This window comes from Brienomyrus brachyistius, chromosome 24 (genome assembly GCF_023856365.1).
Source record: "Brienomyrus brachyistius isolate T26 chromosome 24, BBRACH_0.4, whole genome shotgun sequence".
Lineage (NCBI taxonomy): Eukaryota > Metazoa > Chordata > Actinopteri > Osteoglossiformes > Mormyridae > Brienomyrus > Brienomyrus brachyistius.
Window position 1 is genome coordinate 4043026 of NC_064556.1, and position 271004 is coordinate 4314029.

The 271004-nt window shown below is 45.0% G+C and overlaps 9 protein-coding genes, 3 long non-coding RNA genes and 1 other non-coding gene across 31 annotated transcripts; 6 read left to right on the forward strand and 7 right to left on the reverse strand.

Moving 5' to 3' along the window:
• Positions 1–2131: 2131 nt before the first annotated feature.
• Positions 2132–70954, reverse strand: rapgef6 (Rap guanine nucleotide exchange factor (GEF) 6). Of its 9 annotated transcripts, none has more exons than XM_048995064.1 (30): positions 70739–70954; positions 53719–53789; positions 53057–53113; positions 52344–52427; positions 47992–48061; positions 45794–45937; positions 28660–28791; positions 24404–24584; positions 23750–23886; positions 23116–23274; positions 21626–21778; positions 20759–20923; positions 20039–20146; positions 19746–19949; positions 19112–19220; positions 18668–18908; positions 15921–16078; positions 14516–14756; positions 13243–13629; positions 12051–12262; positions 10986–11109; positions 10638–10661; positions 9945–10165; positions 8925–9107; positions 8326–8469; positions 7835–7951; positions 6789–7023; positions 5873–6345; positions 5182–5400; positions 2132–4887 (listed from the first exon to the last, which is right to left on the reverse strand). In XM_048995064.1, exons 1-30 carry the CDS (start codon positions 70805–70807, stop codon positions 4865–4867), a joined length of 4845 nt encoding a protein of 1614 aa, XP_048851021.1. In that variant the 5' UTR covers positions 70808–70954; the 3' UTR covers positions 2132–4864. The 9 variants fall into 9 exon arrangements, with proteins under 9 accessions (XP_048851021.1, XP_048851020.1, XP_048851023.1 ...); XM_048995063.1 differs by having other exon boundaries at positions 19746–19952; XM_048995066.1 differs by lacking the exon at positions 10638–10661.
• Positions 70955–71418: 464 nt separating this feature from the next.
• On the forward strand, positions 71419–74732 carry LOC125720059 (uncharacterized). The gene is made up of 3 exons (XR_007385340.1): positions 71419–72047; positions 74546–74593; positions 74703–74732. It is a non-coding gene; the product is annotated as an uncharacterized LOC125720059 (long non-coding RNA).
• A 253-nt stretch (positions 74733–74985) lies between these two features.
• fnip1 (folliculin interacting protein 1) lies at positions 74986–99793 on the reverse strand. 5 transcript variants are annotated; one of them, XM_048995074.1, is made up of 19 exons: positions 99585–99793; positions 91413–91542; positions 89982–90116; positions 89665–89765; positions 89447–89521; positions 89168–89259; positions 88292–88375; positions 87446–87517; positions 86224–86359; positions 85513–85714; positions 85277–85362; positions 81625–81771; positions 81180–81349; positions 79494–80318; positions 78953–79142; positions 78637–78802; positions 78344–78541; positions 77985–78100; positions 74986–77288 (listed from the first exon to the last, which is right to left on the reverse strand). In XM_048995074.1, the coding sequence occupies exons 1-19, from the start codon at positions 99671–99673 to the stop codon at positions 77210–77212; spliced, it is 3093 nt and encodes a 1030-aa protein (XP_048851031.1). In that variant the 5' UTR covers positions 99674–99793; the 3' UTR covers positions 74986–77209. The 5 variants fall into 5 exon arrangements, with proteins under 5 accessions (XP_048851031.1, XP_048851027.1, XP_048851028.1 ...); XM_048995070.1 differs by having other exon boundaries at positions 78953–80318; XM_048995071.1 differs by lacking the exon at positions 99585–99793 and adding an exon at positions 98047–99578 and having other exon boundaries at positions 78953–80318.
• Positions 99794–99927: 134 nt separating this feature from the next.
• LOC125720060 (uncharacterized) lies at positions 99928–101643 on the forward strand. Its single transcript, XR_007385341.1, has 3 exons — positions 99928–100063; positions 100618–100720; positions 101514–101643. It is a non-coding gene; the product is annotated as an uncharacterized LOC125720060 (long non-coding RNA).
• Positions 100380–106435, reverse strand: LOC125720058 (uncharacterized). 2 transcript variants are annotated; one of them, XM_048995076.1, is made up of 13 exons: positions 106272–106435; positions 105890–105974; positions 104134–104203; positions 103999–104053; positions 103759–103911; positions 103301–103429; positions 102967–103006; positions 102711–102766; positions 102512–102600; positions 101438–101809; positions 101305–101358; positions 100934–101054; positions 100380–100531 (listed from the first exon to the last, which is right to left on the reverse strand). In XM_048995076.1, exons 1-13 carry the CDS (start codon positions 106387–106389, stop codon positions 100473–100475), a joined length of 1401 nt encoding a protein of 466 aa, XP_048851033.1. In that variant the 5' UTR covers positions 106390–106435; the 3' UTR covers positions 100380–100472. The 2 variants fall into 2 exon arrangements, with proteins under 2 accessions (XP_048851033.1, XP_048851034.1); XM_048995077.1 differs by lacking the exon at positions 106272–106435 and adding an exon at positions 106157–106214.
• Positions 106436–109250: 2815 nt separating this feature from the next.
• On the reverse strand, positions 109251–134104 carry acsl6 (acyl-CoA synthetase long chain family member 6). The gene is made up of 22 exons (XM_048995135.1): positions 133967–134104; positions 133672–133831; positions 127596–127816; positions 125560–125674; positions 124803–124867; positions 121395–121496; positions 121185–121284; positions 120587–120765; positions 118536–118568; positions 118132–118183; positions 116870–116943; positions 116401–116478; positions 114897–115031; positions 114595–114729; positions 114348–114443; positions 114190–114262; positions 112977–113065; positions 112769–112885; positions 111435–111578; positions 110570–110671; positions 110327–110398; positions 109251–109642 (listed from the first exon to the last, which is right to left on the reverse strand). The coding sequence occupies exons 2-22, from the start codon at positions 133715–133717 to the stop codon at positions 109502–109504; spliced, it is 2169 nt and encodes a 722-aa protein (XP_048851092.1). The 5' UTR covers positions 133718–133831; positions 133967–134104; the 3' UTR covers positions 109251–109501.
• A 7514-nt stretch (positions 134105–141618) lies between these two features.
• On the forward strand, positions 141619–146933 carry LOC125720230 (interferon regulatory factor 1-like). Its single transcript, XM_048995454.1, has 10 exons — positions 141619–141770; positions 142714–142805; positions 142923–143022; positions 143489–143659; positions 143848–143888; positions 144074–144188; positions 144408–144536; positions 144790–144821; positions 145495–145606; positions 146292–146933. Exons 2-10 carry the CDS (start codon positions 142719–142721, stop codon positions 146420–146422), a joined length of 918 nt encoding a protein of 305 aa, XP_048851411.1. The 5' UTR covers positions 141619–141770; positions 142714–142718; the 3' UTR covers positions 146423–146933.
• A 24236-nt stretch (positions 146934–171169) lies between these two features.
• LOC125720214 (solute carrier family 22 member 4-like) lies at positions 171170–180393 on the reverse strand. The gene is made up of 10 exons (XM_048995418.1): positions 179924–180393; positions 179431–179534; positions 178726–178880; positions 177792–177963; positions 176662–176788; positions 175095–175195; positions 174069–174283; positions 173758–173931; positions 172656–172791; positions 171170–171961 (listed from the first exon to the last, which is right to left on the reverse strand). Exons 1-10 carry the CDS (start codon positions 180341–180343, stop codon positions 171886–171888), a joined length of 1680 nt encoding a protein of 559 aa, XP_048851375.1. The 5' UTR covers positions 180344–180393; the 3' UTR covers positions 171170–171885.
• Positions 177423–177514, forward strand: trnar-ucu (transfer RNA arginine (anticodon UCU)). Its single transcript is given in 2 exon segments — positions 177423–177459; positions 177479–177514. It is a non-coding gene; the product is annotated as a tRNA-Arg (tRNA).
• A 9200-nt stretch (positions 180394–189593) lies between the features above and the next one.
• On the forward strand, positions 189594–198695 carry LOC125720215 (solute carrier family 22 member 4-like). Its single transcript, XM_048995419.1, has 10 exons — positions 189594–190305; positions 191930–192033; positions 192245–192399; positions 192486–192657; positions 192912–193038; positions 194969–195066; positions 195153–195367; positions 197079–197261; positions 198177–198312; positions 198483–198695. The coding sequence occupies exons 1-10, from the start codon at positions 189907–189909 to the stop codon at positions 198556–198558; spliced, it is 1665 nt and encodes a 554-aa protein (XP_048851376.1). The 5' UTR covers positions 189594–189906; the 3' UTR covers positions 198559–198695.
• Positions 193466–203757, reverse strand: LOC125720235 (uncharacterized). 4 transcript variants are annotated; one of them, XR_007385392.1, is made up of 7 exons: positions 203360–203757; positions 199370–199504; positions 199200–199262; positions 198802–198911; positions 198373–198520; positions 195220–195376; positions 193466–194078 (listed from the first exon to the last, which is right to left on the reverse strand). It is a non-coding gene; the product is annotated as an uncharacterized LOC125720235 (long non-coding RNA). The 4 variants fall into 4 exon arrangements; XR_007385391.1 differs by lacking the exon at positions 193466–194078 and adding an exon at positions 195009–195146 and having other exon boundaries at positions 198789–198911; XR_007385389.1 differs by lacking the exon at positions 193466–194078 and adding an exon at positions 195009–195146 and having other exon boundaries at positions 203360–203756.
• An 8626-nt stretch (positions 203758–212383) lies between these two features.
• On the reverse strand, positions 212384–241629 carry LOC125720227 (PDZ and LIM domain protein 4-like). The gene is given in 9 exon segments (XM_048995451.1): positions 212384–213632; positions 213634–213778; positions 214435–214537; positions 214540–214575; positions 216844–217001; positions 217384–217571; positions 226393–226477; positions 234173–234324; positions 241320–241629. Coding segments are annotated over 9 exon segments (1020 nt in total). The 5' UTR covers positions 241413–241629; the 3' UTR covers positions 212384–213572.
• An 11547-nt stretch (positions 241630–253176) lies between these two features.
• p4ha2 (procollagen-proline, 2-oxoglutarate 4-dioxygenase (proline 4-hydroxylase), alpha polypeptide 2) lies at positions 253177–269739 on the forward strand. Of its 3 annotated transcripts, XM_048995423.1 has the most exons (16): positions 253177–253290; positions 257878–257989; positions 260115–260211; positions 260700–260851; positions 261470–261607; positions 262603–262842; positions 263671–263870; positions 264789–264965; positions 265411–265481; positions 265588–265687; positions 265845–265898; positions 266837–266896; positions 266971–267036; positions 268675–268743; positions 268860–268956; positions 269349–269739. In XM_048995423.1, exons 2-16 carry the CDS (start codon positions 257896–257898, stop codon positions 269417–269419), a joined length of 1686 nt encoding a protein of 561 aa, XP_048851380.1. In that variant the 5' UTR covers positions 253177–253290; positions 257878–257895; the 3' UTR covers positions 269420–269739. The 3 variants fall into 3 exon arrangements, with proteins under 3 accessions (XP_048851380.1, XP_048851379.1, XP_048851378.1); XM_048995422.1 differs by lacking the exon at positions 266971–267036; XM_048995421.1 differs by lacking the exon at positions 266837–266896.
• Positions 269740–271004: the final 1265 nt, after the last annotated feature.

Consider the following 271004-nt stretch of genomic DNA (forward strand, 5'->3'; position numbering starts at 1 on the left):
CAACAAAAATATTTTAGAACACAGATCCCAAAGCTTTACTTTTAATTGAATTATATCTCAACTCGTGACACAGGATAAGTGAATCCAAGACTCGATGAATCGGCATCCTCTGCGACAGGTGTGGGCAGTGTCACACAGAAAGGGCCGCTGTGTGTGCAGGTTTTCGATGCAACTCCCTAATTAGATCACTAATTAGAGGACTGATTGGCTGAAGAGTCCTCACACCTGGGTTTGACCAGCTGACCTACAGGTTATTCCAAAAACCTGAATACGCACTGGCCCTTTGTGGATAAGATTGGCCACCCCCCCAACCCCCACGTACGGCAGGACCCTGTAGCTGTAGGTCACCACCCCCTGACCCCATGTGCTGTCTGAGATGGATGGATAATCTGTTTCCAGAAATAGCAAACAGACGCACATCTTCCTTACCCTAATAAATACAGTTGGTGATGGATTTTTTTAAAATCAGAAATTACTATAAATGCGTGATTATGAAACGCAATTACCTCAAAAAAAGCAAACTAATATGTTAGTATGAAATCTGTATACGGAAACAGCAGTTTTAAAATACTAAATGTCCCTCTTTATAATTCATTATCAAATAGCTGTTAGGCGATTTGAGAGTGAGTTCGAATCTCCAGCAAACAGAACTGACAAACGTGCAGTCCCTGGTAAAGAAGCCTATCCTCCCTGTAACGTGTCAGGGGATTGTACTGCACTAACCTGACTCCACAGCGACTCTGCAGACTCCTGGTCGATCCGTAACTTCTGTGGTGATAAACCCGGACTGGGAGGCTTTCAGAATTACGCCTCATGTCCGGTGTGGGCAAGGCAGACCCCCCCGTGATGGTAATAAAAAAATAATCAGATCCATGCCACACACAAGAGCAACCGGCTAAAAAAATACCCCAAGAGAAGATTAGATTTTCTTTTGAGTTGCTACAATCTTTTGCCAGTCAGTCAGTTCTGCTGAACCTGTAGTATTTTGTGTACTTTCGAATCTCATTAATGTTTAAGATATATTCCGCTTACAGTATGGGAAAGGTCTTCCAATTAATCGCCCAGAATGAATGCTAGTTTCGCCAGATGTAGACGACCGTTTTCCCTTAATCACCGTTACCGCTGTCAAACTCGCGAAGCTACAGGACACCAGACTGCAGATATTATTCACGCTTAGAGAATTTCTAAGTTACCCATTAAAAACGCATCAGCGTCTTCCGGCACTTTTAAAAATGTAAGCTAGGCCTATGTGTAATCGCGGCGATTCCTTTCAAGAGGACTAGAAACTCCCGAGGACAGGAAGCAAGGCTTTCAAAATTCTCTGTGAACTTTGTGTTTTTGGAATATGCCATTTAACATCGAGTGCTTTAAATCATGCAGGAATGATAGGGGGCCAAACGCCGTTCACTTACCACACTCTGTAAGTCACTCCTGGAAGACATGCAGCCGTTTCACGTAAGGATGCTGTCCAGCTACATAGATCACACATTTAATTCCTTACAACAGAATCACTGCCCCGGAGTTATTTCTAATATCGATTCCCCGGGTACGGGCTAATTCGTTAAATTATTTCAGGATCTTAGCTAGGGGACTACATAAAAAAACGTATACTTTATGTGGGTGTTTACTCAAGGAGGTCAGGTCAAGTACCTCTCTCAAAGGTACAATATTAGTTAACCCTTGAACGCTTCTGACCGTAAGCCCCGATTCTAAGGCATGACTCCATATTATGTCTGTTTTAACACAGCCATGGAAGTTCAGGCACAAACGGCACGCAGTTAAAAACCGAGCAAGAACAGGGCATGATATCATACGAGGCATTTTATTTAATAAAGCGAATTCCCACAGGGAAATGATTCGACGCACCTTCCACACTTTTATTAAATACACAATATATACAATTACATAAAATGCTAGTATGTTGCACATAGAACGAATTGGATTCCTTTATAAATGGTTTTTATTAATGTTGAGGCTGCCCTTACTATGCTCAGAGAAACAACGAAGTCCGAAATATTTGCACGATTTGAACTATTTAAATCGATATTTTGTTAAGCATCTTTTCCTTCTCATGGATGCACGTGGTATCCTGCGAAACACATATATACAAGAAAAATTCTGATTCCAAACGCACATTTAACATTTTATTGTCCAAAATCATATCAGCAGACTTAACAGTAGTTTAAAACATTCTCTTAAACAAAAATATAACAAATATTTACATCCACTGATAAAAATACAAAAAAAGGCATACAAGCGAGTTGTCTTTCTAAAAGACATAAGTTACGACAGCTATCAAAATTGCAGGACAAAAACGCGACATTGCGGATAATACTTCTGTGACAGACGTGTGCAGTACAATTGCTACTGGTAGGGTTTACAATTGTGCAGTTCTGCTTTACATAAAACTTCACATCTCACTTATTGCATTCCAGGTAATATAGGAGAGACCAGAGACTTGAGATTAGCGATTTAGCGAGAAGCGCGGGAGTTACCGAAAAATGCCTAAATAGTCGTTCAGTGTTTATCGGGAGCCACGTCAAGTGAAAACGGCCTTTGCGCCAAGTTGATGCGTATTGGGACGAGTCCGTACCGCCTCCGTGGGGGGGGGGGGGGGGGGTGTTGCAGCGATAAACTCATCCAAAAATGAACTCCAGTAAATTGCTCCATCGCTTTAACATGCACAGTGAAAAATAAATCACCCTCACTGAATACTGAAAGCCGTGGTCGAAAAATCGATAAATGGGGACAGGGTGAGCTGGGTCACCCATCACATCGCAACGCAGAGACCGTTCTCCCTTGAGCTCGACTAGAAAGCAGGAGACATGCCTGATCAATATGATCGGCTCACCCGATTACGAACCACAGCAGGGACATGCAGCCGCGAGCGTGAACACACTGCTAGTTGAGCACATATCGAATGAAGGGCGCGTTATCGTCAGCCGGCGGTCGTCCATCAGCGCGTGACAGTTTCGTGTACACTTCAAATATTTACAGATTTACACTTCTTTAAATAAGAAAATATAGAGATCGAGAATATGTCCACATATATATTTAAGATTGATTATCTTCTGAGCTTACGGCAGAAGTCGATACTGAATACTGCTTTGTTGTACTGGGGAATGTGCAAAGATTTACTTGGTCACGGTGACAGACCAGGGCAAAGTTTTTATAATGTGGAAACAATCAGGTTAGCGAGTAAAAACAGAGTTCTCAGGGGTCAGTCACAAGTAGGCATTGGAGGTGTTGGGAGTAGCAAATTCAAAGACCGCAGTATTATCGGAGGAGCCACAAACTCAGTCTCACTGCCAGCCAAATTTTACTCATGCCTGTAAATGGGTGCCCATCTAGTCATTTCACCCTCCACACCACTAGGGGGCAGTAGAAATGGACCAGTGGTGTATAACATCACCCAGATGAACCTAGAATGCGCCAGTCTGCACATACTTAATCACTTAGACGAAACACTAAAAGCCTGCCCTTACAGCAGGAAAGGGGAATCATAACCTTTCATTCTAACAAAAATATTAAAACTAGTCTTTATAGAAAGCTCTAGCTCCAACTATACACGTCCTGTAACATTAATTTATAACAAAACCAAAAATATATGTATATATTTGTATATGTATATATTACCATTAACATCTTCAAGTTCTGTATACCAAAAGATACAATATTAACAATGGGTCCAAACAGAAAAGTAGAAGACAATCCAGTTATATCCATAAATCTAATGCAGTTCCATCATTGTCCCTAGAGGGCGACAGATCGACAAAAATATACAAATAACAAATGCAATATTAATGGCATTGGGTCGCGTTTTTTTTAAAAAAAAAAGTCATTAAGATATCTTAGAAAATGTGTCCGAGGTGGACACTAAACATGGACTGGAGATGGAAGAAAAAACACAAAAAAACCTGGAGTTTTTTATATTTTCCTGTCTAATGTTTCTTCATCTATGTACATCAACAACATATAAAGCAGGCTTTGAAAATGATAGGCAATGTGGTAAGTGAGGTACACTGAAGAGCCGAAACGCAGACCCGGTGTCCAAGGGCTGCATCCATGCACGTTAATGCACATTTTCCGGTCGAGTCGTTAGCTGACAGCACAAAAAGCGGCGTCTGAACTCTGACACTGTAAACTGGGATATCTGCTGTAAACGTTTCTAGTCTTTAGGCGTTTGCTGCGCGACGAATCTTAAAGCTTGAGACGTGTACATCCGGCCGGTATCTCTAACATCCTGCCCAGCTGAGTCACAAGCAGGCTCTCGTGTTACCGCCGTCTGCGTGGTTAACAAGGGGCACTATCGCCAAAAGGCGCCCAGATGTACACGGGAGGTCCTGCACCCTTAATCCAAGATATTAACGTAAACTGCCATAATTTAGCTTAAAGACATGAATATAAAAAATTGGCCATTTGATAAATGTCACTGGTTATGCAATACCTCGGTTATATGGTTCGAAAGCACACATTAAAGCATACCCATGTGAAGACTTGGAATCACGACATAAATTAAACTGTGGAAAGACTCTCATTGTTCAAGAAGTTCCTCAGCAGAGAGGATGCGGAGGTCCGACGAGAGTCGGACTTGTGCGACCCGTCGTCGCGGTGCCAGAACGCAGCTCCAGTCGAATAGCGATGACACCCTGGGTCCCACTCGCTCTTACATCAGAGATGGCAGGTTGCAGTGGTAAAGACGGCGGACAGGTGCGATATTTCGCTCATGACGTCGTGGAGCTCTCGGTGCCACACGGTCCAGAGCAGCCAAGGGGGAGCCCGGTGTGAAACAGAGAGAGGGGTGTGCTGGCAGCATGGAGGGGCCGAGGGGCCGGGCACGTCGTGTGCATCCGGGTCTCGCTAGCTACACGGCCGATACCTGCTCCTCTGAAAGGCGAGTGGGGAGAGATGGGGATGGTGGGGGCGTCACTACAGATGATACTCCAGACGACCCTCGCCTGCTGGATTTCATAACTGCATCACTGGATTCCCTAACTGCATCACTGTTCTGAATGCAGTGCAACAAGCACAAGGTGGATGTAGATTTAGGACCCTGCCCCCCACCCCACGCAGCAGACAGGAAACGTGTCTGCAAAGGGGTAGCCAAACCCACACCCCTCCCACGCCCTCTCAGCACAGTCCTGCTGATTCACTGAGAGTCGTCTGCCCCAGGATACGTACCATCTTCCTCAGAAGCTGCAGTGGCCGGGCTGGTGCTCCCCTTGTGCTCGCGCGGCATGGTACCTCCCGGACTCTGGAGCAGCTTTGACCTCTGCAGGGCCACGCAATAGTCGGGGGGTTTTAGATGGGGGTTCCGGGTGGCTCCTTCGGGGAAGGAGATGCCCTGGTACCCTGGGGGGGTGGGGGGCGGACCCCTGCCGGGCGAGGTAATGCAGTACACTGGGGGGCAGGGCGAACATCAAAGCGAATATTAATAAAAAAAATACGCAGAAAAGCAGGTGCACGCAAAAATATCTGAGTCTGGCGCCACCTACTGGGCGACAGGATTATTTATACATAGACATTTATTTTCTTGCCAGACTCTTTCTGTCCGATGTAAACTACAAGTGAGGCAAACACCACATCATAAACAATTGTGCTGTAAAGGAAGTTATATAAATGCCGCTAGATTGAGCTTCCAGTGAACGCTCAGGTACAAACGGAAGCGGTAAGGTGTGCGTGTCAAAGGAGAGCAAGAGAGGAAAGGCGATAAGAGGCACTCTGGTATACCTGCACTTCTGCAAATACAAAGATCATATCGTGCAAGAGCTGTGCATTTTTCCCCAGACATAGCAAATCAACAGAGTGCAACACGTAAAGGGAACTTTAAGCACGTAAAGGTGGCCCCAGACCGCGAAGCCATGCGTCTCACCTATGAGCCCCTTCTCTGTGCTGGAGGTGACGGTTTTGTAGGTGGTGTCGGTGCCTAGGGGCCCGTCGGGACACACTCCCGGTATCAGGAGTTTATCCGGCACCCTGCGCTTCACTGTGCTGTAGTTCCCCTCGCACGACTCCGAGAGGGAGCTGCAAGAGGCCCAGCTTTCCCGGGACCGGCTGGCCTCCGTGGCGACCCCGGGCCCCCCCTCGCCGGCCTCCCGCGGCCCGCAGGCATCTGCCTCAGCGACGGGTCTGCCCAGGGCTTGGTTCCGCAGGCCGCCCACGTCCCAGGCCCGTTGGGGTTGGAGGTTCTGGAAGTTATCGTGGGAGCTGCTGGAGCAGGAGGTCCAGCTCCCCCGGCCGCTGTCCGCTGGGTCCACGCCCGCGGGCTCAGGGGTGAGCTCCTCACCGCCGGCGGAGAAGGGAAAGGTGCATGCGCGGGTCACGCAGGGCCGCGGTGCCGCCGAGCTGCGAACGAGCACACACAGGCAGCTGAGAACGACTGCACCCCGGCGCGAGAGCGACAAGATCAGCTGACGGGATTTAATTAAAATTACACAGCTTTTGGGGGGAGGGGGAGGTTTACAGTGGTGTCACAATAAACACACTGATTCAAGGAAAGGATTTTACAGACTGCCTCACTATTTATGTAATTAAAATCAACCGAACGAGTATTAGGGATATTTAAAATGAAAACACAAAAACACAATACAAATGCAATCTTTTAATGACAAGCCGTAGTAATAAACAGTTTAAAAAGTAAAAATGGTGTAAAAGACAGTATGAAGACCTGTGAGTATGGACATGTAAAGAGTGGAATTAAAAGGCCTCATCGGGCCAGTAAAAGAGATGTCACACACTGGGAGTTATGGGGAAACCCAAAGAGACACTCCACCCTGGGGCGGACGTACCTGGCGGGAAGCAGGACGCCTTCGGCCGCAGGCTGCGGGGCAGCGGGCTGCGTGGTGACAGCGGGGGGGGTGTCCGCCGCGGTGAGGGGGCGGGTGCCGGGACAGCGCTCCTCGGCCACAGTCGCCGCCATCGAGTCCACAGAGCCGTTGCTGATGAGGCTGGAGCGGGAGGAGATCTCACTGTGGCTGGAGTCGGAGGGCGTGTCCGACTTTCCCGCCGGCATCAGAGCGTACACTGCGGGACAAAAGGAACGGGCGCGTCTTAAAGGGAATGCCGGAGTGTTAAAGGGACGGGCTGGATCTTAAAGCAACACCCTCTGCAAACAACTCAATGTGTACTAAAGACTACAGAACATTCAATAAACCTGCAATACAAAAACTTTATTTTTTTACTGTTCATACACGAGTTTCACATACAGCAAGGACTGCACTTCTATTCCGTAAGTGAAGCAATGGTATGTTTCAGGGCTCTGATCTTTACAGAATCCCATCATGCAATAATGACAAACAAACTGAGAAAACATCCTGGTACATATCAGTAACTACAGATCAGTTAGAATGGGGTCTGCTGGTCTGTCTGTCTCAGAGTGTTTTTCTCCTCCAGTCCCTGGCTTGAGAGTATAGCCATTTAAAAGGGGAGGGGCTTCTGTGCGACACTTCCTGTTCTATGGCTACTTCCTCTCCTGTACTGGAGCTCCGCGCCTCTGCCTCCCTGCCTCCGGAGCTCCGCGCCTCTGCCTCCCTGCCTCCGGAGCTCCGCGCCTCTGCCTCCCTGCCTCCGGAGCTCCGCGCCTCTGCCTCCCTGCCTCCGGAGCTCCCTGCCTCTTGCCTGCCTCTGGACCTCCGTGCCTCCTGCCTGCCTCTGGACATGCTGCGCTTCCTGATTGCTCTGAAGGGGGAGCTCAGACTCCTCAGGACCCGACGCCTAGGGGTGTGCGTCCCTGATGAGTGGGCCGACACCGACTCTGCCCCGGGTCCCTCCTCCTCAGCTCTCCCACTGTGGTGGCCTGTGATCTGCTGGATGTGCCGCTGCAGCAGGGCCCCACCTATTCCATAGCTGCGCTGGCCGCCGACCCCCCGGGTGCTAGCCTCGCTGGTCAGGGACAAGGACGAGCCTGACAGGTTCACCGGGCTGGAGCTGTGCGACTTGGGGGCGCCACCTGCTGGGAGCACAGAGAAGGAGACGCACCGTGGCCATATTACACCACTGCTATACCACTGCTATGCCGGGTCTGTTTACAAGTGAGACGCTCCATTGACTAACTGGTAATTACGTACTACCTTACTACTACTAACAGGCACCCTTTTCTTTTAAATTCTGCAGCATAATCACCACAAATTAGCTGCTATGGTGTTGCTGTACATTATACGTTGTGTCGTAGTAATTTGGGAGACTCTTATCTAAATGGACCCACCGATGAAATAACTAAGCCAACCAAGGGATTTGAACCCACGACCATCTGATCACGGACACAGCATCTTAACCTACTGAGGCATATCTAAGAACGTGAGAGTACGGTGTCTCGTGAGGGCTGACCTTTGCGGGGGGACCTGTGAGGGGACACTGTCGGGGTGGAGTGCAGGGAGGAGGTGGTGGACACAGTGTCCTCGGTGGCACCAGGCTTCCTTGTGGGCCAGTCATCGGCTGAGCTGGTTGTCTTCTTCAGTACCTGTGGAGAACCTGGGGGCGAGGGGGGGGGGTGGACAACCATTGATTAACTAATCTGCCACCATTCAGCAAGGAGTGGTGGGGGTAGACAATAAATTCCTCAAGGGGCCCCCAAAACGGAAAAACTCCCCCATGAGGAAGATCTGCTCCATATGACTATTCTTAAAACTCTATCTCTGACTGCGGTTTTCTATCAATGTCTAGGAATGTCGTGTTTCAAACTGTCAGACTGTGAGTGTCTAAATGTTTCCTGCATTCGTATTTACATCCCATTCGTCACCATTTCTCGCAGCGTGACCGACAAGAACGTAATTCCAGCTCATCGCACGGCTGAAGATGACTATAGAGATACTTGGACTTCTGAGTCTACAGCTAGACGATGCTGATTTATTCAGGATCCCTAGACATGCGGCAGAGCACCCTGTGGTTTAGGGTTCGAGCTGAGGAGAGAGAGGCCGGCGGCTCACCATGGACGGCCAGGTCCTTAGCTATGCTTTTCTTCCGCAGGGGGTTCAGGCTGACGGGGGGTATCTGCAGCACCTGGCTCATCCTATTCTGGGGGTGGGGCTTCCCCGACGGCAGCGAGGAGCGCAGCAACACCGGAGACATGTCCAATTTGGTCGAGCGCCTCTCGCTCACATTCTTAGTCACTGTGGCAGTGAAAAAGGAAATAACAGATCTTGTACCCAAAGCTGTAGGATTTCTATGTTCCCAGTGAAGACAATCAACGAATCAAAAACACACACACACACACACACACACACACACACACACACACACACACACAGCCCTCAAAAGTCTTTATCAAGTACTCATGCATGTATTTCAAAAACAATGGCCACCAGGGGGCACTGTGAGTCGGCGAAAGCCCAAAATCATGTTCAGACCACAACAAACCCCATATTCATGACAGTTATTCCCCTCCCAGATTTAAGCACGGAAAGCCTGCTAGGGAACTGCTGATGAATTTTAGTGCAGCACTTGTGAGATTGCACAAGGACAAAGAACTACAGGTTAGGGCCATGCGGGCACGAGGCTCACAGAACTACAGGTTAGGGCCATGCGGGCACGAGGCTCACAGAACTACAGGTTAGGGCCATTTGGGGATGAGGGGTACAGAACTACAGGTCAGGGTCATGCGGGCACGAAGGGTGCAGAACTACAGGTTAGGGTCATTTGGGGATGAGGGGTACAGAACTACAGGTTAGGGTCATTTGGGGATGAGGGGTACAGAACTACAGGTTAGGGCCATGCGGGCACGACGGGCACAGAACTACAGGTTAGGGTCATGCGGGCACGAAGGGTAAAGAACTACAGGTTAGGGCCATGTGGGCACGAGGGCCACAGAACTACAGGTTAGGGCCATGCGGGCATGAGGGGCACAGAACTACAGGTTAGGGCCATTTGGGGATGAGGGGCACAGGATAGTGCTGCTACAGGGAGGAGCAAACCAATTGGTCAGAGAGTGGGGCAGCAGGAGTCCTTACGGTTGTTGCAGGCTGGCTCACACTGGAACGACATGATATGGAACTTCTCCTCGTCTGTCTCCACCTGCAAGTTGGACAGGTACTGCTTGACCTTGCGGGCCATCTGCGCCTCTTCATACAGCTTCTTGGCGTTTAGCAGTGAGCTGCGCCGCACACGTTTCTTGTGTGCGGCCCCCTGGACGTCTAGCATGTTGGAATTGGTGCTGCCCTGGCTTAGGGATCTAGGGAGAAGGGAGCCAGTGTTACACGACAGCTCAGCAGTGCGGCGGTGCTGGTCCACATGCCACTTTGCAGTTAGCACTCCGCCATTTCCTGGATGCTGCGATGGGAGCGGGCGTGCCATTAGCGCGGCAAGGCTCACATTTGGCTCACACATCCCATCACTTTCTCTTCACGACTGCCCCAGCTTAGCGTAGCACGTTCACACAACCATGCAAGAAGGATGCCTTTCACAGACGCACCATGCCGCAGGGATTAAAGACTAACACGATGACTCTGCGGATGCAAAGGATGTAAAATGACTGATCATAATGGGAGGAATAACGCAAATCCACGTAGCAGGCTGTGTCGCGGATCCGGGCGCTCCGGGAGAGCGGGTGTTAATGATAAGTGGGGAGAGCATGCTGTTTCACGTCGATGACTGGGGAGGGAGATGCACGGCGACACATGGAATTCTAAAGCTACCAGACTTACCCTAAACTTTTCCACCTCTTCTTCCTGCAAGCGAGAGCCGTGGACATTGAGGCGAGGTTTACAGGCCGACAGTTTTGGGAGGGGAGGGGGAGAGGGGCAGGGGAGTGTGTGTGTGTGTGTGTGTGTGTGTGTGTGTGTGTGTGTAGTGCTGCTAGAGGACTTCCTATGCTCATGAAATTTAACTTCCTATTAACACGTGATAAGGTTTCTCTGAAGCCAGTGCTTTGATAAGACGTCAGGCGAGAAGTCGCAGAACAGACATTGGGATGGGGCCCCCTGCATGTGGCTTTTTTTTCGTTGGGGGGGTGGCATTAGCGTTGCAAGGGAGGGCGGCGGATAGAGACGTACCTCTGCCGGAACATGAGGGCGGGGTCCATGTTGGCTGAGGTCATTCGCACCACGTTTCGCACCTCCTTGGCAATCATGCGCAGTTTCTCAAAGTTGACCAGGCCGTCCACGCTGGAGTCGTTGCCTGGAGAGCCGGGGGGGGAACGAAGGAAGACGTCGATATGGGATAGGGCGATAGGGATGATGTGTGCCGAGAGCTGAAAGGTTCTGGGGGGTTTGGTCGTCGGCACATGCCCACCCCCTCTGGCTGCTAACTACTCAAGGCCCTAGAGTGGCGTTGGACCCCGGCCCACTCACACAGATAGCTGAGGGTGCGTTCCTCAACAGCTCCATTCCTAATGAGAATGCCATCGATTTATTTTCTTATTATTATTCATTATTAACACGCTGCGAACCGGCCAAGCATCGCGAGATGGGTGATAGATCAGCCACCAGTAACACCGCCAGCAGAAATGTAGTCGACGATAATGGCAGCAGTTAGCAAATAAAATTAGCATTATTTATTCAAAACTTTCACGGATAGTAGCACAGCTAGCTGGCACTAATCAATTTTCCTGATTGTCCAGATAAATTTAAGCCCTCTAGGCCCAAGACACATGGAATTTTACCAATGTTTTGAACACTGAGTACGTAATTCACTATGGGTTTGACCAAGTTTCACAAGAAGTACAAAAGGAAGCACTTGACCTTTGCTCCACAGAAGTGGGAAATGAGTGGGAACAGGGTATTATGAACTGATACTGGCGTTGTCTTTATAGTTTAAATTATGCTGTATGGTCTGATACTGTCGTGATATTTTACCTGTCCAGTACAATGTATGATCCAGAAGATCAAACTGATACCGATACTGGTGTGGTCTTTAAATAATGTGTTAACCCTGCATGATCCGATACCGGCGTGGTCTTTAAATCGCGCATTAACCCTGCACGACTGGATACCAGCGTGGTCTTTAAATCGCACGTAAATCCTGCACGATCCGATACCAGCGTGGTTTTTATATCGTGCGTTAACCCTGGTGATCCAATACTGGCGTGGTCCTCACCACTGCTTCACCGAAGGACTCACCTTCATGCAGGAAGGTCAGGTCTTTCTTCACCACGGGGATGAGGGGGATGATGGGAGGCTGCACGCTCTGGCTGCTCAACACGTTCCGGTACTTGGCCATGTTCCTGGAAGGGTCGAAGACGTCCTGGAGGTCCCGGAACAGCTTCTCGTACTTTCCCGGCAGCTTTTCCCAAGATCCGCGCAGGCGGTACACCGGTGCCAGGTTGAGTCCACTGCAGCAGAGCCCACAGTTAACAGTCAGAGGCCAACACATGTTTACAAACACGACAAAAACAACTATGAGCGCAAGCCGGAACGCCTACGTGCAGGGCAGCGGCCTGGCACATCTCATAAACATACGCAACACTTACTGCCGAGTCTTTTGTCATGAACGATGTGTCAGTGCAGCTAAAAACACATCAATAGAGCATTTTCAGATAACCCTCTATTAACAGAAGGGCCCTACGAGGAGGAGTCATATCCACAAACCAGCCAGACTCACTCTTCCATCTTGTGAGCCACAACAGTCAGCCGGGAACAAAAGCCAGCTAAAGGATCTTGACTCACAACACACAACCTGCCTGTGACATAAGCAGCTGGGCGCCAGCTGTAAACGCTAATCGCCGCAGACTGACGTTAAGCGATTATCCTGGGGAGACGGCCGACCGCCAGCCCTCACAAAACAGGGAAACTGCAGTGTTCTCAGAGTTCACAAGCCATGAGACGGGAGGCTCGAATAAATTCAAGTTCCACTGCGAGTGCACACTCCTCCGACTCCTTTTCCCAACCCATATGACACAACATGCGTTGAGAATAGTGGAGCACAAACTAATTAAAAACACATTATTACTCTGTATTTATGCATATGACACAGAGCAGCGCAATGCAGGAGTGCATTACGAAACCTGGCCCTAATCAGAATTATTATTCTACAAAATTTGCATGGTGCCTTAGCAGATGGCTCCGTATCCTCACACCTTCAGGGATGGGGGGTACAATCTCACCCCCACTACGCGTGTGAAGTTTGCATGTTCTCTCCATGTCAGGCAGATTCACTCTAGCTACTGCAGTTTCCTCCAAGTCAAAACATGTAGTTAGGTATCTCTGACAGCATGCCTAACCAGGGTGTCCCTCGTCTCCTGCCTCGTCATAGCGACCTTGTGTCAGTGCTTCTGGAAGACGATTTGTTCTGTATAAATTGCAAGCGCAGTACCTGATGATGGCGAACATCGAGTTAAAGTTCTTGCACTCGCGGCAATGCAGGGCGATCTTTATGAAGTGTTTCAGCGTCTTCATCCTCTTCAGCGCGTTGGGCTCTCTCAGGATCTCCGTAGCCACCCAGAAGGTCTCCTGGTTGATGATGTCCTCGAACTGCTTGAGGTGGCTGCTGCTGGCGCCGGAGGGGTCCAGCTTGAAGAGGTCCTCCACGTACTCGGTGGACTCGACGTTGCGGAAGAGCTCAAAGTCGCGCATGGAGAGCTGGGCGGCCACCTCCATGGTGCTCAGCTGCAGCAAGCTGATCTGGCTCTCCCTCAGCAGCTCCTGCGCATCGTCGTCTGAACAGAGCGTCTCCGTGTCCATATTGTTCTTCAGGTAGTACCTGGTAGCAGCAGCAGTACTAAGAAATCCAGACAGACTGCAGAATGTTCTTAGACTTAGATCTTACGCTCAAGTTCTGCACAGTCGCAGCCCATCCCCCACCCTCCACAACCAAACAAACAAACTTTTACAGATCTGAAACCTAAATTGTCACCTAAACTTTCATGCTGAAACTGGACATTTTCAGGATCTACCATGACAGTTTATATCATTAAAAAAAAAAAGAGAGAGAGAAAAAAAAAAAATTGCACTGCGAATTTAGGCTAGCCGAAGTGCTGCTGAAATTCAACTGAACTCGGTAGAGCGGTGAAATTCAAATCGAGTCAATGATCATCATATATGTGGGGCAAAATTATCAGGATACAGGCAGTAAGACTTTGGAACATGAAGTGCATTTTGGGAAATCTCGTGACGCCAGGCAGCTTTCTGCTAGATGAACTTGCCGTGGGTCAAATGAAACTGGCGAATAATGTGACCGATTTGCAGCGGCTTGAGTGGCTATTTAGAGAGTCCTTAGGGCTGCTTGTCCTGCGCCACCATCCCCAGTAGTGCAGCTAGACATACAGACGTCTAAACGCTTGAATGTTACAGCTATCCTCTTCTTGTATTGTACTCTGCTACGCTTTGCAAACCATAACAGCTAGTGCAAACATCCTGATAAATCAAGGCCAGACTGTGTTTCCCAGATTAAATACCATCTTTCAGGCAGTGTGCCAAGAAAGGAACACAGCATCAGACAGTGACTGAGGCTAGGAGGCTGACTTCCCAAGGGAAAAAGGAATAGATGCAGCCAATGAGGAGGGAGTGGGCGTGGCCTAGCCATCACGCTCCCTTACACGGGGTCCTTGCTTTTTCTCAGGGGATGGGGTGGACTGGACAGGGCCTACCTGCCGTTGAGCTGTATCCGGTCAGCCAGTTTGGACAGCTGGTCGGGCAGCCTCCTCTGCTTAATGACGCCCTCCGGGCTGACGGACACCTCGCACAGGGAGAACACGTCGGAGGTCTGGAGCAGGCCGAGTTCGGCGATCGCGTGGGACACGACTTCCTTGGCTGTGGTGTCCTTGCTGATGATGATGTAACAACTCTGCTGGTCCGACTTGAACACACGGATCACCTGGTCTGGAGCGTCTTTGTTTAGGACAGTAAGATGAAAATTGATTAAAAAAAAGGTCGATTGTTGAATAGCATAAAAACATTAAATTGTAACACTTGCACAAAGAATCAAGCACGCGAGGTTAAGATATCATCATCTGTACAGCAACTCGTAGGACAGTGTGTCATCATGATGTAACCAGTGGTAACCTGAAGGACGCCCTAAACAGTTTTATCAGAGCGACTTCCTTATCACGTGTTAAGGCGATTTGATGGCTTCCAGTTCTGGGCGATGCAAACATACAAACGGGAAATCCTATAAAACACTGAAACAACTGCTGACCCTTTCATAAAAGAAGTTTACAGGAAGGAAATAAAGGAAAACTTTCTCTACAAATACTACGTTTGCGTCACTTTAATTAGTCCGAACAGCCTGCTTCGTTCGGTCGGAAAGTTCTCATAGCCAGGAAGCAAAACTGAAAACAGACCTCAAGAACCTGAACCATTATACAAATCACCCAGCACACAGGGATGTCATTCTGATTCTGAAATCGACTGCACAGAAAGAGTCATTATACAGACGAACGTCTAAAGAAAGCAGTGGTAAATTTATTCTGCAACCAAAATAAGAACTCGTTTAGGGAATAGAAACATGCTTTATTCCAGCCAAATTAGGGTTTAAAATCGTGTGTATACTGTACTTACAGTAAAATCCAACAGCTGCGTCAGCATCAAAAGGAGGAGAGACATGACTGAACACACAAATAATGGATATACACAGTCTGTCATCACACAGACTTAATCTCATCTAAAAACCCGAACGACTCCAACTGGCAATGATCAGCAATATTTTTTTTTCTTCGTCTTTTAATTTTTTTTTTCAGAACCACATGTCACGAAGAAATGTGCGAGCCGCGTAACCCAAACCCCACTTAACGGCTGGTTCACGAGTCACAAATGGATGAGGAAAGCGTTCGGTAATTAACGTTAAATGAACGCTGGGATAGGCTCCCTGTCCTGGAAAGAATACATTCCCCTTAAGGTCATTTTATATTTATGTAAACTTCTGTAAGTATTAGCAGCTGTGCTAGCATTCTTCTAAAGCATTGTTTACCTAAAAGGCTCATCTTGAAAGCACACAGCAGTGCCCGCTTTAGCAGCAGTGCATTGTGGGAGAATGGGATGCTGTTGACCTCTCACCTGTGGCGTTCGAGTAGTCGAGCACGCTGGAGACCGGCTGCAGCAGGTCCGGGCTGCTGGAGGACAGAGCTCCGGGGATGGGCATGATGGCCACGCTGTGCCGACACTGCTTGGTGCCCACGATGCTGTCGTCCTGGCACTGGATCACGCCGCCATCACTGGCACACAGAGGGCACGGTCACAAGAGGAGCACCGACCATTCCCAGTTCATCATCTCTCCAAACGAAACGGTGCTCTTTATAGCTTAATGATCTCCGTCTCAGAAATGTCACTCTAGATGCAGCTGCGTTACGTTAAAAACAAACAAAAAAACAAAACAGAAATGGGGAATTTGTGGCGCAAATTAGCCAAAAACCCACTCAGAATTCTGGGGCAGGTAATTCCAAACCCGCACCCACAACACACACCAACTAGCCTTCAAGCTGAGCTCTGCTTGCCTACCTGACAGCCTGAATGTTTACCGAACTTGTTCCTCATCCCAGTATATGACACAGTCACCCAGTTCAGCGACGCAACCCACATCCATAAAGAGAGCGGCGCGCGAGTAAAACTACAGACCAAAAACTGCGATAATTGAGTATGAACTGCTGCATAAAATATGACAGAAATCATTTACAGATAGAAACAAACAATCTGACAGGCTGACGACAGCCATGGCGAATGGTGCGAGAATGGGGGCAAACCTACAGTCGCACGTCAGTGTCATGCCATAAATCGGAGCCCAACAAATCCAGCCAAGAGTGCCAGGGTTCAATTTTCCCCTCAGCCCGCCTCTCTCAGCGATTCTGCCAAAGCCGCACGAGGACTCTTGCCCAGCAGATTTGAGCCGATGTTGTGATGTACGGCGCGCTCACTGTAGTACTGCTCACTTCAAAGCCCACGTGTGCGCCTTTCATCTCCCCCAATCCCATACACCCAACAGGCCTGAAGTCAAATGCCGGCCGAGTCCTCTATACCGCTCAAACTGTCAAACTGTCTGGCCGCTCCTGCATCAACAAACGTTTCCAAGAACGTAAATTTATTTCGTGGAACTTGTCAACACCAAAACTTAAAACGCGAATGATTCAGTCAATCTATGGCTGCAGGTCATGGTATTTTCGACACATATCACCCAGTAAACTAAGGAGTATTTTCTGTGATGTATTTAAAGAAGGTGACCAGTTTCAATCTGGCAGGACCGAATGATGTGTTAATGTAACACACAAAACACCCAAAGCATAAATGGATAACTGACTTCTTTATGTGTGATAGCTGCTGACAGACATTTTAAAAACCACAACTAAATATACAACACGTTAAAGAAGAAGTATGCCTATTTGCTAGCCAAGGCTCTAACGTGTCACACCTTGTGACAAAGAATTATTAAGGGAGAGTTACAGTAGGCAGTGCATTCCTGCGTTAGAGGACACCTAGTAAACTAAAGGATTAGAGGATCGTAACCATTGTTGTAGGTTTAACACATAACTCACCACGTCTCCACCCTACTTAATTGATTTTTAAGAAAACTACCCGTTGACGTGACATGCGTCTCAAAATTGAAATTGTTCTGTGCAGAGTAATGCATGTCCACACTCCTTAACAAGGCGAGACCCGTGAAATAATCAGTTTCAATACTCTCACTGCAAAGCCAACAAGTGTCCTCAGAAGATGCTCACTGACCTTAAACTACCCAGCCCAACACTTGTCTGTTCCCATTTCGATTTCAGCCTTTTAAGGAAATACGAAGTGGTTTCAAACCAAATTAGGGCAAATCGGGGAAGTGTCTTACCCAAAGAGTCCTCTGCTCGTGTGAGGCAGTTATGGAGAGAGACAACAGTGAAGAGCAAGGTGAGAGAGACAGTCAGAGACAGGTGGACGAGGTACACAACGTCACTAAACACGGCACGTGACAAATCAAACAAGTCACCACGTCTCACGGCATGACGTTCTTTTATTTTATTTTTTTATACACCTGCTTTTAGAAATTTACAGAGAACGGCAGTAAACATGGCGGGAAAGAACAATACATATACCAGCACAATAAAAAAATGAATAAATGCAGGGAAATGAGCAATGCAGCGCGAGATGCATGCGCTGCAGTGAATGCGTCACACATCTGGCAGATGGGCTGGTGCACTGCAGTGCCACTTCATGCATAAGCAATGCGATGAATGAGTGGTAGGCAAGTTGTCAGCAATTTGTTGGCTATATTTATAGTATCACAGAGGAAAGACGGGCGCTTTGATAAAACTGATCGGAAGGACCGGACAGCCTGAGCAGTGTTCATGGAGCAGAGATCATGATCGAGATGTCAGCCTGTGTTTACGTCGCGACTGCCACTGAACGAGGGTGTAAGCGTGGGCGCGCAAATGCCCAGAACGGCCTGCGTCGGCCCACTGCTTCCGTCAGCAGGCAGAAGCGGCATCGCTGGTAATGCGAATGAGCGACGAGTGGCAAAACTATAATCAAAAGCTTGTGAGATGTTGAGATGGAGGCTGAGAGACTTGGGACCCCTGCTGACCAACTGGCTGAAACTAGCGACCCCATCCGTGGCAGTGAAGCCAGCGAGGATGGAGGCTGCTTAAGCACCATCTGAGAGCGACAAAGCGTCCGCAGCCCGACTGTCATCTCCAGCGATCACTAGTATCTGGTCTGAGGCACAGATTAAAGCAGCCCTGAACGGAAGTGGAGCAGGGGGATGTGGATGCGGAGGACGACACAGCATGCCTGAACAGAACCTGCGCGCGAGGCAGGCGCATTCTGGGTACCTGAAGGGCTTGGGCGGCAGTATGCTGAAGCGCGTCTTGTCGAGAATCTTCCGGATCTTGTTGCGCCCCCCGGAGACAGTGTTGGCCTTCATCTTCTTGTGGCTCTTGTCGGTGGGGAACTCGAGGTCGCCGGGCAGGTCCGGGATAGAGAAGCGGTTGCTCTTCTTCTCCTGGATCTTGGGCACGTGGGGGCTGCCATTTCTCTTCTCGTGCTGGACCCTGCTCATCAGCTCTTTGAAGACTGGGGGGCGGGGAGGCATGTGACACCACAGACAGAGAAATGCATCATCTCTGAAGACACATTTGATTAATTACTTGTGTTACATTCTAAAATCGTAAGTGCATAGGCTACAAGTTTATATTTTTAAACCGGCAAACAGAAAGCTGTCTGACACGTGTGTCAGTGTTTCTGAGGGTGCAAGCCAGCCCCCCCCCCCCGCTTACCGAATATGTTCGTCTTGACAGTGAGAGAGAGGTGCGTGTTGTTCTTCAGAATGTCCATGGCTTTGGCGTAGGTGATGTTCTCAAAATTCTGCCCGTTTATCTCCATTATCTGAAAGATCGGAAGCTTGCCTTAGACGCCATGCCTAGTCCAGAGTTTACAGACAATTACATCACTGCGGAATCCATAAAGTGGAACCCTGACAGGGAGCCTGACACCTGCTGGCCGGAGGTCATTAAGGCACGTCACCGCATCAGGCCGAGTCGCCTCGTCTCTCTGCCTCATGCCCCCCCCATCAGCAAGCGCATTAACCAGCCACGCTCACGGCCAGGTACGCACGCAAATTAACACCTTAACTTCTGCAGGCTCTCGCCGGAGAGCAGCCATGAAAAGCACCTCCCTGCAATGTAGCGCCCGAGCCTCTAAAGATCACGGCCTGATTCAGCAGCAGCTACAGTAAGAATTGAAAGTCAATAAATCAACAATAGATTAATATGATGCTGCATTCCTGGCCGACTTGGTTGGCAAAAGGTTAGTGTTTAATGATGCCACACACACACACGACCTGCTGAGGCACATGCCCCCCCCAAATCACATGGCGGACGCCCCCATTCTTGGACCAACTTGGCCTCCTACCTGGTCCCCGCGCTTTAGCCCGGCCTCGGCGGCCTTGCTGCCCTTCTCCACCTCGTCCACGAAGACGCCAAAGCCGCGCTCGCTGCCGCCCTGCAGGCTGAAGTGCAGGGGCGACTCCCGGGAGGGCTTCAGCAGAGTCGCCAGCCGACACTTGGCCTTGGCCGCGCAGGCGATGTTCAGCAGCCTCAGGTGGCCCTTCATCTTCTGCTGGAGAAGGAAGAGGAGCCACCCGTCACCACGATTATCAGCGGTCTGATGCGGTGCGGGCGGGAGATGCGGAAGGTAATGCATACTGCCGTCTCCAGGAGCCTTTCGAAGTCCTCCAGGAACTGTGTCATCTCAGGGTTCCCTTCAAAGTCGTTGAAATGATTGTTGACCCACAGGAGCACGACCCGTGTGACCTGCAGGGGGGCGGCATCGAGCACGCTCAGCTTACCTTAGCCCGAGGCGCTCCAAGTTCATATCTTATCCAAGAGAGACTGTAGCTAAAAGCGTGCACTTCCAGACTTTACTCTCACCGGTTACTCCATCTCTAATTTATTATGACACGCCAGATAAATTCCAGCTATCAACATGCTAGTGGAGCAGTTCCAGGAATCTCAGCAGCTAATAAGTGTTTTGTTGCACATGACAAGGATGGAAGTGAACGAGTTCTGCGCGTTTACACCAGTACAAATGGACAGAAAAACAGCTACTAAATCTGAATGTCATGAACACAAAATGGTTATTCAGTATTTGCCAACCCATCTATGAATTCTCTGGGCGTTCTGTTCACTTGTATTCTTATTGAGCAGTGGTGGGCAGTTCAGGTCCAGAAAGTTAAAATCCAGACCAAGATTTTATTTCAACCAACCAGCCGAGTATAAAGAGTCACAGTCACAGAGGACTCAGCTGGTTGGTTGAAACAAAACCTGGATTTTTACCTTCTGGACCAGAACCATCCACCTCTATTGCTGAGCTTGTTTCTGCACAGAGAGAGAGCCAACGGCTGTCTTGGGGTGTGTGACAGGCACCTTGTCTCGGAGGCTGTCCACGTTGAACCACTCCAGCAGCTTCCTGCCGACCTCCATGGGGCTGGACAGGAAGGTGCGGTAGGTGAGCAGGAAGTCCTCGATGTACGTGGGGTCCACCACGGAGTGCTCCTCCACCAGGTGCATGATCAATCGCTCGGACGTGCCCTGAGAACGAGTGAGCGGCGCAAACACGCAAGTCTGATAAGTGCAAACCCTTCACCTCATGGGGCAAGCGAATCCATACTAAGCCGTATATCGGAGATTACTAATGGATTACAGGCGAAAGGCCACAGTAACGCTGACTGAAGAAAAAAAAAAAAACACTTTTTCTTTAAAGAGCCTTCCTCCAGAACGGTACCATGCTGTAATGTAAGTGACGCCGCGGTTCGCGATTCGGCCATTTTGATATGACAGCAGCACTGATCGAGCACATGCAGAAGATGTGACGGCTGCACGGTCAGAGGAATCCAGAAAGGTAAAGACCCTCCAGAGGATCTGAAACTAAAGCGTCCCTTTAGTCGAGAGAGCGCAGCTCCGAAAACAGAAGTGAACCCGTTTGGAAATACAAGCACATCTGACGCAGCGGCATCAAAACACATTTAGCAAGAACAGAACACCGCGACTAAAAATGAGCTCCCTCTCATATACAGGGACTTTGAAAAGAGATTCTATTATATCTTGCTTCTTTTACGGACGTTTTTTAGGTCCTCGTTCAGGGGCCCAATGGCGACATCACCAAGGCCTTTTGATCACAACCACAGCATTCTAACCTGTTGAGCTGCATGCCCCCCCCAGTTCCATAGATAAGACTGCTTCTTTAACCAGACGTGAGAGGCCTGTGCCCTCTCCCCCCCCCGACACCCTCACCTTGATGACGATGTGGCCTTTTCTGGTGCCGCTGCGGTCCAGTTCCCGATGCTCCTTCACCATGACGATCTCGCCCTCCTCCTCCACCTTGTGCGTGTTCTTCTCCACATGATTCAGGATTCGCCAATAGTCCTCCTGGGCGATGCACACGAACTGGCCCAAAATGACATGGGGACACTTGGTGAATTTGGAGTAGAGCAGCCGGTTGCTGCGCACCAAGGACGGGTACTCCCAGAAGAGCAGGGCTGAGTCATGGCTGCGAGGCATGGGAAGGGCCGAGACGGAGTCCGCACGCTGCTACCGGCACAGACTCCCCGCTGTCTCCTCTCACGCCTCGAGCGTATCGCCGGCTATCGACCGCGTGCCCAGCGCCTCAGCCATAAACGGGGGCCCTGAATCCGAGCAGAAGTCCTGTCAGGAATCGAGGTGTGATCCAAGCAGCCTCAGGCAGGCGAGCCTCCCCACCGGTCCATCCAGCGCCGCTGACGTTTTCAAGTAAAGCGCATTTAGTGTGACGCGCTCTATATAAAGGATCGGTTCCTGTTTCCTACAAAGGAGGCTCAACAATTAACCCTGATTCTACTTGAAAAACCTGGCTAACGCAGAAAAAGAACCAAAACGGTTACTTAACCGCGGCTATTTGTATTTGCTGTGTGACGACGTTTTTCCTCCTTCAAGCATACTTGCATACTTTTTCTACACTAATCAGGTCACTGACCTAGGATTACAGAAAAATGCTCATTACAGAGAAGCATTTTTATCATACTGTTTCAGCCCCACCGAGTCCCATTAACCAGGGCTAGATTTATTCAATTAGGAGACGACAAGATGTTGGAAACAATGGCTCAACCCCACCAACCAATCATAGCTGGGGGTGATCACAGGGCACGAGGCAGAGAAAACCCTGAATGGGAAAGCATCTCAGGGCACAAGACAGGAGACAACCGGAAGAGGATGCCAGTTTATCACAGGGCAGACAGCAGGGGACACCCCAAACAAGACACCCATTCATTACAGGGCACGAGGCAGGGGACACCCCAGATGGAATGCCAGTACAGCACAGGGCATGATGCAAGGGGTACCCCGGACTGGACGCCAGTCCATCACAGGACAGACAGCAGGGGACGCCCCAGACTGGACGTCAGTCCATCACAGGGCAGACAGCAGGGGGCGCCCCAGACTGGACGTCAGTCCATCACAGGGCAGACAGCAGGGGACGCCCCAGACTGGACGCCAGTCCATCACAGGGCAGACAGCAGGGGACGCCCCAGACTGGACGCCAGTCCATCACAGGACAGACAGCAGGGGACGCCCCAGACTGGACGCCAGTCCATCACAGGGCAGACAGCAGGGGACGCCCCAGACTGGACGCCAGTCCATCACAGGGCAGACAGCAGGGGACGCCCAAGACATCACAGGACACACACTCACAATAACATGTTACGTGCAATTTCTCTTAAAGCATTTATTTTCTTTTAAAGGGACTTTACCTGGCAGTCGTCACCTTTGCTCCGCACCTCGCCGTGCATGTACTGCTTGTCCAGCGAAGGCGAGATCCCGAAGCTGTTGCCCATGCACAGGGTCTCGGCCCTGCCGTCCGGGTGGCCGACCTCCACCGAGCCGTTGAGGATCACATACCACATGTCCAGCTGGCCACACAGGCGACAGCACTCAGCACCCGACAGCACTATCGACCGGCCAGTTAAAGGTAGCATTTTCCACACAACCTTGAAACATAGTGCATCATTTATCTGTAGCTTCCTAAAGGATAATCATGAAAGAAATGTTCGACTTGGGGACCTTGAAGGTGTCAATAATATAAACTGGTGGAAATGGCAGCAGCTAACGAGGTGAGAACATGGAGGCTGCCCTGAGGAAATGTGAGGGGGTGGCAGCGAAGACCCTGCCAATGGGGCCAACACGTCACCCCGGTGTGCTTTCCAGAAGCAACTGATGATCTGAACAGGGGCATCCATCTGGCTTTTTGCTCTCCTAGCCAGCCAATACTGATGCTAAAATTCTTGGACCCTACCCATAAGCAGAAATGACCTCCATCTAGGGTGGGGGGTGTAAGCTGAGCCACAGTGATGGAGACTGCGCTACTTCTCCCTCTCGAGGTCTTACCTCTTGCTGGTCGTGCAGGATGACTGTCCCGGCGCGTTCCACCACCTCAAAGACCATGACGGTGCAGAGTTCCCTCCTGACGGACATGGTCATGTTGGCGAAGGCCGGGAACTGGTGCATGAACTCCAGCAGCTGCTCTGCATGGCCGAAAACAGGGGAAGGGTGAGCAGATAACTATTAGCTCAATGTACGGTGCTACTTAAATAAAATCCTCGGGGACCCATAGGCAGTCCACATTTTTGCTCCATTCTAGCTCCTGGTAGAAGGGAGCAAAAATGTAAACCGTCTGGCAAGGAGCTTGGAGGGAGCAAAAACATGGACCGACTGGGTCCTTGAGAACTGGATTGCGAATCTCCTTTTAGCTGTATAATGCCCCCATACACCAGGCTTGTCTTGTAAGGCAGGGGATTCGGACCAGATTGGCGGGGTGCTGTGAGTTGTTTCCCCTACAGCAAGCCTGCGGCAGACAGATCCAGGCAGAGTAATTAAAGGGACGGGCAGAGAGACGCAGCTCTCCGTCTTAGAGTCAGCACGTTTCCCCACTGTCCTTTATGCCTTCAAAAGCCTGCAGACTGACAAACCGGCACCAGCAAAGCCTTCCATAAACACCACAAATTCGGCACCGCCCGTTTGCGGAGAAGCCGGCCTGCTCACCTATGTCGTCATCGTTCCTGTCTGTCGGTTCCTTTTCCAGACACTCCCTGACGAGGTCCCGGCCGAGCAGTCCATCTGTGGTCCTCTCGAGGTCCTCGTCTTCCTCCTCCTCTTCCTCGGAGTCCACCGGGGCCTCCGGGAGCCCCGACAGGTCCACATCACCGAGGTCGCTCTCTGTGGCCTGGCAATTCAGGAAGAAGGAATCCATTTCTCAATGACTAAGTACCTTTATTCACACCACTTTTTTAATTGTTCTGCCGTAGTTTAACTCCAGCCTATGGCTCATACCAACTCCCTTTCTCTTCTGGCCATTGCAATTAGATCGCTGCAGCTGGGTAATCAAAGAATTGTAATACGCGCCACTGCAAAGTCCGGCATAAAAGAGCACTGGCAAATTAAAATGTGCAGTGTCTAATTGCCCTGCCCATGCCATTCTTTAATCAAGGAGGGAGCCAACTTACTGTAGACTAATTAAGAGAGAGACAGGAATTCCAAAATGTAAAAAAACAAAACAATCTATTTTGGGCCAAAATTACTAAAACAAGTTAATTAGGATGCCGACTTGCATTACGTCCAATTTGCATAATTACTAAGCGACATCGATGTTGTATTAATTACACGCACAAGTGAATAGTTTCATAGTTTCGTCACACAGATGTGCTTGTTTTGTGTTTCAAGTCCAACCCCCCCCCGACACACACAAAATCCACAAAGAGAGAGTGTGTGTGTGTGTGTGAGAGAGAGTGAGATGACAGCAGCATGCAAACGGTGGAGCTGGGCTCTGCGCAGGAGCAAACCCGCGGGGGGGGGGGGGGGCAATCCCATCATATGCAAGTACTCTTCTGTGTATTTTTTTGTTAATTATTAGGCAGGATGTTGAATTTTTTTGTTGAATCATACGACAAAAATTGCTCTGGATGAAAGCGAATGCTCAGCGATCCGAGCTCTAAGTGCAAAAGTGGGTAAAGCACTGAGCTCACTGGCAGGTCCCGTTCTTCCCAGAACAATAAGAGGAAACAGCTGCCCTGTGAATCGCAGAGATTCGGGGAGGCAGATCGACACGGCTGTCAGGCGGGCAGCTCCTTTATCTGGCCCATTAAGGCACCCCCGGTGAAAGCGGTTAACATATAAAATTCACCTATCCACAGAGCGGCCTCTGGCTGAGCCCGGCGGAACCACGGCCTGCCCTAAATCACGGCGGTAATTGTACCCGACTGTGAAGGCCACGGCTTCAGTGTCCAGCCCATTATTATGCGAGCGTGTCCTGTAGCCAGGACCAGAAGTCCCCCACCCCCACCCTTTACCCACCACTGGGCCCAGCCTCCACTTACTCAATGTCAGAGATTTATTGCTTTTCAGGAAACTTGTACGTTTTTTTTCTTTTCTGCACACAAAACATCGCTGTCAGCATAATGGGCAGCATACAAAACCTGATGCGGGGGGGGGGGGGGGGGGGGGGGCATTGGGGTAAGAAGTGCTACGGCTATTCAACCTGCCGCAGGCGTTACATGAGACGAGCTGGCCTGACGCTCTGAAATCTGACAGTAACAGCTAAGGTATATCAGTACAGGCCAGCGGCTGCGCCACGTGCCAAGGAGCCCGAGGTTTATTGGCTGTTAAAATGCAGGATTATTCATAAGGCAGCCAATTGTATTTTTCGAAGCTGCTTCAGGTTTCACTTTGGAACATTACAGACCAGAGGACCCTGCGACATTTACCACAAGTGTAAAGACATTTCTGCAAGACAAGATCGGTCGGTGGAGAGAGGCCACTGTGACTGGTGTGGTTATGGTTGCTTTAAACCATAAATGCTGGAAAATTCCCTTCCGTAAGCCTTAAAGTACCCGCTGACCGGTTCTGTCCAGACACCGGTCGGGTCAATCCCAGATGAGACGCTTTCCCACCAGCAGGAAGCGTGATATCTTTGGGATCTGCCAAGGACGGTCGGTGTAATATGGCATCAGGCGGATTTAAAGATTCCCTGACCGCAAAACACATCGCGCCGCTATGAAATGCTAGAACCTTCTACGGTTGAAATGCGACACCCTGGCTGCTCTCTGTGTGTTCATTTCCGCTGGTATCACAGCCCTAAATCTGCACTGCTATGTATTGGGCTTGATTCCATCTCCAAGAGGCAGTTTTTCATGATACACCTGTAAACAAAAATGATACCTCATTCGAAGTATGAGGCATTCAGGAAACTCTACTTTTTCCCAGTACATGAGACAATGATATTGGGTGGATGTGTATCAACATCACTTATATAAGGCCGGGGGCGGGGCCTGAGGGCCTCAACAGAAAACTGATTGGTCCCAGGAGTACTGCCCCTTCCTGTCACTCGCTCATGCGAAACACATCATTGGCTAATTGCCCCTGTGTATGGCCACTCAGCTCCATTGGTTTCTGGCTTTGGTCCACCCTATATTTATATGCATGTATACCTCACACGCCCCCAGGCTTCTGCCAGTGACCTAAACAGTCGATTTTAAACACGACCTTTGTGCATAATTTAATTTAATACAACCCAAAAAATGCATTTTGCATAAACAGCAGGCAACAACAGTGGTGAGCAACACAACATCTGGATCAGGGCTGCGTGATGCCACATTGTGATATGACTGCGATTATGTGGCGCATGTACAATAATCGCAATTTATACAGATTAATAACTTTTGGGCATCAAAATATGCCTCGCTAAATCTCATAAAAAATACGCATCATTAAAAATATGCATCTCACAAACCTGCTAATTACTGCTTTGAACCTGCCTTCCAAATTGTGGGTGTAATTAAACGTCCGTAAAATACCGAAAAGCCGGCGTCCGGACAAATGTTTACGCCTGTCATCTAAAGCCCTGGTGATCATTATGCATGTTGCCATATAATGATGACGTGATATCATGCAGCCCTAATCTGGATGCAGTTGTATTAAGCTGCTGAAGGGGGGGGGGGGGGGCTTCCAGCACGTCACCATGAAGGGTGGTGCCAAGATTTCTGCTGCCATTGAATGACGCTCAATCAATAATAAGGAGGCAGGAGGATACGTTAACTTCACATGGGTACAAGGATACCAAGTTGTTCTCGCTAGGAAAGGTACCCCAGAGAGCGCCGGTGACAGAGGGCGGACAGAATAACGGAAACGATGAATGGATGATGAGCAGTGTCACGCTTCAGCCCTTCTTAGAAGGCCCTTTGAACCGCGTCATGGGATGCTGGACCATTCTTCAAGAAGAGAAGCCTCTGGGTTTTTTTTTTTTAATAGGATGAAAGTTGACTTGACACCCTGATCTTGTGAGGGTTCAGTGATGTTTATATCTAGTGAGAGGAAGGGACGTCGTGCAGGCGTTCACCTGCATTGTTTAGCAGTAATGCATGCGGCACGACCATCACAAAAATCGGGGAACAGCATTTGCTGTCCTATAAAACCGCAGCCATGCATTCGACTTAACCAGCCAGACAGCTGCGTACACATTGTCTACTACTTATCAATCACCTTCATCCGAAAAGAGGTAGATTATTGATAAAGACCCTGGAGAAATTTGAGGTTAGGTGCCTCACTCAAAGAGCCAACGGTGACATCACTTTGCCAAGCTTGGGATTTGAACCTGCGACCTTCCTGACCTGCTGAGCCGCACACTTCCTATACTAACCGACACGGCGGGCTGAAGCATCCTTTTTTAGCCGTAGTCCATTTTAACGTGGGGGAAAGGATGATTGATGATTCAGGCCATGTTACTTTTTCCCTACCACTCACGGGCCCAAGTCTTTCCCTTTGGCCTGTACGCCAGGTTATTTGTCCTTGTACGCTGTACAGGGTGCCGATTCAGTTCCACGGTACTGTACTTTTCTGGTGTCTTATCAGGTAGGCTGTCAGACAGCAGTCCCTGTCAGTGAGATACAACTCGCAACATCTTTGCTAATGCAGTTCGTCCATGTTTAGCAGATGCTGTCATGCTTTCGTCATGGGTGATTTGTATGTTATCTTTAAGTATTCCATCCATCCATCCATCCGCTTTTCCCATTCAGGATCATGGGGTACATGTTCATGTATAAAATACAGTTATATACACAGAAGGATAAGCAGTGAATATAGTAAGCGGTTCACATCCTTGAAAGTCGGTTTTACAGGAAACTGACAAGGTCACCAGAGGACATCGCCGCTGACGCGTCGCGAGACAGAATGACAGCTCCTTCCTCCTGTCAGGGGCCGGCCAAGGCGCCATCCGCAGCATTGATATCCCCAAGAGCGGCCCTTACCTGATAGATGTCTGATAGGCTGCTGCTCCCCGAGTCACTGGCGATGCTGCATCCCGATTGGCTGGCCGGGACGTGCATCACCTGCTGGTGCGGGTGATCCGTGAGGTGCATCTTGTTGAGGTCCCCAGGAAGCTACAGAGATGGGGGGGAGGGTAGCTTATTAATTCAGCACGTCACACTCACAATCTACTACCTCGGAAATGAATCCATAGAACTGGCAGAGAGTCCTGTGCCCTGAGAGAAGTACAGGGTCGCCTTGCCGATAGAAACGCGTCATACTTCTCCACTCTTTGGAAGTCTGTCTGCTTTACGGCTGACAAGTGACCTTTGAGAGTGAGCTGGGCCCTTTAAGAGGCCCCTGGCAATCAACCAGAAGCGAAACTGTCGCTTAAGTCTGATCTCTATTACCCCCTACCCCCGCCTCCTCCCCGGCACCGGTCCGTCACTGTTGGGTGAGCAACGAATCGGCACCATTACAGAGTCCGCCTGACAGTGACAGGCAGGTTGTTTTTCCAGAGTTAGAGCTGCCTCTGTGTACGACCACTTTAGTGTTTTATCCTGCAGATGCACTTAACACCTAATTAAAACTCACAGACACACAGACCTCCTTATCTGTGTGCCCAAAACCGTCAGTAATCTCACTACATGTAATGATGTAAATACCAGCCAGGGTAATTCTGCGCTATTATTTACACACTCCCAGTTGCCCAGAGGTTAAGTCCAGTACCAGATGCTGCTTCTCACTGCTACAGTGAGACTTCGTCCACGTTGATGTCAACTGGCGTGCCTAAAAATAGTATGTAAATAGAGTCTCAAGCTAGCTTCCTGCTAAAACCGCAGCGCCGGCCCCGGCTTCGAGAGCGCAGGTGCACGTCTGCCGTGCCAGGTCATTAAGGGACAGTGACGGTGGCAAGGAGTGGCGCACCGACAGCCAGCAGACTGATGTGTCCCGGCTTCTAATAACAGAGCGATTCGAGACGGCTGCGGAATACGGCACGTCACTGATCTGTGGGGAGGGAGGGGGCGATTCCTGCAGCAGCGCAGCCACTTGCACTGTTGCTCCTAGGCCGCATGGACCATGCGGGACCCCAACAGACCCCTGCTGGCAGACTTACAATGGCGACGTGCAATATTTATTATTCCAGTCTTCGCTCCCTTGCCCCAGTCTACAGGTACTACATCTGCACCCCCCACGCCTCCACCCAAACTACTGGGCAGACAGCCAGGTGTCTCAAAGCACCAAGACCAAGCAATTCCAGGTGAGACTCCCTGTATCGCCCTGAGGCAAATCTTGGTGGAGCTCTGTCAAGACATGTGAGCGCGTGTGTGTGCACACACATGGACGCACGCAAGCACACACACAAACGCATGTGCACGCAAGTCCTGCGTAAAGCACAGGTATATCTTTAAATGCTGCACCATAATGGATATTTATTTTGTTATGGCTTGCAGTTTTTCAGACGCTATTTGCGTCACACATTTCTAATATGAAGTTGAAAGGTGCTAATGCTAATGAATACAGTACAGATCAGGTAGGCTACACTTATTTTTCTAAATGTGCGCCGTCACGGATATTTATGTTGTTGACCTGATAGTAAATCAAAATAAATGTTCTTTCACGCAAATTTTAGTTTACAGGTGGGTTGCAGCAATATTGACAGAAGCCTGTTATTTTAGACAGCCATACTTTGTTCAGTAAACCACTGTCTGTTAACGAAAAAGAGGCAATTCATGATTTAATTTTTTTCTACTCCGACTGTACTGAAAAAGTACCGAGCCGAGACTTCAGAACTGAGGTATGTACCGAGCCGTGATTTGTGTGTACTGTTACGCCCCTAGTGGCCAGTACCGCTGAGCCAGAACCTGTAAAGTAATCGGGCTGACAGCGTTGCGTAAACTGAAGGTTACGTAGATTGACTGAAGACGGGGTTGCTGAATAGAAAGTTTGAATAACACAAAAAATTCCTCCCGGCAAGGTCACATTCAGACACACAAAGAGTCCAGCGATAGATTTTAATATGAGGACGTCCGCTTCTATTACACTACAATCGATCCGTCACTATGCAGAGCAGTGGACACGATGCCCCATCCTGCCTACTTAAGACATCCCAGAACATCAGTGCGGGGCTGTGCACGTGTTTCGACATGTGGGCACCAGCGATAATTCAACACTGGATGCCGTCTGGACTGTTCAGACAAATTCCAAGTGCATCTATCAGTGCAAAGTTTTCAATCCAAATGTGATTAAACATTATTGATTCCTTTATGATGGTTCAGTTCTCAGAAATAGATACATGGCCCTCGGATATCTATTGCACGTATCGACAGGTGTGCAGGAGGACAGATTAATCTAGGCTAATGTATTCCTGATACTTCGAGCCGCAACAGAAACATCACCGTAACTTTCACCTTCAATTATAAAACTATACGGTTAAAAATGTCGCGGCATTACGCGGGAAATGCTCCAGTCGGGGTGACTAAACTACCATGTGACACGGGAAATGGGAACAGAGAGGAAGTAGCAGTTGTATTCAGGAAACGGGGCCAACAGTAGATGAAAGGGAGCGGCGAGGAAGTTAAAAAGAAAAGCCGCCTCATTATGAATCTGAAGGGAATTTTGACGTTGGGCAATTTTTAAGAGCAATTTTACCAATTTCTGCAAAACTGTTTGATGGACGTTTTAGTGGAAAAAAAAAAAAAAAAAGGAAGCTGTACAGATTCCCACCACCACCACCCCTCCCCCAACAAGCCGCCCTATTTAGGACAAGGAGCAACTACTGGTCATATGATACACTAAACATGGCTGAAAGCAATTAAACGCGAACATGCATTTTTCCATCATGGCGACGCTCGGAATGACAGAATCTTCCCCCCTATTACCACGTGTAACAGTAACCCCCCCAGAAAAGAAGCAAAACAATCATTGGTTGCATGTGGGAAAAACATACTAGAAATAAAACAAAGCGAATGAAATGGATTTCATGGTCACATTTTGTATTTGATCCAAAAGAAAATTATCCATAAGCGATCTTCCGGGGGTCGGGGTGACTCTCGACGTACAGGACACCACCGGCACAAATCCTTCTTAAGTTATCACACACACACACACACACACACACACACACACACACACACACACTTCTGTGATGAAGGGCCCTTGCTAAAGCATCCGAGGGTGTCTTCCATCTAAATTATTCACTCTGCCGAATGTTCTTCGGTCCGGTAGCCACGGATAACGACGGGGCAAATCGACACTTATCTCCCGCCGCTCCATAATTACGGCACGCAGCACCAGCCGTTACGGGGGGGGGGCGGGACACCCATCCGGCCACCTGGACATACGGCACAGCCCCGGCATAAACAGCAGGTGGGTCACGTTCGCACAGAAGCAGCAGTTCACTATCGGCCACGTGCGAGGCGCACACAGATGGGTCTGACCCCTTTAAGACGACTAGGAGTGAAGACCTGCACCTGAGAACATTGACCCACATTTAGGGAGACAAAGACCTGCAAACTGCCCCCACCCAAGCCACCGTTATTGACAACATGTGACCAAATCATGAAGACTGCACACAGTATCAGTCAAAAGCCTGGACACGCCTGCTTTTCATGCACTGGTCTCTATTTTAGCTAAATTATTCACACTATAGTTAAAGACTTCAAGGCAATGAAATAATACATATCAAATATCGCAAAGACCAAGGGAAGTACTGAACATCTCAATTTTCTCAAAATTTCAACTCTTCAAAACAGCCCCCTTCTGCTCCGATGGCCGCACTGCAGACTCTCGGCATTCATCCACCCAGCTTACAGATGTATCCGCCCGGGATGCTTCTCCAACAGGCCTGGAGGAGTTTCCACAGGTTCTGGGCACAAGTTGGCTACCGTACTCTGACTCTTCAATCCAACTCATCCCAAACCAGCTCTACAGGGTTCAGGTGGGGGGGATTGTGGGGGGCAGGTCATCCGTCACAGCACTCCATCCCTTTCATTGTTCAGAAGATAATACATTGCGTACATAACCTGGAGGGGTGCTTGGGGTCGGCATCTTGTTGAAAACCAAATGATTTTCAGTAGGTGTGTCCAAACGTTTGATTCACACTATATAATGAGTGGTCAACAGCAGCACTATGGCAGGAAAACACAAAACTCAACCATGATCTGTTTTGCCTAAATGTGCATATAACCACAGCTAAATAATAAAGTAGGGCAATGAGCATAAAAATACAATCCCGTCTTCTCTATCCATATAGCTGGCAACAGTAATGTGTAATCAGTCTTTGAAACTGAAGACAAATGGCTAAACGCAGAATCACGCTGCCTTGGCCAGTTAAACTACCGAGGTTTCATCTGAAAAAAGGAAATGAAATCCACCTACCCTGAGAAAACTTGTGTCCAAGGGGCACGAGCATCATCCAGGGAGAAACGTTCCCGTAACCGGCAGGACTGAAAAGCCAGGCTACGTCTTGCAGTCTCTGTCTGTCTGCAGCACCACAAAACCCATTACCTCTGCACCATGACCCAGATGGTAGCGAAGATACCAGCAGCCTGAATCTACAGTGAAACCATGAGACCGCCGAGCGTGCAGGTTGATATCCTGTAAACAAACCGACAGCAGCTTCTCTACGGGAATTAACGGGCAACTCAAAACGAAGGTTCAGGACTATCGAGAAGCCTCATATCGCCTGCTTTGGTCGCATGGATGAAAGGCTTGTCCATTAAAAACGTTAAAGAAGGCGCGCACAGAAAATGTACGTTAATTCTACTGTAATTCACTCTGGTGTTAATTGTCACAGGGTGGTTTCCCTCTGTTAAGAATTACATTTTGCCTTTATCAAGACTGATTAGGTCCACAGAATAAAGGTCACTGCCTTCCACCAGCTTAAAACCACTGACAGGACATTTTCATATCCGGCACGCTGCATTGGATACACTGCAGCAGCTGCGTGCAAACACTGCCGTACACACAAGTGTACGGCACGGGTGTGCGATCACAACATAGAGGAGAAGCTTCAAAATGCATAAAGGCAAATATATGACCATTGACAAGACTGAGCATTAACATTATGGCTTCTGTTTTGACTAATTTCATAGCCCGCTAGCCTCATTGGAGAGGAAAATGAGTCTGCGGTTGCCTAGACCAATCGGAAAATCATTATCTTAAAAATAGAGAGGAAAGCAGGCCAGAGTGGACACTCTCTGTCTGACTGTGAGCTTAGACAGCACTGTGACTCGAACCCTGCTTCTGTCCGCTGCTTGAACTTGCCTGAGGCAGACCCCAGACTCGGCATGGCTGGAAACCACCGAACTTCCTGTTCACGGAACCCTGACGAGCAGTGCGAGGAAGGAGAGATGAGCTTCAGCGTCCAGCACCTGATTCGCGAGTCGAAAGTCCTACAGACAGCCAATAATAGCAAACTTGGGGCATCGACCAAAAGGGAAGAGCCCGCTGAGCCAAGCTAACTTGTGTCTCCAGAGGGTTCACGTTTAAAATCAAGGGTGCCCATCCGTTTCCGTGGCCGGCCACGCTGGTTACGGCCATTCTGGTCGCAGTAGCTTGTCTGAAAACATCCACATCTCCGGCAAAGGCATCAGATCGTCCCAAAGGCTTCATTCAAACAGCAAGCCTTCACACTGGAATATGCGCTATAAGAAATGCAAAAACGAAATAAAACGCCCCCCCCAGGGTAATTTTTAAATATAGTTTGCTAAATTGCAGAAGCAGAATGCGAGGTAAGCAATGCCTTCCATCTTCTTTGAAAGCAGCCTCCAGAATGACCCGAGGAGCAGACAGCTCTGGTCGACAGGAGGTCACCGGCTGGTTGGCCTGGTGGGGGAAGATGGTGGCACAGGAGGTAGTGCTTTCGTTCGGCAACTGGAGGGTTGCAGGTTCGAGCCCTGGTTCCTCCTGACCCCATCAAAGTGTCCTTGAGCAAGACACTGAACCCCAAATTTCTCCCGGTGAGCAGGTTGGCACCTTGCATGGCAGCCTCCGCCACCGGTGTGTGAATGAGTGTGTGGATGGGTGAATGTGAGGCGTGAAATGTAAAGCGCTTTGAGTACTCGTAGGAGTAGAAAGGCGCTATATAAATGCAGTCCATTTACCATTAGCGACACGACAGTGTGGCACCACAGGGCTCTCGCAGGTTAAAGCCGACACAGTCCGCATTTCTCCCGGGAGATCTCATCCTCTGCTCATACAAACACACGCTGCGACCTTTATGCTCAGGTCCTAGTATTTTTTTCTTTCTTTCTGTAGAAGTCTGAGACTGGAAAGTGAAAAAGATAAAAGTCTAATAAAGTGCTCAGTGCGATGACAACTCATCTATAAATGAGGGATCCCCGGTGTTGCGACGAATCGTGTTACGGTTCCGCTGAAGAATAGGAGGTGTAATCAAATGTGACGGCACTGCTGAAGCTCTGCAGATGAGAGCCCACGAGGCCAAGCATGAGGGGAGAGGCGGGAAGGGGAGGGAACCAGCGCTTTAAGACGGTCCTTGTCGGTCCTGCTGGGCCGCGGCATGAGGTCCAATTGGAGTCACTCCTACAGCAGTGTTTCTAATTTAGCAATAGCAAAGCAGTGAGCTGAGGATTTACCTAGCTAACGCGTAAAAGAAATGAATTGAACAAATCACTGTATTAGCGTTAGCATTCCAGGGGCGGTGTGCGGCTCAGTAGGATGCCATGTGAGTGATCAGAAGGTTGCTGGTTCGAGTCCCGGCCTCGGCAAAACAGTCACATGTCTGTGGGCCATTGAGCATAGCCACGCTGTAACCCCCCCCCCCCCCCTCAAACTATGGAGAACAGGATGGCATCAGTGAAGAGAAGCATTCCAGAGTACCTGTACTTCCGCAAACGGCAAATAAGGCATGTTTGCCTTTGTTTGAATCCCAGGGGAGGCAAAGCGAGGCCATTTACCCCTAAATGCCCCTGAGACTGCCGGAACTTGCTTTCTCAAGGTATGTCGCTTTGGATGAAAGCATCTGCAAACTAATAGGCCAAAATGCAGCACTTGGCATAATGCTCCATACGTTGATTTTAAAAGCCATTCTTCTTGAAATTATAAATCCTATTAGCCGGGTTAAGGTTCAAATCACCCTGAGCTTACAAATCCCTTACAAATTTGCATCCCTCCTTCCTGCCCGTAGACAGAAATGCGCACATTACTGCACTAGGTAACAGCTACAGCGCCCTCTCCAGGATCTGTTTGGGATTCCCTCCACAGAAGGAGCACCATCACCAAACACAGACCTGCTCCTAGCCCAAGTAAAACAGGATGCGGGAGGTGGTGAGGCCGGGACCTCCAGGGAAAGCGTGGGTGGGATGGGAGGGTCCTCCGGCTGGGGCTGGGGTTTCCACTAAGCACTCGCCACTTCTGCACGTAAGCGGTGATTGATTATACAGGGTCCTGCCAGTGCGCCCGCAGGGCAGTGATCAGAGAACCGCTCCAAAGAGGAACCGGCAAACATGTGTCAATCCCGGCACGGACACGAAAAATACATTCCTTTGTCAGTTTTATACTGGACAGAAAAATACAAAAAAGAAACAGAGTAGGGCACACCCCAGAGGAGACAAACGGCAGTGTGGGCCAGGAGAGGCTACCAAAGGCTTGTTGGGGATCCCAGCTTTGGAACGTCTCCATCTCTGCGCCCTTCAGAGATTCGGGGAAATGCCATTAGGATCGGGGAAGGGCACAGACGGCGTTGATAATAAAGCACAGCAAAAGTGAAAGCTCTGGCAGCATTCGAGTTTCCTAGCAGGCCTCAGATGGGAATTGCACACGTGGGGGGAGGGGTACCACCTGGCACCATGTCTGGCTGGGGGGCTGGATGCTCAGCAGGGGGGGCTAAACGCTCGTTTAAGTCCGACCTGAAAGGACACTGTATGCCGCTAGCTCACTCACACCCCTACCAGCCACTCACTGACGCCCACCCCTCCCAGAGACCTCACAGATGATTCCTGAATGCTTCCCCTTTTCACCTCCTCTCCTTTGGTTGGACACATGTACCCCCTTTTGGCACACCAGGCCGGTGAGCAGACGGTTCCTAGACACGCTGCCGTGTTCCTGGCAAACCCAGAGGCTTATTTCACCTGGAAGCCATGGAAGGAGCATCGCTGTCCATGCTAACCCACCGTCCCTGGTCACTGCGGCCTGAACTGTGCTTACAGACCCAAAATCACATCTACCTTCAGTACCTGCAAGTGGCCAACGGGGGGCAGTGTGTAGCTCAGTGGGTTAGGACACTGAGCCAGTGATCAGTAGGTCACCAGAGTGATTTTACCATTAAGCACGATCCTTAGACGCTCCAGGGACCAGCTAAGTCTGCTTTCTCAATACATGTCGCTTAGGATCAAAGTGCCTGTTAAACGAAATCTAACATAAAAAGACATATTGGAATCCATGTAGAGACCATTTAAGCCCAACCTCCTCGATTCAACTTCCTCACACTGTTATTTGTTAACTGAAACACGCAGCAAACCCACACTGAGCTCCATGTCTGCGATGCGGTTGAAACCATGGGAATATGGCAGATGTGGGGAGGACCAGAGTGTGGCTGGTAGGAGCCTGCCTGGCATCCAAGGCTGGCTTTCAAAATCAAAACGATGCAATAAACAAGGGAGGTGGGCGGAGCCAACCACAGCACCTCAGACTCGCCCTGCCCAGTGGAAACAACTGGTGATGTAACCTGAAGGAACAACCCAAACAGCTGGCCAGGGCACCAAACCAGCTTCCCACTGTTTCAATGTCCTCCGAAATCCCGGAACCGGGAGAACAATGGCCCTAAAGCCGCCAGGGTTATCTCATGAGATAGCGATATATACCAGATAGGCATTGATTTGCATGTTTCTAAAACATTCAGTCACACTCTATTCATCCTATTTTCCTGGTGCCGCAGCGGATTAAAACCAATACATAAATAAAAGTTTTAATTCACCACCTAGTGAACAGCCCAGTCGTATTTCTGTCCCGTAGTCACTTGGTGGCACTGCACCAAGCTGAGCTGGAATCACTGATGACAATAAGTAACAGATATCAGTGCGTCTACTTTCAACCAGCAGCCCCCAACCCCCAGCCCCAGTGTCTGAGCTGCTTCCTGTCAATAAATATAGGACCTGTGACACCACATAAAAAAAGTGACTGAGAGTGCATGCACGTCGGTTTGTGCACCAGCTCGGTGATTTACACTGAAAGCTGTGCAAAGCCCTGGTGGAAGCGGACGCACTTCATGGGAAGTGATAAACTGCACTGGATGCCGGCTACGGCTCAAACAACAAAACAAAAACAAGCAAACAAACACGGCAGGAAAAAAACGAAACGTGCGATGCATTATTTAGCTTCTGCTATTTGCAACTGTATTATCTGGCAGCGATGGCTAAAAGCTTGAGGAGGGAGGAGGAGGAGGAGGCATGGTATCATCACCCAGAGGCATAGGTGATGGGGATCGATAGCATGCATCCAGGCTGACTCTTCTCTACAAAGACACTGTACATCGTCCATATACATCACAAGTGCATTTTCCACATGCGGATCGGGGTGAAAGACGTCACGTGGCAAATCATTTTTATCTTTATGACAACGCTGTGCGACACAAATGGGGAGCAGTTAGAAATGGGGTCTGAATCTGGACTGTTACCCGCATACAAAGTCAGCAGGCAGAAGCCAGATGTTTCCTCTTCCAGCCTTTCAGCCAGTGAACGTTCTGACTGCAGCTCACGTCCGCTGGTTACAGTCGGCCTGGTGAGTGGCACATCCCAGCTGCGGGTAGAACTGGACTAACACATGACTAATGTGGTTTGCTCGGGGCGAACACTCCCCGAATCACCTCCTCAGCCATTACTCATTCAATGTCCTCCCCGCCCTGGATTGCCAACGCGACAATTAGTCAATACGGTGTCATCTGTCCCCTACTCACCCCATCGCCAAACCCGCCCCACCCTCGGGACTCCCCCTACCCCTTGCTGCTGGATCCAGTTCCACGAGTACCCAAAGGCCCATCATCAAAGTCAGAAGTCCTGCAACGCCATCGATTGCTGAGGCTGCAGGATTGGGCACGCTTCGGCCGTGAGAGATACCCGCACAGGAACGTGCGTTTCTGCATGTCAGGAAACTAAGTCGGTGCCAGTTCCTGGCGAACCAGTTTGGGTGATGGAGTGAGCCGAGGTTATCGTGCGGGATAATTTCCTGAGTAAACGGGGGGGGGGAAAGGAATGCTTACAGACCCCAGACCGGACGTTAACGACACTGACGGTTCACACCAACTCCTACGACTGACCACCAGAAAACAAACACACATGCAAGGCTGAGCTGCGTCACACAAAAGGAACGGTGTATGGCAGCATAAATATTGCTGCCTGAATTATTTATAAATCAATTTCATGGGATTCAGACCTCCGAGTCAAGACGGTTACCGAAGCCCACTTTGTGAAAATTCAAACACAGAAGGGAACATTACTATGGACTGCATGTCCCATTACCTCCCCCTGGGATTTTCGAAAAGGTTAAAGGCAAATCCTGCTACTACCGTAAAGAGGATCCAAACACTACACACCAATATTTACCAGCAGCCCCCACAGGCCACTCTGAAACATGACCATGACAGCAGGAGGCCTGCTCGCCACACACAAAGGCATTAACGGCTATATTCAGCACCTTACGCATCCCGAGGTGATTACAACTCATTCATATTGATTACAGTTCTGGCGATCACACAGGCCAGGCAAGTCACTCCCTAAATCAGCCCAGAATATCAGAGAGACGGAAACGAAACTCTACACACATCAAGTGTGGCGAACACACTCAGAAATCTGTCGAAGTTAAATCGACAGGGATTAACTGTTACTGCTGATAGTTTTCTATACCATAGCTCCCTGTAATAATGTTAAGATATTATAATAAACTCACATTGCTTTGGGCACAGATTTTAAGGGTTGGAGAATTTTTGTGAATCAAATCAAATCATAACTTTTAGATGGACTCGATAAAGATTTTTGGCCCTACATAATTTGGGGCCCCAAACCAGGCCAATGCAACATTGTACCAATTTTTTTTAGGGCCCTTATCACTCAGGGGCCCTTGGAATTATTCTAACTTTCCAATATTCAAGTCGCCCCTAGACTAAAGTCGAAAACAATAAAAAGAACATTTATAATCCATCCGCAAAGTTGATGACCCGGACTTCGACACACATCCCGCTAACCAGACTGACGTCATTGCCTCAAAGCTCATTACACTCGGACAGTTAATTAGGACACAATTAAGACAAACATCTTGGAAAGAAAAAAAATTAAAAATCTCAACAAAAAGACATAATTTCCCAGGGCAACTGGCTCATTTCACACACTGCGAGATGGACGCTTAGCGTGGGAGAGTTGAGCATCTCCAAAACAGCAGCCCCGAGCAAGACAGCAGCACTATCTGGCAGGAGGTGAGGTATTAAAGGGGGGGGGGGGGGGGGGGGCGGGATCTTTAGGGACGGGGGAGGGGTCACTGAAGATGCGAGTGATGTCTCTGGGGTTGTCTTCTGTTCCTGAGCCTCAGCTGTGATCCCATCAGAACTCGGGCACTTTAATTAGTGAAGGAGAAGGGTGGGGGGGGGGCAACAAGAGTGGCTGACAAGGTCAGGGTGAGGGAGCAGACTGCCTGTTGGGACGCTGGAGTGGTTTGGGGCTGCGGCGAGCTCAGCCAGGATGGTGACAGTACAGCCAATCAACGGCCAGTGCAGCCCGGGAGGAGATCCTGAAGCGGTGGGCCGGAGCATTTTCCCCGACGATACCCGGGGCTCGGTTCCGATCTCAAGACCCGACGAACAGTGACCCAGGACACATTTGCATATCAAATTCCATCTCAAACAGAAGCATCTATCTTGCAGGTTTATAAGACGGCAGCAAAATGAAATGCGGGAAAAACGAGCAGCCGCAAGAGATACCGTATCTTTCACATGGTGAAACGCACAGACGTGATTTGGACGCCAGATGTGAATGTGAACTGGAACAAGGGGATGGAGGTGGGAGGGAGGGTTACAGCATCACTTACTTTGGAGGACCATGGCTGGAGGCAGTTGGCATAGCAACGGACGAGGAAAGCCATTTCCCCAAGAGAAGGGGAAAGTTTTCGTTTTTTTCAGAGCGGAAAAGGGAAAGGCGCCCAAGGCCGGTTGGACTCGTCCAGGGTCACGGTAAGATGGATCAGCAGCAGAGCAGCTCTCTAGAAGTCCAAACTCGGATTGGGGGGGTGAAATAACACACACGTAGCCGGGTGAGCTGCCACTCTCACAGGTAAAGCGGAAGATGAAGGCGAGGAGGAGGAGCGGCAGAAGCGTCACAGAAGTCCGGAATCTCCGCTCCCCTGCAGCTGCTGCACCATGCGCCCTTTCGCTCGGGAGGGACTCGGTTCAGCTCCCCCGAACTTGCCGAAGTTCAGTGTAGCCGCATCCAGGAAAGCCCTCGGTGCAAAGGGAGCCGGTCCAGCAGCCTTCAGGTGTGCCTGAGCAGAGTCCCTCTCCAAACATCTCAGACAAGCAGTGAACTCTGGGGGAGATCCCTGGATCCACCACCGAGGGAGGGAAAGAAGGCACCCGGGGAAACCCCCCCCAACCCCCACCCACCCACGCCCCCAACCCCACGGCCTCAGCGCAGGCACCGGCTCTCGCCCTACGCCGGCACGCGGGGGCCCCTGTCCATCGTCCGGAGTAGACTACTTCGATCGTGTCGCCCGATGCTCACCGGAACCCCCCCCTTTTTGGCTGCGCTCTCGGCTGCTCCCCCCGCAGGATAGCCACCCGTGGACTAGGAGCTCCGCTGTGAGGAGGAACCTCTAATAAGGAGCCAGAGAGTGGGAGGAGAGAGAGAGAGAGAGAGAGAGAGAGAGAGAGAGAGAGAGGGGAGCAGAACGGATGACATCACCTACGCAGGAAGGGTGGGGGGGGGGGGGGGGGGGGGGTGTGTGCTGGCCGTCTGGCAGGAGCGGAGACGGTGCCGCTATTGATCCAGCTGCATGCATAGGAACAGCCGCATCTCCAAAACAACAGCGACGGCGGCAGCAATAATGCAGCTTGCGCACGCAGGCCTGGTCACCAGGCACGCGGCAGAGACAGGTCTGCGCATAGCGGCAGATAAATATGCTAATGTATGCCGCTTCTCACAGCAGAGACAGTGTGGCCCCCGGTGGGATCTGTAACGCCCAATTATTCCAACATAATGATCCTGAATCCAAGAGCGAGGCATCCCCACTCACAATGGGTCGAGCTCATCTGAAAGCACGTCCTGATGGCAATATTCATGTGCGATTCACGTTTCACATGACCAGCAGCCTGGCATTATTCCAAAACTCAATACAGCAGAATTAATATGCACTATTAAGAGAGGCTAAAGCTCACAGATTGCTAAAAAGACAAAGGCATAGCTTTCAAAACACACATCTGCGTGGCCCTGCACCCCTATTGGCCAGCACCGGCACAATAACGAGAACTGAATTCCATTTCCTTCTGTTAGCCCTGTGGTAAGGATGACATCATCCCTTTCACAAGCAGCCAATCAGAGGCCAGCACATGGAGCTCTCTGGAGAGTGTCACCCGTAAGAAAAAGTACAGAGAGTGATCGGCTGCAAACGCTGGAAGATACCCCCATCCCCCCTCTTGTGGTGGACCTGTCAGTGTAGGGATGCCCCTCTCAAACCTTGGGGAAAGAAGTCTGGCAAGGGTGGTAGGCTAGCAGATGCTGCTTACAGTGAAAATGTGCAGTTATCTGTAGAGATTGCACGTGCCCCCACCCCCCCAAGCACATGTGTACACACGCACGCTCTCATCTTTTATTTAACACACCCTGTCCTCAGCACTCGCCCAGCCAGCGCCATAGCGATTCTACCCGCACCCCCCCCCCCCCTCCCGAGTACGTGCATGTGTGCTCGCCTGACAGTCCGTCTGTCTGCAGCTGCATCTGGGTCAGCGTGCGGTTTGCACCTTATACATGTCCGACTTGGGCCCGCAGCATGGCCACCCACTGAATCCGCAGTGTGCTATTTGCCTCACATGTGCGTCGCTTTGAACAAAAATGCACCTGCTAAACAGGCAAGATGTAAACATTCTTACAGCACTGCAGTTTCCCCAGCTAACAGCATCAGGCATCTGTTAAAACGCCCTTTGGTGAATAACTGACCTGGCAGAGCTACTCTCATCCCAGTGAGGGTGGGAGGGGGGGTACCCTCAGTCAGGGCCAAATGACGAAATGATGTCACACAGTCACCACATCCATGTCCACGTCCAGCACTTGGCTCAGGTCCCTCATTAGCATGGTGACCTTTGACCCACAGATCCGCCCACAAACGCACTGCATCACTGTGTGTGGAAAAGCAGATTTCCCCCATCCGTTCTTCAGAACAATAACATGACCAAAAGCACAGGTCGGTGTGCTGAGGGCTGCAGGCCTATTGTGTCCACAGCTACTCTGGCGAAGGAATTCCTGTGATTTTAACAGGGGTCTCCACACCCAGTTCCGGAGGGGCCCTGAGCAGGAGGCAAGGCCAGGATCACCCTCCCCCCAGCACTCATGCGCCGTATTCACTTTTCCTTCCTTCTGCTGGGGGAGGCTATTTGCTAGTGAACCAGCTGCTCACAAGCAGCTCAAGCACTCCCTGGGGTACCGTGAAAAGGCACCCCAATTACAACATCGTACAGCTAAGTGTGCCGAAAATACAAGCCATCCCCTGGGTGCAGAGCGGGGGCTCGGGAGGCTGAAAGGTTACCATCTCAACTCGGGGACGCGATCCTCTAAATTTAGGAATGACAACGGCGGCTGGAACAGCGGAAAGGAGATCTGCCAAACCGTCAGCCTCAGAGCCGATCGCGAAAAGCGCTGAAGCTGTCCTGTAACACCTGCTTCCTGCTTTTCCAGGAGCAACCACGCGTAAACGGGGCCTACTTCACTTCCGTGTCTGCGACCGCTGGCTTCCGCCACACGCGAGACAGTACAACCCCTCGCCCTGGTTTTCGTGTCAGGTTTCATGCTCTGGCACTCTGGGGTGACGAGAATGCAGCGGCGACATCACGACCCGCGTGTCACATTTGTTCCAAGTGGATGGAAGGACGGTTCCTCGCCATGGTGGCACATGGGTGATGTCAACGCCAAGCGAGAGTAATGCAACAAAAATCGCCGACATTTGCCAAGTCGGACAGCTTTGCGCAAGACGGAAACGCCTCTGTCATCACTGGTGAAATCCCCGTCTTTCTGTATGCCGCTCACGGTGCCCCGATCTCAACCAGTGTGGACACCCAAGCGGCGAGAGAAGGACCCATGCAGACAGGAAGTTCGATACCACAGACTAACGCAACACGTCTTCTCCCACGTAACGGCGCAATTTTCCCACTGCAAGTGCAGCCCCGATGATCTTCAGCTCCCGGCAGATCTCTATCTAATAACCTTATTCTTTCCTGCGGCTTATAAACACTGCAGTAAACCCCCTAATATCTGCACTGCCTTGTTCTACGGCGATGGCTGCCTGGGTATCTATGATATATGGGACAGGGGTGGCGATTAAAAAAGGGCATTTCACTACCAGTCACACTGAAAGCAGAATAAAGTGACATACAAACCACGTTACCATGTGGCAATACAGCTGCGGTAAAGGTATGTAATCCACCAAATATTCTCATAACCGAAAATACGTAATCAGCCAAACATTTAACTAGGGCAGCCAGTCGATTGCTGCATCATTTACACTCCCGCTGCTTTTAATAACACTGGATATCACTGGAGCATCAAAGGAGAAGGTGCCATTGGTAAAAAGGTTGTCGAGCCCCCTCCCCACTGAGAAAGACGCCCTTTCTTTCATCACTGAGGGCTAGAGTGGCCACCAGCGAGCGAGCCACCAATTACGGTCTAGCGGACCAGATTAAGCCGAGACGAGCCTTGCGAACACAGTCCGGCATCCACTGGAGTCCATTAGCGCGTTACCACATCAGTGGGGGGTCGCCAAACCTGTCTTTAAAAATGGCAGCGTGATGATAATGTGGGGAGGGGGGGGCATCTAAACAGGCAGGTTCCTCAGTGGTAATTAGCGGCACTTACGTCAAATGTCAGGGTCAGTTCCAGAATGGCAGCGGAAACCAGATCCGTGACGTCAGCCCACAACAACATCAAACCAAAGGCTGAGGCAACTAACATTTACAGAGAGGACGGTCCCGAGATCTCTCAGCCTACGGGCTTAAAGCCCTTTACAGTGGAGGCCAAGGAGGACTGGAATCATCACAATTCATTAAGGGCATCAGGGTAATTATCAATAGCCAATGTTTTGGGACGTGGGTCCGAGAGAGACCGACACAATATGATTTTGGGCGGGCAGCAGGTAACCACCGACCACCACACTGAAGCGCTCTGCTGCCTATTCACTTCCACTTCTGCTGAAACACCCTAATCAGCATTTACCAAGGCTTTCCCCTAAAGATGGCCCCAACCGTTGTCATTCATTCCAGACTGGGCCGGTTGGAACGTGGGCACATGCAGGCTGACGCGACTTTGGGGGAGGGAATCGCCAAAGGAAGATTCACCAACTGCCACGTCGCACCGGGGTGATGAAATGTGGTGCGAACAGATTACGGAGAAACTGTAACTGAAACTCAAATCGATCCTATCGACTAGAGCTGGGCATTTGGGGGGAGGGGGCGGGGGGGTCCCCTCGGCACATGGTGAAATTTAAGAAACACCCCTAACGGATTTCCCGACAAGCACATTCAGTCATTCTGTACATGCCGATTTGCTTCAAAGAATTAATTTAACACGCAGTAGGCTTATTCTGTTTTTTTAATCTGCCAAAGCTCTACTGCCCTAACTACCTCGATCTTTGCATGCATATTTAACGCTACTTATTTTACCGCTATGAAACGCAAAGGGGGGTGTGGTAATGTCACACAGATTCTGTATGTCTTAATTTCACTCAAGTGCCTCTCAGGCTGCACCAGAACAAAGACTCACTTTTCAGACCTCAAGCACAGAAGGGCCCTCAGTGCACTGACACGTGCAACTCTTGAAAACACATGCCCCCCCCCGAACAGATGGCAACAGCACTAAACCAGGGGAACGATCCCACGATCCAGACAGCGGCGGCGGGTGGTGGCGGGGAGGTGCCCGAGAGGCTGCTCACCGCCTGAGTGCCCTGGGCGTCCTGTCCGTCTGTGATGAGCTCCCTCTCGCCGCGATGGTTGACCTTCCGAAAGCGGCGGCGGGACGAGCGCAGTGGCGCTTCTCGCTGCAGCTCGCCGTCCTCGCCCTCGCTGGTGTTCTCCACCTGGAACACATGGTCGCCAGGGTCCTGGTTAAACATCCAGTTCCTCCATAGGATGGAGAGCCGGTGTAGTTGAAGCAGGCTCATCGGGGAGGCAAAGAAAGGGGGCGGAGGCTGAGGGCGGGTCGCGGAGGGAGGCCAGGCGTGGGGCGCCGGCGATGGTAAGGCACGGGGCCCCCTGTCCTCAGTTCCCCCTTTCCTTCTCTCCTGCGGGCCCTCACTCGGGTGAAGAGAGCAGTTAGTGTCAGCCGCCTTCTTGTAAGCGCGGAGCAGGTCTTGCGAAGAGGCGGCTGACGCTTCCTGCACGAAGCCGTAAAGGAACAGATATCTTCTCTGAGATCTGGCTGCACGGTATCACAGATTAAAACCTCGCAGGCACATTCCGCCACCCCATCCTCTGGAGCCTCATCTCTCACGGCGCCCGCATGTCCTTCGAAACACCCCCCCACCCCCCGTCTTCGAAACTTTTAAAGCTCCTGCGTCGATGTTTAAAGAGACGCGCGCTTGCGTGTTAACCAGCCGCGCTGGCAAGTCCCCGGGTAACACTGAGGAAACAGGCAGCTGCTCAGCAGGCAAAGTGGCGTGCTGCGGCGGGGGGAACGGGCGGGGCCGGCGCTCACTGCAAACTTCTGGCCATTCCTGAGGCCCACTGCGTGTCACTGAACTGATTACATGTTTGTTTTGTACTACTTACAATGGGGCAGCGTCACAAGAGGTGGAGAGGGGAGGGGAGGGGAGGGGAGGGTAGATCAGGCCAGGAATTAGCCGGCAGCAGCCCGACGCCCCACTGGTCGTTGTATTTCGGAGTCACCCATGCCAGGCTAGTCCCAGCTTTTCCCAAGGGATGTCTGGGATTGTGGGAGACCATGGCGGCGAGAGCTTCCTACACATCTGCTGTCAATGTACTTTCATTGTCCGTTACGCAAATGCCCGGGCCCGTGTCATCCCTCGTGTATAGAGAAAAAAAACGAAGGCATCATGTGACAGAAACAGCATGCGTTAAAAGCATGGAGAACTACAATGTTATTTACTGGCTTAGTGAGATCAGGTCACTGCTAACCGGTGCCCAGCCTGTGTTGCAGGCTTAGCTTACAGAAGAGTGTTACAACCTGAAAAACTACAGTCACTAACTGCTTTTGGAGCCCAGGTCATTCCTAAAAGCAAATAACCAGGAGTAAAAATCTACCCTCATTTAAAGTCAGGACCCCCTGCAAAGTCCTAATTAAATCCACAAATTAATAGCCCATTCATAATCCTTTATATTACAAGGTGGGCCAAAAGAATGTATACGGTTACTTTACAGTACTGATTGGGTCATGTTTAGTCTTCCTCCGTCCCCGGTGATCCATTCCTGGCGCCTGTCCCCGACACTGAGACACACTTTAGCACACAAATCCCGGTCAGCATCAATGTGCAGAAATGCTTGCGAGATGAACTCCTTCAATTTATCCACTGTGCAGAGCTTCCTCTCAAAAGCCTTAACTACGCCCGCCCACCCAGGTCTGGTGAAGGTGGTTGCCAGTCAATGCTACCACATCGCCGAATCCAAGATGTTGTCAGGGTAGCTAAAGTGTGCCACAGGGTCAGGAACAGGCTCCAGGATGGATAAACGTTGACAGAGGACATTTCAAAAACCTACCAGACTAAACATGACCCAATCATCCATCCATCCCTTTTCCATTACCGCTTATCCTATTCCGGTTTGCGGGGGATAGGGAGCTTATACAAGGCAGGAAACCACCCAGGGTGAGGCACCAACCCATCTCGGGATAACCCAGTCCGAACTTGCAAAATGAAAACTGTATACCTACTTCCGGTCCACCCTGTATATTTACAGAACTGCAATCTGCAGTTAACCGGCCAAACTCTGTTTGCTCTGCGAATGAATGACAAGCACGAGATGTTGCACAACATCTCTGAAACTGCACTGGGGGTCAAAATTCAGACATGGGTCACTGACTGGGTTGCGCCATCTGGGGTGGGGGCCCGCCGGGAGGTGCCATCCTCGGTCCTGACCGGGACAGAGGGGGATGGGAGGCGGAGAAGGTGCCACTCACCACGATCATCTCCGATGGCTGGAGCGTGATGCATTCACAGCCTCGTCGGCCCCCCAGCTGTCTGCCGAAGCTGCGGAGAGAAAACGGGAGTCGTGTGTTAAAATGCGGCCGCATCACCCAGGGACGGGCGGCCGGACGCGATGACGTGGCCAACGGAAGGAGGCTCGGTGCGTCTGATATCAGGAAACACCTGAGACAGGATTAGAGCCACGCGCATTTCTGTGGAGCGCAGTGATTGCACTTAAACAAACAGTACTCAGGCAGAAAATGGGTCCCAATCGCATTAGTGACGTCTGCGTGACGTCTGTGCAGGACTAAATAGCCCTGCACTAGTACATGCTCTCCAGCAGCGCCTTGCCCCCACCCCGTCTGAGGAGTCCTGAAGTGGACGACATGCCGGGTTTTTGGCCAGCAACGCCACCAGTGACAGCTAACACAGCCATCAACACAGCCCCAGGGTACATGAGGTCGTTCCGCCTTTGGTCATTTTGCTCCATACATTCGCAAGAAAAAGAACAAAAAAAAAAAACCAAAATATTATAACCCGTCACCAATGCCTTCTGGGGTCACTGGGGATGTCCTTTATCAGCTTACCCCTTATCCCTCAATGGTAGAAACGTGTGCCAAGCTGTTAAAGTTTAGCATCTCGGCTATCTAGAGGCTTCAGATACGACTGAACCTTGCTCACATTTCTTCCCGTTTCCGGTCGAGCTGAAGCCCAGCATGAATATAAGCAGACGGTGACCTCCTGTTATCAGAGAGGCAGACAAACCCCACCACCAGAGGGGGGTCAGAAGCCGTCGTCTGATTGTGTCCATTCTTCACGTGTCACACTTTGATGGACAGAGATTTTTTTTTCATTTACATCTCAGACATGTTGCATGGCGGCATGCGGACGTCCGGAAGACATCCGGGTGCTGCCAACACCAGCCCTTCATGTCGCAGAGCAGTGCATGACAGTTATGGGGAAAATGGGAAAAATGCACCATCCACGCAAAAGTTTTAGTGGCAGAAGGGTCAGGTCGCATGCTGCATTGCAGCTCTCGGGCTCCACAGAAATGCACCATTAACAGCCATGCAGTCAGTATAATATCAAGCCCCCCCCCCCACCCCATGCAATAGAGGCCCAGGCTCTGGCAATGAGCTCAGACGCATCAACAGCACAGTCTTCATACTCCAGCAAATCAGAGCTCTGCAGCTGACCAACAGGGATCAAGGGGTCATCAAAGCACCAGGATTTACCTCCCTGCTCGCATCTCCACTTCAAAAGCACTGCCTCCCCATGACGGGCAACCGACATCGACAGGCCCTGCTTCTTTACGTCAACCACACAGGCAGGTTAGTGACAACAATGGTACAGCCACTCCGACAACAGCTAACGGGCTGGGACAGACACACATGTTAACGTTACGTTAATTACTGAAGTCAAAAACTCAGGATACACTACCGGTTCAAAAAAAGAGTTAAACTGTGACAAGTTCAGGACTCTTCGTAAGATGCTATTTTGTGACATCTTACGTGACTGCCTGTCTGACGAAAACTGGGCAGACTGTGAAAGTCTGACTACGATAAATCCAAAATATAAAAGTAAATATAAAGCACAACTTTAGGTCAAATGCCACATTTTTTGGGGGGTTACAACTTCAGCTACACTCCTGTTCCTCGATTTCTAAATTTGCCCCATTAGGTCGAATTTACCAGACATTTTACCAGAAACCATGACAACTATATTTAAAAAAATACACACACACACACACACACATTATAAAAACTGCACACACCACAAAAACAATATGTTTGTCATAGACTTTTTCGTCGAGAAGGGGGGGGTTCTGTTTTCAAACAATCTCCACGGTAACAGAACAGACTGCTGACAACGTTGACAGAAACCACAGATGTGGTGTCCCCGCTCTCTCGCTCTCCTCCACGGTCTTTGGAAAGGCGGGCCAACTCGGCGGGTCGCAGGAAAGCGCATCGGACTTTCATATTGGATCGCAAAAGCAGACGGTTCCTTACAGTTTCGCTTCACGTCGTGTACCCACTGTTCCTTTATCTACTGTTTTAGCCGTTAACCCTTTTGCGGCTAATGGGTTTAAAATCTGCAGTGACACATGGGGCACGTTTAAGTCCAGTTCGTCAACCGAAAGACGCCGCAAACAGAACTAGAAAACTACCCTTTCCTCTTCGGTACCAGGGGACATAGACTACACTAACAATATATGCGCATTGTAACTCAAGGGTTAAATTGCATTTTAATAAACAAACAAATTTAAAAGATGTGTTGGGAACCAACGGCCTGGCATGACTCATGACGTGTGGCACCCAAGCCTGACTCACACTGGTCCTTATTTTGCAGTCATTTGGCCCTTTCTAGTCAACAATGCAGTCAATGCCCCAAAGCAAACTCTAGCCCACAATATTAAAAAGTGCCAGACTAGCTCCGTAGGTCCAGAGTTGAGAAGTTTCTGCAGTTCTGTGTTTCTCTTAACGCTGAACATTAAAAAAGCACGACAAAAACGGAAGCACACCGCAGAAAGGCTGCGCAGCCACAGGAACCAAGAAGTGACGGCTGAAGACAGACCTGCAAAACCCAAGAGAGAAGCCTGAGCTCTGTAACCCAAGCATCTGCGACTGCACTCTGACCCCCACCTGAACGCGCTCTTTAATCACTGCACCCCAGGCTCCCAAGCAGAGCTAAGCTCAGTGGCACGTTAGTCGGGCAAGATTAAGGAGAGCGTGGAAAAGTTGAGGAGGGCCGGCGGTTGTTGTTACGCTCATTGGCTTTGATTCACCGGCTGCAGAAAAGAAAATATCCCCGCATCAAAAAATAAAAACAACCGAGAGCAGAACAAAGGACTTACTATTACAGCCAGAGCGACTGCCCAGTGCAATGGTGCAGACCCGATGGAAGCTCTGAGCACAGCAAACACTACATAAGGGGCCCGATGACGTCATATAAAGGGAAGACTGACAGCGAGGATTAAAACAGGCCTATTTAAAACCCGTGAGGGTTATCATAAGACGGAGGTCCGATTTTACTTTCTGGTGTCAGGGTCCATGACGACTTGGGCACCCAAAGAGGGAAAGCATGATCGCTCCCTAGTGTCTTCACACAGCATCCAGCAGCAACATCCCACTCTCCCGAAATGCTCCTTCCTGCTTAAAAAAAAGCCACAGAAAGTCCCAGAAACTGGCTCCCAATCCAAACAGGACAACGTACTAGAAGTGGCAAGAGAACAATCAGATCCTAACAAGGGGTCTGCTTCCTTCGAGTGCTCTTTGATTCAAGTGTTATTTCAGGCTTTTCCCAGAGGCAGCATGCAATAGCCAGTCGGAGCAGAGCCAGAACTGCCAAACACATCCATGCAATCCAGCTCCTGTTTACTGGCGTGGGCCCAGGAGTGACGAAGACTCCGCTAGATCCTCTCTTCGGCGGCGAGCGCTGTCCTCTGCTCCTCTCCCCAGCATGTGCCTCTTCGTTTGGAGGCAGGGGGGGGGGGGGTGGCCGTCCGGGAAGCTGGCGTCCTCACTTCCCGCCTGGGGGAGCTCAGAGCTGGCGCCACACCCCAGGAACACATGGCCGAGTCACCGTCCAGCCGGGGAGTTCCACATTCCAGCCAGCCCCTACTCACCCTGTGACCCCACAACACACACGCACACACAAACACACACCCAGTACCAGCAGGAGAGTGGAGCCCCCCCCCCCCCCCCCCCACACACACACACCTGGCTCTACTCCAGTTGCTTACTTAACGATTTAAAAGTGAAACGCACAGGGACAGCATGTGCTCAAAGGACCCTGTTGGAATCCTGCAGAGAGGGCTAGGGCATCGCCCGAGCTGTCGTCCTTAGCCAAAGGGGAACCAGATTCCTTCGACGGGCGTGTACGACGGCAGAGGTTATAAAAAAGGCGGCGGAAAAAGAAAGAAAAAAAAAAGCACGAAACTGGAGTGAGTACTCACTACTGTTTCCCTAGATGCTTTCGGGACATCTGTGTCCAATAAAGAAAACGCACCCTCGTCACGGAGCCTTGTAGTTATAGCGGTCACATGGGCCCCAAGAATTTTATACAGGCTTTAAACAAACCCCCCCCCCCCCATGTTGACACCCACCTACCTCTGAAAAAAGGTCTGGGAGACAATTTCCTCTGCAGTTTCACTGGTGATTGATCGGCTTTCTCAAAACAGCCCCCTATGGGGCGCACGCAAAACCCCAGAGCTACAATTCATCCGCTCACTGCTGCCATCACCGGTTTGCTGCCCGGTGAGAGATCAGAGGCGGCATAACAGCAGGTGACGGCGCACATGCAGACAAGCACCACGGAAAGTACGTGTGAATGAAGAGGAACGTACCAGCATCTGGCCAGAAACATATGCTCCTTCACAAACACTGAGCCGGTCAGAAGGATGTACCAACATGTTGAGAGGTTGTCGGGGCTGGGAATGGAAGGATGGATGTCAAGTTACTCTCAGAAAAAAAAAAACAGCTGGAACTGGATGCACATTTGAGAGCATTTGTGGCTTCTGAATGTTTTCGTAATAAAGATTTAAGCACCAGTGTAGAACATTTAAGCACCAGTGTAGATTCTGACACTGTAGGTACAGCTCTTACACAGTTTCATCTAAAATTACAAAATACCAATACAGGAGTCCTACGGTTTCATGCCTATCAAAAACTTGTTCAAACAGATTCAGCTCTGATGCTGCAGTTCTTATAAACACTAGGGGAAAGCATTCCAAAAATGTCTTCAGCAAATCAAGATACTTCAATCTGTTTTTAGAAGCTCCTATCTCGTTCAGCAAATCCTGGATGATAGTGGACCAGCATCAAATACATTGCTGAAGAGAATGGCGGTCAAACAAAATCAAATGGTGAACAGCAGCTACCCTTAAGCGTAAAAGTTTCCAGACGTGCTAAACTTAGCAGGTCATGAATACATTATCGGAGAGCAAAATGAGCACACGAATGCACACCTGGTACGCTTACACTGACTGACTGAAGCCTGTAACTCTAGTGGGCTCTCAAGCAAACCGAGACGTGACAGGATCTGGTGGCATTTACTCACCAGAACAGGATGTGGTTGGCTTCGTGTCTCTCGTACCGGACAGAGTTGCACATCGACCTGAAACGAGGGATGCGATTTAGAGGCACAGGCCCCGTATCGGTGTGGGGCCGGCGCAGAGGTACTTCAGCTTGCTGGTGGATCCAGATGTTGCGAGCGAGAGCCTTCAAAAGGAACTGCCCACGTGCGCAACGTACACAGGAGGTGCCTGCTTTCATTGGGCTCCGCCTATTGCTCTTTTTTTTTTTTTTTTTTAATTAGCCTGGAAACCCAGGAGATTCAGGCCATTCCAGGTTCAGCTTATTTACTGGGCCAATGCCAGAGCAGACACCCAGTTCTTCAACCAGCTTTTCAGAGAACTCAAGGCCCAACAGGCTTTCCCTAGAGGCATTCTGAAGGAACTCCTGCTTTTATCTCAAGAGTCCATGGCACGGAGGGCAACATGAAAGACTCCTAATCCTGGCGTGTTTGTAAACATCAGCCGCCACCACCGGCACCACCTCACCCACCCCCCCACCCCCATTCTGGATACACATGTCTGGTGAACAAATTTCCAGGGGTGCTGTTAAAAGGCATCGTGAATCATGAAAATACGCTCTAGGGAAATCGCAGTCTTGTGGCAGGGATTTAGGTGATTCACATAAAGCATCTTAAGTTATTCTTACCGTAGCTGGTGCTCCCTAAGATGCGATAAGACATCCATGTTGTAGAGATGGTAGTAAATGGTGCTCAAGTCCTAGACAAAGAGAGAAAAAAATAGAGGTGAGTATTCCTGTACAGGAGAAGCACTCCTAGTTTCATTACCGTGGTTTTGGTGGGCTTAAGTTTAACGTCAACAATGTCAACAAAATCAACAACAGCTATATCATGGCGAAAAGGAAAAACGAATAAATAATTTACAACAAGAATTTTAAATCAGGAAATAGAAAAATAAAAACAGAATTTACATCCATCCATCCATTTACTGAAACCGCTTAATCCCAACTGGGGTTGTGGGTGGGGGGGACCAGAGCCCATCCCGGGAACAATGGGGGCAGGCAGGAACCAACCAAGGGCAGCCGCCAATACAGCACAGGGTGCACACAACTACAGGGCCAATTCAACCTACCCAAAAGTGTGTGGAATTTACATAAGATTCTTTAAATTAATGTTTGATAAATAAAAATTCCTTTATGGGGTGGTACCTTATTAAAAACACCGACCAGATGACTTTGCTGGTAAAATCGGTGCCTTGTACAGTGCAGTGCAGAACAACAAAGTTGAAACAATGTGTTTCACTGAGAAGGCCAAATTACAAAACGGACGCGTCGGGTCTCTTCAGTTTCATTGTGTATTTAATATACAATGACAATGAAACTTCTATTCTCTATTCTGCACTCCTTGTGATTCTGGAAAGTTTCCCCTGAGAGAGAGACTGAAGCACTGGGTATTGGGTGCCTGTTAACCGCAGCTCTCACATACTATGACCAATGACTGGCTTGCTGCATCTAACTATACAGCAGAACCATTCGACCCATGGATCGGACCACAACACTAAGCAGACCTCTGACATGCGGAAATTATACCCCAGAGTCACCAAAGGGTCTTTTATTCAAATTGGCCAAGTAATTCCACACAGGCCTGAAAATCGACACCCACGCTAGACTACGTGTGAAAACTCCATCGTATTGTCATTAGCCGAGCTACACTTAATTAGCATACAAAACATAAATAATGCACTTTTATTATGCTGGTGCCACATCATGAAATACACATTTCCTATTTTGTTTATGGTGCAAATGGAAACACACTATCAAGGAATGAATTCCACATTCTAGACCAATTGAAAACTATGGAAGAATTCCACAATTACCAACAATTGCCTAAATGCTGTAGTGTGAATGCGCGCAGTGTGACTAAGGAGGGTTGGCAGGTACGTTAACAGGAGGAGCACACGATCACCTCATTTTAGCAAGCCAGATGACTAACCTGAGGGGTTTTTTTTAAGCTACTCCTTTATTTGCAGGTATAAGCATGCTGATTTCTGAAAAACGTTTCATACCATTTCTGTGGTCGGAATTTAAGTTATTCTGGGAATGCAAACCAACAGATAACCCATTAGTTTCTGCTAAACTGGTACTATACAATGACAGGCCATTAAATGTGACCATAAGTCAAAAAACAAACAAACCAACAAACAAACAAACTTGCTGGCAAACAAACTAGCAAACCAACACCATAACAAAACCTAATAACACTTTGAGCAGAGCATTTTCAGAGCACATCTGCACTCTTTCTATAAGCCACTGCAGAGATTTATCCATTACAGCACTTCACGATACACACTCACTGAGGGGCTTGTGCTGTGGCGTGCAGAAGGTCAGGGAGCACATGTGTTTTGGACCTACACTCCAGTTCCCAGCATGCACCAACAAGGCACAAACCTCCAATAGTGGATGACGGAAAATGATGCAAGAAAAGACTGGATGCTCCAATTTGCCATCCACCCAATTCAAAATATTACTACATTTTTTGTCATACTGCACATATTTTGGACCCAGGGACATATGTTGGTTTAGTTATAAATTAAGTTTTCCCATCTTCACTACCTTCAAAATTGTTAGAGTGTATCTGTGTATTTTATCATATTATTATCCTCCTATATGTGTACGTGCAACCCTTAACAACTAACCCATGGCCCAGAAAGGGTTGCAGACAAGATGTCCTCACAGGGGCCTACCAGATTGTGACGCAGGAATAAGAGACCTTGAGAAAGGAAACAGATTCTGTCAACATAGCAGGGGGCCCACCTTGAGAAATGTAATGCTCTGTATTAACCCTGTTTCACGGAGGCCTCACACAGCATTGACTAGTTTAAAGACAAGACCCATGTAACCCCTCCCCTACCCTATAAATAAAGAAGCCAAGGGACTGTCCTGTGTGACACTCAACAGAGGCGCAGATACTGTCTGTTGCACCTGAAGTGGGCACCCTTGCGCAAGTAAAACAGAAAGACGTGTGCTGTCTCGAATATTCCTGGGTCCTAGAAGTGGAAGTGTGTGAGTGGTAAGCTGCGGCGCTTCCTCACACAGGAGATTGTAGGAGTGAAAGCTACGGCGCTTTCTCCAACATAACTAGATTGTAGGAGTGAAAGCTACGGCGCTTTCTCCTAACAAAAATACACAAAAATGAATACCCAGGCTGCAGCACTCTGAAATGTCATTATGTTTTCAGGATATGAAAAGCGACCAGGTAGATCCAGAGATGGGGAGATTATGAACATGCTTACTTTTTTTTTTTCTCTCTTCTCATACGTTAGTCACAAAATATCCTGCCATCAAGCCAGCGCTGCCTAGACGCACCAGTTCTGAGATTTAGAAGGCATATTTACTTTAAAAAGGATCAATATATGGGTGCTGGCTCAAACCACTAGAGGGAAAGTCCCGGGAAGACAAACGCAACGTGTGCGCCCAGAATGAGCAACACTTCTGCACAGCGTACTGTATTATTACACTATGATCAATATATACATCCCCCGCTTTACAGAAGTAGAGCATTCCTATGTAACCATTCATAAGCTGAAATGCTGTAATGCAGAGGCAAGAACCGTTCCGTTTTCTGAATGTTCCCAGACCAATAAAGTAACCTATCAAATCATACCAAACGACACACAAAACGTACACTAACACCAATATATAGTAAATACAGGAATGAAATGATAAATACACAACCTATACAAAGTAGAAATAATGTACGTACCGTGTAGCTTCGCTTACTAAAATCAATAGTTATAATAGTCGCTTAACAGCAGGGACACGTTCTGAGGAATGTTTTGTTAGGCCATTTTGCCATTGCAAAAACACCGTAGAGTGTATTTCCACAAACCTAGATGATGCAGCCTATTACACACCCAGGCAATAAGGTGTAGTATCACTGTTGATAAACAAATGCCAAAAATTATTTTCGCTTTTCTCCTTTTTTCATAAAAGTGAAAATCCACCTTCGGATTCATTTAGTTTTGCGAAAGCAGATACTAATGAAGTTCTTCCGTAAAAGCAAAGTGGCATGAAGTGAACGTTCGGAAATGCAGGGAATACCTGTATTTAAAAGAAATGGGACCAGATCATTGTGCAGACCAGACATTTGGGCAACATTTAACTAATGTGATATCTGTGTTCTTTTTAAGTCAGTCAATCTGTAAAACCGACTAGCTACTTAGTGACTGTGGGAATCTGTTTAGTTGTAAACCAGATAATGGTTCTGTACGAGATTACATGAAAATTTAATGTCCGAAATTATGAGCAGTTTTCAGATTAAAATTTGAAACAAAGCATGCAGTGCACCACAACATACCTAACGACATGCAACACACAGAGCAACAACAGCAATACATATGTGACCCATCACCACGAAATGAGTCGTATGGGTGTATTTCTACCAGTGCGACTTAAGACTCATTTCCTGGTGATGGGTCACATATGTGCAAGGTGATAGGCAAACACATGATCGGCCTGAAGCAAACAGCTGAGGCTGAAGCAGAGACTGTTAAAGCACGAACAGTAAGCCCTCATTAACAGAAATTTGAACTCATTGACTGGCATTCTAATTTCCCAGTGACTGCTGTTACTGTAAAAACTAAACTCCTGTGAAAAGGTGTGCCAGTTTTCCTACATACTTTCTATGAAATTAAAGTGGAGAGTGTTGTGCATTTTAAAGCGGAGAAATTAATTAGTCTGATCGTTGACTGGGTAGCTCTGGACCATCCTCCGCATGCTTCAGAGATTGGACTGTACTGCATTAATGCCAAAGCATGACATTTTTGCCTCACTCTGTCCCAGAGGGCCTCAAAATCTGTCCCACACCTAGCCAGAGGCCACCACAGGCTGCCTTGTACCACAGACGTCGCAAATGGGCTGTCTTCCCCCACCTCCATCCCTCATAATGCTTCCATCTGCCCACTCCACCCACGAGATGGATTAGCAAAAAGTTACCGTAGATCCAGTTAGACAGAAAGGCAGCTATCCTCAAAACCACAGAGGCACGGAGATCACAGAGCTGTCGCTACTCTCCGTGTACCTTCCGTAACCCTAATCGGGTGCTGAGTTTGAGTCATTGACCTGATCTAAGCAGATTCTACATGCCTTTCATTTGGTGACTGACTGGAAAGTGGCTCCCGCTCAATGAATGCCTTTTCAATCCCATGTATGCCGATCAACTAAAGACAGTATAAAAGAAAAAAAAAAAAACATTAATTTTCAGTTGTTGCAGCAAGAAGAATGCATGAGAAGAACCTTTTTTTTTTAAATCTGAGGAATGGTACGTATAATGGAGGTATATATAGCTGGTCTTAAAATTTGTTTCCAAGTAATTTATTTAAAGGATTCTATTGACTTTTGGTCAGAGCCAATGTGATTAGGCAAGCTTTGCTCCCGCTGAAAAGATCACTGCTTTCCTTGGGGGGGTTGTTACGCAGCAGAGCCACGGGTGGGAGAAGGTTAGCTCCACACAACACCCTGATGCACTCTCTCGCTCATAAACACACACACGCCCTTAACTCGGCTAACAAAAGGACGTCTTTTCAAAAATATACATCACAATACAAAAAAAAAAAAAAAACTAAAAGCAAGCAACCAGGACAGAGAGAGCAAAATAGCCCAATCAGTGACTTGACAAACATGTAAACACATGCACAATTACTTGTGCAGGAACAAATACCACACACCGCTGGTTGACAACTTAAGCGTCAACGCTTTGAATTCATCTACATTTGTGCTATAAAAAGCCATCAGTCAAACTGCAGGACCAAATAATGTACAAGCAATGTCATGTGAAAAAGATGATATCTGCAAAAAAAAAAGAGGTAAGTGCTTGAAAAAAATAGCATTTCAGTTTCTTATTTCACCTGTGTTATGAACAGAACCAAACTAGTGGAACCACTGTGCACTGCAGGGTAATGTAGCTGCCAGGACAATGATGATGTCATAACAAAACCACAATGAACATGCACAGTATTACTGCCACCTCCTGACACATACACCACATTGCTCTCATTCTTCAGTCAATTCTTGCCTGTTAAGCTTTTCTGGCCCAAACATACCACCACATCAAATCAAAGAAAGTTACATGGCAACAGTGCACACTATGCACAGTACACAACCACAAAAACCTACAAATTTGGTTCAGAGTAGTTTACTTGACTTTGTCCCCTAACCTGTGAATGTTCTATGAATGCATTATGAAGGTGCACCGAATGTTCTATATACACATAATGAATGCATTGTGAAGGTGCAGTTAAAGTACAACAGTAAATATAAATTTAAAAAAAAAAAATTTTAAAAATCAATACTGTAAACCAGCACCAACAAATATCAGCTACCTCAAAGCAACAAAATAATTGAAGTCGTCCTTTTCACTTCTAGTTTCATGTGACTGCCAGAGAAGTAAAAAAGAATTTTCAGAAGTTTATGAATGAGGAAGGAATCTCCCACATGCGAGCCATTTTCACACAGAACCGTCTTGCTTAAATAAGTAAAATGGTAAAAGCAAAAAAACAGAAAGAGCTGGAAAAAGCACTCTTGGTTTTTATTTAAACATTTATTGTTATATGCATTCTTAGGGGAGCAAACCTAGCATGCAGTCATTTCATTTTTAAATTTCTTTTGGGTTATTTTTTTCCAGTTTGGTTTTCATTTTACGGTCAACGATGACAATTTTATTTTATTCATCTGCTTCATACGTTATTAAGCTTTCTGGGAGTGCATTTCCATAACATGAAAGCGTATTTTAAGGCGGCATATAGAAAGCACATGAAATGAAGTTCTTAAATGCAGATTCAAGTAAGTGAAGTAAAAACTCTTGTCATGTTGCTGACGGTTGACTGAACTGTTACTGGTCAGGTCTCCCTGACTTCCCAGGTACTGAGCTCCCATTTGTGCATTTATGTGCATCTATCATCTGAATGGATTGAATCGAGTGAAAGGTGACAGAACACAGTGCTGTGAACTAGAAGACAAAAAAAGACAAAGATAAGGCTTCTACTGGCACATGCACAAGTAAATATGGTCATTATGTTATGATAAACCAAAACTGGACAGACAAAGATATAAATTGGCATTCTTTCAATTAAAGATCTCTCCACCCAATATATATTTTTTTGTTTTATTATTTATTGTTATACAATTTAAGACAGGGGTGGGCAATCTGATCTAGAAAGGGCAATTGTGTATGTGGATTTTCACTGCAACTCTCTAATGAGATCGTTAATCAGAGGACTGACTGGCTGAAGATCCCAAACTCATGGATCTGAATAGCTGACTAAATGGTTATGCCAAGAACCTGCATATGCACTGGCCCTTTAAGGTATAACATGCCCAGGAAGTTCCAAAGAACCATGCAAATACATCCAGGCATCTGCAGACCTCTGTTGCTTTGCTGGAGGTCAGTGTTCATAACTCCACCCTCCAAGAGTTGTGGGGGGGGGGGGGGGGGGACACAGCCAAGAATACAAATGTGTGTCTCTAGGTTTCCCGATAACCATAGGTGCGTGACCCTCCAGAACACTGTTCTATGGGAAGTCAAGAGATGGAACTTTCAGGCAGGTAAGGGCAATGTTGTGATGGGTGACAACAAAACACCGCCTCCCACATTAAGAACTCCATGTTAAGAAAGGCACGCCTGGAACTATCCCCAATGAAACGCTGTGGCAAAGCCCAAGGTCAGTAGCTAATACCCAGAAATCCACAAATGGCACTGAATTAAAGCATCACTGCTTTAACATGCGAGCCAAAATTCCTCTACAGCAATATGGGAGAGCGACCAGTAACTACTGCAAGCACTTTGTCATTGCTGACAAAAGTTACACAACAACAACAACAACAACAATAATAATAAAATAACGGCAACAATAATAAAAACCATGGGTGATCAACATTCTCATAGACTAAATATTTTGCATCAACTGGTATTTGGTCATCCAGGTTCCTTTTTTCATCAAACAACAGATCTTCAAAAAAAAAGGGCCAAATATTTTCACTGTACACTACAAGCCACTAATTAAAATGAGGACTTCAGGAAAATAAGTGCAATTCTATAACTTAGTGTAAAACAAGGATTTCAAAGGAATTACAAAATGACTATCACATGACCTGTTAACACAGGGTGCATGTCATGTGAAGTGTTTCATAATCAGAGGTCAATTAAAAGCAGAAGTTCACGGGCTGCCGAATGACACGAGATCAAATTCAGACATATTACTGATATTATTCGTCTAGCTAAATAATAGGCCAAAGAGTTAAGCTTTTATTACCTGGGGTAACTCGCTGCCGCATTCCATAACACCAGAAAATTAGCAGCAGGCTTCAGTAATAAATGAAAACAATTGCGATGATAAAACTACATTAACCGCTATTAGGCACCAAGAGTTACGGATGTACCCGAGAGGAAATGATGGTAAAGTTTACCTCCCTGCAGTAGATTTAATGGATGCTAGGACTCACATACTCGCACCACCCATAAGCAGGGGGAATTTTACCATGTTGGGTGTTTAGCCTGCAGTGGAAAACAAGAGACACAGTGTATCTGAAGTTCATTCATTGTGGGGGGCTCACTATTCAGCATATGGCGAAAACAAACGCCCAGTGCTTTTGACTGGACTAGAAAGTCCACAAACACAGACTGCAGTCTCCAGTAGTTTCAGTGGGGCAAGGTAACTGCAAAAGTTAGCAGCGCGTCATCAGATGTAATGCATTCGCATCGCTCGTAACATTCATGTTTTGACATGTTTCCATCACCCCTGTTTCGGAACAGGCACTATCAGTAGCAAGACACGTGTACCAATAGGTACTCCAACCTTCTGCCAAAATTTACATTGTGCTGCTTTCGCATTAAGGCCAAACGCCCTTTCGCGCCATAATCCGTGCTTGAGCACTTCCACTTCCAGTACATTCACTTAAAGAAGCAGAAGACTAACTGCATAACAGAAGGAAAGCTGCATACATTTCATTTATTCTGCTGTGTGTGTGCTGGAGGGCAGTGACCTTCACAGCACTGTTTATTAAAAAATAAAGGAATAAATATTTGAGCAACATCAATGTTCAAAAAAATGTTAAATTATTTTAAGCACACGAGAAAGTAGGGCACATTTAGAGAGGGTTTTTTTGCAGAGATATAAATTCGGCTGCGGGGAAAAAGTACCAATCTAAAGCGTGTGACCAAGTTCAGGCACCGCTGGGCCCACAGAATACAAGCAGTGCTGTGTTTTAGACCAATGAACCTCTCTCCTCACTCCAGAGCAAGGTCTATCTGTTGAGCTGACACAGATCTCTGCAGGGGAGGCTTAATACTCATTAAGCCTATAAAGCAGTATTTCCCAATCTGGTCCTCAGGGACCCACAGACAGTCCACATTTTTGCTCCCTTCCAACTCTCTGCCAGGCAGTCCACATTTTTGCTCCCTTCCAACTCTCTGCCAGGCAGTCCACATTTTTGCTCCCTTCCAACTCTCTGCCAGGCAGTCCACATTTTTGCTCCCTTCCAACTCTCTGCCAGGCAGTCCACATTTTTGCTCCCTTCCAACTCTCTGCCAGGCAGTCCACATTTTTGCTCCCTTCCAACTCTCTGCCAGGCAGTCCACATTTTTGCTCCCTTCCAACTCTCTGCCAGGCAGTCCACATTTTTGCTCCCTTCTAACTCTATGCCAGGCAGTCCACATTTTTGCTACCTCTCATCTCCCTGCTGGGATTTGGGAGATAGCAAAAATGTGGACTGTCTGCAGATCCCCAAGGACCAGATTGGGAAAGACTTCGGTTCAGGACAAGAAGATGGTAGCAGGCACACATTGACAAACTGCACACCGCTCTTTACCCCTCCAATCTAGGCACACTTCAACGAGGGAATGTACAATAACTATATCATGCCAAATTTTGAGAAAATAGAAAAAATAAACTAAAGCTATTGCATGTTGCACTTTCACAAAATCATTTGCATCTTATATATTTAGCAGAAGCTTTTGTCCAAAGTGATGCACAAATGAGGTAGATGGCACATTACAAACATACATTCCGCCAAGGAGTCAATTAGGCATGAGAGTAGCTGGGCTGAGCTTTAAACACTTTTTTTGTGATTTTCCATCATCTGGAGTGATAAAACCCCAAAGTGTCCAAAAATAAAAACCAAACCGTTCCAGCTATTGTAAAGGAATGGCATGTCATTCATATTCACATAGCACACCCTACTAAATCAATCATTTTACAAAAATGAAAAAACTCCAGAGCTCTTCTAGCTATTCAGTATAACAAATATTTATAATAAAAGTTATTAGAATTGTTTATACAGCATTCAAAATTCTATAACCATCCAATTAGAATCAATACATTGAGTGTATTGCTATATAAAAATAAGCCGGTCTTCTGCTTATCCCTCTGCCTTTCACCATATATCTTCATACAGTTTAATTTTCATATGAAAGGCAGTTTCATGAACACATGCCTTTTTTTTAAAAGCGAGCCTAAATCACAGATTCTTTTATTCAATCCCTACCCTCCTCCAAAATGCAACCTTAAAGAATTTGTAGGGCTAAAATCGGTTTTATCATGGAATCTGGAGAGAAGCAAACACCAGCACCAGCACCATAATCACAAGCAGATAGGACCTTCAGAATGAATGTAAGATATACCCAATTATCTTCATTCATCAGAGAACAGTGCTCATGTGTCCATGGGTTGCATACAACATTATTAACTGCTTACTTGAAAAGTCCAAAGCAATTATCACAAAAATAGGATTCCACTTTTTGTAGGTATTTAAGCAACCCATGCCAGTTGTGCACTGAAACAAGAGGCCTGAACAAGCCAAACAACACACATCTCTGACTTGATCACACCATTCATATGTCCGATGTCCTAGCAGGATCAGAGGCCTCAGAGTGGGCACAACTCAAAAACCTTTGTGTGAGGCCTTGTGTGATAAGGCTCCTCTGTTGGTGGAGTTGCAAAAAGGACTGCCTAGAAAAAGACAGATATGTTGGTAAGGAGGTTTTCTGGAAGTTTGGTAAACAGGTCGGGCGAAGCGTTGCCAAATCTATGGAAAAAATAAGCACAAGTCACAAAAACAGGAATAAAATTAACTCCCCAGCGTAACTCAGAAGTCAATGCATAACAGTCTACAGTATTAAAAAACAAGCGTGACCACACAAGAGGCCGCCATCGTCCCACACCCCCCGAGAATGTTCTCTGCAGGCACTATGAATGGACATCGCTCGGAGGGGGGTGGGCCTCAAAGCTGTCTGGAATTCCTCACAAGCCTGGGGCCAACGCGCAGCATTCCTGCTGTGCACATCAGAGGTGTGGGCCTGTCCGCTGTCTGTTCAGGTCAAACGTCATTCTTTTGCGTTTGAATGGGACTCTGGAACTGCGATACGATGCTAGCAGAGGCGTGTGGAAGAACCCTCTTTGTGTCAAACGGCAATTCCCTCAACAACCATCTCCTGGATTTTTGCTGGTATCTGATTTAGCACCATTCGACCTTTGAGAAGTGGGTTAGCCAAGTATTGGGAAAAATAAAAATATATAACAACAACAACAATAATAATAATAATAATAATAATAATAATAACTGAAAAACAAGCTCTTTCTTCCCCAAAAATTACAATGGATGGAATGTGTAAGGAATGTCTGGTCATTCATCTGCCAAACTGTTGGCTTTGTGGCACAAGAATGAGAGGAAATGCAACAAGTAGCTGCAGTAAGTCACCCATTGTGTGCCATAGCGTGTGAGTCAGCTTTTCCCAAGTGGATCCACACAAGGTACTGAAACCATTGCAGACAACACAGCAGCTGTTCCCACAGCGAAACAAAAGCATCTTTTGGGGATAGTCTGTACCCTAGATATTTCGGGTGAATAAAAGAATGAGTAAAATGGGTTAAGACATGGTTTCCTGTCTCTTTTGTATCTTTAGGAGGAAGCTGGCCTGAAACAGGACGGCAGCCCCCGGCTAATTCTGCAGGGTAATTAGAACGATCTGAATAAACCATGATCCTCCGTTTCAGCAACGGAGCCAGCAGTCTATCTGCGTGCCTCAAGGCAAATTCATTTGTTCAGGAAACATCACTCCAAGCCAGGAGCGAGCAGTAAAAATTATATTAAGTGCAGACAGCATGATGGCTCAGTGGGTAGCATTGTTCTCTCACACTTGCCGGGTTCAGGGTCTGAATCCCGCCTTCACCGTGCATGCATGCAATTTGCGTGCTCTCTCTGCATCACATGTGTTTCCTCTTGTCTAAAAACATGTCATCAATCTAACTGGCAGTTCTAAAGTCCCCCTGTTATACAATCATGTCATGAGTGTGTATGTGCCCTGCGATGAACCTGCATCGTATCTCGTGTCTAGCCAAGCCTTGCGCCCTATGCTGCCCAGCATAGTCTACAGGCCTACGATAAATGCTTGGGAGATGGACGGATATTAAGTGAACAAACTTAGGACCATCTTGTTTCATGTGCTACCAGCACGAATACAATGCAAAAACTTCCTTGTAAATAGTCGCAGCAAGTTGACTCCATTTTCAAGAGTGGTTAATATAAAATGATATGGCGTGATCTGAATGCCAACCAATATGCCCTTTACTTTTGCACCATTTGCCAGCTAGCAATGAACAATAATTGCTAATGGAAACCAAGTCTGACCCTTAAACAACATTTTTGCATCTTTTTCATAGATGAAACTCAACGCCCACTCTATTAGGTAGACATGTTCGTAAACACATATTGTGCGACCCAAACTTCCAATGACTAACACATGATTATTAAAGTAATTTCTAAACGTGGTGTAATAATCAGTGGCAGGCAGCGTGGTTCCAGCATTTCAGACATCTTCAGATTTTCACACAGTGACTAGAGTTTACAGATAATCATGCAATAAACAAAAAGAATTCAGTCAGTTCTGTTGCCAAAAGTACCTTGTTAATGGAGGAAGTCAGATGAGAATGGCCAGTCTGGCGTAAGCTAACAGGAAGGTCACGAGTGCAAAAAATAACAGCACGGTACGACAGCGGCGTGTAGAAGTCCATTCAGAGATGTCTTGTGAACTGTGGTTAACAGCAGGTCCGGAGACAAAAAGGCATCCCTATCTAGCACTGCACAAAGGTACCAATCAGAGGCCACAGAACATATGCACTCCAGCTAATCTCTGGCATTAACGGCTCCACTTTACAATAAGGCTACCCATATAAAGAGTTTATGAATGGTTTATAATCTGGTTATTAATTAGGTTTATAATTTATAAATTATAAACCTAATTTATAAATATAACTTTATAAACGCTTTATAAATTATTAAGACAATTTTAAGCTACTACCAGTTACTACCATTTACAAGTGGCAAAAGGCAGCCTTATTGTAAAGTGGTACCGCATTAACTTTAAAACAATGTTATTTTGGGATTACTTGAGATCCCTGGAAGATTCTGAACAACAGACTTAGAAGTCCATCCACAAAGTGATCTGTTAACTTCCATTTGGTGCCTCAGTAGTTGTATTACGAAAGATACAAAAAGAAAATCAATGTGTGATAGATGTAACTCAGAAAACTGTGGGCACTGTAGCCATGTCTGCTCAACGTTGATAAGGGGCTGGTGCCTGAGGTTCAGAGAGGCAGTGCGACACTAAAGGGACCGTCACTGCAATTTCATGCCCATTATCCAGGCGAAACTACTGAACTAACTGGTTTTCCTTCATGGAGACTGTAGGAACTTTATTAGAGCTACACGAGAGCACATTCAAACAGCAGGTCAGCAGGCGGTCATGTTTACTTCAAGGGCTCTCTCTGCATTCCACGGATTCATTTTTTTATCTCTTCTTAAGAAGGCGTAGATGGGCCAAAGTGCCACTCAATGTTAACCCAAGTCAAGATGTAAGAGTTTGGAGAAAATGCTTGAATGTTTGTAGATGTCAGATAACACCGTTTGCCAAACTCCAACTACACGCTGTTTCTGACCTAAAGGTCAAGTCGACCATATCACACCTCAAACACTGCCACACGCCCAACCTTTGCCTGTGGCTTAATTCCTAAACTAATTCATCATGTTGCCATCAAACAAGAATCTAACAGTGGGAATTTGGAGACAATCTTAGACAATTGATCCTAGCTTGTTACACGTTCACTATTATCCCCATGTCGCAGGTGCAGAAAAAGAAATAATATTATAATATGAAGGCTAATTCATCCAGTTTAACATAAGAACATCCAGAGGAAGAATACTGCGTTTCCTAGCCTATCATTGCCGTACTTGTATGCATATTCTGAAAATAAAGTCACTGCCATGAGCAATAAACTGACTTACCAATAAATTGCAGCTGGACAAACAATGCAGGCAGTTTTTGGATTGTTACCTACTGATACTGCTTGCTCCATTTTGGAATGTTAACCACGAAGACAAGCAAGGCTCTGTTGCACTCTCACGTGGCGTCAGAAAGCATGTTCACTGAATGAGTAAAGCATACAATTTCAAACCACTAAATAATAAAGCAAGGGACAACTATTTTTAGTTTTCGGTGTTATTGTAGTTTCACAATCCTCAGCAAAGGGCTATACAGTGCTACCATTTTACACTGGTTTTTGCTAGAGATCTGGGACTAGAGATTTAACAGAACTGCGAATATCGCCAAGAATGCACATTATTCTTCAAAACAGGCAGTTTGCCAAATACAAAATTCTGATACTTCTGATAATGATACACTATACAGGCACTGACACTGCTCATAGAACACACCCCAGTCAAGACAGAGAATACTACAACAGCAAGAATAGCCAAAAGAAAAATCCCCAGAATAATGGAATACCATCACTTACACGACAGCACACTCCCACATCGTCTCAAAGCTAGATTAAATGTGCACTATGCAGTTGTGGCCAAAAAAATTCTAATTGTGTAGCATTCTAATGTATTTCCAGCTATTAGGAACAGATTTAAACAGCAATACAGCCAGATTTGGACGCATTTAGTGTCAGCCCTAAATAGGGACACATGCTATAGCTATCTTGGCAAGTCAGTGGAATCAATACTTTAATCGAAACAAGTCAACTGCTGAATCCATTCTAGCATTCCTCTAGTGTTCCATCACATTATTCTGAGCACAACTTATAATTCTGCCTCCTTAGGACAGGCTGAATGGTTCTTACAACAATATGTGACAATTCCCTTTTACCAGAAGTCTGCTGTCCAATAATTTAAAACATGTCACAAAGATCTCTGTTGTGCTTGAAGAGCAATGATTTTTTTTTTAAAAGGAGAAACCACATCAATACCAACATTAACGGCCCCATCCTTTTGGAAGTCAAAAGTAGAAGGAAACTGTCTGCATATTCTATGTTCACAATGCTTCACAATTTAAGAAACACTTTAACATAATTATAATTTCCACTGATTAGTCTTGCACACTAGACTGGCACAAGTACAATGCTGGCAAACTATGTTTGAAAAATAACCATGTTATACTACAACTACATACATGACTTGGAGCAAAGAAAATGTTGGGATCAGTGGAAAGACGTCAGAGAGATTGAGCTCAGTTTAATGCTACATTCACAAACTGGAGCTCTCTCAGGAAGGGTCAAATAAACAAACAATCAGGGATCTGATGACAAAATGCATTTCAAATGTCAGGAAGCTTACGGATGCATTTGTCTAGTACAGGACTACTAAACAATGAGGCTTTGGTCCCCAAAAGTGACTACAGAGTATATTAAAAATTGAGGGAGATCTCTGTACAGACACTGCAGGTGTGAAACAGTGTGTCTGTGAAAATTATACTGCACAGTCATTTTCGAAATTGCTTATCCAGTACATGAGTAGCTCTTAACTGGTCTAGCCTCGGGACCCTGGATGGAATGTCAGTAAAACTATAGTTACTATATACTTAACGAAAACAACAGTATAAACTATTAGGAAGTGTAACAATGAATGATCCCCAAATTTTACAGCTCAAGAAAGAAAAGTAAAAACTCACACGTATCCCATTTAGCAAGTTCTTTTGCCACAAACGAAAAGTAGAACAACTCTAGACTGACAACAAAAAACCACACACACACATTCCTGTCACGCAATATTACCTATTCAACCACTATGAAGGGAAAACTTCTGGTCACACCCATACCAAAAAAAAAATGTCAAATTAGATAAAACCTAAACACAGATATGCCAACAATGAATGATGAGGTAAAAAGGAAAAAAATCAGGCTTGTGAGTCAAACATACCATGGAAGGTCCGTGTATTGCGCTTAAATGCTTACACCACAACCCTTAAGTGTTTACATATAATACAAGAAGAGGAGTCGAACACCAGTGTTAAATGTGCTGTGATTCCTGGGATCGGTATTACTCAGCAGGATTTAATCTTTTTGCTCTAAACGATCACCCCAGAACACAAAGTTAAACATTATAACTGCTTCACTCACTTCCAGCACCGATTTAATACTTAATTGCACTATGTACAAAATTTCACATATAAAGACACAGACGTTCTTTTCAGCGTTTTACAGCGCGGTGACAGTGGAGGCCCTGCTGTCAGGATTCTGCGAATGATATAGGAGCTCGGGAAAGCATTAAGCAGCCACATACCAGCAACACTATAGCATATTTTACCTCCAAAACATCCTCTAACAGAATACCGCACTGGACTGGGGCATGTCAGTGCAATCCCATAGTCTGTAAAACGCCGTGCTGATATTCATTGAATGGTAAATGATCTGAACGGAGATATTCCATTAGTACTATAAGAAAACCATATATCCTCAGCACTAAACGTTACTTAAAATGAGTCCCTTAAGTAACAAGCCCCCATAACCCCTCCCTAAAAGAGGAAAAAAATATGCATCTATGACGAACGAGAAGTCGTCCTGAGTTGCTAAAGTGAAGCCATATGGCTGGTGGGAGAACACAACTTCACCGATACCAAACCACTCCAGATCCGCGGCCAACCTTACACTGTACGAGTGGCACGAGTTAAACCGTCTAAGCTGTCTCAACAACATTCTTTCAAAGAGGAAAGATAGTGATTTACTCCTGGGAAAAAACTGCAAAAGCACGTTAGCCCTCGGTCTTCAAGTAAAGCACGTGTTTTTTTTCATAAATCATTATTTAAATTCCTGCCTGTGTAATGCCACCAAGCCACTTTTAACCACGGGTCAAACGATCACGCCTTATCAAAGTCATCAGCCTCGCCGGCATTTCTTTATGGAAGGGGATTAAAGACAGAAAAAAAAACTGCGCACGTCATGACACTTCAGGTAAGGAAAGCGTCCGGGTGGATACAGAAGTAATGCCAATGATAATCCGTTTTCCATAAGGTAACTGTTACCTTCTGCTACTGTCCACCGTCTGCATCTGTCAAAGTTTCCGAGACCTGGCGCTGCCCCAGTATATCCACTAACACCTGGCAGGGCGTGGATCTACCTGTCGGGTTTCAGCGACTTTGCCCCGGAGCATCAGCTATAGTGATCCTAACAGAACCAACGACCTGCCGCCGACTTCAGTGACACTCAGCCGATCCGGGAGCCGGATACTCAGAAGTTTAACAGCGCACGTCTTTCCCTCCTCATCCAAAGCAGTAACAGCCTCCGCAAGCAAAGCCCCAGCCCCACATATTTTGATGCTCTCCCCTCCACGGCGTGTAACACTTACTTAAACCGAGCCAGAGTTAACCGGGAGCGTGTGTTACCTCGGCAGTCCGCAGTGGCGGCGGCTTCTTCAAAGCTCGTCTGAATGAGCCGTCGACTTGAGAAGTCATCGTCCTCCTCACGTACTCCACGGGCGGCGAGATTTCCCCGAAGTCGCTTCACTCCGTCAGCCAAAGCTCCGCTTGATAGTGCTGAGCTCCCATCCGGAGGACTTCCCTTGGCAAAGCATGGATTCAGGCAGGCAGACTCAGGCAGACTTCCACCTCCTCCGCCTCCCGAAACTTACTAGCTTTGCTGGCTACACAATTTCGGCGACGACACAGCTGGAATTAGCTATGGAAATTGAAACCAAGCGCACTGCAGGGAACGCCGGCTCGGCAGACCATCATTAGGCGAAAAGCGACTCATCCCGGAAAACTTTTTTTTTCCTCCTCAGGTTTTGTCTTTCCCTCCCTTTTCCCTTATTTAGTGACTCCGCGAGACGCGCCGTTCCAAGTCGGAGCGCAGAACCGACGCCAGCTGTGCGGCACGCGCGCAAAGCAGTCGCGCTCCGGTCCGCGTGGGGAGGGGGGCAGCGGCCCGTCCAATCAGACGCTGGAGCATCGCCGGACTCCCAACCCGCAGTACGCCGGGACGCGGCTCCTCCTGATTTAACGTCATCGCAGTTTGTGGATAATCATAACTTATTAATTTTTTTCACACGTTGTTTGGGTCACATGGCCGAAGAGCCGCGATTTGGCCCAAGTGCTAAATTTTTTTGCTGCTGTTCTGGTGTGATGCTTTTTCCCTCTGCAGAACTAACCCGTACATATTGTTCCACTTTGACAAAACACACCCTCCCCGATTCCGTCTAACTAAATGTACTTGCTTCAAAACAAACATGTAAATCATTTGTATATGCCTTAATATAGGAATAATTGAGTTATTGTGGAGCAGGGATACTATTTTTCCTTTCTGTCTGTATGGCGTATTGAAACCACACTTTGGGAAAACTAAACCTGCGGTGTTCAGACACAAGCTCAACAGGCAGCGTTTATAATCCAACCACGTTCTTCTGAAATCTCGCGAGAAGTTGACGCTACTGACGCGACCCGATTCCGCGTTTGCCAGCTATGTAAATATTAGTTGAATGACTTTTAATAGGGCGGAACGGTGGGCCGGGTGTGGTTACGAATCCCCCCCCCCCGCTCTGCGTACGTTTTCCCCATGTCGTATGGGTTTCCTCTCATAGTCCAAATAAATGTAGTGTTGCTGACTGGTGTCTAATTTGCACGTGGTGTATGAATGAATGTGCCCTGAGATTGACTGACATCCCCTCACGGTAACATTGGTAAAGACACGTTTTACGGTGTAAGTAACCACTTATTTCATCGCCTCACTGTCAGGTTGCGGAGGGTTAGGAGTAATAAGATAATTTTGGGCATTGTGTTGTGTCATATGTACTATAATGAAACGTGTAATAATCAGTGTTGGATAAGTTACTCACAAAAGTAACCCATTATAGGCAGAGGGAAAAGTTCAGGTCCAGAAAGTACCAATCCATACCAAGGTTTTGTTACAACCAACTACTTGAGTACTGTGTTGCTTCTTAACACTCAACTGGTTGGTTGTAAAAAAAAAAAAAAAACCGTTGGTCTGGATTTGTAATTTCTGGACCTGAACTTTCTCCTTTGTCTGTAAATGGATTACTTTGGTAACTTTCCCAACACTGGTAATAAAGCAAATTCTTTTATGTTACAAAAGATTTAATTTAAGGTTATCAAGCGTCATTGTTCTTGTGGTTTACTTGTGTTTGTTTTGTGTAAAGAAGAGAATTTCTGCTACAAACTTGTAAATAATCTTTTTAAAAAAAGGGTTTTGGCCAAAGATGGGTTCAGTTCCGTTTTAAGCCCAGTGGCCTCATCCTAGTGAGAAAGCACTGATAGACCATTAGTGAACAGACGGAAAGCTTTCTGACATTGCTATACCTTGCTGTCAAGTCCATTTAGGAGGGTCAGCTAGCCCTATATATCTGTGATGTTAACATAAAACATCACCGCTCCAAATTCAGGTTTGTTTCATGGTAAACATACATGCACACGTTACCCGCCACCGGCACTACGGGTAACTGTATATTACTTCATTGGTTAGGGTATGTCAAAGGGGACATACTATATATGCAATGGGGGGGAGCGGTTGCTATATTATCTGCAGGATAATGAGGAATGATGGGAAAGAAAATGTGAAGCATCACGTTTGAATAGCAGGTAGCCGTTAAGGACAGTCATGTAGTCTCGAGGCTGTTGCCTCAGGTCACAGGAAGGTCATGCTGTTGTACCTTGAGAGTGGCATATAATTAAGTTAAGAGCTTCTTATGCTTATTAAAATATCAGGTCAAGAACTTTGAAAGGCTTCCACATACTCCTGCGACATAGCCACCAATTTTGAATAGGAAACTTTAATGCTATTTGGAGGGATTTTAAGAACATTTTTACAAACAAAGGAAAACCCTATATATAGTACAATACAAATTACAGACTCCCGGAAATACACACTTAGCAGAAAAATGCTAGTTTAGCCCTCCCCAGATCCACTTTTAAATTGTCTTGGATGAGTATTAGCTCACACTTAAGAACAGCATCCTGGAAAGGCCAAAGGGGATGCATTTGGGTTTGCAAAAACACCAGGGTCTTTAAGTCAACCGAAAACACCATCATGAGTGAAAAGATTGCGGTTTTGTCATCTGTGAGCCTGTAAGGTCATGGGAGGGGGAGGTGACCACCATGATCCCTACGCCATCGCCGTTTCCAGGAGTGTGGGGCATGTCCGCCATGCATTCGAGCAGATGGTTTGCCAAAACAGCACAACACGTGTTGCATGTGGGAGTATCAGGAACTAAGTGAACTTGGTTCAAGGAGATTTATAGTGTCAGAATTGGACAGTTCATCTCTAACAGTTCCTGGTAATGACCTACACATCAGTGTTCCTGGACCTTTTAAGATATCTACAGACACCTCTCAGGGGGATACTTTGGCACAGCTCTTGTTAGTCAAGTCAAGATATATTATTGGATTATTCTTATGAAAGGCAAATGTGCAAATCACCTTGATACCATGAAGCAGCAACTAGCATTATTTACTGGAAATAAACTAATTACCATTGTACGTTACAACCCAATGCATTTATATAAATCCGTAGGCAGGCTGACTGAAAAGTGCGTCATTTTCCTGAGAATTTGTCTATTGGGCAACACACACACACACCAAAAGTACTTGTACGACTGGATGGTGTTCCAAGGCAGGAAATTCAGGCCGAATTTATTTATTTATTTATTTTTTTAAACTGAGAATGCCAGTTAGGAAAATTCCAGTACATGTTCCTGCTGGCAAAGAAAAGTTAGTCGGATCTGCGGAATTGTTCATTACGTAAAAAGACGTTAAAAGCAGACATTTTTCTGTATCCGAAAAAATAAAATGCTTGGTACAATGTGTGTGGAAGATATAGTGCAGGATTTACTTTCCAGTAGTCCATTCTTCAAAAGAACTCTTGCTGTATACAGGATTGAAACTACACTGAAACAGTTTGAAGCAAGTTCACCAAGAGTTTCCAGTTAACTCCTATTTCTAACATCCGACTCCACTTAGTTTGCTACGTCTAAAGTACGTTAGCAGTTGGTCTTGCTTTACATCCAGACTTTAAAAACTATCAGTAGTATCGATTCACTCTGTATAACGCAAAACGATACATGGAAGCATAAAAGGCATCAGCAATACAGTGACTGTATAAAGACAGACATTGAGCAATAAAGTGTTTTGTGTCAGCTATGCTGGGAAGAGTGCCAAGCTGAAACACAGTGTCGGCTATTTCAGGTGCAGAAACTACAAATCCAGACCAGGATTTTGTTTCTACCAACAAAGGTGAGTACTTTGTGACTGACTTTTTATGCTCATCCAGTTGGTAGAAACAAAATCCTGGTCTGGATTTATAGTTTCTGGACCGGAAATGCATTGTGATCTTCTCTATCAGTGACAGGATGAGGAAGCCACCTGACCAGCTCCTAAGGGAACTCTTCTGGGCACATCCCACTGGGCGGAGGTCTCAGGGCAGATAAGTATTGGGGAAATAATACCAAAACAGCTTGAATGTAACACCAGGGGACCCCCCAGAACAAGCTAGAGTCTGAGGCCTTGGAAAGGGAGCGTGCTCTGGCCGGCTTGACATACTGCCACCACTTCCCATCACTGGAAGCGGTATAAAGATGATGAAACGTTTGAGTAGGTAAACAAATCATTGTTTCAAGACACTGAAATATGCAACATTGGCTTCTTTATTGCACAACGTTCCCATAAAATTGGGAAAAAACAATGCAAATTTAAAGACTGTACTTTTTCTTCTGTACATATAGTTGACAAACCATTACTCAACATACTTAATAAATATAGAAGTGCACACACACACATACTCTCACATACATACACTCACACGCTTCAGAATAAGAGAAACCATCTTTACATTTTATAAAATGTATTGGGTGTAATTCCAGCCATAGCGAAGCATCATTACTAAAATCATCTGAGTAATCTCATTCTTTCATGCCTCATGTCAATTAAGACTCAAGACACATGACATTACTTTCAGACACAAAAATAAACAGCATACAATGTATTTTACAATGTATTTATGCAATGGTAGAAATATCTGTAAATATTAGTAAAAATAAAATCTCTCATTTTCGAATGGCCCTTTGATGTTTGTTTCTATGAATGAAAAACATGTTTGTGCTTTAAAATCTCTCTCCACTTCCCCCCAGAAGGTGCAACAAAGATAACTAATAAACATGTAATTGTTAGCTGGTATATTCAATAGCTTTCTGAAACATGCATCCTTTGGAACAGTAAACACGGTGTAAGTGAGAACGGTGGGATTTCACTTACTGGCATGAAATAACTTCACCTTTCAGACCCAGGGAAAGGACACTGTACTTTCGGGCTGCTACTCTGGACAGTGTTTTTCTAAAGACGATGGTATCGTTATTTGTTTCGTTTTTCCTTTTGTACGTAACAGGTTTTATGGTTCAGAGCTAAATGAGAAACATTTCCCTTTTAAGCAAGCTAAGACAACTAAACAAGTGGTGACAGACACCAGCTAAAAACATCTGAGGTAGGTCTGTGCCTGTGAGAACGAATGATGTAAAACTACCACCGGCACCATCAAAACTATCAATTTTTACTTCCTCTCTCTTGTTGGGGCATTTTCAGGTGCGTATGAGATTACCATTTTGCTCATTAACAATTGTCATCTGCATTAACTAACAGAAACAGATACTGACTGACTAGGATAACTAAGATTATTAAAACAATAACAATAGAGGGTATGAATAAGGACTTGTTTTATGCATTTGTAAGATCAGAATATGCTATTTTTAAGTAGCGTTTTTTTCTTCCTATGGCTGTACAGTCGGCCCTCGTGCATTTGCGCTTCGGAATTCACAGAACCGCAAAAATTTCATTCTACTCTTTTTATGAAATATTTTTACTGTGTGTATATTTTTGTTGTCTCTCATGGTTAGCACACACATAGTATTTTCACAACTTATTTCTGTACGTCATTACGTAATTTTTAATTGATTGAACACCTGTACCCTGTATGTACAGTACGTTTCCTTTACGTATTTTATTGAATTGTACCTTGGTTACGTACATGACTTCTGTCAGTAAGTGTACAGTCCCGTTCGTTTACTCATTTTTACCTTATTGTGAATGCAAAAGAAAACGGCAGCCAATGCCGTGTTCTATGGAACAGCAGGGGTAGCATTAGTATACTGTACTGTAAATGTGCTAGTGTGACAAATATCCATTAGGAGATACTGTACTCTAAAAAAAAACAAAAAACAAATGTTTGTTGTAAAAATAAAGGTAATGTATTGAGCTAACTTTTAAATGAAAGTGTTTTGGGAGCATGACTGAGGTCATATTTAGGGTTTAAACTATAGAAATAAGCACATATTACCATTTTTAGTGACTCTACCAAACATCCGCGAATCCTCCTCATTCGTGACGGGTTCTGGAACCTAACCTCGCGAACGTCCGAGGTCTGACTGTACTATCTGCATTTGTAGAAATAAAAAATAAAAGTAGTTTTTCCTGGATTGTCAAGAAAAAAAAAAAAAAAGCATTCCAGATGCAAAATACCAGTACAACATTCAAACAAAAAGGAGAACATCCTCCACACTAGGGGAAGCGTCTCTGTAAATCTTCAGTCTGTACGGGCACAGACAGCGTCTGCTGCCCTGTGGGCGCTGTAGCGCCTGGCACCGGGCCCCGCTTTCCTGGGACAGCCCTACCTCTAGGGCGCTGAGAGCTGCAGCAGGACCAGCCGAGACCACCCACCTACCCTTTGGCCGGGCCGCACCGCGCCATGCCGTGCCGTGCCACTCCGGGCTGGGCTGGGCACGCTCGCTTGGAACCAGCGCTGTATTCCTGATAGTCCTCTGGTTCTACACTGGTTTTCCATCGCGGGTGGCTCTGGGCCATCTAGAGCAGTATCTGGGCCACATACGGTGAGTGGGTGCTTGCGACTGCTGCCAATAGGGGGAGATCACTGGATTCGATGCTAGAAAACAGGGGGTGGAAAACATTACAAACCACATTATTATCACCAGTGCTCAGTTTTAAATCCTGGGTATTATGTCTATTGATGCTCAACACTAAGATTCCAAGATACCATTTATAGTCTGGTAAAGAATTAAATTTGAACAACTTTGGGTTTTTTTTTTTAGTTTTTTTCGCATGAAATTGCATGTGAAGTTTAATCAACAAGCTTTTTGCATCTCCCATGCGTATTTAGCAAAAAGATCCCAGTTCCTGTTGTGTGGTGTGAAAGTGACAAACAAAAGCCATCAGGAGTTGCCCACGTCCCAGCTCGAGACAGGCCAGGAACTTGTAAACTGGAACCAGGTTCCAGAACTTCCATGTGAAAGCACCCAAGAGTGTTATAGTTCCAGATTTTACAAAAACCTAGAGTGTTGTGTGGACAGCCTGCACCCCTAGTTAACATCACATCAGCACAACCACCTCTCCAGCAGGACTTTACTCATGACTGTATCACCTTTCTACAAGATAGCTAACTAAAGGCTTTTTGGTTAACTTCTGACAATCGACTGCAGTTTAAGATAAAATGGCCACTATAATAATATCACATTCATACTGGATTAGAAGAAAAATCATTTTTACCCAGTTTTTGCATAAACCATTAGCAGCTTGGTAAGAGATTCAGTTTGCAAACAGTCGGAAATGGCTTCCGGCTTACCCCAACACCATCCCCAACTCTTTGACATGAACTCGTGTCTGACCCTTCAGGTACTCTGCCAGCATTCTGCTTTTGAAGTAAAGCTCCTGTAGTCTGTCCTCGAGGTGCATGATGCACTGTGGAGAAAATGAGCAGATACACCTTGTACAAGCAGCAGCAAAAATGACACTTTCACTGGTCAATAAGCAACCCTGCTGCTATTCCACAATTAAACACCAGGGGGAGACACACACAAATTTTTCAGTCTCCTTTGGAATACAAGGCACAAACCGCTTAAAACCCATTCTGGGCTAGGGAAATCAAAGCAGCGCATTCATTATACAACTTATATCCTGCAAACCAGACACTTGCAAACGTACGAAGTTTGGGGACATGTTGAGTTTGTACAGATGGTGGGTCGAATGGAGCAGACTGGACACCAAGTTGGACACCAGTACTTCCTTGCCAAATTTGCCATCAGTGGCTCGTCTCTGGCTGCTGGCCACCTGCACGGTCCACTTGTCCGTGTCGGCTATGATGCAGACGGCCTCTGCGATGGGCTCATCTAACACTGGATGCTGCATTAGGAAAAAAAAAAAAAAAACAACCATCAATTCACAAACATAAGTCTTTCTACACAGCAGAAAGAAGGGGTGGCCGGTCTCCCAGCTACCTGTACAGCGTGAGCCAAGTCCGACATGAGGCACTGCTTCAGCTTCTCGTCATTCGGCGTTCCATGCAGAACAAAGTCGGGGACGTAGGTTTGACAATAACCTCCGAAGAGAGACCTCCCGAAGTTGGCAATTGTGGGTTTGGAGTAATTCTCTACCAGTTTGGATCTAATGAAAGAAAAGAGCATTTATGAAGTGTTAAATGTCAGACTCAAACCGCTCTTTCCACCTCTGGAAACTCGGAACAAAAAGTCGTAACTGAATCGTAAGGATATCGTAACTGAACGAATTAGCGATGGTGACGCAAACGGCACCCACCCCGGAAAGGGGACCTCCATTTCCTCCAGCCACTCCTCCTGCTCGTCGACGTAGTACGTCCCTTCATTGCGCTGCAGCTCCTGGGCCGTATCCTCGCTCTCGCTGTCACCCAGTGCGCTGTCCGAACTCTCATTCCGGGGTATTTCCCACTCATTCAGGGGGGCAACCTTCTTCAGGTCCCCCATGTCCCCTTGGGGGACAGTAACAGAGATCACAATGGCTTTGACCTGCTCTGCAGAACAAGTCTTACAAAAGTCTTTGTCTGCTACGCCCGCCGAGTTACAGCTACACCCGCCGTTCCCTGTGTCACTCTGTCCCACAATCCTATAATCTTTTTCTGCAGAGTCTCCTGATGGGCACAGAAGGTGGCTCTTTGTTTTGTCTGTGCTGCTTGATTCTTGTGTTCCGGACACATCGTCAATAGTCCGAGTTTCCACGGGGTTATCGTCACTAAAATACTCGTCAAACAGATCCATGCACTCTTCGTGGGAGGAGCTCCATTGGGAGATTTTGCTAGACACATGCAGGAGTGGATTCTTACCCTCGTTTTTCTTAGTTTGGTCCTCTGACGTTGGCTTTGACTCACACTTTGACTCGGCAGAGCTCTGCACCCTCTGCTGCTGTTGCTGCTGCTGCTTCAGGTGCCTCTTGTGCTTCTTGATTTGATCCTCGACTTTCTTCCCCCGGATTTCTGTGTCCGAATCGGGGGACATGGAATCTCCGATGAGGAAAGTCACTTTGGGGGCTGGCTGCTGGTCACCTGGCAGGAAGTGGTCGGTTGAGCTCTTATCGGGGGGTTTCTTCTCCAGCGGGATCCCAGACGAACAGAAGTAGCTGATGGGCAGCCTCTCGGTCTCCGGAGCCTCGCCAATGATGCCGGCCTCTGCTTCCACGACTGGTACTACGACTGGCTCCCTGGCCGACACAGAGCCCACGCACACCACCATCTCCACCTTAGTTTCTGGGCAGTGGCTCGTCTTCTCTTTGCAAGGGAGTGGGTGGATGGGGTCCTCTTGGTAAGCAGTGGAGGCCGGGGCCAGCCTACAACCCCCGTCGCCGGTGTCCCCAGGGCTCTCGGCTTCCTGCTCGGTGGAAGCAGGATAATCGCCGTGCGGTTTGTGCATAGTGACCAGCACGTAGTCGGACTCCTCCACCTCCCCGCGGCGCAGCGATGTGGTGATGAGGGAACCGGGCAGCACGATGGCCTCATCCTCTGCGCTCTCCAGCAGGTGCGTCTCCAGCAGCTCCGAGCAGCGGATGAAGTAGGTGAGGAAGTAGAGCAGCCTCTGTACCAGCTCCTGCCGCTTGCCGACCACCACGGTCCGGGAGAGACGCACGGGGGATCCGATCGCGCCGTACAGATCGCCTGCACAAACACACAGATCACACCCTTATAAAGGGACTTCCTCCATTTTATACACTGGGCCACCTGCCAGGCCTCAGATTTATACCACAACATACCCAGGCTGGATGAACAATCAACACACTGTTTTCCGTAAAAGGAAAATCAATAAAACAGTGCTGGTGGAACAGCATTAGCACTTTAAGAAGTGTCTCTACCAGAAGCAGGTTCTTATACAATCATCCCTTCCGTCAACAACTTGAGTTATCTGTTACAAATTAGAAACCCATTGCTTTTGCCTCCTTTCCGATTTCGCGGAAATGTGGACATTGCACTGTCGTTAAACAGATTCATCGCTCACACTGCTACGCCCTTATTCGGGTGGTGCTTTTCTACTAAATTTTGACTATACGAGTGAGGCACGCCGACTGAGACCGAGCATGGGAGACAATTACCCACAATCCCGCAGCGGGAGAGAGAGAGAAGAACCATCGGCTCAGTTACGTCGGTGGTTACGTGACGCTACGCAGACAAAGCGTACACGTAATACTCGTACTGCAAGATCTCGCTTGTTTATCAAGTTAAAATTTTAATAAATTTCTTGCTCGTCTTGCAAAACACTGGCAAACCAAGTTACTCGCAATAAAGGTTTGACTGTACAGTATTTTAAATATGCCCAACATTGATTTTAGCTGAATTTCACGTCAGTGAATTTCAAACAGAAGGGAAAGCTCAAAACACAGTAGTCACCCAGATTACAATGCAAGTTGTGGTCATCATGCTTGCTAAGCTGATGCTCAAAGCGGATGCCATTATAAATACACATCCACATTATGCAGCACCATCCAGAATGGTCTGAAAATTCTCAGGTGATATGGATCTTACCGAGTTGCGCCCACAGCGGGTTGTAGGGGTGTGTTTTTGCCAGCATGTCCACGCTCTGAGAGGAGTGCTTCTCCAGGAAGATCTTGATAGGTGGCTGGCCGTTGGGCATCACCGTAGGTACCCACGCCAAGTGGTTAGTGAGGACGGCCGTGAGCAGAGCTGGAAGAAACCTGCACGCAAGGAAGGTTCCAGATTACTGCTGACACGTCGCATATGGTCATCATGCTTACGTCCCTTCTTTATAAATAGCAAAGAGGTTAGGCATCAGTATGGCAATCCTTCGGTCAGATTCCTCACCCCTCAACATGGATACCCTAGACATTTATTCCTCCATGACATTTTGGGTGATGATCGTTTTCAGGATGTTATAAAGGAGTGAAGCTCTACATAATATATTGCATTACTTATACCGAGCATTTGAATGCTCGCCTCCTTTTCACTCAACTGGTTCTTGGAGGCTTGCTCCATGAGAATGGACAGCTCCCTCATGAACTGGCTGCAGAGCTGGTTCTTCTCCGACGCGCCGGACATCATGGTCAGCCACACTGGCTCGCCCACGCGAGGCATGGTGTAAAGGTTGCAGATGGTCGTCCTGCACGAGAACAGCATCGTCATTGTGCCGCGTCGAACAAGGAGGACACAGTCTCCCCGGTCTCCCCGGGATCATGAGGGGGACACCCTCCGTGACATTTCGACATCTGGAGATTCCATCCAGGTCTCACAATGGGCTAAAATCCAGCCCTTTGCACTTCTCAGCGGTGCAGCGGGGGACCCTCTGGACTGACACAATCCATATGCTGTGGGGAACGTCGGGCTACGTAGGTTTCAGACAAATACTAAATAAAAACGAGCCACAACTGTCTACCGACTTAGAGAACAAACTGGGGGGGAGCTACTACTGAGACCATCAAATAAAATTCTTAAAAATCAGAATCAAGGTATATTCAACAAGCACTATCATAGACAAGGAATTTTACTTTGTGTGAAAGGTGTAGACGTACGGACAGACAAACTGCATATATTAAAATTTTGCTTATCTATTTTAATTGTATTTATTTGTCTATAGTTGGACAAAAATATAGTAAATACAATTAAAATAGATAAGCAAAAATTTTATATATGCATACCTGCAGAGCAGACTAAATGATAGTAAATACTATAAAGATATAGTATGCAAAAAATATTTTTATACTAAAAATACATATGATGATTAGACTAGTGCTGTCCCAAACAATTCTTTAAACGATTAAATCTAGTGATTATTTTTTCGATTATTCAACTAATCTAACAACTAATTTTTTGATTAGTCTGATAATTGCTTATCAAATTTTTCAAGTTTTTCAATAGTCATTTAATACAATTCACCCCCTCCCCCACAGAAACAAATCTGTTTGTCTGAATTTCTCAGTAACATTTCAATTTATTAAAACATTTCTTAAACATTAGAGCATTATTAACAAAAAAGGCGAATCTTAGATTCAATAGGGGTTTCTATGTTAGACTGAAGTTAATAATCACTACAATAGTTTTTACTTTATTTCAGTACACCAGTTGCGGGCAGTGGTGGATTAATGGTTAGGGAAGCACACTATTAATAGAAAAATTGCAGGTTCGAATCCCCGAGGTACCCTGAGCATGGTGCCGCCCCCAAGCACTGCTCCCCACGCAGTGAATTAGCTGCTGCCTGCCATGTCACATTGACACTAAAATTCCATGGCAACGCATTTTTATAATTGACATCGTCGAATAATCGTCCCAGCCCTACATCAGACGGAACATGATAAAGATTCAGGCTTATTTCCTTAAAATCAGGGTGTGCTGGCTGTCTGAGGCAGGGAATACCATTTTATGCACAAGTCCTCTCACGCATACAAATGAGCGGGTTTACCGTTTGACTTGACAGTAGACAGTGACATTTAAGCAGACCTGGTACATGCCATACAAGGCTGTGCGACGCAATCCCTCATAAACAAAGAAATTACAAGGACACCAGCTGCCGATGATCTAATGCTCCGTCTTCATTTGAGCCAAACCATCAGACCGCTAAATGACACTGATGTCCGGCAGCAATCCTGCAGGACCTTGAGACTTGTGTACTCCGGTGACTCACGAGCAGGCAGTACCATGAAAAGGATCTCAGCCTTCCCGCTTACTCGGCCAGAAGGGAGGTCCAACATGAGCACAAGACTCACACCTGTCTGACTCATCTTGGCAAAAGTAAAAAAAAAAAGTATGACAGCAAGGATTTATGTACTTCAGCAGGTGTAAACAAAGACCTAGGATTAAAGCCACCTTTAATTCTGTTTAAACTAATACCATGCTTCTGTATGTCAAATTGTAATAAGCAAATCAAATAGCTAATGATAAAAAACAGAAATATCCTGTAAATATTCACGCTATTCTTCTGCGCGGTCTCCCAATTTCATTCACTCTCAACACAGGCGGAAACAACAGTTTTCCCCTTTTCAAAGCAAAAGCAGTTAATACCCCAGCTAGAGATCAATTCATGCAGGAAAATCAGCCACCGTTTGCGAGCAAACATCATCGCGTGGGCTCCGAGTGGCCGAGTGTGAAGTATGAAGACGCCCCCCTCACCTCATATAGAGCCCACTTGGCACTGGTTAAAGACAAGTGATATCCCAACATCTTAGTTATTCACTGCTGCAGCCTGACAGCTCACACTACAAGTAAACTAATGTGTTAATGTTCCTGTCCTATTATCCCCAATGCTTTCACTTCCACTTCTGATACAAGAAACCCAACCTTTTCACAATTTCCATGCTGGATGTTACATGCTACATGCTTGTTGAATTATTATGTAGTTGTGTCCATTTTTAAAGTTTAAAAAAGAAATTGTAGAGTGTTTATAGTTATCATACACTGAGAACAAATCTGGTGACCATTTTGCACTACACATTTTAGCCGGAGAACACATAGCCAAAAAATTCTAGTTAAGTACCTTAAGGTGTCAATGAGGCCTTCTCGGAATACAGTACACCAACACGACATGCTGCTGTGGAGTGTTCCCTTCCCCCTCACCTCCTTGCCTCAAACACCCCTAAAACTCTTCTCAGAAAGCATTTACGTGGCTACAGACATTCTCAATGCTTGGGTAATCTGGATTATGCCAAGAAAAAAATAAAATAAGAGCAGCAAGCTACATCTTCCCATGCAAGCAGATGGATAGCGCTGACTATACAGAGGGGTCACAACGCTGTCTATCGTCATGCCTGGTGATCTTTATGAAAATCTTCAGAATTAGTCTCAAAAGCCCTGTGTATTTGACTAAAACCTTCCTGATTATATTACTGAATGTCACTCAGTCTAGCACTCACCTCACACATGCGACAGTACAGTCATACGGGACTAGTCTCACACATTCTAGAATAGTCGAAGATCTCAGAAGCTCTACGAAATACAATCCAAACGAATATTCATCTTTAGTTTAAGGTGAGATATTATATATATTGGGGGAAAAAAAAAAGGTTTGCTCCATCTAATCACATTCCTGCTGATGGCACGAAAATATTATTTACTATTCTGGTAGCCCTGACACTGTTTAAACGAGATAGTGTTTCCTCGGAGGGGAATCGGGTTGCCGTGGCAGTCCGCCAACAGGCATATGACTGCAGCAACGTGAAGCTTTTTTTGTGAGCACGTGGACAGTGCTGCAGAGACACATACTGCTCCACATACTCTCTGGCAAGGGAGGGGGAGGGAAATAAGCATGTACCTCTCTCTCTGTGGATCTCACAAAGGCCAGGTAGGGTCACCCACTCAAGAAACCCTAATTTTTTTTTACAATACTCCAACCCTAACCTTGATCACAAATACATTCCTAATGCCAACTTGATCCAAAACCCTTACAGCAACCCTAACACTAGCCATGACGCCAACGCTAATCCTAAACTGAGCCGTAACCCAAATTCTAACCCAAGCCAAGGCAAAACCCTTAAGCCAATCATAACCACTTCCATACCAACCAGTAGTACCCCACGATGGACTGAGAAGGCCTGTGTCTTTTATGTTAAAACCAACACCTGAACTTCCAAACAGAAACAAATCCATGCCAGGGGACTGCGAACCGAAAGACGCACCTGAATTCATTGAGCCCATCCACTATGCGGTTGTAAGCCAGTGCTCTTTGGCTTGCATCAGTCGACCTTCGACTCATTTTCATGGCCTTGTAAGAGAAAAGCATGAAGTCAGGTATGCACGCACATACAAGAAGCAGTAAATGACAGACCTGTAATTTCTCTCCTTGATCACTAATCATTTCCACACAGGCTCACACTGCAGTAGAGCACTGCGGTGAACGCAGACGGCTGCACACCTGCTCAATCGCACTCTTCAGCTTGTTCATGTGACTCTCAAAGAGGGGGAAGTGAGAGAAGAAGAAACCCTGGAACTTGCTGCTCTGGTCCTCGTCTTCTGACAACTGAAAGATGATGCCGATGGCGATCTTCTTCTTTCTGGCTACCCCAAGGCCAGGACCACTGCTGTCATCAGACATGTTGAAGCTCTCCTCCGCTAACCTGTTAGACACACACAAAATTGTATTTATATGTTTGTGGGGACTCCATTCATTTCTATGGGCAAAACCCTACTCCCAAAAATGACAACCTTAACTCCTATCTAGCCCTAACCTTAACCACAATTAACCAAAAATACAAGACCTTTGGCATTATTAGTTTTTTGATTGCATGCACACATTTACATTTTCACACACACACACACACACACAAGGTGAGTTGGGTGTGCCCTCAGCTTAGCGTGACAAGTACAACTCTATATGCAAATCACATGCAAAAATGGAAATAAAGCATCTGACCTAATAGTGAATGTCCCTAGAATAAGTTTCAAAGAAAAGTGAAACCCGTAAAACTGACTGTAGGCCACATATTACACAAAAAAAAACCAGGTCACTTGTCTATATTTAGCTGCTTGACCCACTCTGGCATTCATTATTTCATTTAAAGAATGGTAAAGTGCCCTGCCAGCACACTGAAGCACCACATTGGGCTCGGGGAGAGAGGATGCGCACCATCGCGGGAAGACCCCGTTCTCCAGGCTGGTGGTCTGACTGCGGAGCCAGCGGCGTTGGTAACTGCTGGCACAGCTGCTGGTGAGCGAGGAGCCCGGCGAAGGGAAGGGGGTTATTAGCAGGCTGCTGAGGGAGGCTGTGGAGAAAGAGAGGCAGGCTCACCATGGGGGAGGAGACAGGGGGAGGTACAGAGATCGAGCGAGAGAGAGAGGGGAGGTATCATAAGAGGTGGCGTGAGGACAGGGAAGAAAGAGTGAGTGAAAGGAGAGAAAGAGGGAGGAGGGAAGGAGAAGTAGAGACAGGGAAGGCATGAAAAGTGGCTGTTACTCATTCAGAGGAGCTCCACATGCAGGAAGCATTACCTCAGCCTCTCTACTGCCGCACCACTGCACGCTCGTGATATGCAACGGTAGTCACTCCAATCACAAGCCACCGGTTTTTCCTGTTTAATTAAGGGACCATCTGTACTATCAGAAGATGGATGGGGGGGGGGGGGGGGGTGGGGGGGTGACCCGCCTGGCTGAACCAGACACATCCAAACCGAGCAGGTTACGGTAGCAGATTAACTGGTAAACGCAGATGAAAGGTGGCACGGTAACGCTCACATGAGCTTGGAGAGAATTGCCGAAAGGGACCGACAGAGACCGAATTAGACACTCATTTAGCGGCGTCTATATTTAAAGCACCTGCATGTGATGCATTAGACTGAAAATGAGATTCCCATCGTGTTTGTGGGACCGAGTCCGGTTTCCATTGCAAAACATTTTCCAGGCACAGAAGACAGTAAGAGAGAGAAGCCACTGGCCCACAGTACAGTGTGGCGGAGCGCCGGCCGGCCATTTAGGCAGCTGCAGTGGCGGCATGGAAACGAGCCGCCGGCCCCCATGTGACCCCAACGCTCATGATGAGCTACTCCGTCTCATTTTTACCGCCTTCTGACACAGGGGCAAACCTGATCCCCACACAAGCACTGGGAATCAAATCTAGCCTCACGTGAGAGTGAACCCGAGAGCGTTTGGGCCTGTGGATAATTCAAAGCCATAATTACTTAACCGGGTCAACTGTTAGCCTGGTTAGGTAACCCGTTCAAGCATTATGAGCGTTAGGTAGAGAATCTAGGGTAACCCGAGAGTCAAGGTTGCAGGAGGCTGAGATGAATGACTCCAAAGGCACCAACAGGGGGAGCTCCTTCAAGAGAGGGGGGCGCTGGCACTCATTTTACCTGATCTGGCGATCCCGCTGTCCCGCTCGTCGTACTGGCCCCTGCCGGGCATGTCCATCGGCGTGGTTGGCCCTTTAAAAAGAAGGAATGGGGAGTGAGAACAGGCTGCGGGGCAGTAGCTCTGGCCAGGAGGTCTGACAGGGTGCCCCCCTCCCATTGTGGCTCGCAGCGGGGTGCCAGTGCGCTGCTGCAGTGAGGCATGCAGACACAGGCTCTTTCTTACTCCGCGAAGCCCCCCTCAAGGCAGCCTACGCCTGAGCCCACGCGCCGCTACTGCAGTACGGCTGGGGGAAGGCCGCACAGCAATCGGTTACTTTTACTGCTCTCCTACACACACATGCCCAGAGGCTCTCCTAGACATTTCAGAAAATGTGCGAATCCAGCACCTAGAACTCAAGCTGCAGCCAAGGAGCATATTCCTCCTGCGATGCCGACATGAGTTACGAGCAAAATGGACACAAGCTTCGCAGTAATGTATCCATGCTGAGCCGCGCTGGACTTTCTGCGGTTACATAACTGAGGAGCCCCGTGATTTGCTGGCCCGGATACGGCCGAAGGAACTGAGTGAAGGCTATTTTTAAAGAAATCGCCACCCTTAGTGCATGGACCGTAACAAGGAAAAACATTCCGCTGCGATTTATTTTTTTGGGGGGGGGGGGGGGGTCTATAGGGAATTTCATGGTGGGGGGTTTGGGAGTGTGAATGGTGTGACAAAATCAGAAGGAGGTGAGGGGGAAGAGAACACCAAGATCATACTTTGGTTGTGGGGGTGGGGGGGTGACTGCACAGATGCCACATGCAAATACACACGACAGCATGCACCACGCACAATAGCACATGGCAAACCTGCAAAGAAAGAGGCACTCTTGATCAGACGAAGGGGGCCTTGTTCAGAGAAGGCCCGACGGGAGCTGCAGAGCTGAGAGAAACCTGCACACGGGCGGAAAACGATGAGAGAAAAGACAGAGAGAAAGAAACAAAAAAAAACACAGACACGAAGCAGGTTAGTGAAGCGAGACACTTCCAGACAACAGCTTCAAGACAGATGAGGCAGAAAGCAGAAGGCCTCCTGTCTGCTGACAGACATACTGAAGATCCCTCTAGTCCAGTGATCCTAAATACACTGCACTGAGGGACAGCCAGACTGAACGGAGATGTCAAAACGTGCGCAGCTGCAGGAACATGCCAGAAGCCACCTGCGCGGCAATTCTTAACGCATCCTCTGTAAACGTCATGGGTTTAGCTGAAGGTGAAATACGCCGTATTCAGACGTCATGATGGTTAGAACACACACACACGTGCACGCACGCGCTCACGGGCAATCACGCACTCCGCAGACATTCGTGTTTACATGTACGCAAAGAATACATTTCCATGTAGCCACAAATTCCACAAGTGTCAACTATAAACACAGAATGGAGACGGTACAAGGATCTGTACACGGTCAGATCTCCATAAGAAAAAATTAAGGCAAATGTCATCATAAACAATGGGAGGAAAAAGAAACTAGTTTTCACAATATTGTCAATAAAATTGCTGCACACACACCCAGCTTTCATGATGCCAAGTCATGATTCGCAGGTCAATAACCAAACATAACAGGTAACACCCCTGTCCCCAGAAGCAGCCAGATCCACATGTCACACTGAGCTGCACACAGCAGACTAAAGACTGACTTGTTGAGACAGTTTGCAACTGTGTTCCACGTGACCAATTCATTACCTATGTTCCCTAGAAAGCTGTTGACCACAGTGTTTTGATCCGGTTTAAGTGCGACGGAGTCTTGGTTGATGAACTCGAGGCTATCCTGTAATCTGCCAAAAAGAAAAGGAACAAAAAAAAAAGTGACTTGCTGCTGCGAGACAAGATGTCACCTTCACGTCTAAATCACTTAAATAAGCACGTGATAACACGAAATGTCATGGGTTTCATGACAGTTCTAAGCAGGCCCGGTACAGAGATAGAGATGCCCAAAAAGGCCGGTCAGAAAGGACTGCTCACGTGTTCAGGCTTCCGTAAACGCTGCTCCCTGTCCGAGCTGTAAACACTTTGCTCAGCATCAACTGAGCAGGAGACCTGAGGAAAGACACAATAAGCAAAGGAATGCTTCTGACAGCAGACTCCATGGACAGGGACGGGACAGCTGCAGACCCCCTGACGTGAGCGGGGGTCCTTAAGTCGCGGCGGGCCGGTCGCCATGCCGGGGCCTGCTCGCTCACCGTATCTGATGGATTTTCAGCGTAGAGCCCTTGTAACTCATCGCCACCGAGCCAAACATCATCTCCCCCAGCATGTTGGCATCAGAAGAGCAGCGGGATCCCTGAGCATGACGGGGAGAGAGGATGGTCAAGCTAGGTACATGTGTGTGTGTGTGTGTGTGTGTGTGTGTGTGTGTGTGTGTGTGTGTGTGTGAGGCACAAGACAAGCTCAAGGTCAGGGATTCTGGGAAATGAGCCGGATGCGTCACCGCGCCACTGAGTGCGTGGCCATGTGAACAAACACTTAGCAGAGGGAAGGGTGGGATGGCCCGGCTCACCTGGAAGCGAAGGCCCGGTTCCCGAGGCTCCGAGGCCGTGGAGCAGTTGCTGTCCAGGGAGCTGGAGCTGCCCCCATTGGGTCGGAGCCGGCAGCACCGCCCCGGCCCTCTGCCCTGCGCCTCGCCGCCTGGCTTCTGCACAGACAGACAGGATGCATTTTCACGGGTGTGCGGGGGCCCCCAGGCATACTTCTACCCACATTATGGGACGGGCACTTTGCACAAACACACTCGATGGAGTAACTGCGTGACATTTCCACACAGCACAGCGGAGGTTGAGAAATAGTTTATCGAAGGAGGAACTTGGAAACTTAATTAAACTAAAAATTACAAATATCATGAAATGCATTAAATTAAAATACCAAAGAACAACTATAAATACTAAGATTACACACATATGTACGCTATGAATACTGGAAACAAAACGTTATAATAATATTGAAAACTTATTTCAATGTATTAATCAAAACACTTGGCATGTTTAAAAAACAAACAAAACAAAAAAAAACAGAACAGAATGCACTGTTATGCTGAAAAAAATTCCTGCAGCTGAAATGGCACAAAGGAGCTGTGGAATGCGAGGTTGACTGCGTGCATTCTGTCTGCCTGCTAATGGCTCACCGTTTAAAAAAAAAAATAAGAAAGAAAAAAGAACAGCTTCAAGTCATGCCCTGACAGAGGACACAGAGGGCTGGGGCATGTGAACTCCTGTCATATGACTTCCTCAGGAACTCGTGAGTTGGAACTGCGCACATGCTCTACCCCTCTCTCTCTCTCTCTCTCTCTCACACACACACTCTCACTCCCCCTCACTCAGACACACGCACACACCCAGGACAAACATCATCCTCTGCCAAAAATCATCATGTGATGAAGCCACACAATCTACTGGCCTCCGAGGTTCAGCTTCAGTACCCTGTATCGCGTACAGTACACCGACTACTGAATTGTACTACACTGCTATAATCGCATAAACACTGTACTCCCAAAGGTCTTAAAAGTAGAAAATTAATTTTTAACTCCGTAAAATAAATTCACCTTATTAGGAAAGCAATACATAAATAAATAGATAAATAAATAAATAAATAGCACTTGGCTCGTAATGAATTTAAGAAAACAATGCATCATTGATACGGGAATAAAGATACATACAGACAGTATTCACCGATGGCCAACGGCAAAACTATGACAATGTAGTGATAAGCAGACAGAAGACGTGCAAAGGAGAACTTGTGTCATGTGAGCATGAAAGAATGCTTACACACGAAGAGTCAGCTGATTCTATTATTACTAGAGATAAGAGCTCCAGTTTAAACCGGTCAGGCCTTCTAATACAGCTCCAGGAGATTCTAAACATCACCTATGTTCTAGTAACAGTAGAGATTACAGGTGGCGGGGCGGACGCACAGACGTGCTTGGAGAGCCTCTTACCGTGACCAGGGTATCTTCTGTGCTCCTCTTTTTGGCATTGGAATCGAAGAGGACGTTTCTTCCCCGGCGCTCGCAGTCTTGATACACGATCAGTCTGATCTGGCTCGATTCCAGCTCAGGCAACGGCCAGCTGGAAAACACACGCACACACACAAGGAGAGGGTGCGGTCATGGTTACGGCCCTGGGCTGCTACGTGCATCCCTGCGCAGTTCTTGCCAGTGTGTGTGGTTTGCTCGTGTGCCAAAACTACACTCCCAAATATCTGTTTGTAGCACCCGAACGCCAGCAGAGTGGCGATAATTTGAGCGCGAATACGACAACCCCCACTCCCTACCCCACAATCCATGATGCACCCTGACAAACTAGAAAAGGTGACAAGTGCCCTGTAGGATGGGATTTTTCTGATGTCTGCAGACTGGAGCAAAAGGTCTATTTATAGAGGTTTACTGCAGTGGGGCCAAGTGCAGACGGCCTTTGGGCCTCGTTTCCAGGGGGGAGATTAGGACGGGAGATAGGAAGGGAGAACAGCTAAGTCCCCTTTCACTGCTGCTTCAGTTTTCGGTATCACCCGTGGTTATTTTAGGCAGTGACTATGTACTGCGACCACCGCCCCCCAGTTAACTGAGCGAGTGAAATTTTCTTCTCGTGAAACAAGACAAAAGATATCACAGGTATTCCCCAGTCCTTTTACTCATAAACAGAGATATCTAAACTGGATGATCAGAATACCTGCATTATTTGATGCTGAAACCATGAACCCATTTTTAAATACTTTAAGAAGCACCAGTTAACTTTATATAAACTGTGTTTTTTTTCCCATAACTTAGAGTGCATTTGTATAAAATTGAGTAAATGAAAACATGGTACGTGGAGTTTCTATGCTAATGTTAGGGCAATTACAACAATATTTTCGAAAGATGTCTCAGTAGAGGTTCTGAAATAACCTCACAAAAATAACTGACAGTTTCAAACAGATTCATCTTGGACATTTTAACACCACACTTCAAGCACTTCCATTCAAAATTAAATATCCAGAACAAACTCTGGGTTTGGTCAATAATGCTTAAGTATTACTCCACATTCTCCAAAAAAGAATGTGGGATTTGACTGGAATTTTGTGAAGTAATACCAAGGAACATTCAGAAACCATCACTTTTACGCAAGTCAAGAAGTGCTGTGATACTTTTAATTATAAAAGAAATCTTCCACGACACAGTAAGTACCGCCAATGACTTATATCAGTTAACTTGCACAGTGACTACATGAGGACTATTTCTTGTGAAAACATGTAGACAATTAATACTAGACAAATAAAACCATCTACTGAAACTGGTTAATCATTCACTAAAGAATGGAATAAACAAAAGTGGAGACATTTTTATAGCATGCCTTGATAAAAAGGCAGCCGTGTCCAAATAGGAGACCACAACACCATACCCTACTACATCTAATTTGGTGGACTGACAGTAAGTTGGGGAACAGAGGGACAAAAAAGGGGAAATAATCACAAATAGGCAGTACAGAGGTTTCCAAAGCAGCCAGTGGAACAGTACTGCATTCTTAGAATTTGGTTAACTATACACTGCCTGCCAGGCTTTCTGTGTTGAACCTAATTCACCCACTTTAAGTTTATGTAAACGCATGGCATCGGTTTCACCCAGCTCACAACGGCTCTTCACCACAACAATCAGAAAATGGTCTTACAGAAACTGCTCAGTTTTGCTTACCGAAGATCAACTGCATTTGTTCATTACAAAGCACAGTATTTATACAAATGTTACACATAAAAACATAAAATCGACGACCCCTAAAATCAAAGGCATCTTACACATTCTACCATTATCTGTTAACAGGCATACTTTCCAATGTAGGTTACCGAAAGCAGTACTCTCATACCGATACACCATGACGTAGGTTAAAATATTACTGGTACCTGGGCATCATTCTTCATCTCTTTCCAGGCTCTCCTCTGCCCTCTCCTCACCCTTGCACCAGGGCTGGCTAAGAATAGTGCCAGACCAAATTCACACAACAACACAAGACTGTCAGGTGACCTCCAGGCAGAATCGGACCCCTCACCGACGAAGGCATCTCTCCCCCCCAGCTGCCAGGCAGAAGCCCTATCCCCCCCTCAAAACCGATTACACTGACGGTGAGGGCACCGCAAAGGAAGCCTTTCACCAGGACTGACCTACCCCCAGAGCCAGCTCTGCCCCCACCCACAAGGACCGCTGCCCACCCCTTGCTGGCCAGAAGGCTGGTAGGGCACAATATGTACGGGCAATGACGTAGGTAAGCCTTTCTGAGGGTTTATTTTAGAACGCAGCAGCAGGTACTTGTATCCAGGTCGGCATCCTTGGATCGCAAAGTCGCCCTGCCACCTAATTCTTGCCTGAAAACTAAACCCTGCCAGTATTCCAGGCACCAGAATAGTCTAATCATGCTTTCTTGTGGGTGAAAGCTGACACCAGCCCACTCCTTACACCCTCCAACACCAGCCACCATGCTCCCCCCCTTCCAAAATGAGGCTGCAGAGAAACGCATAGAGCTGGAACCGAGAGTAGTGACGGCACAGAGAAGCTCATTTCTCGACAGGACAGCAGGTGCAGGCGAAACGTCACACTAGAGTGGCTGGACACTCGCGACAAGTTCATCTGCCTTTCCTTTACAGTTCTACCTTCCCACAAACATTACTAGTTGCATCCAAACGAAAACTCCAGCACATGACTTAAAGTTGCTATAGGTTAGCACTTTTAAGCTAAATGGATGCTAAAGAGCACACATCTGTCAAGACACCAAATTTGAGGGAAAAAAAAAACCCTCTTTCCTATATTTAGCTTGCTTCTATATTTTTCGGGACAGCACTAGACAGCTTTATCACCCCATGGCACTCATTTCTCCAAAGGCAGAAGACATGCACAACTGGAACAAATCTAACTTCCATTACTGCTTTTATTTGCTTAACAGTCTGTGAGAAGGACAACACTTGACCATCTCTCTAAGGTCAATGGCAAAGAGCACCATTTTATGTTTTCAGTTAGATAATACATCAAATATTTACACAGGCCAGCAGTGCAGACTATAACCTGACACCAGACAGAAGGGCACTCCAACCCCGAGACTGATTAACCCTTTCACTTCAATAGATCCATGCAAAACTGTCTAACAGGCTACTTTAATGTGACCTCCCTTTAAAAAAAAAATAATTAAATAGAACTACCCCCTAAATGGGCTTAAAGCCACAACCAGGATCACACTGCTTCCTGTCTGCGCCGTTTCCTTGGTTTCAGGCTGACACACACGCATTCCACACTCACATGCCTCATGACTGTAGGGATTACATCACAGCCAGAATCTCCAGATTCCAAACAACGGCCTGTCTCCCCAAAGCTGACAAAAATCAGAGACGCGTGTGAATCATGGTCATCAGTGAAAGGGGCAGTGATGCTCCAAAAGAGGATGTAAGTCAGAAAGGGAACTTCACTCGGAAAAAGCTCAGAAACAGGACCCTTCTTGCGAAGTCAGAAAATAATGGCGCCATCAAACAGTATCAGTCTCTTGTTACCCCTAAACAAAAAGCACGAGAGCAGTGGCTAATGACCCTAGCCGCGTGGCATGTCCTAACCTGCCCTGTAAAAGCCTCTTGGATCCACCAACAAATTTCAGTGTTTAATTCTCACGAGGCCTTGGATCATGTTGCCGTGCTAAACAGACAACTGCTATGGCTCTCGACCTGAATGCTGCTAGCACAGTTCCTGCATTGGAAAACACTTTGCTGGGCCTTCTGAACTCAAACAACTGCCACAGAGCCATAGCAACATCAACAATACAACATAAATTAACCATTTGCTATTATGTCAGGATAGGACAGTGTTATAAAGGAAAATAAATGTGATCAACTAACTCCACCTTAATATAAATGGGCGTAAAATTCCATGAAATTGCAATCATTACATTTTTTAAATCTAAATAAGCAAATATTGATTTTCCTGCTAAGAATCTCATCGCTACTCATTTTACCTGTATCAGTAACAAGGGCAAAGAGCAGCGTTTCTTAGCCACTTAGCTGCAGCACACCTGTGTACCTTGGGACAGATCCAGGTGAGCTTCAGTATGCTTTGTTACCTTTCCTTCTGGCACACACAGGTGAAGGAACAAATCTACAGAAATGGCAACAACTGTAACGATGTAGCTTGATAAGCTTCCTTGCACCATGTTAATGTCTACATTTTTGCTATAAAAAGTTACTAATCTCTATAAAATATCCCACATAACATGTAAAAAAGAAAACTAGTTCAAAAATGCTCAAACACAAAACACTTAAAAAAAAAAAAAAACAATATACAGCCAACAGAATATGAAGCAAAAATTACTAGACAGTCGAGGGCGTAAGGAACACATTGTCTAGTTTCCGTGTAAACCATAATCTGTCCTGAAATCGAGCCACATATGATGGGAGACCTTGCTCTGTGTCACGTGGAATACTGCAGGAGTTCATTTAAGGATATCTAATTTAGGCTTGTGTACAGGCATGGATGAATTCCAACACCACTGATACCACTAACTAAATTCCAGCCAGTGGAAATTACCAGTTCAAGAGACAAGACATGTGCTTCCTTGTAAAACTGTGTGTTGATATGATGCAAGCTTAAGCATTTCAATTCACACTGGTGATCTTAATACAAAATTCAAATAATTGTGTGGCTCTATGTAAAGGCAATAAACAATATTAGAATTGGTTCTATCAATTTATTTATAAAAATTGATATCTATCATTTGGCGCAAAAAGATTAATTAAAATAGGCACTGGTATTGAGAGGAGGAAAGTGTACAAATTTGCTCAAAACACTTCAAACTTACCATTTCCCTGTCCAGAAATGTAATATTTAAATATTTTTCACAAAAACATAAAGGATTCTTCTTCATTTCTTTCAAAAACTGAAATGAAATTATCCATTAAAACAATTTTTCAATGGTTCGAGCAAAAATTTTGGTCAGTTTCACTCAAATTTCTCACAGAAGCCTACCAAAAACAAAAAAAACACTAAACCAAAATGAAGCTTGAAAAATTACGTTTTTCAGGAAATTTATAGTGAAATGCCAGAGTCGAGGGCAAGTGAAATGAATGTGTGCTCCCTACTCATCAGGTCAGGGGGTACCCCAAATCCATATCTCAAAAACCAATAGACACAATGACTTAAAGGATACAGATAACTATTTGGCATAAAGCATCCCATCCTATTAAAATCTAAACTGTGCCAATTTAAAAAAAAATTTTACCTGCCAGTACCCAATTAAAATGACACCGCATGCAAGCTAGCAGAAAACAGGTAGGGAGGGCGAATGATTAAAGCAGTGTTCACATAAATATACCTTTACCATGACCCTGCACTTCTGAGAACTCTACAAGACACTTAAAATAGCTCAGAATGGAACACGACGACAGCCTCTCTTAGCAGACCACAGGCCAAAGCCACATTTCACCTGTGATCATCACCCATGAAGCACCGGAATAAGCATGCTAACAATGCCCAGAGAGCACATCAAACCCTTTTCTTTTCTACAAGATTTACTACTAATTTCTAGGTATGATCCTATACCATACACAGCAACAGTCACAGTGTGGGGGGAAATATTTCACGAGCTGCTTATGATGAAAAGAAGAAAATGAAAATTGCATTCCCTGTTGTAGATTACCCTTAGAATAAACGGTAGAACAAAGATGGCACAAAACCAAACGGCAGTATAACCGAGGTTCCTTCTGAAGGTATCAGCAGGCATTCCTGCAGTCTCAAGCTACAATCCAGCCACATAATCAGCAATTTATATGTCCATCCAAGTACAAGTTTCCCTTAACCATGTGTGAATAGAAAATGCTTTCGTGAGAAGAAAATCTCAAACAGGACATTTAAAAAGATATACATAGAAGAGAGAAATACTGACCTAAATAAAATTCTCTGATGACAAAAATTCTATATTCACATTCCAGTGTTTGAACAGGGAATAATGCATGCTTGTGTGCATCATAAAGTGCAGTGCTATTATGAAGTCACATCCATACAGATACATCCGCTTTCACATGATCCTTTTACAAAGCCTATTGCAACACACTCCAAACCCACAATGTACTGAAGGGGGAGAATTTTTTTATTTACTTTTTTTTTTTTTTTTTTTTTTTAAATCAACCCCCTCCAAAAGTATGAGAAAGTTAAACTTCCTTGCATCTCAACAGAACGTACTTGAGAAATGATTTACAGAAAAGTATAAGATTTATTAGAGCAGTTTTGGTCTTTACTGAAAAGGAAATGAGCATATTATAAAAACCACTTTCAGCTGCTAGAAAAGATCTTACTGGAAAAATTCCAATTGACAATTGAGAGACTGTCCCTTTTTACAAACCGCCCATTCATACTTTTCTTATATTAGTAATCCCACTACCCAGATGAAATATGAAATGAACATGAGAATTACTCAACTTTTCCAGACTAAACCTAAAACATCTACATGCCACCACTGGAAATATCCAGTCTATAAAATTTAGATGTAAATGATCACAATCGGTTTGAAAATCATTTAATCATTTTAAACAGCCAACAAGCCAAACACTAACAAAATACACAAAACTCATGATACCGCAGGTGAGCATTGTGGCCCCTCCAAGGATGCTCTTGGACCCTGGAACTTTGATGGGATCGAAGCATGCCCCACGCGGAATATCTCTGGCATCTGAGAAGCTTTGGGGCAACGCATCACTGACTGGCACACGCTCAAAAAAGGTCTGTACTAATAACTAAAGTCCCTACCCAATGGATGTGTCACAACCAACTCACTGTGGTAAAAGGAAGAACCTGTGGTAAAAAAAAAAAAAAAAGATATCACAATGTCCCTTTCATATTTCCTACGCAAATTGTGTGGATGGGCCAGTTTGAGTTCCGGACACGTGCTGGTCAATTTGCCGTTACCTAAAATTATGTACAAATGTCTTAATCAGCAAAGTAGTTGGGCCTACACAAATCAATAAAGATTGAGTAAAAATATGCGCACACACACACACACACACACACACACACACACACACACAACACCTCAACATTTTATAAACCAGAATACATAACGACTTGCTACTGTAATTTAAGGGGATGGTTGAGTGTGTACATTGCATAACAGAAACAGTGCATTGATTTGTATAACTGTCAAAAAGATCGCGATGCGCTACTCAAGTGTACATGCCGAAAACTTCCAAATGTGAAAATATGCACCTAATTGAAAATATAGATACGAAATAAAAGTCTACTCCAGCTTACAAATTAGGGATAAATATATAAGTACGGGTCGCTCACAAGATATACACAGCATTAATCCCCAACTCTGTAACCGACACCTTCCCCGAAATGTTATAGTCTGTTACAATGTCAACCTACCGGTAACAGGTTCCGCAAGTTGGAGTTACAGGTCCCTCACGCGATTCGCCTGCATTGTATGCCAAGTTTGGCTTTATAATTGTCTACATTTATCAATTACTGCGCAGCGCGCGTAGCACTGCAGTCAGCGCTTAATGTAGGCTCCATATTAGAGCAATAATCATGATTAATATTGATACAGGTCCGTGCGGACGTGAGATACTCGCATCGTTTTGCTTGGTCCGCTGCCAGGCGAGGCGCACTTCTGAACCTAAGAGGTGGCTGCGAAGCGACGGTACACGCTGTCCTGCGTCTTTTTGTGCAAGTACTGCACTTGGCGGGGTAAAACATCTCCGTTTCCACGCCTCGGCACAACAAAGCAAGCGGTTTTTTTTTTTGTTGGCTGCGCAGTCAAAATATCGGGGACCCCCATAAGTCGTGGGACTCGACGGCGGTTCGCCATTAGCCGGCTAGCTAACGAGGTGTATGAAACGTCGCCTGCCTACGCGGCCACGACACCCACCGCCAGCTCCCAACAGCCCACGCTGCTGATCCACCTGAATAAGAAGCCGCTACCGAGCAAACTTGGCACACTTTGGGTACGAGAGGCGGCAACGCTATTCCTGCATATACTGTAAGCGGCAATAAGAAGAAATACGTAATTAAAAAAAGAACGCGCACCGCGAGACCAACGGCCAGAATCTAAACAAAATTTAGACAATTGCCAAGTTCCTTCGCCACGCGCCGAGGGTCGTTAGCGTGGCCACATACCTGAACGAATGCTCCTCTCTCACGCACTTCGGCGCCGTCTGAAAAGCATTCTTTTTATTAAAAAGTTTATTAAACAGCGTCGGAGGCATTCTGCGCCAGGGGCTTCGACATTTACGAAACCAAAAAAATGTCTTCTTTCTTATCAATCCACAAGCACACCTAGTTCCTCGAAACTAACTCCATTTGTGTCAGAGTCATATGACAAGCATTAGTCACACAGCTGCATGGAAACAGGCGTCGGCTTTCTGATTGGACGGTCGCCCAGTCCGGCGCTCCTGCTCCGGATTATCTGATTGGCTAGTATTTTTGGCGAGGCCCCCACGTGTTCAGCGAAATTGGCGTGTTGATGTTTTGACGAGCGCCCTTACGTCCCGGGACGCACGTTTAAACCCGAATGGAGGGGCATTCAGGTGGTCTGATATTTAATAGAAATCCACTGTTGCACGAATTATTACGACAGGCGTCTTCCAGGTACACAGGTACGTAGGGACCGGGAAGGATGTGTACCCCCCCCCAATACTTAATTTGGCTTCATTCGTCCCCACAAAAGACAGACCTTTGTCCTGAGGCATAGTTAGAGATGAACGGATGGGTCTTGACTGGGAGGGAAGCGATTGCAAACATTATACAATACACGTATATTAGCAATTAGTAAGCAATAACATAACTCTTGAAACATACTAATAATTTAATGCCCCCCTAACAAACTAACAACACCCCACCTCCCCCCCCCCATATCAAACTCTCCCATGTTCTTGCAAGTACACATATGCAATTTCATGAAGTGAACCAGATTTGTTTAATACCATATTAAAGTCAAACAAAACATACATATTTATTAAGCAATACTATTTTAACACAACTCTTGAAACATACTAATAATCTATTTCACTGAAAACATTGTCCTTCATATCGTCTGATTTCCCCATAATCTTCATAGATGACACCTGCAAAACAGACTGCAAAAGTCACTTTGGTCTTCTGGGATCATAAATGGAACAATAATTGTCATTGCATATTTTTTGTGTTCAAGAACGGAACAACTTTTTCAGCAATGGTGCAGAAACAATGCCACCCAGCAGGAAAAAAATTGCAACTCATCTGCATGATCATAAAAAGGTTCCCCGTCAATTAAGGTATCTTATATTATATTTTTATATTGATGTTGGTCAGTATCAGTGGGAAGGAAAGTGCTCGGGCAATGCTGGTCAGCAACACTGCTCAAGAACTTGCCCTGAGCATTGTCACCCTAAGGATACGAGTGCACGATAAGATTTTCAGTAAGAAAACGACCTCTGAGGCGTGGCCTTAAGTGATCACAGTCAGAAGATCTGCAGTAATGCTCTTACTCTCATTGGTAAGGATCTTTTTAAATCTTGAGCTGTTGAAACCATCTTCTCCCTCATGGAGCAGCTGCATCCAGCAGACTTCATGCAGCTCCTCAGAATCATGCACTTCCGAGTTCTTGAACTGCAACATGAAATACATCCGAAATGAGAAATATCCAGGGGGGAATTTTTAATTTAGGCCACATACATATATTATATACACAGAGACACAGGCACAGACACCAGGACAGGCACACCTTGAATCGGGAACTACAATTTGACTAACCACAAACATATTCACATGGAAAATATCGCCCTCTAGTGGACAATCACGCATGCAACCGCTTCGTGCTGCAGTAAAAAGAGAACCACTTTCATAACTATTTTCTAACCTTCATATAAACTGGATGGATTTCACCACACGTGGGGGAGGTCCTCGAAATCAGCTGTATAAAAATAAACGCAATTGCCGTTAAATACAGTGATACTTCCAATGCACGGCCAATAAAGACTGTGAATATTTACCGGTCTTGAGGGAAAGACAATGCGGGGTCTCTCTCTCTTTTTTAACACAGCATTCTTTTCGTCTTCATCTGTGAAGTGGAAGACCCTGGCATTGCTCTGGACCGAGATGCCTGGGACAGCTACAGTGCCCTCTGCTGGACCTCTCGCATATTCATCTTTATCCAGATCTGCCTTACAAACGCCAGCCGGCCCCTCGTCCCCTCGTCCCCTGGCTGAAAGATCTGGCCCAGTGCGTGTGCCCGGAGGATCGTTCAGTGCCATCTGGGCCACGGTCAGCCCATGCGCTTCTGCGGCTCTCCTTTCTGGCTCCTTCCCGGCTGCAGACTGAAAGCTAACCTTCTTTCTGCACTTCATGGGCCTGGCCCTGCCTATCTGGAAGAGAAACAGCTTTGGATTAAGACAGAGTTTGCAAGACGTTCCTAAACATCACGGTTCAGACATGTACAAGTTAACAGGAGCCATGTAAATAAAATAAACGTTCCTATAAAGCAAAGTACTGTCTGCTTCCTTTACAGGCATGTGAACGACTTTAAAAATTGTTACCCACCACCAGGAAATGAGTCTTAAGTCGCACTGATAGAAATACACCCATACGACTCATTTCGTGGTGATGGGTCACAATTGTGCCGCTGACAATCTTCAACTGCTGCACATTAAACCAAATAACCCTGGGAGGTCTGCTGAATCTCTCTAGTGCCGAGTTATGAAAGCACTATTAATTTGTAGTATTTAGCTGGGATGCCACAGGAATCTGACCTGCCCTCAAGACAGGATTTTATTTTGTGGTTTCTGGGCTATTTAAGCGAAATGTAGGATCACAGGCTGCATCTGTTGCAAGGCAGTTAATGTCACTTCATTACGTGTGTGCCATTTTTTCATTTGCAAAAAAGAATGCAAGTAAATTTCACACATATTTGTATCATTTAAACTCACTAATATCCAGACTGAAATGGTCACATTCCGGTGTCTTACACAGTAGTTATAAAAAGATATTAATTCATAACTGCAAGATGACCCTCAAAAAATGGACACTCTATACTTCGTATGAAGCAGAATACTTCCGGCATAAGTTACCTTTTGCGGCTCTGTGACCGAAACACAATCTTCAGGATTTCTTCGAGGTTGGGGTTCCCTTCCAGACAGACTTATCCGTCTTATGCTACCTGAAAACACACACTGAAGTCTTACTTCCGGACCCTGTCTCTTACCATCTTGCTAAAGCATTACGGTGAAATGTACAGTGCAGAATCATATAAACAGAAATGACAAATACCCGAAACTGTGGTCCTATGCAATGTGAAAGAACAGGACGCATTCTGAATTTCGTGCCTAAAACAAAAATCTGGTTTAGCATTACCCAAACTTCGACACATAGGTCTGAATAGCACACGTCTTAGACATATGCTAAAAAATAGCACAATTTTCCAGTTATTCAACAGATCATGACAGACAGAATCTGTCATTTTTAAAATACATCCACCACCCACATCTCATGCAATAATCGCAACTGGGAAAAGAAATAAATACACCTCTTTTCCAAGTCCTTCTCATCAGGTCTCCTTGAATTCTCTGCAGGGAGATTACAAATAATTAGTCTACATTTTTATACAAAGCGAGGAGAAATCCGTGTCTATCTGCTTAATGTTCTTACAACTTTTCTCCCCCCTGCCGGCACAATTGAAATGATAATTAACACACATTATGTTAGTAGCAGAGACGCAAGTCTTACTTTCCCACTCATTGTTAAAGTGTAATTATCTAGAACAGAGCAGAATGTCCAAGTAATACGTAGCCAGTTGTAAAGACTAGTTTATTGGCCATTTAAAGTCTGTTGGCGATTAATGGCATTAAGGTTCACGTTACCCAGTATAGCGGAGAGGTTTGGCGGCTGCCTCATATCGATGTCCACAGCATGGCTCACATCAAGGAGCGTGGAGTTTTTCACCTGCAGCTCCACAAGCTCTTCCGCCATGGTGAAACAAAGAGTCTCCGCTTAAACCGAAAAACACAGGAGAAGCAATCGCATTAGCTGCGGACATTTACTGAATCTCAGAAGCCAGACTTTGCGGCGACACCTTATGAAAATCCTGCTAACTGAATCCGTAACGTTATTTTCAGTTCAGAAATTCCAGAGTTTAACAAGCTCTGCTATGTATATTAGGATAAACTCTGCTGGAAGCTGATATACTGGCATTACGATCTAAGAAACATCCTTGCATTGTCTGGCTTCAGAAGGAAAAACTTCCCTCAGGTGAAAGAATATGAAATGTGCACTTATTAAGTTTCCAATGGGGTCGGAGTTTTAATTAAAGGGCATGTACCATGTATGTCCGGATTCCGGAACACTTCAGGAGAGGAGTAACTACTGTCCAACTCATGAGATGAGGAGGAGGAAGAGGAGGAGGAGGAGACACACGAACCAGAATCCATACAATCAAGGAAAAAGGTAGAGACTCCAGATGGCAAATCCATGTCTGTGGTTTTGAGAAACAGGCTCTATTACAAATTAAATAAAATTACGTTACACTGTACTAAATGTAAATCTTTGATGTCATACAAACCTGACGAACTGTCACAATTTGTCGAACAGCTGACAGTATGGACGCTAACAGCATCCTAAAAAGAAAAAAATGCATATACACACAAAGTGCTTGTTAAAATCGGAGGTAATTACAGGTTTATGAAACCAGTCTCACCTGTAAGACAAATGCTGTTTGGCATGACTGAGGTGGTGGATCTTGCAATTCCTCTTCAGGAATGACATTTCTGCAAGGTAAAAAATGTTATTGTAACTTTCAGCAGGTATATTGTAAAGAAGCTTGGATCTTTTCAGCAAAAAAAAAAAACTATTTTTTTTCCAGCATTAAAGTGTAGACTTTCATTATGTAACAACTATTAAATACATTTGGGAAAATATTTAAACATAATTCAGATTTATATTAGTACATTTTATGTAGTTCAATCATGTAAAACTTAAAATGTAAAACAAAATGTGTTTCACAAATCATCAACATAATGATTTAAGGTGGAAAAAATGTTTAGTTCCAAGTCCTGTAACTGACAACTCTCAAATTACTAAAGCTGATTTTCATTCCAGGTTTTAGCTTTTAAATCACTGGAATTCAAGCAGACAACATTAGGTTTAGGGTACAAATGATCACATTTGGTCACTGGGTAAAAGTCAGAGAAGTGTCACAGGTTCGACCTTCTATCTTTTTCAACTACTTGTGAAGCAAGCAAACACTAGGAATGTACACTTTTTAATCACAACTTCACACTTAATTTTAATAAATCCCACAATTTAAGTCATTGTCATTGCATCATTATAACAATCATTGACTAAATGTTAATTCAGTTCGTCTGGATCCTGGGTGTAAGAGCACAGGTCACGTGGCAAGGTGCACATTAGCTAAGAAGGGGATGCGGGATCTTGGATAATTTCAGATCCGTGATAGGCCTAACGAGCACGACTGAAATGTCACGTGAGGTGACTGATAAACCTCTCCTGGCTTCTGATAGGCTGATGGGTGCAGGGGGCGGGGTGCAACTCACTTGCCAGATGGCAGACATGCCTAGACTGGCAAGCAGATCTGCCGTACTAGCTTCTCGTGATCCTGCAAATATATTCCAGTATTATGCTAATCAGAGCAGGCTTTATGCATATGAGATAGATCCAGAGAAATGATACTCCAAATAAATAAATACAACTGTTGTATGCTGAGTTTGTCTTATATAACGACTTTTTTTTTTACACACTTTCTATGTAAATTAAATAATCTTGAGGGAGGGAAAAAAATCACAAATCTACGTCAAAGACAACAGGACTGTATCTCGGAAGTTGCTGGTTTAGTCCCTTTCAGGTAGCCTGCGGCAGGGGCGTTTCTGGCTATTGAAAGGATCAGGGGCTAACTCAAGTTTACCAGAGACTTAACTTAATTGTTTTTAGTAGACTGACATCGGGCCTAATGGCGCATATACCCCACAACCAAGCACTTACCTTGGCCTAGCACAAGCAACAAAAAAAGTTACACCGTCTACCCTCTCGTGTCTACCAAGCGATTTCCTTGTAATTAATCTGAATCATGCTTTTCATTTCAAAGACCAATAACATCGGGACTAAAAAGAAAAGACAGGTATGCGTATGGTGTGCAGGTTTGTCAGCTGTCACGCAAGAACTCTTACAGCAAATCTATATTATTCCATTATAAAGCTAAAATTAGCTGTATAAAAAGAAAGGAGCTGGAGTCATTTTCAATCCCTACAGGAAAAAGGTAATAAATTAAGGTAATAAAACTGTTACACGCGTGCAAATGCGTGTGTGTGCAGACTTGTCTGGAACTGAAAACCTCACGCCAGCCAGCCGACCAAAGTTTTGAATTTTGAATGAATTTCCTCATCGTGTAGCTTCAGGTGACACTAAAGCAAAGTGACCGAGTTAATTTGGGGACTCACTCGCGGTGCCCGGGGTCCAGGGACTCGTCAATGGGGGAAAGGTTCATAGCTCTCTGGGGATAAGCGGCTCCGAAAACCTCCCGACCTGTGGGTGACACACATCCCCAACACGGCATCGCTCGATCCCTTTGACTAAAACCAACTCAATTAATATATATATATTATTATATATTATATTATTATTATTATTATTATTAACGTAAAAAACCTCCTCAAACACCGTAACGTTTTGAACGGAATGAAAAGCCGTTGCCAAACTAAACGTACTGTCCGGCAAACCGGCGACGCGAAGAAGGTGTTACGGCGGAAACCAAGAACTGAGAAATGCTTAATGGGCGTGAATGATAAACGTAAACAACATGTTAAAGTTCGGCTTCCTTACTGTTACGCTTTGACAGGGTTTTGGAGGCCGGTGTCGCTAAGCGCCCCGTTTGTAAGCGAGCGGCTCTTCCACTGACCAGCAGGTGTCGCTGCTTCGCCGCACGCACATACCGCTCCATCTCTACCGTGGCAAACGAAAGGCTCCACGAAACACCCCCTTTATATTAAAAGCCCACGTATAAAAAGACCCAGTTATGGGCCGCGAGGCGACGCATATGCAACGTACTGGCTGTGCCTGCGCACGTAGTTTACGTCTATCTGGAGGATTAAAGGTCATGTCCAGTAGGGGGCAGTGCGAGAAAACCATCTTGGCCGGCTCCTTCGTTTCCGGTCCTACTTGTTTTGTATGAGGTTGTGACTTAAAATGATGTACGCTTGCTGCCTGCGTAGCGATCGAATTGCTAGTTCTTAAACTGCCGCAGCATTGCCAAAGTAAAACTTTTCACTTAAGTTTTGATTAGGCTGGCGCATGGGGGGTCTGATGAAGTTGATGAAGTCTGGTAGGGAGCTAGGAGGGAGCAAAAACGTGGACTGCTAGCAGAGAGCTGGGAGGGATCCCCGAGGACCGGATTGGGAAACACTGATCTACCGTAATATAACTACTTAATAGGCTTACCATCATTCCCACTTGTTTTTTTTTTCGTCCCCTCGCCTGACTGCACAGTTTAACACTTAGAAAAATATGGCAACTCTTTGCCGTCTCCTCATTTTCATCATCATCCTCCCCAATTAGATTATTAATTAGAGGACTGATTGGCTGAAGAGTCCTCACACCTGGATTTGAACACCTGACCTACAGGTTACCCCTAAAACCAGCACACACACTGGCGCTTTGCGGATAAGATTGGACAACCCTGATGAGTTGGGTAATCTGGGTCCAGAGAGTAAAAGTCCAGACCAGGATTTTATTTCAAACAACCAGTTGAGTACTCCGTGACTGACTCTTTATGCTCGACTGGTTGGTTGAAACAAAATCTTGGTCTGGACTTTTACTCTCTGTACCTGAATTACCAAACTCTCGAAATGAACACAGGATAGCACAGAAAAGCTCACAGCGCAGAATAAAAAACTCCAAGAAATATGCAAGTGTAACAAGTACAATTTTATTCCCCCCATGCAAATTGATAAATTATATAAAAAAAAACAGTTTATGTACTTCGTATGACAGCATGTTGCACCCATCCATGTTTTCAGATATTATATAAAATATATTTTCTAATGTCTTCATGCTTGCACTTTCCAGGTTACATTCATCAATTTGGTATTTTTTTAAAATGTGGTTTTATTTCTAAACTGTACTTTTCCATCCTTAGCAGCTGTTTAAGGCCTAGTTTTAACATGCAAAAAAAATCAAAATAAATATATATATAAATAAATAGACAAACAAATGTTCCTATACTTCTCTTGTTTAACATTTAGTCACCAGAGCGTGGAACAAACATGCTTGCACCCTCATTTACAGTAAACAGATACTTCATTTGTTCTGGATGTTAAAACAAAATAATGAAAATTATCGGATGGACGCAGCTTTTGAATCAACAGGGTTGCTCCATTTGTTTCAGCTGTGTTTTAATTTCAATAATTTACATGACATCAAACGGGAGCCATACAGTCAGAAGAGTCTGTGACTTTAATCAAAATGGGGTTCCTTATAAGTTACACCTGCACAATTTCCATGACATTTTCATGAAACTAGTCTTGGTTGCTAGAAAAAAAGAAAAACGTTTAAGTGGAATGCCTACCATTCTCACTTTGAGAAGCAAAACATTGCAAATTGCTTCCAAATTAGAGAATATCCATATTACTTACAATCACCCTACTGATCGAAGTGCTGATCTCTATGTGTGTGAAATGAAACACTAAAACAATCTCATCAGTACTCAAACACATTTACACGTTACACATACACGTCTGGTCTGCAAACAAATATATATATATATATATAAACTGTGCACATCACTGTCAGCCAGCTGAAATACACTGAATGAGTGTAGATTCTGAAATGAGTGATATCGGAATAGAAATGGCCCTGTGTAGAACTGGTACTATTTACTACGTTTCAGGTTCCTAATAAACGATTTCCAGCTGTTCGTTGTGGTTACGTTATATATCCTGATATAGTAGTCAAATGATTTGTTTTTCAGGAAAATCAAAACATTAGAAATGGGCCCAGTGGTTCTGTGCATAAGACTCAGCATTACTTCCTAGTTTCGGAACAGAAAAACCTGCACTTCACCAAAATACCGAATCTGTACCATGGTGACCTGTGCTTTGGTGACAGAACTGTTCCCGGCACCCAGAAATAGGCAATAAATACTAATAGGGTTGAAAATTCCTTATAGCGGTGAATTGTGAGTGATTTTGTCTGTGCTTGACAAAAAAAAGAATGAAAACAGCACAAAGAATAGATTTAAAGTCACCTGATATTATTTCAGGCTTTGATTTAATGTGCCTTAATTTCCGTAGATGCGACATACAGTTTTGTGGTGCCGGCACTCTCTGTCACCAGACAATGGTTACAATTCCTCTCACTACACACAAAAATCCATTCAATCCAATGCCGATATATTAAATTCTGATATTATTCTGCATATATATGCATGAGTGCACATGAACAATAAATAGTAATACTTTGGGTCGGAATAAATGCAACAGTACAAAAGTCGACATTAACCCAAGTTTGCAATTTGATGCTGGATTCGCTTTTCACAGTTTTGTTGCAGCCCAGGAGAGCCGGCAGAACTGGACCACAAGAAAACGTCACAGACGCGCCTGAAAACTCAGGCATAGACAAACTCAGCTCTTTCAGCTGAAGGTCGAAGCACGCGCCGCTCCTAGTGTAATCTCTCCTGCTTTTAGTCTCTCTTATTGTATGCTCACAGGAAGGAATCTGCAAAGATGTATTTAGAATAGCTGTTTATGGATTTGCATTGGTGACGTTTTGGTCAGTGCCGAAAAGAAGGGGGGGGGGGGGGGGGGGGGCGGGTTCAGGGTCCAGTTATCAGGTCTAATCTGGCCTTAGCTTTGCTGTTCCTGACATGCACACCGAAAGCCATGCTAAGTGATGGACGGGAAAAAAAAAAAACACGGAATCGTATCGCTTCCTCCATCGTGGTCCTTTACCGATTTAATTTTGTTTATCTGAGTTCCGAAGAGAAATTAAGGGCAAACGGTTCGTGGTCAGCAACACCGCTAAAGGTCCGACAAACCAGGGTGTCGATTTAATGGGATTTACATGGATATGTTGCTGTACAGCTCCTCAATCTTGTCCTTGAAAAACTCTTTCAACTCTGGTCTCTTAGCCTTCAATGTGGGCGTCAGCAGGCCGTTGTCGATGGAAAACATCTCGCCGTGAAGGTATATGTCTTTGACCTGACGAAAGACAGACCATTCATTAGGCGTTGGGATAAACGTTGCAGAGAACAATTCATCTTTGCGGCCGATAATAGCTGCGATTCGAATGAAAAACACACTGAAGGGAGTGCGTCAAAGTAAGCAAGTTTTGCAAAACTAATATTAGACCATCGTACAAGTCAGAGGACGTGTTTGTGTGCTGCTGCAGATTTTGGGCCCCATGAAACCAATCCTGACCAATCCAGTTGGTCCAAATTTTTTCAAGGCTCCTGTCACTCAGGGGCCGTGGAATTAACCTAATCGTCTCCCCCTTCACGGCACCTCCAGGGCATGTGCCAATAGCTCCCTGCCATGACCCTGTCCAGCTGGAAGATGGATGGATTGGAGGATGGAGGCAGGGTCTATGAAGGGCTGCAGGGTGCGCTGGTCTATGAACGGCTGCAGGGTACGCTGGTCTATGAACGGCTGCAGGGTACGCTGGTCTATGGACGGCTGCAGGTTGCGCTGGATTCTGCTCTCGTTTTAGTGCGGCTATTTTTAGGCTAGAATCTGCTGCTTTACGCCATAACCGACTGCTAACCAAGGGGTCACCCAAAACCACAGCGGACACTCTCTCTCAGCACTGGAGGATTCCCCGCCCCGCCCTTGCACCATGATTAGTCATGAACTGTACAGTTCAAACGAACGTTTTTACATTTTTACCTGCTCAAATGAGTGGAGCCCACTGGCCTTCCCAAGCTGCACCATGTCGTCCATAATGGCCTTCTTCAGCTCCTTAAAAAAAATAAACCGAAAGCGCAGTGTTATGACAACAGACTATTTCTAAAAACAACAAATGCAAACAGTTTACTTTTCGTCTATAAGTACGCTAGATAAGCAGATGGACCCCATGTCGTTTATGTTCAACAAAAACAATGGAGGATGCTTCTGATAAGGCAGACATACCGCATTTTTGCACAAGTCTCCATAGCAACCATCAAAACCCTTCTGCTTTGCCCAGGCAGGAAACACGTCCGGGTCGGGAACCACGATGCCCACGAGGCAGGACTGCAGAGTGACAGAGAAGCCGTCAGGAAACAGCAGCATGTACAGCGCAATGGTCCAGCTGGCAGAATATAGTCAGGACCGGCACTGGCGGATGGTGCTGCCCTCAATAATGTGACCTTTGACCCCTCCATTATAAAATGTTACAATAGTACATATCCCATGGCCCCAGTAAACTGCTAGGTCCCACGAATCTGCCGGGGTATCCGTGACCCCACAGCGTCCCCCCCCCACCCCCTGCCTGTCTGGTCATTGAGTGGAACCTCTGCAGAGAGACATGCAGGTTAGTGTTCGCGAACTGCATTGCATATATAGCTAAACTGGAAAGGCATGCGCAACAGGCTATCGTGTGCTGGGCCACCATTTCACTGCGCCGCAACCAGTGTGCGAAGGCAACCGAATTCACAGCCTGCACAGCTGCCTTGTGCTACACACAAAGGCAGCATGAACTAAGGATAACTGCGATGAGCCTAACTCGACCCCTGTATACATTATTATTATTTAACAGATGCTTTTAGCCAAACCGATGCACATTTAAGACAACAGGGTCAGCCAGTTGTTGGAGCGATCCGGGGTTAACAGCCTTGTTCAGGGGCCCAATGGTGAAAGCACTCTGCTGACCCTGGGATTTGAACCAGCGACCTTCCGATCAAACATCCGGCCAAGTGTAAAGCACGATAAGAGTCAAGAGACGTAACGGTGTATCAGCTTGTTTCATAGTCACAAAGACGGGGTTTCTCCAGTTCAGCCCTCCAGTTTTCCTCACCTGCAGACTGTCTCCATGCACGTACAGCTGTGCGATTGGCTCGCTGCGAATGTAAATGTTCTCAATCTTCTCTGGGGAGATGTACTCGCCCTGGGCCAACTTGAAGATGTGCTTCTTCCTGTCAATGATCTTCAACGTGCCATTCTATGGGGAAGGGGGAAGTCACACAAAAACAGTAATGATCAGGATGATGACCTCCCCATGGGGAAGTTCTCTTTTCACCTACTCTTACCAAGCTTGGCAGTGAAGGGCAGCCATGTTCATGGAGCTGGGTGTTAACGGCCCTGCTCAGGGGCCAACAGACATGTGAATATTCTGCTAAGGCTGGGCTTGAACCGACGACCTTCATATAACAAGCACAGAGGCTTATCCTGCTGGGGCACATGTTACATTTAAGCCCTTTAGTAGAAAATATCTCTGTGGCACGCAGAGCTGAGTTTAGGGGGATGGGGACATCTGGGCTAAATTTATTGTTAGGGCCCAACCTACAGAATAAAAGGTAACGCATTACATTAACTGCACCTTCATAATGCCTTTATGACAGATTCACAGAACATTCAGTGCACCTTCATAATGCATTCATAGAACACTCACTGCACTTTCACACATTTACAGAACATTCAGTACACCTTCATAATGCATTCATAGAACATTCAGTGCACTTTCAGACATTTACAAAACATTCAGTGCCCCTTCATAATGCATTCATAGAACATTCAGTGCACTTTCACACATTTACATAACATTCAGTACACCTTCATAATGCATTCATAGAACATTCAGTGCACTTTCATAATGCATTCATAGAACATTCACTGCACTTTCATAAGGCATTCATAGAAAATTCAATGCACCCTCAAAATGCATTCATGATACATTCCTTCTGTAAACAGCATGTAAGTATACCTTAAAATCCTATCATACTTTGACAGCTGTAGTATACATTAATAGCAAACATAATCATATAATCATATAATGTTTGTTACTAATGTATTATAAAGCTGTGAAGGTATGTTAGGATGTTTAAGGAACAGTAACATGTTCCATATAAACGCATTTTATGAATGCATTATGAATGTGCAGTTAATGTAAAGTGTTACCGAATAAAACGCTGTTATAACAACAAAAAAAAGCTTCCTACAACTCAGGGCCCTGGGCTAGAGAACAGGTTAGCCTGAGTATAAGTCCAGCCTTGGTAGGACTTACCAAGGACTTACACTTGGTTGCTGTGGGTTTCAGTATTAGTGCAGGTACAAAACACGGTTGCGTTCAGGCTAACTGCCAATGTGTACAGCGCTACGTGTCAGCATGCGGCGTGAGGCAGTATGACGTACAGGCAGCCATTTCCCGATGTCTCCCGTGTGGAGCCACTGCCCCGAGTCCAAAGCCTCTGCCGTCTTCGCGGGGTCTTTGAGGTAGCCTTTGAACACATTTGGTCCTTTCACACACACCTGTCAGGGCAGAGGAACACTCCTGCGATGAAGACGCCGCTTTTAAAATTAACCCACCGGAAAAAATAAAAGAGTTCCGACACCCTCCTACCTCTCCCTCTCCCTTCGCTGCAAAGTAGTTCTTTTCCGGTACGTCCACCAGCTTGATCAAGCAGCAGGGCAGGGGAGCTCCAACGTGACCTGGTGGTGCAATGTCAAGCAGTCAAAAGTGTTTCATTCAAATACATGTGCTCCTGAGCACAGGCCATCCACTCCCCTTTTAAAGTGCAGCATGGTGGCCTAGAAGACAAACTTATATCCACAAGATGCAGACTCTGCCTCCTATCAAGGCAGTGCCTGTAAGAAACTGAACTGCTGCAGCAAGCTGTATAAATGTCAGTTTATGAAGATAATGCTGATTAATAAGACGCTCCTATTTCCTATTAACAATCTACATCTCTCCACAAGGGGGAGCACTGCGATTGAAAATGATCATCTTAGCTTGCTGCCGATAAATCAATGCTCAATAAAATACATTTAATAAGCTAGCCGTAAAACACGACGAATTGTTGATTATCGAATGCATACAGCTAAATCGCAAAATTTCCATTGTCTAATTATTGCGAACATGCCAAAGAAAAATAAACCTGCTAAAAATTAATAGTCTAGACAAATTTGCATTTCATTATTCTACAGCTATAATCATTGCTCCCAATCCAAATAACAAACGGTTAGCGGAATTTAAACCATGTCATATATTTTGCCGTTTACTGGCAATTCTTGCACACAAACTGTGCATACAATTGAGACACAATTGACAACTGACAACTGAGATATCGACGGTTCACATTCTCTAAATGCGTGAATCATACATATAGGTTTTCATCTGTAAAGAGCCGAAATGTTATACTTGAGCGAGCGTCCGCCACACTTCACTTGATTGTTCTCCTTCTCGTTCTGTTTTCCCACAGTGCATACAGGATGTGGTGCAACGAGACCACAGGGCCGCTAACCTCGAATGGCGGCAAAAGTTAAAGTGTGAACACTCAAAATGTCTAAGAAACGTACATGCATTTCCGTTTACAAACGAATATATTTATTTATTGGCATAGTGACCTGCTTTATCACGAAAACCCAGCTGGCAATCTGAGATTATCATCAAATGCTTTCGACGTTGACGGGTTAGCGCTTTTTTTTTGTAGTAGGGTGTTTCCGGCATGCTAGAAAACAGTCCCACGCTGGTGCAACTCGAAACTCCATTTCTGGAGAGCTGAGGGGCTAATGTTGGAGGTTGGAGACGGGTGGGGGGGGGGGGGAGTGGTCACCTGAGGTCCAGTCGCCGGGTGTGGTGAAGGTGCAGCCTGCTGTACACTCAGTCTGACCGTAGGCCTCGTACACCTGGGGAGGGACATGATCACGGATTGAAGTTGAGGGGTTTCCCGGCATGGGATGGCATAGGTGTGACATAGGCTCCCCGGCTCACCTGACAACCCAGTGCCGCTCTGAGGAAACCCAACACAATCGGGGAGGTGGGGGCAGCTCCCGTCACGATCATCCTCAGCCGTCCGCCCAAGCTGGCCTGTTCCGGAGACACAGGATAAGCGGTCACCTTATTGTTAACGCCCTTGGCCACACCCTTGGTGCGCGCCATTGGCCACGTCCCTTGGTGCGCGCCATTGGCCACGCCCTTTGTGCACGCCATTGGTCACAGCCTGGCAAGGCCGGCCCACCTGTATCTTGCTGAAGAAAATCTTGTCCCACGCGCTGTCGCTGCGGATGATCCCGCTCCGAACCTCCGCGCTTTTCCTCTGGGCTGCAAAGTTGAGCAACCAGCGCTTGACTGGATGTTTAGCCTGACTGAAGATCTGGGAGACATATGACCCAGAGCCCAAAAGTCATGGCATGTCGGAGCAGCGTGACTTGAATTTGATATAAAAACCACAAAGCGTCCAATGTTAGGGGGACGAAACTACTGGGTATTAGCAGTGCACAATAATTGCAGTTCAGGATGGACGGCCCGGCGCGAGCTCACCTTGTCATACATGCGGTTGAGCAGCCGGGGGACCACGGGAAATATGGTAGGCCTCAGGACCTTCATGTCTTCTGCGAGAAGCCGGATGTCTCCTTGGAAGAATCCGATCCGTCCCCCGTGACAGTAAACTACAGACTGCATGAGACACAGAGGCATCCGTGTTTGAGGTCACGCGTGTTTGCATGCGTGTGCACAGGTCACATCAGGGTCACGGCGGGAAAGGCGGCTCCGAGTCACAACACGAAGAAATGATTTTAAGCAGACTTCCTCTTTCACATCGAGCTGGACCTTCTCGCAGTGCTGCTATCGCAGTCACTACTGTAAGAGCATAAACGCGCTTCTGATTGTAAATACAGTGTAAATACAATGCAGATACAAAGACCTGGCAAATGCCGTTTTAAACATCTGTAACACAGAAACAGCCTGTACCTGAAATGCTCCTGTTATTTTAAACGATCTGGGAAATTGCTAACGACTACAGAAGAGGTTGCAATCAACTTTTAAAAATCCTTTTTGAAGACACAAGAAGCTGATCATCTCAGAATGTCTGACACATCTTATACTAGGTTTTTTTTTTTCCACTCTCGTTTAGGCTTGCTGGAGGGAAGCAGGTAGTATTTTCTCGCAGTGAGTAGCAGTAACTTCGTGGTGAACAGTGGGTGTCGAAAGGTCAAGATCGCAGTAGCTTCAATGCACTATAGACGACTCTTTGGTGCAAAGTATGTAACATCTGACATTTCGCTGTGAATGTGAGGGCGGCTACGCCTATAAAGAACACCGGATTTGTGACCAGACTCCAGTGATCTCTGTTCAAGGTGATCTAAAGGCTGCTGCTTGTTTTGTCTGCGGGCAGGAGTCAGTTCAAGCACCTCTCCGAACAGCATCTGATTAGATCACGTCATGACGTTTCCCATCGCCGCGCTGCGGCCCATTTGCGGAGAGAGTTTTGCCGACGAGTGACACAACTCTCTGCTGCATTGAGTCAACGGCTAAAACTGGAAAGCCCACAATTCCCCTCCGCGACACGCCGGATGCCCCCAGGTCAAGCTCGCTCACTTTCTGCAGCCGCAATTGCAGCATCTTGTCTGAAGTGCTGCGACCGATCAAAATTATCACGTTTCCCGTTGAGGGAAAACCAGATCACACTTCAAAAACCATGTAGGAATCTTCCCCCCCCCCCCACTGTTTCAGAAAGTACCCAAAATAACAGCCACCACATCGATAATAGATGATCTCAGTGCTACTTTATCAGGTGTAGCAGAACTGGTTCATGTTTGAGCGTGACTGATTCTCTAACTGAAACATGAATCAAACGCTGTCCAGATGTCTCCTGGAGTACTGATAAGCTTGATGATAAGCATTGTCATTGATAGATAGTGTTTTGTTTTTATATAAATAAAACCATTTTGCATAGCTTGCAGACTCACACACGCTATACGCATTCGTTGTAGGATGTGCCACCTCCGATCAGATCATGCTTTGACCTTCCACAGCAGATCCTCACCTGGATAAGGCGCTCAAACATATGAGCGAGGGGTAAGAAGGATATCAGGACATCATCCTGGTTGGGGAAAATAACTTTCTGCAGATGGGCGAAGCGGCGGGAGATGGGGAAGAGAGAAAAAAATGAAACGATAATCGTGAAAACAATTTTATCCAGCTTCGACTGAGTGAAAAGACTCAGCTCTCCCATGCAAAGGCAGAATCAACGCAGCAGAAAATCGTTAAGGCTAATGTGAGGAAGCTTCTAAATTTACCCCAGAGCCACATTCAGAAAACATGTACATGAGTAAAAATTTCACATGCTTTTAAATAAACCAAGATGCGATTTCGGCTATTTTGACTCCCTGTCAAAATACATGGGGGGTCATTTTAAAATCATGTGTTTCGTGCATTTTATTGTCAAAGTCTGGCGGCGACCGAGGGTGGGAGGACATAATTAAAAAAAGGGAGTGTGTTTGCGTTGCGCTCACGTCAGTGACTTTCAGGAAGCCAGAGAAATCTGCCACAACATTCCCGTGGCTCAGCATCACTCCCTTCGGGTTTCCTAGGAGACACAAATTCCATAAGCCATCTTGAGCAAAAATATCTGACAAAGCTGTTGCAAGCATTAGGCGGAAAATTTCTTCCTTTGAGTCACAGCGAACAACCCCTGCAGCAGGTGCGAGTTTTATATACAATAGAAGAATGCAGTATCAGGTTAAGTGTCACCATACATTACTTGCACTTAATAAGACAGACATATGCAAACACTACACTTAACGGGAGCAATATGCAAGACTGCCAACAGATGGCGCTCTTTTGTTTCCACAAACATTCGAAACGAAGAACGAAATCAAGAATCTTTAATAGCTTGAAACTTTTTCTCAGATTCCATGGCAATATACCCTTCAGTTTCTTTCAAATTGTAATACACATGACATGGAACTACACTCCTCGATACTTCCCTGTGCTTTTCAATGCTTAGCACAGATGCAATAGATGCAACTTTGGTCATCGACTACAGCCAGTGAGAAGTTCCTCAACTATGTCCAATATGCGACAAAACTGAGTCAGTAGAGAATTTCTTTTGTTCTGTGAAGTCTCCGAAAAGGAGAAGCGTTTCAACAGGCTGATAATCTGCTAATTAATGAGTGATACAGACCAAAATATCCTACGGTCTAACAAGATGATTTCATAACATCACTTAAAAAGACAGAAGTATAACTGGTCTGTCATTGCGTCTCCAGCGCTATGTAAGTCTTTAAGATCTGTTCTGTACCAGCTTGCTCTGATGAAGGCTGGTGTGGGGGGGGGGGTGGTACAGAGCCTATCCTGGAGCATGGGAATAACCTCGGATGAGGTACCAACCCCCGGCAGATCACACTCACCATTAACAATTTAGTAACTCCAAATCTCCATAGCATGTTTTTTGGACTGTGGCGGGTAGCCAGTGCATGCGGAGGAAGGAAACCCCACGACGTGCTGCATACATATGGAACCCTGATCCCAGGGGTGTAAGGTCTCGGTGCTAACCACCTAACCACCGTGCCTCCCCTATTTATGATCTCGTAGCCAGAATATGATCCTTAAACAAACACAGTAACAGAGCGTCTCGAATGACTTTCTCTCTGATGACTGTTTGCATTCGACTCAGTTAAAATCATAAAGACTTCGGTTGTCACCGTGGGGTCATTTATCACCCCTCTGCCTCTTCACACGCTACTGTCACATGCAGGAAGGAACCTTCACTGACCTGTGGTCCCGCTGGTAAAGCAAACAATGGACAAGTCTTCCGGCTGGGGAGGCTGTGGGAGGAATTGATAACACGGTAAAGGGCAAGACGACCACAGAGCGAGCAACGATCTTTAGAAACATACTCTGTTAGTGCCCATATAAATGATGCAAGGCCTTCAACTTAGCTGTGCGGTCTGACTGATCGGCGTGATAAGTAAATCGGCAGAGGTGGAAAGTCCAGGTCCGGAAAGTACAAATCCAGGCCAAGATTTTGATTCAACCAACTGGTTATGCTCAACTGGTTGGTCGGTTGGATTTGTACGTTCTGGACCTGACTTTTCGACCTCCGGTTATGACATGTGACTCCTTTGGGCCAAGCCGACCCTTTTTGAAATCTTACGGAGAAGCAGAGCCGGGTCTTACCAGAGGGTTCCGGTGGTGCTCCATGCCCAGGGCCTGGTGGGGGTCGGGGGGGGGGGGGGGATGCCAACCGGACATGTTAATGTTATCTTGACCACATAGATTCTAGGCTAGAGTATGGTAACACATTAAAAGCCAATGTACACAATTTAGCATACGGGCAGTCCCCCGACTTAAAGACAGACTTAGGGAAAGGATCTCGTTCGTAACCTGGGGACCTGCCTGTATTTTATTAAAACGAAGCTCAGATCGAAACAAGGCCTAAGATATTAACGGGATATAAAAAGTTTAAGGTAGTCACATACACACATACAAACATTCCCATAGACACAGAAAAACGCCTCAGGTATAATATTACTTGTACACACGCCCACAGTAATAAATCGAGTCTGCCAGTTAGGCAATAAATGAAATACGAGAAGAGGAAGAAAAAAAAAAGAAACATGTTAACTACAAGCGTTTAAGTGAATTTGTTTTGCTGCGTTGACAGAAATGCGGATGGAGAACCGTGAAAAAGACACACCTTCCAGTGGCCAAGTGTTACACTTGCAAAACAAACAATCTTTATATTTTCTGTGTGAAGCAGATGTGATATGCTTCATAGCTACTAACGGCAAAGGGCACATTTCCAGAGTGAGATCAAATAGCGCAGCCTTCCGAACAAGTGCAGCTTGTCAGCAGCACTCAGACTGCTTAAAACAAAAGTCTCAAGGAGATTCATCCAGTCGACTGGAGTTCTGGGGTTTCCATGACGACTATGGCGTAAAGCGGTAATACAATACGACACGGCAGCGATTCCCACACCTCTCCTCGTCTACTGGCAGCGATGTCATCCCTGGATCTGGGTGAGATTTTCGTGCTCCCCCCCCTGTTTTTCTGTCCGCTTCTTTAAATGAGGTGCACCTGCGTACCTTAATTGCCCAGTGAGACTGTCTGTGGCCTGCTGCAGCAAACCCAACTTTACGCTACCAGGCATAAACCATGTGCTCCTCGACTACGTAAACGTTTGATAGATGGGTGGATGGATGATCCGCAGAGCACGGACGGGCCAGACAGGTCCTGCGAGAAGTTCCGGAACCACTATGCTCCTGGCTTTGCGGTTAAGGCCCTTAATCATGTTCTGTTGTACTTATAAAGCGTTCCATGTTAGCGAGGATGGCAAAAGCCCAACATTAATACATAAACGCTTGCACCTGAATCACGACATCCCAATGAGTCACAGACCGCTGTTACTGTAATAAGGACAACAGCACCCCAGGCCTTCAACCAGCTGTACTTCATTCTGAATCCAACTTTAAGTATTTCCATACCATTACTTATGCCAAACAAGGCCTAATGACTACCGAACGAAGAACTTCATGCTCCTCGTAAGAGCGGTAAATAGCACGAAGTAACGATGGCGGCTGACAAGAAGGTAGCAGAGCTTTAATTAGGCAAGGACCTTCAACAGTGAACGATTTGCAAATAAAGCTCACGTATGTAATTATGTCGGGTAATTGAAATTGCCATTACAAGCTTTTTAAGTCATATTCCATAACCAAAAACCAGTGTTTCCCACCCTGGTCACCCACAGCTGGTCCAGGTTTTTGCTCCCTGCCAGGCAGTCCACATTTTTGCTCCCTCCCCAGCTCACTGCCAGGCATATTACTAGTGGCAGGAAGTTTCGCTGACCCAGAACTTCCTTTATACCATTGCTGTGCTTTCTTGATAAAGGGAATAGATGAAAGACAGCCAAAGACAGCCACTAGGTGGCATACTAATTAAGGGTATGTTCCCATAACCAAAACTAACCAGGTATATAAAAATAGGCAAGAATTTTTGCTTTGGAGGCAAGGTAATGTTATATTGGTAATAAGCATGCCGATTTCTCCCTCATTAAAGGAGGACCATAATATAAAGTTATTTCACCCAAGAGTGGTTTATATGGAGAAGCTGACTTCACACATGTTGTGTGGGAGCCACCGCCGTCGGAAATAACTTCATGATTGAGAACGTCCCTATTGGATCTTCATGCAGTCTGAGACTTATTCCACGTCACGCGGCACAGCACGTACCTCCACCTCCGTCAGGGCCTGGATCTGCACGCCACACTTCTCGCCGCGCTCCGCGAGGAGGGAGTCGAAGGGCTCCATGAGGAGGATCCTCTTCAGCCCCGGGGTGTCCCGCCGCTCCACGTTTCCCAGCAGAACTTGCGCCTTCTCCGGCTTGTCGCAGATGACTATGGAAATTTCCGCTGCAGGGCACCGGAGCGGGAAACGTCAGTAAGCGGGCACAGAAATTATCGTTCAGCTACAAACTGTGGCATAAGCCTCAATGACCAGGTATTACGTAGCAAAATTCAGTGCCCACGTTGATAGTAAAGAAACACAGGAAACCTGTCTAGAATCTATCTATCTATCTATCTATCTGTCCACCCTCCCATCCATCCATATGTCTATCCATCCATCGATTCTTCTGTCTGTCTGTCTATTTATCTGTTCATCCATCCATCCACCTATCCATCTGTCTGTCCGTTCATCCACTCACCCATACATCTGTCCATCCATCCATCACCCGCTCACCCATCCATCCATCCATTTTCCATATTGCTTATCCAGTACAGAGTCACCAGTGTTAATGTAACACAGTACATATCACCAAGGAAACGCTCACCAGTGTTGATGATAAAGCGAATAGCATCTGGTCCCAAGGTGTCATAAAGAGGCACAACGACCATGGAGTACGTGTAGCAGGCCAGCTCCGCAATTATCCACTGCAAACGTAAGCAGGTGAATGTCAGGGCCTGTGCCGGCAGCAAAGGGTGGGCGGTGCAAGTCACATCCGCGGTGGGTGGGCGGGGGGGGGGGAGGGGCGTGAGCTCACCTCCGGCCTGTTCTGCGCAAACACCCCAATGAACTGGTCCGGCTTCGGCTTGCAGCCCAGGTGCAGAAGCCCCGACCCAAGGTGTTCAGCCCGGAGGATGACCTGAGAGGGAAGGCAATCAAACTCAGTGTTAACGGCCTCATTATTACAGTATTATATATAATACGTGTGCCACATATTTTTATCTGTGCAATATATACGTTTCTGTCTTTTATCAGAAACTGAAGAGGATTGTCAAGGGCGCTTTTCTACTTTTAATCATATACAATACTATGCAAAAGTCTTAGGCAGTCAAAGAAAATATTTGTCTGGGTTGTAAGTGTATATATGCTCGGAAAAAAATTAACAAATAAACATTATAATATATGCAAATGAACAGTAACACAACAAAAACTAATAAGAATTTCTTATGTTCTTCACAAAAGTTACTGATGCCTTGTGGCTTGTGACAAACACCGCTTTGGTTGCCAAACCTCTCCACAGGGGCACCTCGGCCATTCCACGCACTTGGCACATTTCACTGACCAGCTGAATTAATTAGCTAATTTAATTAGTTAAACTAACTCAATGAGGTATTGATTAACCGAATAGCATGTGATAGTGGTCAAATCAAAATATACATGGGCGTACTGGGTGGTTGTTGCAGCTACTGGGGTGATTTTAGGTGCATTTTAGAGACGGTTAATCTAACGCGCTTTGACGAAACACAAGTCTCACTCCAACATTTTCTTTGATTACCTGAGACAGTAAAGCACAGTACAGTATTCTTGCCAATATATTGTTAGATCACTGGTTTACACTGCGCCTTTCTCTTTGTGTTCCACACTGCGACCTTCCACATGCACTGACTGGTTGTTTTTCATCCATCAGGTTTGCTAGATATAAGCAAAGACAGAGTTTTCTGGAAAAACACTGGGATGTGTGCTGGGCTTTAGATATTAAAACCACCATGTCATCGTGGAAGGCCCCAGAGAGGAACCCAGTGAGGTAAAGGCTAGAGTCCCCTAAGAGGTAGAGGCTAGAGTCCCCTAAGAGGTAGAGGCTAGAGTCCCCTAAGAGGTAGAGGCTAGAGTCCCCTAAGAGGTAGAAGCTAGAGTCCCCTAAGAGGTAGAGGCTAGAGTCCCCTAAGAGGTAGAAGCTAGAGTCCCCTAAGAGGTAGAAGCTAGAGTCCCCTAAGAGGTAGAGGCTAGAGTCCCCTAAGAGGTAGAAGCTAGAGTCCCCTAAGAGGTAGAGGCTAGAGTCCCCCATGAGCTAGAGGCTAGAATGCCCTGCAAGGTAGAGGCTAGAGTCTCCTGTGAGAGAGAGGCTAGAGTCCCCTAAGAGGTAGAGGCTAGAGTCTCCTGTGAGGTAGGGGCAAGGGTCTCCTGTGAGGTAGGGGCAGGAGTCCCCTGTGAGGTAGGGGCAGGAGTCCCCTGTGAGGTAGGGGCTAGGGTCTCCTGTGAGGGAGGGGCAGGAGTCCCCTGTGAGGTAGGGGCAGGAGTCCCCTAAGAGGTAGAAGCTAGAGTCCCCTAAGAGGTAGAAGCTAGAGTCCCCTAAGAGGTAGAGGCTAGAGTCCCCTAAGAGGTAGAAGCTAGAGTCCCCTAAGAGGTAGAGGCTAGAGTCCCCCATGAGCTAGAGGCTAGAATGTCCTGTGAGGTAGGGGCAAGGGTCTCCTGTGAGGGAGGGGCAGGAGTTCCCTGTGAGGTAGGAGCTAGAGTCCCCTGTGAGGTAGAGGCTAGAGTCTCCTGTGAGGTAGGGGCAAGGGTCTCCTGTGAGGGAGGGGCAAGAGTTCCCTGTGAGGTAGGGGCTAGGATCTCCTGTGAGGGAGGGGCAGGAGTCCCCTGTGAGGTAGGGGCAGGAGTCCCCTGTGAGGTAGGGGCTAGAGTCCCCTGTGAGGTAGGGGCAGGAGTCCCCTGTGAGGTAGGGGCAGGAATCCCCTGTGAGGTAGATGCTAGAGTCCCCTGTGAGGGAGGGGCAGGAGTTAGGGTGGTATTTTTCTGTGGTATTTTTCTGCTAATTTTAATTTCTTGTCCCCTTATTTTAATTTCTTTTTCTTCTTTTAAAATGTCTGTAAAGCACTTTGTAAATCCTGTGGTTAAGCCTGTGCTATATTAATAATGATTGATTGATTGGTTGATTGGTTGATTTGGAGATCGATTGATTGATTGATTCTACATCCATTGTCTTCCATCTCCATGTAAGAGTATGTTTCACATTATTTTCTTCACCATAGCTTCACCACATGGATAGAGTTCCTTTAATCCTGATTGGTTAAAATCCATCATGTGACCCTGTGATAATGGGAAGTTGATTGGGTTGTAAGGGAAAGGGGAGCCGTGTGGTTGCCTAAGTAAAAACGTGGGCTGTTTACAAAGTAATCTCCATCCTTGTCTCCTTTTATCAGAGGAATCCATCTTAATATTCAGGACTCACAGGTTGCATCCGTGTCCAGAACAGAGTCACTGAGATCCTGAAAGCAAAGATCTCATGGTAGGGACACTCTGCTGGAGATGCCAGGCCGTCAAAAGGCTCACACGCAAACCCAATCACCAAACAAGGACCAGTTACATGCAATTGTTCACTTAGACACATGTTTTGGGCAGCTGGGGGTTAATGAGTCTCACAGTGAAGTCACTCAGGTGATCCTGGGATTTGAACAAGCGATCTCCCAGTCACAGACACAGTGAGCCAACATACTGCACTGCACACAGACCAGTGACAGGATTTACACACCGAACCCTGGAGGCGTGTGATGCACTGGGTCGCCATGCCCACCCCTTATCTACAGTACTGTACAAAAGTCTTAGGCAATCAAAGAAAATGTTTAGGGCTTTTTATCTGGGTAGTAAGTGTATATTTGCACAGAAAAAAAAGCAATTTGACATTATAACACATACAAATCAATAGTAACTCGATAAAACGTTACAAATTTCGTCTGCTGTCCAAAAAGTTACTGATACCAGCTCCCAAACCTCTCGTCAGAGGCACCCCAGTCATTACACGTACTTGTTAAATTTACTCACCAGCACAATTAATTAATTAACTTGATTAGTTAAAATAATTCAATGAGGAATTCATTATCCAACCATGGGGGGTGTTGGGCTGCTGCTGTAAGTAACGAGCTGACTTTAAGAGAGGTTGTGAAATCATTAAGCCGACACACTTTGGCAGGTGTCATGTCAGCCTTACACCAACACGAACATCATTTAAACATCGTTTAGCCTGCCTGAGATTTTTTCACAGTAATACCATCGCAGCACGTGCAATTTTACAACAGTTTTACTAAGCCCATTACTGTTTTGCTCAAGAACAAACAATAATATCTTAAAAAACATTTTCTTATTTTTTTGTAACGGACGCATTACCCGGATATTTCCATGCCTCCACCCATCCGTCCTGCATGATTTAATCCACAACTTGCACACTCACCTCTTTGTAGGACAGCCATGTGTAGGGCTGATTCGGTTTCCGGGAGCCTAAGCAAGGGCCATCACCTGTGAACATCAAGGGGTTAATAATTCACCCCCACAAAATTACTACAGATTAGTTCCTGCTCAGAGATAGCTTGTGTTCTTTTGGGTGTATTATTCAAATGTTTATTGGTTTGAGTAATTTCTATTGTGCTGCATTGTCAACAAACTGATGCCGTTGATCATCTGAGAAGGTGCTCTATTTTAAGTTCATTTTTCCCTGAGTGACGTTACAGACTAGCAGAGGTGGACATTTCAGGTGCATAAAGTAAAAATCCAGACCAAGATTTTGCTGCAGCCAACCAGCTGAATATAAGGAATCACAGTCACAGAGTACTCAGCTGGTTGGTTGAAACAAAATCCTGGTCTGGATTTTTACTTTCTGGACTTGAACTTCCCACCTATGCACCTATTAGCCAGTAGCGTTTTTTTTTTTGTTGCTTTATTAATTCATTATTTTTTGATGTACTTTTAGTTTATTAACTTATTCATTAGTCATTTGTCAGCAGCATTATATTATATTTTAGGATGTTGCATAATCACCTGTGTGTGTCTGAACCAGCCCCACGGGCTGTAAAATCTTCAGAGAGGGACCTAACAGTAGGGTTGCCGGATGCCCCATGAAATTTCTTCCTAGCTACGGGTCAGGTCCTCATGACTTGAGTTCGGAGGGGCTCCGCGTGCGCTACCCAGGATTCCTCGTTCTGGGGACTCACCAGTGATACGCAGGCCTCTCTGGAAAACCTCGTACATGGTCCTGGCATCATCGTGGTAGTGGGTCAGTAGCTTGGGGCTGTCCCCCAGCATGGACCGGCGCGCCCCGTCCTCGTGCTAAGGGAAAGGACGGGATAAGAAGAACATGCTCCGTTTTCAGCAGAATGCAGGTGAGTCGAAACGAAGCCGACACGAGCTCCACCTAAGGCCCACAAAGCAGACAACCAAACTCATGTAACCTTCGCCCATCCGGAGGACCCTCACTGCTCAGATGAGGGTTCAAATATACAAAATCGAATAACCTGCACGCGCAATAACTCTTCAACAGCCGAAGCTGCCGGACAGTAAGAACTTTCAGCACCGTAGTGAACTCCCTGTGAATCTGAATGACCGGTCTGCGGCGCGCTTAAATGGCATCACCAGCGTGACTCCCTTAGATGACATCAGCGGCCACACAATAGTTGTTACCACGGTGACAGTTGCTGGGTGGTGTTAGCTATTCATCTGAGCGTAAGACGTTACCATATTACACCGCGGACTTCCTACAGTATCAAAGCAAGTCAGGCAGGCGCGGTTCTAGAACAAAAAATGAACAAAAAGAGCTTAGACCGTGGTCGGTGCGCTACTTCGCCTTGCAGAAGAAAGAACCCTATCTGCACCGACAATCAATAAATCCAGCTTCATTTTGCAAGAACGCCGTAAAAAAAAAAAACGCATTTTTTTGTCATCTCTATTAACTTTTGTACTGTAAATGAAAACAGGGAAGCTGCCTGGACTGTGTGTTAGCTACGCCCTACGTGCCAAATCATTTTAAGTGCTGAAATGATTCAATGCACTCTTTATTTTTATTTCCCTCTATGCAAACAGGCTGCGCTGGAGCCTGGTGGCCATGCAGGAGCTCGGGGTTTGCTGTTTTAAATGAAGGGCAGGTTGATGCAAATGTTAAAGGCCACTGAAGTTGGAAATCAGGTGCAGTGAAGTGAGGAAGCGAGTCTGTCCGACATGCTACGCTCCCGGGGATATCCCCTGGCACGGCGGACGGCTGGGACGGATCTAAAAGAGGGTTAGGGGCAGCCTCGGCCACCCCCGCTGTCACCCCATGGCGAAATAATAAATATAAAATATGGATTATTTTTTTTGTATAAGGACGACCACTGAAAAGACACGGTGCAGTGTGGCCACCCCCATAAATATTGGCAACAGCAAAAGTTGTCAGCCAAGGAGTGGGGGGGAGGGGTGGCGTAAAATCAATTATCCTTTCACATCCATTCTGCAGTGCGCTCACCATCCGAGACCAACTGAAATACACACACGTGTATGTTCAGAATAGTAATGGGCTACTCATTGGCTGCTACTCATAGGCTGCAACTTATTGGCTGCTACTCATTGGCTGTTACTCATTGGTCGCTACTCAATAGCTGTTACTCATTGGCCTGCATGTGACACGAACAAGATCCGTTACCTAAGTCTGCCTTTAAGTCGAATTTGTAGTTAAGTCGAAAAAAGAATAATGCAGTACATAATAATAATAATAATAATAATAATAATTATTATTATTATTATTATTATACAGCAAAAATAAAAGTAAATACTGGTACTGTACCATACCTCGAGCTGACGAACCGCTGAAGTCGTGCGATGTTTTCATGAGCGTCACAAAGTAGTGCGCGCGTTTGTTATTACGAACCACTGCATTTTAGCCGATTTTTAAATATAATAAGGTTTATGGGAGTTGGTTCATAAGTACGAGTTGTCCATAAGTCAGCCGTTCTTAACCTGGGGGCCACCTATAGTAGCACTGCACTAAAACAACCTCTGTGCTAAATTAGCGTGCGACCTGACGACGCAGAGTGATCGATGCGGTAGCATGATGGTGACAGCCCGATCGTCGCGATAGATTAGGAATGTCTGAAAGGTCGGCCGGTCGATGGGGACTGACGGATTGGTGACTGCTGCTTCTTGTGATGTCGTGAGTAGCGCATTGGCATCATTGTAGCCCGAGAAAGGGGGGATGGTGTCAGTGAAACAGGGGGCCCACCTGCACTTCCTCCGACTGCCGCTGGAGGTCACACGGAGGTGTGATGGCACGGGGGCGCGTGGCGAGCCAATAGCCCAGCACAGCGGCCAGGGTCCCGATGCCCACCAGGGCGGAGGTCGGGAGCGAGCGGAGGAACTGGCCGAATTCATCCAGGTCCGGGAGATGGAAGCTGCGCAGCAACTCCTGGGCCTGCATCTTCTCTATCAGAGTGGAACTCAGCTCTGTAGTCAGGAGAGAAAGAGATCAGAGGTCAAAGGTAGCACTCTCCCCCCCGAAGACGGAGACGCCATCACTGAAGTCGGTGACCAAACTCTAGCGGCCTTGGAGATGTTGGGTAAACAAGGGGCGTCGGTGAGGCTTCGAAGCCTCCGCAGAACGGCAAACCAGACAAACTCAATCGATCAATGAATGAGAAAAACCCACAGCTGCTTAAGCTAAACAACAAAGCAACAGGGAGGCTAACAATGCTAACGGCCATGCAATTCACGAGTCACAATCCATGGATCACTGTGTCCGCTTAGCTACTGTAGCCCTATAAAAGAGGCTCTTGCTGTACAGTGCACAGCGGTACGCTCACTGTGAGACCATCGGAACTGAAACCACACTCGCAGGCCACCTGGGTCCTTACCCTAGTCACACCGTTGTGATTTTGGGGGGGGGGTTCCATGTACAGGTGCTGTCGAGGCCCAAAATAAATCATCTACGGTAGGTCTGTACTGTATCCTCCATCCCGCTTCCAACAACAAAAACGCTGTGATGCTACACTGCAAGGCAGACTGAAACATCGGGGCCTGTTTCACGAAGTAGGATTTCTTGCTTAGCTGGATAACTTGTCAGATTTAAGGTAGTCTGAGCTAAACAGACCTTACTTTCATCCACTTACAAGAGGCCCAGGCTACCTTAAATCTGACAAATTATCCAACTAAGCAAGAAATCCTGCTTTTTGAAACTGGCCCCAGGGCAGACCCAGCATTAAGTTGGTATCCTGTTGTTAGCTTTATTAAGGCTCAGTTCCTAAAATATGCCCACAGAGCAGTGAGTACTGATGCTCTCCATGATTGTTTCCTCTGGGTGCTCAGTCCCCTCCCACATTCCTAAGACGTGCTTTTGAGATGACTTAATCATTCAGGGAGCTCTCTCCTGGTTAGTACATGCATGTACCTTCCAACCTGTGGGAAACACAGGGCCACCGTGGATATGCTCTGGACTAAGAGGTTAGTGAGAATAGACATTCCTTCTGCATTACGTAATGAAGCACCCGCATTCTCACAAGCATAAGGGAGAAAAAAAAAACACCTATATATTTAGGTAAAATCTGACAGCTTCTACTAACTAAAAAACCGAGGCGTGACGGTTTGCACGAGCACTGCGCCTTAATGTGACAGCAAACGCGATTAATCAAAATCCCGACTTAGTCACACGAGTGTAGAAGCCCAGTAAATAATGCATCCAAAAAAGTGCTGCGAAGCATGATTTTCACGGCAGCGGTAACAAAAAAATCCAAAGGGAGCCGTTCTCCAGACGCCTCCGGCAGCAGAATCGCACCGGCCGTCCGATAAACGTGGCTGCAAGCCTCTGTCAAGCCCATCGAACGGCTTGATGAGGGAACCTGCATGCCGGGTTCAGTCAAAATAGACCAGCAGGTACCGTGTGGCTTTCTGTAGTCTGGCAGTACACCTGCAACAGCGTCGGGCTCAGATTACATGAAAGGGCGGCAGAAAGCCACAGGTGAGAGTCGCCTTGCACAGAAAATGCATCCGATGAGCCTGTTAAAAGCACATGTATCAGAGACTGGCTACTAGCTATCAATTATTTAAATAACATTAATACACAGCAGGTAATTGTTATTTTCTATATAACATTATAATACGTTGCTTACAAACTATGTTGTTTTACAGACAATAAACCCACAGGATAATTCAATGACAACAGAAATATTTAGTTTATGAGACCAGGTATTTTAACATGAAATGGCAAAAAAAACTGAAGGGCTCGCGTTTACTTATAAAGGGTGAGCCAATAGTTTCCGTTCCTTTGAACACCAGATAAACATCTCACACTGCTACTCAGGAATAATAAATATAGAGATAATGCATATATACAATGAGCCCTACACCACAATCTGATTTATACCCTTCTGCTTAGTAATCAGAATACTGCATACTGCAGTATCATAGTCAAAATAATTTGTCTAGCCAAGATATTGTCATTGTTTATTGAGAATGTATGCATGTGTTTGCGGGTATACTAAATCTATTCTGTTAGCTGCTTTCCAGCTTAAATGTAGATCTGAGAGAATAATTTGTGAAGTCAAAGTGCGCCATATTTGTAAGTTAATCTTACAAGGCACAGGTAATGCATAATTTATTGTAATGATACAAGAACAGCTGACCGGTACGCATTGTAGGTATTGATTTTACCTGAGGCAGACCAGGAAGAGCCTTCTGAAGCTGCCTGAATGTCTCCCAGCTTCAGCGCTCAGCATGGACGTGAGACGCTTAAAGGCATATCTCGCCCTGAAGGCGCTCATGGTCGCATGCAAAAAGAGACCGATAAGGTCGGAGTAGTTCCCATTAATCGGCGCACGCAACCTGACTCGCGATGGGATCAAGCTATGACAAAAACCGCGAAGAAGCGGACGCTCGGACGGGGAAGTCGGGCGAGGATTTCGAGAAATGCGACTTGCAGTGGTCTCACCATCTGGGAGAATCCTGACCCACGCAGCGCGGAACTGGGGTTACGCCATTTCGGTCACTATCAGACAAGGGCCGTATTTAGGAGTGGGGCACTCTGCTTGAGTCATAATTCCCAGAAACCACAACTGCTGCCTACTGTAGTATGACTGACGCCGGCCAATAGGGACGGCCGTCACTGGTGAGGCTCACATGGGTCTGACTGACCAATTAGGCTACAGAGTGTTTAATCTGATTAAATCATCCTTAGAGGAGACACATGGCAGTGATGATCTCATGACCCCCCCTAGAGCCAAGAAGGTAGGATTACCCAGATTTCTTCAAGTGTTACTCAGGGCGATACAATTCCCATTAATAACATTCCCAAACTCTGGATAACACCTTGGATAGTCCTCTATACAGACACCATAAAACTTTGAAAGTAAGTTGAAACTGGTTGAAAGTGAGGCATTACGTACAAGCTATAAACACTGATGTGATACCCAGTAGGATTCAACATGCAAGCAATGCAGATGTAATCTGATTAGCAGCCTGAAAGTCACATAATCAAATCTTCACACAGTCTTGCCAACTATTTACTCTCTAGTAGACTATGCACAGGGAGTCCTGCTTGTTTTTAGGTAAGCACAGGACAGAAGTGAATGTGAGGGTAGTGCGATCTTCGACCTCGAGAGCCTGCTGGCGTTAAGGAAAAGGAAAGAGACTCTTGGCTTAGTGCCCACATCTCGTCCCATCTGCAAAGTGTCACTAGCAATTAGGATTCTCTGCTGTGGGATTACAGTCCGTCAGCACAGAAACCGATGCTCAGAAGTAACCTCAAGCCCTCCTACCTCTGCCAGTTAAAGCCCCAGCGTCTCACTTCCACTCTCTATCTCTGCCCAACTCACCCCCCTTAACCACAACTAGTGATTTCCTGCTCATATGCAGAATTATCTAAAAAGATGTTTTTTTATTATTATTATTTTTTCTACCAATGGCCCTGCACCAAGCGAACATCCACAGGGGCCAAACCGCGCATGATTAAAGAGAATAATCTTAGTTCACCAGACAAACTTCACATATTCCTCATCATAAAGTAGTTATGAGAAACCGTCTAGCAGGAACCCTTTGAAATACGGAATAATTTTAAGCAGAATGATATTAAAATACGAGAAATCAATTTATATTTGTCATATTATAGAAATAAGGAGGAATATATATTCTTGAACTTTATTAAATGATTTCTTTTTTCGCCCCATTAGCAAAGCTCTTTTTCTGAAATATCTGACGTTTCCAAGTTGTGTCTGCAGTAACAGCGATTCACATGTTCAAGGATTTCCTGCCATGAGGTGGCCACGCCCTAATCCTCCACCAACACCCCCCCACCCCCCACCCCCGCCACCACTGCCCTCTGCACCATCCCAAGAGCCACCCACAGCTGGGAGATTTGCAGTCGGGTGAGGGGAGCGAGGGGAGGAAACAGCAGTGACCTAGTTTGTTCTCAGCCGGCTTCCGTATCACGCCACCCTCAGCAGACGACTGGGCTCCCCCCTTACCCCCCCCCCCATCCCAGAATCCTTCCTCCACCTGAAGCACATGAGCCACCGAAGCTACATTTAGCTGAAGCTCTCAGATTACACACGCGCCAATAGCTAAGAGACGATAACGCAGAACAAGAAGCTATCAACGGACGGACACTGAACGAAAAAGTCACCCCCTTCTCACCCCACGCAGCGTCCGGCGTGAACAATAAAACAATTAACATCTTCTGTGTCTCTGCATTCCTGTACCCCGCATTTTTACATACACCTGGACACATTCAAACAACCAACGGCTCCTTTGCGAGATCCTCCATACTGCTTCCAACACTCAGCCAGCAGTTCATAGGATCAGCTCTGCCCCAAACCAGCATCAAAGTTACTCGTTTTTAATCTATCTTATTAAAAAAAAAAACCTCCCTCTGCCTCCACTGTACACCTTTCAAGTGATTTGACTATAAAATGTGATCATACTCCTGGCTGAAGGCTTTCTTCCGGGCGTCCAAAATAATGACAATTCTAACGCAAATTTTCATTTAAAAAAATTATAAAACTTAGAAAGCCTGCTTGAGGTATCTAACTACAGCACTCAAAATTTGCTGATTACTCTGTTACCATTGGTAGCGCAGGTGTCCAAACCTCTCAATTATTCAGATGCATAAAAGAATAGATTTTCTCTCCTGACCGGTTAAGTAATTGAAATACTGAATTATAGATGCCTTTGTGTGACTCGGATGTTTGGTACAATGGGGCGGAAAACATGAACGTAAGGCGAAATAAATGAATGAAGTCCGGTGCTGCATATCGCGTGGCACGGCCGGTAAAAGGCCGAAAAGAAAGCGGCTAGGTTTTCTCAGTAAATAAGACCGCCTGACATCAACCTGTTCGGGTTACACAAATACATATTTTTAGGCATAACGTTAAAGACTGGCTAGTTAATTAGGACATTATAAGTGAGAGACAGGGAGAGGGCTTCCTTACACCCGCGCACCGGTTCCAGTCTCGGCGTTTCAGAACCGGACGCCCCTGGACAGCTCCGCCAATCAGATGCGAGGGCTCGGCCGCGTGAGCCTGCGCGTCACGCCGCGTGCTGTGCCTCGCATACATCACCGCTTTCGGGATCCGGTCTCTCCAGGTAGAATGTATAATACCCGAAAATCGCATCTGATGCTCTGAAATGCTGCATTTTGCAAACGTCGCGTCCACGTTTACCATCAAACACGCTGCGTTTGATTGTCACACACGCTGGTGCTGTACTCGATATTTCACAGTACTTGTAGAACCGCAAAGGCTACATAAAAATGTCTACAAATGCCCATATAATCTCCCCTCTTAAGCCGGTTAAGGGAAATAACACGATGTACATTAAATAGATACGGGTAGCACGAATTGAATTTAGACTATATAATGCGAATAAAGTTTACACGAGATAAGTATGTTAAAAAATAAACGTACTAGATATATGTACAGTGTTTAGACGACCCAAGACATCCGTAACTGGATAAATTAGTAATAATTTTATGTTAACGTGTGATTTCATTTTAGCCACCACTGACACACGCTTCAATTATACTCAAATGCAAAAAAAAATAAAAAATCATACTCCAGCGTTATTCCAGATTAATACATACACAGTTATCCATTCATTAACGGATGTCTAAAACGGGAAATGTATATAGGTCCATAAATGCCAAAAATATCACCACGTCCCTCCCTGGGTCACAATCGGTAAAATCGGGATGACTTTTCGACCGGTACCCAGGCTTTGCAAACGTAACATGTCTCCCCCGTTTAAAGGTGACTGCGCATTACAATATATGCCGGGCAGAAGAACCAGGAAAAGGAGAGAATTGAAGATCAACTTACCTAAAACAATCCAGATAGACCCAGAAACGAGAACGAAGGCGAGCATGTCTCTTTCATTGAGTCGCTGTCGCAGCACACAACGCGTGTAGTAAGAGAGCTGGGAAACTGCAGCATCGACTGCAGCAACTCCGGGACGATGTGGGAGATGAACTGAGAAGCACTGAGTAATAGCGGAGATATAATACCCGGCCTAAGGTTACGGCGAGCCTTCCTCCTCCGTATTCCCTGTGTTGCCTGTGCCCGCTATCAAAACCTTTTTGGCGTTAAATAAATTCAGTGCTGATTATTTTCTCACCTGCCTTTATCTTTTGGCGATGAAATATAGCACCGTTTCCGGAAAAACGTCCTCACCAAAAGCTGATATAGTGAGTTTCACAGGGGAACTGGTCGTGTGGCCGTCATTGTTGCGGCATATAAGGCGCGGCGTGTAAAACGTATCTCATGTATGTCATGTAAAAAGCTTGCCAAAGGCTTGCATTCGTTAGAATTACGATTTTAACTTGCATATGGTCAGAAATATCGTCGTTTATGAAAATGAGGCAATGAGAATTGCCCTCGGACGATGCTGTAGATAAGTGTAATTATTATATTACTGAGTGCATTTTTATTTGTAAAGGGGGGTGATTTGTAGTAAAACATGCTGATGGATGCACAGATGATTTTGGAGTAAGCAAGAGATAACACGTTTTAAGGGGGCCATGCTGCTGATTCACGTCTCGCGACGGAGCGAGCGGCGCTACGCTTCTGGTCACGTGACGCGTGACGTCCCCTCCACCCCGTGTATGTCCCCCCACTCCCCCCGTGTATCTCCCCAGTCCCCTCCCAGTAACCTTGAGCATCCTCCTCCAGCAGCGGGCACAGTCATCTGCTTCCGCTGCGGAAGCCGCGGCGCGGAGCACGTTGCTCCAGCTTCCATCGAATCCAGATGATCATCATCGTCGCCATTAGAAAATTTACTCTTTTGCACAAATAGATAATTCACATTACAATGACATGCGCATTTCAACATTCCGTTTCGTTTGATTGGTCTTTTATAATTAAATATTAATTACATTTTATCTCCGATTCTTTTTTTTCTATCCGCCTGCTTTCCCCTAATATACATATGATCAGACAATACATTGTTAATTGTTAATACAATTTAAGCAATAACGACAAACAGCATAGTTGTATATAATATATTTACCACATCTGGTGATTAATTTGTGTTCATTCAGCTTATTTAGCGTGATTGTCGTTTTAAAAAGTGATTCCAAACGGGCATATTAAGAGCAGAATTTAACATTACGTACTTAATGTAGTGTTACACTTTAAAAGGACATATCTAAAGTGCCCTGGTGTTGTTCTGAAAACCTCGAGCAAAATACAAGTTTCTGAGCTCAAACTGTTCAGATATGCATACGTGTGTTGTCTTTATCTTGTCCTATCAGCGTACTGATTGTCTGACACGTATCCGAGGTTGATGTTTTTTAGGATTATGGTATTACTTGCCCTGCCAAGCGAACAGAGTAAGGATATCTGAGCATGTCCGCTAGTGTGACTGAAACTCTGCTGTGGAGTTTTGTGAATGTCTAGCCTGTAGAGAAATGGCAGCTTTAACATGATCCAGTGTGGCTTGGCTGTGAAGGCAGTTGGCCAAAGGCAGGTTTTCTTCTCATTATGGAGCCCATCCGATCATCAACTCAAATGGAAAATTTTTCAATGATTTTTTCAATGAATCATTCGTCATTCTTGCAGATGTGTCTGGACACGTAGCCTGTAACACCAACAAAGACAAGGAACAGCCAGGGCCTGTAAGAGTCTATAAAAATAATGACTATGAAAAAGTCTATTATCGTCGTAAACTGCTATTCCTTAAATACATTCATATTAACGGTATGTTCATGACTTTCATTCATTTTCATTCAACCATGTTTAATTTCAGTTAGAGAACATTAATCTACCTTTACACACATACGTCCAGACTATTCCCAGACAGGTTTTTTACTAAATAAAAACCAGTAAACCCGAATAAACTTTGTTTGCCAATTACAAGAGTATTTCATCGCTGTCCGATGAAAACGGCGTACGTCAACTTTTTGAAGAGTGTGACTTTTTCTACAGATGGAAAACATCTGATCTCCTTTGTCTTCTGATAGTGTTTGACATCCAATTGACCAATGAAAAGATGCAGTTTCTAAAAGTACTTTACGAGAAAATGTGTTTTTTGACGGTCTTGAAACAATGGATTTTTAGCAATATGTTTTTTTCATTTGAGAATGACGATATGGTGAATTTCTCTACACGTATGTGGTGCTTTCTTAATAGATAAATGTGGAGGGCGAAGCTCAATTGGTATTGGTTGAGCATAGAAAGTAGTACTTTACTCCATGACTTTATTCCATACAGATTGGGAGCTATATTGCAGCTCAGATAAGTTCCAGTTGGTTCCTTGTGTTAGAACCAAAATGGCCGCTTTGGTTGCTTGTTGTGCATTTTAGCCTCTTGTATCCTGGGGGTGCTGATAAGCTTTTCTGTGTTAACCTACCAACCCTGCGTCACTTGGATATGTTTACTGTCCCAATGACAGTAAATCTTACAAAAATCATGATACAGTAGACAGTTCAGACTTAACACACAGTGTAACACTAACAGAGAAATGCAATAATTTAGGCTGTCAGGTCAGTGGCGAAAAGGACAAAATTTGTAAAGGTAACAAAGATTGTGTAATTAATGGAGGATATAGGGGTACAGATGAGGTGTAATTATTCATGAGTAATAAGCCCAGGTAGGTAAAAACCAACCATTGGTCCAGGCTAGATTTAATAAGTCATCATGCTTTATTTAGATACCAAATAAAAATACAAAAATTACATATGGTTATCTTTTTGAGGTATGACTACTGGGGCGCCCCCCTGACCTGATGAGTGGGGTCTTTATATTCTGGACAGAGAAATGATGAGTTGAATTTGAAGCACTTTAGGCCAGGTTTTGCTTTCTCCTCCAGTCAAGATACTTACCTACGGGTACCGACCAGGAAGACGACTGCAAGAATTATTATGTGTGGCAAAAAAAAAAAATCCTTGGCACAACTTGCAGCATTATCAAGGAGTGAGTCTTTGGAAAATGTAGCGATTATATGCTTTACTGGGTGCCAGTATTGGTACCAAGGCAAATCCGATGGCCAGGCCCAAGATGTTCTTGGAGGTGGGTGGCAATACCATTACCAAGATGCCAATTGGGGGGGGGGGGGGAGGGGGGCAGTATAAAGACAAAGGACACCACAGAGAGCATCTACGCTTGCATAATTTGGCTTAATCTCTCTTTTATAGAATTGCAACATGTCTGGAGTTGTGTAGACTTTCAATGGTGGGAATATTCCAGCTAAAGTCTTTTCGTTTTGACATGTTGCTGGTTCACTGTAGCAGTGGGGAGATGCATTTGCCAGCCAATCGGCGATGGAGGACGCGAGGACGCATTATTATTGGCTCCTTGGAACTCTTCTCGGACCGATAAGGTGTTGCTTTTTGTCAGCTGACACAGGGAATGTCAGTGCTGCCTTCTTCCTGTCGCAGACCCCTAGAAATCTGAATGACCCAGAGCAGCAGCAATGATTTGTACAAGGAGAGGTGAAGGAATTGTACACAAAAATCAATTACCATTCCACGAAATTGAACTCCAAGGTATTTGTTAGCGCACTACGCGTACCGCGCTCTGGTACGTTTACCGATTCTTCGGCCGATGGCTCCAAAACTCCCAGCAGAGCAACCTAGACGGATAGTTTTCAACATGACACACATCAGTGACGTAGACAGGAAGAATGCGTTAGTGCCGAGATGGACTGAGCACAATGCTAACTGGGGCCGGACAGATGAGGTCAGAGTCAGTTTATTATCCCTTTATAGTGATCAGTGACAACATGTTCTGAAATTAGAACAGAGAGCTGACAGGGAGTCAAATGATCATTCAAAGTTTTTACTGTAATGCACCCTGCAGTTACTCACAGAATGAATGGGGGGGGGGGGGGACACAGAGTCAGGGTCACTGCTATGGTTGCTTTTGAAGAACTCAGATATCCATTAATTCGTCTTCTATGTCCCACTTGCCTTATGCAGAGTCATCTGGGTCAGGAGCCGATCCCAAAAGCTACAGGTGTGGTGGATGGGCGGGGTGGGGGGGGGGGGGGGGGGTTAGCCAGAGTGGGGCACTAGCACCATTCACACACCCAAATAACTCACCATAGCATGTTTGTGCGTCGTGGGGGCAAATGCAAAGGAGTTCCCAGAGGAAACCCCAAAACGACACAAGGAGAACATGGCAAACTCCACACACATTGGGCCATGTTGGAGGCTCGAACCCTGGACCCAGCAATGTGAGGAACAATGCTAAGCACTGCACTACTAAGCACTGCACTACTAAGCACTGCACCACCCTACACACAGAAAAGAAACAGAAAAACACAGAAATAATTCAGATCTTTTTTAAATTTTATCAGTTTCCGTTAACTTATTTGTAGGTAATTATTTTGATGCTCCAACTGTTGCCCCAGTGCCCCCCCCCTCCCTTGGTGCCCCCCAGTCTGTAGCCCATGGGATTATTTATTATCAGTGCAGTGTGAGACAGTGGTTCAGCGGGCAGGTTTCTATCGCGCACCACTCAGCTTGTGGGCTTGACGTCAGCACACGGGTATTTTCTGTGATTTCTTTGTGTTTATGTGGGTGTGTGCCCTCCCCTCCCCAGTCTGTGCTCCTGCCCACTGAAGGAGTGGCTTCCCATCCAAGATGTGTGCCATGCCTCCGGCATCCTGGGGTAGGACAACTCTGTCCATACATTACATGCGCTATCAGTCAAAAGTCTGGACACGCCTGCTGAAAAGCATTTTTATTTCAAAATGATACCATCCCTAAGCACATCTCCAGGTCATGTAAGCACGTTATTTTCTTGGGTACAAGGAAAGAGATGGAGTGCTGTGACAGATGACATGGCCCCCCATGATCTCCCCAACCTAAACCCTATAGATCTGGCTTGGGATGAGTTGGATCAAAGAGTAAGAGCAAAGTAGCCGACTTGTGCCCAGAACTTGTGGAAACTCCTTCAGGCCTGTTGGAGAAGCATCCCGGGCGGCTACATCTGGAAGCTGGGTGAATGAATGCCGAGAGTCTGCAGTGCGGCCATCGGAGCAGAAGGGGGCTGTTTTGAAGAGTGTAAAATTTGGTCATTGAAATATTTCATATGTGTTACTTCATTGCCTTGGGACCTATTGCTACGAGGTGAACAACAGCAAATATAGAGACACATACATTGAAAGCAAATGTGGCCAGACTTTTGACTGGTTCTGTATGTGGTTCTGGGCGGAGGATCAGGAATTAATAATTTGATACACTTGATATCAAAGATGCCAGTGATCTGCAAACTATCTTAAATGAATAAGCTAATTTTCTAATACAATGGATGTTAATTCCTTTTGCACCATTTCATCATAACAAGGAAGCGTTTTTATAGATTAAGGAGCATTTTACAGTTGCTTTGTGTTCAAACTGTTTAAGTGTGTTTAAGTCTTGACTTGTGGTGGTTTTTCCTTCCCCGCCAAATCAGGAGTCAGAAGCCGCTTGTGTAGATTCATATTCAATCTTTATTGCAACAACAAGGTTACAACCAAGGCAGTACACTTGCACGCGTATCTAACACAGTTTCACATCAATTGTTATACTTTTTTTTTATCGTTTAACAATATCTCGTCACTTAACCATCGCCATTCCCTCCACCATTCACCATCGTTGTTTTCTCCCTTGATCCACACCCCTAGGTGATAAGTGTGTCAGTCATCTCTTTTACCGTTCGGTCCATGGGCCGAACACAATTGTGGTGTGACCATCTCTACTCGATTTTTTTAAAAATAGTTTCTCTATCTGTAACATTCATATGCATCTCAGTTAACATTTCCAGCATGTGGAACAGGCGGAGTGAACGTCCCTGCGTGGTTTGAAGTTGTGTGTTTTGCCTCGTCTGGGTTTTACGCTGCTTGAAAACAAACTGGACCAAGGGGAAAATGCTCCAGTGTCCGAGACAATTAACTATAGTTGTGAAAACGCCCCAAAACTCAAATAACTTGGAGCCCTCCAGCTAGGAGATCTTCAGCTGAAGATAGCAGTGAAGCTCCTTTGTGGGGACGGGGATGGGGGGGGGGGTTTATTCTAAAGAAAAGAGAACCAAAGGTGACCAAATAAGAAGGAACCGTTCTTTATGAGTAGAACCTGTCACATTGGTCGCTGTACTGGAATTTCCCTTTCAGGAACGGGCCTGACAGACTCTGACGAGGTGAATGAAGTGATCCAGAGGAGCATGACCAGCTGCTGAACGGAACTGGGGCGGGGGGGGGGGGGGGGGGGGTCGATGTAACACTCTGGAAGCCTGTAATCCCCCCCCCACACAGATATTTAGCATCGCTGAACTTCAGGGTCGCTGTGGGGCAGAAACAGGACAGGGATTCAGACCCAGAGCGTCACACTCTATTCTTGTTGGGGGGGGGGGGTCTCCTGGGTAGGACCCATCAGGCACCTCCAGCATCACTTAAAGAGTAGATAAGTTGTGTGTTTAGAGAAGCCGTTCTGCAACCCCCCACCCTGCTATACTGAACTGCAATATATATATATATATATGATATTTCGCTTGGAAAAGTTCTAGCATGAATTTACATTAGTGTCTCTCTAAATGTTTGAAAAAGTGGCCGTTTAAAATCGTAGTGCATTTTTTTACGTTTGCTAAATGTGGGAAAACTGAGCGGGATTTCAGAGCATGCAACGTTCTACAAACGGCACCCAGACCACGCAACGTTCTACAAACGGCACCCAGACCACGCAACGTTCTACAAACGGCACCCAGAGCATGCAACGTAAATCAGAGGTAACTCCGGGGAATTCTTTCATTTGGCAATCGTTCAAGTAATAACCACTCACACACTCACACCCAAGGTTTGGAGGAAGAAACAGAGAGTATGACAGTACTCTCCAAGGACCGTATACATTTCTCCAGCACAGTACCGATTACATAATTGGAACCATTAAAAACGGATTTAACCCTATAACAATCTAAATGCACCTACCTTATTCAGAGGGGAAAAAAACACACTTATCACGCGCAAAGTATTCATAGGTAGGCAAGGAGCAGGCACTGACACCCACCACACGACAAACCACCTCAGGGACGAGAGCCTGAGTGCAGCCATGTGGCGGGTGAGACCTCAGCACCGCACCGGTCCAAATGGACCAGTGTCCGGAGTGCCAATCCTGCCACCAACCAAGTTTTTCCCTGTAAGTTGGAGGACAGACCAATTAAAAATAAGGGTGGGGGGGATTTCATTTGCCTCTTCGTCTCCCTTGTAAAATTTTCTCAAAAGACCTGGACTTCTCACGCATTAATATTCCTTAGACTGGTTTCTATGCGACTTGCGCCCCCGGGATGCGATGCACTGCGCCCCCTGGCGGTCAAATACAGATTCTACAGCATTTCCAGGAAATATAGGGGAGTCCTAGTAGATCAAAGCGATAAGGTTTAACGCGAAAGTTTGTACTTCACATACTAAAAATAGAACATTTGCAACAGTTGTCTAATCAGCAATAACAATAACAACAACAATAATAATAATATCGACAATGAGACTTATTCATAAATCATATTGCATGAATCGCAAATTTAGAAAAATATTTGCATAATCGATATTACAGGGGTATGAAATATTGTTGACTGGCTAGTTTCACAAGCACGCAGAAATATGCGGTATTTTCGCTCGTCTGCGTGCACAGGATTTGGCTTGTTGTTTTTTGTGTATGACTTCCTCCTCTGTAGCGCATAGCTAACAAAGACATGATTTCTCGGAAATCAGGCGTAGACTGCTGCCGTACAGTAGCGCGGCAGGACAGCGCGCAAGCGCGAGCGCCTGGCTGCTTTTTAGTCACTACCGGGGAATACCAGCGCTATTTAACGCGCCGCGCGGGTCGCACGGGGTGGAGTATCGCTGATTGTTGTTGGTCACTGTATCGTACTTCTGAAGAAATCTGGAATAACTTCAACCAACCTCCTTACTAATAACGGCATAGGAAACGTTTTAAAAGTTACACAACGTGAGTATTTTATTATCATTTTCATCACGGGGAGTAAGTTCCACAATTCTTTTTAGTAGCCTATATTTAGAGGTGTATATTTGGTATATTTTAGAATGTCTATATAGATGCACATAGATTAATGATTAATTCAACTATCTTGACTGAAGTGTTACTCTGTTTATACACACACCGCAATGTATGCGGCTTTTGTTAGTTATATTTATCATAACGCTTAACTGCACAGTTTCGCTGCATGCGTTTTTTTAACATCTTATTAGTTTCATTAAATGAAGCAATGCGAATGTTGTTCCCTGCTTTTTACAAATCACGTGAATATAGGCATATATAAGTAAAATCTGTAAAATTGACAATAAGTAATTTCTATATATTTCTGCTCATTTATAAAAGCGCATACTGTGTTTCTACACATTACAAAATGAAAATAGGCTACGTAACAGCAATACTAATCGCAAACACGGCGCATCGAATGTTATTGTCACTTCATAATAAACTGAATGCAGGTATGCTGATCTTTTCAGTGTTCCATAGTACGGCTGTAATTTAATATATATAGCATCACTCGACAATGAACTTTTAAACTTTCATAAATTAACGTGCTTTGAATAAAAGAGCACGTAGCTGCATCTATTTGGTTATTAGGTTTGAGAAACAAACAAAAGAGAAGATTCGAATACGAGTTTTATGCGTAAAATTACATTACTGGCAGCCTGTGCGCGAGAACAGAACCGCTGTATTTTGGATTTTTGGAAAACTGTGTTTAGTGTTATATAATCAGCGCGGTCTTGCTCCGCTTTGTTGGTAATACGACACCGGTAGGTTCATTATAATTTCCGCTAACGGCGTGGCTATAAAACTGCTTCGCGTTGGTGCTTTGCGTTACTTTTATTGTGAAAGAAACGAAGAAACGAGTAAACATCATAGATTGCCCTTGTTCTTGCAGCAATCATGCCTGTGCAACGCATGAGAATGAGACCTTGGTTGGAGAAGAAAATTGAACTCCAGGAAATTGACGGGCTGAGATGGGTCGACAAGGTACGAGAGCGACGGCAGGATAGGCTCTCTCTGCGCATGCACGGCTAAGTTTACAAAACATTTAAGCATACCAGGGGGGCAGCACATGTATCATGCTCATTTGCTTCTTGTTTTAAGGAGAAGAAAATATTCTGCATTCCATGGAAGCACGCAGCTCGTCATGGCTGGGAAATGGATAAAGATGCCTCGCTCTTTATGCAGTGGGCCATTCATACAGGTGAGCAAGACACCTGCAATATAATATATCCTACAGATGGTCCGTGATTACGATATTTCGGACTTTACGATGAGTAAATGTTTTTCACTTTCAGCACATTATGCAATAAATTACATTCAATAATTCAGCAGTTGATCATAAATAATCTTTGTGTTAATAATTTTGCCCAACTGCAGGCTAATGTAAGTGTTTTAAGCATGTTTAAGCTAGGCTAGGCTAGGCTAAGATTAAAATGCGTTTTCGCCTTACGATACGTTCGCTTTATTATAGGTTTGTCAGAACATAATCCCATCATAACCTGGGGAGACACTGTACTTAAACGTCTTGCATCATTTGTACTGCCCACATATGCTAAATTCAAGTTCGTCATCTGTCTAATAAATTCTGGGGATTCCTCTGCCCCCGATATTACCCTTTGATCCTGACAAGCTTGACAGGTGTGCTGAAGTCAGTGCTATTTTCCCAGGGAAATACAAGCCCGGTGTCACCCAACCCGACCCAAAAACGTGGAAGGCCAATTTCCGCTGTGCCATGAACTCCCTCCCGGACATTGAAGAAGTCAAAGCAAAAAGCATTCACAAGGGCTCAGAGGCCGTCAGAGTCTACAAAATGCTGCAATCTGTCAGCAAGAAAAAAGGTATGCGACTATACATACCTGAATAGACACTGCAGAAACATTCAAACAGACTGTACAGTGTTTAATAGAACTCTTTCAAAGTCACCTTTGGGCACGGAGCCATTGTTAGTAACCATTAGTCGACAATTAAGCTATCACCTCAGCTGGATAATTTGTTGCTGTTAAAGGCATTTCTTGTCTTTCGACAGAGAAGAAATCAAGGACGAAAGATAACAGAAGAAAGATGAAGGCAAGTTCTCCTTAAAATAATAACTTTTTCAGTTACCAGCGATCCTTGAGGTGTCCTCCATCCATACCTACTACGTTGTCCATTTGCAGGACGGGGAGGACTGTACCGTTATGGACTGTTCGAGATGTGACAAAAAAATCCTTCTGTTTTACACATGGACTACAAACCTCTCGCTTGTTCTTTAGGTCGCCGAGTCACACATCAAGATGGATGATGTGGACCACAAACAGCCAGAAACAGAGACGACTGTTCAGGAGGAACCCATGCAAGAGACAACAGTGGACAGTTCAGAGAATCAAGGTAGGCCATTTGCTGACTGGGTTTCTCAGAACTTCAGTTTCGGGTTTTTCAGAACCACATGCGCCTTGGTAATGGCGGAACTGCCAGAAAACTACAAAAACCAAACTGTAGACTCTTTAGGTCAATATGAACAGCATCAATGTAGACCTCGGTACAAGAAGTCAATAATGGTGCATTGATGTTACATTGCAAGACGACCTTTATCTGTTTCACTTGTAGTGAGTTCATCTCATCATTATGGCAACGAGGATAATTTCTCCAACTGGCCTCCCACGGTGACGACAACCGTATCAGAAGTTGACAGCACCAATGTGTTCCATTTCCAGGTGTCCCCTTTACCGTCCTCAGGTAGCGTACCCATGGGGCCGGTGACGATCATTAAATTACGGGTAACTTCTTAATTAATGTGGATGGTAATTTTTGGGATTACCTATATCAGTTGAAGGTGTCCTCCGAGTGAATATCACCTGTATTGTCTTTGACGTACTTTAACTGGCCTGTCTCATCTGCATAGCTGTAAGGAATCTGGCGTTATATACAGAATAAATGTCATAATTGTTAAATATTATTTTGATTTTTTACCGGATCATTCCCGTTTCAGGCTTCGATGATGACGAGGCAGTTCTCATTGATGTAAGTTTGGCTTCGGTACATCCTATCATGTCCATGCACTGATTATACCCTCCGAGCATTACAGACGCTCCTCTACTTACGAACTTTCAACTTACGAACTTTTAGACACACGAACGAAGAGGACTGTAAGTCTGAATTGTGTTCGTTGGGCTCCCGTTTCCTGTCCGCAACATGAATTTTTTTTTCCTGCTCGCCAGTTCCGCCCAGTATGACTTCTGGCGGCCGTAGCGTGCGCACTCCCAGCATCCTAGCTCTTTGTACTTGCGTATGCCCTTAAAATGATGTTGAATGACCACTTACGAACATTTCAAGTTACGAACTTTTAGACACACGAACGAAGAGGACTGTATGTCCAAATTGTGTTCGTTGGGCTCCCGTTTCCTGTCCGCAACATCAATTCTTTTTTTCTGCGCGCCAATTCCCCCTAGTACAACTTCTGACCGCTACTCCCGCCGCGCAGCAGCGTAGCGTGCGAACACCCAGCATCCTAGCTCTTTGTACTTGCGTATGCCCTTAAAATGATGTTGAATGACGACTTACGAACATTTCAAGTTACGAACGGCTGTCCGGAACGTGCCTCAGTCGTAAGCAGAGGAGCGTCTGTATATGCAGAAGTGTAAAGATTCTATGAACTATACATCGGAATCGACGAACTCTTGTCACTTCTTCGCAGCTGGCTTATGAGCAGGAACAGTGGCAGCAAAGCAGCATAGATGGCAAAGGATTCTTGAGCAATGAGATGGGGGCAGCAGATTCCAGTCACAGTCAGGACAGCTTGTATTCTGGTAAGTACAACCTCACCCAATGGGGCAACAGTGTTGTGGATGCCTTCAGCCAATCAGGTGCAGCTATAGGGGAGCTAGCAGCTCTCATCTGATTGGCTAAAGAATTAGATTCCCTCCACTCACACAGGGAAATAGAAGCCTATTGATGGAAACAGTTTCTCTGAAGATTTTATTTTATATCGCTAAAGGTAGTTGCCTATTTATGACAAACAAGTTACTGTAATAGTTACAAAATCAACAAAACATACCAAGGGACCGTAAAGGATAAATCAAGTCAGTTATAACTGATATTAATCCAACGGCAGGCACATGGAAACCTCTCAATAGATCTATAATAAAACTGTAATATAACTATTACCCATTGATACCAATGTTGTTAGCAATGATTCGTATGGTTTTTTTTCGATTTGCTGAATAAGCTAGAGACAATAACATTTTAGAGTAAACAAGAATGATACAATGTATCTGTCATTGTTATAGCCGTTTGCTAGTGATCTTCGGAAATCTCAGACTAGGGTTCATGTTTGGTTGCTTTGTCATCCTTTCTCCTGTGTCGCTCATTCACCATGACATCCATTGTTCGTTCAATCGACGTTTCTTCTATCAATTGACCATAATATCTTCTCTGTAAATCAAACAAGTAATTTATGTGTGTTTTTATATTGTCGCTTTGTTTCCTTTGCAGGGGCAGAAAACGAGCTGTATTACCCTGAACTGCATTCCGAAAATTCTGGTGCTATCAGCGCTATTAGCGACTACGAGACCCCCAGCGCCATGAATTTTTACCCAAGTCAGCCAATTTGCTGCCCTCATTGAATGCCATGGGATTGTGATTCATCAGCTATGAAGAGATTTATATACTGAGACATTTTACCTGTAAGGTAACAGGCATATGCAAAGGATAATTTGAACTATTTTCAAGGATATCATTTTTTTTTTTTTTTTTTTTTTTTTTTTTTTTTTACGAAGAGTGCTGATATTATTTTTAAACTGTGCTATTTCTTGTATGTGGAAGACTATTGCACTTTATATATAAAACAATTAAACTACCACTCAACTAAACGCATAATAAATGTGCTAATTAGGCCCAAATGTGTAGGGAAAAAAAAAAACATAATTAAATAAGACGTTTCATATTGCTACTACTGTAACCGCTATGGCTGTATCAATCATGTGTTTAGTTGCTGTTTAGCACCTTCTCCTGCAAGGTCTCTGTGATTTTTATGGACAATCGGAAAAAGAAGGAAAAGCAAAAACGAAAAAGAAAAAAAAATGACGATGAGGCAAAAAAAACAATTATTATTATTATTTTTATGTGGACAGATATGCACATATGTTTTTGTAAATGTTCTTCAGGAAAGGGCAGGAATGGCCGTGTTGCTGTTCAGAGAAAACAGAGATTGTCTTCTTTAAAGGAAATTAAGAATATTCCGTTTGGAATATATGCGGCATTTACAAGACGGGGGGGGGGGGGGGGGGGTGGTGGTGGTGGTTGATTCTCTTACGTCTTTATCTAGTTTTGGTGTTTTGGTCATGTATATAATTGTATATTTGTAAAAAGGACTATTTTTCTACAAAATAAACCAAATTGTGTTGTACTTTGTTAAGATTCTTTTGTAACTATCATTGGCAGTATTTAGCTTGTGATGTACTGATGCTGTGGGATTATTTTTTATCCTGCTGTAATGGAACATAATGTAAATTATTAATTCAATCTAATATAATGAGTCTGCTCATTTTACATTATCGCTGCGTCTTTGATGACCAAGAGTCAATTTGAGTCGAGCTAGATCCTCAAGTCAAGGAACGATGCAAATGTGACAGAGGTTTGCGTTTGGGGACGTCCTGTAATTTCTTGAATGCTTCCCTGTTATTATTTAATGTATACGTTTTAATGGACAGCTGCTTCTACGGGGTCGTTTATCCAGGCATAGCTGCGGTTATTGTAGTTCAGGCAGCAGATTAAAGGCGGTATGTAAAAGTTTTACAGCTGAAAGACTTTATGAGTGTGACCTATAGCGTTTACATGACAAGCAAAACGCGTTTCGAACACAGTTCACTCGAACGCAGAAAGTGCCGATGGACAAACGTTTACTCCCGGTCAAACACGTGCAAATTATGACCAAGAAGACACGGGTCCCTTCTGTTTCTCAGGTGTCTACAAGACACGGTCGTCACCATTATGCACTTGACCTTCTGTGCCGAAACGGGCTTGTAAGCAGTGGCTCATTCAAATGTACCCATATTAAAACAGAGGGAAGTAATGGAAGTTCGCTCTCATGTTCATGACTTTCAATATGAGAGAACTTGAGTTATTAGTCATTTCAAAACCTGTCACCGTGAGTATAAGAAAATGTTATTGAATACGTCAGACTAATGCTCCTTAATTAGTCTTAAATAATCCTTGTTGGAGTGGCACAAAGATCGTTGATAGTCCATTGTAATTAACAGCAAACTCGCACTTTAATATTTACTGGCAAATTGCTGGAGTGCGCGCTGGGCTTAGCCTTCCCCGGACCGCCTCGGCTCCCCAGTGCCACGCGACTTTTCCCTGGGAATCTCCCAGTGCCCAGCATAGCCCTAAATATTTGGCAACTGGAGATAAGCGGTTGAAAGTTTGAGGTACGGCAGTGCCAGATGGGGATTCTTTTCATGCACCGTTTACAGTAGAAGATAAGACCAGCGTTGTGTTTTTCTTCATTTCAGTGAAACTGGTATTTCTTGTTTTTCATATTTGCATTTAGTTAAGGACCAGATACCCGCTTCATAAAACAGGAATCATTTGTCATATTCCTCTCTAGATGTCTGTACAACATGTAAATCGACTGAATGAGTTTTAGGCTGATACAGATTGCCATGCTCGCCTTTACTGTATACGGGCTTTGCGCATTGTCTCAGGCGTTATTAACATATTATAAGTATCCAAAGGTAGTGATTGTGACGAGTAAAAATGACCCTTTGTTTAAATGTGCATACATCCAAGGTATGGTCCTATTCTGCAAAGATCCAAAGATTTAGGACATGCATTATTGCAGAAAAAATGTTTATCCTGTAAAAAGGCATTTTATGCAAATTTTAAAAATGCAAGGTTCAGGGTTAAATACCGGGCACATCGTTTTAAAAAATACGGGAAATGCATGCCGTACAGGGCTAGAGTGAAAACACCACAGACTACAAAGTGCCAGTCTGATTCTAAAGGCAATAATCAGGTATACATTCCAACGTGCAACCATCATTCCTGCGCAGACGATTTTAATGTATTTTATCAAGTGTGCCATCTGGAAATGACTTAAAGTGTGTCACCCGACCGGTACTGCAGCATCGATCATCTGTCTGAGAGCCTGTTGACAGCTGTAAAATACAAATGGACAGTGCAACCTGCAAATTTAAACAACCACCGAGATGCACCGAGACCCGATCGCTAAAACCATTTGGCGAGGTGTGCTGGGACGCATTTGAACATGCACACATCGTTTGTATTGTAAAGGCTTATGCGTCCTGATGTGCCCCCCGACAAAGACAACAATAACTGTGTGAAGTGCCAATACCGGTCTTAAGTGATGTGGCGCCCTAGGCGAGCATCACCGCCGACGCCCCCTGTCTAAGACGAACTTAAATTTGCTGCCAAGTCGGCGCCCTCCTCAGAGGTTGCCGCCCTAGGCCTCTGCTGAAATATCCAGATGAAACTGTTAGCTTCATTTTTTTTTGAAAGAGTTTATTACGAAATATTAAATTATTAAAATGCAAAAGGGCGAGATCATCTAAATATGTTCAGTTAATATGAGCCAATTGTAATTTGCGCACGTCTACAGTATATTGCTTGTCTACATGAATACGGACGACCTTTGTCAGCTGTCCCAGGTTGGCTGTGTGGTAGAGGTGAAAGTCACAGTTCTCATCTTCCCTGTGCATGAAGAGGGCATCTTAGGTGCACGGAACTAGCAATAATCATAACAATTTTAATTGTTAAACAGGATATACCCCAGCCTCATACTGTACGGAATCAGCCGCTGTGAAAAAAAAATAGTGGATGGAATATTTAATTCTATTATTATTTTACGTGGTCCATATGAACCTCTGGAGATTTATTAACGTTGCAGCGCCGCAGTTAGATAATGCAGGGCGACGGGATGTTTTTCATAGCGTCTGCCCGTCTCACGGACCGTCCTATATATTAGTGTGCCAGTGTCACACTCACTGTATTTCTGGTCCGGGCGCATTTTTCGGTTTTTGTTACACTGCTGTTTTGCGCTTGTGGTGCAATCGCATTTAATACGTCCAACACCGACAAATGTTAAGGTCACACGCCTTCTTTCTGAATCCCCTACTTGAAGTGCCTGATCGACGTGTTCTTTTCTATTTAATTTGTTTTCCCCTGCTAGGTTTCCCATGTTTAATCAACGTACGGTTGACGATACGCTGTCAGAAATATAGGTGTATGCCACCAATTTGTACCGTTGCTTGTCACGGGGACTGTACCCTCAAGGGTCTGCCAATTGCATCCAGGCTGTGCAAAAATGTATCTTTTAGTCTAATTTAAGGCATAGAAATGTACTCTGTGGAACATCACAAAGGTACAAACAGCATTAATGTACCATCAATGGTATACAGAAATGGTATAGAAATGTTCCTCAGAGTCCATTTCTCTTTACTTTTATTTGTAGCTACGTCTATTATTGTAGCTGTTCTTGGGCTTATCTGTAGGGGGGGCATTTGCCTGGAATTCGTAGCATCATATTTGTAAGACATTATGACCAACAACAACCATTATTAAAAATGCATTAAAAGATATCAGGTTTAAAACTGATTGGCTGTTTTGACGCTGAATGACTGAGAAACAATTGGCTATTACGCCACATATTCCAAGCACATCAGAGTGTTTGTCTTGAGGCACATAGCCTGATAATTGTGCTCCACACCTAAATCGTTGTGCCAAATGCCCTTCCATAAATATCCCGTTGATCATACAGAACAACACAACTAGAGCCAAGAACAGGTGCTTTAGACTTTGAGAGTGAATCATATTTCTACCTGATAGGATTTTCAGCTGGGCTATGAATCGCATTAATATTCTCCCATAAATCCTGGCGAATGCAAACTCTCTGCAGGGCTGCATGCACAAATCAAGGATTATGTGATTAAAATCACAAAGATTATAATGATTAAATGTGACATATACTTCTGCATATTTAGTTTGACATTCATTTTAATTAAGTATATTTCATCTTCCATGGAACTGAGTGAGTTTAAAGTTTCCAAGACATTGATAAGAAAGTTATTATGAAGTGTTTTAGATTCCCAAGTAACACTTTATTTTGAAGTCTGTTCCTAAACTATTAATAAACTGTATACACTATATAATATTATATACTATAATGTATAATATATTATAAATTATATATACTATATATTATACGTAATATATATCAATTGATATATTAATTGATAGATCAGTTATTTCACAGACCAATTTAGAAATGTATTACAATCATTTGTTGCTCCTGGTATTTAGCAAACAGGGTGTAAAATCATTTTGCAGCGTGACCAGCCAAATTAGCAAAACAGCTCATTTCACCCCCCCCCCCCCCTAAAATGGGTGTTGTTGCATTTTTTCCCGGCATATTTTAAGGATGACAGCACGAATGGGTCACATGAGTCAGCCGCAGTGAGACTGTCGTACCAGAGTAAAACTCATCCAGCTCCTTATCCAGAGGTGGGTAGTTCAGGTCCAGAAAGTAAAAATCCACACCAAGATTTTGTTTCAACCAGCCAGCTGACGGCCTTCTGACTTTTGACTCTTCATACTTCCTACTCCACCTGGGTGGTCGAAGTACAGGCCTGCAGTGGGCCATGAGGTTACCCAAGGCAGCACAGGGCATACACACACACACACACACACACACACACACACACACACACACACACACACACACACACACACACACACACACACACATAGGGTATACCTATCCTTATGGGGCCCGCTCATTCACTTCTATGGGAAAAATGCTAACGCTAACTATGACGACCTTAACCCCCACCCTGCTCTAACCATAACCATAAGTAACCAAGCAAAATACAAGAGTTTTCGCATTTTTAGTTTTTTCATAGCAGTCACTGATTTTTATAGGAAACCGGTCCCCATAAGAGAAAAACCGGATATTTATCACGTTATGGGGACATTGTGTCCCCATAAGGATAGGTATAAGGATAGGTACACACACACACACACACATTATCAATATCTTTGTGGGGACCATCTATTCATTTCTGTGGGAATAACCCTAATCCCAATAATGAAAACCTTAACCCCTACACAGCCCTAATCTTAAGCATAAGCAACCAAATTTTTAGTTTCTTTATTGCAGTCACAGATTTTTAATAAAAATGTGAAGAAATGGTCTCCACGATGTGATAATTACAGGTTTTTAATCACATTTGGTCCCCACCGTGTAATATATACACACACACACGCACACACGCACACACACTAGGGACAGTTCAGAGGCTCCAGTCCACTTAAGCACACAATCCACATGAAAATCCAAAAGAAACTATGGGTCAGGACGCAAAGGCTCATGGGAAATGCGGCATGTCGTCATCAACAAGTGCATCAGTTCCGAGATCAGAATCGGAACTCCAGTCAAAACAAGGCTGAAGCCATATAGTCAGAGAAACGTCTTTTATCTTTGCCTAGGATGCTATCTAATTTTTCATACCGTCATACCTTCCACACATTACACTGCGGTACACGGTATTTTAATGCTATTTGATCGCGACGGACCAACCCCGTCCTGTGCTTGGCCAAGTTCCCAAAATACCAAAAATACCTTAATACTACCGAAGCTCCCTAAGACTCTGATCCGCAGTGTTCCATGTGAAACTCCTGGTTCTAAATTGTTATGAATAATCACTGGACAGGTTCCGTAATCGTTACCTGAAGACTGAATGACTCCTCAAGCGGTCCACTTAATTCTAATGATGACTCACGCAGTACACGTCAGCTTTATGATGTTTTTTTTTTTGTAACATTTTTTATTAACATTTGCAATACGGAATCCCCTTCTGTCCTGTATTATTACTGTATGCCAAACATAATCATGAAACATAAAGGCCAGTCTGAGCTTCACTGCATTCCGCAAATGTACAAATTACTGTAAGAGCATAAGCGCAGGTTACGTCTCTGGCCGCTTTTGAAAACCAGTAACCCAAGTCCTTGATTAATTAGCCGCATTAGCAATTACCTTTCATTTAATGTAAGCAGTGTATTTGTCACTGGGTTATTTAAAGAGAACTGAGGGAGTATTGCACATGAAAAATATCTATAGGTCTAATACTGTCCAGCGACAACACTAATACTTCTTTGATCTTCTTAAGAATGTGTCAAGGGCAATAATCCAATAATGCACTTAACAGCATTCGCTAATATATTAGCATATTGTAGCATTTGGGCATTCCAGGTAGAGTAAGTACAAATCCAGATCAGGATTTTGTTTCTAACTAGGTAAAGGATCACAGTCACAGAGTACTCAACTGGTTGATAAAAACAAAATCCTGGTTCGGATTTGTACTTGCTGGACCTGAAATGCCCAACATTAGTGTACAATGTGCAATCCAGTTACAGAGGCAGGTTGTATTTCTGAGGCAAACAGCTGTTAATTAAAGCATGATCATGATGAAGTGAATGTAAAATGAAATGTAAAATCTTTTCCTGGAATGGAACGTTTACAGCATTTGTCTGCTGTAAACATGGAGCATTGTGACTGGTAATTCCCTAAAATTACTATTAAAACTTTGCGAAATTAGCTAGGAATTTCCCTATGAGCCAGTACAGTGGAATTTCTGATTAATATTTTGTAGTTCTGTTCAAGCCATTAAACCCAAGTGACGCATATGTGATCCATCCATCCATCCATCCATCCATCAGGGGTACGCACTGATTCCAGTCTTATTCAATGCAAAATTACCATTTTCACTTCTCTTCCTCCATGACATAATATAGTCATATATACAGTACAGAATGAGCAGTATTTATGGTGGTTGTTTTACAGAATTACTGTACAACATAATTACTGCACAATGTTTTAAATTTCTTGGTTGGACGTACAACGTTTCTTACTAGATGTCATGGATGCATCATGAACAATGTACCTTAAGCATTCAAAGGACTCCCCAGCACTGCAAACACTAGAAGCCGGGGTTAGCGGTAGGATCAGAGGACGGCAGTAGGGGTGTTTAAAGCCCCCCCCCCCCCCCCCCGCAAATTAATGTACACTAATAGAATAATATGGGGTCCATTAGACCCCACAAGCAAAGACTCCGCCTCTCATTTTCATGAATGTCTAGTGACTCTCCTGATGCCAAACATTTGCTAAAGATTGACAAACTTGATGGGGGGGGGGGCTGTAACAGCAGCTGTGGGTATCAGAGCCGTGCAGGGACTTTTCGAAGGGTGGTGTCGCAGTTAGCATTAGGGATTGGGTTGGGGACCCCCCTCCGGATGTTTTGCGTGATCGTTGATGATCGAAACTGGGCACTTGATAAAATGTGCTGACTAAGAGCTCTCGGGACTCAGAGGGGAAGCACTTTAAAGGCACACTGCTGGCAGAAGAAGATGGTTAGAAGACCCTGGGTGGAGCTGCACAGTGTAGTCATTGAGGAAGATGCAGACCTACAGGTTTCACCTTCAGCACGTTTTTATCGTGCTACATTTTTATAGTCATTTCTGCTGCAGTTCGATATTCAAAGTTCACGCTGCACACACTGATTGCCTCGTCCGTAGATGTGTTTTTTTTTAAATAACCGCACGCTCTGTTGTGGCGTCGAGACTGCTGACTGGTGCCAGAAGGCATTATATCATCGTCAGTTAAAAAGCAGAGCACCGGGCCAAAGGGCTCTTTAGTTCATCATCTGATTAGTCATAAACTGGGAGAATAGTCTCTAAAAGCAGCAATGGCGTGCAGTAAAGCCCAGGCATGGGGTCAAAGTTCATAGCCTACGTGCTTCTATGCCAGGGTTCCTCAAATCACGGTCCTCAAGGTCTGAGCCCTGCTGATTTTCCAGTCTTTTTCAAGCCTCTGTGGCCAATCAGAATCATCCATCCATCCATCCATCAATTTTCTAAACCGCTTACCCTACTGGGTCGCGAGGGGTCCGGAGCCTATTCTAGAAGCAATGGGCACGAGGCAGGGAACAACCCAGGATGGGGGGCCAGCCCATTGCAGGGCACACTCACACACCATTCACTCACACATGCACACCTATGGGTAATTTAGCAACTCCAATTAGCCTCAGCATGTTTTTGGACTGTGGGGGGAAACCGGAGTACCCGGAGGAAACCCCACGAGGACATGGGGAGAACATGCAAACTCCACACACATGTGACCCAGGCGGAGACTCGAACCCGGGTCCCAGAGGTATGAGGCAACAGTGCTAACCACTGCACCACCATGCCACCACCCCAATCAGAATCAGTAGATATTAAAATAACTGCCTAGGAGAATGAAATACACAGCCTGGATTTGGAATCTAGGGCCAAATTTGAAAAGCCCTGATCTACATAAAAGTGAGACCATGGAGCACTTACATGGGGGGAGAACAAACAGGTTAAATGTTTGGTTCAAAAGTGCAAAAGCAATTCCTTGGGGCAGCATATAGCTCAGCAGGCTAAGTCTCTGTGATCAGAAGGGCGCTGGTTCAAGCCCCTGCCTTGGCAGAACTGTCTCATCCGTGGGCCCCCGAGCAACGCCCTTAACCTGCAGCTCCATGGACACCATCACAGGTGGCTGCCCTTCACTGTCAAGCTCGGTCTCGTTATATATGTGTGTTATGGAGAGTATGATGGAGTAAGTGAAAGGATAGTTTCCCCATGAGGAGTGATAAAGAGATCAAGTTAAAACTTTTCTAGCCTCTGTCCCATTCCTTACAAACTATGCCAGCTTGTCGTGCCTCTTAAATAAAGAACGGCAACTCATAGACAGTCGGGTTCAGCTGTCCTGCTTACATTCTACCAGAAACCTCTTTGTCTAAAACCACCTTTACCTTAGAGAATAACCTGATAAAACGCCTCCAATTCTCAGCACGGGTTCCACTAAGCACCAATCCAAGAGCTCGAAAGTTCAGGTCCAGAAAGTACAAATCCAGAGCAAGGTTTTCTTTCAACCAACCAGTTGAGTATAAAGAGTCACAGTCACAGAGGACTCAACTGGCTGGTTGAAACAAAATCTTGGTCTGGATTTATACTTTATGGACCTGAACTTTCCACCTCTGATCCCTAATATTGGTACTTTAACGATGATCAATGCGATATAGACCGCAGTTTATGGTTGCATTTCCTAACGCAGAACACAAACGCATTTATGCAAAGACAAACACGTCAGTTCCACTTTGGTGACACTATTGACATGTGACTGTACCATGAAGAGGCGCAGATGAATAGGCGCAGATCAAAGGCATGTGCAGCTTAAGGCCCTATCTTCCCATCGACGAACCACATAGCTTGAAGCAGAAGCTGTTAGAGATTAAGAAGAATAGAGGTGACCTAAAACAGGCCTGGTGGCGAGCGTAGAACTCGCTACAGTGATTAGGCCAATGATTCTTTAAATAATCTGCATTAACCCTTGCTTCAACCTGTAAAGATTCAAACGGTCTGCCTCTTAATTCAGGCATATTTAAATATAACAATACAGAAGTGAGTCGGGAGTATATTGATTGCTAAAATGTCGTAATGCTTTCATATATCAGGAGTGAAAACAGAGACTCCAATACATTTTCATCTCTTCATTCCTTCGTCTCTTGCTCAGAAATGTTGTTTCTTTTTGGACGTTCTCAAGAATGTAAACACCGATCACACAAATGTGTACGCCGAGCGACCCCTTGCAAAGAGTGTTGGTGCGGCCTAGAAATTGCAGCCCCGCATGTACTAATCAAAGTACTAAACGATCGCCCTGGCAACCACACGAGCCAGTTCAGAAGGAGTTCCAGGCAGCGTTTGAAATGTCCACTTGTTTGTTTGTTCGTTCGTTCATTCGTTTGTCCGTTCGCTCGCTCACTTGCAATAGAACAGTATACTGAACATTCCTCAGGAGATAAGAGCAGACAGCGTTTGATACATTTCAGACATTAGGTGGATGTTACAATGTTACATAATTATGCACCGGATATTCATAATTGTTACCTCTGTCAAATAAACACCAGAACATGGACACTGACATTGTTATCTTTTGATAAGTAAACATTGCAATTCACATGTGTCTTCACAACAATGAAATAAAAATAAAACGAAACTTAACGACACAAATCTGTGCACCTGTAAGTTTATTTACAACCCACTTCATTGTACTGTATCCACCTACAAAAACTGTGATATTTTATTCTAATGGTTAATATACTGTATTAATTGTGAATTAGCGTTACCCATGTAAAGCAGTAAAATACATTAAAATAACTGTTTGAAAAGCGGCTGTAGCCTTGGTATAGTTATTATGGTTTACATGCAAGTATTTTATAGGCATGTTGCCTATAATGATATGTTTTACACATCAATGCATCCATGGACATCCCTCCCCCTCCCACCTCAAAGAACTTATCAACCCACAACGTGCAACACGTTCCCTCCGTTCTACGCACACAAACGTCCTCCACAAACCAAGAACCTTTCTAAAGACTATGGGCTTTCTATGCTGCTGCTCCACGCCTATGGAACGCCCTCCCTGACTTCCTGGGGGCACCACAACCCACTGACTGTTCTAAAAAGCATCTAAAGACATTTCTTTTTAACAAAACTTTTGGTTCCTCCACTTAGAGGTTGTAAAATCGTTTACTTTTAAACTGTTTATTTTGTCTCTTATTTTAACTTGTAGCCCTTTGAGATCTTGTGATGTAAAGGGCATTATAAATAAAATGCATTGTTGTTATCATTATTGTATTAATTAGCACACTAAAGTGACGTTCTTTAGAACAAGCTTTGGAGAAAAAAAAGTTCCTCTCAAATATGTTTTTGACACTCACAATACATGGTGGTCTAAGCGTCTGTGCACTGCGTGTTGCTGTATCTCACACACATTTGTAGTGCACTATATAGTGGATGCAATTTACCGTTGCGAATTCGAACAGCACTACAAAATGGCCGACTCAGTGGGCAAGTGGACAGTCCTAGTCCTTAAGGCAGCTTTTATTACTGTCTTCAAATATGATGTCTAGCTTGTTTTTACCAACAGAGCCCTTTGCCCAGTAGAGACTGTGCTTTTCTGAAGGCTTCACCAGCTAAACCGGCACCATACCCACGATTTACCAACTGGTACGCAGCGCACAACCTTTTCATTTGATCTATTTTCCACTGGTGATACCAAGACAAATGGAAGGTATGTTTGTAGAACTGACCGCCTTTAAGAAATGGGACCATCTGAACCATATCGTACCAGCTAGTATAGCAGTGGACCTTTTAACCTAACCTGTTTGGCTAATTGAGATACTGAAGACAAACAGAGTTGTGTTTGTAGAAGGACTGGGCTTTTTGGAAACTGCTAACAGCCGCTGCTGTAGGTATGCAGTGCAAGCGGTCTAGGGTGACCTAAAGGAGCAACATACAGGAGTCCCAAAGGTGAGTGACATCTTTTGTATGAGGATAGAGGAAGCTTTCAGGGGGAGGAACTCATCTTGTCACAGTTTAACCCGTAAACATGCCTGATGCTTTGCATACTTCACTGTAGCTGTGGCACTCAAGGGAGGTGCAGGAGATTCGAACTCGGAATATCTTTAGCAGAAAAACACCATAAATGGGAGGCCAAAAAGCTCAGGATTGTCACACATCTACTTGTCAAGCAAAATGCCTACATATTACAACTGGTAGGGCGCCATATTCGCAATGAGTTCTGAGTAAGCAATGGATTTGCGCAACCGTGAAACCAAATATCGGGGTTTGTGGTGACAAGATTAATCAAACTTAGCTAACAGCACAGCACATACACATTTAAATAAAGTAAGGCGTTGAAAATGGGCAATCTGCGGTTAGCGGGGGCGAAGGCAAACATTAGTGCTGCATTGTGGGTCTTGATTATAAAGCAGGCATGCCGTTTCTTATAGACAGTCTCTATTGGTACTGCAAAGGGTAAAACCGTTGGTTGGCTGGGTGAGCCCGAAACACATGGAAAAACATACAAACACTCCCCAAGCATCTATTTGGGAAACGGAGTATCCTGTTTGGAATGTCACATGTCAGCATTTTTAAACTACTGTTCAAAACAAATTGGTAGTGTTCCAATCCCGAAACCTCACCAACACATTTAAATTCACATTTACATACTCAGCAGCTGCTTTTGTCTGAAGCGCCATAGGAGTGAGACAAATAAGACCTTACACACTTATGTGCTGCGATGGGGCAGACTAGGGCTAAGAGCAGCTAGGCTGAGCTCCCAGCGAATATACAGGTAAGCAGTTATTCCAGAACAAAAGAATACAGGTCCAGTGTTCTAATTAAAGTTTTGAGACTAATATACACTTGGATACAAGCAAACTTACATGCACAACAAAGGCGTAAAGGGTAATATGCAGTGACGCACAAAACTACTGACTTACTCACATTACTGAATCGCGCACATGCTGACTTACACAATAACAGCCAATCAGATTCGCGAACACATTCGCATTCTCAATAACACGCACTGCTGCATACGATCTTTCCCCCCCCCAATCATTCACCCTGGTAGCAGTATGGACTGACCACCAAGAAAGGAATAAGTCACGGACACGACCAAAGCTAGGGTGGCCAGATAATCCATGTCAAGGGGGGAGACTTTGATCCAGGATTTGCAAACTACCATTTCAATCAAAAAGCACCTGCATTTCACTTTAGCGCTGAGTTCTTGCTGCGTGCTGATTGGTCAGTCTCCTATAATCATGCACGTGTCACTAATGTTAACGTGAAACAGCCGGAGGAGTCTTTCAATGAAGGAAACAAACCAGTCAAAGCACAAGAATAGCTGAACTATTTAGCCAATCACAGGAGCCTTTCGGTTTTAATGCAGTTTGTAAAATCTGAAGTTGCTCGAAGTGACCCCCCCCCTGACAAAAACCATCACTCCGCCATTTCCCTGCCCATGTCATATTAGCGGTTAGCTTAGCATGTGATTTCAGTTTGGGCCCTCATTTGTCGTCCGTGAATGTATCAAAACCTCTTTACCCAGCTAGTGCATCAGTGCAGATCAATCGTCAGGCTGTTATATGCCAACCAGTAAACGGTACCGACCGTTGTTTTGAATTCCATCTCATATAGCCTGCTCTGCTGCTACCAAGACAGTTTACATGCTCTTCTTACCACAGCAAAACATTGTCCATATATGTTCACAGTCTGACATCAAAATCTGTCTCTCAGATTTGAAAAAGACAATATACTTCACTGATTACTAAAAAATCCAAATTCAACGTGTTCACATAGTGTAAACCCTCGGTGGGCCGGATTTATATCTGTAATGAATATATGACAATTTTATTTATCCGTGTTTGGTTTATATTGCACACCTAGCAAAACTGGGGGCACGTAGCACATTTGCGAGCAAGTCACAATTGAACATCATTGCAACAAATGCTGGCAAGTGACCTCATGAGGGTCCAAAAGGTTGCTTTCTGACTGGAGAATGAAGCTAAAGACGATAATATAATATAATATAATAAAACATAATATACTATAATGTAATATGACCGATGAACTGACTCCTTAAAATGCTGCGAGAACCACAATGGTTTCGTTGCTTTAATATTGAACGCAGACGGTATTTCCAGCTAAGTTGCAGTAACCCGGTCCCACCACAGGTATGCGCTGCTGCCGGCAGAGACAGCTCGAGAGCTTCAGCCGCCGATCCCTCGGTTCTTGTAAATCATGTGACTGGGACGTCATACAGACTCATGGCACGAGCCCAAACGGGTGTGATAAACAAGGAAGGAGTTCTCGACGAGGTGGAATTTGTCCCATTGATACGGTGTCATAAGAACTGGTATTGTTTTGATTGTAGTCAAGGCTTTTATTTTAAGTACCTTAAATTAAAATGTTTTCCTCCAGATGTTTATTGGCTGATGATAGTTATATATATTTGCATGAAAGGCACCATGATTAAGTGAAGGCAGTAATAATTCCCCCCCTATTTATCAAGACGAAGACTGCTTATTGTCTTTAGTCTCACATGGTAACTAGAATGTCTGCGAAACTTATCTTATATCTGAGAAACTCTTTAAATAATTTTATCCCGATGACTCATGTTTGTGGAACGGGAGGCAGCCCCCATGACTGATGTCGCCATGTTGATGTCCCATTACGGTATAATGGGCTTTCGTTAAAACTCAGACATCGCAGCGCTGAATCACACATACAGACCCCAGCGACGAGTAATTAGCAGACGACGAAGCTAAACACTCTGGCTCGGGATCGACAAAATCATTGACTCGTTGTCTTGTTTGTGTCTTTTTTTTTAATTCATCCATCCGCCTTTTACACCACAGCTATTTAAATCACGGTCCTCAAGGTCTGAGCTCTGGTGATTTCCCAGCCTCCCTTTACCCGTGATCACGTGCGAAGCCTCTGTGGCCAATCAGAATCAGTAATTATTAAACCGACTACCCAGGAGAAACCAGAAAGAAGGCCTGGATTTGGAATCAAGGTCCAGAATTGAGGAGCCCTGTTCTACACCAATTACCCAGCATTCATCCAGTTATACCTACATAAATCATTACTTTATTTTTCCCAGTTGGTTGCCCACAGTAAACTCTCTCTTTATGGGGAACATGATGTTATTATGCTAATGTTTATGTTGGCTCCGTCCCTACATACATCAGTGTTCCCCAACCCAGTCCTCGGGGAACCCCGGCAGTCCACGTTTTTGCTTCCTCTCAGCTACCAGGGTACCTTTACCAGGTATTCGGTGTTCTTGATTGGCTGGGAGCTGGGAGGGAGCTAAACCGTGGACTGTCTGGGATTTCCCGAGGACTGGGTTGGGAAACTGCACTACATTACTCAACTGAATTGTGGACGCTGGACAGGAGTTTTTTTAAATTTCCCCATACTTTATATTCCAACTCGAAAAATAATAAAATGTAATTTTATTAAATAATGAAGAATTCAGTTATAACACAGTACAGGATATTAGTATCTGAACATGAGAATATACGGAGAATATCCCCTTCACCTTAAAGAAGTGCGAAAGTCGAGCAAACAATTTTTATTTGTTAAACAAAAAATGGCACAAGCTCAAATGAGCCCGACTTTGTTAAACCGTAAGATTAATTCAACACAAATAAGCCTACATTTTGAGTACTTTACATGAAACTGCAGGCAAGAATCAGCATCAGCTTTTTTTTTTAGCCATGCATGTACAGCCTGAGCATTTGTTTTTGTGTAACTGGTCAGATTAAAGTAAAATGAATTTACAAAAGACAAAAGTCACTTAAAGCAACATGGCTAATTAACACATTATAAAACATATAACAGCAAAATCAATCCATGTGGCAAATGACAATAGACCAAGGAAACCAGCACGTGCAATATCACAGTGTTACCAAGGCGTTAGTGATGCGGTAACGCAGAACCAAAGCGGTTCGTCACAATTGAGGGAAGTGTATGAAACTGACGGTTTTATACTGGCAGCAGGAAGTGTTTATAAATGCACAGGCTGTCACCAGAGGTCACGAAGAGTTACTGCTGCTCCCCACGAGCTCTCAGACAGCTTGCTTCCGCCACAAAATTATGTCGTGATATTATCTGCTTGATTGTTCGGTTCAGTCTGATTATTCTGAGTTTAGCAGTTATGCGCAAATCATAGAGTAAACACGGGTAGCTCGTGGTCCTCTCAGTATGATTTTCTCAAAGGAGCAAAAATTAGCCAATCCATTCACTGAAATCTCACAAAAAGATCATCAGGCAAACGAACTATAAAAAGTGCAAATAAATAAATATTTACAAATTACTTTTTGAACTTAATATATAAAACCATACATAAAACCTGCTAGTTTATACATACATACACACACACACACATATATATATATATATCTCCTGACTTCGGAGTTGGGAGGAATCGGGTAGACTAGGGATTAATTTAACAAACAACATGAAACACGAGGCACCGTAAAAGACTAACGTCAAAGCCCGACTGGGGAAAACATACCTGTTAGGAATGGCTGAGAGGCCAGAGGCTTCAGGAACCAGAGAAGGCCGTGTAGTTCCAAAAGGTGCAAAAATGTGTTATCCTCTCACACAAGAGGGCACCAATACAAAGTATTAACAAAAAAAATATATATCACCCAAAACAGGCTATATCCTGGCAGCTCCTGGATCCATAGCAACTTCCCCCTTTAGCACCTTCTGCAGGGTTTATATAGATTCCAACCCCTCCCATTGGGACAATTAATCTAACAATTATCTTCCTCAATAAAATACTTCCCACATACACAGTTCTAAAATATACCATCCAAAACCACAATTTTATTCAGATTTATTCATAATACCAACAAGGACTAAAATATCAATTTTATTGTAACGTATAAAAATTCCCCCCCCCCCCGCCCCCCACTTATTTTTACCCAACAAATTGTGAACACCCTCCCCCTCCCAAATCACACAATTGCAATGGTACAATCCATGCACAATCTTGGTCCGGATTCACAGTGGAAGGGAAATACCTAAACGACACAAGATATCCGCATCCTCACCATCACTATACTTAACTTTATAAAATGTTGGCCAATTAATATTAACATACAGTAACATGCGGTGACATAACAATATTATCAGGATCCAATCCGTGACAATACCTAACGCAGACTTAAATATGGTAAACATGGGGATTCCACACGAGGTAGCTAGGGGGCGTGGCACATGGGAGGATCTGAAGAGCGGGGCGAAAAAAAATATATAGTGCAATATATTTTCCAAACGTGCAATTAAAATGAGTCAATTCTAAAGCCCCCCATTTCCGACACCCCTGGATACATTTTCAGTGGAACATTTTTTCGCCACAATAACATGGTGACCACCACCCCCCCACTGGCGGAACACAGAAACGAGGGCGCCGAATTAAGGTTATTCGCCGCGGACGGGCGATGGTCCCCTTTGCTGGGGAGATCGAGAAGCGCATCTCATTGCATTGCGAACCGCCAGAAACCAAACGGAACAAAACATAGACACTTTACCTTGCAGGCAAATTTGACTCAGAATGTACAATTTTTCATTTTTCAGTTATGACAAGGCTATATAATTTCATATTCTATATCTTAAGGATATTTCACACAGACACATGGTACATCTGTAACGTTTAACCCTTAAAAGGTCAGAGACTTTGCTGGGTCGTTTTTGTACAGTATGTCTGATTTTGGCTTTACGTTGATTGAAAACGGAACATAAGGGTGGATCCCGTAAAATACTGGACTGGTGGAGAGTTGTGGCCTATTTTTACCGAAGATCGGTGGGCTTTAGCCCCGGTAAGGCCGTGCATTGATAGTAACAGTCAGAACCATGGTAATCCATAGCACCATTAATCCAAACTTCTGTGATTTACGTGCAGTCAAATCTCGAAGTCTTTGAACACTCATGCATGAAATCCATTCACAGCGCAGCGCAATACTTTGGACCGAATTAAGGTTATTCTTAAATAATCGGCCTTAAAATTTATGGTAGCGGTGTTTACGACACATAAGCCATTTTTATTTTGTATTTTCCCCATGTTGGTTACGCAGCGTAATAATCAATTTTGTTGTAAATCAATATTGTTGGTACGAACCAAGTTATTATATGGACTGTTAGTGTAGTGCAAGTTAAAACCCAGAGCTAGATAAGATTTTAACAACTGTGAGCTATTAGTTAAGTTCTCCCCAACCGAGCTTGATGGGCCGAATGCCCTCTTCTCATTTGTAAATTTCTTATGTTATTAATTTATATATTTAAATAAATAGCATATGAAAATGAAAGATAGTTATTGTTAAAATTACAATGCAAAGCAAACCATGTAGAATATATTTATCAAATAATCTATTTGGCCAATACTTGAGATGAATAATTCTGGAATGATGGATGCCTGACATCGTATGTGCAACTTAGGAACCCTGAGATCGTGAATGCAGTCAGCAATCTGCCAACTTGGCACAGAGCCAATACAGAGATGGATTTTGACTTTGAACTTGTTCACAGTTTATACCTTGCATTTAGCAAAAAGATCCACTCTTTCTGTTTCTATAATGTTAGCTTGTCTGGGGGAGGTGGGCAGCCAGTTAACCTTGAACCCCGAAAGCTTTTTTTTCCTTCCCTACTGGGGAGTTTTTTGGTTCCTCTCCTCCGTTGTCACTTTGGCGTGACTGTTGTGCAAGGCGCTATATAAGACTGAACTGAATTTAAAAACCGCTCCGAAAGTCGAGTTAGACTAAATTAAGTGACTTTTTACTGGCAAACAATTAGGCCTAAAGAACTGGCTTGGGCACTTCGCCGTAAGTTTCAGTTTCCTTGGAAGAAGAACTTCCTGAAAAAAATCCAGTAGATGTCATGGTGATAGCCGCAACAAGGAACGCCCCTGGTGTAACCTGAGGCGGCGCCATGGTACGACAAAACTCCGATATTCGTGTTTTAGCAGGTAATTACTGGCATCAAACATAGCTTCAAATGCCAGGATGATGCATAGATATGTGTTTATACAACAAGGTTCACACAGCACGTAAGGACCTCATACTCTAAACTGTTTGAAACTAATCTATTTACTAAATGGTCAACTGGTAATAAAATATACTTTATATTAATCCTAGTGGGAAATTATTTAATCGGTCTACACTTGGACAAGTTATACGTTGCGAGTTACCTTATGGCAAAACTTTTTAATTACGCACAATTTAAAGAAGACACTGAATACTTTACGACTTAAACAGGCCTATTGCGTATTTACAGCCCTTTTTGGGCGTTTAACAAGAAACGTCACGAAAAATTTCGAGCATTTACTAAAGCTGGCTTCTCATATAATCTGCAGCATTGATGGGACAGCATACAGTTTTGTTGAACATTTAACATAACAATAAAGATAGTCCAATAATTCTAATTTAATAAGATTTAATATTTACGCATAAATGCCGGCTGCATGAATTGCTGCATTGAGCCCGACTTGCTGTTTCGATCGCCATTGCTAATTAATGCACCGAACAAATGGCAAAACTCAAAACAGTAGCGTAATGCGAGGATAATATTACAAAGCCATTAAAATGAAAGCGTGTGCTATTCGATCACGATTTCATTACGCTTGGAGTCTCCTGCACTATAGTAGTGAATTACATTATTTGGCATAAAAAACAAAAGTCAGGATGATAAAGTGATGATAAGATGGACTCTTATTTCATTAGCTAATTATTTACAAGCTGATTGAGGGGTGCCTTTTATAGTTAATGACCTTTAACATAGTTCATAAAATGGTTGAAGTGGTCATCCATTTGGAGGAGTCACAACAAAGCGTTCTCAAGAATTTTGAATTTACTCTGCAATGTTTTGAAGGTACAGTGTGTTTTCAACACATGCAAATTGTGACAGCTGTTAATTTGGTACGAGGGTCACTTTTAAATGCTGGCTAAAATACAACACACAAAAAACGGGAAGGGGTGTAGGGGTCGAAGTACGTCAAATTTGACCAGGCGCAATATTGTCTTCTATTTTTTGATTTTTTCACCTGCAGTGACGGTTCCTGATTGACACCCTTGATTGTCAAATATGTTGCTCTCGTAACTTTTTTTTTTTTCTAAATTGAAAAGATAAAAATTCTGTAATTGGCATGAACTCTAAACCATACGGGCGCAGCTAAGGCACTTGCAGCAGAGTGTGAGAAATGAGTGCAAAGATATTTTTTTAAATGGGAACTGTGTCGCCATCAAATAATGCACCACTGGATACACCCTACCTTTCCGCTTCCAGACGAAAATAGATCTAGCAAAAGAGGAAGTGGTGTGAATGAGTTTCGCACTGTCATAGCGGCATCTAGTGGAAGAAATAAGGTATTGTTCTGGAGTATACTATTTTTATGTTGTATTCACCAGTCTCATAACAGCAAGTACAGCAGGTTTAGGGAACCTGATCCATGGAGAGCCGGTGCGGGTTTTCGGGATGACCTCTTAATCAGCCAATGATTGAATTATCTGATGCTCCTCTATTTGATAAACGTCGTTAAATACTTTGCTGATTTTTCTCCTCACACAGGTGTGTCGCACGTGAGTTCAAATCATATGTGTTGCACCGAGTCTTTGTCCTTATCGTAAAAGCACGGCTGCGGTGATTTCCATTATCTTGCATCCTGTGTTAATGGTTTCCTTAATAAATCCAGATGGGGCGGAAAATTCAAGTTTGGATGAGGACCAAAACTACTTTATCAGAGGTCTGGTTTGGGGTGAAAATAAACATCTAGGCATGATAATTAACAGGTGCTACGCCGAAATAGGCAGCCCTGCCGCAGAATACGTGTATGTCTTGGGAGCGCGCAGCACTGAAAGCAGCGAAAGGAAAGTTCCCTTTTGTAACGCGTGGAAACGATCGTTCCTTTTATGTAAACTCCATATTATGAGCGCGCTCCCGAGACAGGCATGCATTCTATGTCAGGGATGCGTTTCCCGGCATTTCTATTGAACATCGAATGCGTCCTGAATAAGTCCTTCAGCAAAACGTCAGACATACCAGCTAAGAGACTTTATCTCAAGCCTTATCTCAAGCCAACTATAAGTAAATGAATAGGTTTCAAGCTGTAGGGTTGAGCTAACATACTGCTATCCGCAAATGTACCTTTAATTTAAAAGTCAGTTTGATAAACAGAAACAATAATACAAGACATACATACTTTGCACTCATTTCTGTAAACACTGAGCCACGCAAAGAAAGACCAACTGTTCGAGTGAATAATGGATTGCGTCAGACTATACATTTGAAAGACAGAATTACAAGCCCGATTAAGTTTAACTGCTCACTAATAAACTATATTCTTTTCATATTCAAAAACAATCCAATAAAACACTATAGTAATGTGTAGTGAAAATAAATGACGGAGAAACAACTTTGGGATGGACAGTTTGTCACATCAGTAGTATAACTTCCACTTTCATATTATATTAATCACCTTTTCAGGGCAAAAAGCGACACCAAATACAAATACTTGGTTTATTTTGAGATCTAAACATCACTTGTGCTTACAGTTTCATACAAATCACATACACCCGTGTTTATACAGGGCATATATACATCAAATAAACTCATTTAAGTGTTACAAAAGAACAGAATTAATAATCTCACTCCACTCATGAAAAACACATTTATATTGACTAATATGTTTCCACCCACCTTATTGCGAACACAAAACGCAGATCACAAGCCTTCTTATACATCCATTAGGTAACTTTTGATATATAGACCAATATAAAAAAAACAGTATAGTAGATAAGACGGGAATCCACGACTATTTAATGCCGTGACGTTTAAGTTTCACTTTCAGTGAGGTTTTACTTACCATAAATGAATGCTCTGTGCCAGTAAGTTTCACATTGAATAACGTTGGCCAAACACGTCGGCCTAATAATTAAAGTAAACATAGTTTTTCTTTTGAAAAATAGAATAACAATGTTTCAAGCCATTCCTCACGTCGTGCGTTTTATTGTAATTATCAGACAAAAAAAAAAAAAACGGTTGCTCAACATTTATTTTTACCCGCGTTAGGATAACTTAGTAAGGAATACCGACCTTTCCAATAATTGTAACTGACAACAATCAGACGTTTTAATGTTTAATGTAATTAATGGCAAAACTATAAATATGGGATACTGATGGTATATTCATTTTTAATACAAAATCTTAAAAATGTAACCTAAAGATTTTTACTATACACTAGTAGATTTCTATGCCAGTTGACGTGTGACGACTGAACCCTTTGTGGGCTTGTTGACACAGCAGAGGTTTACAACAAATTCCAGCTCCTAGAGCTTCAACATGTCTAGAGAGATGTCATCTATACTATGGGGTCAGGGCTTGTCATTTGAGTATATGTCCAAAAACAGACTTGGGAAGGTAGGGTGATTGTAATTAAGTGTACCATCAACTTAAATTTGCGAAGTTTGCTATCCAGAAACTCTCCTCATTGTATTTTGGTCGGGGAGCCTCATTCAGCATCGTCAAAAATCGTATAACATTCCTTTCACAACAAAGTTGTCCCAAAGTGCTTTACAGGGATGTGTTGTGATACATAGAACATAAGCAGAGGGAGATACAGAATAGGAAGAAAGGAAGGAAAGAAAGTGAATAAAGAAAGACAGATGACAACGGATAATGAAGCAAGACAATGAGAGGCAACAACAACAGCAGTAATAACAATAACAACATTCATAACAACTGCAGCTGCGTCTGTGATAACACTGTGCTTACACCTCTACCTTTGTGTGTGTGTGTGTGTGTATGTGTGTGTGTGTGGCGTAAAGGTAGGTGTGGTTATGTACCAATATGTATGTATGTATTTATGCGTGTGTGCAAGTGTTACAATTTGTCCATGGATGTAGTTAATGTGGGGGGCAGCAGTGACACCCCCCCCCCACCTCGACCCCCTGGCCAAGGCCACCATGATCCAAGCCATGAGGGCCCCCAGCTGTCCTCGGCCCACGAGCCGGGCCCAGATCCAAGAAGGCCCTGAAGCGAGACGCCCGCACCCACCTCCAGCGGGAGACCCCCCCCCCACGACCCCGTAACGACACGGGCTCTCCACCTCTGGTAGATGGCAGAATCCTGTGCGCCCCACTCCCAGTGTGTTCGGGCTAGATGGGTGGTATGGATAACTGAGGTGTATTAAAATTTGGTGAGCGGGCAGGGCATGAGCACCCCCCCCCCCAGCTGGCAGATGGTAGATCCCTGCATGTCTCACCCACCCCCAAGGCCCTAATGTTGTAGGATGACTATTGTGCAATTAGGATTGAGGAGCAGCACATTGGCCAATGGTAGGACCTGTGGGCCAGGCCATGTGGCCTAACCCAGCCCTTCAGCCTCCATGGCCCTGCGCCGCCCCCCCAGACCCTAGTGTATTGTGGAGTGTGCAGGAGACGGGCACAACTGGGGCACGCGAGGCATGGACCCCTTCCGAGGGGCTGGGTCCCCAACCGACCTCTCATTGATTTCCATCCCTGCCCCCGCCCAGCAGCAGGCCGGTGGGATGAATACCCGCCACGCACGACGGGGCCCCAGACGGGCCCCCAGGACCGGGACACTCCACACACACCCAGGAAGCCAGTCCGGCCGGGAATTTTTCATTCTTAATATGAAATTCCACAGCATTAAATGTGGGTTAAGAGGATAAGAAATGACATAAACAGACAAAGACTGTAGGACGTCCAAGTCCAAAGACCTCCAAAGAAAGTCTGTAAGCCCTTCAAACATGACCTGTGGTGAAACCTTAACAGAATAATGATGTCTCTGCTCGTAATGACATGTTCTAACTGTTCGGTGGCTTTTACTGCAGTGCAGACCTGCCAAAGGGATGCTTACATACTTAATCCTCGTTTCCAGGAAACCTGGCCGAAAGGGAGAGGCAGGAAGGTCCACTCATGTCGAGAATCCGGCGAGCAGCCGAAGTCCGCTGCTTCATTCTGGGACCACTTTGCGTACCCAAAAGGTTCGGTACACACGCCTGATCTGGCTCAGGCCAGACATATATCAGCGCAGGCCTCAGTTCAAAAGCAGGGTTTGTTATTCAAAAATGAATAAACTGTATCAGACTAAAGCTGCAGGCAAAGAAAATGGTGTTTAAATGATCTTCATTTTGGTGCAAAGCTATAATTTCGTATCTATCCAAGTGAGACAGCTTAGCTGTTTCAAAACCCTCCCCTACAGACACTCCGGCGTTTCCAGCGACCGTCCAAAATACCCAAGTATTTGTGGACTCGACCACCAGCATAACATGTTTGGCTACTAAATACCTCATCAGATCACTTAACTAATTCAGGCAATTGAGCTGGTGGTGGAATTTAACGATGGTATTGAATGGCTGAGGAGAGGTTCGGGAAGGGAAGGGATGTCCATCTAGTCTGTGACTTTTTGGAGAAGAAATTTCTGCATTTGTATATATTTTTATGTTAAATTATATTTTTCACTGAGCAAATATGACCATACTTCCCAGATAAATAGCTTTACAACGTGGCGTATATTTTATTTATTGACAGGCAATATTTTATTTCAATAAGTTCAGAACAACAACGTCAGTCAGAAATACACTATATGGACAAAAGTATTGGGACACCTGGCCATTGCACCTACAGGAACTTTTATGACGTCCCATTATAAATCCATAGGCATCAATGTGGAGTTGCCCCCCCTCCCTTTTGCAGCTGTAATAGTTGCCACTCTTCTGGGAAGACTTTTCCACAAGATTTCGGAGTGTGTCTATGGGAATTTTTCCCCATCCATCTAGCTAAAGTAATCCTACATCGTAACCACTGATAGATCATGATCCATCACTGAATCTGAATGAACTTAATATTAAGTGGATGTCCCTTGTCTAGGTTACTATCGTGAAGAGCGTACAAGATGGCGAAAAATCAGCTTTTATCACTTTTATTTGTCGCACATCACATACACTCGGAAGGATATATCAAAAATCCAGCCTAAATGGTGGAGGAGAGCTCTGTCCAAAACACGAATCAGACAGCAGACTGTAATCAAACAAAGGACTATTTCCAAAACGTTTGGTCGCGACCCCTTTGAACTGAAAAAATGGCTGAGAAGGAAAATAACCCTAAATTCGACCACACACTACAAAGAGACACTCCTCCTCGCAGTAAGTCCTCTCCCCCAGTAACACTTCTTTCGTGTCCACCAGCGAGCCGCATTTGAAAACTCTAAAAAGTCTATCATTCTAATCAGAGCCAGCTGGGTTCATTAAATGAAAACCCTGATCGTGTATCTGGTGATCAATCACCACGAAGACACCAAATATCGCCCAGCCCTCTGCCGTTGCCGCGCTTCCCCCTCGTCAGCAGCATCACGGCAGGATGTTTAGATATAACCACAATCATTGCTGCCGGCGACAACACGCCGTCCTGATGTGATTTTTACGGAGGCGGAAGCAGTCGTTTGTACGTGTCGTTTGTAAGTAATGAAACAACTTGTTTGCAGTCATTTGTTTGGACAAATAAGGTTCCAAAAGACCAGAGGTGATATATTTACATTAGAAAAAAAATAAACCTTCCAAGGAAAATCCATATAGAGTTATCACCCGCATTACTGCACTCCGCTAATACCAGCTATTGTTGCATTAGAACTTCGCTTCTTTCAGGACAAGGTTCCGACCTTCCGCTGCTACAGATATTTGCAACTTCTGTTTTCCTAACCTGTGGGTATGCAAAAGCACATATTACAATCCACAATTACAGAAAACATTACAATGTATGAAACAATATAATTGTACTCAAGCCACTTTAAAGCTGAATCTATTTTGCACTGTCAGGGTTTGGCAAGATCCGTATTTGCCTTGCCAATGTGGGGGCTGTGGAGTGGGAGGGGGGGGAGTCTTGTATCATGCTTGTTTTTATTCCATTTTTATTATTGGCTTATTTTTTCACTCCAGGTTAGATTCCAGTAGAAATTTCTAGATGCATTCTGGTACTTTTCAATTTGTTTTAAAATAAGTTTGTTCAACGCCTTACGTTATAAATGCCGGATTTTGAAACGCTAAACCAGTCGATTGCCCTTGAAACCAGCAGTTGTACCACACAAGCATCGGAAATGTTTTTAGTTAGCTAAAGTAAGCCAACACATAAGTCCACGATAGATACTTTCTTGATCATTCATTGATAGAAAACCCGGAACTGAGTATGATCTAAGTTTAACTCGATGTGGCTTTGCAGTCTTAGGACCGTTAGATCATGTGAAGCCACTTCATACAGACGGAAATCTGCTCTTAACCGGTGTGTGACAAGGTCTGCCGGCTTCCAGGCTCCGTTTCCTCTAGGGAGGGAAGATGCTCTTTAATGAATAACAACGCTGCGGAGAAGAGCGTTCGATTCACACGGCTTGTCTGCTCACCCTCTGACACCCTGCATCTGGTCTATCGTCTCTGGGAGGGGCTTGCCAAAGGTCTCAGGAAGCAGGAGGCAGAGGAGGCCAGCCAGCAGAGTGACCCCCCCAATCAGGATGTAGGGCAGGGGCTTGTAATGGTTTCCTGTCAAGTTCAACACCATACCTCCCATTTATGTGGCACAAATTACAGTACGGCGCTCTCGCTAGAACTCTCTAGATTTTTATAATGATTTGTTGGAATACATCTACGTATCGCACAAATGCTTTCCGTTGTTATGCTCTAGGCTGAAGTTAATTGTATACATAAATTGCATTTCCTTTACTGGTGTCATATAGCTATTTCAAATACAGCTCTGGAAAAAATTAAGAGGTCATTCCATATTATTTCCTTAAATCTGCATTTTTAAACCCTGGTTTAATCCTGGTTCTGCTGGCAGACGGCTACGCTGCGAGGCAGGCTGCTTCCAGGCTCAAAGTTTCTAAGATAGCAACACATAAGAATAAGGTGAAGCAGGAGACGCTGGGAACGACCGGAAATCAGTCAGGTAGAGAGAGGAAGTGACTGTCTAATTCCAGAGAAGACCGTTAGCTTATCCGACAGAGCCACATAAATCAGAGGATGACCTCAAGTGACCTTCGAAAAGAATGGGAAATGTGAAATGGTGTGAAGTGCACTGCTAGGATAGTTCATAACAGGCTCCTAGAAGCAGGACTGCAGTTCCGTAAAGCAACATAAAGTAAGGAAGAAGCCCTTCGTTAATGAGAAACAGGGAGTTTGTAAAAAAAAAAAAAAATGCATATTTTACACAGACATTTACTCATAAATATAGCAACAAGTACTAAAAATTTTGCTGTGGTCTTTTAATTTTCTCCAGAGTTCTGTTTCAGATTCATGGTGCTAAAAATTCCAGCAGAGATCATAAAAAGCAACCTGAGACACTTTTCGTAACATATATTCAAAACTATTTTTTTTCCAGGTCCATTTCTCTTCTAGCTGTAAGTACCTTTTCATTTTAACAAGATTCTGCAGTGGCACCCAGAATCCTTTGCTGCACGTTTTTGCTTAGAAAGGCACGTCAAATGGAGGCTCATGTTAAAGTCGCCTTACCAAGGTGTATGAGGAAGGGAGACAGGATGCTTCCGAGACGGGCCGAGGTGGAGCAGATCGCCATCACCGTGTTCCTCACCGCGGTGGGCAGCAACTCGGCGGTGAACGTGTAAGCGACACAGACCGCTGCCGTGATGCAGAACTTCCCCAGCATCTCCAGCAAGATCCTCACTCCTGCGTTCTCAAGGTGGAGGGAGAGCAGAGGAGGTGGGGAATGAAGGGGGGGAAGGACACAGCTGTCATTCCAGGCTCACGAAAAGCACAGACCACCCAATCTAGACCTAACGGGATTCATCTCAGGCAAGCATTACCTGCGGGGCTGAAGCGAATCACAAGGACTACGGCGCCCCCTACGAGTAAGGTAGAAGACTGGCAGAAGTGCCTGGAGTAGTATTTCAGCATGATCGTAGCAACTATGTTAGCAGGAACCTCGACGATCCCTGACAGGAAGCAGTTGAGGTATGGACTCCCGTAGAGGTTGGCAGTGTTCAGGATGAGGGCGTAGTAACCCAGCATGATGACAGTCCTTCCGAAACAGTGAACACATTTTAGGGGACAACTGATGCGAATGAGGATGTATATACAATGTATGTAGTCATGGAAATAAGAAAGTGCACCATACATCGGTTATATGTTTTTATTGACGTATCAGAGTCTAAATGGCAATAGAAGTTGTTCTTGCCAACTTCTATGAACAAACATATCTAAATAAAAACAAAAAAATAGGCCATTTACTTAATGAATGTCGTCATTTTTTCCAAAAAGTAACTTTTGGCTGAATTGTTACACAAATAGATTGTACCCCCACCCCCAAATATTTTTTTGTGTCACCAATCAGGCTTGCACCGAGGTAATAAAATTATGAGGTTGAACCCCCACCCCCCCCTTCATTTTGCTTCAGTCCCTGGATAGCAAGCTCAGTGGACCCCCCCCCCCCCCCAAAAGTCAGCAAAATCACCCAGTCTACCAAGGGGGTCCTGTCGGTGGGGTCGCTAGATCTCCCACAATATTTATTTCCGAGTACGATTTCGGAAAGAGAGTGTACTTTCTTCTTCCCACGACTGTATACCACGAAAATATTATATTGATTAAAAATTGCATAAATTGCATTGCAGTTCCTGGGACGTAAATTTTACGTGCCCTGTGATAAAGGCATTCGCTGGAGTAGGGAAAGAGTGCTTTTATCGGTTTGGCTTTGCGTGCAGCTACATCGCAAAACTGGTATGACAACAATCAGCAAAAGAACCTGAGGAACTCCAGACCTGCTCTGGAATCTCTGATGACGGCACTGGATGACGGCCTGAAAGATCTGACCTTCTGCAGGTGAGGTCACTCACCACAACAAAGAGCAGAGGATTGTGATGGAGACAGCATCACTGCTCTTCGCGATATCCAGGATGCTGCGTTTCCTGCTTCTCGCAGAGACCATGTACTCCAGCTGTTAGGGCAGCAGCAGCACTTTCATGAGTGTAAGGTAACATACCCTGTATGGACCAAAGTACTGGGACACCTGGCCAATACACCGACAGGAACTTTTATGACGTCCCATCCTAAACCTATAGGCATCAATATGGAGTTGGTTCCCCCTTTGCAGCTATAACAGCTGCCACTCTTCTGGGAAGGCTTTCCGCAAGATTATGGAGTGTGTCTGTGGGGATTTCTGCCCATTCATCCAGAAGAGCATTTGTGAGGTCAGGCACTGATGTTGGACATGAAGGCCAGGCTCACAATCTCCCATTCTATTTCATCCCAAAGATGTTCGATGGGGTTGAGGTCAGGGCTCTGTGCAGGCCCGTACTTTGGTCCATATGATGTTAATACTGTAACGGTCACTGATGAACAACACTGAAGCAGCACGGATATTTTGTAGTTAAGGACTCAAAATGTCCAGACTGAAGGTGGGTGTTTTTGGTAGAAGCTTCTTGGCAGATGTTGAGCAATGTTTCTCAACCCAGGTCCATGGGACCCCCAGTTCACATTTTTGCTCCCACTCAACTCCAAACACACCCTTACCAGGTATTCGGTGTTCTTGATTGGCTGGGAGCTGGGAGGGAGCAAAAATGTGGTCTGTCATAGGGTCCCTGAGGACCGGTTTGAGAAACACTGATGTAGAGTAATGACTCCAGGAGAGGATAGACATGCCTGCAAAGCACATTAACCTTTGGAGTCAAGTAATGTGCTTTTTTAAGTAAGTGTCATGTTCCACTTTGTTTTAAGCAAACAAATAAGAACATTAGAATTACATAATCCTGAAAGAACATACTCTTGTACGGGCTGTACAGGGTGTACTTTGGAACATACTGCCATGAAGCCTATTACAGACACTCCTCTACTTACGAACTTTCAACTTTCAAACATACGAACGAAGAGGACTGTGTGTTCAAATTGGGTTCATTGGGCTCCCGTTTCCTGTCCGCAACATCAATTCTTTTTTTCTGCGCACCCATTCCACCCAGTACGACCTCTGGCCGCTAGTCCCGCCGCGCAGCAGCGTAGCGTGCGAACTCCCAGCATCCTAGTTCTTTGCACTTGCGTATGCTCTTAAAATGATGTTAAATGATGACTTACGGACATTTCAAGTTACGAACAGCAGTTCGGAACGTATCTCATTCGTAAGAAGAGGAGCGTCTGTATAGTAAAAATGCACGTTAAATACAATGGTTAATAAAGAATGTGATATTTGAGGTACAGTACCATATGTAGTTACTTCTATTATTACTATATTATTATTATTATTATTATTATGTACCGTATTATTATTGTTCCGACTAATCTACAAATTCAGCTTAAAGACAGACTTAGGGAGTAGATTTTATTTGTAACCTGGGCATCGCCTGCCCCAGTCATAAGGGAACACACTATGGGTACCAAGATCACGCCGTAACTTCATTCGCGGGCGCTCACCTCCGTCTGGGTGAAGATGACCGGCGGCGCAATAACCCCGTTCATCCTGGCAGCGTCTCGCAGGATCGCCTCGGCCTCTCGCACCCTTCCTTGGGAGAGTAGCCAGCGAGGAGACTCTGGAACGATCCTGAGTGACACACACCGACTCCATAATGCTGTGGTGAAGCATTAGTTACACGCCAGCAAGAAACTGGCTGGAAATGTAATACAGGCCATTTTTAATCAGTAGTTCCAAATGTTAATGAAAACACAGGCGTCATTCATTTTACATTTTAGTGCATTAACATAGGTTATTTCCAAGTCTGTCCAATACATCCGTAAATTTTCTGTAACTGCTTGTCCTATGCAGGGTTGCAGAAGGTCCGGATCCTATTCCAGAGGTTACAGGCACAAGGCAGGGAACAACTCAGGATGGGGTACCAACCCGTCACAGGGCACAGTCACGCACATTCAGAATCCTGGGAATTTGGTAACTCCAGTTCATCTTAACCTATTTGTGGACTGTGGGGGGGGGGACCCTACAACAACACAGATGGAACATGCAACTCCATACACCTGTCATGGTGGAGACACAAACCCTGGTCCCAGAGCTGTGAGGCAACAGTGCTAACCACTGCATCACTGTGCCAGTGTGCAACATGCCTACCTCCCCCCGCCCCGTTTCCAAGTCCAAGAGCTGAATTTCAGGTAATAAACAGAAAAAAAACCTATTTACACACAAAAATCAGTTTCCATGATTCCTCAGGAGAAAAACCCACAGTGGCTCTGTGGCGCAATGGATAGCGCGTTGGACTTCTAGTCAAATGCTTGAGGGGTGATTCAAAGGTTGTGGGTTCGAGTCCCACCAGAGTCACTTTTGGGGGTCGTGTGTGTGATTGAATTTGTCAGTTTGAGTCTGAGGATCAGCTAAGTGAAGTCACCACTGGGCCCCTGAGAAAGGCCCCTAACCCCCAACGACTCCAGGGACTGTCTGGACCTGCCCCCTCAACCGTACGTTGCTTTTGAAAAAAAAATTCTGCTAAATAAATGAACTGCAACTAGGCCTAGTGTTCTGAAACACTCTGTACAGCGATGCCCCGCAGTCTGCTGTGAGAAACACGGAGCCGGACGTCTCCGTGCAGCACACTTACCACCACAGAGGGATATAGAGAATTCCGGAAGCCGCCATGGGCACCAGCAGCAGTCTCCAGCTGCGGATGAAGTATCCAACCAGGGGCATCGCCATGTAGCCCAGGCTGGAGCTGAGGAAGACTCCCAGGGAGCAGAAGACCACTCGAGTCTGTGGACTCAGGATCTCAGAGCCTGTGCATCAAATTTACCAAAGTAAATCCCTGTAATAACACATTACGTAATAATAACACCTTATGTAATAACTCAACAAAATGTAACAGATATTCATTTCATTATATAATACCACCAGTATTTTGTAATAATCTGTCACATTTTGTAATAGACAATTTGGACACAATATGCATTTAATTCCCCTGCATTCTGTAATAAATTATTTTGTTATTACAAAATGTGGGAGTTACAGTTTTTAATGATAAAAATGTAATACTGCGAATTGTTTAATAAACAACCAAAATGGCTATCTGCATCGACGCATTATGTGGTGTTATTGCACAATGCGTCATTACAACCCTTCAGTCATTCATTCATTCTTTAACATGCCTCTGTATAGGATGTGCTGTAATGTCAAAGAGAACTCAATTGCCACCAGAAATTAAAACAGATAGTTCTTATGCCGAAGTGGATAGTTCAGGTCCAGAAGGTAAAAATCCAGACCAAGATTTTGTTCCAACCAACCTTTAGAGTACTCTGTGACTTCGAGTATCTATACTCATCTGCTGGGTTGAAACTAAATCGTGGACAATTTTTTACCTTCTGGACTTGAAGCATCCACCTGTTCTTACGCAAGTCCACTATTCAGAAGACACTTGCATATTAAACAAATTTTTCCTAGGTTTTTTTTTTACTCATGCCAAGTAATTCACAGAAGAAAATAAATTAGTAAACGCTGCAATAGCAATAGGAGTGTCGCACGACTGCAAGGGTGCTACAGACCCAACACGTAGGCGATCAAATAGTTGGAGAATCCACCAAGGCCAACGAAGAAGAAAATGGCACTGAAGGCCTCCCAGCTAGGCGAGAAGATCTGCATGGAGATGGTGACCATCTGCATGATCATTATCGCAAAGAGCAGTGGTCTCCGGCCATACCTGAGAAGGGGGACAGCATTGCGATTCCCGAGTCAATTATGCAACCAATTCTGATTGGCCAGTCTGGCAGCATAAAACTCTACATTATACCTGCTAGGTCTATTATCGGTGTTCCTCCCTCTACTAATTTTTTTGTGTAGAATGCCATCAAGACCTGCACTTCCCTCCATAACCCCCCACCTTCTGCCAAAATGTCTATATCTGGTCATAGAACACCTTCTCCATCTTCAAGAAATGTCTCAAGACCCATCTGTTCCATGAATTCCTCTACTAGCCTGATCCCTCTTTAAGTTCCCTGAATGCTCTTACGTTCCACTTGTCCTTGAACAGTCTTATTAGGTTCTTGCTTTGTTAGAAGATGTTGTGTAGTTCTTGCTGAGCTTTCACTGGAATTTCACTGGAACTGCACTTATGCCTCGTTGACTCTTTGACTGCATGTATGTTTGCATGTATGTTTGCATGTATGTGCCTCACTTATACATCGCTTTGGACAAAAGTGTCTTAAATATATCAAACATAAATGTACAGTATGAACCAAACACACAGGAACCTGTCAGACAGATGGCCGGAGACGAATGTCCCCACCATTACACCCAGGAAGTAGATTGAAGTCGTCATGGGTCTTTTATACTCATTGTCACACACCAGGTCCCACTGCAATCGAGACAAGTTTTAAGCTTATTGCCATGAATGAGATGATTGACAAAATGTAAAAGCATATCATCGCTGTCCGACGAAAATCATCTGTGACCCTTTTTTGATGACTTTTGGAGATACACTTTCTTCATCGGACAGCGACAATATATACACAAAAAAATAATGCACTACACGTATAAAAGACAGAGCTATTTGACTCTTCAGCCGCAAGTTTCCACAAGTACTAGAAACTGTCCTTGCAGGACCTCAGCAAACATCCATTTGTAGAACAATAACCTCAATGATCTCAACGGTCTTACAGCAATGGCAGGATGCTTAATGGGTTAATCTGGCACCTACTCATTCCTGACCTATTCAGACGGCGCAAACCATGCAGGGGTCCTTACTTCAGTGACGATGGTCGACTGGTAAGTCTCATTGCTGTATTTCCAGCCGTTCCTGCAGCTCTCCTGCTGCATCTCGCTAACGTTGACGTCCACATCTGGAACGTAGCCAAGTCGGGAGAAGTTCCTGACGGCCGCGAGGCTGTAGATCGCACAGGAGCTGCGTCGTCGCTCGCCATCCTGCATAACCATGGGAACGATCGCGTGTCGCCAAGCCTCGCTGATGTTGTAGCTTTCGGGAATCAGACACTCGTGATGTGGGCTGTCACCTACAAACACAATGTACATGCAGATGAACCCATTCGGCAAAATACTGACCACCAGGGACAATAAAATCAGACACTGGAAAGGTCCCCATGGTCCAATGAATGATGTTATTTCATCATAATCCCTCATTTTGCCATGCTTCAGAATGTCCTTCATTTCTCGATATTGCTTCTTTGCTGTAAGTGCTCTGAATCCAGAGAGCCTTCCAGGACAGCTTTTAATTAAATTATGAATGGCAAGGGTCAATCTTAATGAGGGTTTAACCATCTATCCCTTCATTACCAAGAAAAGGGAGGAGCGAAGGTTAATTATCATCGAACATCTCTGGTCACGACTTGGCGTTAAGATGTAACAAATCCAGGTAACCCATAAGACAGGGAACGATTACATAAGATATTTTATCACCAAAGAGGACAGGAGAGGATTAATGAAACACTGAACTTCGTCATGGTTGCACGGCAGGTCTGTTACCCGTAAAATAACATCTATAGGTGAATGCACAGAAAAATCACAGAGGTAAGTAGATCTTGCAGATCCAACACCCCAACTTGACAAAATGAACACACGGGTGTTCCATCTGCCCTGTCTGAGTCTACATGCTAAAACTTTATTTGGGTTCCTGTACCCTTAAGTCTAATTTATACATCTGCGCAGAATCTACGCTGTATTTAGCGCGTAAACTACGCCGCAGCGTACGATGTAGCCTGATGCCTGCAGTCACATTTTTGGGGAGTTACGTCGTAGCCTTCAGTGTGGAGTACGCAGCTATCTATCCATCCATCCATTTTCCAAACCCCTTATCCTGCTGGGTCGCGGCGGGTCCGGAGCCTATCCCAGAAGCAATGGGCACGAGGCAGGGAACAACCCAGGATGGGGGGCCAGCCCATCGCAGGGCACACTCACACACCATTCACTCACACATGCACACCTACGGGCAATTTAGCAAGTCCAATTAGCCTCAGCATGTTTTTGGACTGTGGGGGGAAACCGGAGTACCTGGAGGAAACCCCACGACGAAATGGGGAGAACATGCAAACTCCACACACATGTGACCCAGGCGGAGACTCGAACCCGGGTCCCAGAGGTGTGAGGTAACAGTGCTAATCACTGCACCACCATGCAGCCCCCCGCAGCTATCAAGAAGCATAAATCAGTCTTTGAAGTCAATTAACACATTGTTTGGGTAAATCCAGCACATCACTATGAAAACAGAACGAGTGGGTGGCTAAGGAAATGAAGATTTCAAATAAATGCAATAAAATGAGCTTTTAGCTTAATGTTATTTTTATATTTTTTGCAATAGGCCTAAGGAAGTACAATAGCATTGTTTTAGCTGCAGAAATCCATTTAATTAAATTACCATATAATTTTCCCTATAGTAATTATTTACAAGTTTATATTTATTTGTTCTGGTGAATAACAGTCAAATTTATTTATATTGCACATCTTCAAAGACAAAGGTCATTCATAATGGTTTACGAAAAATGAAATGAGAGAAAAATGCGTACAATTATATGGATATAAAATACAAAAATAAAATCAAAAGAACATAAAACATTAAAAAATATATATTTTTGACTTGGAAAAACACAACTGAAAAACAAAGTTTGTAAAAATAAAGTTGGAAAAAAATGTATATGATAGTTACATAACTAGCATACTGTCCAGGACGTATACCCCAGACCAGTGCCCTGCTCCAGGTCCCTCAACTCCAGACTCTGACCGAGGTAAGTAGTTACTCATGCAGCATAAACTGCTACTAAGGCAGAATGTTTTCGTTGAGTTTTTCTCTTTCGCTTCAAATGTTTCTTTCTTTACACAGATGGAAATGTATCCTCAATTGTCCTGTACAGGACAAACAAAAAGGAGGATATGCTAGGATGGCATGATTTCTCAACCCGTTAATGTGATTACAATAATACTTTATATTATTACTCGCGCCCATCAGTGTGTTGAAAATTAAACGTGTCATTCGTTCACTCGTTAAAGTTCGCGTGTTAATGTTTTGAATAGTTCTTGGCGCGTCTTCCTTTAAGCCCGGCCTAAAAATACTCCTCAGATGTCTTTTTGAAAGACATGAAGATTTCAAGATGAAAAACAGGTATATTTGCATTGTTCAAAAAATGATTCGATGGGGAAAGAGTTACGTGCTAGTACATTTGTGTGTCCAAATCAGAAGTAACAAATGCAGAAAATGTGGAAAATTACCATGCGAAGTCAGATATAACTTTTATTCTTCTGTTTTCTTTTAGGGGGGGATTTCGCAGTTTTATTTGTATGTTCCTTACACAGCTGCATGATAATGCTGGAGAAGGACTGATAGCCTATATAGATAGCCTACATTGTTTTTTTATGCGATGAAAACACAAAAGACACTGATAAAAACGATGAAAATTGCATCACTCACGCCTTTAATGGAAAAAATGTTTTATGCCTGCGATGGTGCCTGGAACGTACTTTTACTACTTTCATTTTCCTATAGAACCTGATTGAGAAAAGAATGTACAGCATTCGGCTTCCCACCACAAGGTGGCACTAGATAAATATGAATTTTTTAATCAAATAACAAATGCACACTACAGAAAATATCCCTTTAAAGTTTTGAAAATATATCTGTAGCTGAAATTCAGTGAAAGATCCAGTGTTATGATGAAAAATAGTACACCCATCTCCTATCAACCAGTAGATTTGTAACATGATTGAGGACACCCTGTGTCCTGTGACATCCCACTAGGACACTATGCCACCCCCATTAATTTCATATTGGTATAAGACCACATATTAAAGCCATCAGTCACTCCTGAATTAACACTGGACATTTTCATTGCCTATGACTCCCTGCTCATGAAACTCCACTTTCTGTGAAATACTGGGGTAACACTTTATCTAAGACCACGTTTCTATGTAATTTCCAGACATTCATAACGCATTATAATGCATTCATAAAGCATTATAAACATGGCTATATCGATAGGCATAACACATGATAACCATGTGTATGTATTACGACTGCTCTATGAAGCTCTCAACTATAATGCGTTATAGATTGTTAGGCGTGGCATAGCACCAGTACTAAAAGGTGACAATGCACTAGTGGCTCCAAAAGGGGCTATTTAAAGCAGAACATACTGCGAAGGGCATAAATTAAAAGAACCATGAGGGGGCAAAAAAACCCAACTGGGAAACCAGGAACCAGTAATAAAACTCAAACTAACCCAACAGAGTAACACAAGAAGCACACAAAATCTCAAACAGAGAGTAACATCTAACACACAACAACCAAACAGGGAACAAACTAAGGCAAGGACTTAAATACACAGGTAATGAGGACTAACAAAGGGCAGGTGTGAATCATGACAGGAACCAACCAATCAGTAGAGACAACAGGTAAAACAATTAGTGCCGGCACAGGAAACCGGGCAACAGATGGAACTAATAACAGACGATCACTGAACTAAGAAGTTTAACAGACTAGGAAACAATCTGACACCAGGAAGCTAAAGCAAAGAAGAATAATTACAAAATCACAAAGGTACAAAACACAAGGAGGACAAACCAGGGGAAGGAACTAAGACTTTGCAACAGACTAATACTAAACACTAAAAAATAAAAACTCAAATAACAAAATCAGGTGAGGCGAGTTTCAAGCCAGCCTCAAACCTATGGCCGGAGAACTCAGCGTGAGCCACCTGCTCAGTAGCTCAAGGAAAAGGCAAGTGCTGAAGGAAGTAACAGGGAGAAGAGGAAGGCCAACGACAGCTGCTGGCCAATTGGGGAGGAGAGACAAAGGGCAGGACTGCACTGACCCTGACAATAGATACCATTATAGAACAAAGCAACCTCCATACTTATATGGAATATTATTACTTCATAACACATAGAGAATGTAATCATTAGGACTCTTAAGAAGCTGTAAACCGTGTAGAGAGTGACCTTGTAACCTTTAGAGAACGCAGACCAGTTACTGCTGTGTACAATGTGACGTAAAACGAGTATGAATTAGCACCTTGTGTTGCCTTAGAAGATTCTGTATCTGTTAGCTATTTTGTTAGCCTTCGATGTATGAATATGTACTTTATTAGTGCTGCAGCTTGTCACTATGTCGAAGGACAAATATATTATTAACCGTCTAGCCAGACAATGTGCAACAAGCAGAAGCTGCCAAGGTTTGCTACAGAAGGAAGGGATTCGCCTGAGTTCACCAGCAGTTCACGGCTGGGTATTGAAAAAAAACGAGTAGAGGTGGTCATGCCACCATTATGTTCGGCTGAGGCACCAACCAGTAAAAGAAATGATTGACAAACTTATCATCTAGAGGTGTGGATGGCGATGGGTAAGTGACGATGGTTAAGATATTGTTACACAATAAGAAAATGTATAAAAATGGGCGTAAAACAGTACTGGACACACTTTAAGTGTCCGGTCTTGGTTGTAACTTCATTGTTGCAATAAAGACTGAATCTGACGATCTACACAAGCGGCTCCTGAATCCTGATTGGCGGGGAAGGAGAAAAAAACCACAAAACTTATACCGACTATTATAATACATTATAAAGTTACCTAGGGGGGTTACATGGTGGTGCAGTGGTTAGCACTGTTGCCTTACACCTCTGGGACCTGGGTTCGAGTCTCCGCCTGGGTCACATGTGTGTGGAGTTTGCATGTTCTCCCCATGTCGTCGTGGGGTTTCCTCCGGGTACTCCGGTTTCCCCCCACAGTCCAAAAACATGCTGAGGCTAATTGGAGTTGCTAAATTGCCTGTAGGAGTGTATGTGTGTGTGAATGGTGTGTGAGTGAATGGTGTGTGAGTGTGCCCTGCGATGGGCTGCCCCCCATCCTGGGTTGTTACCTGCCTCATGCCCATTGCTTCTGGGATAGGGTCCGGACCCCCCGCGACCCAGTAGGATAAGCGGTTTGGAAGATGGATGGATGGATAAAGTTATGTATATGAGAGCATCACAAAGCATTTATATTGCACAATAAACATGATTATAATGTGTTATGCCTTTTTATAAATATTTATAGGCATGTTTACATGCTTTATGAATACATTTTTATATTCAGTTTTGTTATGAATGGGTTTATAAATTATTAAAAACATGGCCTTAAGAAAAGTGTTACTGCATTCATTTGCAACTGCTAATGAGTCAGCGATTAACTTCAAACCAGACGCGGCCATCTAACAGGATCACGTTACTCTGAAGTACAGTGGGAGACACGGTTTAGCGTGGCGTGGCCGACACGTGACTCAGTTACGGCGCTCCAGCAAAGACCCGGGAAACCCTTCGAACATCTCATTCCTGCTTATTCTGATTTTACATGCCTAGTAATGTCAGCTACAGAGTTCGGCCGCTGTATTAGCATTATCTGAAGTTAGAAGTAGAAAAGATGGTGCGTAATACATATCAAATGCATCTATATCATGTTAGCGTTCTCCAGAATGAGAGAGCAAGTGAACTCTATGTTCACACAGACACGGCGATAAATGGTGTGCAGGCTAATAAAACTTCGTAAGACAGACGTTGAGTATGACGGCAGGGACGAACAGCAAGCTAAACAAAAAATATGAATGAAATCAAGCAGGAAACCCTACACTTCCACTGAGACGCGTCTTGGGCACTTCAGACTGGTCGTCAGGGTGCATCCACTGGCGGATTTGGGTGGGGGCAGCATGAACAGCCGTCCAAGGTGGCATCTTGCCGGGGGCGGCAAGGGGCGCGAGGAAAAAAAAATAAATAAAAAAAGAATGGTGACATTCTGCTGAATCGCAGTTCTATCAGGTGCCAGTTCAGAAAAAGAGGAAATAAGAGGAGGAGAAAAATGCAAAAGGGGGGCAGTTATTTCCTCTCTTTATGGGAATTAAATTATGCATGTAATAAAATACACCAGTATATCACTAGACTCAGGCAACAGTACTCGTCACTGCACCACCATACCACCCTTCGTCACACACTCCCCTCTGAAAATGGGAATTAAGTGTGGTGTTTCCATATCCATGTCAGGGAACACTTTCTGATACAAAGAACATCGACATAGTTTCCCCAAAATAATTTCCAAAGTGAAGAATTTCGTCTGAGAAGAGCTGGTTAATGACAAACTACTTATTTGGACTTATTGACTGAGGTGACAATCGGCCAGTTTTTTTGCTGAATTGATGCCTTTAAATGGATTCTTGCCAAACAGTCGCGACTGAATCAACAGCGAGGAGATAAGACTTAAAATTTTGGGGGAGGGGGGGGAAGTGAAGGAAAACCAGAATCGTGTAGCTCTGAAAGAGGAGGGGAATCCCTGGCTTTGACTCCCCAAAGTTACTGCAGAAGAAAACCTGGATCTCCCAGTGACATTCAAATGCACACACACTGTAACTGTAAGACTTGCTGGCAAAAATCACAGCGCATACTGCGGAGCTTTTGTATGCTGCTTCCTAGGAGTGACATACGCAGGCTCGCAGGTTAACTTCCAATTTGGCAGTTTCGCCGTATGGCCAGAAGGTGGCAGCAGTGATGTTTTACTGACTTTGAGAAAAGCTCCTGGCAGAGTGTTCCAGCAGCCTCGTATTCTGCACCGTGGTGTCTAAGGACCCCGCACGTGCAAAATCAGAAGTATAGCGGTGATGTGCATGTCATCAAATCGGAGTACATGTCAAACTTATTCAAAAGACTTGAAGTTCAGCCCGGAGTAATTGCCTTTATCGATGGGAAATTCCAGTCCAGGGATATCTTATTTTTTACTATGATGGGAAAACCTTGTCATAACATACGTAGAGGAGAATCCTCATTTCTGCAATTTCATACAGAGGTTCGTGACTCTGCATTTCTACGGACTATGCAAACGGGAATATATATTTAAGCAATACAGGATATATATAACTTGAAGCCATAATGCCTGTGGTCGATTAAAGGGCTTTAAAAGGCACAGTTGCTATTACGGAGGTGCTCTCTAAAGAATGCTTTGTCTCAAGTGCTTTCTATTCTGGCGATGTGATCAAGTTGCAAAGCATCCCATTTGTTAGCAGTCAGCTAGTTGCTGTGTGGTAGGAAAATTATAAATCAACCTCTCTGATAACTCTAGTTGAGCCACTTAGAATAAAACTCCCGAGCTCTCAGTTGGTGAGCGAAGTAAAAATCTCTTTTATTCGAGCAACCCAGCGAGGCGATCCGTCACAGGTACCCAGTACCCCAGCACCGAGAGCAACCAGTTGATAGACCATAAGTCCCAAATCCCCTATAAGGACTTCTACGTCCTGATTGGTCACAAAACGCCAACAAACCGAGCTCAAACGTATAACAAACACAATTCTCGTGCTCTGTTGCATAGTTCACCTTGGCAGCAAGGTAAAATTGCTCAATTTACCAGAACATATCTCAACTGCTACTTGAGATATGAATATAGATATTGATTATATGACATTGAATCACTGCAAATACATGGTTAACATACGATTAATATGATTATCGTAACAATTGCTTATACTTTTGTACTACCGCATAACATACTGCGTGTGGCCTACTGCGACTACTTTATAACTACGACTCTCTGTGCACCTGTAGGGGCAGCTTCGAATCCCTTCCAGTAGGTAGTCCCCCCCCCCCCCCCCACCCATCTCTGCTGTCCGTCTCTCCAACGTCTGATCTCTCTTCAGGTTCTGCGGAACTAACCGCAGGCAGCTCTCGCAAAGCGAGAGCACGCAGTATTCCAAACAATCTCTTCTTGCCTAAGACATACCAGACCCAATATACCTACCGATGTCCAATTCTCTTTACACAACTGCAGATGGCAGCAATCTACTGATGAACCAACGGGCACCAAACGGGCGTCACTTTAGAAGGATCATGGCAGGCAGGTTTGGTAAAGGTAGTAAGCATTGTGTAATCTCCAAAAACCTGACTTATTAAATACAAGCGGTAAGAATCTGCCCAGAAGCACTACTATAACAGACGATGGTGCGTGTATGTTATGGGTCTTTCACTGCAGATCAGTTGATCAAAGACCAATTAAGCAATAAGACACTGAATGTCGACTTATCAGCGGACGCCAGTAAACGGTACTTTTATGCTTCTGTTTACACTCCATCTGCGTCTCCAACTCTCGACTCTGGTCCCCCGTTAAGCGTCAGTTTACAGCACCAGCCGAACAGCTTTCGTGAAGCATTCCGGGCGATTTTCCCAGAGATAATAAACAAACACAAACACTGGTTTTTCAAAAAGGAAAAAAGAAAAACAAATTAGTTTTGGTCAAACACAACCCCGAAAGAAAGAAGAAGACTTATGTAAGAGGTAATACGTTTAAGGAGGCATAAATTGCATCAGATACAACTTGCAACACTGGGCCTGCTACATCTCTCGGGAGCCATGTCTTTGCACTTTCCTCCACTATTTTTCTGAATATTGCTGTTCAGTGGAGATGATGACCTCCCTTCCACTTTCCAATCCCAGACGTACTGCCCAACAAACAGTCATACCAAATGCTGTAATACCGAATGTGATTTTCTTTGTGGATGTAAGTCACATTATACAGTCGTACAATGACCTGACTTACTCCTTCGATTTCTCTGTAAGATTCCTCTCTCTCTCTCTGTGGTTGTCTCCTTCTTCCGCCAGTTTGTCACCATTCGTACTATTTTTCTTCCCACCAGAAGTCCGCCAGAGATTCGCACGTGACTGAACTTTAAATAGGTCTCAAATAGGTCTATTCAGCCACAGCCGTGAAGAATCACTGGAGTGAGCTGGGTGATGCAGGAACTGCCCCGGGCACATAATCTAATCTGTATTCACTCCTCTATTCGCTCGTGTGTGCATGGGGAATTTTTACACTACAGTAAATTGCATGTTTATTATAAACATATTAATGTTTACATTCCTTGGGGACACAAGAGCAGAGGTGGAAAGTTCAGGTCCATAAAGTATAAATACAAACCAAGGTTTTGTTTCAGCCAACCAGCTGTGTACTCTGTGGCTGTGACTCTTTAAACTCAACTGGTTGGTTGAAACTAAACCTTGGTCTGGATTTGTACGTTCTGGACCTGAAATTTCCACATCTGCACCGGAGTCTTGCAGCATCAGGACACTTACAGCTCTCTCTCTCTCTGTCTCTCTTTTCAACTATTTAAATAATTCATTAACTTTAAATAATGTGCTGTTTTTTTCATGTGCATATATTGCATTATAATCATAACATTTTTACCTAAGAAATTACACCAAGCTTGAAGTGGAACCTTTTAATGTTATAACTTTAAATACAATTTTAATACAATTTTATTAGCTGTATATTAATGGAAAAAACTGCTGATGGGAAGCAATATGCTTAACCAAGTGTATAATTTACTATTATTATTTTAGTTAATAATTACCAGAATGCGGTTTTAAAACAGTTTATGACTTTAACAGGGAAGTAATGTTTGAGGTCAAAGGTGAGCACGGCGTATTTCCTTTGGCAGAGAATTTAGAAATTGCCGTGCAGGGATCTCGTCCCCTGTGCGGATCCGGGGGCTCCGGCTTTCCGCGTTCGCAGGTCGGACTCTGCTCCACTCCAGTTACCGCATCTGTGAATTTGCCTTGATTCCTGACAGCTGTTGGTGGGACCCCCAGAGAGGGATAAAAAGGGACCTGCTTGTACTTTGGCCGCTTTCTGGGGGGGAGGTTAACTAGCACAAGGTGCACTATAAAAGCCAGCGATCGGAGCGCTGTTCACTTTACACCAATGACAGGTTTTTGTTTACGATGCCCAACAGAAACTATGAGGATGTCACATTATTTCTTGGGCAATGGGGACCGTTTCAGCGAGCCATATTCTTCCTGCTAAGCCTGAGCATTGTCCCGAATGGCTTCACCGGCATGTCCATCGTATTCCTGGGGGACACGCCGCCGCACCACTGCCGGATCCCCGAAGATGCGAACCTCAGCGCGGCGTGGCGGAACAGCGCGCTCCCTTTGGTGGAGGAAAGCGGCGCGCTGCGACAGAGCCGATGCAGCAGATACAAGCTGCATGTGATAAAAACCTTCTCGGATAAAGGTTACTTACCGGGGATCGACGTGAACGTTACCGAAATACAACAGGAAGGCTGTAAGGACGGGTGGGTGTACGATCGCGGGACCTACATTTCTACCATCGTGACCGAGGTAAGACGACTCGCACAGATTGAATAAAGTTGCATCCGTTACAAATGAAAACTGGAATTTAATAAATGGGGTTTTCCTCTTTATTTATACACTATAATGGGAAGTAATTTTGCAACGTTTCCGCATCAATCATGATTGTAAATTCAAGAGACCTCGCAATGCAATAGATTATTTGCGATTCCACGTATTACAGTAATCATTTATATGTGCTTTGTTTTTTCCCCATGAAAATGCACATGAAAGGGAATTAAATTTCCTGTGTTGTCGGTGACTGAGATGACAGACATCAGTCCAAAGTGTGGGTCTCCCTGTCCGGTTCTGGCCACCGTATCACGGAGAGGAGTTTAGAGGCGTCCATTTATAAAGCCCATGTGTGTCTGCACTGCTGGGGGAGGAGAAGTCAGGAAAAGACGGCGAGATCAGCGAACTGACGGGGGCAGCGGCGGGAAAGGGACCTTAATTACGGAGATGAAATACTCGCAAATGACAAAGTTAAACTAGTAACTGTCGTATTAATTGAACGTTACGAGATCATTATGTTGCTAGGCATCAAGCTTCCTCATAGAAACGCAAAGATCGGTAGTTAGACTCTGATTGTAGAGATTTAATGACAAGGTTTAAATGAGTGAATATACCCAATCCCTACGATAGGGCAAGTGGGTATAGATGATGGATGGATGTCCAACTATCCACTCACTTTTCATAAAGATGCGTCCACTACATGGTTGTGATGAACCTAGAGGTCAGGATGCGAGGCCTGGGGAACATTCTAGATGAGATGCCAGTCTATCACAGAGCACACAGTCTCACACTGAAACAGAGACGGTTCCTCTAAACTGCACGTTCTTGGAATGCTGTTGGAATATCCGCTGGAAGCCGCGCAGCACAGGGAAGTTCACACATGCAATCAAACCAATGACCTTGGTGTTGTGAGGCTATTTTCCACCGACCCACAGTATTGCAAATGCAGTATTGTGTAAAAGTATTAGGGTGTCAAAAGAAACGTTTAAAGTTATTTATTTGGGTGGTAAGTGCACATATGCTCAGAGTAAAAACCACAGTTTAGCAGTATAACTTAATGAAGATTAAGAGTATCGCAACAAAAAAAAATTACTGGTATCTCGTTAGATGGCGAGATGAACATCGCCTCAGTTTCCAAACCTCTCCTCAGGGGCACCTCAGCCATTTCACCACCAGCTCACCTACTTCATGAATTTAATTGTTTAAAAACGTCAGCGATATATTTATTAGCTATACGACGTGCGCTAGTGGCCAAGTCCGAAAGGACATGGGTGCACTGGATGGTCGCTGCAAGTACACGGGTGATTTTAGCTGAGGTTTAGAAACGGCTAAGCAGACACACTTTGACAGGCATAAAATCCATAATTTTACCTCAACATGAAGATCATTTAAGCATCATTTTGACTGTTTATGGCGTTTGCACAGTTACTGTATATTGTGCGTGGGTTTGCTTATGCCGTAATGACCCCATGTATAAAACGTCATCGTGTCCTTGTTCAACTGCCTTGTGCCTTTAATCGCCCCTCTGGGACAAATAAAGTTTTTTGAATTTGAAAATCCTTTTATACGGCCGTGTAGCCACGTTTTCCCTGTCTCCCTGCAGTGGGACCTTGTTTGCGATGACAATTGGAAGGTCCCGCTCACGTCTTCTCTGTTCTTCTGCGGCGTCCTACTTGGCTCCTTTGCCTCCGGACAGCTGTCCGACAGGTGAGGGATCACGAACGTCCCCGACACCACCCGTGTTTTGCTGTTGCGTTAGGGTTCATAAAAAAAATGAAATTTAAATTCCTATTGTGAAAGGTGAATTTGATTAAAATCACCGTAACTGTTTGGCCATCAGGGTCGCTGTTGCTTTCTGGCACTTAGTTTGTAAGGTAATAATTACAATGAAACTAATGCTTTGTTTTGTGTTCGTCAGGTTTGGGAGGAAACTGGTGCTGTTTGCAACAATGGGAGTTCAGACCTTGTTTACGTTGTTCCAGGTCTTCTCCACATCCTGGGTCATGTTCTGCACTCTCTTCTTTATAGTCGGAATGGGCCAGATATCCAACTACGTCGCAGCATTTGTTCTAGGTATATATGTCTGTGAAATCATTTAATTCGGCATTTAAACAGCACGTAATATATGTAAAATTGTCTCCCTTTTGCTGTGCTTGAAGGAACCGAAATTTTAAGCCAGTCGGTTCGGATTATCTACTCTACCATGGGGGTATGTATCTTCTTTGCCATCGGCTACATGGTTCTTCCACCGGTTGCCTTCTTCATAAGAGACTGGAGAACGCTGCTGTTGGTCCTAACTCTCCCCGGCTTCCTTTACGTCCCCCTCTGGTGGTAGGTGTGTGATATGGAACTTTCTGCCAATTCTCCCTTTTATTTACGACACATCAGATGTATTTTTTTTGGTCGGTCTGTGGTGGCCAGATCTTTCTCTCTGCTGAAGAGGAGTAAGATTTTTTTCCTTTTAGAACGTTGAAGTGATTGTTCGGCCTGACCCGTATCTTGGAAAGTCATTTTTATGCTTTGATGTTGACCAATCCGGCATCCCGGGCCAGATCATCCCTCACTCCTAGTTCATTATGGCGCAGGTTCATTCCGGAATCTCCCCGATGGCTGCTGTCCCAGGGCAGAGTGGAGGAAGCTGAAGCTGTACTGAGAGACGCGGCCAGAAAGAACGGAGTCACAGCCCCAGAGACCATTTTCCAGTCTGTCCAGGTGTTTTACCATCACTTTCCTCTTATTTCTCGTCATTAAATCCACTGGCAGCACATCATGATGGAACGTCCATGAACTATCGAAACAGTTTCTATAAAATTAAATTGCATGACGTAACATTAAATCGCTATACTCATGCAGGGGAATTTCCTTGAAAATCCTAAGAGTAGGAATTTTTGATTCCAAAGACCCACGATGTGATGGTTTCAGCGTAAGTAGCATGTTAAAGGCACGAATCTGCGTCCCAGGGAATTATTCCTAATAATGTCTGAATATACGACTGAGGTGTGGGCTTCGAGGTATAAGATGTTGAGTTTTTTCATATTTAGGATTCAAGATTCAAACGCTTTATTGTCATTGTGTAACACAACAAAATGACTTTTGCGACAAACCCAAGGTGCATTAATAAATACAAAATAAAGCTAAAAATAAGAATTAATAATCATGCAAATATACAAAAGTACTTGCAAAGATGCCATATATGATGTAAAGTCTTCAAATCCATTATTTCTAACCAAAACCAGAACTAACCAGAATTATTAATTTCACTATTGTACAGTAACATAAAGGACTCGCATATTACGCATTAAGCAACAGTTAAGAGTGTATTGCACGTCCAAACGAATTTATTGTAATTTTTAAGCATGTTGCTCTCTTTAGATTGCGAAAAGCTTTATCATAACAGGACTATGTGTGAATCAGTCTCTAAATTTGCGCTGTACACTTTAGCATGTCCTGTACTATAACGTATTTGTAGTTTCTGGCTCTTATAGGAAGCATATATTATTGGGAATTTGCAGAAGTCCACCGAGTCTATTTTTTTAATAAACCACGACCTTCAATGCCCAGTATTTCATGGGAGAAACTAAGAAATTTATCTGGTATTGATAGAATCTGAACTGACCTGCGTATGTCTAACAAAACGGAGTGTTATTTCAGATCCATTCCTCTGCATTCCAGTCAATATTACCACGCTTTATATCCCCCTTTTACCACAGCAATGTGATCTGCATTCTTTGATAGATGCGTCAATGGATTATCTGTAAAGACAGGGGCAAAATAAGGTGACAACGCTTCAGGTCTCCTACGTCTACGGCTGTGCTTCCCAGATGATGCTGTTAATTAATTCCAAATTATTCTTTAACTCGCATTATACTTTTGCGGCCAAATAATCAAATAATCAAGTCAACGCCGCTCTTAAATCTGAAGGATAACAGGAACTTTTTATGTCTTCCGACAGGGAAAAATACTTTAGCTCTCAATTATCAAGCACTGGAGACAAATAGTTAACTTAAGTCAGGGTTGTCCGATCTTATCCACAAAGCGCCGATGTGCGTGCAGGTTTTAGGGGTAACCTGTAGGTCAGGTGTTCAAGCGCAGGTGTGAGGACTCAGCCAATCAGTCCTCTAATTAGTAATCTAATTGGGGAGTTGCAGTGAAAACCCGTATTCACACCGGCCCTTTGCGGATAAGGTTGGACACCCCTGACTTAAAGCATAATAACATGCAGAGTTGGGTAATTCAGGTCCAGAGAGTGAAAGTCCAGACTGGGATTTCGTTTCAGCCAACCAGTTGAGTGCTCTGTGACTGTGACTCTTTATGCTCAACTGGTTGGTTGAAACAAATTCTTGGTCTAGACTTTTATTCTCTGGACCTGGATTACCCAACTTTGACACGTACAGTACCTCGTTTTTGAGAAGGTTTCTTTAACCAACACATCAACAGGAACCTCTCGTAAGTAGCGTCATCGAGGTTTTAGAGTTTGTCCCGCCTGTCTCGTCCATTGCCTTTTCTGGGGTCTCCGAGTTCTCTGCAGATGTCTGCTTGTTGACATTCCCTGTATTGTTTTTTTTTTTTTTTTTTTTGTCGAAAGCCGGCCCACTCCATTGCCCTTTAAACAAACACGGTTGTTGTCGCACGTGTGCCGCAGGCCGAGTCCAAGCCCGTGAACTCGCACTCCCACAACGTCTGCGATCTTGTGCGCACCGCCAACATTCGCTGCATCTCCGTCATGCTGGGCCTGGTCTGGTGAGCACCCGCGTCTTCACACCTTCCGGCCGGGGGCACGATCCCGCCGCCGCTTGCGTGACAAGCTGCCATCTCCCTGTCTGTAGGATCATACTCTCCATCGGATACTTTGCTTTGTCGCTGAACACCTCCAACTTGCATGGGAGCGCCTACCTCAACTGCTTCATCTCGGCAGCCATCGAAGTCCCCGCCTACGTCTCGGCCTGGCTGCTCTTCCGCTACGTGCCCAGGCGCCTTTGTCTCTTCTCCACGCTCTTCCTGGGGGGGGTCGTGCTGCTCTTAATTCAGTTCATACCCCAAGGTGAGGGCCCTGTCGGGAGAGAGGCGCAGATGAGCAGATCGTTCTCCACGCGCTTGTAAAACGGACGAACACCATATGAACAGAAACTCCAGCTGTATGCAGGCAGGAGCACCACTAAAGATTTTGGGCCCCATGAAAGCACATCATTTGGGGCCCCAAACCCAGAACAATCCAATAAAGTTGCACATTGTTAGGGTTCCTCTCACTCACTCGGGGCCCTTGGTATCTTCCTGACTTCCCACTTTTACGGGGCCAGTATCTGCATGTACCTTGTATGGCAGGGGTGTTACTAAAGATTTTGGGCCCCATGAAAGCACATCATATTGGCCCCCCCCCCACTTCAGACTAATCCAATTATTTTCCTATTTTTTTATGGCCCCTGTCACTCGTATTAACTGCCCCCCCCCCCCCCTTACGGTGCCCCCTGGTGTAATAATGTATATCTAAAGCACCCTCACGCCATTTTTACAAACAAAAAACTTCTACCTTAAAAAAACTTAAAAGAAGGATACCGTTATATTACAATGGCTAGAGGAACAACACTTCAGTTTCCAAACCTCTCCTCTGGGGCACCCCGGCGATTACATGTATTTATTAATCTTCATTACTATCTCTGTTAATTAATTAACTTGATTAGTTAAATAACACAATGAGTTATTAATTACCCAAACAAAGTCTGCTAGAGATCGAGTCAGAAAAGTACTGTACTGTATCCATGCATGCATACAGTATTTACTGTGCATACTATGTACAATATAATATACGTAGAGCAGTGTTTCCCAACCCAGTCCTCAGGGACCCCCAGACAGTCCATGTCTTTGCTCTCTCCCAGCTCCCTGTAAGGAGCAAAAACGTGGACTGTCTGGCAGGGAGCATGGAGGGAGCAAAAACATGGACTGTCTAGCATGGAGGGAGCAAAACGTGGACTGTCTGGCAGGGAGCAGGGAGGGAGCAAAAACGTGGACTGTCTGGCAGGGAGGGAGCAAAAACGTGGACTGCCTGGCAGGGAGCATGGAGGGAGCAAAAACGTGGACTGCCTGGCAGGGAGCAGGGAGGGAGCAAAATGTGGACTGTGGCAGGGAGCAGGGAGGGAGCAAAATGTGGACTGTCTGGCAGGGAGCAGGGAGGGAGCAAAATGTGGACTGTCTGGCAGGGAGCAGGGAGGGAGCAAAAACGTGGACTGCCTGGCAGGGAGCAGGGAGGGAGCAAAAACGTGGACTGCCTGGCAGGGAGCAGGGAGGGAGCAGAAACGTGGACTGTCTGGCAGGGAGGGAGCAGAAACGTGGACTGTCTGGCAGGGAGGGAGCAGAAACGTGGACTGTCTGGCAGGGAGCAGGGAGGGAGCAAAATGTGGACTGTCTGGCAGGGAGCAGGGAGGGAGCAGAAACGTGGACTGTCTGGCAGGGAGGGAGCAGAAACGTGGACTGTCTGGCAGGGAGGGAGCAGAAACGTGGACTGTCTGGCAGGGAGGGAGCAAAAACATGGACTGTCTGGCAGGGAGGGAGCAGAAACGTGGACTGTCTGGCAGGGAGGGAGCAGAAACGTGGACTGTCTGGCAGGGAGGGAGCAGAAACGTGGACTGTCTGGCAGGGAGGGAGTAAAAAACGTGGACTGTCTGCGGGTTCCTGAGGACCGGGTTGGAAAATGGCATAGAGGTGTGTTTTATCCAAACAGCGTCTTGAGGACAAAGCCTTCTCTGTTTCCTGGACAGGTCTGGTTTCCTTGTCCATCACCCTGGAGATGCTGGGGAAGTTTGGGGTGACGGCAGCCTTCTCTATCATTTACGCGTACACCGCAGAGCTCTACCCCACCGTGCTGCGTAACACTGCCGTCGGTTCCTGCTCCATGGCCTCCCGTCTGGGCAGCATCTCTGCTCCCTACTTCATTTACTTAGGTCAGTTTACTGCTCGCTGGCGCCCTCTTCAGGCACTTTCCTTTTTGGCCTCGTGCACGTCATACTTTTGAATGTTATACAGTAGATGTGATGTCTAACACCACTTCGGCTTCTTTCTGCCGTGCAAGGCAGGGGCTTTGTTTGGGGTTGGAGACCCTGGCGGATTCACGGGGCCCGGCCCTTCACAGGGGCCTTTCAGCATGTTATGTTAAACGTAAAATTGGACATGGAGGGTCCAGGAAACATTTTGGGTAGCAACCTGGGTCTGAAAGTGAATTGGTGTCTCTGAATTAGTAACATAGTTTCAAAGTTTGTATGTGTGTGTTATGTCTTTGTTACATTGTTATATGACCTTATTTGGTGCCCGCAGTGCGATAAAAACATTTTGACATTGCGGGGACCATTTTTTCAGTCCTCAGAATGGGGAAACTTAAATTGATATAAATCTCTGACCGCAGTCAAAAAAAACTAAAAATGCCTAAAGTCTTGTATTTTGTCTGGTTACTTACGGTTGAGGTTAGGGCTGGGTGGGGGTTAAGGTCGTTATTTTTGGGATCAGGGATTTGTCCATAGAAATGAATGGCGCGTCCCCACAAAGACATGAACAGGGGTACTGTGTGTGTGTGTGTGTGTGTGTGTGTGTCTTACGATGAACTGGCCAACCAGGAAGTACCTCTGCCCTGTACCATATGCTGAATGGTATCAGCTCCAGGTTCCCCCACAATCCCGAGCAGTTACATTATCCATTTATAAAATGGATAATATTAATAGGGGGGTTTCTCCTTAAAGAGACAGCTGCTGTTTATATACTTTGAGGCAGAGAGGAATATCTGAATGGTGACTGCATGGAGCCTTTGCGTTTGGAGCGTTTGTGCCGTGGAGGAGTGACATGGTTCCCTGTCTCCTGTCACACAGGACAGTTTAACCACTTCCTGCCCTACACGCTAATGGGCAGCCTGACGGCCCTCTCAGGACTGCTCAGCCTCCTGCTGCCTGAGACCTTCGGCCTGCCGCTACCGGAGACTGTCCATCACATGCAGACCATCCTGAGGTGAGGGGGTGTGGGGGCCCAGATCACGATTAATCAAAGATGAGATGGGCTGGCAGCGACCTTTTCGCTCGTGCTGTCGGTGGTGGCAAAGCGGAGCCGGTCACAGACACACCGAGCGTCTCGGTTTGCAGAGAAATGGCACCTCAGCCCGTCTCTCCTCGATGTTTCAGGTGGAAGAAGAAACGAAGATCCGATGAAGCCAACGAAACTGAGGAGGAGAAAGAGGAAGAGGAAGAGGGTACATAGGAGCAAGCGTGACCCGAAGTTTTGCTTTTATACCGTTGATGCGTGTTAATGCGCGGTTTCGTAGCTTATATAACTTATATAAAGTTTTTTTTAAATGAAAATAGTATTTTGTGGAAAATAAACACATCCTAAAACAATGTTTGTTTAATGATTGTAGGCCTGAAAATGTGGCAGATTTTAATAGAAAGTTGGTATGAGTTGGATCGAAGAGTCAGAGCAAGGTAGCTAACTTGTGCCCAGAACCTGTGGAAACTCCTCCAGGCCTGTTGGAGAAGCATCCCGGGCGGCTACATCTGTAAGCTGGGTGGATGAATGCTGAGAGTCTGCAGTGCGGCCATCGGAGCAGAAGGGGGCTGTTTTGAAGAGTCAAAATTTTGAGAAAAATGTTTCAGATGTTGAACACGTCTCTCACTCTTTGCAGTATTTGATATATATCACTTCATTTCCTTGAGGCTTTTTACTATCAGGTGAATAACAGACAAATGCATCAAAAGCTGGTGCGTCCAGGCTTTTGACTGATACTGTATAGTAAAAAAAATACAAATTTTCAGTAGATATATTATACTTGTTATATATTGAACATGTAATTCTGAATTTACATTTACAGCATTTGGCAGACGCCCTTAGCCAGAGCGACTTACATTAGTGCTTTGAGACTCTGCGATGAAAGGACCCAGGCTATGAATACCATCTATTTGAATACTCTGTTTAGAAAGTGCAAAATGTTTTGTTTTTTTTTCTCCAGTCCCTTGGTAGAAAAGACTATTTAAAAGTGAATTTCATAACAGCTGCAGGTCACCAGCCCCCTTACTGGTGAAGCAGCAGAGCCTTGTGGGTAAATATTTCGAGGATGGCCAGCTGTCGATGTAGACCGCGATTCTCAGCGTCGACAGGTGAAACATTGAAGCACGGCTGCTCGTAGGAGTTTTACTTCCGGAAAGATGTTCTGAGGGCAGAATGCAAGATGATTAGTTCAGAGAGATAGCCAATCAACTGGTAGAGGAGGTGGGACCAAGACATTTGATTGGTTCCCGCATCCTCTAGAAGCTTGGACCCACCTCCACTACAATTCATTTAAGGACCCACAGTAACCCACAGGGTTGTGAAGAGCTGGACATGACGGACTTCACTTTTCCTCCTGAACTGAAAGTCTATAAATTCGCCTCATGTTTCAGTTCATTTCGATTTTATGGCACAATAAAGTCATGCTGTTTCTATTATTGCATTTTTGGCCCAGTTGTCTAATTATAGAACAATAACGCAATTAAGGACTGCAAATATGAATACCACAAAGCCTGTGATTAAATTAAATATGCAGTGAAACTCTATCTGCCCAAATAAATGGCAGATTAAAATTTAGAATGCCAACGCTGGCATCGTCAACGCAAGAATAATGTGGTTTCATGTAACTCGTAATGTGTCTTATTTAGAAACTTGTTGTATGGGTAATAGCTGTTTGTATTGGAAAAATACAAGCCTTCAGAGCAAAATTTAATCAGGCAGTTTATAAAAGCCCTCAGCCTTTGGCGTTTTCGGGCTTTTCGTGTGTGATCCAAATTCATCGCTGGCTGAACGAAAAACGTGAAACCGACAGCCTGAGAATTTTAAGTTGTGTGAATTGGAAATGTAGATACACAACATGACCAGAAGGTGGCAGCCGGGCGCTGCCTCAGGGCAAACAATTTGCGCTGAAGGCAACGTTACCGGTGCGGAGCTGTTTCTGTTATTCTCATATAGTCAGATAAAACTGCTGGAGAATCACAGTCACGCGATTAAGCTGGTTGAAGTTTAACTGCTGCACATTAAAATACCTTCAATCACTTCATTGGGTCTAAGGATGAGATCAAACCAAATCTCTGCTTTCGATGTATCAACAAGCCAATTAAGAACTTGCTTTACATTATTTGTACTGGTGGATGTTGAGTACAGGCCAGTCACTGGTAAACAAGCTTAGTGTCCCAATCATTACACCAACTGGTTCGGTGGACTGATGCGGTGCTGAGGTGTCACCTGTCACATGGCTGCACTCAAGCTCTCATGCTCCTTACCTCTACCTTGGGGGGGGGGGTCTTTCTCTGTACCTTAAAGTACAGAATTATAAGGTACAGCCCCAGTGACAAGCAAGGGTACAAACTGGTATCTTTTCTGAGTATAACGAACCTACAGGTAAAGGTTCTCTCTCTTGTTGGTCAATATTTAGCCAAAAGTTTGACAGGTTTTCGTTTTCTCCACCGTTTTTGTCACATTCACCTGGAATCATTAGCCAGTGTCCGTTAAAACTAATAGACACAAATCACTAATGTTCTATGTCTGAGTTAAAATAGTAATAAAGCTTTTGAGTCAGTGTTCAGGGACCAACACAGGCAGAGTTTCTTCTGTGTGTGTGTGTGTGTGTGGGGGGGGGGAGGGGGTAAGGGGGGCATTTTTAAGCACCCCCACTCCATTCAAATGCTCAGGCACATTGTGCCAATTAATCACCCGAGGAATTCCTTTCTCAACAAGACCAGCAGAAAGACTTCTGTCGGAGAACTGGCTCTGTGCTTAAAACTGTTTTGTCCTTAATTAAACTCGTCGCATTTCATACTGGCTAACATTAATAATCCCACGCAAAACACATATAAGGAACTATGGACCGACTAACAAATGCCGCTACGCATGGTAAGCCTGTGGTTGCACGTTATGTTAGAAGACTACGAAAGATTTTTTAGCGCGCATGTAGAACAACTAAGAATGTCCACCAGGGGGTGATAGAACTCTCCTGTAAATCCATTCAGCCGCTCATCCATTTTCAATGCCCGCTTATTCAGTACAGAGTAGCGCAGGGTGAGAGTAGGGGACATTTGGTGGGATGGTAGTCCATTGTAAGACTGATTAAAATAACACACAATAGCCAGAAACGGCACTTTGGTGGACAGTGGGAATCGCTGGCTGGGAATGTCCTGTGACTCATAACAATTACTCTGGGGCCTCTGGGATGGAACAGCGGTGCAAGAACTCTGGCTAATTTATGATGTTTTAATCAGATGGAGACAGCGGTTCCCGCAGAAGTTCAAACTCATTAAATATCACAGACTGGTTGGACTCCAATAAGCGGACAAAGAGTCTCTGTAATTAATCCATTTTCCAATCGCAGCAGAAGAGACGGATCAGTAATCTGCGCGGGACTTTCACTACTAAAGCGACCGGACTCTCAAAAGCCTCATTTAATCTTTTGTGGTGAAATAGGTGAAATTGGGATCACGCTCGGAATACTTCTTGTGACATAACCCGCAGGCACAGACCACATAAAACGCGACCTAAAGTATTTTATGTGGGAGGCACCAAGCAAAGCACGGTCGCTGTTTTCAAATCAAGCGGTCGAGGCGTAATTGCGTGTCAAAGCTAAAAATGTTAGCTCTTTTAGCGAAATGGCCCACATGCTGTTTTCATTCTTTAAAACTATACCACCAGTACACAGAGACCGAGAAATGTCTGGGGAAAGGGAGAAAGTAATGCAATATGGGAAAATGACCCGGAATCAACTGCGGCATGCCATTCTGTTTAAACTACGGCTCTGTCTGACATATGATCATTGTAAAACTACAAAATATACTGTGCCTGTCAATATCCATAACATTTTATGGAAGCGTAAGTGACATTTTGAAAACATTGCCAGGGCGCAAAATTAGCGATTCCTCCTCTGGGTCTCTTCGAAAGACCCACTTCTTCCGGAATCTGTTTTTTTAGGATCAGAGGTATGCAGGGTTTTTTAATTACCCAGGGAACAGACATTGATCTTTTGGTGTTGTACAATCAATGGCCAGCAGAAACCTCTCGGCTGTGGGATGTCTGACAATGCTTGTTTTTCTTGAAAGTCACACTCAGTGCATTATCTTGACTTATGTTTTGCTTATCCACATTCCAGCCGGCAATTAAAACAGGACAACTTCCCTCTTTCTGTCCCCTGTAGCCTTTAGAAAAAGGGTACTAGTCAGTGGTCATTGTGTTTTGAGATTTCCTCAGACCACAGGGGTCGAAGCAGGGACCCCTATCGCTATCCACAACAAAGATGAACATGAAAATGCTTCACCTCTATCTAGAAACGCGCTCGAAAAACTGGGCTCCCATGGCAGGTCAGACCAAACCAAAAGTCAGTCACATATCACAATAGTTGCTGCTCATGTACGATGGAAGGATGTAAAAAATTATGAGACTCTATAATTTCAAATCCTATCTTATTCGTGGTTACCCTGGGCAACAGGCTGCTTCCAGGTTTAAAATTTCTATAGGACACAAGAATAAGGTGAAGCAGGAGATACTGGGATCGACCAGATAGAGGGCAGGTAGAGGGCAGAAGTGACGTTCTAATGCCAGAGATGACCGTCAACTTATTCGACAGTTTTTCACGAATCATAGGACGACATCAAGTGACCTTCAAAAAGAAGAGGAAACATTAAGTGCAGGTGTGAAGTGCACTGATAGGACAGTTCGTATCTGGCTCCTAGAAGCAGGACTGAAGACCCATAAAGTAAGGAAGAAGTCCTTTGTCAATGAAAGACAGACAAAAACCAGCCTGCAATTTGCAAAAAAACAAAAAATCATATTATTCACGGACACAATCCCATTAAATGAGCAAATTAGTGAAAACAAAAAATGTGCTGTGATCTCTTAATATTTTTCAAGGTTGTATACGTGTAGAGCAATGTGCCTGCGGGGGCAAAAGACCACTCACTCTTCCTGATCTGCAAAAAATCCTCCAAGTGTCCTTATATACACTATACTGTACAGGGCAGGACGTGCGGACCACTCCGACTGTCATTACCTTCGTTTAAAACACTCCGCGGTCAAAGTGCCACGTTCGGATTCTAGAAGCCCCCGCAGGCGATCCGTCAAACGGGGTTCCTGGAATCGGATTACACTGGGGGGCCCTGTTCTTCTCTGCGATTGTGGAAAATGCCCGGCGTCCGTGAAGCCTCCTAAATCAGGCCCCCCTTTGCATCAGGAATATGCTGGAAAGGCCAAACGAGTGTCCGAATTATTCAGCGTCAAAGCAGAAGTTAGAAACAGAAAAAAAAACCAGACTGGAGAAGCAGGGCCTGTTAGACAGCTGCACAGATCCTTGTGTCTCTGAACTTCCATGGAAACTAGGAAACTAGTTGCTAACAACTGGACTCACAGAGGCAGCTTTGTTATTATTTCCTGTGGTCCGACATAGTGACAGAATACATACTGCAATCTGAAACGCTCCCACTGTACTACTTCACGTCAGCAGTCGGAAAGAAGTTTTATAGGGACAAAGGGTCATTTCTGGATTAGAACTGACTACCGTATAGCAGTACCTTACAAAACTACTTACACGCCCGCGATTCCCAAAATAAACGTGACGTTTAGGAGCTGGATTCCGTTCATAATAGAGCAGGTAAAATGAGAACATGTGGTTAAGCATGAGTGGGAAAGTCAGGTTACAGCTAGTATAAAATGCATTATAAACTGTAGGATGTTGAACGAACGAAGTACAACAATGTGGGGATTACAAGTTTCAGCGTGCTGGACGCAGAATTTTATGTCGTTTCACGTCTTTTCCATAAATTGAATGGTTTATGGAATAAATAATTAGTTATTACGGTAATTCATGATACATTCATCACGTATTCGTCATATCCAGTAAAGTCAGTCGTATCCTCATAATTGAAATAATTTCTTCTATTTCTGGTGCCGCTTGAATTTCCCTCCGTGGATGATTCAGCTATAATCTGTTTTCTATGAATCGGCATGATGCTGATTCTGTGTATCCTGAACTGATGTGTTTAAGACCTCTCCTTGCGCAGTGTCCCACTCTCGTCTGCCGAAATCACAAGTAACAGACGGACGGTGCAGCTTTGGTTGCGCTCATGTAGTATGAACATGATTTATTTTTTAGCGAGGATTCGTGGAAAGAGCCATTCTCCTTCCGTTCTCTCGGTCCCAGAAGTCTGCTCTTAACTTACACCATATTTCCACTCTGAACGTGTCCATAATAGGATGTATCAAGTGTTCCCTACAACCAGCGGTCGCGGGATCCAGCATTCCCTGACTCAGCTGAACCCGAAGTCGGCTTAAACAGAGAAAACCCGGCATCTCAAAGTTCTGGCTGCCGCACTAATGACAGCTTCCTCAAGCCGGGGAGAAGTGCAGCCACTTCACTGCGATGGTGTAGGGAGAAAATCCCTTCAGTGGAGAATAGCTGAAGTAATCCTGTAGAGTGGAAGGAGAAGCTTGTAATTTATTGCATTGCCCTGAAAGCTAAGGGTTATACGCTTCGTTTCTCAAAGGGGTCAACCTGGGGTCCCTGGCTCCTAACATAAATATCCACCTGACCGCTCTTTGTAGTAATTTGTTTTGCTCTTTATCACGCCCTTGTACACATCTTAAACCTTAAATAAATTAACAGTCCACTGCCCCCGCCGTGTTAAGGCCAGACTTAGAATTAGGCAGATCGCCTCTAGTGTTTCACCATATGAGAGTTTTATGGGAAACAAAATTCAGCCGCTTGATTCATTTCGTCCTGGCGGCAGCCTGGAGCCGCTTTCTCTGCCACGTACGCCCACCACGACAACTGCGGCTTCATCTGTCCCTGTGAAGCACACAAGGCTTTAAACATCTTTATTGTTGCAGGGAGGGGAAGGAAGATCGTATGTGCAACAGATCGATGGATGAGAAAACACTCAAGCGCGTATGAAACACAGATCCGTGTGAGAGGTTTTCTTAAAAAAATTATAGGAGGCCAGTATGGAGAAGGGGGGTGTGCAGATGGTAAATTGACTTTAATAAGACTGCAGTGCACTAGCCACCTGCTTAACAGGTGGAAGATATTCCACATGTAAACCGCATTGCCCCTGCCTGCCAAGCGTGTGCACTGAGGGAAAAGGCACTTTTGGGAAACCCGTCAGGAGAAGTTACCAAGATCGACGTCAGGATAATTATTTCCCAAACTGTCATAATTCTAACGTGTAATCGTCCACAAATAACGAAGCGTAGTAGGGTGCTGGCACGCCATAAAACGAACCAATAAATACGTGTTTCTTAAAGGGGGTCTTCTGCTGCTTAAATGCTGAATGGCCGGAGCTTAGTGCCCATTCATCACAGGCTGAAAATGACTTCATGCTGTTAACCGTGTAATATATAATGCGGTTTTACACAAGGGGTCTTTAGGAAAACCCAGCACATCTGTGAATGCCTCCGCGATGATGTCATATTCGCCGAGTTATAATTAAACCAGCCATGTAATTTCGGGAGTAGTTCCTTGGATGAGAAGCACCAGTGCTTTTCAGTTTCTGAAAAATGTCCAGAGACGTTTCTGCATCCCCCAAACTATTTTTTTTTCAGTGGTCTGCCAACGTGAGTAAGCCTAGACGAAAAACGCGGGTCATGCCAAATAACAATGATAAATTATAAAAACACGCGTTTTTTAAAATGATCTGGAAAAAGCCAGCGAATCGATTTAAATACCTGCGGAAACGAAGGACAGTAATATCGCTCGTCTTATGAGAGGAGTCATGCTCAGTCCATACCGTTTGCCCCCGCATGGAAAAAGATATTACACATGACCGTAATTTTCATTTTATGACTTGTCAGACATCGATACTGTCGGGGTCTTTTGGATTTCTTCTTTTTTAATTTCCAAGTGCCAGTGATTTATGTGATGGGGTGCCGGCCAGGAGGGTGAGGAATTCCAGTGGAGGGAGATGAGGGAAAAAAAGAGATCAGCTAATCAATTCCCAAACTCTCCTACGTAGCGACAGGGAATTCCCAGCAGTCTGTGGCCTCACTGTGACCTGATCACTGACTGTACTTATTTGAAGTGTTTCCCCACACCATCGAGGCGATTTGCCCCCTACGCCGTGCTCATCGCGGCATTCCGAGGACAGCCCACCCTGCATTTGGCTGCCCCTGCCAGCCTATTGTTTCCAGACGAGTGGGTCCTCGGCCCTGGGCCTTGGCGATGACGTGGGACGGCCGAGCGGAACATTCCGGCTTCCTGCCCTAAGCCGCCGTCCCGAGTTCATCCAAAACATGAAGTCACCCTCTCAGACAAATGACTAAGTAGCGACAGAATCCTCCGTTCCAAAGCCTATTGTTGCTATCCACAAGTCAAATAAATACATGGCTAACATCTCAATACCTAATCCCAAGTTTTCTGCTCTTGTTTAGCCGTCACTGTTATCTGGTGCCTTTATTACCAAACTCATTTGTGAAACACAAATGCTACATGTTTACATGTTTTAATATTTTTTAAGGATGTAGCCTTTCCACTGTGTTGTAGCTGGGTACTCCAAAAAGTCATACTTTGGAAGCGGAGAGCTTTCCCTCGAGAGAGTCTGCAGCTCACGTCACGCTGATTTATCTGTGTCTCCCAGCCTAACCAACTGCGTTGTGCCTGACAGGTTCTCAAATGAAAAACATCTGTCTCGCTCACGAGGGTTTCTACACACGTAGCTCCAGTCCGAGAGTTAGAGATTTACCGTTTTGGAAGTGCACGTGTAAACAGCCGGCTCGGAGTTTCAAAACGAAGACCGGTCATTAACCCTCGAAAAAAAAAATTCCCCGCGAAGGTAAAGTCGCCCCTCCAAGAAGATCCCTGCACTGTTGCGTTAATGAGGACCAAGAGGTACTTTGTCCAGCCTGAGGCAGTAGCAAACGTCCGGTCGTTTTTGACCACGTTGCTTTTCTTGGCATACGCGCGTTGGCGGATTTCCATTCGACTTCTCATTTCCAGTAAAGTTGACGTTAAGGTCAGTTCGTGGCTTTTTTTGCACCCGCGCACATGCATGCTGATCAATAAGTCCATAAGGAAGAATTTTTAAAGCGTATATCCACTCAAGCACCCCCCACTGACTGATTTATCACGGGGAAGGTGATAGACCATCACAGTCCAGACTCAGGAGAGGGGAAGAGGCAAGACTGAAGACAAAACCCCAAAAACCCAACCGCAGATACTGTGCTCAGCTTTTCTTGTGACCTTTGTCATGCAGGACAGAAGAGCAGTGTTTCTCAAACCGGTCCTCAGGGACCCCCCCCCCAAACGGTCCACATTTTTGCTCTCAGGGAACTGGGAGGGAGCAGAAAAGTGGAACACCTTGGTTTGAAAAGCACTGGATTAGAGGACATTGATGTATTACAGGCAAGATGCCATTTTACGTCCTTGTATACATGTGCATACTTGAATGAGCTTGGTACTGAGCTGTGTTTGCCCACTATTACAGGATACCATTACCTCTCATCCTTGCTTACATGACAGAGGTCTGTGTGTGTAACCTACAAACATATTAGTTACTGAGAATCCCTATCCATTGGTGAAATAATTTCGGGATCTTTTTTGTACCGAGACATTTAAACTAAAAAGATCCAGTTCGGCCTTTGCACGCACAGGCAGTCAGAGGGTTAAAGATATCTGGACAGACACAGCGGCTCACCAGGGACAGGACCGGAGACCCCAGCTCACAATTTTCACCGTGGTTTCCCTGCAGCCTCCTGTACAAGTCCGTGAGGTAATGCACAGTATGTTTGTTTTATGCTCCTTAAAAATTATTTTGCAAACAATGCAATAATATTTTACGATATTTATTCCTAAGCCCCTAGCCTCTTGTTACAGCGCTTGACTCATTACATCTGTTATAATACTGGAAATCATGTGGTTGTGTGTGTGTGGAATTTATATCCGGAAGGTTGCTAGTTTGAATCCCATAGTGTTTCGCGAGTGGACCATGAACAAGTAAACCGATGCTTTTGGAGCTCGCTGAAAGATCGTAAACACAAAAAAACAATCAAAAACAATACTGCAAATGATTTTTATCACATAAAATCATATTATATAAATATTAGTAATACATTGTTACGCTGAGGCATCGCTAAGGAAACAGGGAAGATGCACATGGCGACTCCCGACAACAAGGGTTTATTAACAGAACACAACTGCAAAACCAGAAAGTAAAGGAACCACGAGGGATCAAAACAAGACAGATAATACATGAACTTACTAAAATTAAATCAGAAGGGTAACTAACACTAAAACTGGAAAAAACACGTGGGAACCGATCAATTAGTAAACAAGTAATGACACAAGTAGTAACAATTGCAAGGTGACAACTAAACGCCACAACACATAGCAAACAACCACAATGACCGACTAAATAACAGAACAGCGGCAGGCGCTTAAATACACACAGAAAACAAGGGCCAGGTGTGGACTATTAAGGACTAAGGGCAACCAGGAACAGGTGAGGGCAATCAACAGATACACAAAAGGTCCAAACACTAAGGGAAATGCCATTATTTAATCTTTGTTGGTTTTGTGTTCAGGGTACAAACCATGTAAATTATGCCATTCTGTCTAGAAAGTTACTACAGTTATTGCTCAGGCTACCAGGTCGAGGTCAGGAGGGCCCAAGCGTTACTCACAAATTGTCATATCGCTCGCTGAGATACTCCGGCCCCAAAGCCTCGCGAATGTGAAAGGGGTTACTGTATTTCATGCACGCACAAATGGTACATGACTGACTGAATGAAGTTTAATTAAATTATTGACTTACTAGAGGTGGCTTGTTCTTCAAATTGCTTCTGGCTTTAACCTAAAAATTAAACAGATGACGAAGCCTTTTAAAATTCTCCCTTGTCACTTATGTCCCCAGAAGCCTAAAAACACACACGGTCTTTAGTGCGTATTAGTAGACGTTTAATCACTCAAAGTCAGAAGATGTTGTGAGTAACAGGGTTGGTTAGCTGGCAGTGACAATGCATCATATTGTCGAGCTGGAATGTGATTGCCGGTGTTATGACAACGGGCCCAAGTGACAGTAATCAGGTAAGCGGGGGGGGGGGGAACATAGTGCTGTTGGAGTGATGACGACACTCCTAGTCGATACCAACCTATCCTCCCTTGCCTTGCCTCTCTCTGCCGCCATTTGACGATGTAGGACCTGGTGAAGGTCAGGGAGCGTGCAGGGGGTAAAACCACAAAGCCTGATCTCTTCATACCCGGCCGGCTTCATACCTGGAGGTCTGACGTCCCACCTTATCCCAACCATGGACCACTGAAAGTTTATCTCACGCTCTGTAGACACGCTTTTTTTTCGGAACATGTCTTTCTCAGGCCTATTCCAGGCCCATGACTATATTTTCTACTGCTGTATTTGCAGCAATAACAATAATCCCACAAGGCCGTCAGCACCAAAGTCTCCAGTCAGACGAGTCTAATCTCTGCTCTCCTCCTTCTCCTCTGCTAGATCCTCCTCTGGGTTTAACCGTGCACACCTGAGAGTAATTAGCGAAACAAGCCCAATGTTCAGGTGTGGCTGCAAGACTAAATCCATTGCTCAAAGGTTTGTTTACTGTTGAACTAACTGAAGAGACTTTATCTTTAAAATTTATCCACAAATTGTTTCATCCATAAAAAGATTTTGGAGTAGTCCGGATGTCTTTTCAATCCTAATAACTAAAGAAAATAAAATTGGCTTATTGATATCATAAATATGTAAATTAACGTTAAAGCTCATTATGGATCTTATGGTTCCATTAATGGATAATGCAAAATTGATTTGTTAAAAAGATCCGGATCAAATCTGGGGGATGGATTCCACGGTTGTTTGTTTTACCAGCAGTTTATGACCAGGCAAATTTTTCATAAGGTTTCTTAATTACAGTGTAATTAACGCCGCTTGTCACGTGTGGGAGTGGCCGATCAGGATAGCAAGTCGCTCAATTTGCAGAAGGAAGACATCAGAATGAAAACGCAAAAAAATAAATAACACATTGATAGGGTAGGGAAATGCATTTTTACCGTGTGAAGTTTTCTTTCTGCTTTTACTTAGGAAAACTAAAAGAAAATGATGTTCCTACAAGCCGCTGATGTGTCTGAAATATAAATTGTGTTGTTTTACGTACCCTTTTAAAAAAAAAAATATGATGTATGGTGGAGTGACAGGCTACATTTTTGTTCCGGTATTATTATTTTTTTTACATCTAGAAGGTTCTTATGTTCACAAGCATTGGTTTATTTGAACTGTGTGGCATCCTGGAAGTAAATTACTATTTTGCGAAATGTAATAATATACAAAGGTAGTAATGTCCACCTATGGTTTGGTATGTAGGTGTGTGGAAAGAGTAAATAAGCCGAACCGTCTGTTGTCTATCCATCTGTCTGTCACCACCTTTCCTCGGGTGTGGTGGGGGATTTGAGAACCCCCCCCCCCCCCCCCCCCGGAATTGTGATCGTGAGATGAAACTGAAAACTTTAGTAGGAAGACAAAGTACAGCTTAAATGGTACCATGTTTAATGGTAGTGATAATCTGGCCGAATACGTAAGAACAATTAATTGATTGGTTTTTATTTTAACTGTATCACGGGATTTACTTACATCTGTGCTCTTTAATTCTGTTCTACACAAGCTCTCTGCAGTCATATTCGATGTATTGTGTGCTTCACTAATGTCATTGTAGCGATTTTAGTCAGACATTGAAGAGCACGGATTGTTGTAATGGGAAGTGAAATGCTTAACTTCTGATCAGAATGTTGCTGAAGGAAAATGAGATGTTGAAATGCTGTGGACTCCTACAATGCAGATGAGGTCTCTTTCCAAAGCAATTTCAGTCAATAACTTAAGACGCAGTGTGACGGACTCAATAGCTGTTTAAAACGTCAAATGTTATTTAAGAGGCACCGAGAGAAAAAGTTGCTGGAAACTTTTTCACGGTGATATTTTTGCCACGGCTCCTGCTCTTGATTCCTGTTTCTTACGGCTGTAAGTTCGCCGCTGAGTACAGATAATTACACACTGCAGTGGACCGCAATCACCTTTTCCGCTTCATTGTCTGGACCGGTTCCCCGTGTCAGGAGGGAAAGACTGGGATTGCTCGGGAAAGTAACCACTGAGCCGAAACGCAGCTGCCGTTGGGGATTTCACACTCGATCCTTCTCGATCTGTCCTCGAGCAGCCAGATCCCCGCCGCATCGATCGCGGTCAGCCTGTCAGCCCGGAAAGCCGAACTCGTTAAATCTCCCCTTGACCGCCGGCTTCCGCCTCTTTGAAAAGTCTGCCACGCTACAACTCCTCAAATGGGGCTTGCCGGTTCTAAGCTCCTCTCTGGGGATTGCGGCACCACTGGGAAAATATAATAATAGATGTAAATTTAATGGAGTATTAAAATGTCCACGGACTGTTTCTGATTAGGAGGAACCCGAACGTGAGGAATCGGTCTAAGCCGCGCGGTGATTGACTGCTATTCCAAAGTCCGCCACAAACTACTTTGGTTACATTTCACTCCTTTTTAGGTCTGCGTCCACCCTTTTTATACGAAAAAACAACGTGCATTTATTTTATCACACTTTTATTCATAGTGAGAAAAGCCTAGGTACAGAGAGCAGGGGCAGCCAGTATCCCGTGATCCTGGAGCCATTAGGCTTAAGGGCTTACCTCAAGGCCCGAACAGTGAAGGGATCATGCTCTCAACCCCGGGAGTCGAACCCACAACCTTCAGATCACTGGCACAGATTTCTAACCTACTTGTCAGTTTTTGAAACACGTAAGTTACATGTGATTTACTTAAAAGAAAATTCTTTTACAGCATATTTACAGATAGAAGTGTATAAATGTAAGAATGCACTAAGGTCAATATAATTTCAAGGACTGATCTCTTAAACCAGTATGGATAAACACAAAAACATCGTTCAGCTGGAGGTTTTGCATTATTTTTTTCCTTTAATTATTCTCAAACTGGAATGAAAATCCGAAACAGGACATGTGGCTGAAACAATAAGTTATAAATCTGAAACGACTTCTGGAATGACCAGTAAACATTTCACTGTGAAAGGTTTGTGAAGCAAACGATGACAGTTTATTGTTTTGCGATAAGAAAAAAAAAAACAAACTTGCAGCAAACAATTAACAAATATATACAATACTCAATATGTTAGAAAACACATCATTCCATACAATTTACAGAACTCTTGGCATCGATCTCCCTATACTGGTGCTACTGGGAAGAGGCAGGGGTTAATCTAATGAGGCATTACCGCAAGCAAAAATGTTCTGTCAGAATACAGTTTTTTCAGCAACCTGCTCGCCCATAGAAAAATACCTTTTCCTTTTTAAAATACAATCAAAATATTTTACAAACTTCACCTACCAGACCACTAAAATTCAATTTAACGCAGCTGCTGTTGTGGATAAAATCCAAAGAAAACCAAATTCTGTAATGAAATTTGAAAAGTTACTCCAAATCACTAGCAGTGGAACCTAATATTCTTAGAGGCGCTGACCGTGACATTTTACATTAACAGTAAAATGATGTTTCAAAATGAGCCTGTCGTTTCGCCAGTACTGATAACTTCGCCGAAACCGAAACTAATTAATATTATTTCCACATGTTTATTGGTCCATGGACAGACATTTGAAAGAGTGTCTTCCCCCCCCCCCCCCCATCTGTGTCTTGTCCCAATTCCCCACAGTTTTCCAAAGTTTGAGAAGCAGTGAAATGTATTTCAACACTTGCCACTGTAATGACTACTCTGAGACTGCGTTGAAGCTGCGAGAACCCTGACTTCCTTCCTGTATACATCAGGCTCTCCTCCTCCGGTGTTCTGTGTCCTTAACGATTCACTCATCACCTCCAAGAAACGGCCTTCATACTTTATGAGCCATACACGGCATATTAAAACTAGTATAAAAAAAAATAACTACCACCGCAGAAGTGCTAAGGCTACGGAAAATGAAGTTCCTGCTTTAGTACTTTGAGCTGAAATGACCTATCCGAAAAACCTCAGGAGTTTTCGAAAACAGAACAAAGTCCGCGAAGATTCATACCATCTTAGCAAGGATATTGTGCCTTAAGTACAACAGAGTAGGAATGGAGAATGACCACGGAAAGTTTTATTGGCTGCTTTCGTTAAACCGTATCGCCGTCTGCCGTGCCGTTAGGACATGCAGTGCACAGTGAAACATTGTGAGTTAAAAAAAAAAAAACGAACGGGAATGACAGGCGTGAGTTGGAGGGATGCCTCCTCAGACTAGCTCCACTTTGGAGTTGGGGTAGACGGCGACGACGTCGTAGCCCTCGGGCGGGCTGCACGCGTGCTTTCGCGCAGTTCTCACAGTACAGATTCTCCTCGATGAAGAAGTAGCCCCTCTTCTTCAGGTTCAGGCCGCAGTCGTCACACATGAAGCAGTCGGGGTGGTAGAGCTTGTCTCGGGCCTTCACTATGGTACCCCTGCAGAACAGGACGTAGGTCTGGTTTCAACTTCAGTAGGGACCAAGTCATGCCCCCTAAACACACGCGGTACTCCCAGAATTTCGGTAGGGACACGCCCCTACTGTCCATACCCAAATCTGCATCGTTGTCCTGTAGGACCCAATAATGAACAAGAAGATTGATCGCCGGAGGAACCTTAAGAACGGCGGTCGTTGGAAGAGATTTGAGGACAACAACTGCTGTAGGTACGTTAAGAACAATGGCCGATGGAGGAACTTTAGCAAAGTGTGTCGCGTCGAGGTGGGTATTTCACGTGCAGAGTGTACAACTCAAAGCCAAGATTTTGTTTCAATCAACCAGATGAGTATGAAGAGTCACAGGGTTCTCAACTGGCTGGATGAAATAAAATCTTTATCTGGACTTTTACTCTCTGGACCTAAACTACCCACCTCTGTGGCTCACTCGGGCATTTGCTTTCACTGGCCACCTCTCCTCCTCTCGCTAAACGCAGTCACTGTTTATCTCTGGCAATATGGCAGATTACAAACCACAGACACTTCCCTGAGGAGTCTAACGTAAACCATAACCGAGGAAGGACTGTTCTTCGTTGGGCCATGAGGTTGGAATCTCCCTGACACGAGAGCCTCACGGCGTAACCACGGCGATTCACTCACACGATGCCGTTCCCGCAGCGGGTGCACAGGGGCAGCTTCTGCAGGCCGGGCAGAGGGGTGTTGATGGGACTGGACAGCCGGGGTACTGGCGACCGGACCGGGACCTCACAGTCCTGCCGGGTCGGTCTGTCGGGGAAATACCTGCAAATCAAGCCCCGCAGGAGTTAGAAAGAAAACACACAGTAGACCTGCATGTGAAGGCGGCCTGAACCGTGTCCCGCGACAGCTGTCAGAGACATTCATCACAGCCTTGTTCCTCTAAGCGAAAAGGGCGTCCCGACGGCGCCACCCGCAGTTGCGAAACATACCGTATTTGCGCACGTGGGGGAGGAGTGGGTGGGGGGCAGAGTAGGATCTCTTATTGGCGGGGGGGGGCGGCTTCGCACCTCTGCCAGGATGTTTCTTTACTCGCACTTTAAAGATCAGGCTGCTCCGGCAGCCAGTCCTGGCACTGGGGGGTGGGTGGGTGGGTGGGGGGGGGGACATTCCTCATTAAGGCGCCAAGGCTCACACAGCAGTGTTAGTATTGCACCCTGTGTGGGGGGGGCGGCTGTGCCAAACAGAGCAATTAGCTCAACACTTACCCCACTAGAACATCCTTAATGTGGAGAGGGGGCGGGCATTACAGTGTAGCTGACCCCCCCCCCCGCAAAACACTTTCACAGCGCCACGTCCTGCTCTCCTTTTCAGAGATCTTACTCCGATCCTTTCGCACCTGATTGAAGCGAACGCTCGAATTTTGCAACGGCGCCCTGACGAATGCGCTGTGAGTTTTTGTCACCCCCCCCCCGATGAGGTTACCATTTTCCCGACACCCTACCCCCGGCAAAACTGCCCCCAGAGCACACCAAAGCTATATAAGCACAGACGTGCTGTTGTCAGGGTTTTTCAGCGGGTGGCGGCATGTGTGACGGCCCGCAGAAGGTTTACGGCGGCTCTGAGAAAATAAATAAATCGGAAAGGGTCGTGCTGGGCCCCGACACCCCGGATCAAATGCTCGGAAATTCAGAGGCGAAGGAAACTCGGCGATGATATATTAGCAGACAGATTCCTTTTCTGACAGGGGGAAAAGACCCGGGCAGACGAAGACACTTCTGATTAAATTAAACGACAAAAAAAAAAAAAAACTGCTGACAGTTTCAAGAGCTTATTTTTGCTCTCCTGGCTTCAGCTTGTCACCCCCCCCCCGATTACCATAACAGGGAGGGACACACATTTGTGTTTTTAGAAAAAATCACTGTCATATGGGTGTTTACATCTAGGGGCTACTCCATGAAGCCATTCAATTAATAAAATACCAAGTGTACACGTCCTGCCTAGTCAAACATTGCCTTTTAAAAATCTCCTTTATCCGCCTGTTAATATTTACAGCCATTTATAAATTAATAACAGGGACTGGCACCAATCCGAGTTATGCTCAAGTTCCTCTGATAACAGGAGTCCTGTCCGCAGATAAGGTCACCCACAATTCCCCTCACCGAAATCCTTTTGCTGTCCCGCACCGAATGACAATGCGCTTTGTTCCGTAACCAGAATTTCTCCAAGCCACATGTTTTACCAATTTAGACAGCTGCATGTGCTTAGTGGAGGAACACGAGTTAAATTCGAGTCAAATGTTCACAACGAATCCTGGGACTTAAACCAGCACCCTTCGGTCTGAACAACTGCGCCGCGGATGTCCCGCATTTGCTCAGCAGCCGAATTAATACTTTTGTGGAATTTATACATATAATAAAATAAAACAACAGGAAAGTTTCAGAAGTTAAACTTCCATCTGACTTCGATGCTGCATATACTATAGGCAGAAATCCATTATTATAAGCTTATTCCTTAGATACTAATGTACTGACAGAGCTTAACATATGTTAACAGCGTTTATGCATTTTTAAACATTATGTATCTGGGGGACTCAAAGGTACCAGCCAGTGAGCCAGACTGATTCATGAGATGGTTCTCTGCTGATGGTTGCCTGTTTGGTTTTTAATATATATATATAAACTTTAATTCTCGAATCCAGCCGGCCAATGGATTGATCGGTTTCCATAGAAAATAAAATCTCTAATCGGCATCAGGCCCTGGTCCACAACCCCCACTTCCACCCTGGGTTGACAAATTTTACTACTGCTACCCCCCTGCCCCTAGTCGACAATTTTTACCCCCGCTGTCCCCCTCCCACAGGTCGACAAATTTTACTGTCCTTACCCCCTCCCCCTCGGGTTGAAAAAATTCACGGGCACCACCCCCTCTCCAAAACCACGAGATCTGCTTGACCTGAGGACCTCTTGGACAGTGCCCCCTCCCCAGTTATTTGAGTCTGAGACCCCTGCTGCATATGGCACGTGACACCTTCCGACATTATTGCATGGAAATAATATGAAAAACAGCAAAAGGTTACAGGCGTAGTCTTACCTCCATCTTCAGCCTGTAGTATTTCCTGGAGGTACCGGAAAGATCCGGACTGTTTGGGCTCGGAGATGGGCTCGGCGGGGTCCTGCAGCATCTTATAGACCTCAGACTCGGTGTCGAAGCCATTGCGGTTGGTCGGGGAGAGCACTGGCGGCTCGGGGCTGAGGAGACAAGGCCTGGCTTGAGTCGGAAGGCTAGCAGGGTGCGGGTGGTCCATCCCGGGAGGCCTGCCGACGCCTCATCGCGCGGCCTGCCCTAACGGCAGTGGGCGCCCAAAATCACACACCAGGAGGAAGTCTGCAGCCGCCCCTCGCTGGCCGTCGGGAAAGGCGTGCTCCCCGCTGCGCGATGCATACATACGCCCTTTTGTCCTAGAAAGACCTCGCTCTTTGATAAGGCACCTGATAGGTGTGCCGGCGTGACATAAATCACCCCCGATCCGAGGCGAGGTTACACCCCAGGGTGTGTGCTCCCCAATTACCCCCCCCCCTCCGGAACCGCAGAACAATGAGGGCCCTTTCCCACACACTGGGCTCACGTTACCTCTGGCGGGAGCTGAAAGACAGGCCACTCATCTGCCTCGACAGGCTCCGGTCCCCGTTGTTGTTGGCGTAGAGTCCAGCCGGGTTATTGTACTGGGGGCTCGCTTTCCAGCTGCCATTATTCAGGGGGGGGTCGGTGGGATATTGTGCTGGCTTTCTGTTGCTAATGCTCCCAATGGGCCGGAAATCCTAGAAGAAATGAGGGCAGGGTGGGAAAAATACACACACATTTACCTGGTGGCCTCAATTCATACAGACATTCAATCAATCCCCCCTCCGCCTTTGTGACTTTCTATGAGACTATACAGGCTGGTGCTGTTTGCAACCAAAATTTGTATTTACTTTGACTTTCTGTTACACTTATTGACATTTGCTTTATTTAACAGGTGCTATTATCCAAAGTGAAATACAATTGAGAATGCAGGGTTGGCCTTTCTTCGGAGGAATTAGGATTTAAGGACCCTACTCAGGGTCTTAATGCTGGAATCACTCTGCCAAGGGGGGGGGGGGGGATTTAAACCAACAACCTTCCGGCTACAGATACAGCAGCCTAACCTGCTGAGTCACATACCGCCCCCCCCATCTATTGCTATATGTTCTACAGCTACTTGTGAAGAGATTCAATGCGAATCAAAGCATGAAGATATTAAGCGAGGAGAAACTGCTTCGGCGTGAGCAGCCTATCGGTTTGAGGCGTCCAGATCAGATTCGAACAGTGGCATTGTGGGATAGCGTTTACACGTATCTGTGACTCTGATCTGTCACGTGTCGGAGTGAATGCTGAGACCTTGCCAGTACCTTTATCCGAAACAATTCTAAATATTGCTCAATTAAAATGTGTTGCTCCGGGGTATAAACGCTTTACAATAGCGCAGCAGAACGGTGATTCCATGAATCCGAAACTGGCAACCTTCGGTAAGACCTGGCAACCTTCCGGCTATCACCAGTAGGCAAACTGTGACTTTATCAGAGTTTACCCTGCGTTACAGCGGGAGACAAAGGTCGCAGCCAGTTACGCCGGATTGGTGACGATCATAATTCAGAAACGAAAGGCAGGTATAGGGACTGGTGCATTTTGACAGCATGATGACGTTTGAACATCAGGAAAGCCTTTTAAATATGCAAGATGCACAGTACAAACAGCATGATTCCTGTTTCGCAACATCCTTAATACCAAACAATTATTTTAATTAGTTAACACGTATTTGGTATATATGTTCTAATCTCTTTTTAAAATTAAACTGCATAGTTAAATTACAAAAAAAAAAACACACACACACACACACACACACACAGAATATCGCAACACTACCAGCTTTAGAAAACACGGAATTAGTAAAAAGTGAGGTTTTAATATGACTAATGCATTCACTGCCTTCCATATGTCACACAAATTATTCACAGCTCCATTTCTTTGGCAGGTTTCTAGATAAGGCAGAGAATGGTGTGTAAAATAAGCCGCTATCTGTTTCAGGTAGACATTGTGGGAGGTAATGAGCACATTGTGATCTATGGTAAATATTTTGTCTGAATTAGAGTGACTTCATGCAGCTGGGGTGGGGGTTGGTCTGGGTGCCTGGCTCCAGGAAGCAGAGGTTCATGCCCCCCTCCCCACTGGAGTCCAGGGGCCCCCACTTTCCTTGGCTCATCCCTGCAATGTCTGGACCACACACAGGCAGGACCCCCTTCTGGTTTTTTTTGCTCGATGCCACCCCCCCCCCCCCCCAGCAATGGTATATTCCGGAATGGGACCTCAGTGCAGGCCAGTTCCACCGTTCTTTCCATTTCATCCCCGGGGGAGGGCGGGGGGGGGAGGGTACCGCACGTCGTCTCAGGCTTCCGTATCGAGTCACCGTCGTGACGCAACATCTTTTCATCTCTCGAGGAAGCCTGACTCGATTGCCACTTGCACACCACTGAGAATGCACTCGTACCGAAACTGTTACTTCCGCACGTTCAGCCAGCAGGCAAAAAAAAAAAACGAATAAAAACTGTTTAAAGTAGCACATTTGAAACATAATTATGCTGTAAGATACGCGTGACACGTATCCGTCTCCAAGCACAGATTAAATCGCGTGCCGGTTTCCTGATGTAAACAGAGAGAACAGCAGTCTTTGTTTATAATTTGTATTTCAGTGGTCGCACGTGTGCTATTAATAATGTTTTTTTTAAACAAAAAATCGGATGGCAGATTTACAATTCTGCACATCTGGTGCATAGCTTATAAAAGTGCCCTGTCAGTAACGTCTCGGACTAAACCTGCCCTTCCCCCTCGTCTTTTAAGTTGCTCTTAGGATATTATAGCTGAACGTTATTTTCTTTACATAAATGTGGTCAAGCCTGGTGTCTCATTAAACTGATTTATCGGTCCTCCTCCAAAATGGCAAGGAGTCAGGCAGCGCGATGATGAGCGTTTAGTCCCAACACACTCCGTATTTAATATGCAGCCCTATTATCTACTTCAGTAACATTATCGACTTGGCAACCCTATCTGCTTATTTTGTCAATATGCTTCAAATAGTTCCTGTTGCTAGGAGCAGCTCATTTCTGAGAAGTTCAATCATCTGCATGTTTCTCGGCGGTTGTGTCTGTGGGAAAGTGTGACTTTAATAGCCTTGGCAAAGAATGTAGAATATACTTTTTAATTCTCGTCTTTCCTGCTCCTATTTAAAAAGGCCCGCTTAATATGTGGGAAATTCACAAAGAGATGTGTCTGGCATTTATGGTAAGGGGTTATTATGGGCTGTACGTGTAGGCCGCCATGAATCTGTGTCAGCGCAATAGCTAGACATGGGCCTTTGGATGTAGGTGGTGGGTGAAAGATCACTTGAAACAACTCCATGTCAACGTCGCACTTTGCAGAGAAGCTCTGAACATTTCTAAACCCAGGAACACCTCCAGGTTGACCAGCTGTTGTCTGAACGGAGAAGTTCTGGAACTTTTTTTTTTTTCCCCGTAAATGTGAATGTGGCAGAGAGAGCAAATCAAAATCATCTGCCTCCGTGAAGTTCTCTCGATTGACTTCCAGTTCCTCGACCATCTCCGCGTGCCTCGCAGCAATCTCCGGACCTTAGAAAGCATTTCACATGGTGTCCCGCATGGCTAAACACATAAAAAAAAAGCCCTTTATTGTTCCTACTTAAATTACAGACGCTGCAGTGCATTCTGGGACCCCGTGAAGAAAGTTCGATGGAGGTTGCACGCCGAGGTCACAGCTTCTCCCCCCCCCATCATTCTCAAAGAATTCGCTCTTCCGTCCAATAAACGGTGCAGACCAGAAAATTTTCTCGGGGAATGCTGTTTGATTAATTATCACTTTACCCACTGCTAGCTCTTGTGGGAAAGCAACCGCACAGACAAACGGATCAGCAGCTCCTAATCCAGAGCGGCCCCAGATTACGAGATAGCGAGACTGACCTCTCCGGAGCCCACACGCGCTGATTAAACAGTTTGCAAAAGGATAAAAGATGTCATATTCCACCGCAGTCCATAAAGAGCTGCGGTTACCTACATTACAGAAGCTGAATCATTAAATTCACAAGTAACCTAGAAATGACCATAAAATATAAAAGCACAATTTGAAGTAGATGATCTAAGGCTTATTAAAAATAACTGCCTGGTATATTTGACAGGTTCAAAATAAAGGCTCCTTGTTCCAGTCATAAAGGGATTCTGTCTTGTCTCTCGAAGCGGCGAAGAAAAATAAGTTAAGTTACCATGTGAAGTCATGTATTAACCCCTAGCTGTCAGGACTAATAAGTGCTCGATGAGCGAAGTCCGCCGCCCGTGCCAGATTGCCCGCGCATCCCGCGAACAGCGCCGCGCCGAATTGCATTTCACGCCGCTCGCGTTCCCCATTCCTGCCTCTTCGCAGGCCTCCCATCGCACCAGCAACTTTCCATTTGGCGCAGTCGAGACATGCGAAAGGTTTACCCCCCACCCCTGGATACATTCTGCTGCCAGCCGCTTGAGCATGCAGGATCAAATAATCTCTCGCCGGCGGGCATAATATGAACCGTAGTCATATTTTCTTAACGTAAAACGATATAACAATACAGTTCAGGCCTCCGCAACCGTGTTTGCCTGATGACACTTTGAAGCTATTTCTTGCTATAGTGTGCAAAGTCAGGTTGCTTAAATGTCTTGATCACCCTAAGCTATCTTTGTTTAATACGAGATGCCAGCTGGCTCGGGTACAGCAGACAGCTAGGATGGATTAAGTTGGACAGTGTAAGATTGGGTATGGATGGTAAGGACATGTCTATTGTGTGTTTAGAGGGGGGGGGGTGATTTGTTTCCAGTGCTGAAACCAAACCCATGAGTCAGTAACATCTCCATGAGGTGTGGTGACTTGCCCTGGGTCAGCAAATGGCTGGTTAGGACACCCAGGGTCTTTGATTTCAAGGGGTTTGTGTTTCAGGGAGTCTCTGCAGAGTCTTGAGACTTTGCGCTACGTCTCGCATCTGTCCACAGTGATCAGCTTAACGCCGAAACTCTACCCTGCTGGGAAAAAAAAAAAAACGTCTTAAACCGGCTAAGCTGTCTGGCCAACTTAAGATCACATGATGATCAATATGACTGGCTTAGCTTGTCATACCAGCATCACCAGCTTGATAGACTGGTGACCCACCCAACTGGGACATGACCATCTAAGATCATCTTAGACGGGCTAAAACAAGCTACCAGCTGGTTTTTAGCAGCTTATTTCAGCGATGCGAATGCAGCATCACCGACATCCACCTAAATCATTTTGCCACATCCACACAAACTACACCAGCTCGCTAACAGTGTGCATTGCACGGTCAGGAACATTTAGCTTCTGATCGCTACAAGACGACCGGTGTTCCGTAGGTCCTGCACAGTTAACCCTGCACAGCTTCAGCGCAGCACCATCGTTACCAAAGCTTAGATTCCTTCCACTTGAGCTGGAAATGCAATAACCCGTTTTTATCACCACCGCACATCGGATGAACATTTTGCAAGGGTCTCGGAGGCCGAGCCAAAACAAAAAAAGCATTTCTGTTACTCACAGCTTCCACTGGGAATAAGCCGCTGTGATTCATTAGCAGCTGACCGCGTACAGGTTAAAAGTGGAGGGGGGGGGGGAAAATGAAATCACTTCCAATCATACCTTCCTGCCATTATATCCAGCTGGAATTTCCACATCGACAAGTGAGAGCATCCCTTTCCTTGAGCGTGACTTAATATTTCGTAAGGGGACTCACACTTTCATTTCGCACCCTAAAGCCGTTACTTTCAGTGCCAAAATCCCACACCCCCCACATTTTTATTCGGAATCTACTCAACCGTCGTTACTCCTCCCGGTGTTAAGCATCCGTTCCATCTTGTTCCACTGCCCCCTCCTTCAACTTATCCACCCAACTTTTCTTAGGTTGCTGCCGTGCATTACAAGCAGACATTCCCCCCCACTATGAAAATCCTATCTTGGCTTCACCTTCCCAACACTGCTTGCCTGTCACTCTGCTCCATGATTCCTGGGCTACACTGTCCTCCAGGCAGTCATAGACTGACCAATGAGGGTTTTTAAACAGGAAGTTCCATTGAAAAAGGTATCCTTGGCAACGCTCAGGCCCTCAATGCACTCCCTCTTCTCTGGAAAAACGTCTGGGCTGTTTCACACTATGAACAGCACTTCCTCTTAAAGTGTTACCCAGAGTCTGTTCCTGTTTGCTGGGCAGGGAGGCCTGGAAGCGTCAAGTAATGGGACTTTTTGAAATAGCATCATGAGCAAAAAATTTGGGGTCGCCGGGGGCAGATCATCCAAAAATGTCTGGTTGTATAGACTCTGTACTCAAGGCCAGCCTCTATCCTCTCCAAATCTACCACAACACCAGGATCAGGCCCTGCTTAAGAGGCTTGTTTATGGCAGTTAGAGATAGTAGCCTCATTCTGAACCCGTCCAATAGGGCAGGTCTGACCTCAGATGACCTCCAGGATGGCCAGTCAGGGAAACAGGATGAAGTAAGGTCAGCTTTTGTTGCGCAAGCTAACCATTTGCATTCTGGTCCTCTCAGTCCTCCCAAAGACTTTGCCCTGAGGTCAGGGCAGGACAGTTTCATCACTGATTCACGCAGAAGTGCCAGAGACTTATTAATAAAAATAATAGTGCATTTTAATTTTCGTTTCGCTTTTCATAAACTCGAAGGCGCTTACGGAAAACATAAACAGATAAGACAAACAGCTAAAACATTTTCATGGGTCGGGAAAGTTATAAGCCTACGCAAACAAGAAGGTTTTGGGTTTGGTCTCGAAATCAGAGACTGCGTTCAACTCACAAATAGCAGTAGGGAGGGAGTTCAAAGGTTGGGAAGCAAAAAAAAATGTGAGTTGGTACGGTCACCATGGAGACTGGAAGGAGGGATGGAGGGGGAACCAGAGGAAGGGGATCTAAGGCGGAGGGGAGTCTGGTAGGGGGGGGATCAAATCAGAGGGTTATGATGGCGTTCAGCTGGTAAGACCTTTGAATGTTAGAAGAAGTATGTTAGAGTGGATGCGTTCTTTTGTAGGGTAATGGGCCGTGATGTGGGTGAAGAGGTGGACAGTGGATTTCTGGAATATCTGGAGTTTATGGAGAGATTTAACAGTAATACCAGTAAGTAGTGAGTCGGAGTAGTCAAGACGGTTAGAGATAAAGGCAGAAATGAGGGTCTCAGGACCAGAGTTTAGAGAGGCGGGACCTAAGCGGGGCGATGTTGTGGAGGTGAATGAAAGCTGGAAGGTATATGTGCTTCAAACGCAACCAGAGGAGAAGGTGGGTTGGACCAAAATGGAGGACGATCGGCCCAGCTTTGCTGAGTGTCCATTTTGACCTGATGACTATTAGCTCCATTTCCTCGCTGTCAAGCTTGGGAAAATCGCGGCACATCCATAGTTTGACTTCGGAAACACATGATGGGACATGTACTGGCGGCACATTGTCAACGGAGCTGCTACAAACTCACATTTTATCCCACGACATCCTGGATTCCCTTGATGCCAACACTGCCAGCCAAAGCCAAACCAAACATCTCTCCTGTGACTGTCAGCCTGAAGCAGTCTTTGCCCATGTAGTAACCTTAGTCGAATTTATGGAGTTTGCGAAATAGGGCCCATCCACACATTCCCCCCGCATTACCCAGTGCATATAATTACACCACGATGACTGCACAGTCAGTGCTTTACAACATTAATTACGTCTAATTAAAATTTTCCAGCACACCAAGTATTACGAGCTATTGGTCTTCTTTTGCTTTTTTTGCATGATAATGGATTGTTTAGGCGAGCCGTCCTCGGAGTTTTGTTAGAGGTAAATAGATGTTCTCGATCCCTTCTGGGATTAAACACGTCTCGGTAAACAGAGAAGCCAAATGTATTCATTCATGGCATCAATCACAGGCCTAAACACAAATGGACAAAGGCGGCAGTCACTGCTTCGCTAACATAGACCTCCTGCTGGAAATTAACTTGGTCTTCGGGATGATTACAGCACAGCACATAAATGCACCTCCTTGGGGACTTCAGTGTTTCACTGCGTAGCGGAATTCTGGGAAGTTGTGGACTAGGAGAGAAGTAATGAGCCCAAAATCATTACATGGTGTCTGCTGAATTCACTGGATCTGGTCTTTCTTCCCAGTCTTGTGGCTTTGAGCTTCGCCACGAAAAACCAATCTGCTCGACTCCAATGGACTCGATTAAAATGGACCTGTCTGTACCGAGTGCATCTCTTGTCTTACAAGAAAGACCAATTAACTGGAAATCCAGGACAGTGCAAACACAGCACGACCGGTGCAGACTGTTACAGAACAAAAGCCCAAGACCTGGGCTCTGCGTGTAAAACCGGGCCTGAATGGCGCCTGCTGTTCGAGTCACTCGCTCTAAAGCGGAGCGTTTTAAGAGCTGCCAAATCCGAGGCCCACTGCGGGCTGGAGCTCTGGGTAACACGAGGTCCGATTCTCTCCTTCAGGCCCAGAGCAGACCAAGGAAAGAAAGCCAGAGGTGCCATTCGCAACTGTGTGTTGTGTTTGAAAAATTTAAGAGCTCTGCTGTTCTGCAGATGGTACGAACGTGACTATTTGTGAAGGTAAACTTATCACGGCCAGAACAGAGCTAAAGGGCTTAGGTATGTGACATCTAGAACCTCTGTTACTCACACAGTGTTACTACTTACTCATACATTAGCTATGTTATTTATGAGTATTATTTACATGTTGATTGCTCTGATTGTCCTTGCTTGTCAAAGTAAATTTCTTGTATGTTAAAGTACTTGCGATAAATAAACTATTTCTATTCGGAAAAAGCTAGGCACACATAATATTATCGTTGTTGTTGCTGGATATGTATGCAAATACTTGATAATATTTATGAATTAACCATTCTAGTTAGATACTTGCAACTTAATGTTACATTCATAATAAATAGATGTGGTAATAATAACATAATAGCTATATGAAAATAACGATAAACGTAATGATAAATGATAAATAAGCACGAGGCAGAAGTATCTGAGAATGACAGAAGCTGCAAGGCTTGGAGGTTTATTTTTGATCAGCAGCTTTTATGGGCTGTTTCAGCCAAAGGCAGTCGTTGTGGGTCAGACACACCCAGTGTTATTTCGGACGACATCACTCAGGCCTGAACAGGCACAGCGGCCTCGTGGGACTGAGCTGCCGTGAGACATTAATCTCAGGATTTGACTTCCATTCCAGCTTCGCTGGGGATGGATTAAGTAAAACCTGAGTTATCTGCTTGTGGACATAAATCATGACACATTATTCTATTTAACTCCATTTAATAAAGGGCTCTGTTGTGGAAGGTCTGGGAAGAAATGCTTTATAATGAGGAACAGACTTTAGCAGATACTATGCACAATGAATGACTTCACAATTACACAATAACCCTGAACACAAACAAAAATAATACATTGTTTGCTACTGCATTCAATTGTCATTAAACGATACATGATTTATATCTCAATTTAGTTGATTAATATTTCCAATGGTGTCGCCCATACCTGTAGCTCTGCCTCCTGGCATACCCTGAAAGGACTTGTTTTGTCGTCAGTAGGCGCAGTTGGGGACCAGACCTTTCCATCTGTCCTGAAAGAACACATCAGAAAGGTATAAAGTAATGAAAGTGTCACATCAAGCCAATCTACCGCTAAAGACCAACCAATTCCCCGTAAGAATACCATAACTCATAATCAGGCAGGCCACAAGATTACATCTAAATCTAAATTAAGTGGAACAAATTACTGGAGTCTAGAAATTACAGGAGGTTTATGAGCTGGAGATGAAGGCTGGCAACTCATTATTCCAGGAAACCTTGTCGCAAATTATTTAGCTACTAGCTTTCAGCACCATCTTTCCAGAAGTCAGTTCCATGATGTCACTTGGGATAAATCAACAGCTCAAAGGGAGTTCCTCAAGGAGAACGTTCCATCTACCACGGGTCAGGCCCTCACACCTACACAGTAGTCCGCTCCCGAGACAATCACAAAGGGCCCTCTGTGACCGCCCCATTGGCGGAAGGCTCTGATGACATCACCCCAGCTCGCCTGGCAAAACCGGAGGCGGGTGACTCAAAAGCAACAGACGCAAGTGCGGAGGTGTTCATATCAAAACCAGCCCATGCATTTATGCTTGAAGATGTAGATATGACATCCCGCATTCTGTGGCACGACACATGAACAAAGGACTACAGATGACGCAAAGATGGATTGCGGTTGATAAGGAAGAACTTAAGACACATAATCTAAAAAATATATGCGTATGTTTACATATGAAGAAGAGAAGCGGGTACAGTGCAGAAGGCACTTCTGGAGCCGTCTTCAGTACTTCGTTAAAGCCCAATGGAGGGAGCTTGAAGCGATTCTGCTTATTTTTCATTAGCTGTTTCAGAAACAGATGCCAGAGGTTTCAGAAGCCCGACGTTGGAATACCTGACGAGACTAGCCAGAGGATATTCGCTGGAAAAGACCTCGATCACAGTGCGGGAAACGACACCATTTAGGCAACGTCGTGCCCAATAATAAGCTACTTGCCCAAGCATATGCTGTAATTAACAGGAAGAGGAGGTCTCGGGTTCGACCTCCTCGCCATTAGCTATTAGCCATTTGTCTATTAGCCAGTTTAGCTCTTAGGCCATTATGCTCCGTCTGACTTCCCTCCGCATGATGAATCACCACGTGAAGCTGAAGCAGCGGTTCAGGCCGTGGAGGGTTTACTCTGGCAGGGCACCGTTCGGTTCGCTGCAAGTTATAAATCAGTCAATATTTTATTAACGTCAAGGCAAATGATTTATAACGGAACGTCATTCGGAGGTGTCAGAGGTGGCTCCACCAGTGCAAGTTCGTGCAAGTCGGACAGGACTTTGGAGAAGGTATGCCGTTACGGTAAAACAAAGGATAATGCATCCACCGCGCCCGTCATGGCCAGGACGGCAGTGCGAGGGCCGCGTCCTAATTCGGCTTAACTTTATCACGTGGACGGGATGATCCCCCCCCCCCCCCCCCCCCCCCCTTACACCCAACCGAGAGAGTCTCATGGACACAACCTCGTAATTCACGTGGCCCCCGACCTGCCAGTTGGGTGGGGTTCATTCCAAATTGCCTCACAGACAGCAAACATCTTAAGCTGCCCGTAGGTACTCATTTCATGAAAGGCGTGCAAACATTCTCTGCTGGCAGCAATGTCATGTCGTAGGAGACTCGAGCACTAAGATGCAGGGTGGGTTCCAAGACTCTCTGAGTGGGGTATTCAGGTACCCCATAGTTCAAATAGTCTACCAAAAAAACTGGCTTGCTTCCTACCTTTTTTGCAACAGTAACAAATATATGTTGAGATTCCCTGGCATGTACCCAACCATGGGATGTGCCAAGCTTGTGATTGGGTAACCCAGGCTCACCCTGCACCCCCCCCCCCACCCCGTCCTCTGCATTTTATCGCTTTACCATGGTCAGGTGAAGCTGTACCGAAAGCTAGTAACGGTAAGGAAAGTCCCACAATGGAGATTACAAGAATGGTCCCATTGCTGGATTACGCAACACATTTTTCCATAAAATCTACCGTCCTTATGCAAATTTTCTTTCTTCTTATAAGGTGCCCTGATAATATCTTCAGGAGAAAAAAATTATACGCTAATTACCGTAACATCTCATATTACTCAGTACTTTGCCAAGTGGTAGGATTGTTTCTCACAGTTTCAGAATACAGGATGTACCACGTGGTCCCCTGGAAGCACTAAAATCGATATCCTGATTGACAGATGCTTCAGCGTGACACTGATGCCCGTTTAGAGCACATTTCTGACCTTCTGTGGAAGCCGGTCTATTCCAGTAAAGCACCGAGGCAGAAGGAGTGCGGTGCAGAATTTACTGATGATGAGCTTGGTGCCTCACATTACCGTACGGACGGATCAGTTGAGCTGAAACAGTACTGGCAGTACTTATACTCTGAGATAGCAATACTTGGAGTAATATGCCTTTACCTTTGTACCTTTGTACTTATAGTTCAGTCACTCTGAAGTATATTTAAATATTTTTTTCCTTTCTGGAGTTTTTAAATCCATCCATTCTTATCCAATGTGGAGTCATTGTAGACCTGGAAACAGTAGGTAGGGGACACTCTGCGTGGGATGCCAGTCCATTACAGGGCATGAGTAATGACCAATTTACAGATAGCGTTTCACCCGAATCTGTACTGAATCTTCTACCCTCAGAACATTTTTGTGTAATTAAAACTCCCATTGATATCAAAAATGATCTGAGGGTAGAAAGAAAAAAAAAATCATTGTTTCAGAAAAATAACCAGCAATAAAACTGTAGAGGAGGTGGGTCCAAGTGACGAGAGGTAGGCCGGACCATCCAATCATATGTTTTGGACCCACCTCCTCTACAATCTGATTGGTTATCTCTCTGAGCCAGTCATTTTTCTGTCCAGCCCTCAGAACATTTTTCTGTGAGTAAAACTCCCACACGCTCACCTGAATCATATCTCTTTGAACTGCGGGAGAAATCCCATAAAAATATGGGAAACCATGAAATCCGTGGGATTCAAACCCACAACCACAGGAGCACAAGCCCACTGGTTTACCCATTGAGCCACCACACCATACCACACCACCCTGGAAAATACTGCTATTATATGAAGGGCTCTGATGTATCTGCTATTAAGGTACTTTCTGTTTACTTCTGATGGATCAGTTTATACATTTCCAAAGCTCCAGAAAACGACAGATTTTCCACGTCCTGATTATCGATGTCATTCTGAATTGGGTTACAACGATAACTCGGCCTGAAAGCCTCCCCACAGCTTCCTGTCTCCATCCCCGTGCCTTTCCCCAATCAGATCAGAGACCATTCCTAACTGCTAGCATTAAAGCCTTTTCCAGCAAACAGCAGTCTCTTTCATCATTCCCGCTATTTTTAGTAGAAACGCGATTTGTGGTAACTGAATATAATCTTCCACGGCTTCTCACTAAACATCTCAGCATGTGGTTACACTGTACACAAAATGCCTCAAATACCAAAGATCATATCCGGGTTTAAATGCTATATGGAAGTCTGTAGTGTATTACACTGCCTGCTTCATGTCATTTATTTTCACAGATTATACTAAACAAGATTCCCATTAGTCAGGCTTGGAGGGAGCTGTGCGATCGGAAGGTTGCTGGCTTAAATCCCAGGGTCAGCAGAGTGATGTCATCACTGGGCGCCCGAGCGAGGCCGTTAACCTTCAGCTGCTCCAGGGACTGGCTGCCCCCGCTTTCTCGCTTTTAAAGCGCTTTGAACGACAGCAGTGTATGAAAGATACTATATAAATAACAAACTTGACTTGACTCAAGTCTCAAATTGCTTGCCAAATAAATAAAACGTAACTTATAAATGCAACTTTGTAAACAAATCTCCATTCCACGAAGCTACAAATAATTCTATTATCTCATAAATCGTAAATCTCTTCATCCTTCGTCCGATCCCAGCACGCGATAATCTCCCCTCACTCGCTGCCTGCTCCCCAGCTTTTCCAGCCTCACCGGCCCCCAACATCCCGCCTTAATTCACTAAAACAACAAGAACAATTCGCTAAAAATCCCAAAATACATCTGGGGATCCGTCATCCCCAGAGGTGCGCTGCCCAGTTACTCAGCATCCCAATTATCCTCCACTGGACTTTCCAGTTTCTTTTCATCCTTCCCTCCCTCTACCTGATGGAAATGCTCCTTCTAAGGAGATGCCTCCTCGTCGCCAGTTGTAGACTTTCATAACGCTTTTACGTACGTAATATCTTCATTCATCCGACTTTTCTGGTGGGTTGATCCCCTTCAGGCAAGCTGAGATTCATCCCCTCATGGAAGGTTAACTCATCGGCTCAAGCTAAGCCTCTCTCATTGTGAACCTGTGCGTCGTCTAATTACCGTCAACAATTCAGCAATTGACTCACCTTCCATTGTAGCACAAAGGCCAATTCTTCTACATAATTAAAAATGTTACATAACAGTATAAGCTGCGCTGATCTCCATCCGAAAACAGTCCCTGCCTACAGAGTTGCCTGTCGCGGCCACCATCGTGGGGCTCAACTGGTTCCCTACGCCGATTTCAATACTCGGAGCTGCTGCACGGCCTTGCGTGCAAAGAGGCCATCGCACACAAACAGGTGCAACCACAGCCCCTGAAAAAACAAAACCATAATTTATTTACACAACTAAAGTCAAACTTTGGATTGCGAGTAACTTGGTTTGTGAGTGTTCTGCAAGATGAGCAAAATTTTTAAAAATGTAAGTATTACGTATACGCTTTGTCTGCCTCGCGTGATCACAACTGAGCCGATGGTTCTTCGCTTTCTCTCGCTGCAGGATTGTGGTTAATTGTCTCCCATGCTCTCAGTCGGCGTGCCTCACTCGTATAGTAAAAACTTAGTAGAAAAGCACCACCCAAATAAGGGCGTAGCAGTGCGAGCGATGAATCTGTTTAACGACAGTGCAATGTCCACATTTCCGCGAAATCGAAAAGGATGCAAAAGCAGCTGTCATTGATAGGTTCCTTGTTAAAGTCGCACAAAAAAAAAAGATTCCAGTGAGCCAACAGATAGCAGTGATTCAGTTAGTTATAGTGAAAGTCGTCCTATAAAATAACCATCCTCATCTCCTCTCTCTCGTCTCCCTCACACCATCCACTTTTCAAAGGTAAAGTGCAGGTTAATTTGTTTTATGTATTTTTACTTTATGTTTCGTATTAATCATTTTTATATGAATATTTTTGGGTTCCCAATGGAAAAATTCACTTTGATGTACGAGTGCTTTGGATTACGAGCACATTTCCGGAACGAATTATGCTCGCAATCTGAGGATTTACTGTACTCTGGCATTCTGTAGTTTTCGCGTATCCCATCAGGGTCTCCTTGGAGACAAAAACACAGATATATATTGTTGAAAGCGAAGCTTGGGGCCCAAGCACAGGGTCAGAGCATTTATCCAGCACCCAAGGAGCATTTCAGGAGGCTGTGGGCCGTGCTCAAGGGTCCAACCGACATCCTTAGTGCACGTTTTCCCCAATTCCAGCCCCGAGGGGCCAAAATCCAACACAGTTTGCAGCTCAGACACACCTACTAAACATGGTTACTAGCTGAGTAAGATATTTTTGAGCAGGGAAATCTGGAATATGTGTCAGCTTCTGGCCCTCCAGCACCAGAACTGGGGATCTCCGCCTGATTAGTCAGACCTTCCACTCACAGATACTGAGGCACAACCCACTGAGCCACACACGCCGTTCCCAGGGCATAAGACGGCTGCTTATAAGGGAGTCAAGCCCCGGTCTCCTGGGTGACAGGCGGGGGCGCTAACCAATACAGAGAAGAGACCTTCTGATGGGCGTGTCTCTGTCCCTCAGTGTCACGCCTCCAAAGGCAAATCAGGGTCTCCTTGGAGACCCAGCAGACCCATCACGCCTAAATAAGGCAAAATATTTCGGCCATTGTACTTCATCATATTGACCCCAAGTACAATTATGTTATTGTGTGTGATACATTTCTTACATATCTATCATTAACGTTGCAATTTAATATGTTCTCTAGGAGGCAACCATAGGGAAAAAACAAACAAACAAGTGAGGATATACATCGCAGAAACTGCAGCACGGTAAAGATTTTAACAGCGTTTAAATATCTGTGGAAAGTTATGTGTAGGAGAAGCTCAATAGATGGACGGATCCGCCGTGCGACCAATAGCACTTCTAAAGAGACGTCAAGCTGATTGCAATCATGTGTGGTTAAAGAGCCAGAACACAGATAGAGCAAACGGAGTCTAATTATTTTCCATGACAGGCCAAAGTCTCCCAAGCGGAGTTTTCCCAGCTCGCAGCCTTTGAAAGTCTTTATGCCCGAGTTTAGAGCTGGAGTACTGTAGCAGCAGATTTATTTAACAACAAATGATCTGGCCTGCAGTCGAAATTGGGAGCGGGGAAGAGGATTGCCATAAATAGCAACAAAGAGGGTTTAATTTACGTTGTAAAAAAAAAAATCACAGAAAATCCACCCGGTACAAGCTTATGGGGCCGAGTCCGATTCGGGGGGTTGGCTCAGACATACAGGTCAATTCTAGATTTCATTTAGCCGCAGAAGGAAAGCCTCTCTGTTTGGGCAGAAACAGACAGGTTCCGTCTGGTTCTGCGGGCCGAGAGGCGGCATGGACGCTAATCCCCCGCGCTCTCGGCCTCCAGGTCACCGTGCACATCAGCTTTCTCATTTTTTTTTCCACTCCCCTTGCAGGTTCCCGAAACCGTTCATTTAGCGCAACGCAGGCCCTCACATTCCACTGGGCTAAATCTCCCCGCCCCGCCAGTGGCACTGAGGCGGATCATTCGTTTGGATTGAGGGCGTCCGGCGGGCCGCAGAACTGCAGGGTTCCACGGCCTGGTGTGCCAGATACGTCTAGTCGTCCTCCAGTGGCTCGGAGTCGCTGCCTCCCGGCAAACAGTAGAAAAGAGCCGTGTCTCATTCTGGAGCCGGCAATAGGTACATATCGGTTCCGTCATTCCTCTCCACTGTCCAGCAGTGCAAAAAAATATATATATAAAAAATATATATATATAAAAAATATATATATATGTGCAATATGCGCAAGTCCCGTAAAGTCCCTGAAATGCAAAAAATACGCTGTCCTTGCACTCAAAAACCAAGCTTTGTTCTTCACTGTGTGTGTGTGTGTGGGGGGGGGGGGTCATATATTAATTACATTATTTCAGTGTTGTGTGTGTGTGACCATTTTTTGGGGAAACTCAGTTTCATAAAAATCTGTGATAGCAACCAAAACACTGCGGTTACGGTTAGGGCTGGCTGGGTGGGTGGGTGGGGGGGGGGGGTTAAGGTTGCCGTTGCTGGAATTAGGGTTTTGCTCACAGAAATGAATGGAGAGTCCCCACAAAGATATTAGCGCGTGTGTGTGAGAGAAGACGGGATATATGAAAATGAAAAAATTCCAATACACATATACTTATGCAAATCGCAAATAAATCATCATTCTAAGAACATGTCTATTAACATAACAAGTCCGGGATGGCAGAACTACTGACATACCCTAATACCGATCCCTCCTCACTTTTAGTCGACTAATTACCTGTGAACGGATCTTGTCTCTCTGTAGTGGTTAACCAGATGTAATTGGGGATTTAGTCATGTAAGATAATTATAAGCAACCTCTGGTAGTAAATGCAGTATTTCACGGTATTTGATAGCTTGTTCGGAGTGTTACATGCATGCACCTTGCTGGGAATTCTAACGGTATATTTGCCCGGCGGCTACCTGTTGATGGCCAGGACGAGCTGTGCGCTGCAGGCCTTGATCCTGTTCTGAGCCTCCATGTGGGTCATGGTCTCTGTGCCGTCGCCGTTGATGGCTAGAATGTGGTCCCCAGGACACAGGTTGCCCAGCGCCGCCTTGCTTCCTGGCGTGATCTAACGTGACATCGGCAGAAGAGGCACATTTTAGTCCGGTGCGTCACGCTCGAAGAACAACGGCGACGTTGGCGTTTAATCAGCGCTCCGCTCCTTTGCCAAGCAGACGCAGAGTCGGGCACCCGGCAGCACGCGTTCACTCCCGCTGATTAACAAACGATTCATCCTTTAATACTCTAGGAGGTGACGCAGGTTTGTGCCCCAGGCGTGATAAGGTTACCTCCGTCACCTCCCCGTCCAAGAACCATGAACGTACAGTAGACGTGACACGCTTATTGCGAGGCCGAGTTCATGTACTAAACAGTCATGGTCGCGTCACCACTTCCTGTTACTTTTCTTTCAAGCCCAAAACTGTGACAATGCCCCACTCTTCTAAAACAGTGACATCTCGTTAAAATAGTCCAAAGCATGCGGTATGTGAGGTCCAGAACCTTCAGAACTTGATATGCTTGTACTGGAATGAACTTCACGGCAAACAGAAAAATAAATCTGAACGGGTGATGAAGCGGTACACCGATATAAGGGTTTGCATGACAGCCCTGACAATTTTATCCTCTCCTCTTATCCCTCTATCTCTTCTCTTTCTCCTTGAGACCATGCATCCTAAGTCATTGTACATATCAAACACCACACTTATCGATTCATTCACTCAAGACTAATGGGCACTAAAACCAGTTTAACTGTGCAAATAAATGAGCAGTGGCGATATGACCCAGCAACTTAGTAGCAATTTCTATGATAAGAACATTTCCATATATAGGAGGGGTGGTTAATGTCACATTCCTGTGTTAGAGGAGCAGGCCGGACGTACGAATGGCTTTAGGAAGCCTGGATGACATAAAGCAGTCATTCACAAACATCACACATGGTTCTCTTTCAGGGAATATTCTGCGTTAGGCTGGCCCAGCGGAGCTCGCTAACCTTTAGGAGCTTTGCTTGGTAACACAGGACGGCACTTCACGTTAACTGGTTGTGCTGATCCCGGTGAGGGGGGGGATGATGAACGTGAGGATGCCAAGCGACCAAACAGGTTACGCAAAAACCACCGACTATAAACATTCCTACCCCCTTCCTACTGGCTCTTTCACCCTGCCCATATCCGCATTGGTTTTATCTTCTAATAAGAGGCTATCCTCGGCAGATGGATACGATATTGGATACTGGAAACCCGACACGAAAGCCCTAAGTGGAAAACCCGTCGCCATAAAGCTGTCATTGTTGGCGAGGAAAAAACTGTAAAATCTCGCGTGTAAACCGGACGGGACAAAAGGAAGGTATTCTGGTAGAAACCAGAGCAGGACGCCCCCAGGACGATTAAGGCATCCTGACAGCACAAGTCCTCAGCTGTCTTTTCACGTACGCCTGGTAAAGATCGCCGAGCTCATAGGTCGCGCCTCCGCCAGACCTGGACACGTGTGAGCGGTGCAACTCCCCTGCAGGTCATCATTAAGATCGGCAGGGTTTCAGACAAAACACGCACGCTACTTTCAATGCACGGTTTCCATCTCCCGTGAAAATCACACCAAGCCCTTGTTTTGAGACTTACTGGGTCATCTGGGTGAGGCTGTAGCCAAAGTTCTCACTTAGGTCGTGACGCCTGGCCTATCGCCACGGCGACGCAGCGGGACACAGAAATTCAGGACCAAACAGCCGCTCCTGACTCATTCTCACGGCTCTTTCTCAGAAAAGGCCTCAATTACTGCCGAAGACATGCAAGCACATGCACAGGGACACCCTGTTTCAATGAAAATTCTCTACTTTGACATATAAAGGTTTTTTGGCCCCCGTTTCTTTCCGTAGGGCATGTTACTGCTGGAAGTCAGCAGAGCCCTTTCAAGCTTAAATATAAAAAGCAAAGGTTGCAAAAAGGCATTGCGGGCTAATTGGCCATTACCATAAAACATGGCAGCGAACACAAAATAATCACCTAGTGAGTTAATCACTCAACAACCTCAGTCAAAGAAGCTAAATATCCCCAATTCCTGGCTAATCCTTGTATTTGCTAGTTAAACGTTTACTTCACGTAGCAATTTGCATTCACTGCAAAGATATGACAAGATGTAATCAGTTTGTGTACCATTAGGAAAGATGCAGTAAACTAATTTAGGGGAAACCAAATTATTCGATTAATCGTTGTCAGATTCTGTAGAGTCAAGCAAAAATACTGCAAATGAAATGCTGCCAAATTGTAAACAAGAAGCAGACATTTTTTGCCTTTTTTAGGGAATTAAAATGTTTGGCCGCATTTAAAAGCCAGCAGGGCCAGGCTTGCATTTCGCTCTTGTGGTGAACGAACACGCTGGTTTGCTGTACAGCTGATTTTGTGGTTCGGAAATACCACTGCATTTTTCAATATTTATGCTTAGCGGAGGACAACGCCAGCTTCACGTCTGTGTGCTGTTTGATAATACCTCTTTTGTTTGTTTCTCAAATGTCTTCGAAACGTGGTTCTGGCTTTGGCAAAAAAAAAAAAAAAACGTCTCTGTAAAACTTGTGCCAAGACACAATTACACGAAGAGAATTTAAATATCGGACGTGTTAGCGAACTTCTTTTCTTCAAGAATATGGATTTCCTTGCACAAAATTACAGGTAGATGAGTGCATACAGTTCGGCACGTTACATATCGTTGGACATGTACGTTACGAAAACCAGTATCTTGAAAAAAAATTTTCTTCACCCTTTTCACCATTGGCTACTTACATAAACCAGACTTTGGCAACTGCATGTTTTCATCAGCCACTAAGCATATTCAAAATGTTGGGAATCAGTGCTCTTGGTACTCATCGAACATCCTAAGTCTGATCACGCTGCCTGCCCTTGGCTTGCTCGGACTTCCTATTCGCATCTCTCCGCTACAGCAGCACAGCTAGGCTTCGCTCACCAGGTGCAAAACAGAGCTCACCCTTAAACCATCCTCCGCGAACTTAGAACACCCAGAGCTGCGGTTGACGCCCAGTTCTGTACTCTCTCTCTTGAAGCTATCTCTGACGTTCAGATCCAGGCGTCTTGTGTTTGAATTCCCTCCGCGAAAGAAAAACATTCATGAAGGGCCGGACGTGCTTGGCTGTGTACGGCGGAGCACCTGAACATCATTCTCCGGATGAATGATATGCAGAATCTACAGCTCTCCAGAGGAGCTGTGCTGAAGCAAGAGTATTAGCAGGATGCACATGTTAGACGTTCAAAACCAGTTCCTGTCTGAATGACGCGAAATTACTGCGAGCGGTTCGTAAAGAACAAGACCTTCAGAAAAGGTGAGTCACAAGCAATTGTTTCAGGAGTTAATGTCAGTCTGGTGACATTGGTACTTTAGTGTGTAGTGTGTACTAGCCTGGAACAGGTAGTAGTACACAAACCGTGCAATTCGCCACAGGCACCCTGCGTTCAAGAAAATGAATCGGAGGGTTCAGAACTCAATGCACTGGTGCTGGGGTGCCTACTAACTGTGCATCACCTACGCCCAGAGCTGTCAGTATGATAAAAACTTGACAACACACCCTTTTCCACGTCCTTCTGGAAAGGATTCCGGCATGTACCGTTACTGCCAGAGAAACTCTACACCGTGCGTCGGGCCCCAGTGGCAAAATGCTCTCACCAGTCAGATGAATAATTTCAAAAGCATTTCCCTCGACCTTATATTTCTGGGAAAACTGTCTATTATTACGTGGCAGGAGTGACATGCTGTGACAAATCCGTATCCCATGATTCAGCGTAAGAACGGTCAAATGAATAAGGCAGATGTTGTGAGGAGAACGTGGATGGCATTCTTCTCGGCCATCCCAATCGCCTGACCTCAGTCCCACACGGCGATTGAGGGACCGCATCTGACGCCGGTTTCCGTCTCCATCATAAGCGTCGCGAGCTGGAAAAAATTCCTCGCGGAAGAAATATGCCGGATTCCTGAAGAACACTTCCAGACCCTTGTTGACTCCATGCCACATTGTATTCTCGCTGTCTTGGCTGCACATCTCGTCCCAAGGGCTTACAGAGTGGTATTCTGTTTGCATTTTCAATAATTTTGCAGAGTGAAATATTATATTTCTGGATATCTGCAACTTTCAGGGTTTCAAAACCAATTATAGCTTACTTCCATGTTCTGGTCATGCCTGTTTGCTTTGTTTACAAAATACGCTTACGCTTTGCTTTGGGGGTGACAGGAAACTGTGTACTGTAAATATTTGAAAACGGCAAAGAAACTAGATCACAGTGAAAATTTCTATGACAATACAAACAGTGACCACAATGACTCGCACACAGTTCACCATACTGGATATTTGAATGAATCAGTCAAGTAGGTCTGTTAGCCCTTGAGTTCCAACAGCTTAATGCAATCAGGGTCACATGACACAACAAATATATACTTTACAAAAACACTGTCAGAACTGCATCAACAATATTAATCAACATGTTAACTGCTACTCTATAAGTCTGTATTTTTTAACATACGTTCTTTAAAAAAACATTTCTATTCTGAGACAAACACCCATTAATATTGGTTGTGTATATATACTTGGAAAATGCCCCAAATGTTGAATGATGAAAGGATACAAAATAACAAACTTGGCTCCTTTTATTTCTTTATCTGTTGTATCTTGTTTTTCTGGTTACAGGTTACACTCTGAACAAACAACTTTTAAGTTCCGAAAACTCCCTATGTTTTAATGCTCTCAAAAATAGTCACTACAAAGCGTGAGGATTCTATGAAAGCATGTCTCAGACATAAAGCTTCAGGTTGTCATGACAACAGTTTGTCCTCTAAGCACTGCATGTAAAACAAAGTTCTTTGTGTGGCAGATGTAACAAAACAGGAATAACGTTTTCGAAAGAACCGGAAGATTTGTTCAATAAAAAAAACTAACTAGTTATGCCTCTTTATAACACCTATACCATACGATACAAAAGCATGTAAAAAAAACCGACAGATACAGTACATAACTTCAAATTCATGTTAACTTCCATTAGAAGTTCCTGGGGATTTGCTTCTCAAAGGTCAGATATATTTCTGGTTCTCTCAATAGCTGGCAAAATCTGCCCAGGTATTAACACGCTAGTCAGTCACACAATTCATGTTAGTTACGCCATGTAAACATTGCTGTATTACGTGGTTAAATAGCAAACACAAGGTCGCGATAGAAAAAGTCGCTGTTAGATATAATTTGAAACACACGCAAACTGAACTGCGGCTATTGTTGCCCGTATCATTTCGTTTGTTCCTTAAATATGATTTATTTGATGAGTATGACTTTTTTCTACGGAATTCTTCTCCGTGCAGATCAGCGCTCTCCGATGATGTATTGCCGTATTTCAGATAGTGAATCTGATTCATTCGTTCATTCATCCACTAATAAAAGCCTGAGTTGCTGCAAACCATTGATACGGCCGTCTGATGCCTTCCAGACGATCATAAATCGTCCTTCGCCTAAAATTACAGGTGCTTCAGGTCATTAACTGGGAGAAATGCACTTCGAATCGTGCGCCCCGTTGAATAACCGAGCTCAGTATATGTGGAAGTGGAAAACACAATTCTTGTTGCCTCTCAGTGTTTAATAGTGTCAGCAACTAGGACGATTCGCTGAATATAGGAGCGTCCGTTTGATGATCTCATTGATCGCATCATTGTGAGCACAGTATGCAGACCGGCCTCTCACATGGAGCACCGGGAATGCACCGATGATGCAACCTAATCCGGAATGCAATCACGTCATTTACACTGGGGGTAAGTAGCATATGCGATCTGATTGTTCATAAAATAATACCGCTACGTTTGATCCCTGGGCACTACCCTTACAAAAGTATTAAACCGATTACTAACATGCGCTGCACCCTTTAAGCTCGGACTATGAATCTGGCTGAAGCTTTTCACGACTATTAAACTAATTAGCCTTTTCTACAGTATAAACAAATTCAAAATAAATTACTATTTGTGCATTTATGCTGAAAATACCCCAAATAGTATTATACCGAAAGAGTATATTCAACAAGAAAGTCGATGGAATATGTAATAATGCACAATAAAAACTAAAAATAAATTATTTAAACTATATTATACATGCGTACATCCACTAGTCGCTCGGTTTTTTTCCCACTGGGGCGCAAAAATATAGTTGTAACATCTGGACTGTTTCAACTGCCCTACAATCCTGTATTGCAAACAAAGTGTCAGCAGCCTTACAGCGTGTGAGGGCGCCGGCTCTCCTGTCCCTTGTTAAGCAGCCACACCACACTCCATTAACCTTAGAAAAAGGCTAAATTTCACCGTTACTCCTTTTGCAACGTCTACCGTTTCGTTATCATTGTGCAAGCAGCGGAGAAACGCCTGCGTCCGCATGTCAAATGACTTTCAAGACACGACTAAGCTTCATACCTCAATTTATTTCCCAGATTACTTCACCAGATTGTATAGTACATTATTACGAAATATAAACAATAAAAGGAAGCTTTACGGTGCGCCAGTAATTTGTAGAAACATGGTGTATGGGATATTTAGATTGAACCACTTATTTTTAGCAAGAAAGAGAAAATTCCCCCCGAATACCAGAAAAATATCTGATGACGTTACCTGCTACAGTAACTACACAATGCAAACCTTAATTTATTTTATTTATGCCCGACCGGCTACAATAAACCGTAAAATTAAACCACCTGATTTACACTCAAGGCAGGTAGGCAGTTGCATTATTTACCCGATCGTATCCAACATACCAAATCTTCATACACAGTACTGTTGTTGCTTAAAGTAATATTAATAAAAAGAATGAACTTATAACGTCCACTTGTAACTTTTAAAAACACTTAACACCGCGGAGCTACGAAAAAGCGCGCTGTCTCTTTACTTCGCATTAATTCATTGGCAACCCCGCAAACGATTCGTCCATTTCAAGCAATATCGCCAAAAACCTCTTCATGCAAAGTGCGCGTATTTACATTTCATTTAACAGACTATTAAGGAAAATAGAGTAATGCGTAAAAGTGAGCGGTTGTAGGTGAAACGTACCCGCGAAATGGTTAATGGTGTGCTAAAATCCCTTCCACCCACGAGCCGAAAACCCCAAGGTGAGGGTCCATTCAGGGTTATGGTTTGGGGCATATCTCTGCGGGCGCAGTATCCAGACACCGGCGCTGAAGAAACGTACAAGTCCCGCTGGCAGAAGCTGCAAGGCCACACGGTCTCTCCGCGAACTTTGTTTCTCGCTTGATACAATCTTTAAATAACACGATCCCTCTCTGACGTCTCAGAAAGGGGGAGTTGTACTTCGTGGCCGCTCGCGAACAGGACTGAATGGGAGGGAGAAGCGCGGCGCCATGGCAACGGTGCGGGTCTCCGTGGCAACGGTCCGGCGCGCTGGAGGATGAGTCCGGGCGGTACTGAGGGGTGCGCGCGGCCTGCGCGAGACGAACGCGACGTCCGCGGAACTGCACTGCAAATCCCAGCATGCAATGGGAACTGAGAAGGCCCTGAAGCCCTTCCCCGGCCTGTCAAACCACCGTTATGCGCTGCTGAGATCGACGTCGCACGTTTTCCGGTTGCGCATCTACTGTAATAACTTTTGACAGAGGTGGAAAGTTCAGGTCCAGAAAGTACAAATGCAGACCATGATTTTGTTTCAGCCAACTAGCTGAATATGAAAAGTAACAGTCACAGAGTACTCAACTGGTTTGGTTAAAACAATATCTTGGTCTGGATTTTTTGTTTAAGGTTGTAAATTCAATGTGTTGTATATCAACTAATGTGATCGAATGAGCAGAATTGGTTGTACATAATTGTGTATGTGTGTGTGTTGGGGGGGGGGGGCTGATTTGATCCTTACCAGTGTTAAAATCAAAACTATGTCCTGCAGGGTATATTACATGTTTAAATGCACATCATATTCATCATATTTAGATTTTAATATAATTGATATGGTAAATTAGATACTATTCTGTTCTTGTTTATTGTTTTAATGATAGCCTGCTTGGTTTCATCTCATCTCAGGTGGTTTGTATTTGGTCACAAACCAGCATCAGCATAAATACCAACACAGAATTTTGCAGATTGCCTGCAGATGTATAATTGGTAACATTTTCATGGCACTCACTGCGAAACTGTGCTTCTTGGACACTAGTTCGAAAGATTTGTGTGCCCTAACAAAGCTGAAAATTGTCAATCTTATGGGACATATTTAAATGGGGAAACCACTGATCCAGGAAAATACACCGAGCAAATATTTGAGGAAAAACGAAAGCATTAAAATGGAAACATCACTGGAAATGATTTTCTCATATTTACGTAGAGCAAATCCTGCAGAACGACATATTGGTGGCAGATGTAACTACAGGAAATGTAGAGACAACCGAAGAGTTCAGAGTTTATTTCTTTATTTTGGTTAAAAACATCTTTATTCTTTAAAAATAAATATATTAACATCCATATTTTTTAAAATGCATAACAGCTCTTTGAGTTTTGTCCAGAAACCTTGACAGTTATATATACCAGATGGTTTGCTAAATATTTCATGTTCATTAATAAAGCCTGTGAAACAGGTGGCGAAAAGGTGTCTGAATTTGCAGTATAAATATTTTATTTCATCACAGTAAAATGTTTAAATGAGCACATTCTTCAGTAGAAGGTTGTTGTTCTTGAACACACTGGATATGCATTATGCCCAAACCAATCTGTGAGGATGGCCAACGCCTTCAGAGAGATACTACGTAATGTCACAAACTGTTACATTGTGATACATTTCTTTATATATATTCAAATGTACACAAATGTACAAAGACAAACAACTGATTTACATACATCATGATATGACCAAGTTAACTGCTATGGATCATAATGTTAAACGGAATGTTTATTACCCTGTCAAAGTCACCAAGAAAGAAATTGAGTCTTAAATCAGAAGAGCACTGAGTATCACTTAATTTTGTTTAAACTGTTTTGTTTAAATTATGCTGTTTTGTTAATGTTTGAATGTTATATCAGCACAAGAAAAGCTTGGCTTGGTCCGTCTATTTCAGGGAAATGCAGACGTTTCAGGAAATTCTAGTGGAGTCTGTAAACTCAAAGGCATGATGGTACTGTAACGCAATCGCGGTAATGATCCCAGGAATAAAAACCTTAAAGCTGAGTGTTACGATTCCTGCAGAAATAGAAAACCAGAATCAGGGAAAATGCTGTAAAGGCAGCAGAAGAGGGATTCCCAAGAACACAGAGTGGATGAGCTATTCCTGAAAGACAGCGAGATCGACTGCACATCGACTCAGCATTCAGCCATAGAACTGCAGCAGTAAACATTCCGAAGGTTACTAATAAACACCGAAAACAAAGCCATCGTCACAGCAGGATTTGATGTCAGTTCCCAGCATAGGGGCATGCAGTAAAGGCTGTACGGTGGATGGTAACAGAACAGAGACGAAGGTTGAAGACATCTTTCTCTCGTAGTCTGACTAACATGTCTGACTATCTCTCACGTGCTGCAGTGAGTCAGACTTGTCACTGCATTCTTCTGATTAAACATGAAATAAAATCCTGAGAGAAATGACTGTGTTGTTCTCCAGCACACCGAGGACACCAACGCCATCTTGGCGCCACGTTACGATCATCAACAGCCACTCTAATCCCTTGCATTAACAATCTGGATCATACTGCATGGCAGCTGGTGAGCTGACAGTTAATTACCTAAAAGGGTCCAACTAGGTAGAGATGGTTGCGTAACCCAAAAATGTCTTCCATAACCAGAGGTGGACATTTCAGATACAGAAAGTAAAAATCCAGTCCAAGATTTTGTTTCAACCAAGCAGTTGAGTACTCTATGACCGTGACTCTTTTTTGCTCAACTGGTTGGTTGAAACAAAATCCTGGTTTGGATTTGTACTTTCTGGACCTGAAATATCCGCCTCTGTTCATAATGATTCCAATAGAGTAGACCTATAGGTAATAGCCGGCAGCCATAGAAACTCATTTAACATTTAACTGTGACTAATTTAAAAAAATTCAATGAAGAGGAACCCCCCCCCCCCAAAAATCTTTCTTTAAAAAATGCCTTCATTGACATTGTGAAGCTTGGATATGACACAGAAATTAGCAGCCCAGGATAAATTCTGAATGGGATGCTTAACTGTGTGTTTTTGGCAGAGGTGGAAATTCCAGGTCCAGAGATTAATATCCAGACCAAGATTTCGTTTCGACCAACCAGTTGAGTATAAAGAGTCACAGTCACAGAGGACTCAACTGGTTGGTCGAAACGAAATCTTGGACTGTAGTCCTACTTTCTGGACCTGACATCTCCACCCCTGGTTTTTGGATTGTAAGAAGCTTAGAAACTATAGGAGCTTCTTTAAGACATGCAAACCCACGGCTAGGGGCAGAATTCAAGCCGTCAGGCCTGGAGGTGGGTGACCTCATCACTGGCTGATGTACCACCGGGGCACAGTTGCAGTACCTCACTTATCAAATCCCTTTGCAGCATCATAATTAATATGCCACTGAAGTTCCCATTAAAAAGTGTAAGGATCCCTGTGGATCTGCACAGCTACTTGGTCCATAGGGTAAACAAAGAATTTCTTACTCACTGACTCACTGACTGACTGACTCACTCATTAACTGACTCTCACTCACTCACTCACTCACTCACTCACTCACTCACTCACTCACTCACTCACTCACTCACGGAGCCTTAAATGAAAACAGAGTGGAGAAAATCACATGGAAAATTGATGCGTCAGGAAGTCTGTAAACCTACAAACGTACACCACTGACGATTCGATTAAAAGCGTCACTTAGCAGGGCGTTCTTTGTTCAGCGTTTGTTCAGCATTTTGTGATCCTTGTTACTTAAATGTTAAGCGGGCTCGTGTTCAGTACAGTTCATATATTACTGTGCCACTTTAGCACCTTGCAAGGTGTCCATGGGCTTATTATATTGGTCTGGATTGGATTAAGAAGTTAACAAAAGAGGAAGAGGGCAAAAAAACTGTCAGAGGAGAGTGCTTTATGGGCCATAGAAGTTTTAAAAGAAATAGAAATGTAAACTGCAAATATGGTGAGTTTCACGTGCAAGACATTACAAGGCCGCAGACCCACAGCCAAGTCAATCACTGCATTCCTTCACTGGAAGAGCTGTTTTTCAGGTGCCAGTCACATCAGCTGCAGCCCCCTGTCCCGCACACTGCAGTGAGGCAGTGGGCCGAACGCTGCAGTGAGCGGGTTGCAAGCGCCGCAATTTGACACGAGCAAATCTAATATGAAAGAAGAACATCTGCCTTGATAATGTCTTAGAAGCATTTGTTGCTAATTAATATGACGTTGATGTGCGGCAGTAAACTGCAAAACTCAGACATTGTAAGCAGCTAGAAGTCTTTAATTCTGTACTGATAAAAAACACAAAATTGTGTGAGACTGTACCACTGCCCATGATATTAAAACATGCTGCAGTCCAAATTAGGAAAGGCAGCAGAATTCCGGCCATGTAAAATTCCCAGTGGAAATTCCCATAAACTCATTTTTAGTTCATGGGCTATAAATCAAATTGTGTTAATGATGTAGAATAAATACTAATGATTTGTTTTTACAAGAAGCTTTAAAATACCCCCTCCTCCCCGTTAAGATGTATGGTATTTTTCCAGATATATACAATGTTTATTCTAATTCTTCACAGGAAGCAAATCTGGCTGTTAAGCTAAAGTTACAATTAAAACGAAAGAAATGTCCATTATGCAGTCATTATGACTGAGCTACTTGTATAGCACTTTCGTCTGTGTATTATTAATCAGAGACGGTAAATAAATAAATAACGTCGTCGTTATACATTGTCATAGCGACGAGTGGCAGGCTTCCTGCTACGATACCTGGAAAATCACAAACTGTTGCACTGGTTATTGTAGTTGTGATTATAAGTTGGAAACACTATGTGTGAAACACTAGCAGATCAGGGATGTTTCAGGCCTGCTGCTGTCTTAAGTATCTGGGGGATGAAATATAAAATGTCAGGCAAAGGCCAGCACTGCATTCTGCAGTGCTGTTAGTGCGGATTCCATTACTGCTAATTCAAGAACACGTGACCACAGCTGGAGAGCTAACAAAAGATCAGATGCCGGCGGAATTGTGGGTTTAGAAAACGCCTTCATGCGGTGCAGTGGAGACATTATGCACAGATTAATTCAAGGCAGCACGAAGCGTATTTTTGCCAGTGCTTATGCCTGAGCCGCTACATCTGTTCTGATGCCTTTTAAATAGATTGTAGCCCAGTCATTCAGAATTCCATATAAGATTGAAGCCCGATAATCAATAGCCTTCCCATTATATTTTACAGATAGCCAATGCAACTTAATCCTATATAAGGGAATACCAGTCAGTGCGGTGCAGTGCTTGTATTAAACAGGTACACAGACAGTTACGTTGTGCTGTCAATGGCCATATTTGCCAGTTTGCATAAGATCGATGGATACATGGATGGATGGATGGATGGATGGATGGATGGAAAGTGGGCCTAAATACAAGACTTGACACTTTACTTCCTCTGCATTTGGCAGAATGTATAAAAGACAATTGAGCCCCTGAAGTGTCTGAAATACGACTGATAGTAATGTTACTGCAAAAAGGTGGTGTGTCATATAATCAGACAGACAGACAGATTGCAGTTAACCCTCAAATTCCAGTGAGTTACTTGCAAATCCTGAACCTCTGCTCAGTGTGAGTAAACCTCATTCAAACTGATGAACCTGGCCCTCACGTGACGGGTGGAATTTAAGATGGTAAAGAGACATTCTAAAAATCTACTTCTCTCTTTCCATGCAGCTGCTGATCAGGGTCATTTCCGCAGTAAACCTGCACGCATGTGCCCCCGGGGGAATCCTGTCCTGTACTCATTACCCAAACTATGAAGCGCTTGGTGTCTGTTCTATAAACTGTGTACAGGAATGGTCGCCCAGAGTACACACCGACAGGAAATGTCTAGCTTTGTTGTGTTTCGTGTTTACTGTTACCTTTGAGGGGTGTTTTCAATCACTTCTTTGATTCCTATATGCGTTTGCAAACATTTCAGGGTATTTAACTCGATTTGCCTTTTTAAGAAAACATGCGTATGAATGGAAGAAAAATCCAGCTTCAGCTAGGCGCTATAATACTGCGTATTTCAAAGAGAAGCCGCATCATCACAGCTTCACGTCTTGCTTCACATCTCCGTCTTTCCCCAGTTTAGCCGAGTAAACGATGACGCAATTAATCAAAGAGGTTCGGATGCTAATGAAATATTGGCTCTTATTTTCCAGTGCTGTAGAGAGATGGGTGATCTCCATGGGGTCGTTAGAGAAGGGAGAATAGACGTCCCACCGCAACTGAAGCTTTATTAAGGGCAGATGTTGATTGTGATGGAGGTAAGGGATACAGCAGGCAGACTCATAATTACCCACAATGGCTCAGATCAGCGTCTTCCTCTCTACAAGACGTGAGCTCGGATCGCTTTCCTCTCAGGCAGCGGCCGTTGCAGTCTCCTCGAATGAAGACGCGTGTGTGGTTTTTGTGAGCTCGCAGTAGAATACCTTGCTCTTTTTTGCATAATTACTTCCAGACTATCATCTTCCCTTCGCATTCCTCTGTCACAGAAAATCAAAATGTTGTCCCTGGAAACGAGTCTAAAATTCTTATTTGGTTGGATTAATAGTTTAAATGGAAGCACATGTAAGCGCAGGTGAAACTGACCGTCTTGAGTTAACCTTCCTAAATATAGAGACTCTTAGTTTTTACATTCGACACAACAGTAAATTCCAGCCTCAATCTTTTGCTCTTCGAAACACCGAACTTGAAAACATACCAACAAGCCGATGATTCTTTGTATGTTAAACTGAATGTGTCATGAGGTTCACATACTCTAAACACATGGTCAAATGTTCATTTTCAAGTACCGTACATTTGACAATGAATTACATGCCTACGTTTTTTTTTTTTTTTGAGAGCTTACACTAAATGCTCCACTCAGAGTTTTTGCGGAGTTGTGAAATCTGTTTGGTGGGATCTGAATTTTAGACTGACCTTTAAGATGCTGAAGATTTTTTTTTTTACAGTCAAATCTGAAATAGTTTACTAACATATGTCCAGTATTCTGGTGGTTAGGGGGGTTTGATATCTTAAGTCTCTGAGGTACTGTGCCGTCCTGTAGATCTTGAGAAGTCCCGCATGTGTTACAGGAAACCTCATGACTTAAGAAATAAGGTTTTCCTTTGAAGAAGAATAGGCAGCCATAGAGCCAGTCTAACCTTCAAATCAAAAATATAGGATAACAATATTTTAGTTTCATAGGTCATAAACCCAAATATTAGGCCCATTTACATTTACTAATTCTCCAGTACGTAACGAATCAAACGGAACATGTTACACCTTTGCCCTCGTTAATCTGGTCTGATACAGCTGCCGTAATGAAGCATCACCAATAACTGTTACGGTCTCCAGATTCCTCGCACAAAGCCTTTTTTGGCCTCGATCCCGGAAGCCGTCACGCACAGCTTCAGAGATCTCTTCAGCTTCACCGAAAAGGAGCGCATCCCATCGGTGACCTTCCTTATAATCATGCGCCTCCCGGGGGAGTGGGTTATTTACCGACGTGCGAGTCGCTCGGATTTACCACAGGCTTCTCAAAGAGCCTCCGCTCAAAGGCGCGACAGCTGGATGACCCCCTCCCCCCCTTACCATATAAGCCAAGTCGTGGGAGGACATCCCAGGGGTACGACCCAGGCGGCAAGACGGGTGTCATCTGGCTCCTGCTCCACTTAAAAAGCACGTGCGTGCGATCGTTAGTGCTTCTGCGCCGCTGCTATTGCAAAAAAAAAAAAAAAGTACGAGTACCATTTTCTCACTCTTTTGATGACAGCACCCCGACACCAGATGTTCGCTGACTGATGCTGATGCCTCCATGCTGATAGATTCCCCGAACCCTTTTACAAGACCATTGTTGTACCAGAAAGCTCCAATTCACTGCCTAAATCCGCCGTCATTCATGCCAATCCCATGTGCTTATGAGCGAGACCGAACGCCATTCGCCAAAGCGAAAGTGACATTGCTTTCATTTATTCTTTATTGAGTGCAGTTTAATAAGAACAGAGAGCCCCCCAGGAAACATCCCATAATGCATTTATGACCTTTTGCTCTCCCACGGCATGACTAACAAAGGCGAAACCCACGTAAACACAAGTGTCTGGAACCGTTTGTCCATCTGGAAGAAGTCTCAAATAAATTAGTGGGTAGTCAATATGTTTGCTATCTAGTAATTTTGGCATCTCTCTGTCAAAACACTGCTACCTGCAGTCGAGCAGTGATGCAGCGCCTTAACCCCAAGGCCACCTCCTCTACCACGACAAAACGTAAACGTCAAAATAAAGCGGCAAATGTATGCAGCATTTCCGTTTCTTCGCTGGGAGCCAGTGCTTCACACAACTAACGTGTATTCTGTGCAGTCAGACAGCCCGATCCTTTATTCAAAACCAGCTGTTACGTGTAAATGTATGCAAACATGACTTTCACGCCGGTAGGATGGGAAATTCCCTGGCACCACCAAAACCGCGAAAGGGGAAAACTCTGCGTGTGTTTTGAGCGACACCCTGTGGCGACAAGGTTGCACAACCTGCAGGACGAGACGTGTCTTCGCAAACATACAGGGGTAGCTCTGATAAGGCAGCCCGAGATCAGCACCGTTCTCGTCAAATAAAAGTTATTTTAGTGTGTTCCTATTTGTTTTTATTTATTTATGTTGTTTCGTTTCTTATTTGGCAAATGCAGTTTCCTGGCACAATATTTTAAAGTAGTGAATACTTTATATCTTTACCTGTAACAGTAAATTAAATTCACTTCAAAACAAGGGAATATTTTTAACAGTAAGTTATTGCTGAGATACCAATCACAGGTCTTCACTGTCATATTTGTCTGCCATTAAACGCTCGGATATCTCAGAGCTTTTGCATGACTGAGCAGTATTTTGATACTGATTTATCAGTCTGACACTAATTGTGGCTCCTGTGATATTGGTGAGCGAAATTCTAAAATCGGCTGTTTAACTGCCCCTCCCCTGGACTCAGGATAAACGCCTGGAATCACTGACTTTTAATGAAATCTAACTTGAATTGCATTCTCAGATATATAAACAGGGATTAAAATAATTAAGTGCAAATCCAATATATAGGCCCATTTCTCCCTAAGGACAACGTGGGAGTAAAAAAAAATCGAGGATGTGCGAAAACATGTACTGCCGCGTGTCTACTAAAACGGCGACTATAGTATTTGACCTTTGACCTTTCTATAGAAGTAACATGCAACGCTTTATAAAATAAATTACGCCGGATGTTCATTTTTTATGAGATATAATTATGAGATTAATTAAAATTTAGTTAAACGACTGTTAAAATTAAACCAAACAAAATCGAGACGTTATGTTAAGACGTTGAATTTTAATATTAAGTTGTACTTATATGACCTGAAAAAAAATACTCTTCATTTATTGTTAACGAGCTCCATCTGCTGGCCATTTTTAGCTATCATGCATTTAACATTTAATAAATGGTAATAAATGTACATTTTAAATTTAATAAAAATTAAACTGCTGCTGAAAATCCATTCAAATAATAATGGAAATAGGTTACTATAGATTAATACGTGAAACAACCGAATTCAACCAAATTGGATTCCTACTGTAGTTTTTTTAATGTGCATTAAGTATTAACAACGGAACGAAATTTAAACGTGAATATTCTGGGTAATTGAACTTGCCTGTAAAAATGCGACACAATTTAGGATTTTACTTTTTAAGCCTAAAAAAATAGAACCTCAAACTATCCCGCCTGTTTAAATGTAACATATGTCTCATTACCCAATACACTGCTTCCACCTAGTGGAAATGAGAAATGATTGGGAAGAGGCTGAAATATTACAGGGTCCTCTACGGCAGTGATTCCCAACCGGGGGTACGCGTACCCCTAGTGGTACGCGAGCACATTACAGGGGGTACGTGGAAAAATTTTTTATATTTAATTTCCCTGATGATGGGTAAATATTATCAGCCATTCCATTAGCTGTGCCCTGGTATAGAAAGAAAATCTATCTGGGATGTGCTGCTTAATGAATAACAAACCCAGCTTTTATCAATGAAAAGAGCAAAAAAAGACATAAACTATTGAATCATCAACACATTTGACAAAGGGGGTACTTGTGGTATGAGAAAATCTCTCAGGGGGTACACAATTCAAAAAAGGTTGGGAAACACTGCTCTACGGGACAAGTTGAATTCACTCAACATAACGGTCCTCGTTTTGGTATATACATTTACATATTAACAGGCGCGCTTGTCCAAAGCGACATACAAGTGAATATAACAGTAGGTATACATCACAATGTACAACGTTATACGTCAATTGTGACCTTAATATTTAAAATAATAATTTTCCTTCTAAATAATAAAATAGAATAAATGCATATTAATTACACAGTGGATTGAGAGTTACGTGTAGATTAAGTTACATGCAGATTAAAACGTCTTCACCATACCGCGGTATGCAAGGGCATAACTTTGGGTTGAGCATTGGGGGAAGTTGAGGTCTCCACCCATTTAGGGGAGTTCAGGGGGGTGTACTGGATGGTTGTGATTATTGGGGGGGGGGGGATTACAACCTCCCCCCGCGCACCCTTCATAATTTATGCCCATGGCGGGACGTCACTCTAACAGAAGTTGGGAAAATATTTCGCCACCAGGAGGCGATGGTGTAAATAGAGTGAACATAAATGGGTACAGTACGGCCCAGGTGGTGTTCAAAGCTGTTCATATGCCTGTATTATATATACCAAACAATCTGACTCCTCTCAGATTTCCGCGGGCCTGTTTATTGCAAGTCTCAAAGAGCCTTACCTTTTATTTGCTAGGTAATGTGTCCTTCCATATTATTAAGCTATTCCTTTGTTAATACTACACAGTGGGCTACTCTTCTCGAAGTTCGTGCTGTGTGATGTCTTGTTTTGCGCCCTGTACTCGGTCGTATTACAGAAAAAGTAACCTATCCACCCATCCATTCATTTTCTATACCTGCACCGGTAATATTTCTTCATATCATTACATGCAGTTTCAAGTGAAAATCTGATATATAAATAAAGGATAAGCCTTTGCTCAGGAAGGTCTTTCTCTAATATGCTTTTAGTAGGTGCAACTATCAACCACACAGACACTGGCAGATAAGTAGTAATCTGACGAAAAGAGATCTTAATATGTTTTTTAAGACAGCACCCTAAAATACGATTAATAGGCTACCATTGGCCGGTTGTCACAGCTGTTGTTATAAACATTGTATTAAAAGACATATTTAGTACGAATTACTCGGTACTAATTCCTAGAGCCATTCTGTAATTTAAATCATTTGCCTGCAGGGCTACTAAAATGTCATAGCAAACACAATCATCGTAATTTCAAACATTAAGAAAATGTGCCGTGTAAAACCGTGTAAAAACCTGAGACAAGCTTCAGAATAAAAGGCTCACTCAGAATTTGTACCTTTCCTTGTCACTGGGCTTTTACCCTTGAAACTGTACCTTTTCAAGTACAGAAATTGACTCTGAAGAACATCCCAAGGTACAAACATCATGAATGGTACAGAAATGTTCCGGAGAGTCCATTTCCAGTTTTTAAAGACAAAGATCTTATCCAGACGGTCCTGTTAAATTTGTTTGTCGTTTTACGATTTACGGATTTATGAATCTATTCATTTAACACCTTGTTAAAAAAAAAAAAAAACGATGCTCCGAGCTACGTGCAAAGGGTCAGCCACGCAATGTCGCTTAATGGGCGGCGTAGGAAAAACGTTGCGCATATTTTAGGAGGATTACAAAGTGATGGTTAGGAGCCAGGGGGAGGGTCCATACGTGGCACCGAAGAAATCTGTGCGAATCACGGAGCCCCGTGCTAGTCCTGCGCCGCGAGGTCCGGTCCGGTAGGCTGCGTTTCCGAAGGAGAAGCGAAGGTAAATCCGCTTTAACCACGTCGGGCGCGATGGGACTCGGTACTAACGAGCGGAGCGCTATGCTGTTACATTGTAACATTTGGGAACGCGGTGTACAAGTTTTTTGCAAGTTAAAAAACTTACTCGGAAACATTGTTGTAGTTTCACAGTTGATAAGTTACTTGATGTTAAATATACCCGTTTAAACCTGAATAGCTATCATTTATTATATAATATTTTTCGGTATGTATAAGTTTGAAATAATGGAAGCTAAATCATAGGGTTTTTGCAACATGCCTATTAAGTAATATGCTTAACATTTAGGAAAGTGTGATATACATTGTTTTGCCTTTTTCTGTCTGCTTCTCGCAGATATTAGAGCGAAATGTTTGCCGACAGATATATTTGTTGTCTGTCGCGTTGTCGGTTGTTTATAGAAATATCCCTAAGCGGATGGTTCGACCGCCCCCCCCCTCAGTACCGTAGCCCTGTTCGGACTGCCGTGGAAGAATACGTCAGCTGCGGGAAAGTTTCTATTTTAACACTTGGAAGTTAAAAACCAGCAAAAACATTTGTTATTGCCTTGAAAAATTATACATATATGAACATGCAGTTTATTTTGTTTCCAGATTTCATACATCATACTTAATGTATCGCCGCGTTTCGTGCATTAATATAAAAAACATCTGTACCATGTTCAGGCTACCATGGGGCCGGGGGGGCTGGCACCGTTTCAGGGTGTAGAGTACTACCCCATTACCTGAAAAATGGAATCTGACACATTTATTTACAGTGTTTCGTCTCTTCGGGCTTTTCCCCAAGCGGAATTATTACTTTATATTTTTAACCCCTGTATTCTACACTCACTTGTGTGTGTGTGTGAGGGGGGTCTTTTAACGAAAGCGGCTTATTGGTACAGTAATATGCGTCATGAATGCAACTGGAAAAGGTTCCAGTAAAAGTGAAAACGAGCAACAAACGTACTGAAGTAACATGCAGTATATATCTGTAGGATTAAGCCGTCAGATAACTGCCTTAGGCTCGTTACTGCCAAATCAGCGTCCCAAATCAACGCGGATGACGACAAACACTATAGGTTATGTGCATGTAAAAGTAAGGGCGTAGGCGAGAGTTTGATATGGGGAGGGGGTCTACTTAGAAATGTAACTGTAAAGGTAATTTTTTGGGGGGGGAGAGGAGTGGAGGAAGTCAAATTGAATATTGGGGGGTATACGTGTCCCCTCCTCCAGTCCGCACCCCTGTGTGAACGCATGAGGTGAATTAAAGTTCATAGAAAAAACTGTGCATTTTAAAATAAGTACTCGTATTAATAACTCACCAGCAAGTGGCCGTAGGTCTCTGCCCAGGCAAGTCTATCCAAGCCTCGCGTGTGAAAAAGCGTCGTGCATAAATTCTTGCTCTCTTGATGAGGTGTCATTTTACATATTGTAATTTCATACGTATTATAAAACTTGAGTGTTTTGGAGTATCTGCTTTTCAGTTATTATTATTATTATTATTATTATTATTATTATTATTATTATTATTAGATTAGATTAGATTAGATTTACACGCGGACCGCAGGTGGTGATCGTGATGTCCATCAGAATGCTTGTGAAGGGGTCAAAGCTTTGGTAACTTTGAGAGCCTAGGAGTAATTCGGGAGATGTTTAATTTAGAGCCAGTTTCGGGCGAATAAAGACGAATGGTTCACATTTTTTTCCACGATACAAAAATCACCCTGGTTAATTACATTACAGACTGTAACATTGACTTGAAAGTACATGTTGTGGATCAGAAGGCAGAAATCCCTGAGGACCTTTAGGACCGGAAATCGTTCACACAGTCTCCCATATCGTCCTATCGCTGAGTTCATTGTGGCAATGCGATAAACCTCGGTGATGGATAAAGGACAGATAAAATCAAGTACATAAGAAGACTTCTCTGGAACCTGTGTGTCTTTCATGTAGTATTTTTGTGCAAGTTGAAATATTGGTATATCGCCTTATGAGAAGTAATATTTTAAAGTCAATGGCGAAATGAATATTTCATATTAGTCTAGAAAGTTTAAATCAGAACATGCGTATGTGAACAAGGTGAATTCTTTGAAATAATGATGTGCTTGAAATTTTATCAGTAAGAAGAATCTGTGTATATCTTGGTAACACTGGATCAGCGCAACAGACCGGGGAATTAACTGCTTTGTGTTCGCTCTGCCTGAGACTGAGGCTGCTGTAAGGTATTTGATGGAGAGAACTGCTGAGCATTTATTAACGCAAGCAGACGCAGAGCGACCGGCTAGTCAGGGGTAGGATCTGACATTTGGAATGGCTTTGTTTTTGTCTTGCGGGTGTGTGCGAAAAACAAACAAACAAACAAAAACAGATTTCAATCATTTACAATTTTAAGACCACAATGATATACACATGTGTTGCACAAGTGCTGGGTCGTGGATGTGGATTCTGCCTTGTTTGCAGGTGTGGATACTTCCTTGTTTGCGGGTGTGGATTCTGCCTCGTTTGCGGGTGTGGATTTTGCATGATCTCTTCTGTGTTCCGCACATATCATCTGGATACATACTTTCCCTCAGAAGTCAAAGACCTGCAGTTATGCTAATGAGTGTAAAGTTTAGGACCATCGTTAGGTCTGTTTTAGGGGGGCTTTAACTTTCCTATAATGTTTTTAGCCCCCCCCCCCAGTTAAATAAATTAGTTTATATAATGTGAGACATTTGTATAAGACCCCCCCCCCCCCCCCAAAAAAAAAAAAGCCTTAGCACCCCCTTCATAAATGTCTGGTAACGTTCCTGGTAAATTCCCTGTGGTTGGTGATGCTGTGTGTCCAGTGATGGACTGGCATCCTCTCCGGGGGGGGGGGGGGGGGGGGGGGGCACGGGTCTCCTGTGACCCAGTCCAAGTTAATCAGCTGCGGATATGGTGAATGTGACACTTCCTGCATGCATGATTATGGGGTGGCAGGAGTCTAGTTATTTTATAACGTTTGGTTAATAATATCCAAGAAAAAAATACTTTAAAAAGGTCTGATTGGCAAGGAAACACTGGTTTGTTAACCAGTCCAGGACTACTGTGGCACTGGACACTTAGCAGTGAGTGACGTTGTACTCGCTGAAGTGAATTTGTTGACTCAGCCGAAAGTGCATAGTATCTGCTTTTTTTTCCTTCAGAAGAGGAACAATATCAAGTGCTCTAGAATTCCAGCATGCAAATCTGATAATTAAAATAAGATGAGAGCAGTTACTGGGTGTTTATGGTGAACATCTGTGCTCGCAAAGACAGTGTGGATCCGCTCACTTCCACTGCGTCCCTTTTACATGCCGCCAGCGAAGCAGCGGTTCTTGACTATGCTCTCAGGAATTCAGAACTCCTCCACAGCCAGAGTTTGCGTCGGCCCCAGGGCGGGGAAATTAGCCATGCACCAGTCCCTGATAAGAGTGCAAAGACTTGGGGAAACAACTGTCCTTTATTGCAAAAAACGACCTGCTATGCTGTGACTCCGCCCCGCTGTGATGTCATGGGTCAGGATGGGGTCCTGTCCTCTCCATCCCAGCCGACACAGCGAGCATCTGGGTGGAAAATGCTAACCCAGGTCAAACTCGTAAGAAAACCGTATAGAAGGCCACGTGCTTCAGGCTAAATAAGATTATGTAAGAACTGAGTTGTGTTTCATTGTACTTGTAGAAGACTGGAGGAATGCGGTGGTTGAAATGTAGGTAAGACTACCCTGTTGCCAGATCTAAATTATTGTTGTGAAAAAGTAACTAAAGTTATAAAAACTTTCATTCTTTCATCCTAAAACCAATCCTCAAACCAAACCTTATCTTCATCCCTAGTGATTAGCTCAAAAGCATCTATTAATCACCAGATGGCCAAGAATGTTTTAAAAAAAATGGGGCCTTTTTTCGTGATGTGTCAATTTTCGGAGCATGTTTCTTCAGACCCAGGTGTAGCTTTTATCCTGTTCGCTACTTGGCTGTGTGCTGCCTCGTGACGTCGTCTGCAGATATTTTTCCTCAGGCATGCGTTGGCCAACCACAATTCAACCCCAGAGTTCCACAGCCAGATTTAGCTCAAGATGGCAGTGGCTGTAGGTTAACCCCAGCCAGCTGTGACCCTGGGGGAATCTGTTGGAAGTCATGAATGAAGATCTATGATGAATACAAAATATGGAACATTTTTGGTTAATAAACATCTAATAATGCCACAGCGCCACTGGAGTCTGAACTCTGATTGGTCGGAAGGGAGTTGATTCATTTCCTGCAACCACACACGTTGTGTCAGGCAAATCAAAGTAATATATCAAAGCTCTGTTGCAGTCTTTGATTCTGACTAATGTTACTTAAAATTCCAACCACAGAACAATTTAAAATTAAGAGAAACTAAACAGAAATGTTTAATTATTGGCGGAAGAAAGTTGTCTACTGAATAAATGCATGTTGGGTTGGGTTTCTTTGCCTTGGCAGCTGTTGTGCATTAACCGTTACGTATATCTCTTTGTGTGTTTCAGAGTGCTTAGTCTTGTGGTAAATAAATATGCTACCGTGTTAAAAATAGCTGAAGGTTTTAATTTACATTTGTGGTTTCTCTGCAGGCACCTCCCACTTTGAAGATGATGAAGACCACGAAAAAGCATTCCTCGTTCATCTCCCTGGGCCTGTTCCTGCTCATCTCGGCCTCACGGGCAGAAATTTTCACGTCAATTGGTAATTTTGTGTTCTAAATTATGGAAGACTGGGGGGGGGGGGGGGGGGGTGAACCTCACAGACAGCCAAGATAACACAGAGGTTTGCAATAAGTTCCAGCTAATCTTGTCTAAAAAAATTGTCACAGTGTTGTTTTTACACGATAAACCCGAATCATTTTGTAAGCTTTTCTTTGGAAGGTTCCCTCTGGGTTAACTTGGATGAAGATGGAATAGTCTTTCAAAACAACACTGGTCTCCCTGATTTGGATGCCAAACTGCCTTTTCCTTTCCACGTCCCCTGGAAGACTTGAACACTCTGCAGCATAACTTCAGTGGGAAACACATGGCCGAGAGCTAACATCCCTTTTACAGCATTAGAACCCATAGACACACGGATCAGACGTTCCGCTCCCCCCCCACATGCTCTGTGTTATCATAAGCGATTTACTGCCAGCCCAAGTGGCTCGTATTAATATTAGGCTCGGTTTTGTAACTCCTTCGTATGAAATGTGTCAAGGAGGGTGTCTCAGGGGTGGGGAAAGGTTGGTGGGGGCAAGCCCCCCCCCCCTACTCACATTAATCGGCTGAGAGGCGCATAAAGAAAGTTTGTTGTGTGGGGTTGAGGGGGAGAGGCCTGGGTCTTGGGCCGGACAGTTTGCTCATTTAAGGGGCACACTGTGTGTTTGTTTGTCATTCATACCGCATATGACACCCCCCCCCCCCACTCCAAACACCCCCCTCTGAAATCCATCTTTCACTGACCTTGAGTTTTTCCAGAAACACTTTTTTGCGAAGGTAGGTTTTCATTAAAAAAATACAATGTTGGTTGCATAACTGGTGGATAACTTTAAATTCTTAGCCCCCAGACAAAATATCACCTCAGGCCCCCCGATTATGTTATTTTATAATTCTACCTACTCAAGGGTCCCTGTAACGTGCAGGGCCCCTGTAATGTGCAGGGCCCCTGTAATGTGAAGGGCCCTTGTAACATGAAAGGCCCCTGTGATGTGAAAGGCCCATGTGACGTGCAGTGTCCTGTAACGTAAAAGGCCCCTGTAATGTGAAAGGCCCCTGTGACGTGCAGTGTCCTGTAACGTAAAAGGCCCCTGTAATGTGAAAGACACCTGTGACGTGCAGTGTCCTGTAACGTGAAGGGCCCCAGTAACGTGAAAGGCCCCAGTGACGTGCAGTGTCCTGTAACGTAAAAGGCCCCTGTGACGTGCAGTGTCCTGTAACGTGAAGGTCCCCTGTAACGTGAAAGGCCCCTGTGACGTGCAGTGTCCTGTAATGTGAAGGTCCCCTGTAACGTGAAAGGCCCCTGTGACGTGCAGTGTCCTGTAACGTAAAAGGCCCCTGTAATGTGAAAGGCCCCTGTGACGTGCAGTGTCCTGTAACGTAAAAGGCCCCTGTAATGTGAAAGACACCTGTGACGTGCAGTGTCCTGTAACGTAAAAGGCCCCTGTGACGTGCAGGGTCCTGTAACGTGAAGGGCCCCTGTAATGTGAAGGGCCCCCTAAATCTGCCACGGTTTCCATGTTCCTACTGCTCCCTTAGTTGATACCATAGTTGATACTTCTTTCATCTGTTCTGTGCTATCAGTTGTTTGGGCTGTACTGTATCACAGGATGTCCTGTCTTACTCCTTTGTAATGTTTACGCAACCTTTTCTCAACCCTAAAGTGTTCAAAGACCTGGTCCTCACTGCATGCAGTGTGTACAGTGAATGATTTATTACATCGCCTGTTATTACCAGATTGATGTCGCCCTTGAGTTCGCCTTTCTGGCCACAGACAGGCAGCTGCATGGCGGTTGCTATGGGATTGTTTCCCCCAGTTTTTTCAATGCTCTTTACTTCCAGAGCCTCATGGGTTTTGTAAATATTGCGGACAGATTAAGTGAGATGGACCAAACTCGCTCAGCTTCTGCTTGAAAGCTGGAACCTGTCTCTGTTTGGCTGATGGCAAAATTATCACCGTCGGCCAGGGAAAGCAGTAGAAAACAACAGCTGTTAAATAACTGTAAGATTCCTTAAAGTAAATATGAATGTTTGTCTGTTGTGTTGTTGTAAGTCAGACTACTGCCAGCTGTTTCAGGGGAAAGTATCACAATTTTCTTTTATTTTTTTCCCATGTCATATTACCTTAGGACAAATGACAGACTTGATATATACGGAGAAGGAGCTGGTTCAGTCCCTGAAGGAGTACATCCAGGCCGAGGAGTCTAAGCTAGCGGCTGTCAAGAGGTAGATGTGCTCGATGTCATCTGCACATGTAGGAACTACTTGTCGAGGGTCTTCCTCGCAGAGATGGAAAGTTCAGGTCCCGAAATTACAAATCCAGATTAAGGTTTTGTTTCAGTCGCTTGAGTATAAAGAGTCACAGAGTACTCAACTGGTTAAAGCAAAATCTTGGTCTGGATTCGTCCTTCCTGGACCTGAACTTTCTACCTTTGCTTTCTGAGCCCGCGATATGCCTTTGACCAGCTGTTACTGGAAGGAATGAGGAGCAGAAATGGGAGATGTTCCATCAGTGAGTGGTAGATGGGGAGGGTAGGCCTCTTGGTCTATGAGTTCCTCTAAAGATGTGTATATATAGAAAATGTATTCGTAGCTGATGGTTAATTCATTGAAATGTTGTTTTTAAGTATAAGTCAGAGTGTAATAGATACTGGAGCAGATTTTGTGTGATTGTGAAAGTTAGTCACGAACCTCTTTCGATTTGAATCAATCAGCTGGACCAGTAAGCTAGACAGGCTGACGCGAATGTCCACCTCGGACCCTGAGGGCTACCTGGCACACCCCGTCAACGCCTACAAGCTGGTGAAGAGGCTCAACACCGAGTGGTCCGAACTGGAGAGCTTGGTGCTCCAGAATCCATCTGATGGTACGATGCTAAGATGCCCTTCAGTTTGGCGAGAATAGTCACACAAATGCTCACATCTGTTTGACCTCCTGCCTAGTGAGCAGCCTGCACAGCAGCTGGCGAAAGCTGTTTACTCTAAGCTTCTGTCTTCTGTCTCAACATCGTAGCCTCATGTGATCCTTTGACCACATTTTTCCTCTCGTTTGACTTCTCGCCTTCATCAGTCTTCACGTCACTCCGCTGTTGTTTGGCCATAAATATGCATCTTAGTTGGTATAGTGAAAAAACATCACAGTAGGTAACTTTACCCTGAACGCAAAGTCACACTTACGCACAAGATGTAGGAGCACAAGTGTACTTTCCATGTTGTGTAAATGATCTGCATTCACTGACTCTAAAACCGGCCTTCTCAGACCGTTTCTCAGGGACAGCCCACATTTTTGCTCCCTCACAATTCCCTGAGAGCTGGGAGGGAGCAAAAATGTGAACCGCCTGTGGGTCCCCAAGGACTGGTGTGAGAATTACTGCTCTAAAAACAACACTGAATACAGTGCTCTTTATAAGCAGGTGTTTAATGCAGAATATTCAGCTCTCCCTGCAGAGGCGCACTCTGTATTTATCGATAATCCATTTGTTCAGGGTTCATCGCCAATATTTCGGTGCACCGACAGTACTTCCCTGACGAGGAGGATGAGAAGGGGGCAGCGAAGGCACTCATGCGCCTGCAGGACACGTACAAGCTGGACTCTGAGAGTTTCTCCAAGGGAAAGCTGCCAGGTAAACGGGGGAGAGGGCCACTATGAGTCAGCTGGTGCCTGCGGAGGGGAAACTATCTCCGGGAGTTCCGTGGAGTAGTTCCAAGTACCGTATGTCTTGGATTAGAGGAGCACGCAAAATGCACTTCCAAGTCTCACAGAATCTGTTTCTTGAAACCATTTCTTGTGGCTTGTGTGGTCGCAAGCATATTAGAATGTTTGTCAGGCAAAGGTTTTTTCTCTAGAAATATAGGAATCGGCTATGCTTCATAAACTGTGGGATTTAGATTTAAAGTAAGCAGGAAATAATTCATGGGGATGTGAAATATATTTTCAGTTTGGATTTTTTATATTGCTTCATAGTCATAGTGACATCTAATACTAAATTTATGGGTTAATAGTACTGATCAAAGCAGAAGCGATAATATTTATTAACAGCATGGTTTTCGTTGGCACTGTATTAGACAGCTGTCCACAGGGGTAAATCACGGCACAGCCATGATTTAAAGATTTTAATACATTTGTTGCACTTACTACAATCCTGGTAAATAGATCCCGTTGTGTTATGTGTGGAATCAGTACATATTTCATGTAAATTAATGTTGCATTTATGATACAAGTCAAGTAATTTATTTATATAGCACATTTAGAAACAACAGGAGTACTTTCCAGTTTAGAAAGAATTAATTAACAAATACGACATACAGAGTAAAATGTATAAATAAAGCATGGATGGCATAGTAAAATCTAAAATATAGAAATAAAATCACATGAAAATGTGCTTACCGGAAATTAGGAAGTTGAAATGAAAGGAAATATAAAGCAATAAGCAACAGGAAAAAAAGAGGATAATTAAAATAAATTAAAAGTGTTATTAAAATGAAACTGAAAGTAACTTGTAACTAGTGGACTTGACAAAACACCGGGAGAATCTCAAGCGGAGTTGAAAGCAAGAGAAAAGAATCTGGGTCCTTGATGTAGATTTTAACTCGTATCGCTTACCGCCTCTGCCCTCAGGGGTGCGCTATAACAGCCAGCTGACGGTGGACGACTGCTTCGACATGGGCAAGACGGCCTACAACGATGCAGACTACTACCATTCGGTGCTGTGGATGCAGCAGGCGCTGCGGCAGCTGGATGCGGGGGAGGAGGCGTCTGTCTCCAAGGGCGACGTGCTGGACTACCTCAGCTACTCCGTCTACCAGATGGGCGACCTGCAGCGGGCCGTCGAGCTGACCCGGCGCCTGGTGGTCATCGGTGCGCGGCCCTCACCCTCTGACTCTTGCGGATATATCCCTGGCACGGGCTTATCTCCGCGAGTTTCCTTTTATATTCATTCATCTGGCGCTTTTATCCAACGCGACTCACAGTAGAGGGAAGGGCTACAATTACTATGCATTGACCTGGGATTCGAACCCGTGACCTTTGCATTGTTAGCGCAGAATTCTACTTGTCGAGCTAAAAGGACCTTTTGCTCCTTCCCCCTCACCAATGTGTTCCCTTTATTGTGTTTTCCTGCACCCACCCCCCGCCCTTTGTCCTCTCTCTCCCCCCTTTGACCTGCTGATTTGCCTGCCTAAGAAGCAGGGTGTCTGCAAAGCCCTCTGGCCGCCTATTGGCTGCAATTTATAGCAGCAGGACACGAAGGGTGTAATCATTGTCTAAAGGGTATAATTGGATGCAGGCTTTTTTCCCGTTTTTTTAAAGCTTTACCTAAAGTTGTTCATGGAGAGGCCTGTTTGAGAGGCGGGAGACACTTAAAAAGAGTTTTTCCTTCCTGTACTCCACCCTGAGTGGCTCGCTGAGTTATGCCAGGGAATGACATTATTGGGCAGTGGGATTTAATTTTAGCCCTCGGTGAAAATGCTGCAGTAGTGTGGCATGTTAGGGAGGCGCAGTAATATTAGTTACGTATATTTTTTGAGGCTTATTTCTTATGTGTATGTCTCTTTGATTTATTAATTTTTAAAATTCTTTAATGTGTAAGGTTTTAGTAATTGTTCCAAGTGTTGCAAAACCGTGGGTTGCTGCAAGAGGGCGCCATACACTGCAATCTGACAGTTTTTTTCCCCCTTTCATTAACAGATCCCAGCCACCAGAGGGCGGGTGGAAACCTGCAGTATTTTGAGAAGCTGCTTCAGAAGGAGCTAAGGGCGAGCGAGAGGGCCGAGCCGAACCCTGCTGAGGAGAGGCCAATTCGGCTGGGAACCTACGACCGGCCCCTGGACTACCTCCCCGAGAGGGAGACGTACGAGGCCCTGTGTCGTGGAGAGGGCATCAAACTGGTGAGAGGAGGGGGGCCCCTAGAAGCAGGGCTGCCCAAGGCATGAGCCATCAAAACGGCTGCTTAGGGTCCAGCGGCCACCAGGGGGCGCCCCATCTGATCAACGTATCTGAATGAGTAGGAGGATGACGAACAACAGCTATGTTAATCAAATGTTGCTTAGCGCCCCGAAAAGGGTTGGGCCAGCACATTCGCTTTTGCTAATAGAGCAATAGCACGTTTCAAAAACAACTGTGACGAGTGGCCTGTACTACGAAGCGAGGTTACTCCCTTAATCGGGGTAACCTGTCGGATTTAAGGTACCGCAGTCTAAATGGACTTCATATTCGTTCACTTACATTTCGCAAGTTTCCCCGATAAGCCAGTAACCCCGCTTCGTAGTAAAGGCCGCAGGTGTTGTGTAACTCATGCTAAGTTCACACACACACGTTTCTACTTGCGGGTGAGGAATCCCCTGTATACACTTCAAGCAGAAGCCCTTTGTCATTTAAGCACATTTTAATGTATTGTTACTCATTGAATTTTATTATGCAAATGTTTCTTCCAGTCAGTATTCTCCCAAGATGTTTTTACTAAATCAGAGGCAGTTCTAGAATGTTTAATGAATGCCAGTGCAGAGCACCTTATTTACAATCTTATAGCTGTTAGGCAATCTATTGAAGTCTGTATGTATGACCAAGCTTCTGACATGAATATGGCCTGAGTTGCTTGCATGGCATGAAAACTCAATTAATTAAACTCTGCAGGAAGTTTATTTCTTAGCAGGCGGTGTAGCTACTCCGTAGGTGCAGCTGTAGATGACAGGTAGTAGCTAGTTCCGTGCTGTATTGTTGGAGTGTGACCATTCTGTGACAGCGGGTCCGGTGTGGAGGTGGCGTGGTCTGTGAAACAGCCCCAACTGACCCCAGGTCGTCTGCAGACCCCCGCGAGGCGCAGCCGGCTCTCCTGCCGCTACAACGACGGCAACCGGAACCCGCGGCTGCTGCTGGCCCCCATGAAGGAGGAGGACGAGTGGGACAACCCACACATCGTGCGCTTCCTGGACGCGCTGTCCGACGCGGAGATAGAGAAGATCAAAGAGCTGGCCAAGCCCAAGGTGAGTCTGCAGGGGGCGTGAAATTTGGTCTGAAATTTTTGCTTTCTGGATTTGAACTGTCCACCTCTGAATCTTACACATTCGGCAGACTCTTACAGACGTACTGTATGTGTTGTCTAGGAGTCGGCTAGGCATAAGTACTGCTAGAATGAGCTTCCAATAAATGCCCAGGTACGAGTGCAAGCAGTATTGGAGCCGGAGCTACACAGCATCTTCTAACAAAGGAAGAACCTATAAGACTATTGAAGAACCGGAGGTGTAACATATAAACATTCGGGGAACGTAAAGAGGAATCAGACTAGTATTGGAATTCATGGAAGAGATGGGTTTAAATTGTTCATAGTGCATTAGTGCGTGTGCCGTGTGCTGGTCTGGTATCCAGCCTTGTACCATGTGCTTCCTGGGATAGTGTCTCTCATTGTCTTATTGGTTTTTCCCTCTAAAGCTTGCAAGAGCAACTGTTCGGGACCCAAATACCGGAGTTCTGACTGTAGCCCAGTACAGGATATCCAAAAGGTAAGGGACAGCAATCCTGCTGATGCTTTTTGTCCTTAGTGTGTTGTAGCTGCTGCCATGAAGTTGGTATGGTGGTAGTTGTGAGAGTCACATTTCCGGTCTCTAGTGCCTGGCTAGAAGGAGATGAGGACCCCGTGATTACACGTGTCAACCAGAGAATAGAAGATATCACTGGCCTCTCAGTGGCCACAGCGGAACTCCTGCAGGTATCTCCCGTCATGCTCGGCGTGATGTCATAAAGCAGAGCATTCCAGCTGAGATGACCTCAGCAGGGTGTTGCTAAGCAACCTCACGCCCTAAATTAACAAAGTCCCAAAATTGTAGCTTTTTAGTTTATATTCTGTATCTTTTTTTGCCAAACAGGTTGCAAACTATGGGGTTGGAGGCCAATATGAGCCACACTTTGATTTCTCGAGGGTAAGTGAGAGGTTCGATGAGAGGCGGAGATGTTTACATTGTGTTGTATACATCTCTTAATATACATATAAATGTGAACATATACTTCTGTAGGGTAAGTCAGCGTTTAAGTCTGAAATGGTGAAACGTTTTTATTGTAATGGCCTGTGATTTTTTACGTATGGCATTTACCACATGCTGTGTAAACAGCATTTTACTACAAGGAGTTTAATCACTGTAAAGATATTTCAGTATAAGTTCTTTCTGGTAAACATTAATGGCTAACGCTTGTTGTTTCTCTATTTCCATTGGTCAAAAAATATACAATCATATGTTAACTTACCAAGTTAATAAATATTCCCCAAATTTGAATATTGCTGGTTTTTCTCCGGTTTACAGCACATGTCCAGCCCACATTATTGCCATTAATCATTAGTGAATTAGAACAATGATCTAGCAAAGTGTATTCCAAAGAATACCGTGTTTGATTACACTTATCCACCGTGTTCAAATGCCGACGCTCCCCAGGTTACGATGGTCCGTGTTACGATATTTCGACTTTGCGTTGGGTATGATTATTCAAAACATTATATGAGATATTAAACACTTTATGATAAAATAGGCTTTGTGTTAATGACTTTGCCCAACTGTAAACTAATGTAAGTGTTCTAAGCATGTTTAAGGTAGGCTAGGCTAGGCTATGACGTTTGTTAGGTTAGACGTACTGTATTAAAAAGCTTTTTTGCCTTACGATATTTTTGCTTTACAATAGGTTTATCGGAACGTAACCCCCATCGTTATGTGGGCAGTGTTTGTGCAATATATTCCTGTATCTGTAAAAGAAGCACACCTGCTGAATTGGCTCCACCCAAAAGCAGCAGGTTTCTTTTCTGGGGATTTCTGAGCGGGATGGGGGGGTGATGAAAGACCTGGCGTGAATATACACCCCTCTGTTACAGCGTCCTTTTGACAGCGTGTTCAGGACCGATGGAAATAGGCTTGCAACCTATCTGAACTACGTAAGTACGTGCGCGGGTCCAGCGCGGACTCGCCACCGCTTCCTCCCATTTATTCTGCAATTTTATCTTCATAGAAAGATGAGCCCGATGCTTTCAAATCATTAGGCACTGGAAATCGCGTGGCTACTTTTTTAAACTATGTAAGTATTTTCGCGGAAAGTCGACGGTTCGATTTTTGTGTCTACGGGGGACAACCATGGCTGTCTTCAGGGGCGTAGGAACCCAGAGGGGCGGGGAGATGTGCACCCCCCCCCCAATATTTGGTTTCATTGGCTTGCCCCCCCCCCCCCCAAATAAAATAAAAACAAAATAAACCTTTCCATTTAAAAGATTAAGTTGTGTCACCTCCCAATATCAAACTCCGTCTTACGCCCTTGACTATATTCTCACTGTCTTTTCAATATTGCACTTTAATTGACTGATCTTCTCGTACGAATTCCCCCATTGCCGAAAGACGGGGTTACGGTAAAAGTAAAAGCTCCAACGCGATGATGTGGAGGAATGAAAAGAACCGTAACACGCTGGGTGATTTAATGCACATCCGAGAGGTGCATGTGTCAGTCAATTTCAGTACATATTGCGAAAATCGCTGTGCGGATGTCGTGAGCGTTTTAAAACAGAGTGAAAGCCTGACAGTGATGCATTATGGGAAAGGGAGCATGAGGCAGATGTCACGGTTGCTGATGGGGCCCAGATTTTCAAGGACATATTTGTTGCAGCCAAATCTGGAACGATTTCGCGACAAGCTGTATGTGTTTAGTCAGCGGTTGCACGGATACTGTGGCAGATTCAAGAGCTCTTGAATATGTTAAATTATATGTAAAATTTAGGGGTGGGGGATGCCGAAGTGAGTTTTTGTCAGGGGGCGGGAACTCAGTGCACTGTAGGATTTGGCACAGATAGTCATCACAGACCAGACAGTAAAGCCAGTAGGGTTGAGCCAGATAGAGACAATGCCAGGTATTGGCTGATTGTCGCTGTTTTTAAAACTGCTGCCTTTTACCGTTTTTTGTTCGTTTGCTTTTGTTTTGTTTTTCCCGCCCACACCTGCTCTGCCTTCGTTTCATGTAGATGCTCACTAGCTCATGGGAGTTTTACTTGCACAAAAATATTCTGAGGGCAGACAGAAATATGATTGGTTCAGAGAGTTGTCCAATCAGATTGTAGAGGATGTGGGTCCAAGCAACTAGAGAAGGCAGGACCAACCAATCAGAACATTTTTGCGTAAGTAAAACTCCCACAGGCTGTTCACTACATGTTGAGTTTGGCTTATCTTACTTTTCGTGCCGGTTTCCTCGTTATTTTTCGCTCTGGGTTTGCTCTGTGTATGTTGGCCTATACATTCCTGTAGACGTTTTTCTTTCGACTTCTGTCATAGATAAAAGCAATGGTTCTGTGTCTGGAAAGAGAATAATCTACCCCAGTAGTACTTTTACTAATGGACAGCATTAGGTCTGGTAGCCCAAACCAGTGTTACCCAATCCAGTCCTCAGGGACCCGCAAATGGTCCATGTTTTTGCTCCCTCCCAGCACCCTGTCAGACAGCCGACATTTTTGCTCCCCCCAAGCTCCCTGCCAAACAGTCCACATTTTTGCTCCCTCCCAGCACCCTACCAGAAAGTCCAGATTTTTGCTCCCTCCAAGCCCCCTATTGGACAGTTCACATTTTTGCTCCATCCCAGCACCCAGTAAGGTGGCCTATCTGCAGGTCCCCAAGGACCAGATTGGGGAAAACAGGCCTAAACCATGTCATTTGACACGTCGCTGTTTTCTGGCAGATGACTGACGTGGAAGCCGGGGGGGCCACGGTGTTCCCAGACTTTGGTGCCGCCATCTTGCCCCGGAAGGTAAGCACTACACTGTCCCATTACTACCCAGTCCATCCACGGTAAGAGACCAAGGTCTCGCCCAACCCCCAATGTCGCCCCCCAGCTCAACACTCCCTGTGCTCCTCCTTCCTCAGGGGACTGCAGTCTTCTGGTACAACCTGTTCAGAAGTGGGGAAGGCGACTATAGGACCAGACATGCAGCCTGTCCTGTGCTCGTAGGAAGTAAATGGGGTATGTAGGCCTTGCTTTGCGGCTCACTGTCTCTCAGCCATCCAGGCCTTGATTTGTAGCATCAGTGCTACTGGAAGGTGGGCAAGTGGATTCTGTGGAATTTATAGCCCCGTCGTTCAGCCTGTATTTCAGAACTGGGGCTAAAGCTGTCCTGCTTTAGAATGAACCGATTCTACTGATTTCGGCATGTATTTTTGTTAGAAAACAGCAAAGTAAAGTCTTACAAGTCTACTACCGTAGCTTGTAATGGGGCAAGACATAAGGCATTAAAATGACCTGGTGCAGCCTGACTTCGGCCCCCTGCAGAAATTACCCACCCAGGTCCGCCGCAGGCCGAGATGTTGGCTCGCCAGTGAGACGCGGCGTCTTCCTCTCTCTCTCCTCTCCCTCAGTCTCGAACAAGTGGTTCCACGAGCGAGGACAGGAGTTCCGAAGGCCGTGCGGCTTGACGGAAGTGGACTGAGGCCCCGCCCCCCCCCCCCCCCATCTCGCTGAGCCCCTCCCCTCCTCGCTCTTCACTCTTCTATTCTCACAGGCCATGAAATTTAGAATTGTACGAACGTCCCCAATGGGCTGACTCCTTGAACCGTGAAAGAGCCCCTTACAGTCTGTGGCACTCGGTGCTTCTGGGTGTCCCGTTTGCAGTAAACTGATCAAAATATAAACCTTCATTCCAATATATTCTGTCCGTTGTATTTATAACACGAATAAATTATTACACTGTGCAAATGTTCATGACATATTTCATGGTGATTTTTTAAATAAATGTTGGTTTTGAAACAATGCAATACCTATGTGTCTCTGTTTGACGTATTTATTTATTAATTCTCAATTAATAAGTCTCAGTTTATTTCACACAGTGGCACATATGCTCAGAATCTAAGACATTGAGCATGTTTGTTTGTTTGGTGGCAGAACTGGTAAAGTGGCAGACTGTAGAGGTAACACAGAGCCCCTTAGGATGCTGTTTTGCGTCCAGCTCGAAGGATGTTGGTTCTATTTGTATCCCAGCATCGACACAGTAATTTCACCGTTGGGTTCTCGAGCGAGGCCCTTAACTTCCAGCTGCTTCAGGGACGACTGAACTCTGCATGCCTTTGCAGAAATGCAAGTCGCTTTGAATAAAAGCATCTGCTAATCAAATAAAATATAAATGTATTTCAGTAGCTTATAAAATATATCCTTCTGATCTAGGGAGTGACTGACTGTTATCATAGATTCTACCCCTGTAATTTATAACTGAATTATAACCTGTGTGTGACGGCTAGATTTTACACCAGGCATCCAAACTGGTATTACTGCAAAGCCAGAAAAACCAGCAGACAGGTGACAGGCCGGTTTCTGGCTGTGTGTTAACGCCGGCCCAGGGTCTCTGGTGTAGTACTTCCTGCTTGGAAACGACTGGGACAAATGGGTAGATGGGTGTGGATCCAGCCTCATCTACAACAGCTCTCAACCTGTGGGGTGGACGACGATAAAAAAAAAAAAAGTATGTATGTATGAGTGCATAGATATACACATATACGCTGTGACTCACATATATACGTTGTAGCTCTGAAAATTTTGCTGTGGTCTTTTCCAGAGGTTTCCAAATGTCCTCCACAATGTAATAGAAACCTGTTTTTTTACGTTTGTGGGGGCTATTTTTCCAGGTCTTCACAAAGAAGTGAATGCAAGAAAGTAAAAATGCCCAAAGTCTCATATTCTGTTTGGCTACTTATGGTTAAGGTTAGGGCTGCGTAGGGGTGAAGGTCCTCATTGCTGGGATTAGAGTTTTCCCCATAAAAATGAATGGAGATTCCCCATAAAGATATAATTACCAACCTTTGTGTGTGTGTGTGTGTGTGTTATATATATATATATATATATATATATATATATATATATATATATATATATATATATATATATATATATATACACATATATAAAAACATACACACACAGCTCTGAAAGAAACCGACTACAGCAACATTTTCGGTTAAGTTATGGGGCCTGGGAGACACCGCAGCCTGGCTTCCCTGCTTGTCATTGCTGAAGGGCTTCTT

What these genes read in the sequence shown, in the direction of transcription:
- rapgef6 (XM_048995063.1), bottom strand. Translation starts at nt 70,807, where the DNA reads ATGACTTCTCAAGTCGACGGCTCATTCAGACGAGCTTTGAAGAAGCCG. An exon ending in ATGTTTCTGGCCAGATGCTG is followed by an intron (nt 48,062 to 52,343) that starts GTACGTTCCTCT and finishes TTCTCTCCGCAG; the next exon opens with CTTCGGCAGACAGCTGGGGG. An exon ending in GCCTATCAGACATCTATCAG is followed by an intron (nt 24,585 to 28,659) that starts GTAAGGGCCGCT and finishes CTGAATTGCCAG; the next exon opens with GCCACAGAGAGCGACCTCGG.
- fnip1 (XM_048995070.1), bottom strand. Translation starts at nt 99,673, where the DNA reads ATGCCTCCGACGCTGTTTAATAAACTTTTTAATAAAAAGAATGCTTTT. An exon ending in TGAAGAGTGCGATTGAGCAG is followed by an intron (nt 85,363 to 85,512) that starts GTGTGCAGCCGT and finishes TTCTCTTACAAG; the next exon opens with GCCATGAAAATGAGTCGAAG. An exon ending in GATGGGCTCAATGAATTCAG is followed by an intron (nt 81,772 to 85,276) that starts GTGCGTCTTTCG and finishes GTTCTCGTGCAG; the next exon opens with GACGACCATCTGCAACCTTT.
- acsl6 (XM_048995135.1), bottom strand. Translation starts at nt 133,717, where the DNA reads ATGCTCGCCTTCGTTCTCGTTTCTGGGTCTATCTGGATTGTTTTAG. An exon ending in GCTTCCTGAAAGTCACTGAC is followed by an intron (nt 116,479 to 116,869) that starts GTGAGCGCAACG and finishes GCCCATCTGCAG; the next exon opens with AAAGTTATTTTCCCCAACCA. An exon ending in GAGACTTGTGCAAAAATGCG is followed by an intron (nt 110,399 to 110,569) that starts GTATGTCTGCCT and finishes ATTTTTTTTAAG; the next exon opens with GAGCTGAAGAAGGCCATTAT.
- LOC125720214 (XM_048995418.1), bottom strand. Translation starts at nt 180,343, where the DNA reads ATGAAGGACATTCTGAAGCATGGCAAAATGAGGGATTATGATGAAATA. An exon ending in AGTCGACCATCGTCACTGAA is followed by an intron (nt 179,535 to 179,923) that starts GTAAGGACCCCT and finishes TCTCGATTGCAG; the next exon opens with TGGGACCTGGTGTGTGACAA. An exon ending in ATCCTCTGCTCTTTGTTGTG is followed by an intron (nt 174,284 to 175,094) that starts GTGAGTGACCTC and finishes CTGTTTCGGAAG; the next exon opens with GACTGTCATCATGCTGGGTT.
- LOC125720215 (XM_048995419.1), top strand. Translation starts at nt 189,907, where the DNA reads ATGCCCAACAGAAACTATGAGGATGTCACATTATTTCTTGGGCAATGG. An exon ending in TTTCTACCATCGTGACCGAG is followed by an intron (nt 190,306 to 191,929) that starts GTAAGACGACTC and finishes GTCTCCCTGCAG; the next exon opens with TGGGACCTTGTTTGCGATGA. An exon ending in AATTCAGTTCATACCCCAAG is followed by an intron (nt 195,368 to 197,078) that starts GTGAGGGCCCTG and finishes TTTCCTGGACAG; the next exon opens with GTCTGGTTTCCTTGTCCATC.
- LOC125720058 (XM_048995076.1), bottom strand. Translation starts at nt 106,389, where the DNA reads ATGGAGCGGTATGTGCGTGCGGCGAAGCAGCGACACCTGCTGGTCAGT. An exon ending in GAGAAGGACTTGGAAAAGAG is followed by an intron (nt 102,767 to 102,966) that starts GTGTATTTATTT and finishes TTTTTGTTTTAG; the next exon opens with GCACGAAATTCAGAATGCGT. An exon ending in CGGTCACAGAGCCGCAAAAG is followed by an intron (nt 101,810 to 102,511) that starts GTAACTTATGCC and finishes TTTCTCTTCCAG; the next exon opens with ATAGGCAGGGCCAGGCCCAT.
- p4ha2 (XM_048995423.1), top strand. Translation starts at nt 257,896, where the DNA reads ATGATGAAGACCACGAAAAAGCATTCCTCGTTCATCTCCCTGGGCCTG. An exon ending in AAGCTAGCGGCTGTCAAGAG is followed by an intron (nt 260,212 to 260,699) that starts GTAGATGTGCTC and finishes TGAATCAATCAG; the next exon opens with CTGGACCAGTAAGCTAGACA. An exon ending in TGGCTACTTTTTTAAACTAT is followed by an intron (nt 267,037 to 268,674) that starts GTAAGTATTTTC and finishes GTTTTCTGGCAG; the next exon opens with ATGACTGACGTGGAAGCCGG.
- LOC125720230 (XM_048995454.1), top strand. Translation starts at nt 142,719, where the DNA reads ATGCCTGTGCAACGCATGAGAATGAGACCTTGGTTGGAGAAGAAAATT. An exon ending in ATCTGTCAGCAAGAAAAAAG is followed by an intron (nt 143,660 to 143,847) that starts GTATGCGACTAT and finishes GTCTTTCGACAG; the next exon opens with AGAAGAAATCAAGGACGAAA. An exon ending in TCAGGACAGCTTGTATTCTG is followed by an intron (nt 145,607 to 146,291) that starts GTAAGTACAACC and finishes TTTCCTTTGCAG; the next exon opens with GGGCAGAAAACGAGCTGTAT.